This window comes from Thrips palmi, unplaced genomic scaffold (genome assembly GCF_012932325.1).
Source record: "Thrips palmi isolate BJ-2018 unplaced genomic scaffold, TpBJ-2018v1 HiC_scaffold_5, whole genome shotgun sequence".
NCBI lineage: Eukaryota > Metazoa > Arthropoda > Insecta > Thysanoptera > Thripidae > Thrips > Thrips palmi.
This window is the reverse complement of record NW_023144632.1, coordinates 13428986-13688578: the sequence shown is the minus strand read 5'-3', so window position 1 is coordinate 13688578 and position 259593 is coordinate 13428986. Positions and strand designations below refer to the sequence as shown.

General features: G+C 56.9%; 28 protein-coding genes and 1 non-coding gene across 53 annotated transcripts; 17 read left to right on the top strand and 12 right to left on the bottom strand.

Moving 5' to 3' along the window:
• The first annotated feature begins 17695 nt into the window (after positions 1 to 17695).
• On the top strand, positions 17696 to 18476 carry LOC117650482. The gene is made up of 2 exons (XM_034393941.1): positions 17696 to 17795; positions 17892 to 18476. Exons 1-2 carry the CDS (start codon positions 17742 to 17744, stop codon positions 18168 to 18170), a joined length of 333 nt encoding a protein of 110 aa, XP_034249832.1. The 5' UTR covers positions 17696 to 17741; the 3' UTR covers positions 18171 to 18476.
• A 20685-nt stretch (positions 18477 to 39161) lies between these two features.
• On the top strand, positions 39162 to 45826 carry LOC117651374 (RNA-binding protein 4.1-like). 4 transcript variants are annotated; one of them, XR_004588099.1, is made up of 6 exons: positions 39162 to 39316; positions 39877 to 40106; positions 40193 to 40695; positions 40836 to 41078; positions 41863 to 41938; positions 45352 to 45826. XR_004588099.1 is itself a non-coding variant. In XM_034395368.1 (5 exons), the coding sequence occupies exons 1-5, from the start codon at positions 39310 to 39312 to the stop codon at positions 45428 to 45430; spliced, it is 1062 nt and encodes a 353-aa protein (XP_034251259.1). In that variant the 5' UTR covers positions 39162 to 39309; the 3' UTR covers positions 45431 to 45826. The 4 variants fall into 4 exon arrangements, 2 of the variants coding, with proteins under 2 accessions (XP_034251259.1, XP_034251260.1); XR_004588098.1 differs by lacking the exon at positions 45352 to 45826 and adding an exon at positions 43061 to 43719; XM_034395368.1 differs by lacking the exon at positions 41863 to 41938.
• An 882-nt stretch (positions 45827 to 46708) lies between these two features.
• On the top strand, positions 46709 to 50287 carry LOC117651375 (CRAL-TRIO domain-containing protein C3H8.02). Of its 2 annotated transcripts, none has more exons than XM_034395370.1 (5): positions 46709 to 47146; positions 47523 to 47691; positions 47765 to 47980; positions 48061 to 48272; positions 48363 to 50287. In XM_034395370.1, exons 2-5 carry the CDS (start codon positions 47530 to 47532, stop codon positions 48457 to 48459), a joined length of 687 nt encoding a protein of 228 aa, XP_034251261.1. In that variant the 5' UTR covers positions 46709 to 47146; positions 47523 to 47529; the 3' UTR covers positions 48460 to 50287. The 2 variants fall into 2 exon arrangements, with proteins under 2 accessions (XP_034251261.1, XP_034251262.1); XM_034395371.1 differs by lacking the exon at positions 46709 to 47146 and adding an exon at positions 47170 to 47434.
• A 66-nt stretch (positions 50288 to 50353) lies between these two features.
• Positions 50354 to 52400, top strand: LOC117651376 (CRAL-TRIO domain-containing protein C3H8.02-like). 3 transcript variants are annotated; one of them, XR_004588100.1, is made up of 7 exons: positions 50354 to 50480; positions 50670 to 50832; positions 50906 to 51121; positions 51191 to 51399; positions 51489 to 51586; positions 51893 to 51961; positions 52071 to 52400. XR_004588100.1 is itself a non-coding variant. In XM_034395373.1 (6 exons), the coding sequence occupies exons 2-5, from the start codon at positions 50677 to 50679 to the stop codon at positions 51583 to 51585; spliced, it is 678 nt and encodes a 225-aa protein (XP_034251264.1). In that variant the 5' UTR covers positions 50354 to 50480; positions 50670 to 50676; the 3' UTR covers position 51586; positions 51893 to 52400. The 3 variants fall into 3 exon arrangements, 2 of the variants coding, with proteins under 2 accessions (XP_034251264.1, XP_034251263.1); XM_034395373.1 differs by having other exon boundaries at positions 51893 to 52400; XM_034395372.1 differs by lacking the exons at positions 51893 to 51961; positions 52071 to 52400 and having other exon boundaries at positions 50355 to 50480; positions 51489 to 51840.
• Positions 52401 to 52444: 44 nt separating this feature from the next.
• Positions 52445 to 55232, top strand: LOC117651373 (angiotensin-converting enzyme-like). The gene is made up of 7 exons (XM_034395366.1): positions 52445 to 52759; positions 52871 to 53285; positions 53362 to 53651; positions 53724 to 53896; positions 53976 to 54443; positions 54520 to 54663; positions 54940 to 55232. Exons 1-7 carry the CDS (start codon positions 52460 to 52462, stop codon positions 55166 to 55168), a joined length of 2019 nt encoding a protein of 672 aa, XP_034251257.1. The 5' UTR covers positions 52445 to 52459; the 3' UTR covers positions 55169 to 55232.
• Positions 55233 to 58089: 2857 nt separating this feature from the next.
• On the top strand, positions 58090 to 67200 carry LOC117650527 (troponin T). Of its 12 annotated transcripts, none has more exons than XM_034394018.1 (13): positions 58090 to 58236; positions 58980 to 59025; positions 59250 to 59276; positions 61538 to 61564; positions 63117 to 63153; positions 63240 to 63365; positions 63457 to 63672; positions 63738 to 63956; positions 64034 to 64126; positions 64574 to 64654; positions 65455 to 65533; positions 66288 to 66531; positions 66606 to 67200. In XM_034394018.1, the coding sequence occupies exons 2-12, from the start codon at positions 59000 to 59002 to the stop codon at positions 66509 to 66511; spliced, it is 1155 nt and encodes a 384-aa protein (XP_034249909.1). In that variant the 5' UTR covers positions 58090 to 58236; positions 58980 to 58999; the 3' UTR covers positions 66512 to 66531; positions 66606 to 67200. The 12 variants fall into 12 exon arrangements, with proteins under 12 accessions (XP_034249909.1, XP_034249907.1, XP_034249904.1 ...); XM_034394016.1 differs by lacking the exon at positions 61538 to 61564 and adding an exon at positions 60633 to 60665; XM_034394013.1 differs by lacking the exons at positions 61538 to 61564; positions 65455 to 65533 and adding exons at positions 60631 to 60665; positions 65819 to 65897 and having other exon boundaries at positions 59250 to 59277.
• Positions 67201 to 84610: 17410 nt separating this feature from the next.
• LOC117651385 (homeobox protein six1-like) lies at positions 84611 to 99122 on the bottom strand. Its single transcript, XM_034395389.1, has 4 exons — positions 98798 to 99122; positions 93234 to 93397; positions 92947 to 93150; positions 84611 to 86568 (listed from the first exon to the last, which is right to left on the bottom strand). Exons 1-4 carry the CDS (start codon positions 99083 to 99085, stop codon positions 86115 to 86117), a joined length of 1110 nt encoding a protein of 369 aa, XP_034251280.1. The 5' UTR covers positions 99086 to 99122; the 3' UTR covers positions 84611 to 86114.
• A 16204-nt stretch (positions 99123 to 115326) lies between these two features.
• On the top strand, positions 115327 to 117498 carry LOC117651386 (signal recognition particle 14 kDa protein). Of its 2 annotated transcripts, none has more exons than XM_034395390.1 (4): positions 115327 to 115479; positions 115873 to 115945; positions 116031 to 116143; positions 116232 to 117498. In XM_034395390.1, the coding sequence occupies exons 1-4, from the start codon at positions 115456 to 115458 to the stop codon at positions 116346 to 116348; spliced, it is 327 nt and encodes a 108-aa protein (XP_034251281.1). In that variant the 5' UTR covers positions 115327 to 115455; the 3' UTR covers positions 116349 to 117498. The 2 variants fall into 2 exon arrangements, with proteins under 2 accessions (XP_034251281.1, XP_034251282.1); XM_034395391.1 differs by lacking the exon at positions 115327 to 115479 and adding an exon at positions 115509 to 115622.
• On the bottom strand, positions 117164 to 121755 carry LOC117651383 (LIM and senescent cell antigen-like-containing domain protein 1). 4 transcript variants are annotated; one of them, XM_034395386.1, is made up of 10 exons: positions 121440 to 121755; positions 120614 to 120663; positions 119664 to 119678; positions 119452 to 119568; positions 119131 to 119243; positions 118847 to 119039; positions 118633 to 118774; positions 118430 to 118546; positions 118211 to 118352; positions 117164 to 118119 (listed from the first exon to the last, which is right to left on the bottom strand). In XM_034395386.1, the coding sequence occupies exons 2-10, from the start codon at positions 120619 to 120621 to the stop codon at positions 117920 to 117922; spliced, it is 1047 nt and encodes a 348-aa protein (XP_034251277.1). In that variant the 5' UTR covers positions 120622 to 120663; positions 121440 to 121755; the 3' UTR covers positions 117164 to 117919. The 4 variants fall into 4 exon arrangements, with proteins under 4 accessions (XP_034251277.1, XP_034251278.1, XP_034251275.1 ...); XM_034395387.1 differs by lacking the exon at positions 119664 to 119678; XM_034395384.1 differs by lacking the exons at positions 119664 to 119678; positions 121440 to 121755 and adding an exon at positions 121270 to 121290.
• On the top strand, positions 120379 to 124690 carry LOC117651384 (eukaryotic initiation factor 4A-III). Its single transcript, XM_034395388.1, has 11 exons — positions 120379 to 120509; positions 121958 to 122261; positions 122787 to 122989; positions 123085 to 123217; positions 123300 to 123433; positions 123517 to 123605; positions 123711 to 123849; positions 123934 to 124049; positions 124129 to 124236; positions 124319 to 124446; positions 124521 to 124690. The coding sequence occupies exons 2-11, from the start codon at positions 122114 to 122116 to the stop codon at positions 124535 to 124537; spliced, it is 1215 nt and encodes a 404-aa protein (XP_034251279.1). The 5' UTR covers positions 120379 to 120509; positions 121958 to 122113; the 3' UTR covers positions 124538 to 124690.
• Positions 124691 to 125024: 334 nt separating this feature from the next.
• LOC117651193 (progestin and adipoQ receptor family member 4) lies at positions 125025 to 138745 on the bottom strand. The gene is made up of 5 exons (XM_034395003.1): positions 138190 to 138745; positions 128914 to 129138; positions 127369 to 127472; positions 127143 to 127277; positions 125025 to 126758 (listed from the first exon to the last, which is right to left on the bottom strand). Exons 1-5 carry the CDS (start codon positions 138743 to 138745, stop codon positions 126495 to 126497), a joined length of 1284 nt encoding a protein of 427 aa, XP_034250894.1. The 3' UTR covers positions 125025 to 126494.
• A 1148-nt stretch (positions 138746 to 139893) lies between these two features.
• On the bottom strand, positions 139894 to 145794 carry LOC117651120 (adenylosuccinate synthetase). Its single transcript, XM_034394892.1, has 9 exons — positions 145488 to 145794; positions 144280 to 144382; positions 142941 to 143220; positions 142662 to 142867; positions 142097 to 142251; positions 141892 to 142016; positions 141687 to 141813; positions 141481 to 141601; positions 139894 to 141384 (listed from the first exon to the last, which is right to left on the bottom strand). Exons 1-9 carry the CDS (start codon positions 145662 to 145664, stop codon positions 141332 to 141334), a joined length of 1347 nt encoding a protein of 448 aa, XP_034250783.1. The 5' UTR covers positions 145665 to 145794; the 3' UTR covers positions 139894 to 141331.
• Positions 145795 to 146001: 207 nt separating this feature from the next.
• LOC117651124 (40S ribosomal protein S3-A) lies at positions 146002 to 148116 on the top strand. Its single transcript, XM_034394896.1, has 5 exons — positions 146002 to 146153; positions 146634 to 146852; positions 146956 to 147059; positions 147622 to 147809; positions 147902 to 148116. The coding sequence occupies exons 1-5, from the start codon at positions 146124 to 146126 to the stop codon at positions 148084 to 148086; spliced, it is 726 nt and encodes a 241-aa protein (XP_034250787.1). The 5' UTR covers positions 146002 to 146123; the 3' UTR covers positions 148087 to 148116.
• Positions 148117 to 148162: 46 nt separating this feature from the next.
• LOC117651118 (protein sel-1 homolog 1) lies at positions 148163 to 152708 on the bottom strand. Its single transcript, XM_034394890.1, has 14 exons — positions 152677 to 152708; positions 152337 to 152505; positions 152062 to 152232; positions 151844 to 151979; positions 151530 to 151759; positions 151247 to 151442; positions 150981 to 151135; positions 150746 to 150871; positions 150414 to 150642; positions 150182 to 150330; positions 149942 to 150107; positions 149604 to 149857; positions 149407 to 149529; positions 148163 to 149318 (listed from the first exon to the last, which is right to left on the bottom strand). The coding sequence occupies exons 1-14, from the start codon at positions 152691 to 152693 to the stop codon at positions 149193 to 149195; spliced, it is 2247 nt and encodes a 748-aa protein (XP_034250781.1). The 5' UTR covers positions 152694 to 152708; the 3' UTR covers positions 148163 to 149192.
• A 1064-nt stretch (positions 152709 to 153772) lies between these two features.
• LOC117651119 (maltase 1-like) lies at positions 153773 to 156954 on the top strand. Its single transcript, XM_034394891.1, has 9 exons — positions 153773 to 154235; positions 154318 to 154500; positions 154574 to 154728; positions 154814 to 154939; positions 155095 to 155321; positions 155411 to 155612; positions 155720 to 155915; positions 156002 to 156380; positions 156466 to 156954. The coding sequence occupies exons 1-9, from the start codon at positions 153773 to 153775 to the stop codon at positions 156548 to 156550; spliced, it is 2016 nt and encodes a 671-aa protein (XP_034250782.1). The 3' UTR covers positions 156551 to 156954.
• Positions 156955 to 158100: 1146 nt separating this feature from the next.
• On the top strand, positions 158101 to 160802 carry LOC117651121 (cathepsin B-like). Of its 2 annotated transcripts, XM_034394894.1 has the most exons (6): positions 158101 to 158257; positions 159275 to 159392; positions 159520 to 159744; positions 159849 to 160311; positions 160392 to 160636; positions 160673 to 160802. In XM_034394894.1, coding segments are annotated over exons 1-5 (1014 nt in total). In that variant the 5' UTR covers positions 158101 to 158255; the 3' UTR covers positions 160598 to 160636; positions 160673 to 160802. The 2 variants fall into 2 exon arrangements, with proteins under 2 accessions (XP_034250785.1, XP_034250784.1); XM_034394893.1 differs by having other exon boundaries at positions 160392 to 160765.
• Positions 160803 to 160838: 36 nt separating this feature from the next.
• LOC117651123 (gustatory and odorant receptor 24-like) lies at positions 160839 to 161472 on the bottom strand. Its single transcript, XM_034394895.1, has 4 exons — positions 161348 to 161472; positions 161190 to 161261; positions 161025 to 161114; positions 160839 to 160926 (listed from the first exon to the last, which is right to left on the bottom strand). The coding sequence occupies exons 1-4, from the start codon at positions 161462 to 161464 to the stop codon at positions 160870 to 160872; spliced, it is 336 nt and encodes a 111-aa protein (XP_034250786.1). The 5' UTR covers positions 161465 to 161472; the 3' UTR covers positions 160839 to 160869.
• Positions 161473 to 163078: 1606 nt separating this feature from the next.
• LOC117651192 (trypsin-1-like) lies at positions 163079 to 165116 on the bottom strand. The gene is made up of 7 exons (XM_034395001.1): positions 164816 to 165116; positions 164538 to 164739; positions 164289 to 164451; positions 163794 to 164205; positions 163663 to 163717; positions 163400 to 163579; positions 163079 to 163110 (listed from the first exon to the last, which is right to left on the bottom strand). The coding sequence occupies exons 1-7, from the start codon at positions 164903 to 164905 to the stop codon at positions 163079 to 163081; spliced, it is 1134 nt and encodes a 377-aa protein (XP_034250892.1). The 5' UTR covers positions 164906 to 165116.
• Positions 165117 to 165868: 752 nt separating this feature from the next.
• LOC117650649 (lipase 3-like) lies at positions 165869 to 167940 on the bottom strand. Its single transcript, XM_034394210.1, has 7 exons — positions 167640 to 167940; positions 167383 to 167560; positions 167131 to 167318; positions 166850 to 167023; positions 166611 to 166769; positions 166303 to 166536; positions 165869 to 166222 (listed from the first exon to the last, which is right to left on the bottom strand). The coding sequence occupies exons 1-7, from the start codon at positions 167904 to 167906 to the stop codon at positions 165902 to 165904; spliced, it is 1521 nt and encodes a 506-aa protein (XP_034250101.1). The 5' UTR covers positions 167907 to 167940; the 3' UTR covers positions 165869 to 165901.
• A 609-nt stretch (positions 167941 to 168549) lies between these two features.
• Positions 168550 to 171313, bottom strand: LOC117650650 (lipase 3-like). The gene is made up of 8 exons (XM_034394211.1): positions 171120 to 171313; positions 170869 to 171046; positions 170410 to 170524; positions 169797 to 170043; positions 169562 to 169720; positions 169402 to 169483; positions 169178 to 169323; positions 168550 to 168978 (listed from the first exon to the last, which is right to left on the bottom strand). The coding sequence occupies exons 1-8, from the start codon at positions 171282 to 171284 to the stop codon at positions 168817 to 168819; spliced, it is 1254 nt and encodes a 417-aa protein (XP_034250102.1). The 5' UTR covers positions 171285 to 171313; the 3' UTR covers positions 168550 to 168816.
• A 15387-nt stretch (positions 171314 to 186700) lies between these two features.
• On the top strand, positions 186701 to 186773 carry Trnaa-agc. Its single transcript has one exon. It is a non-coding gene; the product is annotated as a tRNA-Ala (tRNA).
• Positions 186774 to 190959: 4186 nt separating this feature from the next.
• Positions 190960 to 193520, top strand: LOC117650588 (torso-like protein). Its single transcript, XM_034394117.1, has 3 exons — positions 190960 to 191472; positions 191561 to 191749; positions 191822 to 193520. Exons 1-3 carry the CDS (start codon positions 190975 to 190977, stop codon positions 192218 to 192220), a joined length of 1086 nt encoding a protein of 361 aa, XP_034250008.1. The 5' UTR covers positions 190960 to 190974; the 3' UTR covers positions 192221 to 193520.
• LOC117650586 (tetratricopeptide repeat protein 5-like) lies at positions 193516 to 197375 on the bottom strand. The gene is made up of 10 exons (XM_034394116.1): positions 197222 to 197375; positions 196974 to 197103; positions 196761 to 196893; positions 196457 to 196674; positions 196083 to 196331; positions 195940 to 195993; positions 195655 to 195840; positions 195420 to 195577; positions 195149 to 195293; positions 193516 to 195055 (listed from the first exon to the last, which is right to left on the bottom strand). Exons 2-10 carry the CDS (start codon positions 197034 to 197036, stop codon positions 194936 to 194938), a joined length of 1326 nt encoding a protein of 441 aa, XP_034250007.1. The 5' UTR covers positions 197037 to 197103; positions 197222 to 197375; the 3' UTR covers positions 193516 to 194935.
• A 160-nt stretch (positions 197376 to 197535) lies between these two features.
• Positions 197536 to 227198, top strand: LOC117650922 (ubiquitin-like protein 3). The gene is made up of 4 exons (XM_034394568.1): positions 197536 to 197987; positions 222931 to 223039; positions 223124 to 223288; positions 223370 to 227198. Exons 1-4 carry the CDS (start codon positions 197958 to 197960, stop codon positions 223432 to 223434), a joined length of 369 nt encoding a protein of 122 aa, XP_034250459.1. The 5' UTR covers positions 197536 to 197957; the 3' UTR covers positions 223435 to 227198.
• Positions 227199 to 227316: 118 nt separating this feature from the next.
• Positions 227317 to 229152, bottom strand: LOC117650919 (malignant T-cell-amplified sequence 1 homolog). Of its 2 annotated transcripts, XM_034394565.1 has the most exons (7): positions 229014 to 229152; positions 228724 to 228901; positions 228158 to 228310; positions 227962 to 228062; positions 227739 to 227872; positions 227558 to 227625; positions 227401 to 227482 (listed from the first exon to the last, which is right to left on the bottom strand). In XM_034394565.1, exons 2-7 carry the CDS (start codon positions 228732 to 228734, stop codon positions 227401 to 227403), a joined length of 549 nt encoding a protein of 182 aa, XP_034250456.1. In that variant the 5' UTR covers positions 228735 to 228901; positions 229014 to 229152. The 2 variants fall into 2 exon arrangements, with proteins under 2 accessions (XP_034250455.1, XP_034250456.1); XM_034394564.1 differs by lacking the exons at positions 228724 to 228901; positions 229014 to 229152 and adding an exon at positions 228493 to 228635 and having other exon boundaries at positions 227317 to 227482.
• A 95-nt stretch (positions 229153 to 229247) lies between these two features.
• Positions 229248 to 233486, top strand: LOC117650921 (probable maleylacetoacetate isomerase 2). 2 transcript variants are annotated; one of them, XM_034394567.1, is made up of 7 exons: positions 229248 to 229400; positions 230562 to 230613; positions 230719 to 230867; positions 230951 to 231028; positions 231102 to 231228; positions 231320 to 231422; positions 231506 to 233486. In XM_034394567.1, exons 1-7 carry the CDS (start codon positions 229383 to 229385, stop codon positions 231627 to 231629), a joined length of 651 nt encoding a protein of 216 aa, XP_034250458.1. In that variant the 5' UTR covers positions 229248 to 229382; the 3' UTR covers positions 231630 to 233486. The 2 variants fall into 2 exon arrangements, with proteins under 2 accessions (XP_034250458.1, XP_034250457.1); XM_034394566.1 differs by lacking the exon at positions 229248 to 229400 and adding an exon at positions 230223 to 230386.
• Positions 233487 to 233788: 302 nt separating this feature from the next.
• Positions 233789 to 235599, top strand: LOC117650918 (probable maleylacetoacetate isomerase 2). Its single transcript, XM_034394563.1, has 7 exons — positions 233789 to 234030; positions 234114 to 234165; positions 234495 to 234643; positions 234716 to 234793; positions 234872 to 235019; positions 235113 to 235215; positions 235300 to 235599. The coding sequence occupies exons 1-7, from the start codon at positions 234013 to 234015 to the stop codon at positions 235433 to 235435; spliced, it is 684 nt and encodes a 227-aa protein (XP_034250454.1). The 5' UTR covers positions 233789 to 234012; the 3' UTR covers positions 235436 to 235599.
• On the bottom strand, positions 234680 to 239110 carry LOC117650916 (fidgetin-like protein 1). Its single transcript, XM_034394561.1, has 13 exons — positions 238918 to 239110; positions 238644 to 238783; positions 238357 to 238554; positions 237826 to 238270; positions 237628 to 237751; positions 237392 to 237549; positions 237117 to 237306; positions 236929 to 237037; positions 236497 to 236614; positions 236282 to 236396; positions 236078 to 236206; positions 235814 to 236005; positions 234680 to 235731 (listed from the first exon to the last, which is right to left on the bottom strand). Exons 1-13 carry the CDS (start codon positions 239070 to 239072, stop codon positions 235606 to 235608), a joined length of 2199 nt encoding a protein of 732 aa, XP_034250452.1. The 5' UTR covers positions 239073 to 239110; the 3' UTR covers positions 234680 to 235605.
• Positions 239111 to 239184: 74 nt separating this feature from the next.
• Positions 239185 to 245809, top strand: LOC117650917 (probable basic-leucine zipper transcription factor R). Its single transcript, XM_034394562.1, has 11 exons — positions 239185 to 239296; positions 239618 to 239668; positions 239915 to 240026; positions 240101 to 240322; positions 240395 to 240591; positions 240684 to 241099; positions 241204 to 241316; positions 241457 to 241528; positions 242022 to 242077; positions 242155 to 242247; positions 242355 to 245809. Exons 2-11 carry the CDS (start codon positions 239655 to 239657, stop codon positions 242671 to 242673), a joined length of 1614 nt encoding a protein of 537 aa, XP_034250453.1. The 5' UTR covers positions 239185 to 239296; positions 239618 to 239654; the 3' UTR covers positions 242674 to 245809.
• The last annotated feature ends 13784 nt before the right edge of the window (positions 245810 to 259593 follow it).

The window sequence follows — 259593 nt, the reverse complement described above, 5'->3', positions numbered from 1 at the left end:
GGATTTTAGCCCGGCTGGGGATGCTGCGCCGCCACCGCCGCCACCGCCGCCGTGATCGAGCGATCGAACGACGGTCGCTGCACACCGACTCGTTCGGCCCGCCGCCCGCCATTGTTGCCTAATGACGCCTGACGGGCTGCCGAAGGTTGTGGGGGGGTGCGGTGCGGTGCTCGAGTGTCAGTAATCGCAAATCACCGTCGGCCACCCCGTCACAGGCCAACGCCAAACAGTCCCGCGCCAAAACAGACCTCTTTTTCGGGCTCGAGTCACTGATCCACATCCGGGGGCCGGACAAAATCGACTGCGCCCGCCGCGTGGAGACGAGAGTAAAGAAAATGAACGAGTCGGACACAAACGATTCGACAAAACCCGTATGTACAAGTCTCGGCCTCACGGGCGGAAGTGGCCGCCATGCTTCCCTAGTCCCTCCACTGCCATGCTGGCCATGCTGGCGATGCTGGGTGAGATTGGGCCGGCAAGATGGATGTGGATTTAAGAGACTGCGTGGTCCGGAGCCAGCACGCCGAAGCAGCCTGGGGCTGCCACCGCCACCGCCAGCCACTGCCGAGACGACGCCGGGACCACTGGACTCGAGAGGCTTCACAACACTGCACGTGCGAGGAAAGGGCTACGTGCGACTGGCCGCAGTGGACTGCAGTGGACTGGACGGTCGGACGGACCTTGCCTGACTCATCCTCTGTTCCTCCTAGTTAGGGCCTCCTGCACTGGCCTGCACACAGTGTAGTGTAAGCCTTCCCCGTCCCCGCCCCCCGGTGCGTCTGTGACGGGGAACGCCCCACCCACGCCCTCCCAATCTCGGCCGTGAGGTGGTTAGGGTTGTGTGTGTGTGTGTGTGTGTGTGTGTGTGTGTGTGTGTGAGAGAGAGAGAGAGAGACTGTCTGTGTGAGTGTTTGATGGACGTGACTCGGTCGTTGTGTGTATACACTATTTCCAGGATCGATCGGTGATTCACCCTTCACAGGGCCTCGTCTGTGACCATGATTGCCCTCCTGGGCCGAGACTGGGCCGAGACTGGGCCGAGACTGGCCCGGGCGAAGACAGCGACAGTGATTCGGGCCTGGCTTGGCCTTGGTGTCCGCGCGGGCCGCGCGGGCCTCGTCGGGAGGGGGCCTCGCCGAGCAGTGACGCCACTCGGCACGCGCGGCCTGACGGCCCGACGGCCCGGCGGCCGTTTCGCGCGCATTTTGTCATTGCGGACGCCGCGGACGCCGCGGACGCCCGGGAGCGGCACGGCGGCACGAGCGGAAGGGGCATCGGTTGGGCCGCGCTTCTTGGAAAGGGGGGAGGGGGCGTCTAAATATGAACCCTCTGTTCTTGCTTCTAGACGCGCGGGACGCTCGGCTTCGTGTCCACGCACTGCAAAAAAGTGACTAGTCGGGCGCGACAGTGACATATTGGATTGTGTTGGAAACCGGTCGTCGGGGCGACAATTTTTGTCTTCCTACATAGTCGCAGAAATGTTGTCGTGGCTGGTCAGCCAAGAGACAGTTGGTCGCCCTGGCTAAAATAGTGTACGTTCTTGTGTTGTTGACGGTCGCAAAGCAACGGTGCGGGCCGTCGCCTTGGCCTTCGCGCCTCATGGTAATGCGCCCGCGGGGAGGGGGTGCGGGGTGCGGGAGTGTGTGTGTGGGGGGGAGGGGGGGACGGCCTTCACACACATCGCGTTTGGCGCGCGATTTGGCGCGTTTTTTGTCATTGAGCGTTTCGAGCGGCCAGCAAGGACACGGTGCGGGGCCGAGCGGCAGGCCGAGCGGCAGGCAGAGAGGGGGCTAGCTAGAGCGGCGCCAGGCCCTGCTCTATCCGCGCAGTGTTGCCAGCCGGGAGCCCCTCACCATCCGGGCGTAGGCAATCCGGTGCGCGGCTGGGGTGTGCGTCCTGCCGCTGCGCGACGGCGTAGTGCTGTGGCGGACGACGCGGGGCTGCGCTGGGCTGGCTTCTCTGCGTCCCTCACCGCGTCCTCCAGGCAGCCTTCCCGCAGCCTTCATGCAGCCTTCATGCAGCCTTCACGCCACAACGACCATGTCAAGGGCGCGAACCTGACGTACCTGTGGGTCACAAACGACCGCACTTTTGCAGCCCACACGCCCTGTTCCAGACCATTCAACCTCCGGCGCTTTACGCGCCCAACTCCCGAAATGGCCCTCGGGGCGTTGTTGGCTCGCAACGACATGCAGCATGCAGGCCTCGAGGGGCGGGGAGCGTTTTGGCGACCGCGCGGCCGCAGCTGCAGTGGCGCGCAGCTTGGGCGCACCGAGACCACAAACACAAACAACGCATAAAAAGGCCTACGGCACTCTGCGGCCTCGGGGGTCCTTCTCAAGTTCGTCGCGACGCCCCGGGCCTCGGTCCCCAGGGCGGTGCAGGCAGTGCAGGCACTCTCGAAACATGAAAAGATTGTCGTCTACCAACTTTGCAAAGTGCCGGGCTCGCGCAGGGAGCCTTCTTGACGCAACGTGATTGGCCGGGCAGTTGGCGCCAAATCGGTGGCGGCGCGCGGCCGAGTGGCCGATAAGTGAGGAATGCCCCCTCCCGGCGACGTCGGCGACCTTGGCCGTGGTGGTGTCGCCTGACGAGTAGTGCGCGGAATAAAAGGTCCCCGTCGTCGTGGCGGTGGCGGTGGCGGTCAAGTCCATCGCCGGCCGGTGGGCCGGTGCGCGCGGCGGCAGTGCGGCCCGCATGGCCAAGGCCGCCGCGCGAAAAGCGCGGGAACGTGCGGTTTGGTGCACCGCGTGGCGGCAGGGCGGCAGGGCAGTGCGGCGAACTGCCACACTCGAAGCCGCGTAGTAGTCCGAGGAGGTGTCGCTTTCTGCGTACACGCCTGTGGCGACAAATAAATTGCAAACCAAATTATTTTCTCGTGCTTGCTTGCAGCTGTGTCTTTGAAAACAAATGGACTATTGGGTCGAAAAATTGTCAGCAGTAGAGCAAGAGAATAAACAGTTAAGAAAAGCTCCAAGTTTTACACACAACGAAGCTATTTTGAAATTAGGGTGCTCAACATGGTGTGTCCCTCGAGGAAAACGCGCCAGACGCTTGCTTGGCACTTGGCGGTGTGCAGTGTACACGCGCGTACTACTCCACCTGCCCTGCCACGCGCGGCCACGCCACCTCGGGCACCACGGCGTGCGGCGATAAGGCGGTCTCGTGATGATGACGTCACCGACACGTGGCGACACTGTGCTTTCTGCCAGGGTCAGCGAGTGCAAAAATGAAAAAGTTGCGGAAAAAATATGGTTGCGTGTTCGCGCGGGATTAGCTTGAAGGTTTAAAGGTTCCATTGGGCTCAAGTTCACGGACCGTGTGCGCCTTATCAGCTACACTGCTCATCTTGTGAGCTCTCGCGAGGGGGCCTCCGTCAAGAGAGCACAGTGGGCCAGACGATCGGTGGAGATGGCCAAAACCCTGAACGCGCCAAAACAGGACACGACGAACCGACTGACTGTCTGACCCTACCAAATGGATTCCTCGTTCGGAGAGCCTCCACCGGTAGTTTTGGCCCACTGTCATTGTGGAGAGGTGGTGTTCCGAACGAGCACCGTAAGAACAAAACGGATTTTCTTTCTTCGGCCTCCTCTCTGCATCCGCTGGACCGGCGGCCGGCCCCGCGGGACACTGGGCACGCGCTGGAGCAGGCCGAGCAGGCCGGCAGGCCAAGGGGTTGCCGCCGCCATCGCCGCGCCGTGTTTTGACAGCGCGTCATAAACACACGTGCGCGAGTAAGACAGAACAGACGTAATGACGGCATTCACGGCGACGCGAGGCGACGGCCATCGGGGCGGCCGGACGCGCTTTCTTGAGAGTGCAACGCGTCCGTTGGCACTGTTTTTGGTTTGGCCTCCCCTGCCGAGTCGGCCGCGTCGGCCAGTCATCGAGTAGGCAGCGCTTTCTAATTCGGCCATGGCCAGCCAGGAGACGGCCTGCCTTTAGGCCTGCCTTTAGGCCTGCCTTTAGGCTCTTCCGGCCGCGGGCCGCGTGGCTGCCTGCCTGCCTGCCTGCCTTCCTGCCTGCCTGCCCGCCTGGCCGCCCCCCGCGGCGTGATGTATGTAGGTGGAGTGTGAGGACCCGCGACACTCCACCGGATAAATCAGCGGGCCGCTACCGTGCAGCGGCAGCAGCGGGCCGAGTCGGGTGCGTCTCCCTCGCACTCGCAGGGACCCACGACGGGTGCGAGAAGGAGCAGGCCTCGCTCGGCCTGCTGGCTGGCTAATGGATTGGCACGCATTTGAATGTTACCAATGAGGCACAGCGCATGTCGCACACGCCCCGCGAGACTTGCCCGACCAAGACCAGGGCCGGACATGGCGTCTCCCGCGCTGGCATCACTGGCAGTGCTAGGGGGCGGCGCGGTATGAACCGCCGAACCGTCGCCAGAGCAGACCGCGCCCGTCGGAGGACGCCACCGCCGTCGGTCAGCCGATCCGACCGCATCTAAAGCAAGGAAAAAATTGCCCGGGGGCGCGAGCGGCGAGAGCGGCGCGAGGGCCAGGCAAGTCCCAACAAGGATCGCGGACAAAACGACGTCTCTATTACTAATTGGCGAGCGCGGCGCAGTGCAGCGCTGTGCAGAACAGTCTGCACCTTGACGCCCTGCTCGCACGATTCGCACGCTACCTTCCCCCGCCTTCCCCGCCGCGCCGCGACGGTCTTGCGCGCGGCGCGCCCCTCGAACGCGGCCCGGCGGTATCGCGTTTCACACCGGGGTCGTGTTTCGCGAATCGGCCTCTGATTGCGAATTAGAAAGCAGAGTGGTTGCCTCTAGCAGCGCGGCAGCGCTCCAGGTGTGTGTGTGTGTGAGTGTTTGTCTCGGTGCTCGTTTGCCCTGGCCCCGCGGGCATCACGACGTGTATCGCGACCGCCACCTCGCTTACACCTCGGAGACAGCAGCGGCAGCGGGGGGCCATTACATTGATTCAGAGTGGGCAAGTCCACCACGAATTCGCCATTATTTGCAGAAATTCGAAAGGTTCGATCCATCCTGGTAACTGACCACGGCATGGGCCTGGAGGCGCCATTCGGCCGGCCGAGCTTATTCGCAGGTCGTTCCGGCCGAACAGTTATTCGCACGCGGTTTTGCATACCGGGGCTGTAATCTGGAGCCATAAACCCGCCCGCGGAGCCCCTAATAAATCCGGGCCTCGCTCCCGTTGGCCGTTCCGAGGGAGGCGTACTGCATTTTGGCCAAACGATACCCCACCCTGGTGAGCTATGCCCGCGTCGCGCCGTCCGTCATCGACTCGCCGACTTGGCCGAATTTGCGTCGGAATGGCCGAAAATTCGGCTTGGCGCCGTCACCGCCTCGCCTCGGACCCTCGGACAGCGCGCTGTAATTTATGGTAGCGGCGTTCACGCGCGCGATGGCGCTGGCGCGCTGGCGACGCCGAGCCCGGGCCCGGGGTTTCAATAAACGCAATCAGATTCAATTATTGTCTCCTCGGGCGGGCGGGCCGGCCGGGCGAGGCGAAGACACGCAACGATTTATGCGTGGAGACGAGACGTCTGCGACTCTTCGACACCAGAGGGCGCCAAATGTCAGAGCGGATCAAATCGGTGTGGCCGCGCGGTCGGGTGTAATTAGATCGGGATCATGACGCGGTACGCCGTGCGTGCCGCCAAAAGTGTAGCAGGACCACGCAGAGGTCTCTGCAGAGGTCCGAGGGTCCGAGGGTCCGAGGGTCCGAGGCGGCGGCAAGGTGACTGCAGGGGAAGGGGGACGACCAGGTGACTCAAAAATAAAATCCGGTAGCAGCCTGTCCACTCCGGCGCCGCGCAGTCAGTCGGGCGGTGTAGTGGATGGCGGCCCGGCCTGGGTCTGGCGGGCCTGGCGGGCCTGGCGGGGCGGTTTGGCCAGAGTGATCGGTGGCTTCCCTTCACTGCGCCACGGCTGCGCCGGACACCAGTCGAGGCGACCACTTTTCCCGCCAAAACAACCGGCCGTACGCACAGCGGCACGGCGGCGCGGTGGCGCGCCGCAGCGCGCGGGGCTTTTATTTTTCCCGCCGAAATGAAATAAAAATAAAATTAAAGAACCGGCTGGCCTGAAGTAAGATAAACAACATGGAAGGCTTGCCGGCCGACGGGTGGTGGGGGAGACCCGCGACAGTACAAACTCCGCGCGCTCACGGCCCTGGCGTTCGATAAGCCCGCTCGCGCTATGTTGTTCTCATGTTGGCCAACCTTGCCGTCAATAATTGGGCCCGTTTTGGAGTCGGGCTGTCGAGCGCGACGCACTGGCGACGCACTGGCGACGCCACGCCGCGAAGCGACTTGGCCTGGCCAGAGTCGGTGGCGTGGCCCTTTGCCCAGGTTCCCCTTCGCCCTGTCGCGATCTAGCTCGCCTAAACGGACAGGGGCGGTGAAGGGTCGCCCTTCCGCACAAGTGCTCGCGACTGCCCCCCCCCCCCCCCCCCCGCCCGCGCCACGCCATGCCGTCGCGACCTTGGCTGCCAAGTAGCGACTCGGCGAAAACGTAACCGCCACGCTCCGCCTCGACACGGTCGGGCACGGCGCGCTGTCGACTTGAAAAAGCGCGCCAAACCTAGCCGCGTGAAGAAGGCGCGCACGTGGAGCCCACGCCTCGGACTGGCGCCCGCACGTAGCGTGTGTGTGTGTGTGTGTGTGTGTGTGTGTGTGTGTGTGTGTGTGTGTGTGTCTACGCCGGGCGGTGCACGCCCACTACAAACACTACTCCGATACGGATTGGAAATTAAAAGTCAGACGCGGAGGGCGGGGAGCGGCAGGGCGGCGGAGGCGGCAGGGCCCGCTTTGGTTGCAACATTGTTGTGAGGCTCGTGGCCGAGTACGCCCAGTAGACGACATTTATCTCGTCCTAGGAGATAGCGCCGGAAAACTATGGCCCGATAAGCACGAAAACGCTTCCCGGCGGGCGGCTGGGCGCGCTGGGCCGCTAGGCGGCTTCCCTCCCAGGCCGGGCGCGTTGCGCGTTCTCGCGCGGGGCTCTTTAATTCGGTAAAGCCATGCGGAAAGGGGTGGTGAGGCCGATGGGACTTTTCTTGGAAGCGGTGAGGTGACTGCGTGGTGTCCTCCGCGACGATGACGCCAAAGGCAAAGCAAGGCAAACACGAGACGCGCGGTCTTTCGGCACCACTTCGGCCGCCACTTCGGCCGCCACTTCCCGCCACGACACGCCGGTCCGGCCAGACAGAGGCGTTCCTGCTAAAACCGAAACCCACTGACCCCGTTAGCGCGTTAGCGCACAGTGTCTTCTTATGACGAGACCTCAGCACGCCTCGCCGCGGTCCGCCGCCTCAAAGACTGTGATTCACTACGACGACAGGGCGGGGCGCGGGGCGCGGGCAGAGGGGAGACCGCGACGGGGACCTTGACTGAAATTGAAAGTCAAAGTAAGTCACTTCTCTCTCTCGCTTTCTGCTGACTCCGAAGTAGGCGCAGACCGCCACCGACCTTCCGGCCGACGCTCTGCGATGACGTCCCCGAAGAGAAATTTCGCACACGAGTCTCAAAATTAGCGCCCGAGAAGGGGCAAGGGGCTCCGAACCCCGAACAACGCGACGGTCAGTTGGGGTGAAGAGCTCCCCTGGCCCCTGGACGGGGGCCGTGGGCGTGGCGCGGCGTGGTGTGGCGCCCTGCGCCAAGTGTTGGCGCAACATTGTAGCGCGGTCCGGGTGATAATGGGGTCGTCAAGTAGTGCCCCGTGGTGGTGGTAATGGTGATAATGTGTGAGGTGGTGCCGCTGTGCCGCTCTCCCTACACTGCCCACTGCGCCGCGGACCAATCGCGTGGCCGTCCACTGCACTAGTCGTGCACAAAAGATTCAAACACTGTTCAGGCTGGGCTGTCCGACGCGAGGAGAGCGAGCGCGGAGGAGAGTCGGCGAGGCAGGCCGGCGAGCCGGTGCCGCATTTGCCGCCAAACCGTCCACCGCGACGCGCGCGACGCGGCCCTGGTTCCGCCGGCCGCCGCGCGAGGGCAGCACCGCACAGTGCTGGCAGCGCCCGGGCCGCGGCGGCTCGTGGAAACTGCCGGCGTGGCGGGCCAACTCAAACCAACTCAAACCAAGTGAGACGCAGCAAACAACGCCGGCCGAGCCGCCGCGGGGCCTGGCCCGATTCGATTCGACGGGATCCTGCTTCGGACTCATCATCGATGCGCTAGTGTCCAACTGGTGTGTCCACTGTCCGCGGCCACTGTCCCCTGACGGCGTGGATGGAGACATCTGCCGCTAGCTGACCGTCACCGGCTGGGGGGCTGGGGACCCTGGACCCAGTCCCCGCGACGCGGAGCATGCGGAGCATTTCGGCCGCAGATAAATAAATTAGATCGGCCACTATCGCGGCGCTGTTGCTTGACCTGGTTCCATTGTCTGGCCGCGTCTCGTTGCGCGAAGCCATGGCGAAGCGCGAAGCGGCGAAGCCTCCTTTTGTGCGGCACTCAATCGCACTCCATCGCCGCGGCTCAAAAGGCTGGCCGTGACGGCGCGACGCCGCGACGGCCATCGTCCCTCGTCGCGGTCCTCGAGGACGCCGTCGAACGGGGCTCGCGCGGCTCGCGCAACGAGTGCGGAGCCTGGTCCATGGCGAAGGCTGGGTGAGGCCGGTGAAGGCCTCCACGATGGTGCGATGATGGCCAGCGTTGGACGGTCGTTGGAAAGTCATACAGACGGGGTAGGGCGTACCGGCGTACCGGCCTGGCCGAGGGCCTGACCCTCCCCGGACACGTCCATGATGAATGCGGCCTCGTTTGTCGGCCGGACAGACCCCCGCTGGGGTGATCGGCGGCCGGCCGAGCGGGGCTGGGCCGGCTGGGCGGACTGGGCTGGGCGGCCGGTCGAGAGGTCATCGAAAGGGGGAGTCGGGTTCGGACGAGGGGTCACTCGGCCCCTTCGCTTCGCTCTGCTCCGCTCCACCTCGCTGTGCCTCACTTCGCACACCTCGGAGACAATGCGGCTCATCATCGCCTTTGTGGGACCGAGGCGGGGACGGCCCGGCAGACAGACGGACGGCCCTCAGTGGCGCAACAATTGGGGCGATCGGCGATGTCCGGCTGTCCGTCCGGCAGGATGGCAGTGGCGTGGCTACACCACACTGTCAGCCTCAGCCGCGGTCAGGTCAGCATAAGGGCCGCTGAGGCCGCCAAGGGCAGGCAGTCCATCGATAGGGCTGACCAGCCCTCATTAGGCCGTTCGGCCGTTCTCATTAGCAGCCAGTGGGGTGCCCGCCGTGCCCGGTGCCTGCGCCCGTGGAGGCCGTGGGGGCCGTGGGGGCCGTGGGCCCTGCAGGGCGCGCTGGGCGAGCTGGGCGGAGGGCCGCAGCCCACACAGGGCCCCGGGCCGCCTCGGCCCCCAGGCCCCGCGGGGTCACACTCGCCGACAAAGGGATGCCGCCGCCGCCCCGCCCCGACCGCCATCTTTAAAAGGCAGCCCGGCCGGCAGCGCGTCGAGCGCGTCGAGCCGAGGGCCCTTCAGGCTTCGGCATGCTTCGGCATGTTTCGGCGTGCTTCGGCAGCCTTCCTCGTCATCGCCGACGTCATCGCGGAGGAATTCGAGCCCCACGATCGTGATCTCCGTCACCGCGACCTGCACGCGTCGGCGATTGGCACAAGGCTCACAGTGCCTGACGGTCGCCAGCACGGCCAGCGCGCTGTCCTGCGGCCCTACGCCCGGCTCCGCTCCGGTCGTGGACTTGATCACGGAGTGCTCCCAGTTCGTGGGAAAGGTTGGGGCACATAATAACACTGCTGCAGGCCCCCGCCGCGCTAGTGCGCTTGTCCTAATGACTAGACGGGCCTAAAGCCCCGGCGCGATGATCGTTATTTACGAGGTAAACTCCAATTACTCAAAGAGTGGCGCACTAACAACCTTTCAATAAACTGGGGAACTGGGGACAGCAGTCTGATTCGTCCTAATTGTTGGCTCTGCACTCCACGTTGTTGCCAAGGGGGTTGCCATTGGTTGCCATGGTAGCCGGGGCCTCCAACTTGCTGCTGCTGTTGTCTGGCGTCGCGCCTCGCGCCGTCCGTTGGTGTGCGGCGCGTCCTCCGACGCCGTCCCCGCCCGCTCCGAGTGCCCGACTGCCCCAAGATGGCGGCTAAATTAAGCATTCATCATCCGGGCCGGTGGGGCCGCCATAAGTTTGGCCAGGTCGAAATGAAACTTTTTCCCGGCCTGCAAAAAACATCTCCGCCTTCCCTCGCTCTGGGCGACGGCCGCGACGGCCGCGACGGCCAGGGCGATATCTGTCATCACCTAATAAGATGGCCATCATGGCCGCGGCTAGATTTATGGCCCGAAGCATGACCGCAGCACCGCAGCACCGCAGCCTCTCGTCCCCTTGTCGAGACACCGAGAGCTGGACGCCGGGACGCCGTGCCGGTTGCCAGGTTTGCGAGGGCGTCCTTCCACGTCGTTCGACGTCGTCGCCGTCGTCGCCGCTTGCCCTCTGACCCGCACCGGGCCCCTTTTTCGCGCCTCTCACTGCCGGTGATGGATCGCCTGATGGCGGTGTCTGGCCTGAGCCAGCACACTGATCCCGAGAGGCTGTCTCTCTCGCACCTGCCGGACGCCCCATGAGTGCGAGAGAGACAGTCCGTCTGCCGGCGGTGTCGCGGCGCTCGATATGGCGTTCTTCTCATTATCGATACATGCGCCTCCCGCCGCGCTGGCCTACCCCGCCGCCGCCGCACCCACCCAGCCGCAACCCGCCCCACCCCGCCGCCCCACTAGAGTAATAACCAATCTGTTTGTCCCGCTGATTTGCGACGACGCGTCAGAGGCAGCGCGAGGCGCGAGGCAACGAGAGGTGTGAAACGAAATTAAAGGTGGGCCGCCATAAACTCACACCCTCGTTCACCTGCCAGGGCTGCCAGGCCTGCCGGTACGGGCAGTACGTCTCGCGGCACTTTGTGGTCGCAGCACCGACTCGCAGAGGAGCCGCGGAGGAGCCAGCGGCGACAATCGCCGTGATTATCGATTCGCCGCGTTCGATAGGATCGAAAAGGGCTCAGGGCGGTGGTGCACGCGGTGCACGCTGCACGCCAAAAAGGCGAGACCCGTCCGGTATGAGAAGTTGAGCGGTCCGCAAATTGGCGCACCGACCAAGGACGGTCCCCCTCGGTGCACCTCGGTGCACGTTGCAGCGTTGCGGCACGGCCCTGCAGCAAGGCTGGCTGCAGGCTGGATGGACGGGGCGTCGAAGGTCGCTGCACCCTGCTGCACTCGGCCTGCAGCGCCTGCAGTGCGCTGGGCTGGTCGGCCGGCTGGCCTTTTGCTTGTTTTCTTTGGCTGCATCGCCCTGTCCTGCTGCGCCCTGCACCCCGCCCCGCCCCGCCAGCCGGACTCGCGGAGCGAAATAAAATCAAGACTCCTGCCGCCACGGCGCGCCACAGCCAGCCTGGCTGACCGGGGCCGCGCTGCACTGCGCTGCACCGAAGCCTTCGCCGGAAAGGCGATCCGATATCCGGCCCGGCCAGGGGCCGCCAGGGGCCCGGCCCGTTGGCGAAAGGCTTGCATCCACGGTCCAAGCCGGGAAATCGCACACCCAAGCGAAGGGAGTACGATTTTCGGCTTAGATCGGACGCACTGGCCGCCCTAAGTCGGACGAAATCGCGATTCTCTGTCGTCACCGATCGTTTTGAGGGACAGCTTTGTAGAAGCCTTTGGGTTGAGTGCATGTTTGAACTGCAGAAAGCAAGCTTCCTCAAGGGTCTCTCTCAACTGCCGGCCGACCAGACGAGTGCCCGGTAGCCTTTGCGGCCGGGCGGCGCGACGTGCCGGCAGGGAATGGGAATCAGGAATCGGGAATCAATGGGGGCGGTAATGGAAACCAAACAAAAAAGTGGAGCGAAATGCCAATATGCATGTGGAGAGCGGAACCCATCAACAGGCCTGGACTTTCCTTTCCCCGCCCTTCGCTGACCGCAACGACCGGGCGGCCGTGCGATCCGTCACTCCGGCCGCCACGTCCGCCACCTGCGGACCGGGGATTGGTACCAGTGGACCTGTTGCCCGAGTACCGCGCAAGATGGACTCGGCATGGACTCGGGCTGGGCTGGGCTGGGGGATTTTACTTTGCAAAACGGAGTCGCACAAAAGAAGGTCGGACAAATTTTTCAGGGGCAGGTGAAATTTGGACATGTCGGACAAAAGAAGGTCGGACAAACGATGAGCACCGGGGGTCTGCCATGCGGCGCCATGCGGCGCCATGCGGCCTGCCACTCCGCCGACAGCCGAGAAATGAGCCAAATGTACGATGCGATCGTCAGACATCGTCAGGAAGGGATTGAGAGGCGCTGTGGCTGCCGGCCAGGCGATGCCGGGGCGCACCATCACCCCTGTCAATCAAGAGGACGTCCTCATACATTTTAAAGTCCCTCTCCGGCCATCCGGGCCGACGGGCCCTCTGCCCGCCTGGCCCTACTCCGTGGAGGGAGGTCCCTTGCAGCGTCGTTGTCGTATCGCCGGGACTGGCTCCAGCCTCCAGGACTGCAGGATGCTGCAAGGACCGACACAGTGGCGTACGGCGTGCACTGTAAAGTACTCGCGCAACAAGCCGTCCTTGGGCACGCTGGGCATTCAATTCCTTCCACTCGCCACGGCGGACCCCGCGACATGTCTGCGGGGGAATGCCTTGCAGAGGCATTTGAAACGAGTCTGGGCCCGGGGCGCACTGCGCAATGCGGCCGCACTGTCGGTGCACATGCAACGATGCAGTTCCAGACGCGGAGCTGCCGGACGGTCCCTGCAGGCGGGCCGGCCGCAAGGCGCTAGGCCGCAAAGTGCATCGCTGTGGTTCAGGAAATCGAGACCCCGCTGCACTTTGCACAGCACTGCACGCTGCAGCGCTGCAGCCAACGTGAGCCACTGTAACCCGAACCCCACTTCGATTTTCGCAATCGCCAAGGTGTTCCTGCTTGCAGGCCAGACGGGCCGGGCCAGGCAGCCTGCGAAGAGAAAGCCTGCGAAGCCCAAGCCGCGCCGCCTGCGCCGCCTGCGCCGCCAACCTCGGTGCGCCGCTGTCACCCGGGGGAAGGAGACAGGACTTGTCTGGCTGCATTTTCCCCGGCAAGCACACGGAGTGCAGCCAACGAGTGCACTCGGTGGCCTCGATCGCCGCAGCCCAGAGCACACCGTTCCAGTGGCGTGGCTGCCAGTGGCGTGGCCGCCAGTGGCGGAGGGAGGCTCAGGCCCAGAGATTGGAGCGGAGGCGAGCAAGGCGAGCAGGAAGTCGCAATAAATGCATTCGTTTTTCCGTTGGTTAGCACCCCCGCTCTGCTTGCTGCCGCTCGCTGCTGTGTTCCGAGCCGAGACAGGCCGAGACCGCCGCACCGCGTGACTCGGGATGCGCCGGTGCGTCACGCCCCGCCACGCCGCGCCCCGCCACGCCGTCGTACAGCCGCTATATGAATATGGATTGGGGGCACGGGCCGCATCGCCGCATCGCCGCCATCCTGCAGGGACGCGAGGGAGAGGGAGCACGGCGTTCCGGCCGACCAGGGACCGCGGCGGCGCGGCGACGCTTGGCTCCAGGACGCCGACGAGGCACTGCGACGCTGGACACCTCGCGGCTTTGCCCGTCCCCCAGGCCGGTGTCGTGCCATGAATGTACCATTGGTGTGTAGCCATCGCGCGATGGTTGTGCCCACCCACGGCAGGCCGCACGTCGGGGGTACATTCGTCGCGCGGTGGGTGTACTACCGCGATCGTATTTTAGGGGGAACAAGCATCGCGCGATAGGGAATGGACTTCGCCAGTACAACCAGCGCGGGATGGCTGTACGTACCCCGGTACATTCATCGTGGGCCGTCCCACACCGGCTTGGCAGCGGAGCGTTGCGCGCGCCCAGGCGTCGCGGCCGGTGGCAGCCGCTCCCCGGCTGCACCGCGGCTGCACTGATTGCGATCTTCCTCCCTGCCGCCTGGCCGCTCAAGCGTCGGACGCCGAGGACGTCCAGAGCGTCCCGGACGAGCACCGCGTTCGTCACGCCCGGAATAATGAACAGCATCGCACAGTCACGACGGCAGCTCCGCGCGGCGCTGCGCCCCGGCCACGCCGACGCCCCGGCCACGCCGACGGCCGCCCTTTGCTCGGCGTGGTGGCGGTGGCGCGGTGGCGAGGTGGGCGTTGCTGCGCCGTGGCGGATCGGCCGGCCGGACCGCGCATGAATATGGATAAGGAGATGCGGCTCGGCTCGGGGTGCAGGACGGGTCGGGACGGCTCGGCGTCGTGCCGCAGAGGTGGAGGTGGAGGTACCTCTGGCCTCTGGCACGAATTTCGCGCACACTCGAAGCCCTTCCTGTCGGGCCCCTTGCGCGTCGTGGCGTCGTGGAGAGGCGGCCGGGATTGGAGAAGCGGCGGCTCATGTCCGCATGCCGCGTCATGTCACGGTCGCGTCACGGTCGCGTCACGGTCGCGTCACGGTCACGCTCCGCGCCGCTCCGCACCACAACGCACGCCTCGTTCCACAGGGCTGCACCCATGTGCCTTACAGCCTTGCAGCCAACAGCGTCGCATCTGCCGCGCAGCGCCTCGAAAATTATTTGAGCCGGGCATGGCGGTGCGCGCGGTGCGGGTAGTATCGCCTCGCCGTGGCGGGTGTGCGGTGTGCCGTCCGTTGGTGTCCGGGATTCCTGGAATGCGAGCGCGCGAGAGCGCCCCGCGCCGTGGCGGCCGAGGTCACCTTGCCCTGGCAGAACGCCGCCACGCCGCCACGCCGCGTTCTGACAGTGATTGAACCGGGGCGCTCGAGACTGGAGACGAACGGGGCGACGGTCCAACGCCATCCAGGCGATCCGATCGGTGGGCGCCGCGCCGCGGCTGGCTGGCGGGGCTGGCGCGTGACTTCCGCTCCGCGCGTGTCCAGCGCGCGACGGCAGGCCGGCCCAGGAGGGCCGAGGGCCAGACGCTCATTGGGATGGAGGGCCAGGCTGGCGGCTGGCGGCCGGCCGATGCATTGATGCAATACGGAGATAAGTGCGGTGGGGCGGCGGGAAGGCGGGGCTCCTCGGTACGGCGGCGTAGTGCACATTGGACGACGACGGACCACGAGCACGCTGCGGCCGGACGCCACCGGACGGCGGAACGCCACCGGACGCCTTGGAACGGAGAGAGGGCCTCCCGGAGCCTCGCAAGTCTGGCCGGAGCCCCAAGCATCATTTGGGCGTCTGGCAGGGCGAGCCGAGGGCGGCCGAGGCGGCCGAGACGCCCAGCCCATCCTTATTCATGAGTGCACCGAGGGCCCAGGGCTCGGCGAGGGGCATTAGTGCGCTTAGCGTGGCGCCATGCCGGGGAGCGCCGGGCCGGCGGGCCGCGGTGGCTGCAGCTCGGCCTGCTGGGACAGCCAGCTTGGACGGTGCCCTGCAGTGCCCTGCACTGCCCTGCCGCGACGCTTCATTCAAATGCCCTGCTCGACTCGACGCTACGACGGCGTCCTCGCGGCGTCCTCGCGGCGTCCTCGCGGCGTCCTCGCCGCGTCCTCGCGGCGTCCTCGCGGCGTCCTCGCGGCGTCCTCGCGGCGTCCTCGCGGCGTCCCTCGCGGCGTCCTCGCGGCGTCCTCGCGGCGTCCTCGCGGCGTCCTCGCGGCGTCCTCGCGGCGTCCTCGCGGCGTCCTCGCGGCGTCCTCGCGGCGTCCTCGCGGCGTCCTCGCGGCGTCCTCGCGGCGGCCTGACCCAGTAAAATAAAAAGCGCGACGCCGTTAGTCGGGTGTGTCGCGGTGTGTCGCGGTGCGTCGCATGCATACGCAACGCCTGCATGCTCAACGTGTTTGCCTTTGTCAAGGCCCTTTTAAACTAGTGGCCGCCCGCGCTAGAGAGCCAGCGCGCACTGCCCGCAGCACACCTTTCAGCAAATCCTTTGCTTGCCACCACTCGTGTAAATCTTATCAGAACGTCAGAAACCTGTCTGAAAACCTGATCAAAATTCACGCACCTCTGAAAGCTGAAAAATTATTCTGACATTCGCTACAACTCTAGAACTCAGGCCATGAGTATGTTTTCAGAATTTCAGCGCTTTCAGAGGTGCACCAGTTTTGATCAGGTTTTCAGACATGTTTCTGACATTCTGACAAAATTTACGCGGTCGGAGTCGGCAAAACAATCCGACCTGGCGCGTCGTCACATCGCCAAACGTGCTGGTGCGCTACCCGGAACGAAGCAGAAGGAAGCCCCCGGCAATGCGCTATCTCTGTGTACAAACAGACGCGGGCTGCGTGGTGCTGCGTGGTGCTGCGTGGCTGCGGGTGGCAAGTACTACTACGCCAGCGCTACGCTCGTCCGCTACGCCCACCCCGCGGCACAGTGTAGGGCCTCGCCCGCCTCGCCCCGAGGCTCCACGTCTCCACGCCGTTCGCGTACACGCGACGCGACGCGACGCGCTGTGCAGGCAGGCCTGCCGACCCGGCCCGGCACAGCCCGGCACAGCCCGACAGGCCCAATTCTCCCAGATAAAGGGTCGTCGCCCCCTCGCGCCATCGGGCCGTCGGCGAGGCGGGGCGGGGCGGGGCGGGGCGGATAGGAGGCCCGAGGCCCGGGCGCGCTGCAGGCACTGCACTGCAGGCGCTGCAGGCCGCGGAGGGGGCCGGGGACAGGGCAGCGGGTCCCACTGCGCCGCACTGCGCCGCACTGCCGCTCGCTGCATATGCAGATAGGCGCCCCGCCGCCCCCTCTCTGCTGACGTAACGAGCACACGTGAGTTTCCGCGAGGCCCCATTACCCTAGGCTGGCCGCCCTGGGCGCCATGGGCTGGGCTAGCCGCGGCCGGCTAGGCCTAGGACGGCCTCGTCCCGTCTAGCTCGTCTAGTCTCGGCGCGCCCTGGCGATAGCGGCCTGGCAGGCCCCGGGCCCCAGGCCCCCAGGCCCCCCGAACAGGGCCGGCTTGTTCTCGGTGCTCTGGCTCCTCTCCGCGTCCGCCGCCCTGCTCAGATCGAACACGTGTTTGTTTTATTCGGTCCAGCGAGAGAAAGCGGTCCGGGCGAAAAAACGCAAGTACGGCGAGGCTGCAGCAAAGCACAATGCTGCATTGTCTCACTGCGCCGTGCCACGCCGTGCAGTCCGTCCGCGTGGACAGTGCAGCCTGCGCAGCGGGGCCGTCGGTTACTAATTTGGACCGGGGCTGGTTTGGCATCAAGGCGCCCCGAGTACTCGCTGTAGCAATCACCGCAACTTTCAGTTCACGTTCGAAATTTTCCGAATATATTGGGACATTTCGGCAACGACTCTAGTACACTATGACGTCATCGACCACGGATAGAGTGAGTGCGCAGGCACAGGGCAGGCACCCCTGCTTTGGGGACGGCCCCTCGGCTTGTCCAGGCCGTCCAGACGCCCAGACGGTATCGGTGCGCCGTAATGGGATCGCGATGATGCCCATATGAGCGCGTTGCCGGGCGCAGTACCGGACTCGAGCATTGTTTCGTTGTCTGCCACCGGCAGCCAACGGCATCGAGACTCCAAGTGTGTGAGGCCGCGGCCGCGCGCGGGGAAGTGCAGTGCAGAGCGTGCAGAGCCGCAGCCACGGCCTTCCACGTAAGTCCGAACAGCCGGTGTCAAAACACTGCACAGACCACTTGACTTTCGCAGGATCGTGACTTGCGATAATTCTATCCGCCAAAGGCGAGTAATTTCGGCCAGTTTGATAGACTCCTCGTGCCTCACGCCGCGCACGCACGCTTTGTTGCTTTTCATTTCGCGCGGTGGCGTCCCCTATAAAAGGCGACACTCCGACGGCCACCTCACTGTTACCACCCATCAACATGGCCCGCGTCAGTTTGGCGATCGTCTTCGTAGCCTTGGTGGCGCTGTCTGCGGTGAGAACGCATTGCTCCTGTCGTTGTTGATGACCATCAAGCAATATGTGCATTTATTGAGCCCTGCTTGAACTCCGCCCATTGGATTGTTTCCAGGCCTTCGACGTGCCGAAGTTCACCAGCAGGCTGGGCAAGGTGTCCTACGCCCAGGTTGCCTTGGCGCGCGTCAAGGCCGCGCTCAAGGACATCCAGGCCCTTCCCCCCAAGGCGCAGACGCTCCTGGACGAATGCCTCCAGAGCTCCGCCCTGAACGCCGCCGACATGGCCAGCACGGTCCGTGGCTTCTTCAACGAAGTCGCCGGCTGCATCAACGTGTACTCCGACGTGCCGGCCAGCGTCCAGACCTGCCTCAGCAAAATGAGCAAGGGCCTGTAGAGCCGCAGTGACACTTACAGCCAGTCCACTCGTGCCACACTTGCCCCTTGTCCCCGCGCCACGCGCCGCCACTGTTGCACGCTGCACTGCAAGCGACTGCAAGGCACGCCGGCCCCTCGCGGCCCCTCGTCAACAAGCCGGCCGCCTTATCGCCCAGTGGACACAACCGGAACCGCAGCACTGCAGCGCCGCGGCAGTGGAGCATGCCAAACCGTCTTCGTTTCCTCGTTTCTCGCTTCGGAGCCGCAGCGTGGCAGCGCGGCAGTCGTTGGACTGGGCCAAAAGATTAAAAGGACTCGTACGTTAGCGTGAGTACGCCCCCCTTCTCCCTCTCTCTCTCTCTCTCCCTCCGGGGGGACGCAGTCGCGAGGCCCTCCGCGCGCTGCGTGCATGGCAGTGTACGACCGGTTCAGTGACCACGCCAAGGCCAGTGCAGGCTGCAGCGGGCTGACTTGCATGCTGAGTGCAGCTGCAGAGAGTGCAGCCCGGCCGAGCCCGGGGCTGGCTGGGGCCCAGGCCATGCCCAGGCCCTGGGCCCTGGGGCGGGCAGCCTCGCCCAGCCAGCCTGCACCAGCCTGCATCATGCATGCACGGTGCATATCAAGCTCAATGCTGATGCATCGTTCGATGGCTGGTCCTCCTTTCGTATTTTCGCCAGATGCATTGGAAATGTATTGGAAATGCATTGAGGGTTGGAAATGAATTGGAAATGCGTTGGAAATGCAGGAAAAGCATTGGAAATGCATCGTAAATGCATTTTGGAAATACATCGGGTGTTGCTGCTGTGCCTTGAGGCAGGGGCTCTACGGCACGAAGCAGGAGACCATCCTTAGTTCTTTTTGGAACTTCCAGAGGGGAAACAGTGGGGAAACAGACGACGGACGGACCGACGGACGGACGGACAAAACGAGATTTAAATGCAGCCGGGTGTTCGCTTTGGCAGTGTAAGTAGCCGGGCGAGTCGGGCCGGGCGGCCGAGTGAGGCGGTACCGAGGCGGTGCCGAGGCGGTACCGAGACCGTGTTCCGTGTGCGCCGGGACAGCACTGCTGCAGGACTGCTGCAGGACTGCTGCAGGCAGCCGGTTGCAGCGAAGCAGGCGACGCCCTCTCCTCCCCCCTCCCCTCTGCGACGCCCCCAAGGCCCTGCACGAAGCCTTGCAGGAGGCCCTGCAGCTGCCGACACATGGGGCCTTTCTAGTCATGCTCATGTTCTGACGGCGGCCATTGCAACTTTGAACGCGGTCTCGCCACGCCACACACAGAGACCCTGCTAACGACGCGTCCGATGGGCTGCCTACCCGCCGGGCGAACTCCGCCGACTCGGCTTGGCTCCGCCTTCGCTGCGGCTGTCGGGGAGCGTCTGCCTGTCTGGCGGTCGTGGTCGTTTTGTGTTGTCCTAGGCCGGCTCGCCTGCCTTAGGCCCTTAGGGCGCACAGCCAGCAGAGGCGGCGTCCGAGGTGGCCCGCGGTGCCCCACAGTGCCCCGGCCCGCACCAGGCAGGGCTCGGTTCGGGGGCAGCCCTGCTTGATGGGGCCCGGGACGAGGCTGCTTGCTGCCCTCTGCGCTCGCTACCTCGCAGCCTGCGCCCTCGTCCAGCCTCACGCAGCCTCGCCGGCCGGCGCTCCGGACAAGACAAAGGACTCGGGCTCTCGGCCGCACGGCCCAGAAAAGTCCAGATTTTACCTAAGCCAATCTAACTGAACCAAGCCTAGCTGACCTAACCTAACCCGCGGGGAGGCTGATGAGCCAGGCGGCCGTGCTCGGGTTGTAACATCATTCCCTCATCACTGGCATTACCCGCCAATGCGTATCATCGACGGCGTCCCCACGACCATCCCGACGGTCGCGCCTCCGAGGCCTGGCCGAGCCGGGCCGGGCGAATCATGTGCAAATAACACGGTGATTACGGCCGCTTCCGCCAACCAGAGGGCCGGGCCGGCGCGACCTGCGGGGGTCCCCGGTGGGGCCGGGCGGCGCCGGGCGGCCGGGGGACCGCGGAGGAGACAGTAATCACACGTTTAGCAGGATTTAGCCGGTGTTTAGCGGGGCGCTGTCTCCGTGTCTCTGTCTCTCTCGCTCTGGGCGGCAACGCGGAGCCCGAGTGGCCTGGCCTTACAATTACGGGCGTTTAGGCCCCTGCTTTTGTTGGCAACCGTCGCGGCCGAAATGACGATACCATCGTGTGGCGGTACGGCACGGCCAGCGCGGCGCGGCTCGGATTCGGCTAATTTATTCCGGAAGTGACAAACGACGGACGATAATTATGTGTTGTTTTTCTTCCTTCTGGCGCGAACCGAGTTTTTCTCTTGTTTCTCGTTTGTTTTTTTCGTTCGCCTCGATTTCTCCTTGCCGCCTTGCGAAAGGTGCGTGCATTTTGGGTCCCCATTTTCGTCCAATTCGGTTCCCGCCCTGCATGCCCTGCACTCGGCACTCGTTGAGCCCGTTGCGTCGCGGTGCGCTGTTGAGCCGGGTCGGCCGAGTCCAGCCTCGGTGAGCAAACAATGCCTCTCTAATCGGGCGGGGCGCTTGCTGCGGACTCCTCGGACTCCTCGGGGGCCTCTTTGGGGGCGGTCATGTTTGCACTGCTGTCGGCGAGGCTGTGCTTGACGGGCCGCGCCAGGCTGGCCAGGGCCCCCGCAGCCCCCGCCCCGCGGCCTCACTTAGGCTGGCTCTGTCTTCCCAGCAGACGCGACAGGTAAAAGAAACGGAGGGGGCGCTTTCGCCCGGGCCCATACTCACGTGTCACGCAGAAAACGAATCAATGCCTCTGCCATCGGGCCCAAAAAAAGACGCATAAGGAGAAGCACAGGGGAGAGCCTCTTCCCCTCCCCCACCTCTCTCCATTCTTTTGGCGACACGTATAATTCCTTACTCCTTTTTCCACTTTCCTACCTGACAAATAAGGTCTTTGTAACGATCGGAGATAGAGGAGGGCAAAAGGAAAGGGAGGGGCCGAGCGACCGCAACGCCGTGGCGACGCCGTGGCGACGCCGCAACCCCAGACGGCTGGATTGATCGTGCCTTGTTTCCGAAGCCATCAGTCCGAAAGGGGGGAGGGGGAACTCTCATGCATATGGATGCCCGCGGCCGACGCGAGACCCCGTGAGCCCCACACACAGAAATAGAAGTCGCTTTGCACGCGGATTTGGGTCACATTCAAATTGCAGGCCACCTGCTGCATCGCGGCCACGCCGCCACGCCGGCCACGCCGATGCACTGCGACTCGTTGAGGCGCCACGGCAGCAGGTGCACGCTAGTTCGCGGACGCACCTGTCTAGGCCGGCCTAGTCCGGCCTGGCCGCACAGACGAGCCGCCACTTTCTTCCCGGGGCACCTGCCGTCGCCGAGGCCGTGGACGGGGCCGTGGACGGGGCCGTGGACGGGGCCGTCGTCAGCGAGGTCGACAACGGCACCGTCGCGGCGAGTCGCCCGATTCGTCACCACCAAGACCGACCAGGACAGGGCTCGAGGGGCATCGGGCATCAGAGACCGGCGGGGACCGCCTGCCGCGTGCCGGACTGCCCGGGTGGCGGGTACCCGGTGCCGGGTGCCGCCGTCGCCGCCACGCCCGCCACGAGAAATTTGCCTGTCGAACGGAGAAAGGGCACCCAGGGCACCTGCCGCAGCTGCCGCAGCTGCCAAGCAAATGGGAGGCAGATGGCAAGGATGTTTCGGGTTTGTGTGAGGATCATACACTGTGAGTGAAGGTGCCAGCAGGCGCGCGTAAGCGCGTGGAGGTACTAGACTATTAGTAGGTACTGAGTGGTGTCTCTCTGCCCCCTTCCCCCCCCCTCTTCCAGACGACCAATGATCTCGGGAGACGTTTGTTTATGCGTTTGTCGTTGGATTTTGGTATTTGTCGAAGACTTTTTGGGATATCTTTTTCCCTCGCTAAACCGAGATTTTTCACATTTTTCATCCTTTCCTCTGCCCTTCAATCTCTCTCCGGTTCGGAATAAGAATTAATTCGCGTGTCATCTACGACGACGAGGCAGCCGAGGCACGACCACACATCAGGCTGGGCCAATCAGGACCACCCTCTGCGAGTCCTCGCCGGAGCGACCTCGAGCAACCCCGCGCCGTGTGAGTGTGGAGGTGCGTATGTGTGAAGAAGGGTGAGGTTACGATGCCCTCGGGCCCCAAGCAAGGGCCTGGGCCGAGGCCTGGGCTGACACAGGGGGTCTTCAGATATGCATATGAGACTTTTAAAAAATAATATCGCTTTGTAACTTGCAGTGTATCGATAAATCGGGACCGTTTTCTGTTGGGTTTTTCTTGCCTCAGAATTTTTTTATGAGTAACCGATGTGGCCAGTGCTTGGCCTGCCTCCCCCAATTGGCTTTCAGTCGATATGGGCTTGAAATAGACGAGAGTCGTGGGGCACCGGGGCGGGGGGGGGCGGGGCGGGGCGGGGCGGGGCGGGGGCGGGGCGGGGGGGCGGGGGGGCCCGGGCCCCGACAGCCCTAGGTGGGGGAGGGGTGCAGGTCGCCGACACGCAGTCTGGCCTGTTCGTTCTCTGTCTGGCCGAGACACACAAAAAAATATACAACGGAGCGGTGTCGTTTTTCCGCTCTAGTTTGGAGTCGGCCCGTCGTTTCGCTCTGAGGAGTGAGTGACTGACACCGTCGCCGACACCCGAGCTGGAGGCTGCAGGCTGGAGGCGAGCGGTTCGGCAGTCCGCTCTGTCTCTCTCGCACCTAGAGGACGCCCCATGAGCGCGAGAGAGACAGAGGACTCCCGGAATCAGGCTGCAGAAAGAGGCAGGGACGGCCCCGAAGTGGCTGCCTGCAAGCCGGTTGGTGATAAAGTCGTGGATTCGCCCAAATCGCTTCGATCGCCGAGCCTCGTCGGCCTGGTGACGAGTGGTGGGGCTGCGCGGGCTGCGGCGTCCATCGCGCCGCCGCGTCGTTGTCGTTCGATGCATCGGCAATCGGGGACGTAAAACGGGTGAAACGCGGCCAAGCCGAAGGGCGCGCTGCTTTCAAGAGATTTACCGGGGGCATAAAACGAAAATGGCTCCGTCTGGCCCTGCCTGCCGTGTGCCTGCCGCGCCGAGCCGCTGTCGATGCGTTGCGAAAACAAGTCCGCAGTGCCTGCAGGGCCAAGCCGAGTAGGCCGTCGTGCAGTACATACAGTGTACTCTGCCCCTGGGCCAGCCTCTAGTGGGCCAGCCACGCTCCCTGCTCGGCATGCTGGCATGCATGCCGGCCGGCTAGGACGCGGCTAGACGCGGCCAGACAGGAAGGCTTATCGAGGGCTTCGAGGGACAGACGACGGCAAGGAATGGTTCCTTGAGTCACCGCCAGAGATCGACATCTCCCAGCGCTATGAAAGCACGTCAACGTTTTTTAAGTTTCTCCTTCGACGTGGAAGCTTTGCATTGCAAACGTATACCTCACCTCCGCGACGAAGGCCTCGAAAGCGTAATGATTTTCCAAACAGGTTGCTGCTGCGTTCTTTTTTTTCCGTGCCGGTCACGCGAAGTATTGAGACTTTCCACACACACAGACACACACACACACTCACGTACACAATCCGGCGGTAAGAACAACAGCCATATTACTCGCTAATGGTACACGAAGCCAGGTGTAATTACAACCAGGTTGTCCCTGCGAGCAGCTCTGGGCTGCTCCGTCAGGCAAATGGAAACAAAGTGAGGGCCGCGGCGGCGTCACCGCGGTTGCCATGGCGACGCAGGCTGCCTTTTCCCACTCCAATCGGAGCGCCGAGGTGCTGAGAGACGGCTGGCGGAATGGCCAAATTCGACGGTACTCTTCCAACGCGAAAGAGAAAGGGTTCGCCCATTGTTGGGGCGACCGTGATTGCCGGGGAGTGCGTGCACTGCAGCGAGGCTCCTCGGGTCGCAAAGAGTGGAGTGGTCTCAATAAACCGCCAGGTGCCGAGGCTTTCGGGCGTTGTGTGTGTGTGTGTGTGTGTGTGTGTGTGTGTTTGCGTGCCATCATCGCGCAAGCTGTCGGAAACGGCGCCAAACACTGAAAGACTCATCAGCGTCTCTTTGGCGAAGCTGATTGCGCCATTTGCGCGACGCAGGGGACGTCCCGCAGCATTGATGGATCACCGTGGTGAGCGTGTGAGGAGAGAGAGAGAGAGAGGTGTGTGTGTGTGTGTGTGTGTGTGTGTGCGCGCGCGCGCGCGCGCGTGTGTGTGGGGCGCGGGACTGCCCACTTACAGGGGGTTGCTGAAATGGAACAGGGCCGGGGGGTGTGAGGCGGGCAGGTGATATGTTTCTCGGAAGGGGGAGGGAGAGGGGGAACTAAGCGTCGGGGCGGGACGTCGTCCAACACATCAATCAGTGCAGGGCCCGCAGAGCTGACTGGAGGAAAAGAGAGGACCAACGACTGGGGCCGGGCTGTGGCCGGGCTGTGGCCGGGCTGGCCCGATGGCCTGGCCCGATGCGCTGGCCGACGGCCGGACTCCAAGACTCGATCCATCACCACCGCTCTCTACGCTGCAGCAGCCTCTTGCCGAACGGTGCCTCTGTCTCTCTCGCAGCCCCGCGGGACTGAGTGCGAGAGAGACCGAGGCTGGCTTGGTGACAATCCCGGTGATGAGGTTGCCCGACCTGCAGCAGTGCAGCGGAGTGCAGCGCGGGACTCCATCAAGCGAATCGCCCTGTCGTTGTCGGGGTGGTTAGCCGCCAAATTAATGAATGGCTCGGTGTAACTTCGGCGCCGGGGTGCGTGCAAACTGCAAAGCACAATCCGATCAGCTGTGCAAACTGCTCTGCACGCTGCGAACAGTGGCCACGGCAATCCCAGCACTGGGGCGGTGTGTGCGATGTTGGCACGTCGTCGAGGTGCCTGTCCGTCCAGAAGCACGCCGTCGAGCAGCACGCCGGACCGCGCCGGACGCCTCGGAGACTTGGACGCGCGGTGGCATCACAGCACGGCCGGTCGCCCCGCGCCGCGCGACGCGCCCCGCGAGGGGCCTCGAGGGGCCGAGCCCGGCCTTAAGCCCCGGTCTCCCTTTACGCCCCCAGGGCCCCAAGTCCAGGCGATTCGAGACGGCAGTTGGGGCCGCTCTTCATATTTCTCCGAGCGACGTAATCCCGCATAAAGAGCTGCAGGACGACATATTTAGGAATGTCGCGCCACCCACGCCCAGGACATGGCCCAGGACGTGGCCCAGGACGTCGCCCAGGCAACCCTTTGGCCTGCCTTTGGCCTGCTTTGGCCCCGAAACCGCCCGAGGCGGGGCAGGCACCTGTCAGAAAGGGCTGAGCTATCGATGAGTCACTGCCTCCGAGATGGGTGCATGCCGGTCGAACCCTCCTCGAACACTGGCGCACTGCTAGCCTGTGCGACTGAAATGCAAAACCCTGAGACAAAGTACCCGGTTGCGGTGCTGGTGCGGGCCCCCAGCCCCCGCCTCGCCACGCCCCGCCACGCCCCGGCCACAGGGACACACAAGCTCACGGGCCTAAAGCGCCTTTTCCAGATGTCGCCTCGGAAATCGAGTTGAAATCTTTATTGGACAGCGAGACAATTTGTTGGCGGAACTTATGGGATTTGAAACGCTTCTGCGGAGGGCTGCCTCGCTGCCTGCCGCTTGTCGGCTGGGAAACGCGGTGCAGCGCGTTGCACGCAGCCTCTCTGTTCACCTCAACTCACCCTTCGCCCGAGTTTTCGTGTCGTTTTCTTTTTAAGCTCATTTTCTGCTCTCCGGAAAAGAAACCACATAAAAACTTCTACACTATGTTCCTCTCCGCTCGGGCAAGGTAAAATAAAAACTAAAGAGAGCCGACTTTGGAACACCGTATTTTTGTTCTTGTTGAGGTGATGGTCGCTGGGTACGCCCGGTAGCCGTCCGGTCGGTCCTGGTCACTCTGCGGGGGGCGGGCCCATGGCGGGCCCTGGACGGCGCGCGGACCCGCAGACTCTGTCTCCCTCGCACTCGTGGGGCGCCCTGCAGAGGCGCGAGAGAGACAGAGCGACGAAAACACGGCCACGCTGCCACGCTGCCTCTCGGCACTGGGGTACTAATTCACGTTCGCGCTCATCAGTGGCTGGCCGGCTGTTCTCGCTAATGCCATTAATATGTACGCGGCCGGGCGATTTCACGTATGTTCGCTTAATTAGGCTCTACACTGCAAGAGGGGTCGTGCGTCCCTGGCGTCTGCGTGGCTGCGTTCCCGACGCTGACCCCCTCGGGGGCCTCGACGTAGCGCCTCGCGTAGCGCTGCCGACGCGGGGGAGGAAGCTGGGCAAGCCACCGCCGCGGGGCGTTGGCGACGTCCTGCCTCGCGTCCTGCGTCGCGTCGATGACGTCCTTGTCGACGCGGTGCCTTAGCCGCGGTGCGTCGACGCGGTGCCTTGGCCGCGGCTGTCGGCAGCACTAGTGAGAGGGCGCGGCGGCGCGACGGCGGCGACGAGGCCCACCTGCGAGACGAGCCGGGCGGTACACCACATGATTGACCCCAGCGCCCTACATGGCCGGGGCCAATTGAAACAGGGCGGCCGAGGGCGGCGCTCCGTACAAGGAGTGTCTCGCAGCATTTTTATAACGATCGGGGCGTAATCCACCCGGGCGTGGCGGAGGACGCGCTTCCCTGGCCGTGCCCCAGCCTCAGGCCCAGCCCCAGCCCGCGCATTCCGAGCTCCCCGAGGTCCCACGGTACGGCCTCCAAGAGCCACCAGCCCTTCAGGACATACTTTCGCCGAAGAAATCGAAGTGCCGCCAAACGTCCGCGGCGAGCGAAGCAATGCCGATGGCAGGGCCAAATTGGCGGCCGCCGGGGGCAGTGCCCGGCAGTGCCCGGCAGTGCATTCCTCCGATCGGCCAAAAGGAGGACCCTCTCGGGGGCGCGCGGCGTGCTGCAGCGCGGTGCAGCGACCGCAGCGACGCGACGTTTTAATCGCGCCCGCACACCCATTTTAATTTCGGCTTGTCGATCGGCCCGGCTCCTCCGCGCCGCCAAGAACGTCGCCTTTTTGCCGAGGCTCGAGGTTCCCACCGAGGAGGGCGACGAGGCGATCGGATGCCTCGCGAGCTTGCCGCGGCCCGTTCGGCCGTTCGGCCGTTCGGCCATCGCGTTGGCATTGCCGCACGTACGGCAGAAGCGATTCCCCTTGTCTCTCTCTCTCCCTCCCGAGACGCCGCGAGAGCGAGAGAGATAGACAGCGCCGAAAGCCCTGCGTGGAATCAGCCTGCAGCACGACAAGAACGCCCTTTTGGGCCCGGCCTGCCGGCCGGCGTGGCCGCCGTGGGCTGTTGGCTTGCCGTTGGCGCCCGGCTTCTCGTTTTGTCCGTCGGCCTGCCCCGCCGCGCCGCCGCTCCGATGCAGATCGATATCGCCAACATTTTTAATACGAGACTGCGGCGCCCCGGCCACGGCACTGCCAAGGCACTGCCAAGGCCCCCGACGGGCCGCGCCGTGTCATTTGGCCATTTGCGCGTCATCCGCGCGCCGTTTTTGCTCGGCGGCGGAGCGGAGCGGCCCGCCGATTTATTGCGATGAGAAGGAAGGTGCTTGTTGTGCTTGCGGCCCGGCGCGCGATTTGGCGCAGTCACGACGCTAACGAGAAGTGAATGACACTCGCCTTGATGAGCGGCCGGCCGTGCTGCCCAAGGCCTTGCATGGCCTTCGGGGCCTCGGGCTTTGTGTCCCAAGTCCGAAGCGTTCCAAGCAGTTCCAAGTCCGCGCGACGCGACGACGGCCGCGGCTCTGGCCCCTATATAGCACCCTGCGGCGGCGCCTGCCCTGATAGAAAAGGAAGCTGTGTGCTACACTGGTGCTACACTGGTGCCACACTGGCCGAACCCTTTCCTTGGTTCGCGTCGAGGTTTCTGACTGCTTCTCTCTCCGGCCGTGACCCTGCAAGGGCGGGTAACAACGCCCCGGGGCAGTCCGAGGCAGTCCGTCATCTCTCGGTATGAAAAGGCAAAAGGCGTACGGGGTCCATTCTTCTCCCGCGATGAATTCATCGCAACGCCATGACGGCCGCGCCAGCACACAGCAACAAAGAAAACTCGGTCCAGTTCCAAAACGCTCTCCAGCCGCGCACCTGCGTCGCACCTGCGGCCAGTGCCAGGGGTGCCAGGGCGGTGCCAAGGGTTGCCTATCCGCCGGGTCTCAGCCTTCGCCGGAAATGCCTCTCTTTTGTTGCAGTGCCACTGCCTACCGCTCATATCGCCGCCGACGGACAGGGCGTACAGCTTCTGTTGGCTACTGTGCGCCGTCCGGCCGCTGCCGGCCGCTGCAGTACAGTCCGAGCCAAAGCCGAGCCAAAGCCCCGCCTGGGCAGTGGCCTCGGCGATCTCTTCAGTCGCCTCCACGAGGACGGCGTCTGGCGCCGAGCGGTCCCGGAGGACGACGTCGTCGCGCCCCGTGGCGCGGGCTGCCCTGGGGCCGCGGCCACGACGCGTCCACGACGGCGGCCCTCGCGCGTCGCCCCTCGGCGCACGCCCGCGCACTCCTGGGGCGCAGTGTACGACCGGATCGAATTAGATTGAGAAGGCTGGGGCACAAAAGGAGCAGTGGAAATGAATCGAAGCTTTGCAGGCGACCAGCGGCCACGGCGTGGGTACCAGGGGTACCAGGCGTACGAGTTCTTTTCCAGCGTTTTCTCGTTGTTGTTTTGTTGTTGTGGCGGTGGTGGTGCTAGCCCTGCAGCCTTCATGCCTCCACCGCTGGGTGAAACTCGTCCTGCGGTTGGCCGGCCGCACTGAACTGCACCAGATTCCGGCCGGTGCAGCTCATTGCAATAAGCGGTCGACAAATTAAAATTAGCCTTGCGGTGGTGGAGGGCAAGGGGCGGCGTGCGGCAGACGGGAACTAATTGCCGGCGACTTTCGCAAAGGCTAGCTGTGCCTTATTTCGCCCTTTTCCAAGCTAGAAACGAAAAGGGAAGCTCGTGGACGCACCGCGACGAGCGATTCGTCGTTTCGTCTCTGTCGCACTCATGGGGCTGTCGGTGAGGGTGCGACTGAGACAGAGGCGACTAAATCACACGGCAGCGCCCGGCCAATCACAAGGCGGGCCTCCAGGGGGCCTAAAGGGCAGGCCCGGGGTGCGCAGCGCGCTGCAGCGGTCGCGCCGTCGCCGCGGGGCTGGCCGCGGGGCTGGCCGTGGTGGACGCGTCCGACGTGCCCCGGACGCGCTGCCTCCAGGCATGCCGCCCTGAGTGCCCTGCAGGCTGTGCAGAGACACACGGGCACTCGGACTCGCCGCGCTGGACCGAGGCCTAATTACAGGACTGGGCGTGCTGCAGGCCTCCGAAAGGCGCGTCTCTCTCGCACTCGTGGGTCGCATGGTCGCGGTGCGAGAGAGACGGGGCGAGCGTTTGGGATCAGCCCGGCGAGGAACCCAGTAGTCTGCTATGACGCCACTCCGTCCGCGATGACATTAATTGGGGCGAGTTTGAGGATAAGGCCGAGTGTTGCGACTGGTGGCGGCAGCCCAGACCACCGCAGCCCACCGCAGGGCATCCTGTCACGTACCAGCTTCGCTGAGGGAGGAGGCACGATCGACATTGGTTAGCCTCGGTTTGCAGTGCTGACGCTTGCTGACATGCTACCGTGTTTGCGGACCAATCACAATTTTTCCGGCCACTTTTCCAATCAATGAACCGACAACTAGCAAAAGTCATCTAAAACACAACCAAAGAAGAACAAAAAATATTGAGAATGAAAAAACATCGTTTCCCTGTGAACTGAGCACTGAAAATTTCTGCACGTTCATCGCCTTTTCATTATTGCCTGCTTTGTCATTTTGTTTGGCCGCTGTCACGCGCTCTTTATTTCTGACCATCATCATTACAGACTATTGTTTAAATCTTCTTTATCGACTCCTATTGTATTAGTTCAAAATTATCATAGCGCATTGAAATGAAACGTGTTGTCGCAGCCTATCTTCTTAGCTGTGCTAAAAAAATTTTTATTTTTTATTTTTTTTTATTTTGCTGAGGACTTTTTATTTGTGCGTAAGCGTGTTCTCGAACGCACCCCCGCGGTGGAGGGGCCGAGGCAGGCGCCCCTCGTTGTGTGTTGTGGGTGGTCCGGCCGGTCCATCAAGGATGCGTCTCGTGGAGACCAGCGGCCCAGCGGCCCAGCGGCCCAGCGGCCCAGCGGCCCAGCAAGCACTCCGGCCCGGCAACGGCCACGCGAGCATCAGGGCGGCAGGATGCTGGCCACTCCGGACTTAAAAGTCTTTTTATTAAGTCCGAAAGCCTCCCGCGCTGCAGCAAAAATAAAGTCAGGACAGCCGGTCTGCCCGTCGTCATCCTCTCTCTTATTTTCTTAGGGAAGCCGAGCCGAGCAGCCATGCCGGGGCCTGCCTGGCCGGGCCCGGCCGTCGGCACAAAGACTCGCATTCAAACTCTTCCGCCCTTTTCCCCGTGAAATGTTGGTTTGACTGCCGCCGCGCAGAGGCTGCCGAAGGGCCGAGGCCGGCCGAGCCGAGGGGCCTATCTGGCCGTTCCCCCGCAGGGCCGCAGGGCCGCAGGGCTGGCCGGCGAGTGAAGGGCGGCAGGGGCGGCAAAAGAGGGCGTGGCGGGGCGTGGCGGCGCGGGGCGGCGTGGGGCAGCGTGGGGCAGCGTGGGGCGGCAACCACTGTCGGTAAGGAGGTTCAAAGGGCCGGCGGTACCTCTCCCTGTGCTTAGGGGAGCCGAGCCGAGCGCCCCGCGTGCGTGCGTGCGTGTACGTGAGCCGGCCCGCGTGTGTGTGTGCGCGCGCTGTGATACGAGGGATACCGAGTTAAAAGCTACACAAGCGATCATAGTTGGATTAGCTTGTCGGTTGGAGTGGGCGTTCTCCGTCCGAATCCGTCGACCAGGGCCCGGCGGTGAGCCCTTTGCCGCGCACGCCGGCCTCGGCGGCCCTGCCCCCTGCGGTCCGGTGCCTTGTCCGGTGCCTTGTCCGGTGCGCGGCGTCCGGTGCGCGGCGTCCGGTGCGGCACTGCGGCACTTTGACGGTCGGGCCTCTAGAGCCGGACTCTGGACGCGCAGTGGCCGCGTTGGCGGTGGTCCGGTGGTCCTTTCCTCCGGTACCGGCCGGGCAACGCCGTTTGTCTAATTGACCGGATCGCCGCTCAAGCTGCTTGTCTGCTTGTTTGCACGTCGATGCAGTCGTGGCGGCCGGTCCGAGGTTACGCCACACCTCGGACGTCCCCGGACCACACAGCCGCGACTGATTGATGTGCTGCATCAAAACGCTGCCTCTTGACCCCTTGCCGCTGCCTTGCCCCCACGGCGAGGCCCCACTCGCCAATCACTCGCGCTCCTTGCTCTCCAACAATTCCGCGGCACGGTCGCAAGTTGCAAGTTCGTGCACATTCCTGGAACCCCGCCGGACTCTCGGTCGGACTGTCGGACAATGCACGGGCGGCGCGTGAGGGGTCTCAGTTTCGCGTAATATTTCGGGTGAGTAATTTGAATACAGGTAGCCGGCCGAGCACGGGAGCGTGCACGCGGACTGCACAGCACAATGAAGCGGTCATGCCCCGGTAGGGCGGGGCGGGGCGGGGCGGGCCTTGCCGGGACTTATGCAAAAAACGGTTTGAACGGTAGCCGGTACGCCGGGCCGTAATCGCCGATACGTCTGCCAGCCCAGCCAAGCCGGGCAGGCTACCGTCTGGGTCCATCCCACCGGGCGGCGCACGCAACAGTAGCACACACACGCACTCACACACGAACACACATACACGCACTCGGCCGCGCACAACCGTCGTAATAACAGAGTATGTGCACAAGCCGCCGCCGCGGACCCCTCCGTACCCCTCCGCCTTGCAGTGCCGGGGATGCTGCAGGGCTGAAGGCGGCTGCAGGGCTGCGCCGACACTGCCACACGGAGCTCCAAGTCTCGAAGGGCCAAGAGGCGGGCAGGGCCGGCATCGCCGGGTACCCGGCCGGGGTACTCGCTAAGACTGTCCAAGACTCTGCAACAAGGGCAGTGTGATTTACAACAACGGGAGCCCCCTGACGGCCTGACGGGTCGCTGGGGGTGACTGCAGGCTGCAGCAAAATGGGCCTTCCCCGGCGGGCTTGGCGTCGTTAAAATGCCCCCGCCGAGGGCCGTGGGCCGCAGAGGGCGTGGGCCTGCCGGCCTGCTACTGTTGGTCTGTATCTCCGGCCCAATCTGCAACGTCCGCCGCGTCCGCCTCTGCAACGGGCCGGACAGTAAAACTGCGAGACAGACGCGCGGCCGCGTGGCGCCGTCGCAGTGACGTTTACGCCCTCGGTGATGATGGCAGAGGGCCCGGGGGGCCACGGGGGGCCGCCGCGTCGGACGCAGTGTCCTCTCCGGGGTTGCCTCTCTGCCGGGGCGCGCGTGTCTGCCTGCGGGGCTGCCCGCGGCGTGCATGGCCCCGCCACGGCCCCGCCACGGCCCGTGCACGCGCGGTGCGTGATCGCCCGGCGCCCCGAAACACCCAAAGCGGCCCGCAACGACCCATCAGCCTAATGGCATACCTACCGAGTCGCACGGCAAAGCGGCAGTCACACGGCCGGCCACAGACACAGACGGACTGCACGGTGGGGCCCATTGCCGTGCCTGGCCGTGGCGATGCTCTGTAATCACGCGGTCCGCCCGCTTTGCATAAGGCCCCCGGCATGAGACTCGGACGGCTGATGCCGCTGGTGCCGCTGGTGCCCCCAAGCTCCCCGGCCATAGGTTTCAGAGGAGCACCTCGTCTCCGATGAGGTCGCCATGGTTTTCCAAACGGAAACAGAAATCCACACACTTCGCACTCCTTCAAGTGTGCTTCCTCAGCACAGCAGTAATCAAGGCATGAAGTCGAAAACCTGTGCTGCCGTAAAAGGCCTCCCACGACGTCCTAGTATTCTCAAGACCCTACTATTTCATGCCCTGTATCGGGAAGACGTTGACCACAACGATTTTGCCTTTGACCGCAACGATTTTGGGACCAAAGTTGGTCAAAAAGTGGTCGAATCTCGGAAATCTGCTGATTTTGCTGACTTTGGGCGGCCACTGTGTCCAATCTAGTTGCCGTAAAAGGCCTCCCTCGACGTCCTAGTATTCTCAAGACCCTACTCTTTCATGCCCTGTATCGGGAAGACGTTGACCACAACGATTTTGCCTTTGACCGCAACGATTTTGGGACCAAAGTTGGTCAAAAAGTGGTCGAATCTCGGAAATTTGCTGATTTTGCTGACTTTGGGCGGCCACTGTGTCCAATCTAGTTGCCGTAAAAGGCCTCCCTCGACGCCCTAGAATTCTTAAGACCCTTCTCTTTCATGTCTTGTACGGGAAGGCTTTTGACCGCTACTAGTTTGGGAGCGGTAGCCTCACAAAGTTGGTCAATGAAGGGTAAAAACAATGATGATCGGGGGCCTTTTGCGGTCTTATCCGCCGGGGCCAGTCCGAGCCTGCTTCGACCGACAGACATCAAAATCTGCAGTCCCTTTGAACGGCTCGCGAAGCTGCTCCGGCTCCGTGGCGCCGGACCGGGGCCGGAGTGGCCGGAGGGCAGAGGCCGGACCGCCTGCATTTTGCATTATGTGCACAGTAGCAGTCGGACCGTCGGACCGCCGAGTCGGACGATGCGATGCGTGTTCGGAGCGGCCGGCCGACCGTTGGCCAATATGAACCTTATTGTCTTTACTCTTGTTGCCGACCCTTTTATCTCGACATGAATAATGAAAGTTTGGGCAGGGCGGTGGCTGCACGGGCGTAGCAGGGCGTAGCAGGGCGTAGCAGGGCGTAGCGCTGCGAGAAGAGCAAGGCCTGCTCCACCTCCCCGCAGTGCGCACCGCCTCGGACACCGCCTTGCAATTCAAGTACCGGGCCGGGGGCGGCTCTCTGTTTCACAGGAAAGGCCCAAGTCGCAGGAGAGCCGCCCGTCCGTCTTGTGCGTCTTCCCTTCGCCTTCTTGCGGGCGACATGTCACTCCGAGCAATTTAATTAATTCGGCTAATCCAGCGCCATATGGTGTAATGAAGGTAATGTACCGAGAGGGCGGCGGAGCGGCGGTGCAGGCGGCGCAGCGGCAAAGGGTGGGGCGGTCCGGCGGCTACATCAAAGGGAGGCTGGAGGCCGGCCGCTGCCTGTGGCCGCTGCTCGAGGAAGTGCTCGATAGAAAGTGAAATTAAAGAACGTTAGCACGCTGCAAGGATATGTAGCCCCGGCCTGGCCCTGAGGGCCCTCTAAGGGCAGGCCGAGTTGGGCGGCTTGCAGGGGAAGAGGTCCATCAAGCGGCCAACTGCCCCCTCCCCTCCACCCTCCCCTTCACCCTGCCCTTCGCCACTTTGCTGTTCCTTTCGCGAGCCGCCACGCCGCCGCCACGTTGCCTGTTGCCTACCCGGCGCGGCGGCCTCGACGGCGTGCTCGGCGCTCTCCAGGGCCGTGCCCTGCCCAGGCCGTGCCGCAGCGTGTCTGATTCGAGTGGCCACTGAGATTGAAGGGGATAAAAGCGCGGCGGGGTAGTCGGGCTACCGTGTACGTGTCGGTACCCCCTTTGTCTACGCCGCGCCGCCGGGACGCAACACGTCGCGGCCCCTCGAGCTGGGAGATGAGAGGGACCCGAAGGGGCCTGGACAGGATGCGGGGACGGGACGGCGGGGACGGCGGGGACCACGGACACCTCGACTAACTCATTATACGACCCAACACCTAGCCGCAGCCGCGTGATGGAGCCCCCTCCCCACTCCCCCCCCCTCCCCCCGCGCCCGGACCGCCGGCTACTGGAATTGACCACACTCAATAAATCCAGGCGGCGCGGTGACTTGGCTCGGAAGGTGCGGGACGGTGCGGGCGGGTATCCAGAGAGAGAGAGAGAGACAGACAGAGACGCAAATGAGATCACGTTGCTGCGCTTCCAATACGTAATCAGTGCGCGGGCCTTCCCCTGCCTGCTGCCTTCCGCTGCCACCTTCTGCTGCAGCCGGAGAGGCCGAGCGAGCGGTCTCCGCCGTCCACCCGCAACCGGGCTTTGGAAGTCGCTATTACCCTTCTGTCTCTCTCTCACTCTTTCGTCTCCAGCCGTGCGGCCAACGAAGACAGCTCACCCAGCCTACCAGTGCACTCTACAGTACTTATTGCACTGCAGCCTGCAGCCGTGGTGCATGCCTGGACCGGCGAGGACCGGCGTCGCCAGCCCAGAAGACAGTGTCCCCGTAGGGGTGCGAGAGAGAAGGAGCGAGGAATGAGCCGGCTGCCGCTGGGCGCGCTGGGCCCCTCGTTGTCAACCGCCGGCGTGCCTTCCTTCCCACTGGGTGGCGCCTCGCCTCCAGCCCCCCTCCCTTCCCTCTAACCCTTTGTCTCGAGACGCGCGCCTCGCCGCTCGGCGCTTCGCCTGGCTTCGACGCCACTAATCTCTGGGTGGCATCGGGCGCTGCTGCGCTGCACTGGGCCTCCGACCTCCCAAACCGAGTGCATCGCTCGCGTCGCCTCCATCGCTCGCAAAGACCATTGTCGATGAGCCACCGCCCGACCTGGTCTCATTGATTCGGGGCAGCGATCGCGGGGCTGCCGTGACGCCCACCCACGCCCTGCAGTGCAAGGCAACCACGACGACGACGCGCACCCCGCCGGCCGGCCAGCTCCGCGTGTCGGCACGAAGCGGCTGCCTTTGAGACCCACAACAAGGAAGCGGCCCGGCGTCCCCATGTCTCCATGTCGGCGCATGGCGCATGGCATGCAGTCTTGGCGGCCGGGAGGATGTCCTGCGTGCGTGCTGCCCTGCGCATGCGTGGATGGCACGCGCGCCAATTAACATTGCTGCGGCGGCGCGTCTCGTCTGCCCGGCGGTTGCCCGGCGGCGGCTCACAACCACCAGGGCCTTCAGGGCCGAAAGCCGAAAGCACCCGCGCCATGCCGTGTCGTGCCATGCGGGGCATCTCGCGTCGCCGGCGTGCCCCGACTCTGCCTGAAATTCCGCGCCCGTCTTCGGTGTCCGTGTCCACCGGTGTCCACTCGGAGGCTCAGTGAGTCCTGCGCCCCGCGCCCCTCGCCCGTCCCGCAGTGCAGGGTGCGGGTGGTGCGGGGCCGCTGGCCGGCAGGAGGGACGCGCTCGACGGCCCTCCGTCCGAGAAGCACCGGCGGGGATGTCTTTTTTCAGGGCGGAAGTGAGTAACGAGAACTTGTGAGTGAGGGGCACTGCGCTGCTCTGCCCGCCGTCCTGCCACGGTCCTTCCACGGTCCTGGCTGCTGCTCCAACGGCTCCAACGCTCCAACCGAGACGACGCTACCTGTCGGGATGGAGGGCCGCAGCCGCCGCGCCGCCACGACGCGATGACTCGATGACTCCACGCCCCAACCCTCGACGAAAAAAGATAGTAAGGCCCCTCCACCCCGAGGTACCGAGATACCCCACCCCGAAGCCCTCGCCTCTCAGAGCCTCTCCGACGAATTCCGGTAGCCACGGCAAACACACCGACAAACAAAGACCGGAGAGTCGGAGGGGGAGGGGGGCTCAGAGGCGTGAGGTCCCCGATGCCACGTGTGGTCCACGGAAAGGGGGAGGGGGCACCATCAGAGAGATGACGGGTACCAGGGTACCGCCAGGGTACTGGCAATAACGAAATTCTCGGGAGACATTTTCCCATTTTCGACGGGTGCCCGTACGCAGAACTTGGAAGCCACCGGAAACGACCGAGTGTTGGCGTGCTTTATTTCTTTTTGATTAGTCCTGAGCCGAGCCGCTTTCCGCGAAAAGGTTTTGCTGCAGCAGGCTGGGCCTGCGGGGCCCTGCAGGAGCATGCAGTCCGCGCGGAGAGCGGGGAGGTCATTTGTAAGGGTTGCCAACCTCACAGGTGGCATTCAGGTGGCTGCGAACCAGCGAACGAGTCATCTCCGTCCCAGCAGCAGTAGTAGGTGTTTTCGAGCGAACGGAACGCAGCCAGTGATTTGTTGTTCGTTCGAGCTCAGGTTTGCCCGGGCTTGTCGGCCCTGGCTCCGACTGCTTGGGCTGCCCGCCTCGTGCGTAAGTACAGCCCATGGTACAGCCCATGGTACAGCCCCACGCACACGCGTCGTCGCCGCCGCCGTCGCGGTCTGGCGGTCTGGCGAGCCGCACACGGAGCCGTGGCGTGCCGCCGTCATCACCGTCGGCGTCCTTTCTTGCAGCGACGCGTTGACGCCTCCCCGACCACAAAGAATGCTCAAGCCCCGCAGCCCGGCCCAGCCCGGCCCGTCAACCACCCCATGACCCGGCCCCGGCCGTCTCCTTGTCACATCGACCGCGCTGACCGCCCCAGCCCCAGCAGGCTAATTGCGAACTGGCCTGGTGCAAGAGAGACAAAGTGATGAGAGCGAGTTTGAAATCCGTTTTCCAGGCGATCGAATCGAACCCTTCCTGGCAGGGACGCCGCCTGTGTGTTGCAAATTGATGGTGGGGTGGCACGGTGCACCGAAGCTGACCGCGGGCAGGCGCACGCGCACACAGTGTGCTCCGCGAGTCACCTTGCTTCTGCGCCCCGCTCCGGCCCGCTCCGCCCCGCAAGCCACTCCACTCCGCGCCCTTCTTCCTCCCTTCCCGCCGAGGCGCAGCTCCTCGAACCACGAACCTGGAACCCCAAGGCCCATCGCCGTCGCTGAAAAGCTGTGGATGGTCTTTATTTTTGTGGAAAAAAGTGACGGCTAATTTCGGCGAGGCGAGATTGGCGTGACCGCGTGGCTGTCGCGCCGTCGCCTTGTCACCCCGTCGCTTCGCCGCACAGGACAGACAGGGACAGCGCGTGTCTGTGGTCGGCCCGCTTTGCGGTCACGCCGCGTCACGCGTCCCGCGGTCACGTCGTGGTCACGCGTCGCGACGTCGCCAAGGTGCTCCAAGGTGGCGGCAAGGTGGCGCCGCCGCCCTGCTTTGCGGTGGATGCGGCGAGACAGGCGACGGGTGGGCGGGGGGCTTCGTTTCGAGTGCATTAGATTCGAGTGTGCGAGGCAAAGTGATCGATGTCCTGTGGACTGGGTTCACAATGTTAATTGAAGCCAATGCCTGTACATGTATCACATGGGCCTCCCTGTGGGGTGGCCGTGGTTACCGTGTCCACCGAGGCCTCGACGGGCAGAGCCGGCAGGGCATAACGCACGGCACAGCCTCGGCGGCCCGGACACTGCCTGGGCACTGCCTGGGCAGTGACATGAACATCCGTCACTCCGTCATGTCGCTGTCCCCATTGGTCGCGTCCCCGCCCAGGGCCCAGGGAACGTGTGGCGGTGTGGCGAACACGACGTAGACATCGTTAGTCATTAGTCCGGCGACGCGTCCCTGGCCAGCCGAGCCAGCCGCGGCCAGCCCTGGCCGACTGACTGGCCGAGTCGCGAGCTCAAGCCCAAATTAATCGCTTCGACTCGGCAGCGCCAGCAGACCTGTACTCCTCCGACGTCCTCGACGTCTCGCCCTGCAAATCTGCAGCGGTACCAGCTACGCGCCCCGAACTCCAAGAGAGCCGCGGTGGGAGCCTGCGCCTCGGCTTCTACTCGGCGAGGATCTTCGAGAGCACGGCGCGCGCGGCAGCACAGTCAGCGTCAGCGTCGTATGGGTTGCCTACCTCTCGGCGTTGTATGGGTTGCCTGCCTCCCCGCGTCGAATGGGTTGCCTACCTTCCGGCGTCGAATGAGTTGCCTACCTACCCGCGTCGAATGGGTTGTCTACCTTACAGGCGGCCAGGAAGACTCTACGCCTTGGTTGGTCCTAGGGCTGTAGTTGGTCCGGGCAACCTCGTTCCTGAGAAACGTGCATCATAAACATGACTATTGGGTCCCCTGGAATTTCCAGAGATGTTTTCCTTTAAATTTAAACCCGACGTCAACGCATTCAACAAATGAGGGGGGATGATGCCATTGTCTTTATTCCAAATGTGCCCGGGCACCATGGATGGGAAAGGGACATCGCATAAAAATCGGTACAGACCCTGACTTAAGACCGCTGAAATTCACAATTTAACTGAGAACGAAGTAAAGTTATAACGCACGTAAGTGTATGCAAAGCACGCGAGGTTGCGCAGTTGCGCGTTTGACCACGTTTGACTCGCGTAGTCAGGTGTTTTCCCCTGCCCCCTCTCCCCTTCCCTTTGCCCTCGCCGTGAGCGCTGCCAGCCAGACGGCCGTCTTGAGAACTTGGTTGGTTCGTTTTGGATCCGAGCGAGCAAAGCGACGCCATTTCAAGGGTCGATTTAATCAACGAAGACAAGACTTTGAAAACCGAGTCGCTGATAAATACATCATGGCTGGTATGTAAACTGAACCATTCTGGCGTTTCCTTGGCCTCCTTGTTGATGTAAATCTCGTCTAGCTATTAGATTGTCCTATTCTTGCGTTTTTACTGTAAAACATCGAAGAAACCGAAGCCGACTCAGCCGGCGTCATACCCCTAGCCACCTAGCCTAGTTTATATCAGGAAAGATCAAGGAGTTAACAATTGTCCGCTTATTATTGTTTATTTTATTTACTTTGGCATCTGCATGTTTGTCTACCAACTTTGTTCAACAAGGCCAAATGAGAGCTGCACCTCTGTCCTGATGTCACTTATAGCCTTGCGCCTTGGGCTGCACCGGACATTCACATTTCGATAGCCATTCTATTCTTCATCCTTGATTACAGCCTTCAAATTTTTATCTTCTCACCTGGAGTTTATTTTTGAGACACACTTGATTAGATAGAATTTCATATCAAAACTTTTGCTAAATAGGTTATGTGCCTGTCAATGTTCCCCTCAATAAACTCTCACAACACATCCCTTTAAAATTTTCTTGCTTAAAATTAGTAATGCACTATTTTTGTTTCCTCTTAGATATCAAGACTTCAACAAATCCTCCAAAGACCAAAATCTTTGTGGGTCGCCTTCCCGAGAATGCCCAGGCCCCAGACTTGCGTCGGTTGTTTGAGCAGTACGGCACTGTGACGGAATGTGACATTCTAAACAGATATGGATTTGTCCACATGAAGACAGAGGAACAGGCAACTCGTGCAATTGAAAACCTGCACAACTGTAACTTTATGGGCTCACTCATTAGTGTTGAGGTAACATTTATCTTTACAGTAGTTCTAGCCAGAATATTTGTTAAGGCCTACGTTATTATTATGTTTTCTGTGGTTCATGTCAATAGGCATCTACAGGCAAGAGAGGCGGCCGAGACGGACCCGGTGGACCTGGTCCAAGGCGAGGGGGTTTTGGAGGCCGAGGAGGACGTGGAGGCTTTGGTCCCATGCGTGGTGGCATGGGATATGGAATGGGCCGTGCTGGTCCTTATGATAGGGCAGGACCTTACAGTCGCCCTGATGGTTATGGCCGCCCTGATGCCTACGGCCGTCCTGAGCCCTATGGTCGTCCTGACTTTGACCGAAGGCCTGTTGGGCCTGGACCTGCTGGACCGGGACCAGTGCCTGCTGGACCAGGCCCCGTACCCCCAGCAGGAGCCCCCATGGGTGCCATGAGGAATGGTTACTATGATGACCGCAGGGATGCTGCATACATGGACCGGTCAGGTGCTGACTACATGGACCGAAGAGACCGAGGCGATGCTGCCTATGGAATGGGTATGGCTCGCATGGACAACTATGACAGAGGATATGGTGACTATGCTGCACGTGCAGTTCCTCTGCCAAACAGGTAACTACTTCAATATTTCTGTTGTTTCTTATAATTTAAGTTTCAACCTTGTATTTTCAAATCAGTCAAGTTCTCTAAGCTAAATAACATCTATAGTCCTGCTGTTGCCATGCATTTTATGTCAAGTTGATCTATTTCAGTGACATGTATGGTGCTGGAGCATATAGAGAAGCTGACCGCAGTGCTTATGCTGACATGAGACAGCCTTATGAGCGACGAGACATGGTGCCTCGTGAAATGCCAGCTGCTCGTGATGCCTATGATCGCACAGCCATGGCTGCTCAAAACTTTGACAGACGTGACTATGGCGCCGCCCGAATGGCTGGAGCTTCAGATATGTTTAGCCGCAGAACCCCACCTCCCCAGCCTGCCTACAGCACAGGGTGAGCAGCATCTACAAAGCCTTTGCATGGCCTGTCCAGCACAGTGTTGACCAATTGCTGAAAGTGCAGTTGGTATGCATTGGATGTGGTGTTCTCATGTTGAATGGTCCAAAGTGTAGCATAATAAGCTTCTGGCTATGGGTTTGCAGAGCATGGAAATGGTTCTTATATTGCATGTCAACTTGCAGTATCAGAAATTTATTCTTTTCTTAGTCCATGAGCTTACAACGTTTTGACTATTCGTGGGAACTTAGAGGTTGTTTTGAAGTTTGCTCCATAAACTCAAATTTTTATTGCATGTCTACCTTTTCCTATTTCAAAAGTAGTTTTTCCTGTACAGCTTTCCTTTTCCATGCACTAATACTTTAGAACAGTTTGTCACATTCTGTCTACACATGCTAAATTTTTATTACTTAATTGCCATTTCTAAATAAATAATTGTTGCTGGAACCTTAACATGGTTAGTTAAAATGTTAACTCAGCGTGCCCCATTTTAATCCACCAGGTCTAATTGAGTCCAATACTTGCATTGCTGCTGAACTTGCTTGTAATAGTGACCTTCTTTACACTTAATTAAAAGTATCGAACATGCTGTCTTAAAATGTGGCTTCTTTATTTTGACTTTAAACCAAATTATATTTGTAGTTTTTTATTAACTTAATTTGTCTTACCAAATTTTTAAATTAATCTGGTTACGTTGTCAGTAGTAGTTACAATTCATATTATAAATGTGAGCTGCATGAAGTTTGCTGTGAAGTAGTCTTACACATTTGGAATTTTTCAGTTAACAATCAAGACCTGTTCCCTTGAGGAAAACGCCATGTGACCACATGGACATCCCTGGCTCTAGATTTCCAATGGTAAAGGTCAACTTGAAGATACCTTATGCATGTCAATTTTTAGAAAGTACAGTATAATTTACTGAGTAATCCTTATTACTTCCTTTTCTTATATCAGTCTGCATGTGTTTTTGCTTTGCTTTTGATTTGCTGTAGCAATTTTGCTTTTAAACAAGGGTTATATGGAATGCTTTTACTTTTTTTTCTCTTTTGTTGGTCTTACTTGTTTGGTGAATCCATACTCCGTGTATGGAGAATGATGGGAATGACATATGCGACTTCAACTTCCCCTGCGTCAAATTGGGTATCCAAACCCAACTTTGAAAGGTCAAAATGGATGAAAAAGTGGTACATGCCTCATTCAATTTGACTGTCTCCTAAGGAGGTGATTCTCCAGCAGTAAATCTTGTTTTTCTCCCTGGTAAATCTTACATCAATGAAATGCATATTACTGCTGTTGGGACCACTTCTTTTCTTGCCTTGAGATGATTTCTGACGTGAGGCATACCGCTTTTAAAATTCTTCTTGGAGACATCCCACTTTTGGCTTTATCCACCTCTTTTGTTTTTATGCGTACTTACAATTGCGAGATTAGAAAAATGCTGCGTGTGCATATTTTCTGCGATATCAAAGTCATTCAATTAATTGCTTGCGTTTACTCGCTAGGATTTGAGATGCGAAAAAATCGTCTTTTTTCACCACCGAATCTTGGGGTTCAAGTTTGGTTTTGTTTCGTTCATGCAGGCACCCCATATTGCGAAGCTCTTGCGGTAACTCTTATGGCTTTGTTTGGGTTGTAGGTTGTAGTCTTTGCATGTGTATTCATTATCAAACCGTCAAGTCATCCCAACAAAAGAAGCCTGCTCGTGAAACCAAGTTTGGGAGGGGAAGGGGTGAGGGGGGCATGGACACTTTGCCCAAGTCTATCCTGAAATATTTCTCTCTCCTGTTCTTTCACAAAGTCCAGTTCAGTGGAACAAAGGAAGATATTTTACTTGGATCATTTATTTATTTTCCTATAAATGATGATTCTGCAATCAAAACTGACGGATTGATTGTGTTCCACAAACTGGCTTTGCCTTCTCTTGGTGTCCTCCAAATATTAACTGCGTTAACACTCTGCGTTGTGTCTGTATGCCGTAGCTACCCTGATATGCAGCCGCGACGATACTAAGCGTCTCGATGATTGCGTGCGACGCTGGCAAGGCTGGCAAGATTGTCTGCCTGGCAGGCGTAGGTGCGAGAATCGGGAATCGAGAATCGGCACTCACCGTGGACAGCGAATCTTGTGCCAGGATATCTTTCTTTGTTTATTTCGAATGTAAGGTGTTTTCTTAGATATGCTTTATTTATATTGAAGACATTTGCATTTAGTTCGTGAACTTGCGATTGGAGAAACTGGCGCAGCTATGTCATACCTTGGGTGAACTGCGAATCCCTCTCTGCGATTTATAAATGCGTCTATAAACAATTGCGTTAGCATGAATATTGATTGTCCCCTATGTAAAGTTTATCAACAGTTCAATCATATGATGTATTATTTTTTTATTGACTTGACAAGAGAATTTGGCTACAAAGAATTTCCTTCAATTAAAGTTTAGGGTTAGTAAACAAAACTGCATTCAGCAATCCGTGTGCATTGCTTAGCAGAAATGAACTTTGCTTTCTTTGCGATCCGTCTCACTAATCATTTTGTATCCCAGCATCATTAGTTTTTGCGTAGGCTGTCTTCCACGCATTGTATGTAAAGCTTGTTTTTCTTGTAATTCGTTAGAGCCGTATAATAAACAATTCTTTTGTAATGTTGACTGATGAATGCCCTGATACCCGTGTAGATTTCTGGAAAACTTCCAGGATACTTCTTGCGAAAACCATAATTAAGTATACTTACTATCATGCCTGAAAACACATCGTTTGAAACTCCAGCGGGAAGTCGTCTAGAATCTTTTCCGTTGCGTGCGTACCCTAGGATTTGAGCCAAGTGTGTGTCAAACCATTAGGAGTGGGTCATTAAAGATGCAATCAACTTACCCCCAAAGCTTTCTTCATATGTGCCAGACATACTTTTGAAAAGTCTCAGTAGCCCAGTACTCTTTGTATTCCTGAACCGTAATTAATCAGTCTCTGGATTTGCTTTTACAGTCCTGTGCAATGCCCCACCATACCTTTGTTTTTGTTTTTTCATCTAAGCTGTTTTATTTGGATGTGCACAACTGTAGAGCAATACTTGATACATTAAATTTTGTGGGGAACATTTATGTAAGTAATATTGAAGTTCAGTATTTGTATAAATAAGTAACATAGCCTTCTAGCAAGGTCATAAAACCACCATGATAAAAGTTTGATAGTGCCAAATTGCTATATAGTTGTTTGGGTATCCCCTTGAAAGCTTCTGAGGGATTCTGTTGACATTTGGTGTGATCTCAATGACCCATTTTGAAAGTTATGACTATGACTCTTGGCTCATTAGAATGTTTCCTAGGTTCTTGGCTCAGTCAAGCTGTATTGCGTTTTACCACTACAAGTCAACACTATACACTATTTCACTTCCTATCCTTGCCACACAGGTTGGTTAGGGTGAAATAAAAAAAAAATCATGTCTGTTATTTCCCTGGTTGATTCAAGCACCAGTTTGTTTGAATTTTTACCCCATTCCACTGAGCAAGCTTCTGTTCTGTTGAAGGCATCTTGGTCTTGGCATAAGTATGAAATGTGCATACTTTGCCTTGATGAGTGGACTTGGGATTTGGAGAGACTTTCCCTTCGATTCTGGTCCACTTCCTGCTATGCCCTCTCGTTCTACCATGCCTGGTTGAAAGCTGCTCTCTAAGTGGTTGGGAGTAATCGAAGCTTCCTGAGCTGTGCCAGCTGTGCACGTGTTGACACCCTGCGGCGATTCGTATCATGCGGAAGGTAGGTGTTGCGTCGATTTCTTTGCGTTCAGTCTGCCGGCAAAGACACAAAAGAAACAAACATCGAGCGCCTTGTCAACAGCGGTTGGTTGACCATTTCCGTGGTGATCGAATTAGCAGTAGAGCAATTATTAGGCTGTGTGCTGGGACTGGGAAATGTTAAAGGTTCTTCAGCCATGCTTCAAGTTTATCTCATGTTAGGTCTGAGTGGCAGTGCTTGGGCTTAGTGCCTCTCTTTAAAATGTTGCAGATAGCTGATGCGAACAGAACTTCCTTGATTTCAATATTTGGCCATTATCTTGGTTCATGATTGGTAGACTTTCCTTCAGTAGTCCTGTAGCTTCTTAGTTTTAAAAAAAGTTGATTATTTTCGTCTACGTGTCTCTTTTTTTGTGTTAAATAACACCGTATTAAATTTTGAAGTTCTGATCTGCTGACTTTGTAAGAGGAATGCGATGTCATGCCTGGGTTCTTCTAGTGCTTTTTTATTTGGCCTCTTACTAATTTAACAATATTTTTCAGCTGTTATCAGATTAAAGAAGAACCTACTGTAGCTGTGCCACTATCGGTAAAGAAAGAACCTGTGTCATCTCAGGTATAAGTTGTCCAGAAGGGAATTTTTTCTCGCATCCATTTATTTTGTTTACATTTGGACTTGCTTAATTCAACTCTGTGTGTTGAATGGATGCAATTAGTTAACTTAAACTGTGTAGCCTTAATTATCATAAAGCTTTTGATAATTCTTTCATTTTGTTGCATAATTAATTTTTGAGGTGTGACTTATTCTCAATGTCTCATCTTCATTTTATTTCAAAGTAATATTTTTGTGTTAATTTGTTTTGATGGATTTTAGGGTGGATGGTATAATTATTTCTGTTTTACTAATTAGCTCAGCTGTCTGTGATTCTGACTTTTCTGGTTTTGAGAACTGTCCAGAATTGAAATTTCTCTTTCGCATACCAATTTAAAAGGAAATACATGCCCTTCTCTCCCTCTCTCTCTTTTTTTTCACTTGTTTGTCTGTTAAATTTATGAAAATTGTTAGTGAAGAAGTTCTTTAAACCACCATGGTGCAACTAGAATCAAGTCAGGTAGTTTGTCTCCAGTTGTTTATTTATTTATTTGTTTTAACTTTAATTTGTTGTGAAATATGTCACTTAGTATAATTGAGAGCATAAGTGTTGCTTTGGTGACACTGATGCTATGGCTGGCGGCTGGCTAAGGGCTGGGTAAGGGCCCTTAGGCACTCAGCTCTATCTCCAAACCGATAATCTTTGGATTTGGATTTGGATTTTAGTTTTACCATGGTATAGAGGCTATTGCTTGGCTTAAAACATTTCTATTTCAGGTATCCTCCTGCTGCAAGCTTTAAGAATTGAACAAATAATGAGAAAATAAAGACTGACTTTTGTTTATCTTGATTTTTATTTTATGTCTACATACCTTGACCTACCAACAATCATTCACACATTACCCTCTTCCATCTTCAATTCATTACCCATTGATAATTCTGTCATTGTTTGCACAAAACAAACTGATGTTGTTTTGATGAATCAATAGACTCAGTATAAATTAAATTTTTAGTAGACATTGAACCATTATTGGGCCTCAAGCAGAGAATGTGGGGACTGGACATTCATACTAAAATTCGTATTTAACAAGTGAAAGGACATGTGCTCACATGCACACCTGCAGTGCAGAGCCGTACATTGGCAGTGCTGTGATAAAAGAGGGGTGGGTGGCACGGCATTTGTCCGAGTTGGGGAGCTACACCTGCACCCCCCACCTGTCCTCTGCTCATCACTGGGGTGGTGGGGTAGGAGAACCAACTTTAGGATTATTAGGTGGGTACGCAGGGGTTGATCACTCGGGTCACGACCTCCGAGGCATTAATCGCAATCGCCCTAAAGTAGGCAACCCGCAGTCAACCCGCCTGAAGGTATGCAAAAAGTATAGCATGCCCCCCTGGAAGAAAATCCTGGGGACGCGCGCCTGAGAGTTATCAATCAATCAGACGGGCAATCAAAATTTCGACAGCCGATTTTTATTAATTCGCTGGTGACTTCCCTCGCAGCGCTGTAGTTGTTGCACTCAAAGAGAAAATGATATCCTCCCTCTCTCTCTCTCGCACTCGAAGGATAGCATTGGCGTTCCCCCTCGCCCCCCTCGTACAGCAGGCTGTAGTGGCGATTTGACACACTCGCTGGGTATCAACAGATGGTGGTTGTCTGCCTTCGACTTACAACACTTGGAGCCCACTGTGACCAGTATCCGTCGATTTATCAGGTTTAACAGTTTAAAGTGCGTTTTGGATTTGGTGAGTAAATATCGGGGGACAAAGAAACTACCCGCGATGTAGAAACCTTACAATGCATCGATTGTTTTCCTAGCCTTTGCATAAGTTTTCAATCTGTTCCCCTTTGTGGCATTTATATGTCATGATACCAATGTTCAGAAATACAACATCTGAATATAATCCAACACGAAACACATCCATGTATGCGTCATACTTTCTTAAGAAAGTACAAATAAAGTAGTAGTAGTATAGGTTAGGCTTGAATTGTATGAAATAAAATCGAGTTTCCCCTCCTCCATTAAGTTTTAAGTAATGGATTATCATCTTCTTTTATTATGTGCAAGAAATGGAATAAGGCGTTTCATTGCATCTTATGCATGTCATGTTAATTTTCTAGATAAACCATGGCTTCAACCACCTCACCACAACCAGTCAATGAAGATGATTTGAAAGCATTGAAAGAAAGGATGAAAATGATCTCTGATGCTGACCCCCAACAGTACCACAATGACTTTTCTCTTAGACGGTATCTGCGAGCATTCAAAACAGTTGATAATGCATTTAAGGTAGAGCATGGCCTTCGTTAACATCTTATGGTTAACAGCGTTCACCAGTAATAATAATCTTAAAATATTCCAGGCAATTTTGAAGACTAATAAGTGGCGAGTTGAGTATGGTCTGTCGGAATTAACAGAGTCTAGTCCTCTTGTTCAAAAGTTCATGGATCAAAACAAAGCCAGAGTACTGAGGCATCGTGACATGAATGGTCGCCCAGTAGTTTATATCCCTGCTAAAAATCACAATGTAAATGATAGGGACATTGATGAGCTCACAAAGTTCATTGTGTATTGTCTGGTGAGTTTTTTGTTTATTGACCTAAAGTTTCTTTCTGTCTTTATTTTTAATGGACAGTAATTAATTTTGTTTAATTTCAGGAAGAGGCATGTAAGAAGTGTTTTGAAGAAGTTGTGGACAATTTGTGCATCGTTTTTGATCTCAAAGATTTTGGATTGAGCTGCATGGATTATCAAGTCCTGAAAAATTTGATCTGGCTTCTTAGCAAGCATTATCCTGAACGTCTCGGCATATGTTTGATACTAAATGCCCCTGCTCTCTTTTCTGGTTGTTGGGCTGTAATCAAAGGATGGTAAAGTCTCCAATGCTGATCATTAATGCAAATGCTTTCATATACTCTTTAATGTATTTATCTTATTTTGGTCTTCTTGTTCCCTTCCAGGCTAGATGAAAATACATCCAGTAAAGTTCAATTTGTTAATAGTGAAGAGGAACTCTGCAAGTACTTGATACCTGATATTCTTCCAAGTGATGTTTAAAGTACTTCGCTTGCAAAGAAGACAACCTACCCAAATTTTTAAATCTTATAAAATTTCACATCCTATCTTTTCCTAATTTTAAATTAATTTACAGTAGTCTTATATTATGGCAAGTTCTTCTTCCATTGTTCTGAAAGGGCACAATTTTTTCCTTGACTGTTTTCTGTTTTGTTTTTTATTTTAAATATGTTGCTCTCCTGCCAATGTTATGTTTTTTTGTTTTTTTTGCCATAAAAAAAGCTGAGAAAAGTCCCTGTTAGCTAACATACTACCACTGAAACAAACTGTATTTAAAAGTTCTAGGCTACTTTTGTCTGCATTGTCTATGCCATGTTCTTCCATTCCTTGTGCATTGTAATTTAACTGTGTTCCAAACCATGTAGTATTTTTTGAACCTAAAGTATTGGCTGTAAGAAGAAACGTAGTCAGGTAACACACTGTGAAAGTTTAAATCTTTTCTAGGTCAATCTCCTGTAGATCTGTGATGAAATATAATGAAAGTAGAATAGAATATGAATTTGTTCCAAGCTTGTTCATAACTGCTGTGTGACCTTTTGCATCATTTTATAATTTAGTATCAGCATTTTCTCTGTGTGTGTGTATGTGTGCTTAAGTTTTGTTTGTACGCTACTTTAACCTTTATTTTCTATACTTGTTTTGTCCTAAAAAGGGCCTGCAGAACATGAGACCTCATGGTCTGAGGCCCAACCTGAGCCCCCAAACGTACTCTGACTTGAGGTCAACTGAGTGTTGGGTTCGAGTTCTGGCTTATCTTCTGTGTCCCCAAAAGAGGAGACAATGTTCCATACTGGTAAGATTTATTTTAAAGTCTTACTGTGAAAGCTAGAGGTCAACTTAGACTTGGTTTTGAGTTGACGGCTCATCTTCTGTATCCTAAAAAAGGAGACAATGTTCCATACTCTTAAGATTTATTTTAAACTCTTACTGTGAAAGCTACTACAGTACAACCATTAACTTTTTAAAATGTCTTAAGAATTGTATGGAATGTGCCATGTTGCTCTTTTTGTTGCATTTTCTTACTATTAACTCAAATATGTATTTATTTTCGAGGGTAATGTCAGAAAACTTGAATCAATGGCCTATCAGAAAAATGTTATATGCCAGGTAACAATTGACTCGTGTTCCATTATTTTTGTCCTTTAAATCAGATTATTTTAGACCTCTGTATTTTAAGGTATTTAATCTATTTCAAATGTGAAGAGAGATATTGTTTGTTTGAAACGGCTTGCAACTTAAATGTGTTTATTACTTGTTACGTGCTTGCTTAGCAGCCAAAATTGTATAAGCACCTCTATGCATTGCCTTTGCTATCTATTGCTATGTACCTTTGCCATTAGTTTGATAATTGAAAGTTACCTGACTAGTAGTTCTGTTCTTGAAAACTACTTAATTTTAGTCCTTAACATCACCTCTTCCGTTTTCTCACATCATTTGTTGCCTAAACAACGAAATTGCTTCTAGTATAATTTTCTAGCCCTTATGAAGAAAATCCCGATCATTGTTGAAGGTTGTTAAATTCGATGGCTGTTTCATCTATTTTGGAAGCTAAATCATTTGTTCTACTTTTTTGCATTTGTGTCATGATGCGCTCAACAAATTTAACTGTAGTACATATAGAGCACTGCAGTTTAACTTTTCAAGTTCAATTCTGTATGAACAACTTTGTTGGTAAACTTGCCAGCATTCCCTTATGCTAATGCACTAGATCTGCATGACTGATGTGATGTACAATCTTTTATGTTCCTGATGTATGTGGACAATTATCCCTTATGCACTGTCCCAGAAATAAACGATTTGAAAAGCCAAATGTTTTGATTTTGCTTTGTCTTCTACATTCCACATAATACATGAAGGAAATGAAAGAATATATCAGACCCAAAGCCACTACAAAAGTATTATCTTAGATATGGTGCCTCCAAGATAACAGAAGTGCTCCACTTACTCATCTGAAACTCTATAGTTGCTAGTTCGTCCCTGCCACTGCCATCTACTGGTTCAAGGTAAGAAACATCTATAAGTTGGAGATGTCACTGGCCCCAAGCCCTTGTGAAACTCAACTGAGCCCATTTGGTATGAGGCCAGTATGGGCTGAAAATGAGGTTCTTTGGCTTACTAATGGTTTGGCTAACAGATTTTTAGATAACATTTCTCCACACCCCTATTCAATTCATGTTATCCTTATTTTCTAGATACACCATGGCTTTCTCACCGAAACCAGTTAATGAAGATGATTTGAAAGCGTTGAAAGAAAGGATGAAATTGATCTCTGATGTTGACCCTCAACAGTACCACAATGACTTTTCCCTTAAACGATATCTGCGTGCGTTCAAAACTGTTGATGATGCATTTATGGTAAAGCAAAGGTTTGATCAGGAATTCAATAAAGTGTACAACTTTCATGAATATTATTTTTATAATATTCTAGGAAATTTTGAAGACCAATAAGTGGCGAGTTGAATATGGTCTGGCTGAATTAACAGAGACCAGTCCTCTTGTTCAAAAGTACATGAAAAAAAATATAGCCAAAGTGCTGAAGCATCGTGACATAAGTGGTCGCCCAGTAATTTATTTCTCAGCAAAAAATCACAATGTAAATGATGGAAACATTGATGAGCTCACAAAGTTCATTGTGTATTGCTTGGTAAGGTTTTTCTTTACTGTTCTTTGTTAATTTATTTGTATGAACAACTGTATTTTTATTTCATTTTAGGAAGAGGGGTGCAAAATGTGTTGTGAAGAAGTTATTGACAATTTGTGTGTTGTCTTAAATCTGAAAAATTTTGGATTGAGCTACACGGATTTTCAAGTCCTCAAAAATTTGGTCTGGCTTGGCATGCGTTATCCTGAACGTCTCGGAATATGTCTGATGATTAACGCCCCTGCCCTCTTTTCTGGATTTTGGACTGTGGTCAAAGGATGGTGATTGATAATATTAATAAAAATAATAAAACTACTAAAAATACATCTGTTTCTATTTGTCTCATTTTGGTATTTTTCTTCCCTTGCAGGCTAGATGAAACTACATCCAGCAAAGTACAATTTATTAAAAGTGAAGAGGAACTGTGCAAGTACTTGATTCCTGATATACTTCCAACTGATGTGTGAGGTACATTGGAGGCACATTCCACATCCTATAATTTTCCAAATTTGACATTTATTGGTGATATATTGTAGCAAATTCCTCTATTTCGCTTAGTAATCTGAAATGTTATTCAGAACAGGCACAATTATGTCGGATTGTCATTTTCTTACTACATAAACTTAAGTAGGTCTTTTGTCACCTTTATTTTTAAATCTAAGACAAGTTCCTCTCATGTTAACTTTCTTCCAAAACATCCAATTAAACTAAGTTCTTGTTAATGCTGTTATTCAACTCTGTTCCTACCAACATAGTATTCTTTTTGTCCTATAGAATGCTAAAATCAAATTTGCCCTGGGTGATCACATTACCAAATTCGCTGCAGCAACCCGTTCCCTGTAGGCAAGTAAAATCTCTACATAGTCGCTTTCCCTGTTCAGAACCTTTTAAACCTCGTATTGGAGGCCAAAACATACCCCATCAATCTCAAAACTAATCAATGTGCCCACAGTTGCAATCAATTAATTAAGAATACATGATGCTTCTTCGGCCTACCATAAAAGGATAATCTCAGATAAAGCCTCCGAGATAACAGAAGTAAGTTGTTCCACTTACCCAGCCGAAACTCTATTGCGGCTAGTTCGTCCTCGTCAGTGTCGCGCGCTGGTTCAAGGTGAGAAACATCGACGTCGGAGCTGCCTGCTGCCTCCAGCCAAGGACTCGATACTAATCGTGTCTCCTATTTGAGTCGTCATTTTATCACTTTGAGAGAAAGGCAGGCAGCTTATCAAGTGTTGTGTGCTCTTTGAGAGAAATGCAGGCAGCTTATCAAGCACCCTGGTGTCAGGTCGTGCGGCACCTTGGTCTTCGTGTTGAGCCTCTTTGGACTTCTGACTGCAGATGAAGTCGCCAGTGCTCTGGCTCGTCGGGCTGGTGGCCGCGCTGTGCCTCGGCGGTGCTGCAGCCCGCTGCGTGCGCGGAGGCTGGGACCGCCTGAGCCGCTCGCCCCGTGCCGTCAACCAGGCCGTCAACCAGACCGCCAAGGCGCTGGGCGCCAGCCCCTTCGCGGACGAGCACGCCCTCAGGCTGTTCCTGGATGGCGAGTACGAGAAGGGCGCCACCGCCGCCTGCAACCAGGCCAACGAGGCCGAGTGGAACTACAACGTGGACCTGACGAACCCAGCGACCACTGAGGCCTATGTAAGTAGGATGGGTTGCCTACCCCGGGCCGTTCAGGCGCTCCCGGCTCCCGCGCTCTGGGACTGGGTTTACTGGGCCACTCGCAACGATTACACCGCCTTTCTTGCGCAGAACAAAGCGACGCTGGCCCTGGCCACCTTCACGCAGCAGCACTGGGAGAAGTACTTCAAGGACCTGGACGAGAACGACATCAAGGACGCGGAGCTGCGGCGCCAGGTGCACTTCCTCAAGTCGCTGGGCACGGCGGCCCTCACCACGGAGAAGTACTCCGTGCTCAACGACCGCCTGCTTAGCATGCAGACGACGTACAGCACGGCCAAGGTGTGCCCCTACAAGAAGCAGAGCTGCGACCTCGCCACGGAGGGCCTGAACCTGGACCCGGGCATCGAGGAGGTCATCACCACCAGCCGGGACTACGACGAGCTGCTGTACATCTGGAAGGGCTGGCACGACGCGTCCGGGAAGCTGATGCGCACGGACTACAAGGACTACGTCGCGCTGTCCAACGAGGCCGCCAAGGCCAACGGTGAGCATCCCCTATTCCCTCCCTCCCTTGCGAGCACGAGAACGCGAAACTACTTTTGACGCCGATTGCATGCCAGGTTTCGCGGACATGGGCGCCATGTGGCAGTCTACCTACGAGGTGGACGACTTCGAGAACGCCATCGACAAGCTGTGGCAGGAGGTGGCGCCGCTCTACAAGGAGCTGCACACGTACACGCTCAACAGGCTCAAGAAGCAGTACCCGGACAAGATAGCCGCCGACAGCACGCTCATCCCCGCGCACGTGCTCGGCAACATGTGGGGCCAGACCTGGATCAACCTGTACGACCTGCTCGTCCCCTACCCCAACGCCTCGTCCTACGATGTCACTGGGGCGCTGCAAGAGCAGGTTCGACTCAGCATTATTTTGTTTCTAAAACGTATTGAACTTGAAGTAATGCCCCAACGCTTGCTGCGACAGAACTACACGCCCAAGAAGATGTTCGAGAAGGCCGACGACTTCTACCAGTCCATGGGGCTGCTGCCCAACGGCATGTGCTACGGCGAGAAGGCCCTCATCGAGAAGCCCACCGACGGCAGGGAGGTGACGTGCCACGCCTCGGCCTGGGACTTCTGCGACGGCAAGGACTTCCGGTGGGTTGGACGTGACCGCGTCACGACGTCTCGGCGTCACGGCCACGCAGTGTGTCATGCCTCGCTCTCGTTCCGCCAGGATCAAGATGTGCACCAAGATCAACCAGGACGACTTCCGCACCATCCACCACGAGATGGGCCACATCCAGTACTACCAGCAGTACGCGCACCTGCCCTACGTGCTGAGGGACGGCGCCAACCCTGGCTTCCACGAGGCCATCGGGGACACGATCGCCCTCTCGGTGGACACCCCCAAGCACCTGCAGACCGTCAAGCTGCTCAGCAACTACGCGGACACCAAGGAGAGCCGCGTCAACGCGCTCATGAAGATGGCCCTCGAGAAGGTGGCCTTCATGCCGTTCGGCCTGCTGGTGGACATGTGGCGGTGGGACGTCTTCTCCGGCGCCACGAAGGAGACCGAGTGGAACAAGCGCTGGTGGGAGCTTAAGGAGAAGTACCAGCTGCTCAGCCCGCCGCTGGAGCGCACCGAGAACGACTTCGACCCTGGCGCCAAGTACCACGTGCCCGCGGACTCGAAATACATCTCGTGAGTCCGCGCACTTTAGTTTTTATTTTCCGGTGGTACTGGCGGAAGCAAATAACACACGTTCTTGCTTTGTCAGGTACTTCGTGGCCGGCGTGCTGGAGTTCCAGTTCTACCGCGCCCTGTGCATCGAGGCCGGCCAGTACGACCCCAGCGACGCCAACTCCGCCCCGCTCCACACGTGCGACTTCTACCAGAGCCGCGCCGCAGGAAAGAAGCTCGCGTACGTACTCACTGGCATGGCACGCCACTGCCAAGCCCGTCCGATTCGTCACGTTGTTTAATCTCGGCGGATTAGATAGTAGACGCCTAGTCAGCCACTTGGGCTGGCACGCCTCTTGGCTTGGACAATCGGGCTCCGCGCAGCTCCGCGCCCCAAACCTCGAGCCGCCGAATACGCTGACGGCGTGGTGTGTGGTCGGCCGCAGTCGGCCGCTGACGCGACTCGCGTGACCGCGCCCCGTGCTCCTTGTCTCACTGACACCCTTTCTGCCCACAGCGCCGGCCTCAAGCTGGGCTCCTCGGTGCACTGGACGGAGACGATGCTGGCCATGACGAACGGCACCGAGATGTCGGGCAAGGCCATGCTGGAGTACTTCCAGCCTCTGTACGAGTTCCTGCAGGAGGCCAACAAGAGTCCCTCCAAGGGCACCGCCGCCGGCGTGGCGCCCGCCCTGCTGCTGTCCGTGATGACGCCCCTCGCCATGCTGGCCCTCTGCCTCCAGTAGCCAGGCGGCACCCCCGCCAGACTGCCTTTCTTTCGTGCAATAAAAAACCACCTTCTGTTTTCAATGCGTTTTTAAAATGATTCCCCCCCCCCCCAACAACGTTATCTACTGGGAAGGAAATTTGTGCGCCAAGTGGAGGACGTGCAGGTTGCAGGATATGCAACAGGATGCAGCAGGATGCCGGTGACGTTTGGCGGTCGGGGTCGGTGTGGGTGTGTGCCGTGTGTTTGCGCCGCCGTACCACCGAGGCAGCCAGGCCTGCGCGCAGCGTCCGCAGCGCCTGGCCGGCCCCTTTGAAATGAGTGCGAAAGCCAAAAGGGAGAACGAGAGGGGGAGGGGGAGGGGGTGGCAGAAACACAAGCATCGCGACCAGCCCGGCTGGCCGGCCGGCCGTGCCCCCTCAGAAGCGGGGAAAAAGAAGTGGGGGAGAGGGAGGCGCGCCTGACGCGATGACGGCATCGGGGGGCGTCCCCTTCTCGCGTTGCTCCCCCGCACCCTTATATGGCGCCTGGCGGTCAGGGGTCAGGGCGAGCTCGGCGAGCTCGGCGGTCTTTGCGCGCGCGCAGCACCGCCAGCGCCCTGTGCCCACGCACCGCGCACCGGCCAGGCTCCACGGAGTCGTTGGTCCGTCCGGTGTGGCCAGGCCGGGCCCGGCCAGGCCCGGGCTGCACGGTTGGGCTGCACTGCCCCCCGGGGAAGTCGCCAGCCGGCACTGCGGCCGCCATCGCCCGGCGAGCGGCAAGCGGCGGCAAGCGGCGTGCCAAATGGCCGAACCGGCCGGACGGCCACTGCCTCAGAGGAACAACGCCATGCAATCAAGACGCGTCTTCGCCCTGCAGTTGTGTCACCGGCAGCCAGGGAGGGGAATTAAAAATATGCCGAGCGAAAGCCTTTCACGCGCGGGCCGCGGCCCTCCGCCACCCTCCGCTCTGGTGCACCTGCCCTTCGTGCCTTCGTGGCAACAGAGCACCTGCATGGGGTGGGGCCGTGCCTGGCCGTGCCGGGCCGTGCCTCGCCAACAATCGCTCTGTGGGTTCGCGGGGCGGCGGAGCGGCGCTTCAGTGGCGTACGCCGTGCGGCCGTTGGGGGAGGCCGCCAGTTGCTACGCCATCGACGGCGAGGGTTCGAGCCCCAGCAGCGCGGCCACCGGCGTACCGCTGCCGCCGCGGCGCCGCGTCAACACGAAAGGGGGATATTTTGAGGCGGCCTGAGAGCGGCAGCGCCGCGCCCCTCCAACTCCACCCACGATCGGGGAGAGGCCGCAGGCCCCACAGCGCCCCGCAGTCCCTGATCCCTCCCTCCTCCGATGATCTCGCCTCCGTTTCGCACAGGGCGTGATGATCCTGAGACAGGACGGGACGCGACGCCCCCTTCCGCCGCGGCGCGCCGCCCTCTGGGTCACCGGGTCTGCGTGTGGCGGGGCGGGGCGGGGCCCCGTTGCCACCGAACCGATATCGCACCAATATACCGACGGAAACGTTACACTCCGAGAAGAAGGCGCCGGACCGACGACGCGCTGCGCGGTGTGCCGGCCGCCATGTGTGGTCTAGCCCTTAATGGTAATGGTATGCGGCGTAGGCAGCAGCGCGGCACGGCTGCGAGCCGCGCGGCCTACCCTGCCGGGGGCTCTGGCCGCTGAGGGCTGGGGGCTGCGACGGTCCACGGGGTCGCACTGGTTGAAGTCCCGTGGGAATGATTGCCGGGATCCGCACACAATGTGGCGCAGAGGGCGGCTATTCCTGGGGGCGGCCCGAGGGGCGACCGACGCGGTGGAGCCGGCAGGCCAGCGACGCTCTGTCTCTCGCACCCCTGCGCACCATAAGTGCGAGAGAGACGGAGTGACGAAGGCCCTGTTTGCAATCAAGCAAGGTGGGCCAGGGCGGGGCGGGGCGGGCCCAAGTGCTGCAAACGCCGGTAAACAAATGATCGCCGGCATCCTGGCCCTGGCGCCCTGGCACTGCCTGGCCTGGCCCTCGCAGGCCGCCCAGCCCCAGGACTCAAATTCTGGTATTGAGTGCGGGGGTCGCTCCTGAAGCTGGACCCCCGTAGGGCCCTCGTCCTGGTCTCGTTTCGAACCCGGCAGCGTGGATCGCTCGTCGTTCGACAACTTAAAAAAAAAATTAAAAAAACAACAAATTTTTGTATAATTTGGCACTTTTTTGCCGCAGTCATGTTGGCGGACGGCCTGGAATAGCACCAGAGGGCCCCTTGAAAAGTGGAAAGAAGACATCTGCGGAGGCATTGGAATCATTTGGAGCCGTGTCCATGACAGTGTGTGACGGGCCCAGTCGGAGCGATGGCGTCTGGCTCCACCAGCAAGGCTGTCCCAGCGGCGCCGGGGGCCTGGGCCACACCTGTGCCTGCGCGTGGCGTGCGCGTTGGACGCGTTGACAAGTGCACAAGTGCAGCCCAGCCCGTCGCACCTGCGGCCCATCTGTATGCACTCTGCGCGGCCTGCATTGGCCTGCATTCGGTCGCGGCTCGCTCGACAGACAGGCACTCCATTTGTCGGAGAGGGATGGGGCGACGTCGGCGACGTGACATCGGGGGCAAGTTTAGGGCGGCGTGCGCCTCGGCGTGCGCGGTGCGCGCCGGCATTCATTTCAAGACGACCGTGCACCTGAAGGGAGGCTGAAGGCTTGGACGCCCTGCTCGCCGGCGCCGTGCTCCCGCGGGGCCGCGTCGCGGGGCAGGGGGGGGGGTGTCTCTGGTGGGTTGACAATGACGGGGGAGGCAGAGGCGGCACATTTTGTTGTGGGAACGCGATCCCCGAGGCCTGCTGGGCGGTGGGTGAGGCGGGGGACGGGGCGGGCGCCACGGCGGCGACCACGGCGCGGACCAGCCCACTGTGCCGTTCTAAATATGTGTGCGGTGGTGCGGACGGGAGGGGGCCGGCGCGGCTAGCGCCCGGTGGGGGTAGGGGCCACCCTCCGACCCCACCCCTGCCCCCACCACCACACATTCCGAGGGGGGCCAGCCTCGTCGCGGTCCCGGATCCCTGTCTCCTCGCACTCCCTTGTCGGAACACCGCCGGACCGCGTGTGCCCTCTCTTTAGTTGAGCTTCAGTGTAAGTGCAAAAGTGCAAAAGCGTGTGTAAAAGCGAGTGAAAAAGTGTCTCGCCGTGCGACTTGAGACTCCACTCTGTGCTGCTCCTTCTTCTTCGGCTGCCGCTCCTTGTGGATTTTACCTGCTGCTCCTGTGGCGCCGGAAAGGCCGCCGTCACCACTTCATTGCAAGCTTCGTGTGTGTCATAGTGCCGTGGTCGAGGCCGGACTGACCGCAGCTCGCCCTGCCGGGCTCTGCCGAGGCCCTGCCGCGTAGTGACCGGTGGTGACACTCGTGTGGACGAGAACGAGGCCGTGCGTTTGGCCGGACTGGACTGGAGCCGTGCACCGCGTGCAGCACTGCCGGCTGACGTCGTGATGGACATGTTGTCCGGGACGGCGGCCGCGCCACGATCATGTTTCTTGCTGCCTGTATAAGGGTTGGCTGAGTGCGCGCGCCGGCTGACCGGGCGTGGCGCTGCGTGGCGCGGCGGGGCGGGGCGGGGTGGCGGGGCGGGGCGGGCTAAATTGGGGTCGAGGAGGCACCAGCAACGCCCCGTCGGCGCACGGGCTAAAAGTGGAACCGGTGGTCGCCACGGAAAGGCTGCACCTTCGCACGAAACGCGTAGGGAAACCATCTCGGCTTTTCCATTTTCCCGGCGGAGCGAGTGGTGCGAAATAAAATGGACCACTCTGGATGGTCGTTGGGTACACGTCGCGGTTCACGCCGTTGCATCAAGTCCCTAACGCCCTTTTTCTTTTGCAGCCTTTTAACCCCTTCCAACCATGTCCGACGACGAGGAACAATACTCGTAAGTATAGAAATGAGTCTAATATTTGAGGATTAAGGGTAGGGGTGCTCAATCTTCGGCTCGGTCCATAGAATGTGGAATGCCGGCATGAATTGGATCTCCTCTTTTTGTCGGCCCTGGTCCCTTTGCTCGTTCGTTGAATTCTTGCATCGCACTCGCCCCAGTCCCCCTGTTTTTGTCCATTTTCGCGGCTAACCGTTCGTCTGTATTGTGCCCTTTTGCAGTGAGGAGGAGGAGGAAGAAGAAGAAGTGTAAGTGACACGACTTTCAGTCTTTCGTTACTGACATTAGGTTTAAATTGATCTCTTAGGCCGATAGAGCAGACAACCATAGAACAGTGTGCTTTGGTCAGGCGGTGTGAAGGACGAGCTGGGCCCCTGTCGTGGGTCGGGGGCCGGTCGGGGGCGGCGGGGGACGCACCCTCCAAAAATAAACACAGAAAATAAAAACAAGTCTGGCTTAGCACCTCATCTCTTGGTTGAATGTTCTGCTCGATCGTGTCTGGGAACAAGTAGTGCTTCGCAAATAACTCCATAAATTTTACTGGAAAAAAGAAAGAATTTTCTTTTTTTTACATTATTGTTTTATTGATGCTTTCTTTTGCTGAATTAGATCCAATTATTACTTTTAAGTATTTTTAAGAGTAGGATGCATCTATTTTTAGAATTTTGGCCTCTCTCTCGCTACAAAGTAGGCCATTTTGCCATAGTTGTAAATATTTTATTCTCTAGCTATCAGGAGAAGTAGACTTGGTCTTGTCCTCGTAGTCTTGAGAGAGCTGCCTGATGTAATTCATACTGCCTTCTTTCTCTATCATCTTTCTAATTTCTGTCTCTTCTGTCTCTTTCCCCCAACGTAGGAGGTATGTACCCCTCAGTCAGCAGTGGTGGCTGACTTCTCAGCTCATGGTAACAGTAGGTGTAAAAACTATAGACGTTTACTGTGACTGCAGTATATCGTAAATAAAGTTGTTCAAAACTTAAGTTAACTTTATCAACTAATAAAACTTTAGAAGTATTTTAATGCACTAAGTTAAAGAACATTTTTTTTTTCAATTATTAAACAGTAAAAAAAACAGTGATCTTTTTCGGGCCACTTCATAAAAGCCTTATCTCTGTGCGAAACAGAGTATACGTGTGGAATTGTCTTACTATTAATCAATGGCAAATATTCTGTTCAGTAGTCCTTTTAAAAAAAAATATCCTATATACGTTTTTGTCTACTGTTGTGGTGGAAATATGAATCAGTTCCGTTAAAGTATACGGTTTTATATGACCTATGTAAACTACATTCTCTCCATGTTTGTCACTGTACCGACAAATATATGCCCCATAAAAAATGATCCTTATCCACCCTTTCCAAATAAGTTAACCGCCACCTGTACGTTTGGTCTAACTATATTTCCCTGGTCCTTATATTTTCGTCTATCCTTTTCCTTTCACACCTCTTCTCTTCTGGAAGTCCTGCGCCTTATCTCCGGCCTAGATACGAATGTTTTAAGAACCGCGCAAATACGTTTAAATTCACTCCTGTTACTCTTAGTCTTAATGTTTTCTTATATTTTCTGTTACGCCTTCCTGATCTCCTTCCTCCTTCTATCTCTAAAGGGAACAGGAACCCGAACCCGTACGGAGGCCAGAGTAAGTCCGATAACTTTCATTGTTTTTGTTTTTCTTTTTGTAACGTCGCAGTTCTTCGGGCAGTGTGCTTATTAAACATATTTTTGCTCGTAACACTGAAAAATGTCGCAATAGATGCAACGCCGTGTGCTCTTAACACTTAGAAGTGCAGTAGCAAATTCTGTAAAGAATAAGAAGGCTATTTGTAGAACGCGAAGGCCGACCAAAAGTTGTCTCGTGAGAAACATCTTCGTTGCACTCTTTGCAATTTTTGCAACAAAGAAAATGATTTTTTTGTGTGTTTTTAAATGTTTTAATAATTTTTTTTGGAAGCGCTCATTTTGAACTTTTGTGCGTTCAACAATTTGCTCGTGCCTCATATTTAGTATGACAGATTAAATGGTCGTTGGCCGTCGTTCGGAAAACGGGAAGGAGGAGTAGACTTAGTTGTTCTGCACTCACCCAGAGTAGATGTTTTGTAGTAAATTGTCGGCTTGCGTAAACCTCGTAACGCCCGAGTTTTACGCATTTGCATCTTTTTACAGCACATGTGCCAACGGTAGAAATCTAAGCGCGCTCTCTTTTTCTCTCTCTCCTTTCCCACTCCTGCCTTTGCCACCCCTCTACTGCTGCCCCTCCCGAAGCAAAATCAGTACTGCTGTTGTTGCGTCTTATTCGATTGGTAGGCAGAAAATCGCGGCAAAATGTTCATGTTTTCACCATAAACAAGTAGGTTCCCATCCTAATGGATAGTGCTCAAACGGTGGGAAAGATGAGCATTTTTTGTGCTCAGGGAATTTTTCCACCCTTTCAACGCCGTTTGAGGTTTTGGGAATTTTCTTATCAAAGGTGGATAACTGATATTTATTATTGTTTTTTTGTTTCTCCTCGAGTAGCAGTAAGCCTAGGCAATCACTCAGGTAATAATTCCCTGCAGTGTGTGGAAATCAATGTTTTTGTGGGTTTGTGATGTGTGTTCATACATATTATTATCAACCACTTATTTTCATTATCGTTTCGTGCGAAAACAAGCCGTAAAAAGCATTGTTTAACAAAAACCGCTACTCATAATGTACCTTTTCTGTGTTCAATATTCATAAACATTTTTCTCGGAAAAATAATGCGTCTCCTGGACATCATGTGTGCGATTGTTTTGTGACTACTTCGTGTCACCGTCAAATTTACCATGAAGAAGTTTTTCCCTGATTTCGTCTCATTGGGTCCCCTGCGCGCTGTAACCAGTGGTGCTTTGTACGTGCCGCACACCCATGTCTGCTTCTCACTGCTTAAAATACGAAAATTTACTTGATATTTAAGCCTGATTCGCAAACACCCTATTTAATTCTAAACTGGTTCAAATTTGTGGTGCAATTTTAATTGATCTTTACGAATTAAGACGGTAAAAATAAAGAACAACCCCCGTTAAACGTTGGAACGAAGCGAACCGCCACGATATAGTTCGAGTTGTTTGGCACCTTTCCCCCATCCCTCGTCGGTCCCGCTTTGCAAACCCGCGTTGGCAGTGTTGGCAGCCGCCCAAGGCCGCTTTGCCGCCTTGCATTTGCACGGTGTGTCGAGCCTTCGATTCGAGTTGAGCCTTTCGCCCTGCGGACAATCGGCGGGACCCACCCACGGAGCGGAGTTCGGGGTCTCGCTGTCTTGCCTGGGCAAGGTGGTCATAGCTCTTAACAATGCAGCCCCCTGTCGCCTCTTATTGTACTACCTCCTTGTGCTTTAGTCCTCCCAGCAATTTGCCTCTCTGTTTCCCTCAAGTGTGTCGAACCTTTTTTCGCTTTTCAAGTTGATCCTTTTGTTCATGTGGACAAATTTGCTGTGATTCAAAAGGGAAAAAAAAGTTTGTTCACGGTTTTGTTTTTTTCCCTTGGGCAAGGTGGTTAGTTTAACTATCACCCCTGTCGTCATATTTACTACCCCCCTTTGTTGTCCCCCCTCAGCAATTTTCTGTTTGCCCTCCAAAGTGGTCTAGACACACCAACTTTGTGGTCAAAGGGATCCGTTTTGTTAAAATGGTGGCTAGACTAGTTTGGCTGTGATTCGAAAGGGAAAACCAAACGTGGCCAAACGTGGTCTAGACCGCACCAAATTGTTGTCTTAAGTGGTCTGTTTAACTAAAGATGTGTAAAATGGCATCCATTGCCCCCAGTGGTGCGGTCTGAACGTTTTTTTGCAGTGAATTACGCGGGCAATCGAAAACAATTATTACATCAATAATAAACCTGCTGTTTTTTTTTCTTTCTTTACTTTTGTGCCATTCCGTCTTATTCGTCCCGGCGTCTCTATATAGCCATTCTCTGTCCCACTCGACCCTGTGCACACAGCAAGGGGAAATGACCAACGAATCGACTCGTTGGAGTTGGTGGGGATTCGTCCCCTTTCTGCGTCCTTTCCCCTTGGCACTGATTCGCGACCCGACTCTGACTAATTCCCCTTTCTGCCCTCCGTGCCGCGCAGGGGAGATGAGAAGCAAGGAGACCCCGAGTTTGTCAAGGTAATTCCGCACTCCCGTGGTTTCACGACGCTGGTCGGTGGTGCCGCTCAAACTGATCGCCCTTTCCGTCCCCGTTTGACCCACAGCGTCAGGAACAGAAGAGCTCGGCCCTCGACGAACAGCTCAAGGAGTACATCACAGAATGGCGCAAGCAGAGGTCAAAGGAAGAGGAGGAACTCAAGAGGCTGAAGGAGAAGCAGGCCAAGCGCAAGGTAAAACGAGTGCAGTTTGAATTTGAAAGGAGAAACTTGTTCCAAACAAACAAATGCAAATGCAACCGATTTTTTTATTGTTTGGGCGTAGATCATGCGTGCGGACGAGGAGAAGCGCATGGCTCAGCGCAAGAAGGAGGAGGAAGAGAGGAGGCAGCGCGAGGTTGAGGAGAAGAAGCAGCGGGACATCGAGGAGAAGAGACGCCGCCTGGAGGAGGCCGAGAAGAAGCGCCAGGCCATGATGTCCGCCCTCAAGGAGCAGAGCAAGAGCAAGGGACCCAACTTCACCATCAACAAGAAGGAGGGCGTGAGTGTTCGACAGTGCCTTTAGCCGCAGGCAAGGAAACAGAGCACTAACTTTGTCCCTTGCAGTTCAACCTCTCATCAGCTCAGATTGAGCGCAACAAGACCAAGGAGCAGCTGGAGGAGGAGAAGAAGATCTCCCTGTCGTTCCGCATCAAGCCCCTCGTCCTGGACAACATGAGCGTCGACAAGCTGCAGCTCAAGGCCGCCGACCTGTGGGAGCAGATCGTCAAGCTGGAGACCGAGAAGTACGACTTGGAGGAGAGGCAAAAGCGCCAGGACTACGACGTGAGTCGAAATGAGTTTGACGTCAGCGCCTACGTGCAATCGACGTCAAATCACTAATTTGCCATTCTCCCTCGCAGTTAAAAGAGCTGAAGGAGCGACAGAAGCAGCAGCTCAGGCACAAGGCCCTGAAGAAGGGTCTGGACCCCGAAGCTCTTACCGGAAAGTACCCCGTAAGTAGCAACCCGCCGCACCCTGTGTGACGGGCCGCTTGAGCGCCCACCTGGTAGGCAACCCGCCTCACGCGCGTGTCTGACGGGCAGGCCTCGTCACCGGTCGGGCTCCTAACTGGAGCGCCCAGGCAACCCGCCACACACGCGTGTCGGCACCGGTCGGGCGCCTAACTGGAGCGCCCAGGCAACCCGCCACACACGCGTGTCTGACGGGCAGGCCTCGGCCACGAGTAAGGCGCTTCGCTGGAGCGCCCGCCCGGTATGCAACCCGCTTCACGCGCGTGTCTGACGGGCAGGCCTCGGCCACGAGTAAGGCGCTTCGCTGGAGCGCCCGCCCGGTATGCAACCCGCTTCACGCGCGTGTCTGACGGGCAGGCCAGGCGCCTCGATGCCGTGTGACCGTCTTCTGTCTTATCTTAACTCATCCCCCGTTTCTTTCCCTTGCAGCCCATGATCCAAGTAGCCTCCAAATATGAACGCCGAGTGGACACCCGGTCGTACGAGGACAAGAAGAAGCTCTTCGAGGGTGTACGTATAATTTGATCTCTCTTTCTCGAAATTGATTCCTCGTGCGGTATTCACTGTCCATATTCTCTAATTTTCAAAGAACTCTTCAGTGGGCCACAGTCTCCTGGAACACGCGTTGTTCTTGACTGTACTAGTGTTTTCGCTGGTCTGATGCGCACGTCTTTATTTCTCCGGATAACTTAGGGATGGGAAACTGTGAGTTTGGAGCTCAGCGAAAACAATTGGAAAGAGAGAAACGAATTGTTCTTAAAACGCAGAAAAAGTGAGTAGGCAGCCCCTGTAGTGGGGACCGTGCCTGGGAGTGGCCCACCCACCCGGAATGCGTCTGTCCATGTCGTATGGAACTGCCCCTGCCCCCTCCCCCCTGCAATGACTTTGAAACCCTCCCTCCGTGGTGCCCCCCTTGCCCTCGACTTTATCTGGTCAGGCTGTGTCGTCTCTTAGTCCCCGAACGTTCCCTCCGCGGTCCAGAGCCGACCTGAACTGCATGTCTTATGGTGCAGGGCTGGGAAGTCCTGTCCAGTGAGCAGTGGGAGAAAGTGTGGAAAGAACGAACTGATCAGTTCACGAACCGCTCCCCAGGTAATTAGCATGGTCATGGTCCCACGGCTGGCCTGCTGCATTGGCTTTCCCCGTGTACAGGCCCGTGGTGCCGTCGTGTGGTCTGTGCTCCACCGAGGGGGCTGAACCGGCCGAAGCGAGCGCCATTGGACAGCTCTCTGCCCCCGTCCCCTGCATCGTGTCCATGCCCATCTTGTGTCGCCCTAGCGCTAACTCTGGTGTTATGTGTACCCACGCAGGGCTGGGAAACCTTAACACAGGAGCAGAAAGAGAAACTTTGGAAAGAACAGGTGGATCAGTTTGAGAAGCGCACTGCTTGTAAGTAGGACCGAGATGCAAGCATCGGTGCTTCCACTAAGCGGCTTCGAGACTGTACAAAGACGATGTGTCGCTTGTCTTGTTGATGTCACATGGCCTGGTGTGTGCTGTACAGAAGCGCCCATCCCCCTTTCTCCCCCGCCCTCCACGTTAGTTTCTCTAGACAGCATGTGTACCCCCGACTGCGCCATGCGTCTCTGCAGTTGCACGCCCCCCCCCCTCCCCGACTTTGCCTGCGGTGATTTTTGGACTGTTTGCTGACCCTGCCTGATGCTGCCTCCGCAGGGCCTTGAGACCTCCACCAAAGAGAGCATGGAGAAGGTCTGGTCGGAGCGATCGCAACAGTTTGAGAAGCGCACAGCTTGTAAGTAGACCGAGAAAAATCTCACATTGCCAACAGTTCTAGATGTCTTTTTTCTTCAAGTTCTTTAGGAAATTTCCTCTGTCTCTCTTTTCGACGCTGCAACTCTTCTTCTCAGCGACATTAAGATTATTACTTTGAAGTGCTTTCGGAAAAGATGATATTTACAGTGAGAGAGTATCGCTCCGAACACCGTCTTCACCCTGCTGTGGTGCTTTCTCTGAAACATTCTGTACATAGCTCTATTTCTCTCCTTTTTTTCTCTTCAACCTGCATCTTGACTTTTCTCTGTCCTCGTGTGGTTTTCTGCTTTTTTTCTCCTGGCTACCGTCTGTGGAGTATTTTTTTCTTCCCCCCACCCTGCCGACCGCTAACTGCCCCTCCCTCTCACAGCCAAGCTGCCCAAGTGGTTCGGCGAGAGGCCCGGCAAGAAGAAGGGCGCCCCAGACAGCCCCGAGGAGGAGGAGCCCAAGGGAGGCGCCGACGAGGACCTCGACGAGCCCGCAGGGGGTGCCGAGGAAGAGGAGGAGGAAGAGGAGGAGGAGGAGGAGGAGGCCGCCGAGGAGGAGGAAGAGGAGGAAGAGGAGGAGGAGGAAGAGGAAGAGGAGGAGGAATAAACTGCCCGAGCATTCTCAAGGTAAGTGCCGCTCCATTGTAAATCTGACCCTAAAAAAAAACGAAAGGGTAAAATTGTTCTCAATTCTTTTTCAGGCACAGGAGCCAACGCGTTCTTCACAGTCCGGCCGAGACCCAAATTCTCCAAGAGGGTCTCGCAACAGCGAAGCGCTGTCCTCATTTTTATCATTATTATACGTTACGTCCAGAACACTTGTATTCATATAACGCTATCTTTATAAATGCATATTATTTTATTGTTTGTATAAATCCTTGGTGTATGATACTATTTCAACTAGCATGACTGATGATATTATGGAAGAGGTGAGAAAAGAGTCTTCGAATAAAGACAACCAACATTCTGCTCGGAGAAGTCTCCCCATGTCTTGAGGTGGTCTGACCCCATCCACCCCCAGGAACTGCGGGGACTCTACGCGAGAATCAATCCCAATATCTTGAGTTTATTGCGATTGCATTCCGGGTAGTGAACCAAAAGATTTCCACTCTCGCAAAACGTGGTGAAAAGTGCGAAGGTGCGAAAGAGTAAGTGCTGCAGGGCACCCCTCCCTGCCTCTTGTCAAGACATGGCCAGGCTTCGCGTCGGAGGAGTGCAGATCTGGTCATAAATTAGAAGTGTATTTTTATTTTCATTTTGGAGTTAGGTATTGTGGTATTAAAAGAATGAAACACCGCTGCTGGTTTCTTCCTTTTCTGGCACGTCCCTTCGAAGCGGCCTCCAGGCAAGCCTCCAGGTCCAGGCTTCACGGCTCCAAAGCGCCCGCCACATCGGCCACCGCCGCCTTCGCGCGCACGCCCGCCTGTTGGGTGGCCTATCCCCGCGTTCGCAGGCGGCGTCGCCCTACCCGCCCGGTCTGCTGCTTGGCGGGGCAATGCGACGGGCAATGCCGGCAGTGCCGCACAGAATCACGCAGAATCCACAAAGACGGAAACAATCGGCCGTAAAAGGCGGCGCGCTCTGCGGAGCGTTGCGGAGCGTTGCGAAGCCCGACGCGTTTCTGCGAATAATCTGGCAGCAAGGCTAAGCTCGGCGGCCGGGCCCTTCCGCCGCGACGCCATTTCTCATACTCCGGTCGCGCGCATTGTTTCATCCTTGGATTGCGCCTCGGGGCCTCGGGGAAGCCAAGCGGGGCAGCGAGGCGTCCTGCTAATTTGTAGCAAGGACAGTCTTATCGATGGCCGGCCCGCCAATGATGGATACGCTCCCCGCGGTAGCCGTCGGCCGGCCGGGCACAGTCAGGCACAGCCAGCCGGGCAGCACGGCGCATAACTCAGGCGCCGAACCAGAGTCGTATCTTTTGTTTCAACAAAAGGCGCGTGTTTCTCGCGTTATTAATAATTCATTTATCACACCACGAGCGGCCCCCCGCTGGCTGCGGCTGGCAGGGAACCTTGCAGGGGGATCCGCGGGGGGAGTCGCAAAAAGAGCAGCGGGACGGGCAGCGTGTGTGTGCGTGTGCTATACTGTGTGTGATTGCGCGCCGGGAACGGGTCCGGGTGGCTCTGCCAAATAAACCTCTGCAAGAAGAGCATCGACTTCGGCCCAAAGCCACATCGTCGGCGCTCGCGGGCACGAGTGCAGGCTACCCCTCCGCTTGCCACTGCTTGCAGCGCCCTTCTGTTTTGGTGGGAGTGAGTGTGAATTGAAGAATTCCGGCAGCAACTGCAAACGTGGTGTTTGTTTGTCCGTGTGGGTCCTCTCCGCTCCATTCCGGTGCATGTGGCTCCGCGGAGTCAAGCGTCGGCAACGTCGTTTTGACGACATTTTGCGCACCAGGACCTCGGCTGCGTCCACGGCAGTGCGATGGGGCCCCGATTTTGCGTTTTGGCTTGGTCTGAAAAACGAGCGATGCGCTGCGCTGCGCTGCCGGGCAAGGTGCGCTGCCGCCATGCTGCCGCGCTGCGGTGGTCTTGTCTCTTGTCGGCGGGGCGCATCGCGATGCCTCGCGTGCGCGATCGCTTTCAAAATAAAGTAGCGCCCAGCGCGAGCAGCAGTGCGTGGCGCCCGGCCTGCCCGCACTGCCCGCACTGCCCGCACGGCGCACTGGGCGTCGACACTCTGTCTCTCTCGCACTCCCGGGGCGAGAGAGTGCGAGAGAGGCAGAGTGTCGAAAGCGCAGTTCGGATTGGGAACGCCTTCTCTGGGGAGCCTGCGCAAACGGGAGCGACCTGGCGGCTGCACTGGAACCACGCGGTCCGCGGTCGCTAATTTGGGGCGCGCCGAGCGCCGAGCCACGGCAGCCACGGTGCGACAAGGACAGCGGCCGCTTGTCCCCGTGAGTCACCTGGGAGCAACGAGGAAACAAAAGGAGTGGAAGCACGCGACAGCGGGGCGGAGGGGCAGGGCAGGCCGCTGGCACGACGCAGCCCGGCACGCCAGGCCCCACTACCGCTGCGAGCAGCGCGCGACGCGTGTGCTTTTAAAGGAATGTTAAAGGTTGCTTTATTTGCTTGTTTCTTCTGGGTTTACAGCTGTCCCTTCGTGGAGACACGGCAGTAAGGTAGAATGGCTCTGGAAAACAAATTAGGAACAAGCATAAAACACGGAGGGCCTTTCTATATATAAGACGGGGGAGGGGGGATCGAAGGTCTATGGGCCATCCGTGCCACAAACACGCCCTGCCTGGGAATGGCGGAAAGAATGGCGGTCACAGCTCGACTTGGAATGGCTGGCACTGCAAATGGTCCTGAGAACGGCGAGCACCGCGTTGGTACACTGGTATCTGGAGCACAAAGTCGCGGGTGACTCGCGGACGACGCGGACGTGGATCCGGACGGCGGACACCGAGACGCCACGGCAGTCCTCGTCCAAAAGCCTGCCGGGCGTGTGGGTGTGCGGCCCGGTACTTGCGACACGCCAGGCCGGCAGGCCCGGGACGCGCGACGCGGGACGCAGTGTCAATTTATGAAGAGGGCCCGTGGTATATTATCTGCGAAATAAATCTATTATCCACCCGGGGAGGTTTATTTAACCGGTTTGCCCGCCCCGCGCCCGGGCCGGCCGGGCCGGCGCGCCCCGCGTGACGATCTGATGAGCGACCCCCTCCCCCTCTCTTCCAGCTCTGCATTATTTGGTGCGGATCCCGGGCCGCGCGTGTCTGCCGGTGTCGGAGGCGGAGAGGCAACATGAAGAGCAGCGGGCCAAACGGCAGCACCGAAAAGGAAGCTCGGGTCCGCGGCGTCGCGGCGGTGGCAGTGCGGTGGCTGCGGGGGGCATGCGTCACGCCGTCACGCCGTCACACACACCGACACGTCGCGTCGCCGGCGTCGTTTTGTTTCATTCCAGCACTGCGCGGCCTGCGCGGCCAGCACGGGCCTAACAGCCTCCTCCCTATCGCGGGACGCATCTCGGGTGCCAAAGGGAAGGGGGGGGGCGTCGTTGGGGGTCGGGGATTTGTCCAGGACCGCGTCACACACGCGCCAAGCCGCCACGGGCCACGCCGCCACGCCGCCTCCAGGTGAAATCCTAACAACCCGCGACGAATTTTTCATGCACTGACTGGGAGGCAGACTTTAGGGTGCGGCGGGGCGGCGAGGAGTGGATTTAGGGGCGTGGACGTCCAGGCGCCGCCGGGGGAAGTGGGGCGTGGCGTGGCGTGGCGAGGCGTGGCGAGGCGAGGCGTGGCGTGGGAGACCGGGAGGCACTAACTCGTTGCCGCGATGGACTGCGTTGACTGGGTTCGACGCCGGCCCCAGTGTCTGTGCGTGTGTGTGTGGGCGCCTTATTTATCTAACAGATCGTTATTATTCCAGGGGGGCAAACGAGGCAAACTAATAGAATACAAACCAACGCAGGCGTGCGGAAACGAGCGGCTGTGCTCGCGCGCACGCGCGCACGTGTGTGTTTGTGTGTGCGTGTGAGAGAGCGAGAGAATCAGTGTGGTTGTGTGTGTGGTATTCACAGGAATGGCTGGCCGCGGCGGCCAATCACACGGCTCGTCCATCCGCCAGATTCACGAGGAACACGAACACAAAGGCAGGGGGCCTCGGCGGCCGGGGCCTTCACGGCCTCCGTGGCCTCCAGAGCGTAGCAATCCTAGAGGAAGCGTCGCGTCCGCGCGGGGGGCACAGCCGGGCACAGGCCACAGGGCCACCAACCGGGACGGGCCACCAACCGGGACCTCTCTCGGTGAGAGTGTGAGAGAGTGCCCCAAACCCCCAAACGCCTAACCACTTGTCGAACAACGGGTCGAAACTGAACGACGGCGTGTCAGCTGATTGGCTGGGAGTCGCCACTTCTGGGCTCCGAGTTGACGCGAAATACCGGCCGCCCCGTCCCGCCCCGCCCCGCCCCGCCGCGTCGCAGCACGCCATCTCGAGGTGGCTCTTTACGAGCTCCGTACTGCAAACAGTGCGAATCATGGCCGGCTGGACGCTCGGCGTGCCGACCTGCCGCGTATCCTTTCGTTTTATTTTTCGCCTTGATTTGATATGGATTCCCCGACGACCGGGGCACGGGGCGAGGGGCGGGCACGGACCTCGGCGAACTGTTTGAACAGTGTCTACAGGCAGCCAGGCACTTAAAGAGCACTTCAAAGGCAACTAAGAAGTCTCACGACGACTGACTGGTAAGGTTCATTTTTTAATAAAAGGTAAAAGTGGAGAAAAATGATAATACAACAGCTTTGGTATGAACCACACACACCGCAGCACGCGTGGTCACACACGCACACACGCTGGTCGTTATCACTCATCCCATCTCCGTGCATGGACACACATCACCTTTCTCCGCGTCTCTCTCGCTCGCGCACCTCGCGCGCTGCGCCCCGACCGGCCCCTCGCCTTCCTTCTCTCTCGCACACCGGTGTCGGGTGACAATCGCCGCGTTTAGACACAGCTATCTCGCGATGCTGGAATGCAAGCCACGCCGCGCCGCGCCGAGCCGCGCATGCCTCCGGGCCACCAGCGGGCAGCGGGCCCAGGGAACTCGCTTGTGTCACCAAATATTTTTAACCAAAGACTCAGGTGGTCTTTCTCGTGATCGGCGACTTGGCCTGTTTTTATTTCAAATTCGTCGGGAGGGGCAGGGGAGGGGGCCAGTGGCATTATTCTCGTAAAGGCCACGGAAGGGTCACGGCAAAAAAGGAGAGACTCCAACCTCCTGACCGCCGCTGCGACCTTTCAGCCGCGCTCGCCAGACACCCTGTCGCCTAGCCCCGCGTGCCCCGCGTGCCCCGCGTGCCCGTCTCTCGGCTCCCCGCGCGTCCAAGTCTCCAGGACACGGCAGCACACGCACGCACACACACACAGCCGCACGGTGTAAGCAGGGTCGGCGAGCAGTCAGCATGTAGTCTGCCCAGCCTGGCTCCGCTGGCTTGCCACCAAAAATAAAAGGACAAAATAAAGACACGGGCAGCCAACGGGCGTCCTTTATCACATCTCCTCTCCCGGTCCACACTGATTTTGGAGCGAGATAGGCGCGCCGTGAGCTACTCGCCGGGCCGGGCCTCGCTCATGGCTTCGCTGGGCCGGCGTGTCAAACCCGAACTGCACAAGACGATTCTTATTTTTGTTTGGCGTGCCTCCGCGACCCCTGACCCCGCGCCCCCGCTGCCCTCCGCGGCCGCGGCAGTCTCACCCCGCCTCGCACTGCCTGCAGCCAGGCAGTCTGCCCTTAGTTAACGAACGCCACTGCATCGTTAGTCATCCGAGGCTCAAATAAAACAAGCACGCGTGGTGGGCACGCCGTGGTGGGCACGCCGTGGTGGGCACACCGTGGTGGGCACACCGTGGTAGGCACACCGTGGTAGGCACACCGTGGTAGGCACACCGTGGTAGGCACACCGTGGACGCCGTGGTGGGCTCTCTGGTCGTGTCTTCGCATCGCACCCAGGCAGCGGGAGTACTTTATACAATCAAGTGCACGAACACATATTTCCCGGCAGTGCGGGCCGCGGCGGGCCGGCGCGTCCCCGCGGGCCAAGCGCCAAGGCTGGCCCGGGCTGGCCCGCAGCGCAGCGCCCATTGGTTAAAACAAATCAGGGGCCGGCTTGCCCAGGCTCGCCTCCTGATGAATGGCTTTCTAAAGTCTCCCACTAAGGTGTTAGGAGGCGCACGCACGCGAGCCGGCCGCAGCCAGGCTGGCCAGCCAGGCCACCCTCAACGGGACCCGTGGGCTTTACATCCATTAAATATTAAAAGGCGCATCGATTTGTTTGTGGCCGGTTTAATTGTTTACGAGGCATCGGCCACAGTTTATAGCCACACCGTCCCCTGGGCACCACCGGGCACCACCCGGGCACCACCGAAAACATTTTCCAAATTGGTTTTGACATCGTCGAGTTTGGACTGGGATGGGCGCGCGAGCGGGATTATACACACACACGCGCGCAGCTCACCAACACACTCGCAGAGGCGCACGGACACGCGCGAGCAGAGTGAAACAACTCATACGCTGTCGCTGCGCTGTCGTTACTCCGCCGTTAGTTTGGGAGGCGAGTGGTCCATATAGTAGTAGCCAAGAGGGAGACGGCTTGTTACGCGCAAGGTGATAGGTTGTTTATGGCGACCGCCCGTGAGACGCGCGTGTGTGTGTTTGCACCAAGCTATGAGGTGTCCGTCGCTCGGGAAGACAAAGTATGCGCTGTGGGTAATCAAAGGGATGTAAGTTAGTTTACCCACCGAGAGCGCTTTACTGGCACGCCGCGTATAAATTAGAAATGTTATTGGATGCTTGATTGGCTGAGTTGTGGTGGTGATTGTGGTGTAACCCAGTTCGGCGCACTGCTCAAGGACGTCTTTCGAGGCGTTGTCCAAACCGGGGCCTCCGATGTAGGCGTCGGCCGGGGAGACACGGGGACACCGGGCATTTGTTTACACGGTCATATCGTTAAATTGTTTAGGGTGTAGGTACTACTCGACACGAAGTAACTCATAACCTACGCCACCACCATGCAGGCGCTGCAGGCCCGGCGACACTGCCGTGGAGGACATTTTACAGCGAACAATAAAACGCCTTGTACCTCAGGTGAGATATATAGGGCCTCCCAAAGACCATCCAGACCCCTCCCCTTCGTCTCTCTTCCTTTCTTACACCTTTCTCTGTCACTGCCGGTGCCTCGGCCGCTGCCCGGCCCGTTGCGCGTGATGTGTGGATGTGTGCGTCCGCCGCGTCCGCGCTCCGGGGGGCGGGGGAGGGAGGGAGGTGCCCCAGGGCAGGGCCGGCCCGCCGACTTCATCCAAATCCATCCTCACTTCCTAACTCAGCCCGCCCCGCCGCGCCCCGCCGCGCCCCGCCGCGCCCTGGTCGCGTCGTGTGGGGGCCGCCCGGATTAAGGTCCAGCGATGACGAGGATGACGAGGCCCGCGAGCTGCGAGGACGCGCGACGTCGACGTCGTGCAGTCAGTCGGGCAGTACGGCGGCGGCGAGCGCCGGGAGGGTAGGCATCCCTTCTGGCCTCTGGCGCCGCGCCCTGTGGCTCGGGAGGAACAGAGAGAGATGGAACGAGGGCGGCAGGCAGGCAGGCCGGCAGCAGGCAGGCAGGCAGGCAGGCAGGCAGGCAGGCGGCACGCCGCCGGACGGCACGACGAGACAATCTGGACAATCTCGCTAAATCCGGAAGCGATAAGCGCCTTATGAGGGCGGCGTCGGGAGCACCTCGTCCGGAGTGGAGCAGGGCCTGCAGCGGGGCCTGCAGCGGGGCCTGCAGCGGGACGTGAAAGGCAAAAGGACGCGGAGGGGAGAGAGAGAGAGAGGGAGCAAGAGAGCAGTCTGCCCTGCTGCACTTGGAGACGCAGACATTGGCGACGCTACACGAGCGCCTCCCTCCTTGAATGAAGTGATGCCAGCAGCAGCCAGCAATTAGCTGCATCGGTGTCCCTGGCCGGGACGGGCTTGGCGCCTCGGCCTGGCGCCTCCGACCTGTCCGTCTGTCTGTCTGTCTGTCTGGGGATAATCCCTCATCCAGGATCCAGGCAAGCAGCGAGGCAGCGACCTGGCCCATTCATTCGGACAGCCGCAACCTCTTGGTGTGGTTTCCATAAATTCCGGCCAGTTCGAGAGACTTGAACCTGGAACCGCGCGCCGTATCGAGCGGCGGGGTGTGTACCTTGAAGGGACTCCCCCGGCCTTGCCCCGCCTTGCCCCGCCTTGCACCGCGACGTGGAAATGCTATCCCCGTGCCCCTCGACGAGCCCCCTGCTGGAGCCCCTTGCCGAGCCCCCGTGCGTCGTCGTCGTCGTTCCCATACCCTCCAGGCATGCTCCAGGCGCTCAATCGGCCGCCGCCGACGCAATCTGATATTTTTTCCGTCGACAAATTGCGCTTTTCTTTTGAGCGCCGCGGCCTTCCCCGCCATTGCATTGTCTGCACTCATCACACGCTGCCGTGCGCGCCCGGACGGACAGCCCGGCAGAGCCCCGCCACTACCAGCCGGCGGGGACGCCAGGTAAGGGCTGCAGCTGCGGGGCGGGGCGGGGCGGGGCGGGGCGCTCACTGCACTCACTGCCGGGCCGTGCGGTGCTCATTTCGCTATCTCCACCGCCGCTTTGCCGCCACGTTTTCCTGAAATATCGTTTGGGCGTCCCGATGCGGGGGCGATACGTCGCAGTCGCTGCAATTGGCCGAACCGCGCACCGGACTTGATTTGTGGGGCACCCCGCCCCGCCCCGCCCCGCCCCGAGGTCCGCCCTTCCCTCTCCAGAATATCTCGACCGCCATTCGTTGTCGTCCACCCTCCTGTGGCGTTGCCGGGCGCGTCCCACCGCCGGGCCGGCAGTGCGCCAAAACGATAGACATCTCTCATCTAGAGCGCCCTGTCCGCCGCCGTCGCGTCGCCGGGGCAGTGCCGAGTGCCGGGCCCTGCCGGCCGCAGCCCCAGGCCCCGGAGGGTGCGACAGAGCGCGACCACGGCCAGCTCCCTCTCAGTACAGGCCATCCAGGCCATCCAGGCCATCCAGGGCATCCAGGGCGCCGACGTCCCCCCTCCCCCTGCCCGGCCCGGGCCCGGCCACTTGACTGCACCCAAGACAAATTCTCCCCGTAGAGCCGCGCGCGTTTCGCGGTTGGCTGGTAATCGCTTGTTTTTGTGTACGCCAGTCCTATTCTTCTGTGTGGGAGTTTGTTTTTCCTCCCGGCGGGGCGCCGGTCCGGGCGGGGAGGGGAGGTCGGCGTCGGCCTCGAGGTTCACCGGACTTTTCGGATCAGGGCCGATTTAGTGTGGGAGCATTAAAACGGACTGATAATTACACAGCAAAAATGCAAATAACTGTACGAACTTTCTCAGTGCGCTCCTGTCTCTCGCCCGGCTTCGCTGCTTCGCTGCGCCCCGATGCTCGCCGTCGCTGTCCTTCTCCACTTGGACGCGGCGCGCCAGGGTAATGGAACGGGACGGGCCGCTGATTGGCTCGGACTTGACGAGGACGCGTTTCGTCGGCCGGCCCGGCGACCCGGCGACGGCTGGCGCGTCTCGCGTGCTGGCCTGTCCTTAGAGTCCCTCTCGCTGCGGCGCTGCGCTCTGCGGCAATTCGTGCCGCGTCACCCTCCCGCGCCGCCCAAACTTTTTCCACCGCGAGGACGGGCCTGATGGCGGCCGTGAGGAACATCGCGGCCCGTCACGGCAGTGGCACGGCAGTGCAGTGTCCCCGCGGATGGCGCCCGCCGCCTTGGGCATCACGGCGACGTCGCGCGGTCTCGCGCCACGACCGCCCGGCAGGACTCCGAGCTGGGTGCTCGCGGGGGTGCGAGAGAGACGGCGCCACGATAAGGCGAGCCACTCGTTGGGCACGCCGTTTACTCCTTCCTGCAGCCATTTCCCGTGGCAGCGCCGGCGCCGCGGCGGCACCGCGGCGGCCGTCCCTCCCCACAGCGTGGCGTCGCGCCGCGTCCGCCGCGTCCGCCGCGTCGCCCCTCCAGCGCGCGGCCGGCCGGCCGGAGTCCCTCCGATTGGCTGGCCGCCTGGCTTGGCTGCTTGGCCTGGCCTGGCAACGCGCGGCGCGGGAACGCTTCGCTGCGTTCCGCTTCCGCGACGGCAGGGCATGGCATGGCATGGCATGGCCACGGCACTGGGCTGGAGCCGCCGAGGCCTCTCACTTCCACAAAATGGAGAGTTCGGCGGGGTTTGTCGACCCAGACCCGTTTAAAAGATGACTCTTTCTGGCAAATTATGGACATTCGTATGCCGAGACGAGAACCTACGGAGTAATAACCCGCCCAAGGCCCGAGGCCCGGCCCGCTTATCGTGGCCGCGAGGTCCGCGACGTCGCCGCGCCGCAACGTCGCCGTTATCCACTTTTGACAAAGTTGCCACAAGGAAGTCGCGGCTCTAGGTACCGCGCGGCACGCACCAACCGCGGCGGTTCCCCCGCATTCCACTTTTCCCTCAAATGATGTGAAATAAAAATGAGACTGAAAGTCGCTCGGCGTTTCTTCGCGCACCCAGCGGCGCTAAGCAAACAGACCAACGCGGCCAGCGCGCCGCGACGCGGACAGGTCGTTTTTCTCTTCGACAGTAGTAACTCAAAACGAGCAGCGCAGCCGAGAGCGCGGCGCGGGGCAGTTTGTTGTTGCAACATCTCGGGGGGACAAAATGCTCTCGATTCCCCCTCCTCGCGCACCGCGGGCTGGACGCCGTGCTACGTTCTGTGTGGTCTGACTGGTGATATTATTTACTGTGGTACCCGCGTCGCCGAGAGGAGGGGGTACTCGACTCGGAGCAAAAAATAAAAGCCTCGTTGCTGTTTTGTTCCTGATAAACCCACTCGTTTATCGAGTTTATTTTCAGAGGCGATTAAAGGAAAAGCAGGCAACTTTCCGCCGCTCTGACCCGATAGTACCCAAAATGCAGGGCGGCCTCGGCCTGGCCAAGGCGACGCGGTGCTCGGCGGCGCCGAGGACCGCACCGGAAGTGGTTTATATCTCCTATCAATCGCTTCCGCTCAATTTGAGGAGCTTCCGTCGAAGCCGTGTTCGCGCCCGAGGGGTGTTGTGGGCGGGGCCGGCGGCGAGGCGGGGCGGGTCCTGGTGGGGGCGGGGCGGGGGCGGGGCGGGGGCGGGAAATACCATTAAATTAATCGCTGAGCGGCTGACAAAAGGAGGAGGAGGTCCGGCGGGGGTGCTGTTGCGGCTGGAAATCCTCTGGTGCCAGCCAGCCGGTTCCGCGTTACGCGTCCCTCGTGAGTGCACTGTAAGTGTGTGGCGGCGTGGCGCCTGCTCGGCGCGCCCTGCAGCTGCCTGCCGCTGCGCGGTGCTGCACGGCGCTGCGAGGGCGGCGTGCACCTGGACTACACGCACGACGCACACAGCCGCGGCAGCGTCGCGGCGCCTGCAGGTGTGGCGGCACAATCTACTCGGGCGGGGCGCGGCACCTCGCGGCACCTTGTTTTCCGGGAAAGCCTCGCCACGGGCACCGCCGGGAACCGCCGCCGGGAGGGCCGGGAGCATGACGCGGCACGGGGAGGTGGCGAAGGGTGGCGAAGCCAAGGCAATTTGGAAAATGGGGCTGCGGCCGGTACTCGAACCCGTGACCCCGCTCGCCCGCGGCCAGGCGCGGATTCCTGCACGCGTCGCGGTCAGCCACAGCAAGCTCGGCAAGCGCAGCAAGGCGCGAGGAAGATTCCAGACTCCAGAGGGAACTGAATCCGGCGGACCGTGGCATGGTGGCGCGGCTGGACAAGTGTCCTGCAGCCCGCTGAAATTGGCGGCGAGAAAGCTCGGCGGCCGCGTGGCGGGGCGGGGCGGGGCGGGGCGGGGCGGGGCGGGGGGGGGGCGTAGTGCGGGGTGGTCTAACGACGACCCAGATCTCGCATTACGGAAACCAGCGGGCGCGCAAGGCCCCGCACTCCGCAGGCTCCACCGGCGCGGCTGCCCACACAGCAGTCAGCACAGGTACGCCTCGCCGCCGCCCCCGCGCCCAGCGGCACTCGCCGTTAAAAAGTTAAAAATTTGTCGTGTGCCACGTTTGCAGTGTAGGGAGCAGAGCACGGCGCGGCACGTCGCGGCTGGCCGGCGACTCGAGGCGTGATCCCGTGGAAATTTGAATCCCCGTTGCCGTCAGGCCGCCTGGCCGTCACCGGGATAGGGATCTGGATGTGCTGCCGGGGAGCGTGGCGACCGGCGACCGTACTCGCCGTGGCGTGGCGTTGTGGCGTGGCGTTGTGGCGTGGCGTTGTGGCGTGGCAAGTGGTCGTGCCGCACGGCGTTTCGCATGCCCCGCGCGGTGCCGCCTGCTGCCGTGCCCACACGGGGGCTCGGAGACGCACTCGGTGAAGGCGCGCGCGGGTGGCCCCAGAGGGCCTCGCTGCCGGTGGATTGCGGTGATCCATCTGTCCCTCTCGCTCGCACCCATGGGGCCCACGGGGCATCTCGTTGGCGTGCGAGAGAGACAGCGACGAGGCGCTGTTCGGAACATCAGACCCAAAGTGACACGTCCTGCTGCCCGCGTCATTCGGAATGAAGAAGGCGCGGGAGATTAGGCGCGATCAACTTGTTGTTGTTGTTGGTTTTGCTGTTGTTCATTTTGTTGTTGGATGAGGAGGAGAGAGAAGGCGGCTCCGGGCAGGGCGCAGATTAGCGCGAGAGGGAGAGAAAATGAAAATGAGAAGGAGGAGGGGGAGGCACGCGTGGGAGCGAGAGAGAGAGGGGCACCGAGGTGTCGGTCAGGCCGCGCGCGGGAGAGAGAAGATTGATGCCTGTTAATGATACTAGTGGCTGGTTTGATAGATTTATAGCGGCGTAATACCTGTGTTTATACCCACACACACGCAGGGGACACGCACACGCACATGCACACCTTGTGGCCATCGGCTCGCCATGTCGTTGTTCTTCGATTCGTTCTGCAACCTCGAGAATAAGTCACCGCGCCGCCCTCCAGGTCCTCATTACGCCGTGCGGCAGCAAGGCGGTGCGTTGCACTCGTTGGCACTCGCCGCAGACACCCTGCAAGGCAGTGCAAGGCAGTGCAAGGCAGGTGTTTCTTTTGGCGGTGCACCGCGGCGTCGGCGCCCCCCATTCATCGAGCAGGCCATGCTCCAAGCCCAGGGGCCGCCTGTAGTTTGTTCCCGAACAGCGCCTGGTCGTTCTGTCTCTCTCGCATCGCTCGAACGCCCCTTGAGCGCGACAGACACAGAACGACGACGAGGGCACGTTCGGGACTAACCTACTACAACCAACCTTACTGCCGGCGAGGCACAGGGCTGGACGCGAGCCGCACGTCCGTTCAAGGTGCCATTCTCGGGATCTATTTAGGGAAACCGCAAGGCAATGGGACTGAGATCACGCGGCGCTGCGTACTCGCAGATTCCGGACAGCGTTTTCGTCGCTCTGTCTCGCGCGCGCACCCCTTCAGCGTCCGATAGGGGCGCGAGAGAGACAGCGACAAACTAGGACGACGAACCAGGGAATCAGCCTGTCCAGCTCCCCAGTGCCCACACTGCAGTGCCCGCGGCTCCAGCCCGCCGGGACTGGCCGGGACCCTGTTCCCTGGTCGCTGCCCCCGTGGCCTGGGCGTCAAACCGAGTGATCCGATTACCGGTCCGAGTCCGCCTGCCATCGCGGCACCGCGGCACCGCCATCGCACCACCATCGCCACCCCGCAGCCCCGCGTCGTCGCGGCCGGGCGCCCGGGGGCACGAGGAACCTGGAGACAACCCCCGTCAGAAAAACCGGTGGAAAGCGCGGCGATTGCCACCGCCGAGCTGACAAATGACTGCCGAGTTTGAGAAATGTCGTTGGGGTGCAGTTCCCGGGGAAAGAGTGAAACTGCGGGGCTGCCAGCCCTGCCTGCCAGCCCTGCCTGCCAGCCCTGCCATGCCGCCGGCGAGTCCACGAGATGGTGCGGCCAGATAGCGGCATTGAGTGGCCGTCACATTAGGAATGATAACCCGGTGCGGACTGCGGAATCGAGTTTCAGTTTCGCCGAGCCGCGCCAAGCCACGCCAAGCCGAGGGGAGGCTCTCCAGGCATTGCCAGGCATATGGCACGGGGAGGTGTCGACGGTGTCGACTGCCGCTGGCAGAGCGCGCTGGCCGCGAGCTCCGACCTTCTTTAGTCCGACCTGTCCAAATTTCATCGGCCCGTCAATCGGCTGAAAATTTTGTCCGATCTTCTTTTGTTTGACCTCCGTTTTGTCCGACCCACTTACGTACACCGCCACACGGTCAGGCTGCAGCTAGAGAGCAACTCGCCGGCGCTCAATGGATCTAAACACCCGCGGCTCCCTCTCTATGTCAATCAAGACTGGGTGCAGGACAATCCAAAGACATTTTAACACAAAATGTATTCAGAGTGACAGAAGTAAAATCAACACTATAAAGAAAATTTCAGCGAAAGAGGGCACCCCGGCGAACCGGCCCTCTTCCCCGCTGGCTTGGTGAGCCAGTGGTTCCCCCATCTCATCACAGGAGCAACCTCAGAGTTAAACCGCAGTGGCCCCGTCATTGGTCACGTCATCTGTGATGTGGAGGAGTCCTCTCATAGTAGGCCAGGCTGCCACCTTTCCCAGTAGTCGGGTTTCGTTCCCGGCCCCCTTCCCACTCAGGGGCCATGCTACTGGTACTCAGGAGTCTGCGTCACCCTGCCCAGCAGCGGAACCACTGGGCTATGAGAGGCACACTGGACGCCAGCCGATTTTGTATACTTGAACCGCCTTCTTGCGATGCAAGCTTGGTCAAAATATTCAATAACGTACTAGGTATCGAACCCCGGACCCCGCAGTTGGGAACCGACGCCTCTGCGCTCTCGGCCACCAAGGCTTATGGATGACGCTGTGCGAAGGGGAGCCTTTGAAGCCGCTGGTCCGAACCGTATAGTCAGACAAAAAGAGCGGGACGCTGGTATTCGATCGCTCGATCGGCGTGTAGGATTGAAACATCTCTACACGTTCGGCCACCGTGGCTCATCGGGGGAGTCGAGTGGCGCGACGGATCCAAACCGGATCGGAAAGTCACTCCCAAAATGTAAAGAGTTGCCGGGAGTCGAACCCTAGCTAGCGATGCAAGCTTGGTCAAAATATTCGGTACTGTACTGGGTATTGAACCCCCGACCCCGCAGGAACTGACGCCTCTGCGCTCTCGGCCACCACGACCCTTAGGTGACATTGTGCGAAGGGGAGCCTTTGAAGCCGCTGGTCCGAACCGTATAGTCAGACAAAAAGAGAGGGATGCTGGTATACGATCGCTCGATCCGCGTGTAGGATTGAAACATCTCTACACGTTCGGCCGCCGCGGCTCACTGGGTGAGCCGAGTGGCGCAACGGGTCCAAACCGCTTCGGAAAAGCCACTCCTGTAATGTAAAGAATTGCTGGGAGTCGAACCCTAGCCCCTGCGCGTGATCATGATTTCCTCGGGATGCCACTGTGTGAAGCCACGAGTGGGACCCTGAGTGACGAACTGTCTAGAACGAGCGGCGGCTGAGCGCGCAGAGGCGTCGGCCCGCACCTCCAGGGGCTAGGGTTCGACACCCGGCAATTCTTTACATTTTGGGAGTGACTTTCCGATCCGGTTTGGATCCGTCGCGCCACTTGGTTCCCCTGGTAAGCCGCGGCGGCCGAACGTGTAGAGATGTTTCAATCCTACACGCGGATCGAGCGATCGTATACCAGCGTCCTGCTCTTTTTGTCTGACTATACGGTTCGGACCAGCGGCTTCAAAGGCTCCCCTTCGCACATCGTAACCCAAGGGTTGTGTTGGCCGAGAGCGCAGAGGCGTCATATCCTGCGGGGTCGGGGGTTCAATACCCAGTACAGTACCGAATATTTTGACCAAGCTTGCATCGCTAGCTAGGGTTCGACTCCCGGCAACTCTTTACATTTTGGGAGTGACTTTCCGATCCGGTTTGGATCCGTCGCGCCACTCGACTCCCCCGATGAGCCACGGTGGCCGAACGTGTAGAGATGTTTCAATCCTACACGCCGATCGAGCGATCGAATACCAGCATCCCGCTCTTTTTGTCTGACTATACGGTTCGGACCAGCGGCTTCAAAGGCTCCCCTTCGCACAGCGTCATCCATGGGCCTTGGTGGCCGAGTGCACAGAGGCGTCGGTTCCCAACTGCGGGGTCCGGGGTTCGACACCCAGTACGTTCTTGAATATTTTGACCAAGCTTGCATCGCAAGAAGGCGGTTCAAGTATACAAAATCGGCTGGCGTCCAGTGTGCCTCTCATAGCCCAGTGGTTCCGCTGCTGGGCAGGGTGACGCAGACTCCTGAGTACCAGTAGCATGGCCCCTGAGTGGGAAGGGGGCCGGGAACGAAACCCGACTACTGGGAAAGGTGGCAGCCTGGCCTACTATGAGAGGACTCCTCCACATCACAGATGACGTGACCAATGACGGGGCCACTGCGGTTTAACTCTGAGGTTGCTCCTGTGATGAGATGGGGGAACCACTGGCTCACCAAGCCAGCGGGGAAGAGGGCCGGTTCGCCGGGGTGCCCTCTTTCGCTGAAATTTTCTTTATAGTGTTGATTTTACTTCTGTTACTCTGAATACATTTTGTGTTAAAATGTCTTTGGATTGTCCTGCACCCAGTCTTGATTGACATAGAGAGGGAGCCGCGGGTGTTTAGATCCATTGAGCGCCGGCGAGTTGCTCTCTAGCTGCAGCCTGACCGTGTGGCGGTGTAAGTGGGTCGGACAAAATTTTCAGCCGATTCACGGGCAAGTGAAATTTGGACAGGTCGGACAAACGATGAGCACCGGCCGGGGTTCACGAGCCCGCCCGGGTGGAGAAGGGTTGCCGGCCCCGCGGCCGCGCCTTCCAGCGGTGTCCGTCGCCGAGTCGCGCCCTGCCGTATAGTTCCCGTCCCCACCCCGCTCCGATAGGTTTTCCATCGTCGAGACACGTAACGTCTTTGTGAAGCACCCCGTCGCAGCCAGCGTCAAGGCCGAATGAAAATTGACATTTGCAACAGCTGCTCGCTCTGCTGCGTTGCTGCGTTGCTCATCCCCGCGGCCAGGGCCAAGGCCAGGGCCGCCCTGCCGAGCGATTCCGAAGAGTGTCTCTGCCTCCCTCGCACTCCCTCGCGGGCCGACGCCGCCCCATGAGTGCGACAGAGAGGGCGGCGGAACGAGGCGGCTGCTGCGGGTGTCGCGTCTAGCTGCGTCGCGACGGCAGGATGTGTGTTTTTGTGCCGGCAGTGCCTAAATAGGGTGCGCGATGGACGGATCATATCTGCCGACACGGCTGCACAGCGCGGCCCAGCGCGGCACAGCGCGGAGCGATAACATCTAAATCGGCGTAGGCAAGCTGGGCGAGGCAGCCTAGAGGCAGCCGGGGTGCGAGCCCCGACCGCAGAGGAGTCCCCGAGGATGTAACAGGAACTGGCAGCCGGGGGAGGTGCTGGGAGGGGAGGGGCACACCAATAGCCGTTCATTAAACCCGTAACCGTTTAAGGCCGATGATTAGGCGAGTAATAAGGTCGGAAACACCAACGCCGTCGATGCGGGGCGGGGCGTGGTTTACTCAAGCCGAAGACAGATGGACAGATGGTTTGAACGGCGTCGGCCATCTCATTAGCGCTGCGTAATGAGCCAAGGCTGTCAAAATGCGCGAAGAAAACAAGGAAAACAAGACAGGTCTGGCAGGGCGACACCGTGGCCGAGGGCGCAGCGTCGTGGAAACCCACCCCTGAGAACCGGTGTTCGAGTCACCTCATGTACATGCGTTCAAAATTACTCTCTATGGGTCTTTCATTTGGTGCGATTCAATTCCGTCAAAGAAAGAGAGTGGAACACCGTGCAGAATGTTTTTGAAAACTGATTCTGTTCCTGTCTGAAGTCGCAGACGGCCAGCTCGCCCCGGCCTCGGGGACGACGCCGAGCACCTCGCCGTCGTCGTCCCCTGTCACTTTGGGCTGTCCAGCCACGCGTCGGGGCCGCAGTCCCCTCTGGATGAATTCATTCATCGCACCTGACTGGCTCCATTACCAGTAAAAATAAATGAAACTAAAAAGAGGACGCAGCCTCGCTCCTTTTTTCTGGAAGTGTGTTTGACTTGCAGTCCGATCGGGCCATCGGGTACCGCGTGCTCAGTGTATCAAGTTTCTCCCGGTCCTCGAAGAATTCCTTGGGGCGAGCGGCCCGCGAACACAATGGGCCCCGCCCCAGCCCTCGCATGAAGGAGTAATGGGAAGTAATGATTGAAGCCGGGCTTCTGTTTGAAACAATTATTATTTAATAGGTGACCTAATATCTGTTGACTAGTTGTTACATCTGTACATACTGTGACCGTGCAGTTTGCGAGTCTTTGGGCCGCTCCGATTTTTCTTTTTCAGAACAAACACAACCATCATAATTATAATAACTAAACCTTGTGCAAAGAGATAACAAAATCACAACAGGCGTCTACAGACGAGTAAAAAAGAACATTTCAGCAAATGAGAGAACTGGCAGTACAAACAAGCCGACACTAATTAGCATTTTCTAAACTTTGAGATAAAGTTTGGGAGCATGGCTTGCACTATGGCTTGCACAGGCCGATGCCCATGCGACAGAAAAAGTCCCTCATATTGCTAGATTTAGTCGTCTAAAACCCCCCCTCAAAATCACGACGTCACAGTACAAAAATGAAAACGAAAAATTTAAACTTAACCATTGACAGATTAAATAATTTGGTTTAAATAGTCTCATCCCGGGCCGATCTGGCCCGGTACATATCACACTTGCATAAGAGTACCGACCAATAATATGCATAATATCATTTAGTATTTACAACAATAGATCAATTTCTTACACATAAAATAACATCACATGATCCTGTAGCCTCCGCGACCTCAGAGACCGGCAGTGCGCCCGGCCGGCCGGCACGGCGGGACGGCCAACGTTTTGTGCGAGTGCCGGCCAGCAATATTGTCTATAGTAATCAGTCTTCTACCGCCGCGGACGCTGCGGACGCTGCGGACGCCGTGCGCTACGGCCCGGTCCAGGACGGTCCGGGACGGCGCACACGCTGTTTAGCAGCGACCCGCCACGCCAAGCGCCGTGTCGATCCATCATTTAGAGCGGAAAATAACAATAAAAAGAAAGAGAATTCATCTGGGACACGCTTTTTGAAACTTGAGATCCGCCGTCCCGGCGACTCCACGTCGGCCATCCCAAATTTTTAGGTCCCGTCTCCGCCATTCGCCTGACAACGACGGCACGGTGGCACGACGGCGGAGAGGGGTGAGAACTGAGCTGCTCCACTGGCAAGTAGATCGAGTGCGCGGCGCCGGACAGACTTGCCTTGAGGTCTAAGATATTGATTCCGCCTCCGACCTGCAGAGGACGAGGGCGAGGACGAATAATAATAATAAAAGTAATAATAGTAATATAATTATAATATAATAATAATAATTGCATAGTCCATCACGAGGCCTGTAAAGCTCTAACGCACCACGCTCCACCTTTGTAACTTTTTAAATTTATTTTTAAGAGCCAGAGTAGTTTTTGAATGCTCAATAATTGAGAGATTCTATTGTAAGGGGAGGAATGTAACACTAAGAAGTAACATGTAGAGACGGCAGTCACATTTTCCAGTACGTTATCAAGGTAAATATGAAGCGGTCGTGAGTGGCCGGGCGGATGGTCGTGCAGTCAGTCCCGACGGGGTGCTCGGGGTGCTCGGGGTGCCGCGGGTCACTGGCCGTGGCTGTAGCCATAGCCAGCGGCCCACTGTCACAACGTGTGGTAGTCGTGCAGCAGCGACCCGTCCACGGCGTGCTGCTGGTGGTGCTGGTGGTGTTGCTGGTGCGGGTGGTGCGAGTGGTCCAGCCCCATCAGGCCCTGCGTCTGGACGCTGCCGCCGTGGGGGCTGGGGCCGAGGCCGGGGCCCACCCTGAGCTGGCCGCTGGGGTAGGCCGAGGCGCCGGCCGCGGACATGCCGCCGGCCTGGAGGGACGCCACGCTGGGCTTGAGGTCGCCGAACAGGTCGGGGTGGTGGTGGTTGGACAGCGAGTCCTGCGCCAGCAGGGCCTGCGTCGAGTGCGGCAGGTGGTGGGGCAGGGGGTGAGGGTGGCTGGCCAGCTCGGACGGCTTGTGGTCGGGGGCCTCGTCCACGGACTCGGACGACGAGTCCATCCCCTGCGCGCCGCTCTTGTCGCCGTCGCCTCCGGAGGGACTCCGGCCGGGCCTGTGGACAAGAAAGACAACGAACAGTCAGACACGGAATGCGAATGAGACTCCCTGACAGTGGCTATGCAGTCAGGGTGCATCGGGCGTTATCGACGCACTGCAGGAGCAAGACGCAAGCCAAGCCTTTATCGCGCAGCATGGCGACCTCTGGCCCCGGCCTCGGCCCCGGCCCGCCGCCCAATTCTTGACCCGAATAAACAACTTGAATTCGGCAGCACTGTACCTCCGGCCCATCATGCAACGAGCCGATGACCCGCCCCGGCCTGCGTGGCCTGCATGGGGGCAGCCGAGCGCGCCGAAAGCCACAACGCACGGCACCCTGGCAGGGGTGCATCGATCAAAACAATAACAAGCCCTGCGTTTGATGCGAAGCGCGAAGCCCTAGCGGCCCCGCCCGCCCCGCCAGGCCGCCAGGCCGCCAGGCGACTTGAATGAGTAAAGCCACTGAAGCGCGACGTCCCATGATATTCACGGTGGGTGGGGCCGAGCCATGGGCCGGGCCGTGGGGCCGTACGGCGAACCTGCCGCCGGATTGTGACCAATCAGCTGTGAGGTGACCGAGCCGTCCTGACGGCCGGCCCGCCGGGCAGCCCCTCCGCGTGCTCCACAAAGCCGGCGGCGTCGGCCGCTCCACGACCTCGCCGGCCAGGCCGTCGGGCTGTCCGCAGGTCCCCGCCAGGACGGCGCTGTGGCCAAAAAACCGGAAGCGGGGGAAGGACGCTGGAGGGTGGCCAGCCCTGGGCTAGCCCGCAGGCCTCCCGCGCGACGGCGTGACTCACTGCAGCAAGCAGCCTGCTCCCGGCCCTGCTTGCCCTGCTCCGCGGGGTGGCGGCGGTGTGCCAGCCACGCGGAGCGCGGAGCACCGCCACTGGAAATTGTTTCCCCGCTGGACAACAAAAGCTGTGGCGGCGGCGCTGGGCGTGGCCGTACGGCGGACACTGTGCTAATTTTATTGCCGCGGTCCGAGCGTCCGCGCCACGCCACCGCAGCGCCGCAGCCGCCCCGTTCTCGCTCTGATTCTCGCTGCCCGCCGCTCGGCCCTTTCTTTTTCCCCGTTCGAGGAAAACGCAAAACGCACCGCGACCGCCATTAAGACGGCCGCCATCTGCGGGGACGGCAACGCCGGCAATAACAGAGATTACGCGGTGAATCTAATCCGCGGCGCGGTGCGGCCGGCGGTACGGCACGGCGTCGTTCCTTTCATTGCGTCCGGCCGAAAGCAAAAGCCAGCAAAAGCACGGAATGACGCTCCGCGACCAGGCCGCGCTCGCCGCGCTCGCCGCCTTCAAGGAATCCAGGAATCCGGACACCTGGCGTCTGGACTCCGGACGGCCGGACCGCGGCAGGTTGGCCTATCTTCAAGGGGCGTTCCCGAAACACGTTTCCCTCGCATTTCCTCTCTCTCCCTCATGATACAATGCTCTCAGAGATTGCAACATGTGTCGGCAACATGTGTGAAGGTCAGGCCCCGGCGCGTCGCCTCCCGTCCAGTATTTGTTCTTCGACTGCGTTAGTTTAGTGACGGTCGCCGGCCGGGCGGTTGGAGGGGAAAGGGGGGGGGGGCACTCATTCAAACGGCCCGCAGGCCTCCCCTTCTTCCCAGCATCCCTTTGTTTTTGTGGGGCTCAGTGCGGGCCTGGCTGCTCGCCGGCGGCGGCCATCTCCACGCCAGCCGCTCGTCTCCTTGTTCTCCTCGTTCCTGGAAGCGGGGTTGCGCCCCGGCGGTGCCCCGGCGGTGCCCTGGCCTCCCTGACCTCGTCCTGGCCCCTTATTAGCGGCCGTCATCGCGCTGGGCCTGGCTGGGCCGGGAGGGACGCGGACACACGGGCACGACCAGCCCGCCACGGCGTAACTGCCTCCAGCGCGGCGGTCGGTCCCAGTCCCAGTCCCCGGCCCAGGTCCCCCACGAGGTGCTGAGACATTTGTCCCAAACCTGCTGGACCGGGGAGAACAAAAGAGGAGAAGTCACGGCCGGGCGGGACGTGGGGCGTGCATGTGTGCGCGCGGGGGGCGCGGGGGGCGCGGTGGGGGGCCGGCCCGGGGAGGGGGGCAGGCGTCGTCCTCTTGTGCGGGGACACATGCCACCCGCCCCGCCGCTACGCCCCGCCACGCTCGAGGAAATGTCAAAAGACGCGTGCATATACTTTGCTGTTCGGGGTTTTGTTTTCCGAGGAACAGCGGAAGGAGGCGGAGGGCGGAGGGCGTGGCGGTCACGGGAAGGGCCTCGGCCAGCCAGGCCAGCCAGGCCGCCACACCCCGAGGACGCCACCGAGGCAGGCAGGCCGGCAGGGCCGAGCCTGCACTGCACGCCTTATTGAACGGTCATGCTTGCAGCGTGCTTGCAGCCCCGCCCGGACAAGGAGGCTGTCACGCTGGATGGACCACTCAGCGCGGCGGCGCGGCGTGGCGCCCCGGGAGGTAGGCGAGTACGCAGCCGCCGAGTGGCACGGCGATGGCGCCTCCGCCCCGCGCGTGCGCTAGCGTGCGCAAGCGTGCGTCATCCAAGGCGTCGTCCGGCCCGTCGTCACGACCAATCCACCGGGCGCACCAGCGCTGGCCGCCAGGGCCTTGAGTGGGCCGTCGCCGCCGAGGGGGGCCGACGCCGTTCGTGGACCGCCCCCGCGACCGCCCCAGCTCGCGGACCGCACGCTCCTCACACGCGGCGAGCCCAATGTTTTGACCAATTAACGCGGCTTGCGCGGACTGCACACGCCGGCTGCCGGGGCTGCCCGCCCGACAGATAAGTGACGCGGACAGACCCTGCGACTCCGTGACCGGCGAGACCGTCGACATGGCAGGACTAGGCAGGACTAGGCAGGACGAGCCTCGGACTGAGTGACGAGGTGACGGAGGCCCCGGCCTGGCCCCTGCTCGCCCTGCCCACGGCCCCTGCCCGTTGCCGGCGTTGCCCCGCCAGCGCGCTGCCCTGCCCGCCACGGCCGCCACGCGTGTGAACCGGTTCCACGTGCGATACATCGCTGCGTGTAGTCGATAGTATCGTGCAAGAGATCTCGAGACTGAGTGATTTGAACAACCATTCTGACCAGTCTGACCACCCGACGCGAGCGGCTGTGCGTGTGTCGTTTCCCCCGTACCAGTGCCGTTGCCCGCTGCTCGCCAGGAGCGTCGGAAATTTGGGGAATGGGGCCCAAAGCCCAGCGAGGCTTGGCGGTGTAGGCGCGGTGTAGGTGTGCGTCAGGCCGCGGTCGGTAGCGAACATGATGGGCGGCGGCAGCAGCAGGAGCAAGCAGCATAGGCCAGCGTATTATAAAAGACAAAAAGCCCGACCCGGGGCTGCGGGGCTGGGGTGTTTTGCCTGTTAGAACGAGATGGAACTTGACAGACAGCGAGAGGGGAAGCAAACTGATGCGGGAGGGGGAGGGACCGGCACGGCGGGGGGAGAGGGGACGCGGGCGGGGAGGGGGGCGAGGGGAGTGGAGCGAGCGGGGAGGTTAGACGGTGCCCCCGCGAGCTAGACGTATCGGGTTACCGGGCAAACACCGCCGCGCCCGCGCCCACCGTCGCTGCAGCAGTAGCACGGCCAGCACGGCCAGCACGGCGCAGCGCACAGCCATGGCGCAGCCTTGCAGGACCCACGGCGTGGTACGGCGTGGCGGCGGCAGTGGGCCGAGTCGGGCTGCGGCTGCGGCCTGCGGGCTGGCAGGCAGGCAGGAGAGCGTTGGTTGTTCGTTCTATTTTGTTGCGCGTCGCACGCTGTGCCACGCTGTGCGCGGGGACCGTCGCTAATCTATTTGGGGCGTGGCGGCGCGGAGCTGGTCCGGCGGCAGCTAGAGGTGGCGCTCGCTGGCCGGCCCCGACGCCGACGCCCCGACCCAGCAGTACTCGCCGACACCGGCACGTGTAGCGTAGCGCCCCAGAGGGCCCCTAGAGCACAGGCCGAGAGCGCCCAGCTCGGCGAGGCCCCCCTTCGATTGCTGCCGCCGCGTTGCTCGCGCCCAACCTTACACCCTGCTGGCCCTGCAGGCCCTGCAGGCGATCGGCCGGTGATGAGGAATCATTAATTAATCATGGCCGTTCGGCGTGCCGGCTGGGGGCTTGCTCGGAGACAGGCGCGGCGTACCTGAAGCCGTCTCGCCAAACCTAAGGTTGACCGGCAAAGGCAAAGTGAAGCAGATTGGCGACAAATTAGCATCCCTCCGTTTGGCCGCGTTCGCCTCGGTGCGCCTCGGTGCGCCTCGTTGGTCTTGTTAGGGCACTCTGTGGGGCGGACGGCGACGGCCCTGGGAACGGCGAGCGCGGCGTGCGCGGCGTTCGCGTCATCAATCAAGGCTCCAAATAGGACCCAGCGGGAGCGGCAGCGGCTACAACCTTAAACGCGCGCCCGACAAGACCGACCAAATCAAACAACGTGCACGACGACGGCGCACTCGATGACCCGGGGGAGCGACCGACGCCCGTCGCCGCGAGCTGCTGGAGAAAGCGGTCGCTTGGCGTCGCTTGGCGTCGCGTCGAGGCGCGAAAGACCGCAGCAAAGCCGCACGCCACAGCCACCTTGGAAGGTCCTAGCGGTCAGGTTCGGCTCGCCTGCAGGATGATTCCAGATTCCGAGCAGGCCCGCGAGGGCCCCCATCGATCTGTCTCTCTCGCGCCCAGACGGGACGCCCCACGCCCCAAGGGTGCGAGAGAAATGAACTCCCCTCGGAGTCAGAGACGGCTGAACAGTGTACCCACCGGTCTGCCTCCCGCTGCGTGGATCCAACCCGTCAACCCGGCACCCTTCCCCTCCGTAATCTGTAAATCCGCCTTTGTTTACGCCCTTATCCTCTTTTTACGGCCACCTTGGGAGACAAAATTTATGAAAACTATGAGAGAGTGCCACACGGTGCCACACGGCCGGTGGTAAAGACGGCGAGGTGTGGGCCGCTCTGCCGCTCGCTCAAGATGACGCCTTCATTGGGGGCACGGGGGGCACGGGGCGCCCGAGGCGCTATTCAGGCGATTTGTCAAGGGGAACACCTCGTCTCCAGAGCGTTGCCACCACGCCACGACCAGACTTCCGGGCGACTACACTAGAAAGAGTCCGCGTGCACTTGTCCAGACCCCCTGGAGGCGCGGTGCGATCCCGCGGCGCAAATCGCGCCATTTGTCCGACGTGTGCCCTCCAGATGAGTCACGTGGCGTCACGAGGCGTCACGTCACGTGAGAGGGAGTGAGAGGGAGCGAGAGGGCAGCCCCTTCTATTCCCCACGCCGGCCGGGCCGGGCCGGGCCGGGCCGGGCCATCGGGGGCTCGGGTTGCAGCTGTTTATTTCTGTCCGCCTTGTGTTTCCTGTTGTGTCTGTCGTTCCGCGCTCCGCGCCACGGCTCGGCCGCCCCCGCCGCCTCAAATCCAGGATCCGGATCATGACTGACGCCGGCCACCCCTTCGTTCAAGTCGCCCCGGATCACTCGGAGCACCTCACCGCCACCGCCCGCGCCGCCAGCCGCGGCGCCAGGTAACTAATCCTGGCGCGGAATGTAGGCCAAGCGAGACCATGCTTGAGGTCGCCGCGTCCTGCCGCACGCTCCGCACGCTCCGCCCGCGACACAGGCCCCACCGCAGACCTGGCCGTCGGGCGCGGCGGCGCGGCGAGGCACTCCAGGGGCTGGCGGGGCCGCGGTGGGGTTGTCGACGGGCACCCCGGAGCCTCCAAGCCGGTGACCCGGGGGTGACCCCAGCCCCAGCGGCACGCAGAGCGACGCAGAGCGACGCAGGGTCGTTAGCGGGACGGGCTGTGAACATGACAGCGCCCTGACTGCGAGGCCGACGGCATCCCGGGAACGCCGCGGCGTGCCTCGGCGTGCCGGGCCGGGCCGGGGGCTGCTCCGCGCTCCGCCCCGCTCTGCTCGTTGGAGAGTTCGAGGCCGCGTTGCTTGCGCTGCTCCCCTGCGATGATGGCCCTGTCTGTTTGACTTTTTTAACGGCATTCCTGCGGAGGTGCGAAGGGAAGGAAGCGAGGATGTTGATTATCTATATATAAAGCGAAGCGGGATGGCTAGGCCGCGCTGCTCGTTGACGCCTTTTCAAAAGGCGCGGAGTGGCGGATAGGAGTGGCGCGCTGGGGGTTCAGCTCGTTGAGGGCCTCGAGGGAGTGGAAGGGGTGCGTCCAGGTGCGTTTGCACTCCCCTGGGGTTGACTCGGGCACCAAAAAAATGACACAGAATGACACGCGGCGCTCGATGCGTTCCATCCCGTTCTAAACGGGCAGCCTCGTTAAAACCAAAGCACACACTGCGCGGCGCGGGGCGGCGCGGACACTGACGGACTGACAGCCGCGCGCAGCCTCCACTCGCCATGGACCTCGGTTCCCGTGTTTACAAGAGCAAGCTCGGGCGTGAGCGTGAACGCGGGCACCGCCTTGGTGTCCGAGACTCACCCGTCCTTGTGCTCGGCGGCCCTGTCGCGCTGCCGCCGGTTCTTGAACCAGTTGGACACCTGGGTGGTGGTGAGCCCCGTCGCCTCGGCCAGCTCCCGCTTCTCCCGCGGCGACGGGTAGGGGTTGTGCTGGTACCAGTCGCGAAGCACGGACCGCGACTTCTCCTTGAAGCAGTAGCTCGTCTCCTCGCCGTCCCAAATAGTCCTGCACGGGCGTAGGGGAAGAAGGTTGAGAACAAGAACAATGCGAACATAGGTAAATAAAATGGGGAGTGAGACTACTCTTACCTAGGCAGAGGGAACTTGCGGCGGACTCTGTACTTGCCGACGGCGCCCAGCGGCCTCCCCCTCAGCTTCTCGGCCTCCACGTAGTGCGCCTTGAGCCACAGCGCCTGCAGCTTGGGGTGGTTGTGCGGCGAGAACTGGTGGCTCTCCAATAGCCTATACAGGTCCTGCAACAGCGAGCGCGTTGGAGAGCGGGTTAGATGAAGTTGCCGATAGTGTTGGAGGTTGGATGGCTTCCACGGATAATGCGAACTGCCGCCTCGGGTCAGGCGGAGCAATAGCGGAGCAACCCAGTGGCTGTAAAGAGATTACGGAGGCATCCATCCACCCATCCATCTATCCATCCGTCGCGGCATGGCGGTGGCATGGCGGTGGCGGCCGGCTCCCCTTTCACAACAAGACAGAACGCTCCTATCACGGCGTATCACGGCGTATCGACACATGTCATCGCGGGGGCCACTTTGTTGGCACTCGCCGACCGGCCGGCCGAGGCCTACCTCAAGCGGGGCCTGCTTGTCGACGCCGCGGCTCTGACTCACGCGATGACCCCGCGTGACCCCGGCCGGGCCATCGCGGCGGTCATGCCGCGGGCAGGTCATGCCGCGACTTTCTCAATCAGGCCGGCGCGGACGCCGAGCCGCCGAGCCACGCGCTTCTGCGAACCTGCAGTATAAAGCTCCGCTGAATGGAGCACAGCGCAGCGCGCGCAGCGGCGTCAGTCCCGAAATGCCCCAGAGACGTGTAATTTCGCCATAACAACCTGAATGAGGGCGAGCCGGGCGGGGCGCGGCTGGGCGAGGGTCCCCGTCAGTCCACTCAGAGGTCCCGGCCGGCAGCAGACGAGCAGTCGCCATTCATTGTGCTGCATGTCGGCCAGCATGTCGTTGTTGTTCTTATTGTTGCTGCCCTTTTCGCCGCTAGTTGTATTCAAGTAAGTAGTTCTCGTTAGGGGACGCGCGGCTCGCGCGGCCAGGAGGGGTCGCGAATGCAGGGTGGCCCGCGACGGCCTTCGATGCCGCCACAAACGGCTGACTATGCGGGCCGCGGGCCGTGCCGTGGGCCGGGCCGTGGGCTGGGCGCGGAAACAGCGAGGGGCAGCATGGAACAGCGGGACAGCCCTGTCCATGCGTCCCTGATGGAGGCTAGAGACGTCACTTCATTTCGGCAGCACAACCTCGACCCTCTCAAATCTTGGCCGTTTCCTTAAAAACCCGTTCCTTGCACTGAGCACAGGCTGCGGGGAACGGACTGCCGGACAGCTCCGGACCCAATCAGCCAGACGCAACGAAACGGTCAATCTTTGGGGCGTCCAAAAACGACAGCAGCAGAAACAACAGCACGCAACGAAAGCGCGTCCCGGCGAGCGGTTTTCCGTGAATGAAACTTTTCGCCACCACGCGGTACGCCGGTACGTCCGAGACGGTGCAGCCTGTAACTTCCTCGCCGCCCGGGGCCTGGCCAAGGGCCTGGCCAAGGGCCTGGCCGGCCGATGGACACGCCGCGGGCATTGTCATTATCAGAGTCGTTGCAGGCCGGGCCGGCCGGGCTGGCCGGGCCGAGGCTCTCAATGGACTCGGCCCGCGGCTGGACGGCCTGACGGACGGTACGTGGAAAGCCAATACCGGCGTGATTACCGCCTGCAGCAAGCTGCAGCACCGCCGGGGACGACGCGGACCCAAAGCACGCCAGGAATTTGAACAGACAAAATGGCGGGCGTCACGGAGGTGCACGAAGGTCGAGCGGGCGCACCCCGTCCTCGGCGACCTCGGCGGCCTCCACCCCCGAGTCTCTCCCTCGCCGTCAATATTTACCGACTCATTGCGGCCCCCACTCACTCAGCCCTTGCACACAGACGCAGCCAGCCAGGCAGCCAGCCAGGCAGCCAGCCGGGCTGGCAGCCAGGCCGGCCACAACACGAAAAGTTCGGTCGGCTTCATTGAGAACTAAAGGCAGGGGTGACAACCGCGCAGCGACATTGTCAAATCAAGTGACTTTGCGGGAAGACGGTGGAGCTACATCGAACGCTTTGTTTTTGTTGTGGCTTTTTAACAGTGTTGTCGGCCTCCTTGCTCAGGCCCAGGCTGCCCCGGACCACAGAGTCAATGTTTGTGCAGGACCCCGCCACACAGAGGCACCGCGGCACCGCGCAGGGCTGCCACCACTACGCATGCAGCACCTGCCCTTAAAGTCAGCCAGGGTTGCCAACAAAGCCGTGCCAAAACAACACGACGTACACGACGCCAGGCCAGCCACGCCACGCAGCGCGCGCACTTGAAGGCGCTGCCAGCAGTGCTGCCAGCCTCGCCAGCCCCGCCAGCCGCGCCGCGTGCACCGGCAAAAGTTCGGCGACGTGTAAATGGGGGGAGAAAACCGGTCGGTCGACGCTGGGCGCGCTGGGGGTTGGTCAAAATGGTTGGCAACATTGCTCGGGCCGCAACGCAACACAACCCCGCCGGCCGGCCGAGGAGGCCGAGGCAGCCGAGGCACTCGGGGGAGGGATATTAAGTCGCCTAAACTCATGCATAATTCCCTCCGACACGGAACAGATGACTGAAAACAATGTCCGGGTAGCAAATGATCGCACCCTGCCCCGACTCGGCACCCGATCCAACCGCGCTCCACTCGGCTCACCCTTCGCCGCCTTCGCCCTCGCGGACCGCGGAGCACCCCTCCCTCGGCCGGCCCTGATTGGCTGGCCGGGACTCGGGGTGGGGGTACACAACATGGCACAAGGGGAGGTTCGGGGCAGAGTCGACAGCGCGACTTCGTCAACTGCAGTGATTAGATACGGAGAAAAGAGGAATGATTTCTACGGAATAGTTGGCAATAAAACCGGCAAAATCCGTGGACGTACCGCACGGGGGCCACGGGGGCCACGGGGGCCACGGGGGCGCCCTCGGAGCTCCTTCCTGCGCGGCGTGATTCGGGTCCGAAATTAATCCGCCGCTCCTGCTAACAGGACTCCTGACGCCGCCCCGGGACAAACACACACGTGATAGCCATCGCGACGTGTTCGCCTCGCTGCCGGCCAGCCATGCCGAAGCGGCGATGCGGCGATACCCCGCGCCGACTTGCCGCGCCGAGGAATTTTTATGTTTTCATTAGGTTCACGGATACGTAAGTGCAATTGATTGGCTGCTCGTTTACGGCGCCGGAGTTGTTTTTTCGGGGCCGATCGGCCGAACTGGCGGTTTGGAGCGGATAATGGAGGTATCCAGCGCTATAGCGCGAGCGTTGACTGGGCCGGAGGGGCCGAGGGGCCGCAGGGCGGGAAGGTACAGCCGAGATGATGGGACGGGCTGGCCGCGCCTGCCAGCCTGGGCGTCATCAGCCCCACTTACCCGCTCAAGCTGGACCATTATTCACAGCCTCGGCGACACTCGGCCAGCGAGGTGACAACAAGCCGGCAAAGATGCGCCACGCTTTGCGGCAGCCAAAAATGGGAGATGCCGCAACTCTAGGACTGCCGGTGTAGGAGTGGTTTTCCGCGATCTGAATCATCCTGGACCACGTCCACCGCGCCCAGTTCGTTCCCGACTAATCGCATCGAAGCGTTCGGCCAGCCTCGGGCCAGCGTTCATAGCAGCGCGCGGCTCGGGGGCACTCTGGACCACGGACGGACAAAGTCGACAATGTCGGAAAAGTAGACGCAAAGCGTGGACGGGCCGGACGCCTCAAGATTGTCGTTTCACCGATTTTCAGGAATCGAATTACACTTTGCGTTTGGGAACGTCGCATCTCATGTCACAATTTCACTAGGGGAAATTGTCGTTTCCCCCCAAACTAGAAAGAATAAAAATCAAACTCGGCAAAATTCAGCATGGTAATCCTGCTCCAGTCGATTTTCCCTTCAGTTGAAACAAAGGCGGATCCAGGAAGGCATCCAGCAAGCGGGCGGAAAAATGAGAATTGTGAAAGAAAGTGCGGCTTGTGCCCCCCTTGCCTCTGAAGGATGCCACTACAAGTGTCCCTTGATTCCCAAGAGTGCCGGAAACCGCGACCATCCGTCCACAGGGCAGTGGCAGCGGCCCTGGCCGTCCATGGCGGTCTGGTGCCCCGCCGATTCCACGGATCCATGATTCCGCGATTTGGCTGTCAGACATGTTTGCTCTATTTGCGATCCGTAAGAACACCTGTGAGTCGATTCTCGCTAACAGCCGGCGTGCCGCGGTGACTTGCTCCAATTTACACGCAAGTCACTCCGCGTTACGAACGCGGCCTCACACAATATTTGCGTACTCGCTCTCTCCACTTATCCTTTTACATTCCCTATAGATCTTTTCCCAAGATCGCTGCCAAGTCAAACCACACAGAATTGCCACCAGGAGTGCGTAATCAGATAGCGCGACATGCGTTCGCAGACAAGTGCCGACATTGTCTTTATCGTGTCAGAGGGCCCCGGTGTTGGCCCTCCAAAGCCAAGTAAATAATGCTATTCAAATACTTTTCGAACGCCGCGTGGCAAGGCAGCCGAGACAGCCTCTAGGCCCCGGGGCCGCCCCGCGCCCGCCGCGCGCCCCAGACGGCCTCGAACTTAGCCGTGCAACAAAGCACATATGCAAGTAACTGCTCGAGTGCGGAGCGCGGGCGCGTCACTTCTTGGAACGCCAACCGGTTGTAGATAACCGTTTATACGCAAAGATAGCGACGAGGCGAGAGCGCCGAGACAGCCGGTTTCGCGTCATCAATTTTTGGTGAAATGAGTGTTAGTATGTACGTAAGCTGCAGAATTCGTCAAATTCGCGCAGCAAAATAGTGCCGAAAAATGGCATAAAACAGAGGAAAGATAATGTATATGCCAGTTTCTACTAAACAAACTTGAACTGTGAAAGGCAAATTATCACAGGACTATGCACTTATTGTTAAAGTGTATAAAATTCGTACAATGCTGTCCGCACTCTCACACGAAATCGTGCAAAAACTTCAGAAACGCGGAAATTACTGTGTCAGTTTCAACAAAACAGTACAATTACACTTAAAATTTAGTGTGTACTGATTGCACACATGGGAGCACTTAAGTGTGAACGAGTACACACTATCAGTGCGAAAAAGTGCACTCTGTACACACCCTTGCGTTTTACATTATTGTTTGCGCTTAACCGTCTCGGACAGTATTCTGATCACTGTACATACTGCATGATGATTACTAAGCCTTATTTACAGTGAAGATAAAGAGAAAAAGTCAAAATAAGGTGAAGAAATTTCATCTCTTTCTCCCATGTTACTAAATTTAGATACAGGCTTCAGGAATTCTCCGACATTAAAAAGGTTCGAACGCTTGTTTCTTGGTCCCTAAACTACTTGTTTACACTGTTGTCACGCATGTCAGAGTAGCCACTGACACGTGACAGCTGTGACACGCCTGTGTGACTGTCACAAGCCGCTCTACCAAAATGAGGTGTGAGGTGCTACTCTTCGATGCCACCGGGTGCACGGGTTCACTGTCACCAAGTATTCCGGCAAGCTTTGACGACCTACACTCAGACACTCACGCACTCACACATCCACACACTAGCACTTGACCACGTGCTGGGCCTGCGGGGCCTGCTGGGCCCATGGGCACACACCTTGAAGTTGCCGCGGTGGAAGGCGACGATGGCTTTGGCTTTGAGCACGCTCTCGTTCTTGTGCAGCTTGTCGCAGGCGGGCAGGGACCACAGGAATCGGCCCAGCCTCTCGATGTTGCCCGACTGCTGCAGCACTTCACACACGCACGCCACCTGCTCCTGCGTGAAGCCGAAGGACGGCAAGAGCGGCGACATGCTGGCCTGCTGGCCGGGCTGCTGGCCGGGGGACACTGGCGGCTGCGCGAAGTGGTGGTGGTGGTGATGGTGCGCGGGGCTGTGGCCCAGCATGCTGTGCCCCGCGGACGTCGGCGTGCTCAGGCCGGCCGGGTCGCCGGACAACTGGGGCAGCAGCAGCCCGCTCGGCAGCCCCTGCAGGCCCTGCAGCCCCGGCAGCCCGGCCGACAGCCCCGCGGACAGCCCGTGGGCCGCGGACAGACCCAGGCCGCCGACGGGGCCCGGGGGGCCGCACGGGCCGCATCCCGCCAGCATGGCAGGGCTGGCAGGGCTGGCCAGGCAGGCTATTCTGGGACGGCGGCGAGGGCGAGGGGCCCGAGGGGCGGGCGGCGCATTGGGGCACTCACGGACACACGCACGCACACACACTCACACCTGCACTCGCGTCGGGCCGTCGTCGGGCCGTCGGGCGCGGCGCCACGCGGGGTGCTCGTCGACACTACGGCCTCGACGGCCAGCTCGAGGACACGGGGACGCGACGCGCGGCTCTCGGGGCTCCACTCTGGAATGGAGTCCTGCGTGTCCCTTGCCTGCCTTGCCTCGCTTGGCCTGCCGGGCGGGGCGGCGGGGCGGCCGGGTCCCCCCTCTCCGCGCCTCCAAGCACCTCGAGCACCCCCTCCTCCTCTCCGGCCGCGCCGCTCGCGCCGCTCATTGGGCTATTGCGGCGCGCCGGCCTGGCCGGCCCGCTGGAGGCGGCGCTTCGCGGGGGGCGGGGCGCGGCGGGGCGTGGCGGAGCGCGGCGCGGAGCGGCGGCCGGGGCGGGCGGGGGTGTGGAGACGCCGCGACCAGCCGCGACGCCGGGGCCGTACACTGATAAAAGCGAAACCAAGGGCGGAGCAAGGCGGAGCCTCCAGCGAAAACGTGACTGAGGTATTTTTAAAATCGACAATAATCATCACCAAATTAGAGCGCTCCCGGCGGAGCGTTTATTCCCGCTGTCGAAAACAAGGGTCCATAACAGCCCCAGTATCGCCGGGTATCGCTTTCATGGCGAGGAAGCAGATTGTTTTCGAGGAGTGCCGCGCCGCGCCATGTTGGCAAATAGCACTCCAGCCGGGGCGCGCCCGCGGGCGGGGTGGGGCGGGGTGGGGCGGGGTGGGGCGGGGTGGGGCGGGGTAGCCGAGGGTGTACGTAAACAGGAGGGCGTGGGTTAATGCACGACAGGTAGAGGGGTGAGCACAGCCCATCAGGGGTCGACCTTAAACCGGATTAGATCCGCGGGTACGGCTCCATTGTGTACCAAGATTCGGCCTAGTAAATTTGGTAAAATGTAGTCAATGAAATTAACATATATTAATTTAATTCCGGAATAATTTACATTGTCGTTGACTGTGCACCCTCATGGGCTGACTCCATGCGGGTCCCGCCCGTGACGGCCCTTGTCGCCGAGGATGCCCGAAGTCGCACTTGCGAGGGAATTCCTTTGCAACCTTGCAGCCAAACCCTTCGCAAAACAGCGCAATGTTTTCGGAAGGTCCAAGCGCTGTGAATCCACGAGATGAGACGGGCGATGAGCCGCCGTGGCCTCACAGGACGGGGCGCAACGCGCACCTCGTGCACCTGGCCGAGCTAGGGAAATCGCACTTGTCATTCAAGGCCTGGCGCCGAGCGTCAACTCACCGTTCTTCGAATTCGCTTGAACGCTCCGCCATCCTCTCAGCACGCGCTGACACTGCCGACAGGCCTGCTAGGGTATTTGCGTGAGGTTGCCGTGGACGCGTCCACGTACTTTCCCTCTTCCCCGAGATAGCGGCCACTCGCAGACAAGGGGGCAACCACTCGAAACTTTTTTGTACACATGATTCTTCAAAGGGATTTTGTCGAGATTTCGCCAGATATCGCAGGATTTCGCGTAAAAATTAAGCCACATTTCGTGAGTTTTTGGTGGGATTTCGCGAGATTTCTACCGATTTCGCGCAAGATTTCGGCAAATCAAGTGTACACAGGACTTCGCGAGTGGTTGCCCCCTCGCTCGCAGATCACTGGGCTTTCGAGGACCTCGCCACTTCGAGACTTCGAGACAGACTTAGGCAGACTTCGAAGTAGACTTCGCGACAGACTTCGAGGCAGACGTCGAGGCAGACCTTCGAGGCAGACGTCGAGGCAGACCTTCGAGGCAGACTTCGAGGCGACTTCGAGGCAGACTTGGAGGCAGACTTTGAGGCAGACTTGGAGGCAGGCTGCAGCTCGCGGTGTCGGCATGGGTGTCGAGAGGCGTTCGAGGCCATGATTTTATTATCACGCCAAGCCACCCCATGTCCCCGTGGGACGCCAAGTACACACTAAGTGAGTGCGGTTTAGTTCTATCGTGCGCCCCCAGAGGCCTGCCCCCAGAGGCGAGGGTGAGTTGGAGCTGGGGAAGGGGGGGGGGGTGGACGCGGGCAGCAACAACAGGGTGCGGCACTCGTACAGTGCTCCCTCCCTCCAACCTGAGGATTCGGGGGACAAGTCCAGGTTGGAGAGAACAGAAGAAACAGTTGAACACGTGTTGCAAGGGACGGCGAGGGTCGAGCTCGCGCACCGAGAGGCCAATAAAAGCGATCGCGTTGAGGCCCGATGCCGACCACGCCTTCTGCCGGGCTCGCCGTGCTACCTGCTTCCTATTGTGGAGGCACCTATCGGTCCATACCATGGTCCGACGTTTTGGCGACCGTCCGGGTTTATGGCTGCACTCGTCAGACCCCTGTCAGACGGCGAGCTCGCCGAGGGTCGAGGGTACACAGCGAAAATAAAAAAATCAGGCTGGAGGGAGGCAGCTTACAAGGAGGGAGCACTGTAATGGGATGATGGTACTTGGACAGAACAGGAGTAAGACTCAGCCGGACTCCACAGGTGCCTCTGGTCCGGCCGGCTTGGCGGCGCGTGGCTCCTGGTGGCTCCTCGCCGCTCTGGCCGCCACCTGCTGGTGTGCAGCACGCCTGCCGCCCGCCGCCCGCCAGGCCTCCTCGCTCCCTCGCTCCAGATTGCGGCTCTGCCGAAAGCTCCCCGCGGCTCTCTCCACTCCCACGGCGCCACACTGCCAGGCACTGCCAGGCACTGCCAGGCACTGCCGCGGCGTAATTACGCGTCCAGTTTGTCCGGCGGGATGTTTTACACGCTGTACACGCCCCCCGCGTGACCGCGTCCCGTTCGCGTCAAATCCCAGCGGCCCAAGTGGTGCAAGTGGCGCTGATGTGCCGATAACCCATGGCAGCCATGGCAGTGGCAGCCCGCATGCTGCAAGCCTCGCTGCAAGCCGTTCGGTTCAAACTTCGGCCCTCTCGGCGGCAAGGACGGGCAGGACGGGCAGGGCGCCACCCGCGGCCATTGTGTGGGAGCGAACTGTCTGTCTGAGTGACGGGGAGCGGGGCTTGGAGCGGGGACGGGCGGGGGAGTTGGAGCAATAGTGGTGGGCGAGGTGGTGTCCGGTTTCAGGGGAGTCCCTCTCTCTCTCTCGCTTCGTTCTCTCCCCGCGTCGGCCCGTCGGCTCGTCGGGTCGGGGCTGAAGGTAAACACTGCAGGCAAAAAGGGCGCCCCGCCCCGCCCCGCCGCGCCACGCCGCCACCCCCGCGGCGCACGACGACGGCGTGCACCAGGCCGCACCAGGGCTGCGAGCGGCGCGCTGACGGCGTGGCGGTGGTTACCGCGGCCTCGACGGCCTGCCTTCATCCCCCGGTGCTGCTGCACGGCGTCCACCACGCCGGACACGTGCACGCCGCCGTCGGGCACCTCGCCGTGGCCGTGCACCCTCGCCACCCCACGGCGCCCCACGCCGCACCGCCCCGATGATCCGCCGCGGCCGCTAATGGCACGAAACAGCGAAACAGCGCGCACGCACCGCGTAACGAGGAGGCGAGGCGGCCGTCGGGCCTCACCTGGAGGGCCTGGAGGGCCTGGAGGCAGGCCGCCCCTCTCGCGCCCCCGCCATCCGCCGCATGAGTGCGATCGAGACGGATCGACGAAAGGATCAGTGTTCGGAAGCAGCCTGTCCCGGAGTCTGGGCGCCGTCCTACGCCAGCGCGGCGGGGCGGCGGCGGGGCGGTTACACGGCGTTGCTCGTGCTGATTGCGTTACCTGGCGGAGGGGAGGGGAGGGGGCACGCGGCAGCGCGGCAGCGCGTCGTCTGAGGACAGCGATCTCCTTTGTGATCAAACACACTCGGGAGAAAAGATCCTCCCCTACAAAAGGCGGGCTGTCTGAGTTTGTAAAAGAGCCTCTCGCTCGGCCTATGTGGTCCTTTTGGCACTACACCGGCCCGGCCGGGCAGGCGGGCCGGGCTGCTCACATTGTTTTTAGTATCCATTGATATTTCAATCACCATCATGGTCGGCTGGAACCTGGAAACCAGGACTAGGCTGGAAGCGGCGAGCCTGCGCCATTCGGGCGTCATTGCGTGGCGGCAGCTGAGTCCTGGCAGTGCCTTCGACGGCCGGCCGGCTGGTCGCGCATGTCGTGCTAGAGAGTCGCATCGCATGGCCGGCCCCGGTCAGCACGGCGGCATGACGGCGGCATGACGGCGGCCAGCACGGCAGCGCACTGCAGCGACTGCATCGCATTGCATGACCTCGGGGAGCGATGAACCTCAAAAGTCTGGCGGCGCACAGCGCGCGGCGCGATGATCGACTTGAAAATGAATAAACTGTTGTTATTGTCGCGGAGCGTTGACACCGCCCCGCCCGGCCAGGCCGGCCCGGGGGTGATAGGGCGGGTAAAGTGCCTTATAAAAACAGTCAATCATCCGCTTGCCGAGATAATCTGCGAGACGAATAACACGAGGAAGACGCTGCAAGGCATCTCGTGTGTGTGCGCGTGTGTCTGTGTGTGTGTGTCATCCGGGGACGCGCGGTGCCCCCACTTGAGCCACTGAAAAGCGCAATATCAGGCCTTTTAACTCTCACAAAGAGGGATAATGACCCGAGGTTGGCAGCCTTGCGGGCCTTGCGGGGGTCGCACGGGAGGGGTTGCAGGCCAGGTGTGTCCGTGTCCTCGCTGCTCCCTCCGGCTGCAGTCCTGCCGATGGTGCCGCAGTGCTGCCGCATACTGCCGCAGCGGCGCCAGAAAGGCCGACTGCGGCGCAATTCACCTCCAGCTGCACCGAAAGTGCACGCGCACTTCTATGGGCCTGTACTCCCGAGAACTCCCGAGGTACTCACGAGGTACTCACGAGGTACTCCAATTGCGCTAGGCCGCCGCGTCCGGTTTTCGCCTTCGAGCTCGAAGTTCCTAGGAACACTGTCAGTGGAGTGCCCCGACTCGGCCGGCTCGCGTCAAGCCGCCAGGCCCGTGCAACACTTTGTCGCCTTAACGATGGCCGCCATGGCCACACGCGCCACAGGCCACAAAAAGTCCGTCGGTCCGTCTCTCTAGCACACGTAGGGGTCCCCCAATAAGCGAGAGAGAGCGACTTGCCGCCGCGCCCAGAAGCGCCCAATCCTCGCACACGTCCAGCAGTGCCCGTTCGAGGAAACCGCGGCGCGTCATTCGAGCCAACGGTCCGACGGTCCCCTAATCAGGCCGAGGTTAGAACGCCGCCGCGCCACGCTCACCGCGGCGTGGCGCGGCGTGGCGCACCGCGGTGTACCGCCACGTACTCGGCCACACATGGCCCGGGGCGGCGCTGGGCGGCGCACCGCGCTACCCCTATTACCCGCGGGTCATCTCATTTGCAAGTAAATAGTGGCAATGAGGCATGTTGATGCCGAAAACACGAGTAGAGGCCTCGCTGCCGCGCTGCCTCGCACTCACGCCAAGTCGTTTGCTTTTATGCCCCGTGTGAGCGAGTGTGTGTGAGTGTGAGTGTGCGCGTGTGCGCCGAGGATCCCTGCAGGTGTGAGGCCGAGGCGTGCCGGACAATTCATCTAGCAAAAGGGCTCGTTAGTCCCCTGATAAGGCCGCGTTAGCCCGCGGGGCTTCTCGGTAGAGCACGGCACAACACGTTTGGCAATCTCCGGCATATCCTGCGACCCCGATTTCGACTCCTCGACTCGAATCTCGAAAGTCTCGCAGGCAATGTGCAGGCCGCTGGCCGGAGTTGTTTCGATTTGAACCTTTGGCCGACCGCGCGGCTCCTGGCAGAACAGCGACCCGACTTCGAACTTCGAAAGAGTCGTTTTGTCGCCGCTCTGTCTCTGTCGCGCTCGAGCGACATTCCGAAGGGGAGAGGGACAGAGCGACGCAGCGACTATTCAGAAACGCTCTGCATTTCCCATCTGCCATCCCGATTCACCCCTCCTCCGCCCCCCCCCCCCCACCGCGCAGCAATTTCGCAGAGTGTTCGCGCATTGTTGCAACCGCCTGCATGCGACGTTTCACTTTGAATAATTATTTTTCTAACATCGTCGGACGGGCCGGCATTGGTCCGGCACGGGGCCAAGGAGATGAACGGGCTGCTTAGCAATGTCCAGCCCGCACACACGCGCACACATTCACACACACGCACACACACGCACACACATGCGCACGGCCTCGACAGCCGGTCATTACCGGTCATATAACGCCGCCCATAAAGTTGATTAAACTTGAGGCTCAAGTCACTTTCATTTGCGTTCAAATGGCTGTCATTTTGGCCGTGTGCCGCCACATTAATTTCACACGTGATATTTCGCGGGGCCGCCTGGCCTGGCCTGCCTGCCCTCGGGCCTGCCTAGGCCGGCAACGCCACGCCGGCGCCATCCAGCCCACAAAAATTCCCACCATGCACCAGTGTCGAAAAGGGTTGCCAACCTCAGCTGTAACTTCTCGAGATTGCCTAAACTGGGCACGCAAGTGTTTCGCAAACCTTTTAACCGGTGCATGGTGGGGGGAGGGGGGGGGGCGCCTGCACTACTGACTGTACTGCATGTTTATGAACCGGGTTGTTGGGCTATGCCTGTGGTGGTAGAGCATTTTGTCGGGGTTGAGAACCGGTGGCCTTGGCGCGGGATTGAGTTCACTAACCTGAACACGGGCCCTCTCAAGCGCCAGGCACCACGCATTTCCATCAACAACAACCAGGGTGTCAACAACAACAGCAACAATAGCATTGATACACAAGGGGAGCGCGCGCCCCCGTCTTCTCCCATGCTTCTCTTCACTTCACGGTGCCTGACTTTTACCGGCCCGCCGAAAAGACCAGAAAATGAACCCCGATAGGGCGAGTCATCGCGGAGGGGAGCAGCTGCCACGGCGGCGGCACGGCGGCGGCCTTCGGCGACCAGTGGCGTGGCGACCGGGTGGAGGTAGGGGTAAACCCGGGTAAACCCCGCTCTGCCCGAAACATACGCCAACGCCTGGTTTGAAAGCAGTGCGACAAAACCCCTCCTGTAGGCAAGTGGCTGTCCACGCTGCCCCGCAGAGGACCAGCGAATCGGCGCCTCGTCCTTCATGACCACGATGGCCACGACCACGATGAAGGCGACCTCTGCGTTTTCGCCCCTCGCCGCCCTACGGCGCTTGCTCCAGCGTGAGGGTTGCTTTGCTTTACATATTCCGCCAAGGAGTTGGCAACGACGTCACCGATGGATCGGCCAAAGCCAGCCTCCCGAACTGTCACCTACCCAAGAGGCTCTCTAGCCAGCAGCACAAAGGCATGAAGGATGTACAAAACAAAAGAAGCTCCGAAGTCGGGCAGAGAGGAAACCCGATACCTGCCTGAGGGGGTACCCACCTATAGGGCCGCCGGGGGTGCCGGCCCCACCCCGCCCGTACTCGTTAAGATATTGTGGGAGTCATCAACCCATGAGACGAGTTTGGACGCCGCCTGCCCAACTGGGTCACTGCGTCAATATCCCCTGGCGGGCCGGCGGGCCGGCGGCTCAGTCCCACTCGAGGTCATGCAGGGCAGGCGTCGTCATCGGTTTGGTGATAGCCGGACGCTGCAGCGACACCGCGCCGCCTTTTCGGCAAGACGTCGCGGAATGCGCCGCTATCGCCGCGCCGTCTCTCTCGCACTCGCGGAGGGCCGCGCGGGTGTGCGAGAGAGACAGAAGGACGCGGGGACGCTTGGCCTGCATCAGGGCATTAGTGCTCGCTGTCGGCAAACGGGCAAACGGGACGTGTAACCCTTCGTGTCGACGCGAAATGGATACGGCGAGGCGACTCCACCTGCCGCGCCGCCCCGTGGCCGCGCTGAAAGTAGAGCCGGCTGGCTGGACCGGGACCTCGCCCGGGACTCCAGGACGCCGGGACTCCGGGACGCCGGGACTTCGGGCCGGCCGACGCTGCTTCCCGGATAGGAGTGCGAGCCCGACCACGGCCCGACCCGAACACCCGAACCCGGCGCGTCGGCCACGGCAAGGCGAACACGGCAAGGCGAACACGGCACGGTAGCGCGGCGGCCGGTGGCTGCTGCCCGGAGAGGGGAGGGGGAGGGCTGCGTAACAATGTCTCGTTTGGCTCGGGGTCAGGCAGGCCAGCAGGCAGGCCAGCGGGGTCGTCGATCCTCTTTTTCCCTGCTTTCGGCAAATTTTCCCAATGGCAGTGTTATTGCGCGTCCGCCTCCCCGGCTGACGAGGCGGCCGTCACGGACTGCGGTTCGCAAAGGCGGCCGGGGACGCCGGGGACGCGACAACAGCCAGGACGGCGCTTCCGAGCGGCTCGTCGCTCTCTCTCGCACCCCCCCGACCGTCCCACGAGTGCAACAGAGACGGAAGCACTGTTCTGGATCAGCCCGCAGGCAACAGCCTGCACGCCCACTTGATTGTGATTTATCGATCGTCAATAAAAGTTTGGCGGAGTAAGCGATTTGGCCAGAAGGGTGCGGGACAGTGCGACATGGATTTGTCACCGGCGGGAAGTGGAGGAGCAGGAGCTTCTGCACTGATGATGACGTCGGCCGCCCCATTCGTTGCCCATTGCACCGCTTGAAACATTTGTTATCTTTTTTCGGCCGGCCTGGCGGCCTGGCGGCCTGGAGGGGCGGCGCGCGGATGGGATGGACCGCCGGCCGGGCCGGGCCCCGCTGCGTGATCAATATGGCGGAGGGCGTAGCGTCGCGTCGCGTCGCCATGGCAACCGTGATGGCAACCGTGATGGCAACGAGGGCCGCGACCAGGCCGACGAGCCGCGGTGACGAATGACACGACGCGCTGCCGCCACCGCCTGGTCGCCATTGGCGGCGAACCGAACCGCATTGACCGTTGGCAAATAGCTTGCCAGTTAATTGATTTCATTTTTGTTTATTTTTTCGGACGAGCGCCCGTACGCGTTGCAGTAGTCGACGCAGTGCTTCTAAAGTGCCCCCGCCCGTTTGGCTTAAGACTCCGTGGCGAGGGCCGCCGCGCACTTTGGCCGCCCTCGCCGCGCCCCGCACCTAGCGCCGCGCCACCCCCCGACCGCCGCGCCCCGCCGCGCCCCGCCACGCCCCCTCCAATCGCGATATCAGGTGTCCATGGGGATATCGCGTGGCAGACACGGGAGACGGCCCCGCTGCGGCTAGGAGCACCGGATCCCACCCCGCCTCAGCGCGCTACCCCCTCCCTCCCCCTTTCTCCCTTCACCGCCCAGCGGGCCAGCCCCGCCAGCCCCGCCAGCCCTGTAACAGAGTTTGCGGTGGCACACACCGCAGCGCCGCGCCGCCCCAGGCAGGCAGGCAGGCAGCCAGCCACGCAGGCAGGCCCGGTCCAGCAGCGGCGCCAGCAAAACGCCAAGGCCAGCGACAGTGCGACAGTGCCAGTGCATGCCAGTGCAGGCGGAGCGGAACGCCCGGCTGGGTAGGCAACCGCAACGCTTGCCTGCGTGGCGGGCCTGCATGGCCGCCATTGCCATTACCATTAAGGGCTAGACCACATATGATCGTATGCCCCCCCGGCGGTGCTGGAAACCATCTTGCCTCCGATCCCGCTCCGCTGGTGCATAGATGGGGACCGCGGCACCGCGGCACCGCGACACGGTGAGGTGGCCGACGACGCCCCGCCACTCTGCGGCGACACCTCGCGGCCCGCGGCCCGCCGCCTCCCTCCCCGCAGTGCTGTTGCCGGCCGGTGTCGGGTGACTGCTCCAGGCCCCAGGCTGCTCCAGGCTGCTCCAGGCACGCCGGAACAGCCGCGCCGCCGTGGTGGTCGTGGCGGCGGCCGGCTTCCTGAGCAGCCGAGGCACGCCGAGGCACGCCGAGGCACGCGCAGGCGAAAGCATGAAAGCGCGAATGCGCTGGCTTCTGACACGACACGCCAACTTCGGCAGTTTGCTCGAGGCGACTCTACAGCGCCGTGCTGTGGAGTGCTGCGCTGTGCTGCGGGCCGACGTACCAGACCGGCCGAGCCAGGAGCCAGGAACGGTCAGGAACGGCCAGGAGCCAGGCAGAGTGAGGCACCCTGAAGGTACCCCAAGGTTTCTGGAGCGATCGGGTTACACCTACACCGGCAGTGCGGTGGCCGGCTCGGACTGACTGGCCGTGCACGGCGTGCCGGACATGCGGCGACACTGTGCTCGGCCCGCGCGTCGGGAGGGGGCGGAGGGGGGGGGGGCGTTTCCCGAGGGGCCCCGTCCGCAGCACGAGGCCTGCATCACTCACCAAAGGCGGTGAATCCCAGCGGAGAAAAAAAGGAGGCGGGAGCGGGATTTGAACCCCGGCAACTTGCACTGGGCTGCAGGTGCCTGGCATGCCCGTGAGATTAATCCGCGGCGACGCGTGCTTCCTGTGCGGCTCGGCGCGGAGCCTCGGCCTCTCGACCTGCCGGCCGGCTGCTCCTCTTCGATAGAGTGCCCTACCGCCCCGCCCCGCCCCGCCCCGCCCCCCGGCCGCGCGGATCGGGTTGCAAACACAACAACATCTTTCCACGCAATTTCGCTACGATTACATTGTTCCTGATCCTCCTCCGCACGGCGTAGATCCCCGGCCAGGATAGGGGGCCCCCAGGGGGTCCCTCAGGTGCACCGTGTGTCGCCTGCGTGTCCGCTGCAAGCGGCTGCAAGCCCCCACACTGGAGCGGAAAACGCGCAACGCGGCCGACAGCATGGCGATGGACATGGCAGGCAACAAGTCGTACTTGTCGGCCAACTTTGCTGCACCGCCTCCCCGAAGCTCTCTCTGGATCCACCGCTGCTTTTGAGTAGGAAGGAGGCGAACCAAATTCCACTCCGGGCGCCTCTTCCTTCCCCCGGTCTCGGCGCGGCCTGGCTGGCCACTCTCGGCCCGTCCCCCCCCCCCTCCCCGCCGACGCCCCCTCCACTTCCTTCGCGGCGTCGCGGCACGGCGCGGCACGGCGCGGCACGGCGCGGCCACTGCCTGGTACTCTCTCGAGGCGGTACGTCGTTAGAGGCGATGATTTATAGGGTATAGGGTGTATGGCGGCCGCCAACAAACAACCAAAACAAAATTAAGTGGTGGTGATAACACGGCCATAATCATAATAAATAATAATAATCGTCCGGGCACCTGCATCATTATTGTTATCGAGGTGTTGCGCTGCATGCATGCTGCATGGCGCTCCTCGCGAAGCGCGGTCCGCGGATAGGACAGTCTGTCCGTCTCCGTCGCTCCCGTCGGGCGCGGCTGGGCGCGGCGCGGCGTGGGAGAGGCACCGTCCTTGTCCCTCGCCCTCGCCGCCGACCCGGACGCAGCCCGCGGCCGCGACACAGCCCATCCATCAGGGAAAGTTAATTTTCGTATTCCTCAACACGGCCATTACGCGGCGCGGCCAGGGCGGCCAGGGCGGCCAGGGCGTCGAGCGCTGCCAACTGTCGCGACGTCCGGGGCCGCCGGGGCCGCCCTGTGCCCCTGGAGCCCGGGGCCTGGAGCCTGGAGCTCATCATGCAGGCCGCGCGGACAGCCTTGCCCATTCCAGTGTGCAAATCGCGGCGCGGGCCGCAGTGCGCCGCACACCCTTCACTTCGCCGCCTTGGCCACGGACCGCGGACGGCAGGGCGGGACTAGGACGGGACGGGGCGAGGAGGGATCAACAACTCCCCACACTCAATGTAATGTAAGGACACAAAATCTCATGTGGGCAACCACCATGTGCGCGCGTGTGTGGCAAAGCATGAGTCTTGCACAATCCGCACCGTTCTCACAAAGATTGCACAAGAAATTGTACAGTGGGTCGCGGTGGCTCACCTCCCGGGACGGGGCCGACGAGACGAAAGCGATTGGTGCGGCGATTGACAGGACTGCAGAGCTGCGAGAACGGCAGGGCAAAGAGCGAAAACGAGGAACACGGAAACGGCAAACAGCATCGTGTGGTGGATCTCCATCCCCTTCCATTCCCACCGCGAGAGGGCACCGCCCTGGCACCGCCCTGGCACCGCCCGCCGCCATCTTGCAATCCATCGGCCCGGCCAACCCGGGTTATTGGGTTATTTATTGTGACGGCGATCGCGCCACTTGGAGTCGAGTCGGGCCTTCGCACTCGCGGCCCGCTGCACCAGCTGCACCCACGGCCAGCGAGGCGGCGAGGCGCGGGGCAATCAGCGTCAGTGCAGCGCCGCAGCGCCGCGCGGTAAACGTGAACGCTCTCGCCAAAAGCGCCATCGCGATGCCGGGCTCAAAACGTGCGCTGTTATTTGGAAGAGCGCAGCGGTGGGAATCTGTTTGAGGCGGCCGGCCGCGCGGAGGCGAGGTGGGCAAGGCGCGGTAGGCACGGCGTGTCTTGGTGTGTGTAGTGCATGCGAGGCGCGCCCATGGCCCAGGGAAGGCCCAGGGAAGGCCCCGCTTTGATTTACGGCTTGATCTGGTTTCACGCGCTGCGTCCCACGCGGCTCTCTCCTCTCTCTCTGTCTCTCTGTCTCTCTCTCTGTCTCTCTCTCCCTCTGCGAGGCTGCGCTCAACTACCGTGTGTGACAAGGAGGGTGCGATGCTTAGCGCCGGGGTCGCGCGGCGGGTCCACGTCGACGGCGAGGACGAGCTACCCTGCCGTGTGCACGACCGTGCCCTCCAGCAGACTGATTCGAGAGCCTTTCGTCGCTGTCTCTCTCGCACTCATAGTATCCAGCGGGGCCCGCAGTCCGGAGCGTCGAAACGGACATCCGCGGCGTGGGCAGGTTCCTGGCTGGGATTTTTTTTTGTTTTCAGCGGTGCACCTTGTAAGTGTTATTGCTGCTCGCGGGGCGGTCGCGGGGGCTGGGGGGCCGCGCCGGCCGCACGCAAGGTGGCCGCGTGGCCCAGAGAGGATAAATCATTTCCCGCTCGCCCCGGATGTCCTGGAGGGGCGAAGCAAGCGAGGTGTGATGACCACTGTCCTGACGCCTCGCCCCCTCGACCCTCGGCCACCGCAGTGTAAAAACAATAAGCGGAGGGCAGCATAATTCTACTCTATAATCCCCGTTTGTTACGTCACGCCGCGCCGCCGCGCCGCCGCGCCGCCGCGCACGGCACCCCGAGTTTATGACGCGCCCACCCTCCGTCCGACCGGGCCGACCGACCGCCGACCGACCGGGCCGACGCCCCCCGCAGCTCCGCAGCTCGAACACTGCCCTCGTCGCGCTGTCTCCCTCGCACCCCTTGGTCGCGTCACGCGCCATGAGTGCGAGAGAGACGCGGAATGGAGCTGCTGTCCATGCCGTGTCCGCGGTACGGCGGCAGTGCAGCGGCAACAGACCGATCCCGCGAACAGCTTTGTCGCTACCGTCGCTGTCGTCGCTCCCTCGCCTACACGGGACGCCTCATGAGTGCGAGGGAGACAGAGTGACGAAAAGGACGCAGTGCAGGCCCGGCGCACTCGGACGCGGCTGGTCAGGGGGCCGGGCGGGCGGGCCGGCCGGTGCGCTCCTGGAGGCGATAGATATACGCTGTGGACAGACTGCATAATTGATTCCTGGCGGGAGAATATATATTGATATGGAATCTATGTGCTGGCCGCGCCGGGGCTGTCCCGCGGCGTGGGCCCGCGGCCCGGCCCGGCCGGAGGGGAGGGGGAAGGGGGACGTGGTAGGTAGGTACGATTTATGTGATTAAGAGATAGTCTAATGAATGCGGCGCTGGGAGTCACGCCGTGGGTGGCGGGCAGGCAGCGCAGGCAGGGGCGCCAACATTCGCACCCGACGCGCTCCGCTCCGCTCTGCTCTAGTCGCGCCAGTCCTGGCCAGTCCCTGCTCCTGCAGACTGCTTCCGAGAGGCGTCTGTCTCGCACTCGCGGGGCGGCCGGGGCGTCTCGTACTGGTGCGAGAGAGACATTGTCGTGGCGAAAGCGACTCTCGGAGTCAGTGTGCTGCTCGGGCTGCTCGGCGTCGTTAGGCTGCCGAGTGGCCTGGCCGAGTGCGGTGCAGTCACTGCAGTCACTGCACACGCTGCGCCTCGTGGCCTCATCGAATTATTGTTTGCCGATCTATAATTAGGCGGGGAGTGCCGCCGCGCCGTGACCCCTCGCACAGCAGACTGTGTCGCTGTCTCTCTCGCACTCGTGGAGCGTCTCGTACGGGTGCGAGAGAGACGCAGCCTCGCACGCCGGCCGGCCGGCCGTTATGCCCAACGCCGCTCGGCGCGTCCTGCCAATACAGCGCCGTGGTGCGAATAAGAGGCGCGCGAGGCGCACACGTACCGCCACTGCCGTCGTCGCTGTCTCGCTCGCACTCACGGGGCATCCCGTCATCGCGTCGGGGCGCGAGAAAGACAGAATGGCAGCTGCCAATAATAGCGGCCGCGGTGGTGCGCACGCAGGGCGGGCAGGGCGCACGCACACCGACGAACACCGACGCACGCGGCGATTGCAGACAACGCGGGGCTGATTAGGGCGCATTACGATGTACGACGTGCATTGCATTGCATGCACGAGGAAAGCTTGGAAGCAAATAAAAGGAGAGAGGCCGTGGACGTGTCTCGTCCCTCATTACCGGCGCCACCTTCGTGCTGCTTGGCCTGCTTGGCCTGCTTGGCCTCCGCGGGGCACTGCAGGGACCGCCTCGGCGAGCACCGGCACCTCCGCGTCGGCCCCGCACCCCTTCCTTCCCCTTTCCCTCGGATCCGGACGAAATGCACTTTTTCCCTGCTCGCCGCGTTTGGCTTCCACTTCCATTACCCAATAAATCAAAGTGAATGGCCCTCCGCGCTCCGCCCGTGATCCCGATCTAATGCGCAAAGACTGGGCCGGGCCGGCCAGGCGTGTTGGTGTGTTGGTGCAGCCCCGCCACTCTTCCCCAAAATCAATAATCACAATCTTTACAGGTAACTGAGACAGGCGTCCGCCCGTGAGCCCTGGGCCCTGGACAGCCCCGGGCCGTTGGCGCTGGACACTCTGGACAAGGGCCAGAGGCAGCAGCCAGAGGCATAGCAGCCAGAGAGGCAGCAGCCATAGAGGCAGCAACCAGGGGCCGTGACCGTTCGGCGAGGCGCGGCGAGCAGCGAGCCAGGGTTGGCCAGGGTGTGGTCCGTTCCGCTTCGCTTCGCCACGCGATTCGCGACGTCGGGGGCGCCTCGCCGCGGCGCCTTGTCCTTCCTCCCGCCAGTGACTTGCAGCGCCGTGACTTGCAGTGCATGCCCGTCATTGGGGCAAGAGATGACGATTCGAAACCCCGCGCCGCGTCTCCGGCTCGTGTCGGCGCGAGGGGGCCGCCGAGGACGTGGGGGGCGTGGAGGACGTAGCCGGCGTGTGGGACGTGGGGAGCATGGGGGGCGTGTAGACGTGGGGGTGATGGCGTGGACGACGTGGGGGTCGTGGGGGACGGTGGGGCGTGGGTTTCCGCCAAGTGCTCGACTCGACAGGCGGGGCGTCAGGGGGCGTGGCCGAGCGCGGAGGCCGCGGGGGGCAGGGGGGCGAAAGGGCGCGCGGAGTACGTGCGAGAGCTGCCAGTAGGGAGACTCGTGCAGTCGTTCAACTTGTTTCACGGTTGTTATTAAAATTAGTCCGGGAATTGATTATCTCCGTGTGGAGCTGGAGCGTCCTGTCCGATAATACAGACACTAATCATCCGACCGGCCGGCCGGGCAACGCTGGGCGGGCCTGGCTGCCGCTGGCTGCCCGGCCGGACCAGGACCAGGCAGTAGTACCACCGCCACCGCGCCGCGTAATTTCCCTCCAGTTTGGCCGAGATTCTTATCTTAGTGGGTTCGGATTCCACTTTTGGAAGAAAAAGAGGAAGAGGGGGGAGAGGGGCCGGAGCAGAAAGGAGGAAGCATCGGAACAGAGCGATATCGGGCTCAGATGTTGGGCTTTGAAAACGTGACGCAATTTTCCACCATTTCCCGTCAAGGCTTTGCACGGATTGCACTGCTTTGCACTGCTTTACTCATCCACAGGCCGGTTCCCTCTTTCCCTTCATCGCAGTGCACAGTCGCACAGCCACGGCCGGCACTCCGTTTACACGAGCGCCCGGTCGTTAGGCCACCCATCGTACTGCTCCGCCAGATGCAACCGGATGTGGAACAGTCCGGTGCCACGCTCGCGCCCTCATCTCTGCCGCGGGTTGGGCCGGCACTGCACAGTTGTGGAAGGCGCGTCACTTTGCAGGAGAGAGAGAGAAAGAGAGAGAGAGGGAGAGAGAAAGAAATCTCGTCCAGCGGCCAACACAACACAACAAGACAGACGGAACTTTTCGCGATGGTTTTATTAGATCAGGACGGTGTAAGTTATTCTGTCCCTGCTGGGCACTAGAATTACCCCACACCGTTGCCTTGACTTCAGTTTGGAACCGTCCAAAACTGTGCCGGGGCTTCACTGTAACGTCTTGAAAATTTGATCCGTCTGCTACAAGGATAACCTTTGAGGTTAACATGCGGCCCCGAATATTTCCCAAATTTTGTTTGTGCCTACGATTTCGTTCATTTGAACGTTGTTTCCATCACCTGCCTTTGTGTGTTTCAATTATGAAATCTTGAACTTTTTTAAAGTATTCCACGCAGTCTCAAAATTGCTGTTTCAAACCCATGCAGAGTGCCATTGTACATAAAAGGACAACATATTCATCAAATTTGTAAGAATAAATTAATGGTCAGCCTTGTCTTTTTTTCTTTGCAGTTCCTCAATGCGTTAACAAAGATGTTCCAGAAATCACGGTATTCAGGAACAGTCACACTCTGCTTTAAAAGATGTAAGACCATACCTACTGAAACTGGTCCTACTAACGATCAAAAACACATTTTTCTTTGTCTCTGATCATCTTTTCTTTTGCTTAGTTGATGGCCATGAACGCCCAAAGCCCAGGGAGGGAAAGAAGCCACTTCCAGAACCAGAAGAGTATTTATGTTTAATCCGAGCCAAGTGTGGCAGCAAAACAATTAGTACAGTGGTACGTCTATATTTTCATTTAAAATCGATGATTGTTTCTAGATATTTAGAGATGATTCAAGTTAACAGTTAAACTTTGCTGCTTACAGGTGCCTTCTAAAGATGTTAGTAAATTTCAAATGGCATATAGTACTTTGTTAAAAGGTAATCTGGATGGTCTCAAGAAAACAAAGAAAGTGAAGACAAAGTCCAAGGCAACCCAGTGACAAAAGTTTTCAGACATGAAAAATGTGGTACTGAAAATACATCTGATCTGTTATTTTCTACCATAACAGAGATTGTGCAGTGTGTCAATATTGTAACCATGATTGTAACTCATGTTTGTGAGATTGATTCACTGAAGACTTTTGGACAAATGTTGCTGCATATTTATCTTTCATCCAATTTGAACGCATCAGCTATGGATGACGGGCTGTGTTACTTGTTACTGTGAGCACTGTGATGAGTGTAAAGAGAGAGTGATTTTTTTGCACCCTACCCTAGGTGCACCTTTTGTCACCAATATTCTGTGACATTATATTCATGTTTGAAAGTGTGTGAGCATCAGTGTATGTTTTTAATTGTATCGCAGTGATGAACTGATTTCAATAAGGTATTGATAGGTGTAATGGATAAAGTTCAAGTTATCTTCTGATTCATGTTCTGATTTCACTGGAAAATGGAAATAAGTTTTGATGTTAATTGCATTGGTCTCCATATCTGGAACTGAAGATTGTTGGTCTCATTTTGAGTCTTGAATCACTTTAAGACATAAAAATTGTTTGAGATGTGCATTTTTCTATGGTTGATGGTTTGTATTTTTTTTTTTTCTTTTGTAAGGGGATTAAGGTGTCAAGCAGTCCAAAATAAGAGCATACTTTGTAGCACTGCAAGTATCAAGAATGCTGTTTCAGCATTGTGCGAAAATATCATGTTTTCTTTTGGGTTCTTGGTAATTAACTGTGGGCCGGGTATATGAGTACCTTTGGCCTCATACAAATGTTCAATGGAACATTCATTTTCTTCAGTAAAAGCACCACAGTTTTGGATTAATTTTTATTTCGAGTGAAAATCAAAAATAAATGTTAACATTGATTACTACCGAACAAAAGCTTCATTACTTTTAGTATGCCACCAATTACCAATAGTCTCGTTCATTCAACTCAGGTTATAAGTCACAAAATGGCAGGTGAAATTACAACAATGAATGGGGTTACAGGAAACAGGCTTAGTCAATAAATCACTAGACTGAACATCTACCTAAACTAGTTAGTCTCAAAAATGTTCTCCAAAAATATGTCTAACAAGCGTGGAAAGATGTGTCTACATACAGTATGTAACATTAAATTTAGTCAATAAATATATGCTCTACAAAAACCAACAGTATACTTTGTGCCAAAACGTCACATTAAGACAAAAGCAAATAATGCTTATCTTGCTTGATATCCATGTGCAAAAGTAAAGCATAACACCATAAAAGTGGTCCTGAACACAGTACTTTACTTTACCTCTATTGGTTGCAAAGCAAGGGTATAAAAAATATATATTTAGAATTGGAGTCAACAGTCTACCCATAAATATTAATTCTTTTCCAATTAGGCGAAATCTAATGGCTATATTAATTTAAATACTTGATTGATTACAAAGTTACTGTTGCTCAAAATAAAGGAGAAGACAGGGTACAGTAAGCAACAACAGAAAACTGGATGAAGCTTCAATGTGTTCCAGTATATATATCATTCTTAATTCAATGCCAACTTTTTAAGGAAAGCAGGGATCAAGGTTCTTTCTTTAAAAATCAAACAGCTGCTTTCTTGGGAGTAGCTTCATGTGTTTTTCTCAATCGTCGACGCAACTCTGCTGGATATTTTTCATAGCACTTCTTGCAAACTGGCTTCAGATCGCATTCATAGAACTTCGTCTTCTGGTTCATTTTTTGGTCACAAACGGAGCACGCAAAGTGATGTACGCACCAGGCTTTGTTAAGCGCAGTAAAAACTGAAAAAAAATAATTAAAATTCAAATAATATCATGGTATTTCACAACATACGTCAAACATAAAAATAAATAAACATAGCATTTTAATTACCATCTCCAGCAATGACCTGGTTACAAACAAAGCAAAGATTTCCAAACAGCTGATGGTAGTGAGTCTCACAGTATGCCAAGCCCTTCTTTTCATAATGGCGGTGTCCCAAAAATGGCTTTTCACATTTAGCGCAGACAAAATGCTATAATGCATAAAACATGTCAGTTAAGGTGGAATATTCTAATGTAGTCTCGACATAAATTGTTCATTTATACACACCTCCACATGCCAATGTTTTCCCAATGCAGTGACAACTCTCTCTTCAATGGGGCGGCGACATGCCCCACAAATGGGGATCCCCATCTTATCATGGCACCGAAGACAGTACAGCTCATTCTTAAACAAAAATCAATCAATCAATATCAATTCATTTAAAACTTTTAATACCTTTCAAGTCTTGATAAAATCCTTATGTTCATTACCATTTCGTTGGATGTAAATCCAGGTCTGCTCTTGACTTCCCTGGCATCAGAGTTCAGTTCAACTTTGCAAGAAGCACAGTTGAAGTGATAGGGGTGATACACCTCACCTCGGAACCGCAACGGTTTATCATCAATGACACCACTGCGGAGCAAGGTAATGCACAGTTAATAATATAAAATATATGTGAAACAGAAAAGATAAATTACTACTTACTGGCACTTGTGGCAAATATATTTGCCAAGGCCAACAGCTTTAGCCTGAGCATTGCATTCATGACAAAGTGCTCTACCCTGGTTGCGAATGAAACCCAAATCTGCCAATTCCTTGCTGCAATCTTCACAACGGAAGCAGCGAGGATGCCAATTGGCATTCATAGCCTTGATTACACGACCAATTACAAATTCACCTGTAGAGAAAAGTAGAGAATCAATTAAATACTATATGTATGTATAATGAGACAACAAATGGCACAGATATTACAAATCTTTGAGACATACCACATTTACCACAACATGGAGCAAAAAGCACATGGAAATCATGCTCACAGTACTTCCGCCCCTCAAATTCATAGAAGGTACCATCAGGGAAGGGACGAAAGCATTGAGCACACCTAGAATGAATGAGATAACAGAATGCAAAGTATTGAGTCAACATAAATTTTCCAAATGTTCCAGTTAAATAAAGGGCAATAAAGTGGGCTGCCTAAAAGCACCTTATAGGATAGACCGGGCTCATAATGCCAGCCAAATGTACCAATATGCTAACCCACCACAACTGGTTTATAAATGTGAGATAAGGAAGAAAATGGTAATACATACACAAAGCATTGTGTGTGCCACAATTCTCCATTTGAGTTCACAATTTTCTCATGAGGCTCAAAGCCATCCCCACAGCGGGAGCAAAACATGTTACCTAATGACATGTTTCCTGTTACCCTGAAAGAAGAAAAGGAGTTTTAGAAAGATTTGTCACACCACAAGAAACATGATTATAACATCAGTTATCTTGAAATGAAATAGACAAAAATTACCCAACAACATCATTGCTAGCATGCAAAGGGAGAGAAACAGAATTTTGCATTATGGCATTGGCATTTGAAGATGCAGCACGCGAAGATGGAGCAACATTCCTAGGAGGCAATCTATCGGGTTTAGATTGAGGTGAAGGTGTCCAGTTTGCAGAGGAGTTTGAGTACTGATCACTTGTCCAGTCATTCTCACTTAAATCTTCATAGTCTCCAGTGGTGGGGCTAAGGTCTAAGTCTTCACTTCTCTCATTCTGATCTAAATGTAGTACACGCCTTTGATATAGCTGGCTATGATCTAATGATTGCAGTGCCAGTGGTCTAACCGGGGTAGGAGGACCAGTATTATAATTATGATGCCACATTTTAACTAAATTTCACTTAGGAGTCTTGAAGAGTAACTTGCTCTTGGCTTGAGGGACGGCATTCCAACCAGTTCTATTCAGAAGGCAGTGGCCTGACTAAGGCAGGCAGCTGTGAGATTAGCTGACATGGCTCAGTCACAAAATGCTCCAGTCAGCAGTCTTATCTGGAGCAGCACGCCACACCAAGAATACGTCCACTCAAAAAAAATCCACTATCAACTTTATATTATTTAAAGAAAAAGAAAATGCTGTCAGAGGACAAAATTTATATTCCTTCTTTTTTCTTTTTGGCGTGTGAGTATGTGTGGTAGGTGTGTATGAACACCTTTATTCCTTATCTCAACTCCGCATACTGATAAGAACATCTACAGTTCCAACATGTGGTATTGATACTCCTTACTTGGTTCAGTGAAGAAGAGCACAAATCGAGCATTAACTAAGCTGAGAAGCAACTTAAGTTAACAGGAATTTTCATGTTTGAGTTTGTGTGAGTAAAACTTGACTCAATGCTGATATGCAAACTAGCTTTGAATACAATCGTACAATTATTGCAAGGATCATTTACAAGTTCTGTCATCATCAGAAACTTACCCAGGCATTTGAGAAGTCAAAGACTTGAAGAAATCTTGCGGTGGTGATTGCTGAAAAGAAATTAAATACAACATCAAGTAATTATCTAATCCACAAATATTGTTGCGGCACTCTTGGGCATTCTGCTTAATGTTGATAACAACTATCGATTAAAATGCTGCATTGCCAAGAAAGAGCAAACTAAATTCACTAAATCAGTACAATTTTGTACAAAAAAAAAATAATTAAAAAGACATTTAAGTTTGAGAAATTATTCATAGAAAAATGAAATTATAATTGCAATATTTGTACAATTTGAGAATTTTGTAGTCGTTCTAAATCAAGATTACGTACAACCGCCCTAAAACGTTTAGGGAGAATGGGTGAGAAAGTCGGCATGCAGGGACAGCAACAATATTAATTTTACCTCCTCTCAATAAAATGTAAAACAAGTTATGACCTTAGGTAATTTCAAGAAAAAAGTGAACCAGCGTCAAAATAAACCAAAGAATGCTATACAATATCCTTTTATCTTTCCGATATTACTAAGAATAGGTGAGTGGTCTAACCACACAATTTTAGCAGCTTTACTAAAAATATGATTTCAAACATTGGACTTCAGATATGGACACACATTAAGTTTTATCAAAGTCGAGGCAAAGGAGACCAACACAGACCCCTCCAAAATTGGTCTGGATGGCAATGACAGCTCCTTGTAATGCTGGGTTGGGCTGATTGGGCTCCAGTGTGTTCCTAGAGGAATTGAGGGAAGAGTCCTGTGACCCTTCACTCATTTCCATGGAAAATTAGTACACGAATACAGATATAACCACAAGTTCAGTATTACCTGACTCTTCCCGTCAGCAACTGTAAAGGCAATTGCAGCAGGCGGCCTCTCCCTTTCTCAGGAAACTACCCACACAGGCGAAAATAAACATGACCCCCTTGTGCCCAACTGCTCCCTGCCCACACACCACCACTACCCTACAAGGAGCGCAGTGAACTAATGTTTGAGTCCCTGAAGATGAAACACAGTTTGGCTCCTATTCGAAGGACAACATAGTGTTTGTTTGCGCCAAATAGAGCAAGGGTCAACCATTACATGTTTTTAAATTGGTCAAAGGACCATGTGTGACATGTGTAAGGAGGCGAGGGGAGTGGGGAGGGGAAGGGGAAGCGCTAGTGTGGGACACTCACGGATCGGGCAAATTACTTCCTGTCAGCAAACGAATCAGACGCGGGAACATTGAAAACGAGTCCTTGCCCGAACAGTTGTTTTTACCAAAGTACTTTATCTATCTGACCTTTGAAATTTGTTTGCGCTATGCAACATTCTGTCTAACTCGCGTATCCCGTATCCTACAGGTCCAAAATTTGGCATCAAAAAACGCTACAGGATCCTTAAAAAAAAAAAAAGAAACGCAAACTGGCAAGGCGGCAACACTGTTTCCGGGTCCAAGTTCCTTGATGTTCCGTTCCGCCGTTCCTTCGCTTCAAACAGTGTTCAACTGACGAGTCAAAATGGCGGAGGGACAGAGAACACGCCGTGTTTTGCCTAACGAAGACTTGTCAAATGTCGAATTTGAAACCAGCGAAGATGTCGAAGTCTTACCGGCGTTCGACTCTATGGACCTGCGAGAAGATCTCTTGCGAGGGATCTACGCTTACGGTACGTATTCCCAAGGTTGCCGTCGAAGCGTCCGACCGGCCGACAACAACTACATTGGGAAACTTCATGCCCTTTTCAGTGCCATGTATTCCCTAGTTACACCTTTCTAGAGAAAAGACTCTGTGACATTCCATCTTCCACTTGAGTACTTTTCGCTTGTCCTCACATTCATTATATGTCGTCCCATGGCAGGAGCGTATAGGTTAGGGTGATCGTCTCCGGTGGTTTGTGAATGAAATGTCAATCGTCAGTTTTTCTGTTGGGAGATCGAATACAATCTTTGTTTTGGTACACTTTTCAATTCAAACCTTGCAACCGATTCGCGTTGATTTTCTAATTGACAAGGTCCCATTGGTCTTAACTCTTCTGTAACTTTCACTTTAAGTAGTACGCCTATGTTAATTTACAAGGCTTCTGTTAGATTTAATTTATATCATGATTTTTTACTTTTATACATGTGCAGACAGTAAACCTATAGGTTTGTTTTATTTATTGAAACATAATTATTTTTCTCCTTATTTTCAGGCTTTGAAAAACCCTCCGCAATCCAACAGCGATCCATCAGACCCATTGTCAAAGGAAGGGATGTGATTGCCCAAGCCCAGTCTGGTACGGGTAAAACTGCTACATTCTCCATCTCAATCTTACAGAGCCTGGACATTTCTCTTCGAGAAGTTCAAGTTCTGTGTCTTTCACCAACTCGTGAATTGGCAGTTCAAATTCAGAAGGTTGAGTAAAATTGTTAATTACCATGGTCATATTTATCAGTGAAATGTCAACATCTTTTCTTTATCACATTTTGTTTTTCTTGGTTGTGTGGCAGGTTATTTTGGCACTTGGTGATTTCATGAATGTCCACTGCCATGCGTGCATTGGTGGTACTAACCTTGGTGAGGACATCAGGAAACTTGACTTTGGAGTACATGTGGTGTCAGGGACACCTGGAAGAGTATTTGGTGAGGCAGAGTAATTTTATGTACTGATTTTTACACTTAAGTCTTTTTTACCTCGTATTGATTGCGCTGTAACTTTGAATAGACATGATTCGGCGTCGGAGTCTTCGGACAAGATCAATCAAATTATTGGTTCTTGATGAAGCTGATGAAATGTTGAACAAAGGATTTAAAGAACAGATATATGATGTATATCGCTTTTTGCCTCCGGCAACCCAGGTAAGTTCATTACTTCAATTTATTAATGATTGTACTCCTATGTATTTCTTTGAGTGATTAATTTTTCCTTCCTGTCTTGCTAGGTTGTGTTGATATCTGCCACCCTACCCCATGAGATTTTGGAGATGACAAGCAAGTTCATGACTGACCCCATTCGCATCTTGGTCAAACGGTTAGTTTTATCCTTTATTGTAATTTGCATTGCTTATGTATGTGTACCTTTTAAAGGGTGCAAAGTGTGTGAGCAACCCCTTACCTGTGTGTCTATGTATTGCAGTGATGAATTGACACTGGAAGGTATTAAGCAGTTCTTTGTGGCTGTAGAGCGTGAGGAATGGAAGTTTGACACACTGTGTGATCTGTATGATACACTTACCATCACTCAGGCTGTTATTTTCTGCAACACCAAGAGGAAGGTAAGTAAACATTTGGTATGGTGAACTTCAATGCTGGTTCCCTCAAGTGACAAAATTTTAATGTAATTTCATTTTTGCTTCAAGGTGGATTGGCTTACAGAGAAAATGCGAGAGGCTAACTTCACTGTCAGTTCAATGCACGGCGACATGCCTCAGAAGGAACGAGATGTCATCATGAAAGAATTCCGTTCTGGCCAGAGGTAATGTGTGTTTGCTCAGTATAATAATTGTGAGCATTAAATTGTAATTTTATTTTAATATTTCTTAATTATTTTGCAGTCGGGTACTCATAACCACTGATGTCTGGGCTCGTGGTATTGATGTTCAACAAGTTTCACTTGTTATTAACTATGACCTACCCAACAATCGTGAATTGTACATCCACAGGTGAGTTTTGTTGTTTCGAGTGCATTTGCCTGACAATCCATTGCTGGACTATTACTTAATTACTTGTTCTTTTTTCTTTCAGAATTGGTCGATCAGGCCGATTTGGAAGGAAGGGTGTTGCCATCAACTTTGTGAAGAGTGATGATATCAGAATTCTGCGAGATATAGAACAGTATTATTCAACGCAGATTGATGAAATGCCGATGAATGGTGAGTCCAAATCAATATTTGATCTGTTTCTATTGTTTCTTGTCTGATTATCTAATTGATTTATTTTTTTGCAGTTGCTGATTTGATTTAATTTAGTCATATTTCCATAGACCATGTGGTGCATTTTTTTTTTCTCCTAATTTTTAAGCTTTGAGTGCAGATCAACTGTGTACATTTCTGTTTATTCCGTAAGCCATGAGGCTGTATACACCTATGTATTGAGTAAAGAACTTTTTTCACTGAGCTTTATTTGTGTGTGGACTCTTATTTCGCTCTAATTCTCATTTCAATTCTACTGTCAAAGGGTATGGTGGAGTTTCAGAGAACTAATGTCTCGTGTAAGAGTATTTATTTCTCAGAATGTGGTCAGCTTGTACAAAGGAGTTACCATAGTCAAAAGCTCAGGTGGTTTGTGTAAAAGTGTTTCTCATTTCTCTGCCTCCTTTTCCTACATGTTAGAGTTACAATCTCAGCTGTGGTTTTGCTAAGAAACCACAGCAATTAATGGCAGAATCACAGTATTTCTTATGTTAAAATGGGTTTAAAGATTTTCATGCATTCAGAGAGTTGCCTGTAAATAAATTTATGCAATGGACTTGAGGAGTTTATTCATTAATAAAAATGAGAATATTGTATCAAAGATCACTGTGTGGGTGCCTACCTAGATTCTACGTTCAGACCACACAAAATAAAATGCAGTGACTGCAAGCAAAAGCTAACTATTTAGCTAATTCTAGTTCTAGAGAACCCTGATCAATCCAACAGAAACGTTCAATGGCATCTACACTTGAAGGGTATAGGACCCTAATTTCTGTCTGATAGAATTACAATGTCCACTATTGAGCAAAAATTTTGTTTTGTACATGTGAAACTTATCATAAATTCTGAGTCATTTTAGCAATGGAGCCAAAGAAGGCCTCTCCCTTTCACCTAGTAATCTTAAGTTTAGCAAGTTGTGTGTGATCCTTGCAACATTTGTTTTCAAGAACTGTGATTTACCAGCCCGAGCATAGCTCTGAAGTCACAACAGATGTTGATGTTAAATGAATGAATCACAGTCAAGACACAGCAACCTAGCTGTGAGCAAACACGTTTCCCATGACATTAGTTTCTTAATTTTTGCTTATGTGGCAATTTTTTGCATGTATCTTAATGGAGCTTCACTCAATACTAATCCAGCTTTAAAAAAAGAAAGATACGTATTTGCATTTAAAAAAAATTATTGAATGAGTAAAGAGCCCTGAAAGCGCCAATGTCCTTTCAATATGCATTAAAATGCACACTGTGTATTTGGCGCTGCCAGGGAGCCTGCATCAAATATTCCCACTTTACTGAATTAGAATTATCCTAAAATGACAAGTAAAACAAACATTTGTCTCACTTTCTTCTTTCCCTCCTGTGCATTGATGCTTGTATTGAAGTCCATATGAATTGTGTAAGCTCTCCAGACAGTAATAAATCCAATTCTTGGCAGGACAGTAGAGAAATAAATAATAAGTAGCTTACATGATCAAAAACAAAAAAAAAATGATTAGTTTTTTTTTCAGTTTATGGAATAATGGACTTGAGCACCGCAAAGTGGGTATATGCAAGGTTTGGAGTGGTTACTTAAATTCTTGGTCTGGGAATCATATAAAACAAACAAAAAACGACATCGTCTTTCCCTAACAGTGGCATATCACAGACACCAGGCGGCGAGGTCTGTTGACCAGTGGTCAGTAACCTATCCGATTTCCAGATTTTGGGAGACAGTATTCACAGAATTTTTTTTTTTTTAACAAGAATGAAATGACCTTTTTTTTTGTTAGGAGAGAAGGACGCCGAAAAGCCTGAAAATCGGGAAGGTTACCGAACCCTGATCTGACCTCACTCTCTCGCGTACGGCCACTCTACCCTTCCCTATTAGTGACTCCACAACATTTACATCAAAACAGCATTAACCATAATGCGTACAAACACAAGAATTCAACACGTTAAAGTTTCAAGTGCCGAAACCGCGCCTTTTCCGCGGCGGGGCACTGAGAGGCCGGTTAGCCGCGGCTAGCCGACTACAACTCGGTCTGGCTCGTGGTGCCGAGGATCATGCCGGTCCAGGGGCTCCACGGCGGCCACGGCGGCCCGGCCGGCTTGCAGTCCACCGACGTGATCCACTCGAGGTCCTGCACGGTGGCGCAGTGCATCGAGTACACCGCGGCCACCGTCAGCACGTGCATGATGTTGTGCGAGTTGAGGCAGTAGTCCACCATGCCGGGGAAGTACTTCTCCGGGAAGTACACGGCCCCAACCACGCCCCCGACCAGCGACACTCCGTCCTGCGACAACAGTGAGTCCTCACCGTCACACATGTTTCACGTCACTGGTTGTGGCTGCTGAGTTTCGGCCACACAAGAATGATCCAAACGAGTGGGTGGTCGGCCATCCTGACCGCGGGCTTGGAAGCCTGTAGCGCCTGCGAGGTAGGCCACCGGCCCGTCCCGCACAACACCGGTGTGGAGACGGTGGCCTACCCTCGCGCCTGTGGAGGTGGCAGGGGCGACGTAGGCCGCCGTCTGCACCCCGGTGTGTCGCGGGACCGATAGGTGGCCTACCTCACAGGCGCTTCAGGCTTGGCGCGCTTTGTGGCGTGGCCACAAACAGCCCTGGGCGTTTGGTTCCGACTGAAGCCGCTCGGTGGCTGGCACTGCTGGCAGACCCACCTGCAGGATGAGGTGCAGCATGTTGTGCGGGCTGCCGCCGCCCAGGAAGGCGCGCAGCACGCACAGGAACAGGCGGCTGAGCCAGGGCAGCGCGAACGACAGGCGCCGGTCCCACGGCGACCACGCCGTCATCGCCTGGAATCGGGAATCCATACTCGATCAAAATGTCCATGTTCTTCCTCAACGCAGGCGAAGCAGGCGCCATGCGTTTGAATGCCAGCAGTACCTTGTACAAGCCGCACAGCGACAACAAGCAGTAGGAGCCGATGATGAGCCACCGCACGTTCCACGGCAAGCAGTACACTGTGGCCGTCACCATGGGCAGCGCCCCTGTGTGCGAGAAAAGAGAATTAGGAACGAGCCAGTGTGCTGGCATGCCCGTCTGCACTCCAGGAACAGAGGTTGCATGGAGGTTGTGAACAAACCAAGGGGGCAGGCAGCAGCCCGGACAACAGGCCACCAGGGAGCGCTGCTGCCGGTCCTTGCTCTGTCCGTGCGGGCATGCCGTGCAATCCCCGGTGGCGGCTTTGTCCACGAATTTCAGGCCAGGCAGGGACTGCAGGGACTGCTGCAGGCCGATTCAGCCGCGCAGCGTGGCCGGCGGCCGGCGGCCTGTCTCTCTCGCACTCATGGCCCGTCCTGTAAAGGTGCGAGAGAGACAGACCGACGGCCGCACGGCGCGGAGTCAGCCTGCAGGGACTGAAGGTCAAGGGCCACGGGCCGCGGGCGAGCGTGCTGCAGCCCCCCGGCCAGCCCGGCCAGCCCGGCCAGCAGCCTGGCAGGATGAGGCGGGAATCACCTGCATCGATTCGGCATTCATTCGGCCAGACGGCCAGCGCACAGCCCACGGCCAGCCCACGGCGGAACCACGCAACAGCCACAACCGCCGTCTAGTGGCGAGCGTGCACCAGGGGACCGCAGCCATGCATTCCACGAGGCACGACAAGCCTTCGACCCGACTAGTGCATTGATAACTTAACAAAGGCATCAAATGAAATTGGCATTGGCACATTTGACCCGTCGCAAGGCAACCCGCTTAACTAGCCGCAGTTTACAGGCCACTGCGGCCGAGAGCGTGTGACCATCGATTCCCCACTCTGGGGGCCGACCGGGGCGGGGCGTTCGCGGGTCCCGGCAAGGGTTCCGGCATTTTCAACAGGCTGTGGCTTGTGGCGACTAAAATCCTTTGTCCGACATTCCATTAAAGTGGGCGGGTTCGTTCACCTCGTGGCTTGCGCCCCGCGGGACGACTGGAAACAAGGCTGGGACAGTCTGGAAACGGCCAAAAAACGGCCCGAAAACGGCCTCAGAACGGCCTGAAAACGGTCTGAAAACAGTGTGCAAACTGACTCGGGCTTCGGGCTGCTCGGGTTACTCGAGCCTCGATCGGATTCTCCTCCCCAATCAGGTGCCCCGTAATGACAGAGCGCGCGGAATTGTTGTTGTTTCCTCTTTCCCCAGACAAAAAATTCGGAACGCTTATTTTCCATCATACACCGATCGTATGAAATTCAAAACGCGACCTAGCCCCAACGAATTGTTATAAAACGCGTTTTCTAGATATATTTTTATTTTTTATTTTTCTTATGTTGACTTTGCCTTATTGCTGACCTTTGGCGGGCTACTATCAACGCCTCCATCGAAGCCAGTTGGCGACGCGATCCTCCCACTACGCCCCGCCCCGCCCCGCCCCGCCCCGCCCCGCAGAGGTCTGCGCGGTCCCGGGGGCAACGGACTCCGCACGGTGCACTCTTGAACCACTCGAACGCACCGAAGCTCTGGCAGATCCAGATGCCGAACATGTCGAGTCGCAGCAACCGGTTGTACACTTGTTCGCCCGCCTGCAGGTTCATGAACAAGTGGTAGACGAAGCTGCCGACCCAGGGCGACACGGCGCCCACCAGGTGGCACCACGCCAGGAAGCGGCCGTGGGGGTCGAGACGCGACCACGGCATCAGCCCCGGCACCACCAGCAGGATGTACACGATGGGGATGCCTGCAACAACAAAGCACGCTCTGTACAGTCTGCACGCACACACACTCACACACAAACACACTCACACACCGGCGCGGGCCCCACCGCGAGGGGAAGCACGTCGGCGTAAGTTGATCCGGGTTAGATTATCTCGGGGCGCCGGGAGCGGGTGGGGTGGGGTGGGGAGGGGAGGGGTGGCACGGCAAAGGAAGTCTGCGGCGATAAGCGGAATTCGGGATGGAGCAACGACGCGGAGGCGCGGACGAGTCGACGAGTGCCCGGCTAGGCCATGACGCGGCCCGCGGCCCCCGGCGGCCCCCGCCCTTCGCGCTTCGCGCTTCGCGCTCTAGATTCGTTACCCAGCCCGGCAGGCCACGCGGCCACGCCCTCCACTCCACTGCCTATAAACCCTGTCCGTGTAAGGGCAGAGGGCGACCGGCGAGGGCAGTGGCCGAGGGCCTGCCTTCTGGGGCGCCTCACTATGTCGGCACATTCGACAGGCCCGGCTGGCGAGGCTGGCGAGGCTCGCGAGGCTCGCGAGGCTGGCGGGCCCTGAGTGGCCCTCGCCGCGACCTTATTCCACGGCCACACCCTCCCGCACGCCATGCAGCCCTCCAGCGCGCCCTGCAGCCCTCCAGCCCTCCAGCCCTCCAGCCCTCCAGCCCTCCAGCCCTCCAGCCCTCCAGCCCTCCAGCCCTCCAGCCCTCCAGCCCTCCAGCCCTCCAGCGCGCCCTGCAGCCTGCAGCGCCACTCCAGCCCAAAGGGATGAATCAAAGTCCAAAGAACAAAAGCAGGCCTGACTCAAAAGAGGCGCTTCGTCGCTCGGTCTTCGTCGCACTCACGGGAAGTTCCGTACGAAACGAGATTATGCCTCGGAATCGCTCGGCATGCAAAACGAAACGGAAAGTGCATCGTGTGGCCGGCGTGGCTGGCGCTGGCGTGGCTGGAGTTCGGCGAGGCCGGGCGAGGCGCTTTCCGGGGCCGTAGTGGGGACAGTACAGTGGTAGTAAGGGCGGTAGAGGCACACGCTTCCATTATTCACGGCCTGCCTTCGCCAGCCACTGCGGGTGTGTGCGCGACTGGGCGATCGCATGCATGCGCGGCCAAAGCGGCAAAGCACCAAAGCTCGGCGAAAGGCTCGCCACTCGCCCCTCCCGCGGCACGCGCACCGCGCACACGAACACACACTGCCGCGAGCCGTGGAATAAATAGCCTTCATCTGCCTGGCCGGGCCTGGCCGTGCCTGGCTTGCTGCTTTTCTTTTCTCTGCACCACTTCTCCTTTCCGCCGCCACGGCACGGCCACGGCACGGCCACGGCACGGCCTCGAGCTTTCAGCTTTCGTGCCTCTACACGCGCGGGGGAGAAAGGGTAAAAGGGGGAGGGGGGCTGCCTCCCCGCCGCCTCGCCGTCGACGCGAATCGGACAATGTTTGGAAGTAGTTCAGGGTCGGGCTGCCACGGCTGCCATCGCACCCCTCCTCCCTTGCAGCGAAGGGCAGTAGGGTACCGGGGAAGGGAAGGGTTGGCGGCGGGGCGGCGGGGCGCATCGCGGGGGAGGGGATGCTGCCGAGGTGTCCGGCAGGGGGGGAGGGGGAGGGGTGCCGCCCTTATCGCCCAGCTGGAGCGCGTCCCGCCACTGGAACACTGGAACGCGGCCTGGTTCGCGGCTTGGCGGCGCAGTGGCGTGGCGGCGTCGGGACCCGATATCCTGTTTGCCAAACCGAACCGAACCGCGGGGTGGCCGCTGGTCTGGCTTGAGTCTCGCATCCCGCTGGCTGGCCCGTGTTGGGCCCGCGGTCCAGTGGAGCCTGCTGGGGGGCCAGTCCGCCCTCAAGTCGAGAGCCCCTAGGTCTAGGCCCCTTGCAGTGTTATCTGATCGATTCCGAGGCGGCATACGGTGTCGCGGTGTCTCTGATATGTGGTGGCAGGCGGCAGTTCCATACGTGGCCGGCAGCCTACGGCAGCCTTGAGCCGGTCCGGCTAGGCCCGGCCGGCCGAGGGGCTGCAGTGACAAGGAAGCGGCCCCGATGCCCCGACGGATATCGGCTTCTTGAGGCCTCAATTGAGTGGGGCTGTGTGGCCTGGCCGGCTGGCCTGGCCGGCTGGCCTGGCGCCTGTTTGACATCGACTCGCGGTGGATCGCCCTAAGAGGATAAGTGGCGTCCTCTGGAGGAGCGAGAATAGCACCACCCTGCGATTGTATGAAGCCATCATTTGGTAATGCCGGGTCTCGTGACGCCCTGACAGGCAGCACCGGCTCTTCCCGTCATTTTTAATAATGGACGCGGCGACTCGAAAGTATGGCGCACCACCAGTAAAAAATGCATGAGCCAATGCAGTCGAAGCGCTCGGGAAAACTTGGAGCAGCACGTCAAGACAACCGCGGCGGCCAGGCGGTGGGGCGGTGGGGTCGGCCGAGCCCCGCTCCGATGGACAGCAGGCCGCAAGTCTTATGAATACGTGATGCTCCATCGCAGTGATGAGGGCCAACTCTGTGGCAGCGCGCCGAGGCTCAGGCTAGCCTCAGGCTTGCCACGGGCCGCGGCTCGCTCCGTGGGCCGACGACACCGCCCGTCCCGCCCTTTAATGGTCACCCCTCCCCCTCCCCCTTCCCCCGCGCCCGGAGGCGCAGAGAAGCACCGAAGCTCGGCGATCGACCGGGCCGCCCCGCCAAGTGTTAAATTCTTAACCGACTTCCTCGGTGACACGGCTCTCGGCCCGTAGCGATACGACAAGGACACCTTGACGGGCACCTCGCCGCCGCCCCGTCGCCCCGTCGCCGCGCGCCGGAAGTTCTCCGAGTCGCCCTCGACGCTAGAAGGGGGGGTGCTTGCTGCCCGCGGCAAATAGCCGCGAACACCGATGTTCGGAAACAGTTTCCACCCTGCCGTTTTTTCTACGCAGTATGCCCGCTGTCGGAACGAGATTAGCTCCGCTTGGCTGAAACGCACCGCGCGTCTACCGCTAAACGGCTTTCCCGATCCCCGCGCATTTGCCTTATCCCGCGTGTCATCGAGCCGGCATGGAAATAGCGCTGGCGGCGCGGCGCGGCGATGGCGGCGACAAGGCAACAAAGCGAAAAAGCCACCGGATGGCGGACGATGATGGCGGTGGACGCCTGTATAATTAGCGAGCTCTGCGGCGTGACGCGGCGTGACATCACCACGAGAACATCGGCGGAAACGTCTACTGGATAATGTGTAATGCATTAGTCGGCGCCGAGCCGCTGGTCTGGGCCGCCCCTGGCCCGGGGTGCCTGGGGGTGGCCGTCATGGCGTCGCCGCGTCGCCGCGCACTGCGCCGAGTGCCGAGCCGAGCCACCCTGCCGCCGTATCCTTTTTCCTCCGGGCTGGCGGACAGCCAAGCGCCGTGTGCGGCGGGGGGCGGCGAGGGCGGCGACGGGCCGCGGCGCGTGCACTTGGCTCCAGCCCGTCTGGGCCTCCGCCTTGGCTCTGCCGCACCACTGCCGCAACCCGGCACCGCCACAAGGTCATCAAGGCAGCCTTCGCGGTCACTCCGATCTCCGCAGGGTGCTGCAGGGACGGGGCGGCGAGCGACCGGCCCGTCCAGCCGCCTTGGTCGGAGGCGCTGTGGAGCGGCTGTGCGGCCGGGGGTGGGCGGCAAGCAAGGCGAGCAAGGCAAGCAAGGCGAGCAAGGCAAGCAAGGCGAGCAGCAAGCTGTGCCCCGTAATGGCCGCGCAAGGTGTCGGCATGGCCCTCGGCCCGGCCCTGGCTCATTGAATATCTGGGCCGGCGTCGCGGGGCAGTATGCAGAGCTGATGTGAGTGCGACAGAGACAGGGCGACGAAATGGCTCGGCAGGCGGGCTGGAGGGCTAGCGGGTCGGCGTGTAGGTGGCGATGGCCAGCGAAAAGCTTCCGCTCGCTTCCAATCCCATCCGCGTGGCCATGCGGCCATCTGCAGGGATTCGGTACGAGGAGGTGGAAAGAGGAGAGAGGGGGAGAGAGGGGCGGCCGGCCAGCCCCGCGCGCAGCCCGTGCCCCTCAACCTTTCACCGCCCGCCACCTGGTTCCGAACAGTGTGCCATGCCCTTCGCCTTCGCCGCTCTGTCTCTCTCGCACCCGCATTCGAGACAGCCAGAATGAGACCACTGCCGTCTGTCGTCAGGCCGGGGCCAGGAGGCGCGGAGAGGGCCTCTCGATGAGGGCGGCGGAGCAGAAGAGCGCCCGGCAGGTAGGCCTTCCCCGCCCCGCCGCGCTGGACTGCATTGCGGGGCAGGCTAACCTCCGATTGCTGGGCGCTTCGCCGCCTCGCCGCCTCTTCGCCTCGCTTCGGGGTGCGGAGCAGCGGAGCAGGAGACCGAGGGCGGGAGCAGCACCTTGTCTTTCGGAGAAGCCCGGCCGAGCCGCCGCGCCGCGCTGCGACAGAGTAGCTCCACGGATCGAACAAATGGTACCTGGGGCGTAGGGCGTTAGGGCGTGTCGACGGCGCGAGAGAGACAAAAGGGGAGGGGCGCGAGGGTCGGGGCGGGGAAAGGGCTGTTGTTCGCGTCATCAGTGCCGCTGCCGTGTGCTTTTGCCTGGCCGAGCCACGTGGCGGGCTGGGGGCTGGTCTGCAGTGCCGGTCGAACTGCGGCGCCTCGGCCAGCAGGACAGCAGGACGACATCCCTAGCAACGGGATACGGCCATCCCCCGCGAGATTGTCCACCGCGCGCCTCGCGGCGTGCCGTCTCCCTCTTCTACACAGAGCGCTCCGAGAGAGATAGAGACAGAAGTTTCACCCGACATTTATTGGTCGCGAGTCGGAAGGGCTGAGAACCGCTGGACAAATGGACGGGCAGTTTCGCACATCCCAGCACCAACGCGCTCGACCCACTTATTCCAAGAAGGAATCTCTCTCTCACTCATGAGGCGTCCCGTTTGGGTGCGAGGGAGACAGTAGAGGCCTGCGCCGGGCGGGCATTCAATGCCCGTGAAGTCCATAACTTTGAAGTACATGGACCGAAACGCACATAAGTTTGAGAGGCACTGATCCAGTCATAAAACTATGTTCGTGCGAAATCTGGAATGTTTTTGGCAGCAACCAACGAAGTTATAAGCTTCACGGGTATTGAATGCCCGCCCGGCGCAGGCCTCTACAGCCTGCTGCCCAGCTGGGCGACGCCGCCTGTTGGGGCTGGCTGGGGCGGTCCGATCCTCGACGAAGCTAGTATCGGCCTTCGGTCTTCGGCCTTCAGTCTTCGGCCTTCGGTCTTCGGCCTTCGGTCTTCGGCCTTCGGCCTTCGGCCCGGAGAGCAGACGCCGTGCCTCCGCCCCCGCCAAGTAGTTGCTGCAAGTGCTGCCCGAACTCGTGGCCGCGCCGTCGCCGCCGCGCCACTTCACCACGAAGACGCACTCCAGCCGAGAGCCTCTCCAAACTCCACGAGCACACAAGGGCCCGGGTGGAGCGAGGAGCCGAGGAGCCACGGAGCGCATCTGTGATTTTAACTTGAAGAAGCGATCGCCCCGATGCACTTTCGAAAGGTTTCTCCTCAGGGGAACCACAAGCGGCTCTTTCGACAGTCGCGGCAGGTTCCTTTTCGCCAACCAGCATCAACGGGGGTGGCTGCCCTGAAGGTCTGTTTCTCTGAAGAAAAGGCGGGAAATTTCAAAAATGTCTTTTCAGAAGTTTGATTCATGAGCGTAGCAGCATCCATGGGGTGGGGGTAGCGCTGCGCCGGGCTGTGCGGCCGCGATGCCCGCGATGGGCTCGCTATCAATCTTCGTCGCGGAAACTTGTTCCGTCCACACGACGGTCGGAGGTGGGGCTGGCGGGGCTGGCGGGGCTGGCCGGCAGGGCCGGCAGCCAGACGGCCAAAGAAATTGACGCCGGGCAGCAAGGCAGCAAGGCAGCGGCAGACCGGTGCAAGCGGAAAATGGGAAACGGGACGCGGCAAGTTCCAGCTGCAACGTGCCGCCCCGCGTCCTCGGGGAGGAACTTTCTGCCGCCGCTCCGCCGCTGTGCTGGATCCGCCGGGGCACTGCAGGCTGCACCATGGGGCCACGGCCGGCCACGGCGTGCGGAAGTCATCCATATTGATTCTACGGGAATTATCATCAGTCGCCACTGTCAATGCTGCGGCCGAATTAGAGAGCAGGGCTGCCAACTCACTTTGGCAAATGGACAAGGGGGGGGGGCAGGGGGAAGCGGTGCTGGAAGAAATTGGGCGAAGCGGCGGGCAGGGGGTGGAGGGGGTGGAACGGCGGACGTGTATTAAATGGCGCGCGGTGTAGCAATGTCAGGGGTGCAGCTTGGAGGGGGGGGGGCCTCCACGCAAGGCAAGGTCGCAGTGCGCGAATCGAGGACGGCCCCCAAAACACGACCGGGCCTGAGTTACGGAGGGGAGGGGGAGGGGGAGGTGAGTTTGCAATAAGTTTGTGAGATACGGAGGCTGCATGGCCGGGGGGTGGGGGCAGGGGGGCGGGCAGGGGGTGGGGGCAGCAGCTTGAAATACGGAGCGAATAAAGACGAAAATGAAAAGGCCGCAGAGGCAAGCATTGCGAGGAAAGCATTGAGCAGCGGAACGGAACGTCTCCGCCATCGCCATTCCTATCGACCACGCCGTGCCGCGCCCGCGGTGTCCGTATCCGCCCGGCCGCGGGAGAAGAGGGAAAAGAAAGGGAATGGCACGTCCAGGGGCGGGGCGTGGCGGGGCGTGGACGCACCGCGACCCGGTCCGCCCCCGTGTCGTGACGTCGTGACCTGGGTGTTCCAGAAACAGCGACGGGACGGCGGGCCGGGCGGGGCGTCTCGTTCGGTCTCGTCCGAAGAGGTTCCACTCGTGGTTCGCCGTGGTCCGGGAGCGAAATAACGCGCATTTTTAGCGCATTATTTGCGTTTTCCATCCCAAAAACTCGTCTACAATATAGAATGTGTATTATCATATCAAGCGTGTAATAAGTCGCTTCCAAGCGTATTGTAATGGGTAGTGATGGTATTATGCGAAAATCCACGCGTGCCACTCAGTGGCGTGCGCAGAAATTTTGAAAGGGGGGGCGGTCAGCCATACTTTTTGCCTACTTACAGGGGGAATGTGACGCAATTTGCCTACCTTCCAGGCGGCTGTCTGACACACACACACACACACACACACACACACACACATCCTCTCTCGCGCACGCCACTAGTACCACTCCGAAAGCGAATATCAAGAACCCCTCGCACTCTGAATCCAGGAACGTGACATCGCGTTGAAACGAATGTGACAAAACGTCGCGTTCCTTTGAGAGTTGTGTCGCATGCATTTGGATGTGAGTAAGCTACTGCATATGGCGTTCCAGGAATGAGAGTCGGTCAACAACGGGGACGCTGACTGACTTGCGTGGACGTGCGGGGGTGGGACAGGCGGGACAGGCGGGACAGGTGGGACAGCGGGGACAGGCGAGACAGATGCTGGACAGGCCTCCGCGAGAGGCCACAGGCGTATCGTGCCTTGCTAATTGGTCAGGTCAAGTCGGCAGAGTGCTTTCGAACATCCCTCACGTCGCTCTGTCTCGTCTTTCTCATGGCGCGTTCGGTGTAGGTGCGAGAAGAAAAAGCGAGGAAACGCTCCACGCGCGAATCAGTTTACAGGCAGGACGAGACCTACACGTGCCGGTCGGATGACGAACTAAATACCTGGCGTGTGCCTTACTTGGTGAGGTTTTAATTAAGCGTGCGGGCAGGTGGGCTCGAGTGGCCCCGTCCTCGGAAGTCCGGGAGGACGGGGCAGGGGGGATTGGGGTAGGGGGTGCGGCGGGGCCGTGGCGGGGCCGTGGCGGGTAGGGGCCCTCCTGCTGCTCCCGGCCCGTGGGAATCCCCGGTGTCCAGCCGCACCCCGCAGTGCGACAAATCAGAGCCAGGAGCCGAGCGGAGCCAGGAGCCAGGAGCCAGGAGCCAGGAGCGGAGCGGAGCCAGGGGGGACGGAGCCGAGCGATGGGCGAGCCAGGAGCCAGGAGCCACAGACCAGAGAGGAGCCGAGCCAGGCCAGCCGTGAGTGGGGTGACTGGGAGGCGAGCGACTCGTGGCGATGAAAGGAAGGAAAACACTACACTGGAACACTAGCAGCGCATAGCAGCGTCGCGGCGCCCTGTCAACGGTGTGATGCCCCCCCGGCCGCCTTGAGTTGTGTGCACCGGGCTGGGCCCTGGGCTGGGCTGTGTCGAGGGGGCGAGGCCCTCGCCGGCTCCACTCAAAAAGAAAGGGAGAGAGGGGCGGCAGCATGGCGGCAGGGGACAAGAATTGTTTCCCGTCGCGAATATTTGACGGCGTCCCGTGCGCGCTTCCCTGCCCGCTGTATCGTACATCACCTTGGCATTTCGCCCCCCTCCCCTCAACCCTCGCTCCCTGCCCTGCCCCTGCCCTGCCCCTCGAGGCCTGGAGACAACCGTATCGAGAGGTTCAGGCCCAGCGAGCCCGTCCCCGTCCCCAGCCCCTCCGCCCATCCACTCGAGGTATTGTGTCATCCCCGCAGCCCTCCGCCCCAACCCGTCATCCCTGCGGCACCACGACCACCACGACGGCGACCGCGCATGTCGCATGCCGCGATGCCGCACGCCGCGGCTGTGCGGTGGGGCCGCTAGGCCGCTAGGCCGCCCCGGGCCGCCCGGCAGACTTATTCTGCAGAGACGTCGTCGCTGTCTCTGTCGCACTCGTGAGGCCAGGCGTAGGGTGCGAGGGAGACAGCGATTGTTCGACGACCGTGGTACACTGCACGTTGCCTGCCCTCTACTCTACAGGCGCTGGCCGAGGCAAGAGCCGCAAGCTTCGGGGCAGCAGAGCAGTTACCAGCGAGACCTCGCGAATCAAACCTGCCGAAAGCACCCCACCCCTGAGGCATCGGCGCGCTAGAGACCCGGAAAGTTGGCGACGAGCCGAGAGGGAATGCCCCCACTCCCGAAATTCCAGAGCACCTGCCACTCAGGGCCAACATGCGTCGAAACTTCCAAAGCGAAGGAATGCGCATCTCGGGCCATCGCAAACTTTGCGGGCCATCAAGGGGCTAAGTGGGCGGACCAAGTCGACAAGTCGCGCTGCGCTGGCTGCGCTACTGCCAGGCTACCGCGCCAGGTACACTGGCTACACTTGGCTCACCGTGCGTCACGATGTTGACGGTCTCGTTGTGCAGGTAGAAGAGGCTCCGCAGCGAGCCCCAGAAGTCGGACATGGGCCGGTAGCCGGTCACGATGTACGGGTTGAACCGGAGGTGCGGCGGCACGTCGTGGAACGTGAGCAGGTTGAGCTTGGCGTCGTGCTGCTCCTGGAGGCCATGCTGTGGGCACGGCTGGGACTTCCCCTGCACGTAGCCGTTGCCGCCGTTGCCGCCGGGCGCGGTGAGCGACGCGGCGGGCGACGCGGCGGACAGTGGTGCGGCGCTCTTGTCCGGGACGGCGTCCGGGACGGCACAGACGTCCCCGCCGTCACCCTGGCAGGACAACGAGCCTCCGCAGGCGTCGCCGACGGCGTCCCTTCTCCTCCTCAGGACGGATTGGTCGTGGCTGCTGCAGGTGTGTTGGCTGGGGATGTCCGAGGCTTGGGCCGCAGCCTCACGCTGCAGTCTGTGGTCGGTGGTGGAGGCGGCCTCTGCAGGCGCAGGGGCGGCAGTGGCGGCCGCAGACGCGGGGCACGGCTCGGACGGAGCAGCTGCCATGGTCGCCGGTTGCGGCTGGTCCGGCTGCGGACCCGGGGGACCCTGAGGTGGCATGTGTGGCCGTCACCGGGGACCGCGGACCGCGGCGCCTACCCCTCGCTAGCCTCGCCTGCGGCCGGCCCGCAAGGCCCGCGCCAGCACGGAGGCCCTGACGCGGCGGGCTCGGAGGGGCACTCCGCGTGCTGCTTCGCGAGTTGCTCCGCGTTGAGGCGCGCGGTGCGCGGGGCGGACGTGCGGCCGGGGTCTGGCAGACCCGGCCTCTGGCTAGGCACTCTGCCCTAAAGCCGCTCTACGCTCTACGTACGGCTGAAGCCACCCCGGGCCAGCAGGACAGCACGCTGCCGACGCCAGCACCAACCGCCCCACGGCGCCCCCTCCACCGGGGGGCAGGCCAGGGGGCCCAGCCCGGCCCACGGCCACCGCAACATGCAGCACCCCGAGCGCGCATGCGCCCCCCGCATGGCCCAGTAGGGCCGGGGTAGCTGGGGGCACCCGCACCACCGCCAGGCCCGCCAGGGGAGACGGGGACGGGGGCGGGTATTGATCATTAAAGCGGACCAGCGCCAGGCTGCCCTGGTCGGGCTGCCCTAGTCCCTGGTGCTTGCAGCGCTTGCAGGGGCTAGGGCCTGAGGCTGCCCGAGGCCCGGCCCGTCCTTGCCCCCTAGGCGTCGCATCTCGCATCGCAGAGCCTTTCGCCTGCCCCTCCGAGCTGCTCACCCTCCCGCCCACGGCAACGGAAATGGCTGACAACGACCCTGGCCGCCAACGCTGTGCATACAGCGGCCGCCCGCCAATGCCGCTCCACCCACGACACGCTGCCTGGTTGCCTGCACGACCAGCAACCTGGGGCTTCCCTTTCCCATGCCTTGATGGAATCTCGCGGCGTGTCGGCGTGTCCGCGCCGCGTGTTCCACCCCAATCTCCGCTTCGCTTCCACGACATCGACCTGGACGCCATCCGCCATCCCGTCCGCCGCACGGCGCCGAACGGCCGGGCCATGCATGCGTGCGTGTCGTGGCACACCGTGGCACGTCACAGCCCACGCACCGCGTCATGTGGGACTCCACGCGCGACAATCGCGATCTCGCTCCAAACCGATCCAATCGAGAACAAGTCCAGGCGTAGGGATAAGATAAAACAAGGGACAATGTTGGTGCTGCCAGCAGCTGGCCGAGAACTGTTTATTTGTGCAGATCCCAATACAAGTTGTGTCTCAGCACAAGGCCATCGTCGATGTTCCAAAATTGATAACCACCCAAGCATCTAATTGTAAAATCATTGGTGACATTACATGAAATCATTGCACCACTCAACAAAAGAACAAATAAGGCAATAACAACAATTGGGCAAATTAATCAAGATACAACTTAAACCACATGTTCCAGAGATACAAGAGGATCCTGTCCCCTACATTCTTTCATTTCCCATGCTTGAAGTGATTTGGTTACAATTAAGAAGAAAACATGGACTCCATGACACAAACAGACTTGAAACAAGACAGAGAATGCTCACGTTGCCTTGTTATCTTCCTTTCCTGCTTTAGTTCCAGCAAAGACCACAAAGTAAGGAACACACAGTAGTATGCCCAAAATGTCAGGAAATTTGATGCATTAATTGTACATTCAAAATGCAAATGTGCAGTCACTCAGAAGAGATAGGATAAACAGTAATAATGTGCTGTGAGAATTCCATTACACCTCATCATTTATCAGTGAAAACCACAACAAATCCTCACACGTGGTACAAAACTGAGGTGTATCACAGAAAAAGAAGTACTAGTAACACAGAATTCCTGAACTTAAATTCCCCTCTAAACAAGAAAAACGTTTTCTTTAAGAGCAAAGAATAGATAAAATAAAGGACTTGGACGTCATTAATTGAAATGACAATCAGACAGAAGGCTTAGGCACTGCTGGTAAAACATCCCAACAGAAGAAACATTAAGAACTCACAGTGAGAGACAGTCAAAGCACAATATTTGTGAGTAATAGATTCAAAATATAAGTTTACATTCAGTACTCATTTTCAGACCATAGCAGTTAAAAAGCCCAAGTAGGTAATTGAACATATAAAAAGATAGGAACTGCCTTAAGACCTCAGTTTTCTTATATTAAGATAAAACAACAAATAAACAAACAGAAATTAAAATTGCTGGACTCTCTTGTTTTGTCTTGCCTGCCAAATTCATTAAAATTGCAAATCACTCCTAAAAGGAAGTGTTTTGGAAAGAATTCTTATTTTTAAAAAGCTTACCATGAAACTAGAAATGTTTGAAGCGAGGATAGACACTAGTACCATCAGTAAATATTGGTTGGTTACTTTTAAAGAAACTTCACCATTCAAAATAAATGAAACAAAAAAAATGGACCCCAAGATAATTAATAAATGTCTGGATAACGGTACTCATCATAAGATAACAAAATTAATAGTTAGGACACATACAGAAGAATAACAATCTGTTTGTCCCTTTTCACTCCACACAAGTTTTAGTCTCCAAACAGACGGACCATACATATTGGAGCATGCACATATTATTCTAATAGAAGGACTAGGCAGCACATACACAGCCTTTAACAGTACAATTCTTCAGAAAACATTGATGATGGATTCCCTTCCCTTTCCAACACCAATCCACCGAACTAGAGAGAAAAAAATGAAAAGGTAAAATATTAGTTTAGAGTTGTTATCCTAAGCATTGAAACTGATGTAAAAACAGGAAAGGCAAATACACATACTGGGAACTTCCACAAGCTCTTCTAGTTTCCGGATGTAATTTTTGGCATTTTCAGGAAGCTTTTCAAAATCTCTCACGTCTTCAATACTGGTCATCCACCCTGGTACTGTTAAGTAGTCAACCTAAACAAAAGAAATAAAGTGTTTAGCGTACTCCTATTCAAATGAAATTATTACTTACTCTTTAAGAGAAGTGCATATCTCTTACATCAACAGTGAGCAACTCAGCAGCACTGGAGGGGAAATAATCAAGCACTTTTCCGTTTTTCCTGTAAGCTACTGCAATCTTCAATTCAGGCAGCACATCAAGGATGTCCAATTTTGTTACACACAACCTGCAAACACAAAAATATTATTTTCACAACACTCAGCCAAATTTTTTAAAACAGAATGAATGTAGATGGAACACTTACTGGGTATATCCATTGACGAGTGTGGTATGTTTCAAAAGCGGTATGTCCAACCATCCGCATCGTCTTGGTCTCTTGGTGGTTACACCAATCTCATGACCTCTGCTCTGAAGCAAAGCTCCAATTTCCTGTTAAAAACCGCCGGTTCAAAAACATCCTTTCCAAACATTCAGGGAACACGAATATCACAAGGGCGCATGAAACATACATCACTCAACTCCGTCATGAATGGGCCATCCCCTACTCGAGTTGTGTAGGCTTTTACAACACCAACAACAGTGCCAATATTGACTGGAGGGATGCCCAGGCCAGTGCAAACACCACCGATACTGCAGTTAGATGATGTGACGTAAGGGTAGGTACCTAAAATGAACAATTACGTATTTAAAATATTGAAAAAGTTTTAAAATTTGCTTTAATAGTAGAGCAGTACTTAGAGGAAATATTATAGGGGAGCGTTCAAAATTTAACTAAGGGCCATTTTGGGTTTTTTTGACCCCCTTACCCCTATGTAAGGCTCTGCAGGTTAAAAAAAAAAAAAAAAAAAAGCGCTGGAAAACAAGTTTATATTGCTGCATTGCGCCGCCGATCGAGCCCAGCCGGAGGCGTAGAAACCAAAAACGCTTCTAGAACCCTGTTCTAGCGCGTTCCAAAAGCCTTACGCCCGGGTTGCCGTAGACCTCTCAACTCCCTCATCTAAGGCCACAACAACGCCCCCCCCCCTCCTTTCCGACCTCACATAAATTATGAACGCTCCCCGGCATAATGCATACCAAAATCAATGTCCAGCATAGCAGCATTGGCTCCCTCCACCAATATTTTCTTGTGCTGCCGTAGGGCTTCATGGAGAAATGAGACTGTTTCACACACAAGAGGCCTAATGCGTTCCGCAAACACTTTGTAACGCTCAAGTTCAGCAGGCACATCTACCACCAGATCTGGGAACATGCGTTGGTAGCAAGCTACCAAAGATTCAAACCTAGAAGAAGGGAAAGAAAAGTTAAGGAGAGTTTTTTCATTTGTGCCACAAATATAACTGTTTGAGTACCTACTTCTCAGCAAAGAGATTGAAATCACCAAGAAGATCTGCAATCCTTATGCCGTTTCGAGTAGCTTTAGACGAGTATGTTGGGCCAATGCCCTTCTTGGTGGTGCCCAGGGACTTCTTTCCCTTCTCTTGTTCTTGAAGACCATCAACAGACTGATGGAAGTCAAACACAAGATGTGCTCGGTCGGAAATGAGCAGGCGGTCTTTCCAGCCGGTCAGACCCTTGGCTTCATTTTTCTCAATCTCTTCAAAGAGCCCGGGGAGATGGATAACCACGCCGTTACCTAAACAAATCCAAAAATTAGCATCCATTCAGCAGCACAGGAAGCAGTTCTCTCTCCGGCTGGCTCAAGAATTTTCTCCCTGGCTGGCTCAAGAACTTCTCGGAACCACCTGCTTGCCGCCCGCGTCGCCGCCCCTGCAAGGGGTGCCAGGGGGCGGGAAGAAAGCCCCCACCCCCGCCTCCGCCCCCGCCGAGATCCGCGAGAGACGCGAACCAAGAGCGAACCCGTAATAATAGCACCAGCTTGGCGTGCGGCCCGAAAGGCTCGAGAGTCCATTCTCCTGAGGGAGGCGGGAACAGCGGGGTGCGCGCTTGACGCGGTGCGCCTCCCTGTCTGTGCCAGCCAGTGGCAGGCCAGCGGCAAGCCAGTGGCCGGCGCGGCGTCAAACCGGCACCCGAATGAACCACGCTCTAGGCACCGCGCCTCTACAACCCTCATGCTTCAGGTCATGTGACCTTACTCTTGCCTAGCTCCTGCCATCCTGCTCACGGACAACCTGGCTGGGGCGGGATGCGGCTTAGGCTCCCGGGAAATGTTGGACTCTGGGCGGCTGAGGGCCTCCGAGGTCGACGGGACGATCTGGCAATGCAGGCGATGCGTAGGGGGACTTCCCGGCCGGCCCGCCTGGGGCCTGCGCTGTGGCTGCCTGTGGCTGCCTGTGGCAAGGCTGATTCCGAAAAGTCGTTTCGTCGCAGTCCGTCCTTCTGATGGGGCATCCCGACGGCAAGTTCCCGCAGGGGTGCGAGAGCGACAGAGCGACACACGGTTCTTCGAAGCCATCCTGTGGCCTGCAGACTGGAGTCGCTTTCGTCGCTCTGTCTCTACCGCGCCTATACGGAGCACCCAGTCAGAGAGACAGTCATGAGAACGACTCCCGGAATGAGGCCGCCGCCGGCCCGCGGCGTGCAGTTCGATACCACGCTGCGCCATGGCGGGGCCGTGCGGGGGCCCTGCGGGGGCCCTACGGGGCGGGACGCGGGATGTCACCGCGGCGCACCGCGACTGCAGCCTGCTCGGCCTGCTTATGCAAATTAGGGGTGACCCCTTGGGGCTACGTACCTATCACAGACTTGCACTTGGGGTTGATGATGCCGCTGGGCAGGAGATGAAAGTCGTACTCCCGGTCTTCCACCACTACAGTGTGGCCGGCGTTGTTGCCGCCCTGGAAACAGCAATGAGTCGCATTACCTCTAATGCACAATCCACAGAAAAAGCCGCCCTCAAATTTGAAAAAAAAAAAAAAAAAAAAAAAGCGGTCCTTGGCATTCATTTAGGGCACTATTGTGCAGCATCTTACTACATGATGAAGGTCAAGTATCTTTTACTTAGTACAGTGCCTTGGCACACTTGGCACCCTGTTCTCAACAAGTGTTAAAAACTTTCGCTCGGACTGGCACAGATCCAACCTTGCTCTATGATATGTAAGATCCTCAGGTTTTCCCCCTCCCTGAAATCTCAATGATTGGACTTAACACAATAGTTCACATCCCAAGTTATCATCAACTTCAAAATGCTTTTTTACTTTTTGAAAATCTTAAATTGCAGGGCCAGCCACATCATAAAGAAAAAGGGTATTTAAAATAAAGCTAATAAAAGTTAAGACAAGTGTAAGGGAAAGACTTCAACAAACCAAACTATGTTGCCTTGAAAAAACACATGTGTAGGGTGATGAATCTAAAATATTGAAAGAGCCTGTGAGGTACAATTGGCGTGCAGGAATAGGGAGTGCAGGCAGCATGTTACTGATAATGTGTCATTAAAGACAAATTTAATCACTTAAGTAAGTCCCGATAAAAATAGAATGTAATCTTCCTAATGTTATTGATTGCTGAGGGAACGGGAATGTCAGAAAGGAAACACTGACAAGCAACTAAAAAGAAAAACAATGACGAAGCCGACCTAACAATAATCTATTTTATAGGTTAGAAACTAGTCCATAAACTAAAATTAACCACTAACAAAATTATGACAGCAGTTTCTTGTACCAAATTTCTGTTGCACGGAGTGAGATAAAATTTGAGGCGGCAAAGGACTTCCGTCAACTTCTTCCTTTCAAATAATAGGCCAAAAAATGGGTAGCACCGTTGATAACGAAGAAAGAGCACATTGCAAGGGAGGCGAGTGAGCAACAAAAACTGACGAGACCCTGGCGCAACAATGCCCGCCACGGCCAGTGGCAGCCAAACGGCTTCAAAGCGTAGGGGTGCAATTCTCGCGTGGAACAGGTCTGACGCGTCTGGGCAGAGGGAAAGAGAATTTGCACTCACCTGACACCGACACACGACGTCCACATCAGTCGCAAGCATATCCACGACCTTCCCCTTGCCTTCGTCGCCCCACTGGGCCCCCAGGACAACCGTCACTTTCGCGGCCATCTCCGTCCGAGACTTCCGTCTCGGTGAATTCGTCACTTCACCATTCATCTTGACAAGAAAGTCGGACATCAACTAGCGACCAGACGAAATGCCATGGAGAGCTTCTTCTGCGACGGACAAGCGCGGGGAGCGCGTGAAGACCTCCGCGAGAGAAGTCACATGCACGAAAGCACGCACCAGATGTCGCTGCGGTCGCTGTGCAACTCTAAACAAACAACAAAACAACCAACAACATCAACAACTACCAGTTTAGGCAACCTATGAAATCCTAGGCTTGCCTCCATGATTTTGTCATATCTTGGTGAATGATTGAAGAATTAAGTCGGAAATTTATTTGATAATGTCATCTTGTAAAATTTATCCTTGAATCTCAAAATTTTTGGATCAATTCTCTGTTTTTCGTGAACAAGAGAAATTGGCAGCACGTGAAAGGGACGAAGTCGTGGTTCTGGCAAGGCGGTGTTGGCGTCGCCCGGCCACTTCCTTTTCCGACAGGTCTTTCATGTGCCGTACAGTGTTTTGAGCAAAATGACGACCACCATTTCAAAGAAACGAAAGGTAAATTACCGATATTGTACCTTTTAAATCACCTTTATTGGGTGGCACTATTTTTTTTTACACACTATCTTACTTGAATGCTCATTAGAACTCGTAGATTTGTGTCTATTGCCCGATGGTGATGGATTTTCACCGGGCTGCAACCTCTCCGCCATGGAGTACGTGTTCGTGTTAGTTTTCGTCTCCAGTATTTACCTGTATTTTGGACGGGTTTCTATGCCATGTTTCTTGTGGCTTTTACGAATATTGCTTATCATGACACCTCAATCGTAACAGATTTATTTTCCGGTGACATGGGTAACCTAACCTACGTGTTCTCACTGTGTTTACGCATGTTGGGTAGTACTCAAAGTGCAGTGCAGTATGTTCTTGGCCAAAGACCAAGTACCTCTGCGTCGGGTTGTCAACGGACTCGAGAGGATGTTTTTAACGTTTCATCTCCTTGTCATGGATTATTAAATTTGTGTTTATTGTCCTCAGTTTGTTGGAGACGGAGTCTTCAAAGCTGAGCTCAACGAGTTCCTTACTCGTGAGCTCGCTGAGGATGGTTACTCCGGAGTGGAGGTCCGTGTGACCCCATCTCGTACCGAGATCATCATCATGGCCACACGTACCCAGAATGTTCTCGGAGAGAAGGGTAGGCGCATTCGTGAGCTGACTTCTGTTGTGCAGAAGAGGTTCAACTTCCCTGAGAACTCTGTAAGTATGCTGCTCTGTGCACTGTCATTGCCCCTGCCTGAACATCTTGACATTTACGGAGGTAGTTGCGAGATGTTTCCTAATTGTTTGTATCCTGTTACAGGTTGAACTGTACGCTGAGAAGGTTGCCACTCGTGGTCTCTGCGCCATTGCCCAGGCTGAGTCGCTCAGATACAAACTGATTGGTGGTCTTGCTGTAGGAGGTAAGTTATTTTATGTGCATCTTTCTTACTCTTGGGCTTTTAACTGACAGACTTGTTTATATAAGCAAAGGCTGTATGCAAAATAGCCCATATTAAACAGTGGAAATGAGTCATTTTTAATTAAATTTTGAAAATGAGTCATCTACACCCTCTGACATTGTTCTTTAGTATTCTTATCTTAAAATGTTTACTTTTGGGCCCTTTACTGAAGGTTTGCTTGTACAAGCAAGACTTTATGCAAGAGCCCATATTAATTAGTGGATATATGGCCATCATTTGTCACTCTGCAAATGATGGTAGTCTACACCCTCTGACATTGTTTTTAGTCTTGGTCTGTGGTAACTTGTGCTTACATATCATTACTTGAGGGCTCTTCATTGACAGCTCGCTGATCCAAGCTGGTTGTTTTCTTCGAGCCAATATTAATTTGTGGAAAAGTGACTGATGTTTCTTGTGATGGAAACAACAGTAGTTTATCCTCGAACATCTTCCTATCATAGCACTTTCCCCGGCCTAAACAGTCCTCAAAGGCATTTGCTCACACCTCATGTTCTTTTTTTGTTTAGGGCCTGCTATGGTGTTCTCCGATTCATCATGGAGAGTGGTGCCAAGGGCTGTGAGGTGGTTGTCAGTGGCAAGCTCCGTGGACAGCGTGCCAAGTCCATGAAGTTTGTTGATGGCTTGATGATTCACAGTGGTGAACCCACTAATGATTATGTTGACGCAGCCACCCGTCACGTCCTGCTTAGGCAAGGTAAGATATCAATGTTTCTGCTTTGAGAATTTGTTAAATGGTCTATTTTTTGTTGTTTTACAATTTTCTGATGTACAATGCCACATTTTCAGGTGTCCTTGGTATTAAGGTCAAGATTATGTTGCCTTGGGATCCTAATGGCAAGACTGGACCCAAGAAACCTCTCCCTGACAACGTTTCTGTGGTCGAGCCCAAGGAAGAGACACTTCCTACCATGCCATCAAGTGATGTGAAGGCAAGCAAGCCTGATGCTGCACCCATCACACCGATTGTTTGAAGTCCTTTAATATAAAATTTAAAAACTGAATATGTGTTATTAATAGCCCCTCCATTGATTGAATGAGACAATTAAGTGGGTCGCAATTTGTTTATTGATAATATCACAAGATAATCAGGACAAGAATAATAGACTGTTGTCCAACTCCACCAGGCTGCAACACTAGATTTGGATTGAGTTCATGCCTTGTACTCTCAAACATGTACATTGCAACTAATATTATTGAAAACACTTCTTGACTGTTACACTCAGTGTCTGCTATTTGCCCCGACAATTTGTTACACAATTTGGCAACTTTATTACTTAATTAGAACGAACATGCACTTCCTGTAATAAGATTGTGTGCTCAGTCTTACAAATAACTACGTCTGTGAGACTTGCCTAAACAAGGAACAGCATGAAAGCAGACAAGAAGTAAACTAAGTCATATCATTGTACGTTCATAATCAATATTCATAATCAGTCCCAATTTAACCTAGAATGGTTTTACATTCTCCTCATGCCTAAGATACACTCAACTTTCTTAGGTGATAACTCCACAGAAAGTGAGGAAAAAAGTTCTTCATAAGTACAAATGTAACAAGGGGGAAAATGCTACCACATCAAAGACACAATCATAAAAACTTAAGAAAGCAACAGGACTTTGGTTGCCTTGGAATGCACTATATCAACCAGTTGTACAGTGATCATATCAAATTGTGGATGGTGCATGAACTTAAGATAACAAAATAGGTACAGTAGGAAAGTAGTGCTACCTTTGCATGAATTCACAACACCTCTCGTATTATAATTAATATTGTATGTATCATATATATGTTAAGCATATATATACAAATTTATTATATACATCTGTACAAAAACAACAAATCTGATACATCTGATTGCACAAAGAAAATCACAACAACACACAAAACATTTTTCTAATTTGTTTGAATACCACTTTAACCTGGAGTCCTTAGATAGGCCCTTCAAACATGAAATGTGCGGAACACCATTTCTGTAATCAAATAAACCCACTCCCCTCTTTGCACAAAAACTAAAAATAAATACAAAAATTATAACATTAGCAGAGGGAGAAACAACTCAAGAAAATGGCACAATGGTCACTACTGCCTCCTATACCGAACTAGTATTATCAGCAGACCAAGGAGGGCTGTTATGAGATAGAGATCCCAGTATGGCCCAAGGAGGTGATTAAGATTTAGAAGAAGGAACCATTCTTGCCAACGAATCTGCAAAGAACAAAATTCAAACAAATAAAGTAGTTAAATATGAACAGTACATATCTTACAGCAGACATGTATTGTTATCATAACATACCTCCTGTAAATACTTGACTCCAAAAATCAAAGAAAGTTTCATCAAAGCTAAGTACACAGGCACTTTCGCATCGTGGTTAGTGTCAGAAGCTCGATCATAGCATCGCTTTGCCAAGTGAATATCCTGCAGAAAATTGTTAAATAATTTATAATAAATAGGTGAAAACATGGTAAAAAGAAAATATTGAATTTAGTTACCTGTTTCATGCCTAAACCTTGCTCATGCATGTAGCCCAAGTTGAACATTGCCTGAGCATTGTGTTGGTGGTCTGATGCATGCCGGTAATGAGATGCTGCCGCCTCAAAGTCAACAGGGGTTCCCAAACCATAATAATGATAGTCACCCAGCTTTACTTGAGCCGCAGAATACCCCTGTGCAGCTGCCCTGCCCCAGTACATTAAGGCTCGCACATACATTTCTTCTGGAGTTGAGAATAGGGTCAAAGATTCACCTAAAAAGAATAGGATTATCAAGTAAAGAAGCCTTTAAGGGTTAGGAGTAAATTTTATGCAACTGACAAGAAATACAGCCTTACCTTTATCCAGGACAAAAGCTGCATTGCTTTGAGCTACCTCATAACCGAGCTCAGCAAGGAGAGCATATGTAACAAATGCTTCTTCGAAGTGACCATTCCGATAATGAGAATGAGCCTCCATAAGCCGGTTACCCCATTTACCACGCTCAGCAACATTTTTATACAGCTGAGAAGGAAACACAATGGTAAGAAATAGGAATATCTTTATCAAATGGAATATGAACAGGAGGGAAAGCTGACCTCCACTGCCATGGAACAGGATCGCAACATGCCCGTTCCAGTTGCATGCATTTGAGCAAGATTATAGTATGCCAGCACATGGCCAGATTGTGATGCCAAAGCAAATAATTTATTGGCCATTCTATAATTTCTTCGCACACCAAGACCGCCTGTGAACACAAATAAATTCACTGTGTGTCCCCTCACATTTTGAATCAAGTAAAGAAAAAGGTAATTAAGGGGGTAAACGTACTAAAGTACATGTTTCCCAGTTGAAGTTGTCCATCAACCCAATTTTGATCAGCTGCCTGAGTGAAATATTTGAGGGCCTTCTGGTAATCCTTTGGCACACCTCTACCATGCAGGTACATGAGGCCTAAGCCGCTCTGGCCCACTGGATTGCCCTGGTCAGCAGCTTTCTTGAAGTATTTAAATGCTGTTTGGTTGTCTTGCTTTATCATGTCACTACCTTCCAAGTAAATCTATCATAAAATAAATTAAAATTTAAGAAAGTACAAATTTTAAATCATAAATTAAAAATCAGTCAGGAGAAGGAAGGAACAAAAATTTCAGAGACTCTACTACCTTGCCCAAAAAGGCCATAGCTGCTGGATTTCCAGCATCTGCTGCTTGCAAGAAGTATCTTGCTGCTTGTAAATGATCTTGCTGGACACCACGGCCACCCTGGTAGTGCAACTGCCCGAGGCCAACCTAGAGGATAAGACTTTGCCAGTTACCTGATACGCGGTAATAGTCTAAAAACTCTTCTACAATAAAAATAATACAAGAATGGAATTTTATCGCAGATATGTATGTTTACCTGAGCTTGTACATCTCCTTTCTCAGCAAGTAATTGATAGTAATCAATAAGATCTTTGTCTAAAATACCAGAATTATATCCTGGGTTTTCGGCCTCTTCCAAAAGTCTGACGCGCTGGACCATGCCACCACCAGACAAGGATACGTCCTCTGCAACTGTGAACCAAAGACTCTTTTCTTTTTTTCTCTTTTTGCAATAAAATGCATCCTCTGCCACAATGCTTTACTAAAGATGTTAACACACAACAAGATACTGATGGCACTCACCTTTGTTGGCAACTTTCCTGTAGAAGTCCAAAGACTTTTCACAGCTGTTAGGGACAGTGGCTCCAGCAAAATAACGGTAGCCCAGTGCCATCCTAGCCCACTGGCTGCCTCCTAAAGCTGCCACCGTGTAATGCACCAAAGCCCTTGCTTGACTGGCATTTACAGAAATGCCTGTTGCATAGAGAAAACCCAGACCCTGTCCAAATTCAATTGATACAGTTAAAAACTCTTCTAGAATCAAGAATAAATTGAAACAATGCTTTGATTTTCTTGAAATCATTACCATGTGTGCCTCAGCTACATTTTGATTTTCTGCTAAGTCATAAAATGTTGCCTTTGCGGAGTCAATGTCCTGTCTTATTGGATTAGAACCCAACAGTTCTGCCCAGGCCAAATGTAACCTGGCCTCAATGTGTCCAAGGCCTGCAGCTTGCTTGATCTGTGAGTATGCTTCTGCCACATTAGGATGTGTTGCATTTAGTGTTACCTTTGCTTTGGTCCATAACAACTCCGCTAAAAAAACAAAACAAAAAAAAACAAATAGTTAAAGTTTTGAAAAAATGCAACTGAAGTTAAAAGGCAGAGTTCAATTTTTACCTTCTTGTTCTTCTGGAGTTAACACCTTTGGAGGGAGTTCTGGTAGTTCTGGTAATTCTTTCATTGCCTTAGCCACTTCTTCTTGTGTGATTTCCTCTTCAGCTTCATTGACTTCATTATAGGGCACCCCATTCATCTGAGAAAAGACTCATAAAGGGTTTAAACTCCATCCAGTAAGTTAGTTACAGTGACTAAACATCAACACCTAGTTGACATACTTGGAGAAAAAGATTTTTAAGGATCTTTGACTGAAGAGCTGCAGCAAGATCAGCAGGAATACTATCGTCTTCTTCAGATGCCCCTGAGCCATCTTCCGAACTGAGCGGCTCTCCCCCAGATAGATCAGGAGCAGAAATCATCTTGATGGCTTCATTTCGAATATCATCAACCTATAGGAAGAGAAACCATGATGTCATCTTTATGTGCAACTTGTGAAAATTAATACTTTTCATTCTTCAAAGGGAAGAATATAAGATAATATCTTGCAGCAAACCTGAACCTCTTGGCTGTAAAGAGACCGACTCTCAACCTCATCTTCGGCCTTATCATCTTCAGCTTTCTGAGACGAGGATTTCTTCAATCGATATTCATTAGCATACGCAATTGAAACAAAAGCAACAAGAAAGCACAAAACTATATACTTTTGCTGCATACTGTCAGACCTGAAATAAAAATAAAAATATATTACCATGATTGACAGAAGAAAGCATAACATGTAGTCATTTATTTAAATTGGGAATGCAGTTACGAGAATTAATGTCACAAAAGCCATAAAACGATTAAGAATGAAAAAGCAGAAACAATCCCAAATCAAATTTAAATAAATACATAACCTAGTTGATTTGCACATTGGTTACAAATAAATTTCAAATCAGGCTTTGTCAACAAGAATTCAAAAATGAAAATACTGTACGTTAGAATTACCTTGCTTGATAACAAATAAAGGACAATATGACGTGGTGAAGTGGGATTGGTCTTGGTAGGCTTATGCTGTGTCAAACATCACTCAATCCAGTTGCATTCAGCCCGAAACGCACCTCTCTTGGCAATCACGTCAATAATTTAGGGTTTCACGAAAGTCATGGATGAAAGTCATTGGTATCGATTCCCATAGAATGGGCGCATAAATATTAATACCGGTGAAATATTTAGATTAGAAGCACTGTGTTTATGGTTAGTGTCGTCTGAAGAGAGGTGTCAAGAATACAAACATTTTCAGTTTCACATTCAGATTTCTGTGAGTGTGTGGATGAGAAACTTGGCCTGGCCCGGCAATTATGAAAACAGCAATCCGCAAAAATCCTTTTAAGTTCTTGACGTACCTTTTGTACGAAGTGTCGGAAGATTGATTTAAATGCAAAGAAAGTGCGGACCATCTGCAAAGACGCCGAATACGAAAATATGGCTAGAAATCACTGGAGACGTTGACGTTCATGTAACACGTCGTCGACCCTTTCTCCCCTGCGGCCTCTGCCTCTCCACTGCGGACTTGTTGCACTGTCCCTCTCGCACCGAGAGGACGCCCCGTGCGGGCGCGAGAGAGAAAGAGAGACGAAGCACGGAAGGCTCGGGGGAGAAAAGGGAGGGGCAGCGACCGGGCACCCGGGCACACACCACTGTGACGTCACGACGCTTTGCTCACTTCTCACTTACGCCCCAGCCCAACATCACGGGCCAGCATCCGACCGTATCGCACGGGCAGGACCCTAATCCCAATCTCGCGAGCTTTGTGGAGCGCAGGCGTTGAGTGGTGGTGCTTCAACCTCATCTCCGTAGAAATGATCCTCAGCTCGTATTGTTGGCTCGGTTGACCTACAAATCTCTCCCGCTCGTTGCATCAGCTTCAGCCCCCTGCTCCGTCTGCTCCTGCTCAAGCAGAGCACGCTGTTGGTGCTAATTTCTGCTCATTGATCACTGAGTGTGGAGAAAATGAGTGAGGACCGGGAAACCCCGGACGGCGCTACGGCCGGAGACAGCTTGCTCAAGCCCGACGAGAGCAAGGATAGTGTTGCTGAGGTTGACGTTTCCGACAGTCGAGTCCTCGCCAAGCCTGACAGCAAGGTGGAAGTCAAGTATGTGAATGCGGATTCACAGAATGGGGATGCCAAAATTGACATCGAGAATGTAAACGTAAAAGTGTTTGCTGGTATGGGCAAGGAGGAGCTGATGCGTTTTGCCAACGACCCTTTCTGGGTCCGAACACGATGGATCCTCTTTGGCTTGTTCTGGCTGCTTTGGCTGGCCATGCTTGTCGGAGCAATTGCTATTATTGTTCTGGCCCCCCGATGTGGCAAGAAGGCTCAGTGGTGGGAACGCAGTCCTCTGTATGAGGTCAATGTTCGCTCCTTCAAAGATGGATCACGTATGGCTGATGGTATCGGAGATATACAAGGTACATTTATTGTTGTACCGTGGGCCTTATGCCTGAGTCGATTTGAACCCCTTAACATATTTTTCCATTTTTTTGTTTTCAGGAATGCGCTCTAAGCTGGACTACATCAAACGGGACCTTGGTGTTGATGGAGTTATTTTGTCCTCAATCTATCCCACTGGCTCGGACTCTTCGCCTGAGTCGGTCACTGACTTTAAGGCTATTCATCCAAACCTTGGTACACTGGACGAGTTCAAGGAACTAATTGCTGACATGAAAGCTAAAGGTTTGTATCCTCTACATTTTATGAGATTTGATATATTCTTACTCATAAATTAATTTTTTTTCCCCCTTTGCAGATCTGCGATTAGTCCTTGATTTAGTTCCAAATCACTCAGGCAAACAGCACAAGTGGTTCCAGGACTCAATAAAAAATATATCACCTTACAAAGACTACTACGTGTGGTCCGCAGGGAAAGGAACTAACCAGAAAAATGCCCCTCCTAATAATTGGGTTGGTGCTTTAAGAAAAACACTTACTAAACTATGACCATTTCAAAAAATAAGGAAAATAATCATTTTTAACATCTGTTGATTAGGTGAGTGTGACTGGTGGATCAGCATGGGAGTGGAATGAAGAAAGAAATCAATTTTACTTGCATCAGTTTGGCACTGGACAGCCTGATCTCAACTTCCACAATCCTGCTGTCAAGGAAGAATTTGATGTAAGTACCTCTTGATTAAACTGATTTTATGTTATGTTTTTTTGTGGTATCTGTTTTTTGTTGTGAGTGTGTGTGGTTTTTTTGTGTTTTCCTTTTTTTTTTTTGTCTCTTTGTCTTTTAAATTAAATAATCAGTAAATTCGTTTTCTTTGGCAGGGAATCTTAAAATACTGGCTTGGCTTGGGTGTAAGTGGCTTCCAGTTGAGGAAATCTGCTTTCCTGGTTGAAGATGACAAACTTCAAGACGAGAAACCAGACTCCCATTCAAGGACTACCCATGACAACTATGACTTTTATAACCACAAGAATACAAAATACCTTTATAATACTTTCAAATTGGTTGGGCACTGGCGTTCTTTGGTCAATAATGCAAGCGATGAAAAGTAAGTCAGTTTCATATTAGTATTGTGTACTTATATTTTACATGGATTTTTATTTATCTTCCTTGCAATGTGTGTGATTTATTTGACAGTATTTTGCTGGTCAAAGATGAATTCCCCTTGTTGGACTTTAAACATGATGGACAGCCTGACAAGAGCACAGCTGCTGCTGGTGACCTCCTGCAAACCCCTGACTTTTTACAATCTATACCCAGCAAAATTGTTGTGACCGATTTGAGCAAGAGTATTCAAGACGCCATAGCGCGCACACCAAGTCATAAGCCAGCGTGGAGAGTATGTTAAACACCCAACCTATCTTTTTAAAAAACTTGGTTCATGTTTTTACCTTCTTGATTTTTTTTTTTGATTTTTTTTTCCAATTTTTTTTTCCAATTTTATAGTTGGGGAGTGAAAGTAACCAACGTCTAGCATCGAAGTTCTCATCAGGTGTGGCTGAAGGCCTGATGATGGTCACATTACTTCTTCCTGGGACTCCCATAGTTTACTATGGTGATGAAATTGGGTTGAAGGATATCAACCAAGATGTAAATAACCGAGCTTTGGGTCCCATGCAATGGAATTCTTCTTCTAATGCAGGTGTGCATGTGCATTTTTAGCTATCATTTTTATGACAGTTCAAAACCTGACACTTAGACCTAATTTTTTAAAATTTCTTGATTCAGGCTTCACTTCTGATGCCATTTCACCCTGGCTGAAAGGAATCAGTCCAGCAGTTACGAATGTAGAAGCTGAGCTGAAAGCGGAGCACAGTACATTAAAAACTTTCAGAGACCTTGTGCAGATACGGAAGACAATGGTTGCTGTCACAGCTGGAAAAACAAATATAACTGTACTGAATGCCACCCGGACTGATGGCACTTTAGCAAATAACTCTATACTCGCTTATACTCGCACTAAGAGTGGAAACCCAGGTGTCTTGGTTGCCATGAATCCATCCAGAGAGGAGTTGAATGTTGATTTTGGTCACATTCCTGGTGTAGCTAATGAATTAACTGTTCATGCTGTCACTACAAACTTTGCCCATAAAGACCTGCAAGTAAAGTAAGTGAATGCTTTGAAATAATCAAAACATTACTTCATTTTAGTATGTGTTCTAATTATTGTTTCCCCTTCAAACTTCTTTTAGGTCCAAAACTCAACGAGATGCTGTTAAACTCCCTGCAGAGTCAGGAATAACATTTACCTTTGTGTACAAGGGTGAGGAAGATTGATCTGTTTCTAGGATGATCAAGACTTTTCAGTAGATGTCTAGCCATGTCTTGCTTGCTAACCCTGCACTAGGACATCTCATATCTAGTGCCAATGCTTTAGAAAATATTCTTGTAGTGCTATTACCTATCATACATTTTAATCCTGAGACATCTGATTTATTATCTCAAGTGAAATCGGATCTATAATCTCAAGTTGAATAATCTCAAATGAAAGCTGAGCAAAGCGTTTTCCTATAACATTGTTCCTATTGTATTTTTGTTTTTTAATTTATTGATGAGTGACCAAAGTAACCATACTTTTGGAACTGATTTTCTGTAACTTTGACGTGTTGCAGCCTTTGTGGTCTTTTGACACCTGGTATGTCTCATTAAATTTGCTTTCTGCCAAGCATTTTAACTTAGCATATTTTTTCTCTAAATCTTTAGCACCCCTCATCATTCCCTTGCACTTTTCTACCAACAGTAAATTTAATTACACAGAAAACAGCTTTTTCTAAACCAATATTGCACAAGCACTCACATATTCCTGCCATCTTAATAGCCAAGGCCTCTCTTGAGCTAGTAGTCCTGAATAATGGGCTGAGGCTGATAAGGAACAGCTTTGATATGCAAAAGCTGTCCTGTGGCTGCAACAATTTTTTTTGTTTCATTTCTCTACTTCATTCCTGTATTGAGAATTCCGTCTTTTGATCGTGATCCCAGAAACGGGACATGGCAGTCCCGGCCTGCAAGGCAGGCGATGCCCCCTCCAACGCCTGTCAGGTGGCCAGTCCCGCAACACGCCGTGGTGGAGACGGTGGCCTACCCTGCCCCCGTGAAGACGACAGGGGCGAGGTAGGCCAGCGTCTCCGTCTCCACACCGGTGTGTTCTGAGACGGATCGCTGGCCTACCTCACAGGCGCTACGGGCCTGCTGGCCAACAGTGCGGGCGACCAACTATCTTCTCGTTCGTGGCATTCTTGAGTGGCATGGCATGAACTTGCGGCCGCGAACAGGGCGTCGTCCGGCGGGGGCAAGCTAGGCCTCCATCTCCACACCAGTGAGTGGACTAGTGGGGACCGGCGGCCTACCTCGCAGGCGCTGAGGAGGTGCTTAAGGGGGTTACAAGTGAGACTGCCCCCTTAAGGAGGGCGGTTACCAAACCCACTCAAGAAAACAACAGCTTGTTTTTCAGCGCTCCTGTCTTGTGTATTGTGGTCACAATGAGGCTCGTCTCAATTCCTATGCTCCCGCGCGGCCGAGCAAAGAAAGTCCGCTCGTCTTCCCTCATTATTGCGCCGATGCCCTTTGACGCCCGTCCGAAGCCAGGCAGTACAAAGCCTTCCCTCCGGTGGCGATAGAACGACAGCGACAGACGTTTAAAAAGTGCCTATCGTCACTGGCACGGCGACGGCGATACGAAGCGGTCATCGTGAACAGGTTCCTTATCTTGCCAATCAGGACCCTAAAGACCTGGCTGAGATTTCCGAAGGGCCTGATGATCGTCTCGGCGCCACGGGCCAGCGCTCTTTGTTTCTGACGTAGAGCGCGCGCTGACCGCCTCGCCCCGCCCCACCCCCACCACTGGACCGGGACGGACAGTGACGGTACGGCGCGCCACCATGCCGCGTCTGTATATAGGCAAGCCCGAAGCGCGACCGGGATCGCGAGCGGTCAGTCTGGTCAACAGACTGCCGTCAAGAGGACGTCCCGAAGCCACGCCAACATGTAAGTACAAAAGCGAGGCGGAGTTCCAGCGCCACGTCGCGAAGTGCGAATCAGGAGTGCCGTCCTTGACCAGGCAGAGGTGGCTCGCCTCGCCACTCGCCAGCAGGGCTTCGCCTTGGCTTTGCCAAGCTGCGCGAAGACGCAGCTGTTGCGGGGAAGTCCTGCGGGTGGCCAGGACAGCACGATGTCGGGAAAGGGCGAAGTTTGGAGCAGTGTGCCGATTCCTTCCTAACAGTGGTCTCGTTCTGTCTCTCTCGCGTGAGACGGAACACGGCGAGGTGCAGTGTGGACGCCGAATCCTTTGTCCGCGGCCTGCAGGCTGCGGCCTGCGAGGCTCCCACCTCGCTCGCCACCGCATCGCATCGCATCGAGCAGCAGGGGGAGGGGGGAGGGGGCAGAGGGCACTTTGCTTGTTTGCCATCACCGCCATCACGCCGAGTCGCCGAGGAGAGGAGACACTGACCCGCCGAGCACGCGGAGCACGCCGAGCCAGGCCGTCCGACAGCCCAACGCGGCGGCGCGCTTTTCTGATAACCGCCGCGGCGTAGCCTTAGCCTAGGCGTGGCCTGGCCAGCCTGACCAGCCTGACCGCCTCGTCAACACACGGGCCGCCGCCGTCGATTCCATCAACTCGATTCGATTGCTCGCGAAGGCGAGGCCGCCGCGTCGCCACGGGCAAGAGGTTGCCGGATCCTGCCACCGACGCCGGGCTTTGGGTTTCAGAAAGCCATCTTGCCGTCCGTCAGCCGTCCCCTGTAGAGCCCCAGATTAGCGACAAGTGTTTGAGCGAGAGTGGGGAGGCTCCGCAGCGCTCTGCGGCTACTGTCGCATAGATAAGAGATAAGACGCTTTTCTGTGAGGCGTCAGCATTTATTGACGCCTTTTGCTTGTTTATCGTCTCGCCCCCCGCCCCCTCCCTACTTTTGCAATTTTACTCCCCGGGTCGAGAAAGAAAAGTCGGAAGTTAGGGGAAAGGTGAAGGCGCCCCGTGCTGAGGCGTGCGGCTTGTTTGCGCAGGATGAAGGCAGCCGTCTTGCTGCTCGTGGGGCTGGCGGGCCTCGCCGCCGCCGTCAACCACCACCCCCTGTCCGATGAGGCCATCGCCCACATCAACAGCCTGAAGCCCAAGTGGACGGTAAGTCCTCCGCGCCGCCGACGGGCAGACGGGCCGTCGGGGCTGTAGAAGCCGTCAGAACCCAGTAGAACCTCACGGAAGCGGGTAGAACCCGGCAAAACCTGCATGATGCTCTTCTGGACCGCAGGCCGGGCGCAACTTCGCCCCCGACGTGAGCATGGACTACATCAAGGGCCTGCTCGGCGTGCACCCCGACTCCAAGAACTTCCGCCTCCCCGAGCTGGAGCAGCCCGAGGGCCTCGTCGGCGCCGACGCCTCCGACCTGCCCGAGAGCTTCGACGCCCGTGAGCAGTGGCCCAACTGCCCCACCATCGGGGAGGTCCGGGACCAGGGCTCCTGTGGCTCCTGCTGGGTCAGTATCCACCTGTCTTTGTCACACTAGAGGCACTCCGAAAGGGTGCGAGAGAGACCTCCTTCTTCCTGAGGCACTACTAATGAGACGCGCTCTGGCTGCAGGCGTTCGCCGCCGTGGAGGCCATGTCCGACCGTGTCTGCATCGCCTCCAAGGGCAAGACCAACGTGCACTTCTCCGCCGAGGACCTCGTGTCCTGCTGCCACATCTGCGGCTTCGGCTGCAACGGCGGCTTCCCCGGCATGGCCTGGAAGTACTGGGTGCACTGGGGCATCGTCTCCGGAGGCAACTACAACGACAACCAGGGCTGCATCGACTACAAGATCGCCCCCTGCGAGCACCACGTCTCCGGCAGCAGGCCCGAGTGCAAGGAGGGCGGCGGCACCCCCAAGTGCGAGCAGAAGTGCCGCGCGGGCTACGGCATCCCCTACAAGAAGGACCGCAAGTACGGCAAGAAGGCCTACTCCATCAGCTCCAAGCCCGAGGCCATCATGAGGGAGATCATGACCAACGGACCCGTCGAGATCGCCATGACCGTCTACTCGGACATGCTCAACTACAAGGACGGTAAGGCAGCGACGCCGTTTTGTCGGTTTGTTTCTCGTTAGAATGACGGCGGACTAACCCCCTATTCCCTGCCCCTCCAGGCGTGTACCACCACGTGACCGGCGAGGCCCTGGGCGGCCACGCCGTGCGCATGCTGGGCTGGGGCGTCGAGAACGGCACGCCCTACTGGCTGCTGGCCAACTCCTGGAACACCGACTGGGGCAACAACGGCTTCTTCAAGATCCAGCGCGGCAACGACGAGTGCGGCGTCGAGAGCTCGGTGGTCGCCGGCCTGCCCAAGGTGTAGGGCAGTGCGGTCGCAGCGTCGCAGCCCGGGCGGCAGCCCCTCGGGCAGCCCCTCGGGCAGCCCCTCGGGCAGCCCCTCCACGAGGGACTCCCGCCCACACTCAATTTAGGGGGACCGCTTCCCGGGCGACGTGCATCGCCCGGGAAGCGCACGCCGCCAGTTCCTGAAATATTGTCATCGAAATTAAAGTCTCAAAAATGTCGCAGTTGTGTTGTTGTTGGTGTTATTATTATTATTTTTGGTCTGCCTCCGCCATGTGTTTCCACTTCGAGTCACCCGACCGAGTACTGCACCAGAACGACGAGATAGGTGGTCGCTGTCACCAGAAGCTGAAAAACAAAAACAATAAAGCTTGGTTTTCTGATCTTAAAAGTTGGGGGGGGGGGGGTGACAGATGTGATGGAGGAAGGCTGAAGCGTCGGCTTACCGCTCCAAGAACATTTCTGTTTATGGGCAGAAAACCGAAGAGACTGATTCGCACCGGATTCGCGATGAGAATGTCGCGGAATATGATGAGCTGGAAGAAACAAAAACACCCTTACCGTGTCAATAAGTCAAGTAAAGAAGTAACTTTTTCTGCGCCTGGGTTTACCTCGCGCAGCGTCTCTGCCGGAAAACGGTGGAACGAGGATCCTGCGAGAGTCAGCGCGGCCCTTGTGCCGAGCTGGAGCGGAAACGGTCAGAGTGATTCCCAATCGCAGATTTGCCATTGACTCGAGCTTCAAGCGAAACGGCGCCTCGCTCACTCACCGCCTCGTTGATGCGGTGCGCCGCGTTGAAGATCCTGATGTAGGTGGCCAGGGTGAGCAAGCCGACGGCCGACAGGTAGGCGCCCAGCTTGCTGAACCCGTTGAACACCACGTACATGGTGTTGAAGGTGCACAGCACCACGGTCAGGGTCAGGGTGGTGATGTTGAGGAAGCAGGTGAGCTCGACGGAGCGCGCGCCCGCGTGCGCCAGGTCGCGCAGCCGCAGCCACGTGGTCACGAAGCGCGTCACGTCCTTCCGCGTCAGCGCGTCCCTCTGCAGCGCCTGCGAAACGAAAGGGCCGGAAAGGGCCATGCCAAAAGCAAGGACTTGCGAGCCCGGCAAGGCCGGCAAGGCGGACGGGACGCGGCGCAATGCGGCGCCGAGCGCCGCGAGGGTAGGCCATGGAGCGCACTGCGTGCAGGCGTGCGTTGCGGGCCGGCCCGCCCGCCAGGCGATTACCATTACCATTAAGGGCCAGACCACACATTGCCCGGCCGGCGTAGAGGACGGCGCGGCCCGAGAGTGCCGGCTGCGGGACGAACCTCGGCGAGCGCGTCGACGAGCATCTCGCTGGCGTGCAGCAGGAAGGCGCAGTGCATCCGCCAGTTGGTGGACGCGAAGGCCAGCACGGTGGTGGCGTAGCTGAGGTAGATGACCTCCGGCAGGGACAGGTGGCTGTCGTCGCCCGAGATGGTGATGGGCACGGTGACGAAGAGCGGCCAGCCCAGGCTGAGCGCCAGCACCGTGGCCTTCACGCTGCGCCGCAGCTTGTCGTTGCGCATGCTCCGGCCGCACACGCGCTGCAGCTGGGGCTGCAACCACGCAAGCCAATGCAAGCGCGAGGGGAGGCGTCGCAGAAGCGGAGGTAACGCTGCCATTGCTCGTCACTCCAGAGGTGCTCCGTCTTGAATGCCAACATGCGCCAAATTGTGGCATTCTCAGAGGGCGATCTGAGCGCAGTAGGCCAAATTCTGGCATTCGAAACAGAGCGCCACTGGGGCGGCGAGAAAACTTACCAGCGTTGAAGTGAAAAGTTGTATTCAGATTGGCGTTCGGAAAGCAAACCGCAAGGCCCACCTGGAACTCCTGCCACCGCATGGCGTACTCGGCGTTGCGCCGCGTCTCCACGATGAAGCAGGCCAGCACGGGGAACGAGAGCACGTAGAGGCCGAACTGGATGTTGAGCAGGCGCCGCGGCACGTCGTTGGAGGGGATCTCGAAGTTGAAGTCGATGTGGCCGACCAGCGTGACCCAGGTCCCCCAGGTCGTCAGGCAGAACATGGCGGCCGTGGCCACGCTGCGCACGGAGCAGTGGTTGCGCACCAGCTGGCCTGCCCGGAAGGCCCGGAGGACTCGTCAGCCACGCGGTGCAAGTGCAAGGCGCCGCTGCAGAAGAAGCACCACGCACCTGACTTGGTGACCTTCTGGGGCCAGGCCGCGTAGAACGTGAGGGCCTTCCACAGCGGCTGGAACACGATGACGTACTCGCAGGGCCGCGCCATGGTGCCGCCGAGGGTGAGGGTCGCGGTGAGGGCGCCTCCGTCGGGCACTCAGTGTCCTTCGCGCCACCCGCGGGCCCCACGCCCAGCGCCCAGCGCCCCGCGCCCCGCGCCCCGCGCCCAGTCTCGCGTGACTCCAAGCGAAGGGGGTAATCGGCATGGTGCGCAATCAAACGGCATCGACCAGCGATAGTGAGTAATGCCAAAGTAAACAGTTTGCAACATTTTTATTTCAACAGAACCAATAAATAAGAGCACCGTTCGCTGACAGCGCAGTTCAAAAGAGAGCTTGCTTTCCGGTCCATACATTTGGCGCACATTTCGGTGCTGCATTTCAGTCTTTGATGGTCCGCGTCGTGAGTCGGTCTCGATGCGGAGGGTTATTCATCGCCGACACGCGACGTGGCCGGGGGTGTGGTCGGCGATGTGGCCGGGGATGTGGCCGGCGTCGACGCCTCTGCCTCCACGGCCTCCGCTGGCCCCGCAGTCCCCGTCGCTCCGGAAGGCCCCGCCGCCCCCGCCGGCCCGCCAGGCCCCGCCGGCCCAGCCGCGCCGGCCGGCCCCGCCACCCCCGACGCGCCCTCGGCGGGGAAGTGCGTGAAACCGTTGCCCTGTTGGTCGCAGAAGCACGAGTCCTTGGTGTTCCTCTTGATCCAGGTGAGGTAGCGGTTGACGCGGGCGTAGACGCCGGGGTACTTGGGGCGCGCGCAGCCCTCGCCCCAGGAGACGACACCTGCAGCAGAGAGGCGTTGCGTTAGTGCGACCGCGGGGACGCCGCGCAACGCGTTGCAACGGGCGCGTGCCTCACTGACTCACCGACTACGTGGTGGAAGGTGCCGTTGACGATGTGGAGCGGGCCGCCACTGTCACCCTGCGGAAAAGAAAACTCGGAGTTTTCAAACAGCAGAGCCAATAACGAGGCGAAAATGACATGGTCGTTGCGTCACCTGGCACGAGTCCTTCTTGCCCTCGGGGTAGCCGGCGCACAGCATGTTGTCGGTGATCCTCTTGGCGCCGTAGTTGGACTTGCGGCAGTCCTTGTTGCTCATGATGGGCACCGCCACCTCGTGCAGCACCTGGTTCGTGCTGCCGCCCGGGGTGCTCACGCCCCAGCCCGTCACGACGCCGTCCCTGCCGGAGAAGGACTTGCCGGCGGGCGGCAGGCAGGCGGGCCGCAGAGTGTCGTCGAAGGCGACCTCCTTGTCCAGGCGCAGCAGCGCGATGTCGTTGTTGAAGGTCACGTCCGAGTAGCCGGGGTGCTTGAGCACGCGGGCGATCTTGCGGTCCACGTGCTTGGCCTCGGAGGTCGTGCCGCGGTCGTGCTCCAGCAGGCGCGCCGACATCTTCTTGCGCTGGAAGCTGGGGGTGCAGGGCGAACAGGGCGTCAGCGAGAGCGTGAGGGTGGCCTTCCCCTCCTACCATCGCCCTCCCTCCACACTCACCCGTCAACGCAGTGCGACGCCGTCATGATGTACTTGGAGCTGATGAGGGTGCCGCCGCAGTAGAAGCGGCCGTCGTACATGAGCAGGGCCATCCACACGTACTGGTTCACCTGCACCGGCTGGCCGCCCACGATGCGCGTGCGCTTGTTCGTCAGGCCGCAGGCTGCAACAACCAGTTCCAGGGTGAGCTGTCCCGCCGGGCAGCAGTGTATCAGGCCGAGGGCGGCCGCGTTAGACAGTAGGACTCACTGCAGGCGGCGCACGCGGTGGGCACCACGGGGTCCAGGTCGGGCTCCTGGGTGGTGGTGCCGCCGCCCGTCAGGCTGAGGATCCACTCGAGGAAGGACTGGCGCTCGTTCTCGGACAACAGGGATGGCATCGTGCCGTTGGCCAGCGACTCCGGGGCCTCGCCCACCGCCTCCGACGAGGCCGTCGCCGTCACGTCCAGAGCCTGCGCAGCACACCATACAGTCAGAGGCTGCGGCACTGGTTGAAGGAGGCGGCACCACTCCGTCGACTCGACTAACCTGGGCAGGCACTCGGCGACCGGGGACCTGCCTGGCGGCGGCCAGCGCGCACAGCAGCAGCAGGCTGCACTGCGTCCACGTCGTCCACATGGCGGCGGTGGTGGATGTTCCGGGTGTTCCGCACTTGCACTAGACACGAGGCACTGGAAACTGTCACGGTGCTGCGGCGGAGGATGGCTTGCAACTGAAGTCCTCCTTCCCCGCCCACCCATTTATACGTCGACACGAAGGTTGGCCCGGGAGGGTTTCGGCTGTTTTGGGCGGCGGCCGTGCCCAGGGCATGCCCAGGCCAGGCCATGCCCAGGGCATGCCGGCCTGGAAGAGGGGGGCGTGGAGACGCCCCCAGGCCCCACCCACTGGTCCATCGGCAGCGGTGACGCGGTGACGCGGTGACGCGGTGACGCGTCGCGTGACCCCAGCGAAGGTAGCAGTGGCCTAGGCCAGCCTGCCGGCCTGGCCCTTATCCACTGGGCCAAGGTCCCAAGGCCCGTGAAGCACCAAGCTCCGGCGGGGCGGCGCTCACCAGCCCGGCGCACGCACGCAGCCTGCCCCGGCCCACGCCCCACATAACAGTTATTGGCAGTTCGGACCTTTAGGACCTGTACACTCAGATAGGCGCGTTTGTTCGCAAGGAGGCCGGCGAGCTGTCACTGCTCGAATCACCAGCCGGGGCCAACAATCTCGCACCTCGTATGGCGGGTGTGGCTGACCATTGGCATTTTACATGCTTAGTGTTCTTCCATTTCAAACTATTGAAAAAACAAAGAATGAACCGCACAACAAAATACAAAAACGAACAGAAACTTTCGCCTACACGGAAATGGATTGGAAGTGTAGAGTTAATGCGGGTGTCTGGGCCCAGCTGCGCCCACCTATCACATGTCTGTGTGTGCGTACGTGTGTGTCTGTGTGCGCGTGTGCGTGGGCGAGCGTCTATTCCTGGCCTCATGTCGCGCCTCCTGCTTTGGCTTAGCCTAGGTTGCGGTTGGAAAATGACCTCCCTTCTGCCGGTTTACTGTACCAAGCACATCGATGCCTCAAAAACTTGCAGAATTCTCAGTCGAACAGGTTTATCGAGATCGCGTATCAAACTGAAACCTCTGTCACTGTGCTTCCGGGAGGACCACTTGACGTGCTGGCCGTACTACCCGTACTGGCCGTGCTACCCGTGCTGGCCGTGCTGCCCGTGCTGCCCGTGCTGGCCGTGCTGGCCGTGCTACTGCCTGGCGTCGCCGATGAGGGCTGAGACGCCTCCATCTTCTTAAGAACGTCGACGACGTCATCAAACACCAGCTCCTTGGCGTTCTTAGCTAGCAGATAGCCGATGTGGTTGAACTTATTGTTGTTGATCTTGCGGACCCCGTCTTTTTGGATGTTGGGCAGCTTCCTGATCAGCTCGTCAATGTTCTGTTCAGACAAAACAGGAAACAGGCACGAAACAATTCATCCGAACAGAAGAAGGCTACTCAGCGGGAAAGACAACTGACCGACTGAACACAGAGCAGGTCGTTCTCCGAGTAGAACATGTAGGTGGGCACGGTGATGCGCGTGAGGTCGTACTCGGGGGCCTTGAAGCTGTGGTACTTCCTGATGTTGCCCATACGGCCGTAGTCGAACATCTTGAACACGAGGTGGCGGTGGTTCACCTGCTGGCCGAAGTGCAGCATCTGCTTCGTGGACGCGCCGGCCGGCATGTTGGCCATGAGGTCGGGCAGAGCAGTCTGGAAACGACCAAGCCATCCGTCAGGGTTGCGGGGAGTCCTTCGGCGGGCCGTGGCGGCCGTGACATGGCTACCTGGTTCATCTGCTCGGTGTCGTGGCCGAAGAACATGAAGATGATGTTGGTGCAGATGGGCTGCGTGATCTCGTTATCGTTGCACATGACCTCCCCGACCAAGGACATGAACTTGTTGTTCGGCAGGAACTCGTTGAGGCCCACGAGCTTGAGAAGGAACTGCGCAAGCACACGGAGCAGTGTGGCGGGCTGGCTAGCAGACAAGAGCCTGGGGTCGGGCCAAGCCGCCAAGCACTCACATACAACGTGTAGGGCGCGGCGGCCATGAGCCTCAGCGGGAGCGACCTGATGTCCCGGAGGTACGCGACGGGGGCCAGGCCCACGAAAGACTTGACCTTGTCCATGTACTCCGTCCTCTCGCTGCCCAGTATGAAGAAGAGCGTGGAGCCTTGGCAGTAGCCGACATAGTGCAGCTGGGACGCACGGAAAGAGAGTTACTGCGGAGGCAGGCCAGGGCCAGGCGGTGGCAGTTTGCCCGAGGCTGCCCGAGGGCGGTCCAAACGTCCAGGGCTGCCCTCACCTGCGGCTGGCCGGTGTTCTTAAGGACGAAGTCGATGGTGGCGGGGAGGTCCCCGAGGGCAATCTCATGCAGGCTGAAGTCCCAGAACTTGGCCTTCCACGGGTGCAGATACTCGTGCCGTCTGGACGGCGTGGTGCCGCGCGCGTTGTACATCCACACGTCGAAGCCGGCGTCGTGCAGCACGAACCCTGCGCGACGCCAGGCCGTGAGGACGCGCACCAAGGCCACCAGGGCCACCATGGCCGCACTCACCTAGCGCCCGGCCCTTGCCGAGGACCAGGAAGTCCGCCGAGGAGGACAGCAAGCCGTGCGCCAGCAGCACCACGGGCTTGCCGGGGTTGGGCAGGCGGAAAAGCCCCAGCAGGTAGCCGTCGGGGGTCCGCACCGTGTAGTTCTCCACGGCGTAGCCGTGCTCGGCGGCCAGGTTCGCCTGAAACGTGCGGTTGAACGTGCTCGGCGTCGGAGGAGCACTGCGTGGCGCGTGGCGCGAGTTGGAAGGAGCCCCTTACCGTGCCGACGATGGGCGGCTTGCCCGGCTTGGGCGTCAGCCAGCCCCAGGTCGTGGCGTTGACGGGTTCTCGGTGGGAGGGGTCCTCCAGGAGGGACTTGGCCATCGTCTCGCCCGCCTCCAGCGCCTTGTACTGCCACCACACGGCCTGCTCGTCCAGCTCGTTGAGCGCCGCCAGGAGCGCGGGCGAGATGGTGGTGGTGGTGCTGCTGGGGCTAGTGGTGGTCGTGGTGGTGGCCGCGCCCAGGGCGGCGGGAGTGACCGCCATCACCACCAGCAGCAGCGCCAGCGGCGGCGGGCTGCTGCCGGAGCACCAGGACGTCATCCTTGACGCCGAGGTGTGGACGGGCCCTCTTGAAGGCGTGGCGGCGCGTGGCAAATGGCCCTCGGTCGCGGCCCTGGCGGCCACGGCGGCCACGACGGCCACGGGGCCCCCACCCCCAGTTTTGTGTTCGCATGGCGCGGCGCGCGCGGTGCCCGGCGATACGGCCTGGCCGGCCAGCAGTGCCTTGTCGCTCTGCCTCCCTCGCACCCACACGGGGCGCCTACTGAGTGCGAGGGAGACAGAGCGACGAGGCACTGTTCGGAATGGGCCGGCACTGCCTGCAGGCGCGGAAAGGCATCGCGGGAAAATGGTGCTCGACCAGAGGCGTGTGGCACGGCGACCCTTTCGGTGCACTTGACGTCGAGTGTCGCGTTGGTGCGCATCGCGCACAGTGCAGTGCCACCTGGGGACGAACGACTGTCGAGTACTTTGTTATTGTGTTCCGCAGATCAGTGCTCCGAGCTCGCTCAAGCATCATCGACCGAAAGGGAAAGATTTGGCCAGTTTCTCGCAGCACTCCCACAATAAAGGAATACCGTCTTTGTACTATAGTGAAAGGCATATTTTAATAATTAAATAAACTTTATAATAATATCACATTTATCAACTCTGAACTCATCACACATAGAAATATACATACACTCACACACTCACTCTTTCTCACACACACTCACACAGACGCATACAGTACAGGGAGTTTTGGGGAGGGAATCATTTTGTTTCGACGCTGATTTCTGGAGATGGCGCTACGGCCAGTGTAGCGGCAGTCCAGCCAGCATCATCCGCAAAGCGCGAATGTCACAGCGTTGCAAATCAGCGAGGTGCCCGATGACGCCGATGACGGCCAGGCGGTCTACTGCTCCTGGAACACCTCCGCGATGCTCTGCATCACCTGGTCGTACAGCAGGGGGCGGGAGTCGCGCGCGTACAGGAAGTCCATGTGGTTGTAGGTGGGGTGGGGCACGCGGCGGATCATCTTGACGTTGGTCAGGCCCTTCCTCAGCTTATCGACGCCCTGCCGACCGCAAAGGAGAGAGCGTGAGATGAGATGCGGCTCTTTGTTGCGCCTTATCTGTTGCGCCAAAACGCCGCGGAGGCAATGCGAGGCGAGGGCGAGGCGCCACTCGAGATTGCTAGATTCCGCGCGTCACGCCGTAACGTTTTTTGTTTTGTGTTTTTTGTGTGTTTTTTTTTTTTTTTTTTTTTTTGCATACCGTGGGAGTGCCCAGGAGATCGTTGTCGGCGAAGTGGAGGAACACCTTGGTGGTGATCTTGTCCAGGGGGTAGTTCGGCGGGGAGAAGCTCTTGTAGGTGATGAGGTTGTTGAACGTGCCGTGGTCGTACTGGCGGAACTTGTCACCTGAGAGGGGGAGGTTGGTTGGGTCAGTGGCGGTGGTCACTGGTTGTTACTACAGAGTCGAACGGAAGGGTCACTCACTGTTGATGAGCTGGGCGTAGTGAAGCAGCTGCTTGGTGGAGGCGCCGGCGGGGACGTTCTTCATGATCTCCGGCAGCATCTCCTGCGGAAAGGGAAGAGTGTCAAATCGCGGTACCGATTCTCGCGACGCGGCGATGGCGGCGTCGGTTCAGGGACTGACCGTGTCGAGCTCCTCCGAGTCGTAGCCGGTGATGACGAAGAGGGCGTTGGTGCAGATCGCCTGCAGCATGGAGCCGTCGGCGCACGCCCTGGACGTGATGGCGGACATGAAGGCGGAGCTGGGCATGAACTCGTACATCCCCACGACGTTGGCGATGAACTGCAACCAACACGAGCGTCAGGCACGCGCCGGAAAACCAGGTTTTCGACAGGGTTTGGGGGTTTCCCGTTCTCACCTCGACTTCGTCCACACCCTTGGCGAGGAGCTTGAGCGGGAGGGAGCCGACCTTGCCCAGGAAGGCGATGGGGGCCATGGCGATGAAGGCCTTGACCTTGGCGTTGTACTCAGGGCGCATGGACGCCATGACCAGGAAGGCGGTGGTGCCCTGGGAGTGGCCCACGTACACCAGCGAGTCGTGCTGGGTGGAGTCCAGGATGAAGTCGATCATGGCCGGGATGTCGTTCATGCCGATCTCGTGCCACCTGCGCCAAAGGACAAAGGGTTGGACGGTGTTGGGGGTGGCTTGACACCTCGAAGGCGCCTCGTCCTCAAAGATAGCTCGCTGTTTTCCCTCGGCCACCTCGGCCACTCGAACCGCTTGCTGCGCCGTAAGTTGTTCGAGGCAACTTATTTCCGACTTGTCGTTATCTGCCATTGTTCGCAGTGCGCGGATTGTATTTGGTTGCCGCTGCCTGGCGAAGCCTGCCGCTGCCACTCGAAGGAGCGCCCCAAATCACGGGCCAGCACTTTCGAGCTGAGGCAGGATCAGCGGACAGGAATGTGCGGACAAGCGCATTGGCGATATGAGGTTCGATTGGCCGCGGCGGCAGGTTGGGGGCACTACTCACGAGAAGTCCCAGAAGGCCTTGTCCTTGGTGGAGAGCGTGGAGTGAGCCCTGGAGTAGGTGTTGCCTCGGAAGTTGCCCATCCAGACGTCGTAGCCAGCGTTGTACAAAATGAACGCTGTAAGGGAAATGCCGTTATTTTCTGGACGAATTAAGCACAGGACACTTAGTTCGCAGAGAGAACTTCCCTCAAAGTAGAACGCCCCCCCCCCCCATTTCTGCTGCAGCGCACTGTAAGTAATCTGAACGCGACGACAACCACTGAGAGGTGAAGCTATTTCCATCGCGTGGGGCGGTCGTCAAACTCCGTATAGTATCGAAAACGCGGACTAGCCTTTGGAAGTCCCCAACCATGCTACGCGATTACTGACCACAAGCAATTTGGGTGGTATACTGACAGGCGGCGCGAACAAACGTGTGACGAGCAGCGGGCTTTACGAGACGCCCCGCGACGGTACGCACCGAGAGACTTCTCCGGGCCGAGCACCACCCAGTCGGCGGACGAGGACAGGATGCCGTGCTGCAGGTAGATGACGGGCTTGCCGGGGTTGGGGATGCGGTGCATGGTCAGCAGGTAGCCGTCGGCCGTCGTGATGGTGTGCGTCTCGGACTGGTAGCCGTACTTGGCGATCAGCATGGGCTGCACAGGGAAGGCCGGCGTGAAACGCCTGTGGTTTGCTGCTTACTCTCGCAAATGGTTGGCGCCTGCTTACCGTGGAGGAGTCGATGGGGACGTCCCTGAGCGTGGAGACGCCGATGCTCTTGGGGGCGGCGAGGTGGTGCCACCAGGGCTGGTCCCGGGGGCTGGTGGGGCTGGCGGCCACCCCGGCCAGGAGGGCGGCCAGCGCGAGGACGGCGATCCTCAGAGACGTGGACATGGTGAGTGTCAGTGGCGACCTGTGCGGCCGGGTCGCACAGGTAGTTCTTTTATCTCGTCCATGAACCGCGGACCCCTCGCCCCTCCCCGCCCAGCTCTTCCCAGAGCCCCACCTGTGACCCGCGGGCCCTTATCGCCTTCGAGTGGACGCCGTAGAGCCATGGCCGCCATGGCGACGAGTTGACGTGGACAAGAGCAACATCAAGGCCTCGGCCCGCTGCCGCTCGGCCGCTCCTCGCAAAAACGGGATGCACTCCAAAGCGACAAACTCCACTGCGCTTCGCTCTTCGGCTCGCGTCACTATTTTGGCTCAATTGACAATCTTTCTTTTTTTTGCCGAGGTGATAGCAGCCGAACAAACAACAGGGAAACGATTGCGAAGATGGATGCACAACCTAGGGCGAGAGGTCAAGTGGGGCCGGAATATAGGGAGAACACCCAACCCAACCTCCAACCCCGGCGTCCTGGCGGCCAGGCCTCGGGTCAGCCCTGGTCAGGCCCTGGCCCGCAGCATCCCAGCGCCTCGAAGCGCGAGGCCGCGAGGCAGAGAGTGCTGCACCTGCCCCAGTCTCTAGCTCAATCCCCAGAGTGCGTCTCTCCCTTCCATATTTCCATTGACAAAATGTCACGTTCCTTTGAGCATTGTGTCACTCGTTTCAGCGTGAATAAGCTAATTTATGGCTGATTCGCGTCCAAAAGAACGTGACACAATGCTCAAACGGACGTGAAATGTTGTCACATTTTTTTCAACGTGATGTCCCATTCCTGGGATGAGAGTGTTTTGTTTGGAAAGGAGATCCATCTTTTCGCCTGTTTGACCACGGGCGTGTCACGGCTCCACCTTCGGGACGGGTCTAGACCTTTCCCCCGGTCCTCAAGCGCTTGCATATCTGTGTACGTACACCACTACTACGCAACACGCCCTCGCGATCGGTCGCGAAATTGCGTATCAATTTGTATCGAAGAAGGGCATTTTTGAAGACAGTCTAAACATTCATAAATGTTCAACAAGCCCAGATCGTGAACACTCGGCAGCGGCAGACGTACAAGTCATGATAGCGTAGTGGCCAAGTTCACATTAGCCGGGGTACCTAAAAAGCAATCCGCTTCGGCGGGTCGGCCTCGGCACTGGGGCGACGGGGGTACGAAACCGGCCTGTCGTTCCAGCCACCCGTAATTGGTCGCGGGTGGGTCCCCCTTGATTCGTCGAGGGGGAGATGATAACGATGTACTCCGGACTCGGACAACCGAACTCGATGTCACGAGTCCACGCCGCTACGCTCTCGCCTACCATGGACTATAGAGTGCGGCTGGTCAAGAAGGGTACTTGAAGACATTTGTTCCTAATCACAGAGGGCACGTCACTGCCAAGCGGTAAGGGGCGAACGTTACCTGCACGGCCGATAAGTAACAGGCAAGTTCTATCAAAGACTTCTCTCGCAAAGGAGTGAAGGTTCAGGCGGTCTCTGTCGGTCCGTGCCTCCCCGCGGTCCAGCGGGCCGGCGCCTACAGGTAGGCAGCCCATTCGACTTGGCGGCCGTGGAGGCAGCGGCAACGGGGCGTCATGCCGTGTCTGGGACTCTTACCGGCACCGGCGGCGTCTGTCGGCAGAGGACCTCATCACTGTCTTCCATCCACTGTGTGGAGAAGGACGCCAATACGGAGAGGACCTCCCCCGGCCTCGCCACAGCACTGCTGAGTTACTGTATGAGTGGTGGCGGTTAAGAAGGGGTTGTGGGCGTTCCGTCGTGATGCCCTGACTCGAGTGTAGGCGGTGGTGTGGGACTGATCCGATGCGGCACGTGTTGAACCAGCAGGCATGACGGGGCCCCTGTGGCTGATATGGCCCACGACGCACCGAGGCCCGAAGCCATTCACCTGCATCTCGCTGCTCCAGCCAATGGCTCCAGCGCTCCACGGTCTCCGCCGTTTTTCTCCCCCAATCGGCCTCAAGGTTGGGGAGAGTGCGAGAGTGAGAGAGCGCGAGGAGAGGGGCGTACCGCGGTACCGCCACCGCCACCAGCAGCGCCGACACCGCCAGAGTGCTCCGGCTGCCCTGGTTCGGCCGCACGCCGCGGAGCCGCGGAGGGCGCTCGCATCGCCACCGGTGTGTCTGTCTGGCCCGCCTGGCCCGCCTGGCCCGACTGGCGCGGAGCAGCGCGGAGTTGGCGGCGCTCCACGCTCAGTTCAACGCGCGACTCGAACCATCACCGTGTCGGTCGCCGGGGGGGCGTAGAGCGTAGGGGCGGCAGCACCAACCGCGATCACGGAGTCCTCGGGACATCGCCCCGCTCGCGACTTGAGCCCCAGCCCCACGTCGGCGGGATGCCTTCCAGTGCAGTAAAGTGTCTCACCGATTAATCGTGTGCTCCTGTTTGTGCGTGTTCGCGCGCGCGCGTGAGAGAGTGAGTGAGTGACAGTGCCATCGATCTTGTCAAAAGGGATTGCCAAGGATTCGTTCTCCTCAAGGTACGTTTTGATGCTCCCGCTTCTCGCGGCGAGGGCGGCTTAATCTCGCTTAATCCACGCAAACCCAGTTAACGGCAGTGCAGTTCGCGCGAAGCGGTCCTCCGACCGTCAGCCACCGAGCGGCTCCCACTTTCATTCGGCCTTCGATGACCTTTGCACCTCCGCGACGAGGGCCGTCCGAATTAATGCCTGCCGTGCCTCCACCGTCACCGCCACCGCCGGCACCGCGCGGCATCGGCACGCGCGAGATCGCGGCTCCGCGTCGAGGAAAACCAACTTGGCGCCGCCGCGCGATTTTCCGTTCTCCAGTTATCCGGTTTTCCAGCCTGCTGCGGCGAAAACTCCCGACGGACTCTGCAGTGAAAAATGAAATGTCCGCGGTGGAGGGCGTGGCCACGCCGTGGCGCCGAGTGGCAGGCATTAAACGGCCCCGGTGCACCAGCACGTTCGTTCGCGGCTTCGCCGGGCTTCGCGGGTTGGGTTCACGACTACAGCTGGGCCGAGCCGAGCCAGCCAAGGCAACCAAGGCTACCCGCGCAGGGCATTGCGTTGTCTGACCGCCACCCGGCCGGCCGAGTGGGCAGGCCGCCAGGCTAGCCCCGCCGGGGCGTGGTCGCCGCTGCAGTCGCGCTTTAAAAAGTCGCCCGGGTGAGGTGCCGGAGGAATGTACTCGACTTGCTGGTCAAGACCGTCGAGGCACTGGCCGGCGGTCGTCGGCGATGCGCGAGGCCGCGGGGCGGTGGCGCGGGGTTGACGCGCACTGGCGCGCAATCCGAGCCTTCGGAGGGCGTGGCGGCGGCGCACAAAAGGCGACGGTCCGGACGCAGGGCGTGCTGGGCGTGCAGGGTGCAGCCGGCGACACACCGCGGCAGCTGCGTCGCCGTGCGTCGCGCACCCTCCTCCCTGTCGTCACCCTCGTATCGGCAATGGCACCCTCCCCTCGGGCCCTCGGCGTTGTTGGCGTTCGGGGGGCCGTTGCCGTTTGCGTCTCCTGCGCGCAACCCGAGGGCGGGGAGAGAAGGGACAGCCCCGGCTGCCCTCGGCCTGCGCGCAGCCGGCAGCTCGTCACGACGCCAGACAGTCCGTGAGCAGTCTCTCCTTGGGGCTGCAGGCTGCAGAGATGTAAGATCCGTCGCTCCGCTGCTCGGCGTGCGCTCGAGGTTGCAGCGACGGGTCCACGGCAAGCCTTAGCGGCCTCAGCCGCCTCAGCCATCGGGCAGCGGGGCGACACGCCGCCGGACGAGTCTTAACAGCTGGTTCCCCCAATTAAGTTAGGATACACCTCTTTGTTTGTGGGCAGCCCAGCAGGCCAGCAATGCTGCTGCAGCTGGGATTGCATTCTCCATTCTCCACTTTCTTGTGTTTTCTTGTGGGAGCCGCGCGTGGCCGCGGCCGCGCGGTCTCACACCGCCTCGGCCTCCATCGGCCACACCGCGGTGACCGGCATTTTGGCGCGAGAAACAGCGAAACGGCGAAACGGCATTGGGGACGCCAGGCGGCCTGGCGGCTCGGCCACACGCTGGCGGTCATGCTCGGCGCGCTAATCACAGCATATCGGCCCGCGGCCCGCGAATTGCTCCAGCAGGTGTGCCAATCCCTCTGGCGACTTCGCAGTGCTTCCCGGCGGGCAGACTCCCCGCCGACCAAGCCGCCGACGGTTGGCACTCCTGGGTTCTACAGCTCCTCGGGTGCGTTTTGCGATAAAGCGTTGCAGAAACGGAGAAAACTGGAGCCGCTGCAGATGCGGCCCGCGGCACGGAGAGGGGGCCGAAGGGTCACTGCCGCCAGACTGCCGCGTGCTCGGCGTGCTCGGCGTGCTCCGCATGCTTCGCGGGCCAGCCACCCTGCCCCGTCCACGCCCCGTCCACGCCTCGTCCGGGCGGCGGGGCGGGCGGCGTCTGGCCTGGCATAAACTTCACCTTGACCCAGTGGGTTAGTTCGGCGCAGCATACCCGGTCCCGAAGCGGAGCGGGGCGCCGGGCGTGGTGCTTGGAGGGGGGCTGTACCGGCTGGGTGGGTATTACAACCTGTTACACGCACGCGTCGCCGCCCCGCCCCGCCCCGCCGCCCCCACTCCGCTCGCGGAGTGGTATCAATCGCAACGTTTTCGAAACTCGATCCCGGGCTGCAGCAGCTGCGCGTTTCTTTTTCTCGACTCGTCTTCTTTTTGGTGCGCTGTCTCCGCGCCCGCCGCGCCCCTGCAGCCTGCAGCTGGCTGATGGACCGCAGCCCCGTGCACCCCGTGCACCCCGTGCACCCCGCCCCCGTTCACGTTGCGGCGCTACCAGCTTCGGGCTCTGGGCGCGAGCTAGGGCGCGAGGGAAGGACCAGGCTGGGCCACGCCGACGGTCGCGGCGGGCAGGCTGCCGTTGCAGCCGCCGCTCTTGATGACGCCGCCGCGGTGTTACCTCAGCGACCACCACTGCGGTGCTGGCGGTGCTGGCGGTGCTGGCGGCCGGGTGAAGGCCAACGCCCGCAGCGCCCAGCCTGGCTCTGCCTGGCCCGGCAGCCCCGCACGGCAGACACTCCACAGACCCGGCCGCCTTGTAACGACCCTTTGTGCGCCCTGCTGCCGGACAACGAGGCTGCCAACAAGACTGCCAACGGGGCTGCCTATAACCAAGTTTGTCTGTTGCAGGGCGACTCCGAGAAACGCCGCGCCGCGACAGTACGCCCAATGACTTGGCGGGCCGGGCCTGTCCCGGGCGCCCGGCGGCGCCAGTGCGGGTAGCCGCCACCCGCCCGCCATCCGAGTCCTTCGACGGGGTGCGTCGAGGCTCGGGGGAGAGCAGTGCAGTGCGACGGCAAGGGGCCAATCTCGCGTCGCCTCGCCTCGCCGCCTCGCCGCCGCGGCGTTACAAGGATTACCATCAGCACGGCGCAACGCGGCGCGACGCGGCGCAACGCCGCAGCGACGGAAGATAGGTAAGTCGCGAGAAGAGCGGCAAAAAGAAAAGGGCGATGATCTTCTGTCGAAACGACGCCGCGCCGGCCCTGGGCGCCGTGGGCTGTGGGTCCTCGACCGGCCTGGGCCTGGGGCGGCTCGGCGGCCTCGTTGCTGGAGGCTCGGCTGGTGCTGGAAATGGTGGAGGCTGGCGGTCTCGTGCTGCGTCGGCAGAGTCCAAACTGCAAATAAGCAACCCCGACGAGCAATCGTCCGCCAACAGCATTGCGTCTGCCACCCCCCGCCGAAAAGTGATTAGCTTATTCAATCAGCGCGGAGCAGACCGCTTGGCAATTTCATCGGCCGGACGCCAATATGGGCGCTATTTCCGCCAATATGGGCGCTATTCCCGCCAACCACGACCCCTTCCCCCAAATCGGGGCCGTGTTCCGTCGTTCTGCCGCGTCAACATGGCGGGCCTCGTGGCGCGCTCCGAGGCGGCCAGGTGCATGTGGTGTGCCGATGTGCGGCCGCGGCTTGCTGCTGCAGTCGGAGATTACTCGGAAACTTTTCTCACCTGTGCTGCCCACTTCTGCCCGCTCCCATCTGCCGATGCCCATTATGTTTGAATAGTTTCCGACTTCGCCCTCATTTTTCCCCGGCTGCTTTGTTTTCCTCGTTCACGCCGTCGTCCCGCATTGCCGCGACGTCGTGACCCCGCCCCCTCTCCGCCCCACCCCGCCCCGCCCCCGACGCCTTCCTGGCCTCGACGACTCCGTGCACTGCGCCGCGGATCCAGGTCTCTCCCGGCAAGTAAACCGCGGCGGCAAGCAAGGACTGGGACTTCCCCTGGCAGTGGCCGGCGGGGACCATCCGCCTGCACGCGGGACGAAAGGCGCGGGCCGAGCGGCGGGGCGGCCCTCTCGAAAAGACGCGGCCAGCCCATCCCATTGTCTACGACTCTCCGACGCTGGTTTATACGTTCGCGTAGCTCGCTGCTCCATGAATGCAAGGTCCTGCTGGCCGGCCTCCGGGCTCCGCCATGGCTCCGTTCGCGTAGCGCGTCGTGGCCGCCTCGCAGCGCGACGTGCCGCGTGCCGCGGCGTGGCGACGACGCCGTGGCCGCACGGCTGATAAGCCAGATTTCCCTTTCGCCTGCTGCGTGACCAGCATGTCGCGCACGCCTTGGCGCACGCCGGGGCGCACGCCGCTCGCGGATCCAGTGGCGTAGCACACGCCCGTGCCGCTCACTCGCTCGGGCACGCCGACTTGCCGACACGACGACGGTGGAGGCGGCCAAAACTCTAGACGCGTTTTGAGCAGGACTCGAACCGAACGTTTGACCCCACCAATGGATTCCTCGTTCGGAGAGCAATCCTTTGGTGGGGTCACACGTTCGGTTCGGGGGCCCCGAGCGAAACTCAGGTATGTGTGCATGTGTGTGTGCGATTGCCGGCGTGCCGCGGCGTGCACCGCGGCGCCGTGCCCTCGAGTCAATGGCAGAGAGCGCACTCCGCCGGGCAGGGTCTGGCCGGCCTGGCGGTGCCTGGAGGTGCCTGGCAGGGTCGAGAGGGCGAATGCACTCGGGGACGCGACGTCGTGACGTCTGCTGTGACGAAACCGGTGGAAGAAAAGACTGAAAGGCGTGCACGTCCGTCGTGTGGGTCCCATCCCAGTCCCCGTCCGGGTCCTTTGCATCTTTGCACACCGCTAGGCGCCGTGGCCGTCTCCAGGGCTGTGCCTTTGCATTGCTCTCCTTCCGGCGTTTGGCAGGGCTCCCATCTCCATCGCTCACTCGGATCACTGCGCACTGCGTACTGACTGGGGTTGCGACACAGCCGGCCGGCGCCGTGGCGGTCAGTGGCCCGGGCCGTGCTGGCCGCGCGCACACTGTAGGGCCGCCGGGCCTAAGGCCGGGCCGGCCGGGGTCGAGCAACTCATTCCCGATGAGCGCGGTGCCGCGGTGCCGCGGCGAGCACGGGGAGCCGAGCCGAGGACCGCGCGACTCGTCATTGCGACACCGAGACACCGACCTCTCTCTTCCTGGGACTCGCGGCGCGTGGCGGCGCGGCGCGCGAGGGATTTGATTAATCAATCAAGCCCTCTCATCCCCAGCCCAGCCCAGCCCGCGCGCGTTCCTCTTCCGGCCGCGCTCCCGAAAACCAAACACTCACATTGGCGTGGCGTCTCCACGCAGCCACTGGCGCCAGCCTCAAAGCAGCGCGACGTTAATTCGAGCTCAGTCGCTGAGCTCCGAGAGGCTGTACTAACGTCCTAAACACGCCCCTCCGCCTAGCCGGTGGAGATTTGAGGTGCTCGGTCGGCTGGGAGGGCAGGCACTCCTTGAGTGCCAGACGTCGCTCTGACGAGCCGTCTTGACGTCAAGGTCTGCTGGTGCCTGCTGCTGCTTCAACTCGAGCAGCGCCGTGCAGGTGGCCGTGGAGGGCCTGGCCGGCCTGGCCAAGGGGACTCCGGAGGTATTTATTGTATTTATGGGTGCAGCATAGCGCCCTCGTGGCCCCAGTCCCTGCGCAGCGGCTGCCGCGCCTAACTTGAGGGTCTTGAGGGCCTTGAGGGTGCCAAAGGGCAGGCCTGCCGCCTCGCCGTGCTCGCCTCAAGGCCGGGGGACAATCGGCGGCGAGGTGGTCGTCGTGGCCGTCGACCTCGTGCTGGCGGTGGCTGCGCGCGGCGTAGCTCCCCGCGGTCGCGCGCGGCTCATCCCCGGAGGCACCTGCCCGGCCCGCGGTCCACGCCGCGGCTTGGTCCGCGGCCCGCCCCTGTTCGATAAGGAGGGAAAGAAAACGAACGATGACTCGAGATATCCTCGTCGCCGTGACGGCGTGGAGGCTTTCTCCGCGGGTCGCTCTCCTCCTCGCTGACCTCGCCAAATCGATCCACCATTCGCCGCGCCGATCGGCTCCATGGCAGTGTCTCGGCGGCGCCGTCCTCTCTGGGCACCCCGCTGCAGGCGGGCCAGTGCGTCGCCGCGGACCGCCATGGCGCGCCCGGCAGCCAGCCCCGCCGCCTTGGTCCACTTTCAGTTTCAGTCCCGCGCAGCTCCAATGCGCTGCGCGCTGCGCCCCGCCCTCCGGACCAACGCGTGTCTCTATGGGTGCCACACTGCAAGGCCCAAAGGCCTCGAGATTGCGGTGTCGGTGACGCCGAGCCGTCGTCGCCGCGGTTACACTAGGTGCACGGCGTGGCGGTCCCGGCGTGGCGCCAGCAGGAGACGTTCATGGTTCGAACGGCCATGCCAGCGCGGCGTCCCCTCCGATCTATGCATCCACCCGTTAACTATTCCGTTGTCTTATCGCTCACGTTGAACTCGACGGCAAACAGGCGCGGCTGCGGGGCTTCGCTTCGCGCATCGTGATAAGGCCCTTGAGGTGCACCGGCAGGTAAATGATGCGTCAGGGTCAGGTGATGGCGTCGGCGACGGCGATGCACGCGAGCTGTGACAAGGGCCACGAGAAGCATCCACGGCGGCCCGGCGCTCTCGCTGGTTCCTCACGCCGCCTAGCGCCGCCCTGCGCCGTGTCTGCGTGGAGCAACTGTCGTCGAGGGCCGTGCACTGCACTCTCGGAGAGCCGAGGCCCCGCACATCGGACACGCCCTCCAAGCGCGCCGCGTGGCGCGTCGCGCGGAACAGATCCACGGCCCTGCTCGGCCTGGCCGCGGCGCTGCGGACCGAGGTCCGTCTCGTCGCGGTCCGGCGGCGGCAGGCTGGACTGCCTGGACTGCCTGGGCCGAACTCCAGCCTGGAGCCTGGGGCCGGCACTGCAGCCGGCACGCCGAGGCCGAGGCCGGCCGCCGCTGGACAAGATGAATGAATCGGGGACCGGGGCGCCGCGCCGTGACCGAAGAACTGCACGCCGCTATAACGCTGCTGTAACGAGCCTGCACGAGGGCCTCCAGGGCCTCCAGGGCCTGCAGGGCGTCCAGGCCGGTCCAGGCCGTCCTGGCGTTGCCGGCACTTGTGTAATTGAGTAATGATGCGCTGTGGTGAGGCGGGGCGGGGCGGGGCGGGGCGGGGTGCTCGGAACAACGGCGGCGGCCCATTTCGCAAAGCCTTTGAGTGGCGCTTCGCTTGGCGCCGCTTCGGGTTTGTCGCTCGGAGCGCGGAAGGGAAGAGTAAGAGTGCTCGTCTTTGTGCTGCCGTCTGCAGCCATCAAGTGTCCACCACGCACCGCGCCGCACCGCGCCGTCTCTCATACCGACCACTGCGCAAGCCGCGCCTGGGCCCGTTTTGGGCGTAATGGTTTTAATAGACAGTGGCAGTGTTTGGCGGCAAAAAAGGAAGGGCTCCAATCCAGGCCGCGCTTCCTGCAGCTGTCTCGCCGTCTCGGTTTCGAGCATTCGAGTAATCCCGCCTCCCCACCTTCCCGCCTCCCCGACAGACTATTCTATTCTCTCCTCCGCTTTTTCTCCTTTTCAACCGTCACCTCCCGGCTGAAAATAGAGCACGCTTAAATAGCCGCGTACGAAAAAAGGGCGCAGGGCGCAGCGACGCAAGGCGGGCTCGGGGGTGCGGGGCGGGGTGCGGGGCACCGGGACGGCGGCGACGCGGCGACGCACACATGGCATTGAAGTTTGCCCCGGCCGAGCTGTTTTAAGGCGTTTTCCACCGAAATTGAAATGCTTTGGACGGTACCGCGCCGCCAGACACTCACAACACCCGCGCCGGCCGTACTCACAACAACACAGACGGCAAACAGGCCTGCACCTCGTGTGTCTGCCTCACACACACACACACACGCACGCACGCACGCACGCACACACGCACGCACACAGAGCGAGGGCCGTTCGCACTGTTTCTAAAGTTCCCACACTTTACTGCCTGCTGGATTCACGGCCACGGGGCCCTCCGGGAGCCCCCTTCCCCTTCTCCCTCTCCGCAGTGCACTGCATGTTTAACGAGACAAAGGAACGCGTCCAGGCGCGGCCCGGCCGGCCCGCGTAGTACTCGACAAACCAACCAGATGTCCCGCGTGGGCTGCGAAAATGTAAAATGTGTCTGCAGCCGTCGCAGGCCGGCAGGCCGCTGCCTTTCGCTTTTAGCATCACCGCGCGGTGCGGTGTGTGATCATCAGCTCTATTGGCGGCCGGGCCAGTCACCCAGGCACCGTCACCCGCCGTCACCGTGCAGTGCAGAGCCGCTCGGGTCGCCGGCCGGGTCGCCGCTCGCGGCGCAGTGACATCATCAATCGCCTGCCGTTTGATTCTGAACAGGACTGTCGACGCTCCGTCCCTCTCGCTCTCTTGGGCCGGGCCGGAGGGTGCGAGAGAGGCAGAGTACAGCTCGGCCTGCTGCCGCGCGGTCGTCGCCACGACGTCGGCGTCGACCTGCAGGACCTTCGGGCTGTCGCGCCGGGGTCAACTGCGCGTCGGGGCATGTCACATCGCATCGGCGTGACGGCGTGGCCCGCGGTCAACGCCCTCTCCTGCAGGGCATACCCACCTCATGGCGCCTGCAGCAGCGCCTGCAGCAGCGCCTGCATCGCCTGCAGCAGGGCCTGCATCGCCTGCTCGTGGCGCGGAGGGCTGGCGGAGGGGCCCGCGAGTAAACAGAGACGCCCGTGACCTTGCGGCGCAAGCGAACGGCGTGGCGGCGCGGCGCGGCGGCCCGCCGAAGCACAACACGGCAACGCAAGCACAACGCACGCACGCCGCGCCGCCGCGCCCCGCCACCGCGTCCCCCGCCCCACCCCGCCCCGCCCCTCGCTCTCCGGTCCTTCGTCCGGAACATCGGCAGCGTCTCTCGCGTCCCGGGCCCCCGCTAACTTCGCCAAGTTCGCGGCTGATGGGAAGCGGCGGGGGGCGGGGGTATGCTAGTGTTCGCGTGCCCAGCGGCCCGTCGATCCTCGTGGTGCCTCGCCATTCAGTTGGTCACGGCCGCAGTCCTCAGCACAGCCAGCACAGCCCCAAAGGCGAAATGCCATTCCCTATTTTTAGTTGGATCGTTTGGAAGCCCTGCCGGCCGCGCACGCCGCGCACCTTGCAAGCAGACGCCACTCCACTCGCCTCTCCGCGGCGAAAGGCAGCGCCCGCGCGCCTCGCGAGTCACGAGTACGCGTCAGGCGCCACGGCCATCAAACAAAAAGGCATCAAAATATGCGAAATGCAAAAAGCATCCTGGCCCGTCCGTGCGCGTGGCGGCGTGGCACGTGGGGCGCGCAGGAAGCCGCGGGCCCCGCTCCGTCCCATCGTTGCCGTCCCGTTGCACGCGGTGCAAGGCCTCCTCCAGCACACCGGCCACCCTGGCCAACCCGCTGACGAGCCCCAAGGCCGCCAGGGCCGCCAAGGCCACGCTTAATTCGGCGCCAATCACGCTCCGGCCTTTCCTTGCACGCAGTGCTACGCAGTGCAGTGGATTGGAGTCTGCTGCCGGCTGTGCTGCGGTCGCGGCTGCGAGTCTTCGAGTGCGACGCGCACGCAGCGCCTTCTTTTTTGCACCTATCGGTTTGTGGTCGACGCGTCGATGGCGGAGGTGAGCCACTTTTACTGGGACCGCAGCTAGCGGGCCAGCCGGCCTGACATTTCGGCCGCAGTGCCATCTGCAGGGTGCGAGAGAGGCAGAGCGGCGAAAACGCTGATCGGAATCAGGCCTGCCGCGGCCACCCTTCGGCAGGCCATGCGGCAGGCCATGCGGCAGGCCATGCGGCGGGCAAACCGAACGGAACGGGCCGGCGTGTGCCCGATACTCGGCCAGGGCCGGGGGCCGGGCGGGCGGCGGCGGGCTGGCTATGTGCGACGCCCCGCACTCGGCCGGGCGTCGCGGCGTCGAAGACCGCGTCGTGGATGGCCCGCCCGCACCGCCCGCACCGCGCTTCCACCGTGATGTAAGCGCATTGCGGACCGCGTTGCCGGCGCTGCTCTGCCGAGACGCGGCGACGGCGGCACTGCGGCGCTGCATCGCGACGTCGGTCCGGCTGAAACCCCAGACTACTTCCAGACCCTTTAGACCGACGCGAGTCGCCCCCAGCCAAACCTTGCGAGGCCACTGTCTCCAAACTATCAGCGGTCAAAGCCTTTCCGAAGCGGGGCATGAAAGAGTAGGGTCTTAAGAATACTAACGCGTTGAGGGAGGCCTTTGACCGCAAGTAAATTGGACGCAGTGGCCGCCCAAAGTCAGCAAAAACGGCTACTTTCGGGGAGGATTCATTCACTTTTTGACCATTTTGCGAGACCACCGCTCCCAAACTATCAGCGGTCAGAGCCTTCCCGAGGCGGGGCATGAAAGAGTAGGGTCTTAAGAATACTAGCGCGTTGAGGGAGGCCTTTGACCGCAAGTAAATTGGACGCAGTGGCCGCCCAAAGTCAGCAGAAACGGCTACTTTCGGGGATTCATTCACTTTTTGACCATTTTGCGAGACCACTGCTCCCAAACTATCAGCGGTCAGAGCCTTCCCGAGGCGGGGCATGAAAGAGTAGGGTCTTAATAATACTAGCGCGTTGAGGGAGGCCTTTGACCACAACTAAATTGGACGCAGTGGCGGCCCAAAGTCAGCATTATTTGATTTTCGACACTTTGACAGATTTCCGAGGTCGGCGCTCAAATAATCCCCAACATTCCCCAATAATCAACCTATAATCATCTATAATCTCCTAAAATCAGGATATTCATAATAATAAAATAAACAAAAGAAACACATGTAATCGTCAGTACACGAAAATCTAGAGTTGGTCACCCCTTGGCGCGACGCGTGATGCGCGACGCACGCGGCGGCAGGTCCACCCGCTTGCCGTGCCGCGTGACGCAACAGTGTGCCAGCAGGGCCAGCACCGGCAGAGCGGCCGGAGGGAAGTCCATTTAGACAGTCCCTCATTAACGGCCGGCCCTGAGCCCAGCAGCCCCAATCCGAACAGTGCCCACGTCGCTCTGTCTCTCTCGCCCTGAGGGGCGTCGCACAGGGGTGCGAGAGAGACAGAGCACTGTTCGAAAATGAGCTGCAGCGGCCCAGCCCGGCCCAGCCCGGCCCAGCCCGGCCCAGCCCCGCGCTGCGTTCCGAGTGCGTCCGTCCCGTCCGGCGTCTGGAGCGCGTGGCTGGAGCGGCGCGCTCTCAAACAATGCAGCGGGACCTGCACCCCATCAGCACATTCGCGTGGCGCCGCGCGGCTACGCCGCTCAGTGGGTCGACGCGAGCAAACAAGCATCATTGAGATGCGCGGCCTGCATCCAGGCCGGCGTGTCGGCGTGTCGCGACGTGTCTGCACAACAGACCCATATCACCCCGCGTGGGCGGCGCGGCCTGCGTCGCCACCATTTTTCAAACTAAGTGTAAAGCCAAGTCCACCACTGGGTGTCTCAGCAACGACAGGGAGCGTGTGCCCCCCCCCCCCTCGCGGTGCCTCATTACCCAGTGCAGTATCGGCTCTGCATCTGGCGCAGCGCGGCGCTGACGCTGACCCTTCACCCCCGCGGCCTTCTACCCGTTCCCAGTTCCCACCCGCGCAGCTTCCAGCGTCCTGCCTGGAGGCTTCCTGGAGCACCGCCAGAGACAGAAGAAGCGGGACAAGCCTTTGAGCGCCAACGCCGCGAACGCTGCGAAAGCGCCTCTCGGATAATGACGACGGAGCAGGAGGAGAAGGAGGAAATGTTGCAGGTCGGAAAACGCAAAACGCGGCGAGGAAAAAACGGCGGGCAAGGTCAGACGCGCGGCGAGGGGCCTCTCGCCTCGCCGGCGCACCGCGTAGCACCGCGTAGCACCGCGCACTGCCGGCGCTGCTGGCGGGGCCGCCGCGGGGACGGGTGAGCTGGCCGACCGGGTCTACGCCGATGCGTCAGCGTGGAGGATAATGGAGCCATTATAACTTCGGAGTGAACGGAGTGGGCGAATGCGGCGGCCAGTGCGCTCGTTAGGCCAGTCCGGGCCCGGGCCCGGGCCTGGGCCGCGTTGTAGTGTACTTTGAATCTCAATCTCACGACTCGAGCCCGTGGGGTAGGGCGCCGGAGGAGTGTCCTTGGAGCCGCAGTGCGCAGCGGGGCAGCTCAATCTGATCCAATTCAATTTGGGGGATGTTTATCCCTGCCGCTCGTTACCCGTTGCTTCTGTGCAGTTGTCGGTGTTTTCACTGGAAGGAGGGAGATGGACCTGGGCACCTTCCTCCATTGCTTTTCTTTCCCAGCTGCATTTCACCTGTCCGCGCGTCGCTCCGCGGCCCCCTCAATCAGTACAGGAATGTGGACGTTGGTTTTCTCCCGCCGCGTTACGGAGAGCAGCGGCGCGGCGTGCGGGACGACGGGCAGGACGCGCCGGGACGCCGGGACGCCCCGGGCAAGGATGGGGCTCTGATGGCCTCGTGGCGCCCCGCCGTACGGCAGCATTATGTGCATGGTGGCCAGCAGCGGCAGCAGCGGGGTGCGCCGGGCCGAGCCGGGGGGCCGGGCCCTCGGGCGGTGTAGGGACAATGCGGCTGCGGCAGGGTCCTCGGAGCTTGGTGCCTGGTCGTTGGTCGCGTCCCGGCACACGTGGCGGGATAGGACGCCGCCGCGTCTGGCTGCCGGCGCGGCTTGGCGGCTTGGCGCCGCTCTCCGGCGAGTGTTCGCACCCCGTTGCCACACCGCACCGGCACCGCGGCCTTGGCCATGACGGCGTCCGGCCTTCCCACACCATCACGGCGGACACCACGGACACGCTTCCAATCACCACGGCGCCGTGACGTAACTGGAGGACCGCCTGCCGCCTGGCCGGCCTGGCCCGTTTCGCAGAGGGGCGTGTCGGCGGGGAGGGCTGCGGCGACCTCCACGAGGGCGGCCCCCACGAGGGTCGAGATGAGAAGAGGGAAGTGCAGACTGGCCGCCGCGAAGACAGACGCCTCATCCGCCGCGAGTGCATGGTGCCGCTCTGCCCCACAAGACCGCCGTCCCCACCTCGTGTCCGCGGTCGCGGATCCAGACAGGTTTTCGTGAGTCGTGATCCAATCTGGCTGGGCCGGGCCCCGCATAGCCCGCCCCGCCCCGCGGCCCGCAGCCGGGCCCCGCAGCCAGGCCGCGGGCCCGCGGGTTTGCCAAGCGGTCGGGCCTCTCGAATGTGGTGCTCACGTCAGCGCCATCGACGTGTAGCGGGGGTGTAGCTCAGATGGTAGAGCGCTCGCTTAGCATGCGAGAAGTACGGGGATCGATACCCCGCACCTCCACTTTTTTTCTCAAAAATTTTGTTTCCAATTTTACGAGGGGGCCACCACTTTCGTTTCAGGCGTACACAAGATTACGGGATTAGGGGAAATTTACTGGGATTACGCGTGAAATTTTGGAAAATTGGTTCAAAAACGTTGAAAAATAGCTCAAAAACGTTGGTAAATGACAGAATTTTGACAAGGATTACGGGGGTGGTGGCTCCCTCGCAATTTTTTTACCGACGGGCTTTGTTAGTGAATGCCTGCATCTGTCGGATGCGCTTCCCAGGCCTCTACCTTACCCAGGCGCTGAGTGTTCCATACATGAATTGCCAAGGGGTTTACTTTTTCCTCGCGGTGCACGCTTTGCGACCCCCGAGCTAACCCGACCGTCTCCGGGCGACCCTGACGGCCTGTCGACGGCGACACTGCAGGGAAGCGCTAAACGGCATAAAGCGCCCCGTCGACACGTCGACAGCCCGATAGGCCGCTCGTGCGTGGGTGCGAGTCTCGTGTGTACTCTCCAACCCATTTCCGCATGCGCACGCACACACGCACGCACGAGGACACGCACACACTCGCACACCTGCGGGTGGCGTCAGGAAGGAAGGCGAGGCATATGTCTCTCTCTTTCTCTGCCCTTGGCCGCGCTGCACCGCTCTCCGTGTCTACGTGCGCCGCCGTCGCGCTATTTTCATTATTCACTTGGACTGGACGCGGTGACTGCAGGCCATCGGCAGGCCAGTTCGAGCCGTGGTCTTGTCGCTCTGACTCCCTTGGTCTGCCGGGGCGTTGCCATGGGCTGCGAGAGAGAGGCAGAGGCAGTCGGACGACAGTGGCGACCGCGCCCCGCCTGCATCGCTGCAAGGGCACGCCGTGACGAGCCGCAGTGCTGGCGTCCGTCCGCCCCGTCCGCCCCCGCAGCGGGGTTAGAGTTCGCCTGCACGCTTGCACAACGCTGGCTCGCCCTTTTCGTTCCTATGCGGAAGGCAGACCCGGTGCCCGCGCCGTGCATTCTGCTGCAAAAGGCGCTGGCGCGACCCGCGGCACGACGTCGCCTCCTTCCCTCTCCCCTGTGCTGGCCGGGCGGGCCGGACGGGCCGGACGGGCCGGGCCATGGCGCCTGGAGGGTAGGCTTCCCGCCGCCACCCGTGTGCAACGGGGCGGCCCGCCCGGGAGTCCGCAGGGGCTCCCGCTCCCGGCACGCTGCTGCCAGCTCGCCTGTCTGTCCGCCTCGGGCCGCCGCCGCCCGCCTGCCGCCAGCCAGCCAGCCCCGATGTGTTTTGTGCGTTTCGTTGTCGTCACGTTTGTCACCCGTTCCTCGCTGGCGCAACGTGCTGCACGGTCCCCCGCCCGTGGGTCAGGGCCTCCTCCGCCTGCTCCGCCTGCTCCGCCCCGCCCCGCCGGCCCCTGCGCCGCGCGCCCCCCGTGCACATTAATGCGGTTGTTCACCAGACTCGTGCCCATCTACATGCAGCAGGGCGACAGTTAGGACACGCGGGTCAGAACGGCGGGGAGAATGTTGCGGCAGGACGTTGGTGCGTACTTCGTACCGCGTGCTGGGCCGCCCGTCCTTGCCGCGCACCGCCCTGGCACCGCCTTACTGCCTCACTGCTTTGCTGGAGAAACAGCGTGAACGGCGCGGACTGTGACTGTGCCATTGAAATTGAAATGCCCGCGAGAACAAGTCACGACCACGGTGTGGCGCGGCGGCCGAACAGAAGCTGATATGAAAAGCGTGGGAATCGGCGGCAGCTCGCTCGCCTCGGGTAATGGCTGGTTTTAGGTCTCGGCTCCCCTCGCGCACGTACACTGGAGTAGCGAGCCGGGCCGAGCCGAGCCGAGCCGGGCCGGTGAGGCAATTTGTGAGTGGGCCGGCTGGGATTGGGCTCGCGACGCATGCAGGCCGCGCACCGCACCGCACGGCGCGCAGGTGCAGCAGCCAGCCAGAGCATGCAGAGCAATGCAGGGCAGTGCAGGGCGGTGCCCCGACCGCCGATATGGCGTGCATTCCGATTCCGCCACCGCACTGTTCCATTCCGCGTCACTGACTCAGTGCCGGATTGATCCGCTGACGGCGTCCAAATGGCGCGTTTGAGCGCTTTGAGTGCGCGGCTCGGCTGCGGAGCGCTCGCTCTCCGAGTGCTGATGCGCTGATGCGCTGGTGGCGAGGCGCTTGACCCACGCCGCCACACTGCAGGGCACGCCAGGGCACGCCAGGGCACGCCCTCGGCGCGATGCCGACGTCGCTGTCACCCGGGCCGCGACCCCGCCGCGCTGGCCCCCGCCGTGGGCGAAGTGAAGTGCCTATGCCGTGTAAAGCTACACCGTTCCGTTCCGCTTTGCCGGGCTTTGCCGGCCGGGCCGCTACGCCCGCTACGCCCCCACACCCCGCGGGTCGCCAAGTCGCGAACGCACTGCTTGTCGGAGCGGGGCGCTGCTGCTTCAGCGGTCTCGGCGCCGAGAATACCCGGAATAGGGCTAAAAGCGACTAAGCCGACGCCGCACCGCGCTGGACACACAGAACGCGGATCGCGGATCCCGGGCAGTACATTAATTGCGCCCGTGTGGCCGAGCGGCCGTCGCGGCGCTGGAGTACAGTCCGGCTAGTAAGTCCAGTGGGTCGGTTCTGACTCGGGCCGGACTCTGACTCACCCACTGACTGACTGACGGACTCGCCGTGATGGCCGCCACCTTGGCGCGGACTGTACCTCACTTCTCACGCCCCCCAGCGTCCCAGCGCCACTTGGGCTGGAAGCTGGAGTCGACTCTGCGAGGAGGACGAGGCCGGCGTGGCCGCGATCGAGGCTCTGTTTCGTGAAGGTACAGTCCAGTGAGTGAGTGGTGTGCGATGACTGCTTCGCGCCCCGCGCTCCGCGCTCCGCCCCGCTCGCGCAGATGGCGCGGCCGGCCACCTGTCTCCACACGCGGAGCGCGGTGCGCGGTGCGCCAAAGACGCAGCGCTGCTTGTCAGTGCTCTAGTCAGTGCTTGAGCAGGGTGCCAGTCCACCTGGGTCCGCGCCTCCGTCCGCGCCTCCGTCCGCGCCCGTCCGCCGTCGCTCGTCCGCCGTCGGTCATCGGGGAGGTAGGAGGTGAGGTGCGTTCTTGTGGCTGCGATGCTGCGATGCGCCGCCAAACGCCACGCCATTATTATCTTTTTCTATTAAGAAACCTAAGGCGGCCGAGGAAAAAATCCGGCCGAGGCGCCGAGGCGTCCAGACCGGTTAGCTCCTCACCGCAACGCATCGTCTATCACGCTGACGCCGGCTGACGCTCATTTGAGGGGTTTGCATCACCGTCAAGGGCGTTCAGGCGGTTCAGGCCGGGACACGCTGGAGCACGGCTGGAGGGACGGGGGGCCACTCGGCACGTCGCTAATAGACTGCATGGCGTCCGTGGCGTCCCGAGGGTCTGGCGGTGGTGACGGCGCAGCGAGATCACCTCCCGGTTAAAGTTAATTACCTCCACATCGGCAGGCCGGCCGGCAGATCCCCTCAGGAGCGTTCACGCCGTTTACGGTGCAGGCCCATCGACCGGCCGCGCGGCACCACGGCGTGCGGCGGCCACTGAACACGCCACGCCATGCCGTCTTTACGAGATCACGGCCCCCCGTCACTGTCACCCGAATCCAATTTTTCGCTCGGCGAGAAGTCGTTTGCATCTTGCATCCATGGCGGCACGAGAAGGCGAGCGGCTGTCGCCTGCGGCCTTGGGCCTCGGGCCCCCTGGGCGCGCCAAAGTAAAGCGGTTACGTAGTTACGCGAGAGCCTCCCCCTCCCAATCCCCCGGCCGTTGAATTGTGCTTGTGCGCCTCACCGCGGTGATCTTCCGCGGCAGCTTTACGCAGCAATTAACGCGAATTGCCGCCGCGCTTCAGTCCCTTCACTCTGTCTCTGTCGCACTATCCCTGTTTCGCAGGGGCGCGAGAGAGACGGCGACGGTGCACTGGCGGTGGCGTGCGAAATGTCACGAAGGGCCGGTTGCCGGTCGCGTGAGGGGCCGCACCGTGACCTTTCCCAACGCGCGTCGCGCGGCGTGGCCAGTCAGTGGCGGGCTTCCTGCGCCGGGCCGCGCGCCGCCAAGGACCCCGCCACGCAGCACGCCACAGCACGGCGTTCATTGGACGGGCCATCTCCTAATCTCCTTTCTTGTTGCAGTGGTGTGGCGGTGTCGGCAGACGGCAGGGCCCGCAGCCAGGCCGGGCTAGCCGCGAGGGTGGAGGATGCTCTGGCGCCCCTGGCGGGCCTGGCGCCGCCCGCCGGCCGGCTGGTTGGCCTGCTCGGCCTGCCTGGCGCTGCTGGCGCTGCGGCTGACCGCGCTCGAGGCGGCCGAGCCGCTGCGAGTGGGTGCCGCCATCAACGTCTTCAGCCGCTATGGCTACCTGTCCATCTCCATGCGCGTCGTGCCCCGCAACGACTCCGAGTCGTGGGTGTTCCGGGAGCCCACCGTCGACGTGTTCAAGAACATCACCGTGCTGCCCACCCGGTCGCCCACCGCGGCCACGAGGCACGGCGGCAAGATGCCCGTGTTCGAGGGCGACTTCCACATGGAGTTCTGCGACAACCTGCGCCAGCTCCTCCAGGCCTACTTCCGTGACTTCCAGGTGGAGCGGCTGGAGCGGCCCTGGTCCGCGTTCACGGCGTCCTGGTCCCGCAACGCCATGGCCAAGCACCTGGGCCTCAACGCCACGTACGTGGCCGGCTCGCACTGCTACGTCCTGGTAAGCGCTCTGGCGTCCGAGGCCGACGTCGATGCCGATACGTCGAGGCCGTTCACGGGAGGGGCCTAACCATGTATTCGCTGTGCAGGTGCGCGTCGCGCGGCACCGTGACAGCGTGAGGATGGTGCCCCCGCAGCCCGGGGTGCCCGTCGAGGAGGCCGTGGCCAAGGACGCCAATCTAGTCAACCCAGGGGACCCGTCGTCCGTCGTGGACTTCGTCAAGAGCTTCGGCAGCCACTACGTCGCGTCGTACGTCACTGGCAACTCCCTATATCAGGTAGGCGTTCTCTCTCCCCCTTGGTCCTTCCCCTGGACGCGCCCCTCACGCTGGTTCCTCTGGGTGTTGCAGGTGTTCGTGTACACGCCGCACATCTACCAGCGCATCAAGGAGCGCCTCAAGACGCAGGGCGTGGCCGCGCTGTCCGCCGTGGAGCTGGCCAGCTACTTCAGCCCCTGGCACGCGGAGCACATGGGCCGCATCCTGTGCGCGTCGGGCAACCAGACGGTGGAGGAGTGGGCCGCCAACGCGCTGCGGGTGCACTTCTACTTCTTCACGTACCCGAGCCTCATCAAGCTGCACGGCGACGTGGGGCTGCTCAAGACGCTCAACGGGCTGCTGGGCAACGAGGCCGTGCTGCAGCTCGACCTGCGCACGCTGGCGCCCGCCTTCGCCGACCCGGCCAAGCGGCGCTGGTTCCAGGAAGTCATCGACAACCAACTCAAGTTGTGGGAGGTCAACATGTCGTGACCACTGACCAGGCTGTGACTGTGTGACTGTGTCGGCGAGCTCGTTTCGGGGCCAATTGGTGGTCGCGCGTTGTGATCATTTGGTGGCCGTGACGCAAACTGACCGAACTGACCGCGGTGTCTGCCGTCATGGCACGGCGGCATGGCGGCATGACTCACTGACTCACGGCGCCGTGGCTCTCCGTCTCTCTAGTCCAAACCAAATGCGAATGGAGACTGCGGCTCCACTAACTATTTCTGTCGGGAGGAAGAATTCGGGGAATAAGTGTTTTGGCTCTCATTGTCTCTTTCCCCATATATGACCCTGGTAGCAGTCTGCGTTGTCTCGAAGAATCAACAGCGTCCCTGTAGTGTCTGCGGCCACATAGCTGGACCACTTACTTGGCGGCTGGAGCATTAGGAGTGCCGGCCTCGGTCTCGGGGACTTCTGAGAGTGCTGCTCGTGCCTAGAGGCCTGCAGTCTAGAACCGCAGTGTAGGACTTTGCTGGTGCCCAGCCTGCCCAGCCTAAAGCCCAGCCGGGCCGGGTAGGCTACCCTCCTCACATCGGTGTGAAACTGGTGGGGCCGGTGGCCTACCTGGAACCCAGCAGGCGCTCTAGGACTGCGACTGTCCTGTGCAAGGCCAGCAGACTGAGGCCGCTGGCCTAATGCCATTCCAACTGCCCTCTCGATGGATTGCTCTTGAGCGGCCCCAAACAAGGACGTGGGTCCCACTAGGACTGAAGACAGAAATTTTAAAAAGCAGGCACGTTTTTATATTTTTGCCTTTTGATCCTGTCCTGCCATTTCTTTACTTCTTTTGTATTGTACTCTAATAACTCATTCTCTGGCTGTGTGTAGCTAGCTTAAGTATGTAGCTAGGTCAGAATGCCCTTTTTTGTGTGTGTGAAATTGCGGAAATCTATATTTATTTATTTTTCTCTGTGTGTGGCTTGTTACTCAGCAAGAAAATGGGCTGGTGAATAGATTGGCCTGTTAAATTTGGTGTTTTCTTTTGGCAGTATTTAGTTGTGATTTCTGAACTCCTAGCCAATGTGCACTGAATCTTCGGCAATGTTGTAAAATTTAATACTGCATTAGATTAGTAAAAGGAAAAATATGTGTACATAGTGTAAAATACAGTAAGTTTATGATGAGTTCTATGTATTAGATGGAAATCGCCACATCAGTGTCTGAATGTATAAATATTATCCTGTTCTAGCTAAATAGAAAATTATGGGCGCGAGCTCCATCAAAGAAAAAAAGAATACAGCAAAATTTATGGTTAAGTCATAAATGAAATCAATTCTTAGACAAAGGAGTTACTTTACTTTTTATTTTAGTAAATGCAATGATGCACTCAAAATAAAGTGAAACATTCCTACACAATCTCTTTTAACCTGGAAGGAAATATGTATGCAACAATCTTTTGGCCACAAAAATTTGATTGATACACAAAGTCCGCAAGAAATGAACATGAAATGAACTGACAAAATAAGAATATACTTAACTACTGTGCTCTGGGTTCTAAGCTGAAATTTGAATGAGATAGAGACTTCAACAATTCCATATTAAAGAAAATATCTGAATGTTACCATTTTCAAAGGCAGCATCAGGTAATGTCAAAAGTTGTCTCTTCTAAAGGTAAGTTTAGTCATTTTGGTCTTCTTATTAAAAGTAGAATATTGTTGAAGGCTATCACCAAGGGTTCATTGGCTTTTTTCCTGAATACTTACTGTTGCCTTACAATGGCATGCTCAGACAGTATGCAGCTTATGAGTACAAAGACTTATGTGAGTATCAACTTGTTTGTGCAATTCTTTTGCAAATCTATGAGCAAAAAAATAACTTGCCACATCATTACAACCTTACAATCATTAACGAACTCTACAAAATAATTTTATCCCACAGAAAATGTGCTATCATTCAGAGGTGGATGACATGAGCTTTCCAGGTAACCCGTTTAGGGAGTTAGAAATACCTAAGTACATTGATTATTTTCAAAAAGTAACTGATTCTCAGTTGGGAACTGAGACGACTGCCAATTAGTATCATCAGCATACACATGACATGAAAATAAGAAAATTGAAAATACAATATTGAAAATATAAATTTTAGAATATTTTTTCCTTTTCTCTTAGTTAACACTTGAACAATATGAAAGAGCTACAAGAGACAATTAAATTGTAAATTTGTGTGGTAGAAGAATAAATTGGGAGGAGGACTTTTGCCATATACAATAAAGGTATATTAAAAGCATCTGAACACCAGCCTCTCACACTTTTTCACAAAGATTCTTTCACTCTTTCAGTTCTTATTCCTACCTAGAGTGGTATGAACAGTAGACATTTAAGAAATGGGTACAGTAGAGGAATATAAACCTCTAATTATGAAGAGAACTTCTAAATTGTTATGACTTAGACAGTTAGTTAATTATTTCCTTGCATTGCTGTTACGCTAGGGTAAAAATAGACTATAACAACACCATTACAAAAAAGGCTCAAAACAAAGCACTTCCTTCTGTTTGAGACCAGGGTGCAACTCTTACTAGGTAGTATCTTGGACAGTGTTATGTGTTATGTCTTCCCTACATAGGAAATCACAGACAAAAGTGTTAATCACAGAATTTTTTTTTCACACATCACTGAGAAGCCCAACAAATCAGACCACTACATGAAATGAGATTACATGTATGGAATGTAAAGCAACTGAAGTGCAGGAGAAGCTTCCGATATCCTAGTCTGGTTTGTTGAAAGTAGACAACTGTGTGCCGGCTTCACAGTCTCTCGTAACTTTTTTTCCATTCACCACCAACATTACAGGGGTATTCACCCTTATCGAACTAAACTGGTATTGCTGGACAAGAAAACAAAATGGTTATTCCATGATTAAAAATTAAAGTAACCAAATAAAAAATAACTGTGAAATGCATTGGATTCAAAATCTTACTGTTTCTTTGTGAGAGACATGCACTTCAGAGAAGAAAGGTTCTGGTATGGCTACAGCATCTCCAATAATGACTCCTTTGCCTTCAACCAAGTTGTACACTGTTACTGCAACAGTGGTCTGTTCCGCATCAGTCATACAGAATATACTGAATAAAAATGTAAAAAAAATAACAAAAAAAAAACACACACACACATTATGAGAATAATATTTCAAAAAGATAATGTTACATCTATGAGGAACAAAAAGGACACTGACAGAAATAAATACTTACAATGGCACACCATCATCATGGCGGATATGACACACTACCCTTCCTAATACAACTTTTTCAATGTTGAGACCAGGAGTTAAATCTGATAATGGAACAAGGTTAAAAGTCATATTTCTGTAGGTGGAAGCATATGGTCCCAAGAGAGGTGGAGTCAGCGTCTGTGTTAAAGGAATATGAAATATAATTCCTCATATATAACAGTTTATCATACAGGGCCCTTTTTCTTTCACCATACCTTTAACATTCCCTGAAGCTTTCTGGCACCTACTTTCCCTTTCTTTTTGACTAATTCATGAATTTTCCCCAGGTAGTTTATCAGATCTTCAAGCTTCTGGGATGCACTGTCCCAGGTAGGGTCAAGGGAGCAAGCTAAAGTAAAGGCTTCAAGAGCTTGGGTGTAATCTTCATCATACTTCAGAGCCTGTCAAATGAAAAAAAAAAAAAAAATTGGGCATAATATGGGATGGGTTACAATTGAAATAAGATACACTTAGATGGTGTGAAAATAAATTTAACTTACAATGCCTTTGTTGTAATGAAATTCTGACGTACTCTTTGTTCTAGGATCTTTTTCCTAAAAGAAAGGGTGAAATATCAGGTAAAGGATTCAACCAACCGACAATTGTAATTTATAAAGGAAAGAGAAGATAATTGACAACTCACAGCAAATTCATAAGCTTTGAGGGCCGATTTAAGAACCATGGGGTTCTGGGCAATATTAAAAAATTCACTGAAGTGTGCATTAGCAAGGATAACCCAAGACGCACCATCTTCAAAGTCAAGAGCAACCGCCTCTTTAGCCATACGCACACCCAGCTGTATCATTTCACACCTTTCCTTGCCGGATTTTGCTCTTAAAGCTTCATCTCTCGTTGTGATTGACAAACATCGGAGTGACACTTTGTTACGACCCTGTGAAAGAGTCCATGTTTTAAAACTGATAGTTAGCAAGAAAAAAGATTGTATATTATGGGTATTGGAGTAAATAATCATATTTACAGTCCATATGATATGATGTACTTATATGATATACTTACATGCCTGAGAGCATTCTCGAAGCAGTTCTTTGCATCACTACTCTTGCCCTTTTTCCAAAAACATTCACCTAATTCATTCCATGCATCAATCAGACTGGGGTTTAATTTAAGAGCTTTAGAAAGTAGTTCTTCGGCTAGTGGATTTACATCAGGTAGTACATTAAGGGCTTTCCCCTGAAGGAAAAGGTACTGTGCTTTGTCTGCTCTGTCTGCTTGAACTGTTACATGAATATCAGATTACTGTATCAGTTGTTTGATATTAGCTGATTCACAAACAAAAACGAAGTCATAACTTTCAACTTACCTTTTAATTCAGTGAACAACTGAAGAGTCTCATCAAGTTTTTCTTTAACCAACTCATTCTTTTTGCATGCATCATCAATTGTATGGCTTTCAAAAAAAAGGTCTCGAAAGGCATATAATTGATCAACTGCAACCTAAATTTCGGACAAAAATATTATGGGTAACAGATCTAATGCCGTTTGTCGACAGAAATTGGACAAAGTCAACGATTTACCTTCAGTGGATGAAGTGAAGGGTCAACAGTCTCAAATGCATCGGAAACATTATGTTCAGTCATGATCCACCAAATACCGCCAGAGATTAAGTCCAAATTTTACGTTCTTTCGGGAAAGCCCAAAATGTACCTAACAATCAGAGAGATTTTGAGGTTTAAACGTCATATTATTTTAATAACCTGGAAAATGTTTTGGAAGCACTGCGGTCAGGACATGGCAGGTTAGCATTGTTTGAAATAAGGCTTACACGTGAAGGATTGTCAGGATAAATTCATCATTTTCCCCAACCGGTCAGCAGAAACAGTTCTCAAAACCTGTCAAAATACAATCAGACCGAACGACCATCTTTCTTTCATCAATCACAAAACAAAAACAAGAACAAGAACAAGACCGGCGCCTATCCTCATTCAGATTGGCGTTCACGGCTGTGGGGTCGGGGGTGGGGGTGGGTGTGCGGCCAGGGTTCTGCGAATGGAGAAAAGAACAAAAGCAGAGCTCCGCAAAGCCGAGCCGTTCTCGCGTGGCAGGTGGCGGTGTGTTTGGGTTCCCAGCATGCACCGCGGCGGCACAGTTCGTGAGAGAGCTGCTCAGAGCGAGGCTCGGGGCCCCCAAGTGTCGTCGGTCGGAGACGAGACGCGGCCTCGCCATTGCTTGTGTTTCCCCCGTGTGCCTGCCTGGGAGGACGGGGAGTGTTGTTATGAAGCTGTAGAATGAGGAGGTCGTAGGATGTGGACCTGATTATTCGGAAGATGAGTGCGCACCAGTACCTGTGATAAATTGAGTGCGTGCAAAATGGCAGCCTCTTCATAATGACGTTACATGAAAGTGCGATTGGGTTCGAGTGCGTTTCTCTCGGTCTCGGGCTCGTGCGACTGGCGCTGTCATCCTTGTGAACAGCTGCCTTGCCTCGGTGCTGCTGTGAGCAGTGGTTTCCCCCTTTTGGATTACTCGTCACGTCGGCCAGGATACTAACAGTGCCAAGGATGAGTCCGAGGAGCATCCCAACGGATAAGGTACGAATCGACAACGGTGCAGACGACATTTAGAGTTTGGCCGCGCCCCATCTCTAAGTAGGCTACTGAGATTTTGTACTATTCTGCCGTTCTTATGGTCAGGTTTTACACCTCGCACTGGAAGTCGAGATGTTCTTCTTGCCGTCATGTACACCCCCGTATCTTTATGTACTCCCATTCTGTCTCACAATGAATGAGAAAGGTGAGATTCCCCATAACCTTTACTTCAGATGAAAACAAAGGGTGGTGTTGCCCAATAGTTTTTGAGTGGCTCAATTCAATATTGCCAGTAAATCGGACAGATCTTTTTAACTGAGCCAGTCTCATTCCCGTACTTAGTGTCCCGTTTCTTTGTTCAGTGCAATTTTGTCAACAAGTCACCTGAAATGTCAGCTGACTAGTATTGTTGGTTGGCTGCATAAATTCCAGGTGAATCAAATGCAGACTACCTCTTTCATGAAGGATATGGAATTCGATGACAGTAATAATGTGCATAATTACTGTTAAATGGGGAGATAGGTTGAGTTATAAACAAACTATCCATGAAATATTTAGTTTTTAACATTTTTGATGTTATTCTTTTTATTAGTCGCTTAAAGCGGTTCAGATATTGTGCAGAAGGGTCTAAATACAGCAAGTTCAGGGTCATTAAAAAAAACGAAAAAACTATTAGTGAGACGATAGTATGCTGCCATCAGTAGATCTCTGTCTTTTGTACGACTGATTTGCAGCATAACTATGATTCAGGAGAGAGAAAATGAGTATTTAACTGAGTGTATTTTGCATTAATACCCAAGCATGATACCAGCTGACTTCGACGCCCCCCTCCTCCGTGTTTTTCCAAAAAATTGTGTTCGCCAATTATTTTTTTGTTGGAGGGGGAGGGGACCCGCTGGCTCTGCACCTACCCGGTGAAGATTGGCGTGGCGGCGCGTGGCGGTACCGAGCCGTGTACGCGTGTGCGTGTGCCAGTGTAGCAGTGTACCACAGCTGCGCTAGCTTGGCTAGCTTCGCCAGTGAAAGTGACGAAATGTGCGACCCCACGACCCCGCTGCCCCGCTGCCCCGCTGCGACCTCGGCCGCGGCCCCACCTCCCTGCACCTCCCCCGCGGTGCCCTTACGGTGCCGCGGTCCAGGAAGACGGGGAAGACTCCCCCGGCCCGGGCTGCCCGGGCGACACTCGCCGTGCCAAACGGCGATTCGGTTACAAGAGCGGTTTGTCTTGTCGCCGTGTCTCTCTCGCACCCTGACGGCGGGCCCCACGGAGTGCGGCCCTCTGAATGGCTCGGCAGCGTCTGTCAATGATGTCGGTGACTGTGCTTCGAGTACGTCTCCGTGGACTGGACCAAGTCCGCGGTACGACACACGGACTTTTTGCACCTCTCCTTCGTCCTTTCGGGGAGGGGCGCAGGCTTGGCCCACGCGGTGGGTTGATTCCCGGTAGAGTCGTCGACGCTGGTCGCGCTGCCCACCGACTGCGATGGGTGGACTGGGCACCCTAGCCTCGCCTGCCGGTGTGAGAGAGATAGACACCTCCTACCTGCCTACCTGGACGACCTGAACGGCGGCGGGGCGGGGCGGGGGCGGCGGGGGCACCTGCCCGGTCTTGCTGCTCTGCTACACGCAGGTCTCTACACGCAGGCCGCCGCCGCCCCGACGCCAGCCCCGCCCCGCCCCGCTCCGGCTCGTTTCCAATCTTGGACCGCATCCTGCCCCTGCCCCGGCTGGCTGTGCTGGCTGTGCTCGGCTCGGCACGCTTACAATGGAGCTGCACTACGCGTTGCGGTGCTGCGGCGGCGGCCCGGTTGCGTGGGAGGACCAGAAAAACGGTTCCTGGCCCCGATCGCGGATCGCGGATTCTAGATGACGGTGTTTTGCAGTGGCGCGGATGCGTCAGCGGCAGCGGGGCTGAGCGCGGCGATGGCAGATAAAACGAGGAAGGACGTTTTGGGCGCAGAGGCGCAGATAGGCGGTGTTGGCTGACTGCGCTTCGTCCTCGTGTCCTGCCTTGGCCAGCACGCCAGCACGGCCAGGAAGGTCCGGGACTGTACGGGCCAACTTGATATGGGGATTGTGGCGGCCCCCTTTGTCGCTGCGCCGAGTGGCCGGCCAGGCGGACAGGACGGAGGAGCAGCTACAACGGCTCAGCCCCAGGCAGCCCCAGGCTTTGCGATCCCCGTGTCGCCGTGACGCGGCCCGAGCCGAGCCCCGTCGCATGTTAGCATTCTGATCCCCTTTGTCAGAGCCCGGGCAAAAAGTCGCTGCTCGAGAGAGCCGTCGCTTTTTCGGACGAGGAATCTTTATCTCTTTGGTCTTGTTTGTGGGGTGCTTTGCCCCGACGGCAGGAGCTGGAACTCTGGAGCGCGCTCCACCGCTCCCGACTCGGCTCCCGAGGCCTTCCAGGCCTTCCAGGTCTTCCAGGTCCGCGCTGGCGCTTGGCGTTTCCGCGACGCGGTGCGGTTCGAGATTGAAGCGTGTATTTTAGGAAGTAGGCGCGGCCGGCGCGGCCCCGATCCGAGCACCCGAGCCCAGCCGTGGGCATCCAAGTGCTTCGGGGCCTTCGGGCGTCGGGCACGGCGTGGCGCGGCGGTGGTCGTCGCGACGGTGGCCGCGCACCGCATCCGGACAGGTGGCTGGCCGGGCGTGCCGGGCGTGCCGGGCGCCGTGTTCCTGTCCGCGCTCATGATGCGCAAGGCGTCGCCGCGACGTCGCCCGCGTTGCCGTCTGCAGCTGCGGGCGGCCAGGCCTCGCCCAGGCCTCGGGCACGGGCACGGCACCGTGGTGCGTGCAAGGGTGCGTGCGTCGCGGTGTGCGCGTCGCGACGTCTCGCGGCTTTCCCCGCGCGGCGGCGGTGGCGCAGGGCGCGGCGACGAGCACTGGGACGCGTCTCAGCCTCAGGGCTCGGGGCCGACGGGCACCTCATTACTCGTAATGCGGGCCGACCGGGCGAGGCGCGTCCTTGATGACGGCCTGGGCGGCCTGGGCAGGGCGCGCCTTGGGGCCTTGGAGACCGCCTGGCCTCCCTGCCCCCTGGTCCCCCTGGGAGGCTGCGAGCCGCTTCCTCATCTTTCATGATGCCGCCTGCCGCGCTGCCGCCACCGCCGAGCCCGCTCCGTCAGATCGGCCTGTCCGCCTGCCTTGCCTGCCTGCCTGACCCGTGCCCCACCCCAGGACGCCCGCCCACCCCGCCTCGCCCCACCCCGCCGCGCCGCGCCTCACAGGTGTCGTAATTGGGCCACTTTTGAGTTGGCATTGCCGCCCCGCCCCGGCCGCCCCCTCCCCTGGACCGCCTTCCCGTCCTCCCTGCAGCCTGCTCCAGGCCGCTCCAGCTCCAGCCACGCACGCCCCTCCCACCAGCTTCACCAGGCTCTGGGCCTCGCCGCCGCTGACCGCGCCGTGCTGTGCCCACTGGGGCCAGGCCGTGTCGTTTCCGTCGCTCTGTCTGTCTCTCTTACCTCTAGAGGACGCTCCACGAGTGCGAGGGAGACAGAGCGACGAAAGGACTGCTGGCCGCGCAGGTGGTGCACGCTACGCGACGCTACGGTACTCGCGGGGCTCGGCTTGCCGCCAATAAAAGGCCGGCTGGGCGGCAGAGCGAAGCACAGCGAAGCGCGGAGCGTCGCGTCTCATAACAGTGCCGCTCGCCGCTCGCCCCGCTATAGCGGTCTGGCGGCCAGCCGGCTGCCCCCGGCCCACGGCCCGCAACGTCCGGCAGGGACTTCCCTCGAAGCGCGTTGCGCGATGCGAGACGCCGCGGTGGGGGCGGCGGCGGCGGCACGCGGCCACTCCTGTGGCTCATCTGGGCGCGCGGCCCGCGCTTCGGCGTGCCGTCCGCATCGGTCCGCATGCTGCCGTCGTCGTGATGCCTGTCCATTATGCGCGCGCTGCCGTCCTGGCGGCCCGGCGGGTTACTGGGCCGTCGCGGCCTTGATCTGGTTCCTGGACTGCCCTGCTGCGCCAGCTGCGCCCTGCTGGGGTCCTGACGCGGCGTTTCCCGACGGAAGCGCGCCAATTTTCCACTACGACACATTTTTGTGTGTGCCCGCCGACGATTGAGTGGTTTTGGTTGCGCCGCCCGGTCCGCTGGCTAGGTGCGGCTTGCCGTGTGCCGCGTGCCGCGTGCGTAATGAGGAAGTGGAGCAATTGTCGGCGCGTGCTGCGCGTGGCGTGCGGCGTGCCGCGTGGCCGTCGAGGCGTGCCGTGCCGCGCCGCCGCGCCCTGCCCGGCCATGCGGGCCCATCAGCGCGCCGCCTTATCTGTCGCGCACCGCGTTGCACCGCGTCGCACCGCGTCGCACCGCGCTGTCGCGTGCACCGCGCCACCATGGGGGGGCCGGCCTGTCATCGCTTGCCATCCGGAGCCGTGAGAGAATGGGAGGCTTCACCCACACCGTAGACTGATTCCGAAAGTCTCTCTCTCTCTTTCGCGCCTACAGGAGTGCGAGAGAGACAGAGCGACGCAAAAGGGCTCCCGGGATCAGTCTGATCAGATCTGCTGGCGCGTTGCCGTTCCCCTTCCCCTCGCCTGCGAACACCACGCGCACTTGGGAGGGCAGAGTTTGCCGTCTCCACGCTTCGAGTCCTTCGAGTGCGGTGTTCTCCACGTTTGCGCCATGCCAAGAGAGAGGGCCTCTGTGAGCTCCACACTTGAAGTTAGCAAACTGCAAACTCCACTCCGCACGTCACCCACCAGGTAGTGTGGAGTTCTCCACACTTGGTTTGACAGTGTAGTATGATTCAGGTATCGCGGTTTCGTCGCTCTGTCTCTCTCTCTCTTGTTTGCAGTACTTTCGGCAAGGGTGCGAGAGAGACAGCAGGGTCGTTCTCCTCGAACCCTGCGCGGCGCTGGGTGAATGACTTGGCGGTGATTAAAACGCGAGCGCGGCCTGCCGAAGCACACTGCACACGCCGCGCAGGACCATCCCCCCCCCCCCTTCCCCCTTCGCCCGGATTGGCTCGTTCGCCTCGGCAGATTGGCGCCGGTATCGTCCGTACCGCCGGGCTGGGCTCTGCTCTCTGCTTTGCTTGGCTTTGCTCTGCTTCGGGCCTTCGGGCTTTCGGTCGGGAGGCACCATTGTTTATTTTATCGGCTGCCATTGTTGGTCCCCCCCCCCCCCGGTCCCGGCGGGGGCGTTATCGCCGAGGCTGTTTGACTGGTGGCGGGGCGGGGCCGCTGGAAGGTCCTCTGGGTGTCCCCGTGTCCGTGAGCGAGCGTTACCGCCTTGCCCATCCTTGCCCCACACACGCACGGCCCTCTCGATGCTCTTGTCTGGCGGCGCTAGCGATGATCCCTCTATCTGGCATCTCCGATCGTTTGAGCCGCGTTCGTCGCCGCGCCTTGTCCGCCGTGCTGCAGCTTGCCGACCACACCACCGCGACGCTCGGCGACCTGTCGCGGCGGACGGCAATCGGCGGCGGCACCCCGTCGGTGGCGGCCCGGCCGGCGTGGCGTGGCCCCCCTTTCACTTTCGGTTCGGTTCACTTGCCGCGTGCCGCCGTGCTTTCTCTGTCTTGCGCGCCTTGTCCGCCTTCGCTTCCCACGCGCACCGCGCCGCACCAAGCCGAAGCCCCTGGCCGCCGCGCTCGTGGCCGCGCCGCACTCCGCGGCCCCGCCCGGTCCAGCGTCCGTCCAGCCCCGCGACGACGACGACGTGACTCACCGCCGCCGTGCCGCAGTGGCGTGGTGGCCGCCCCGCCCCGCCGCCGCCGCCCGGTCGCTGTGGCGGCGCGGAATGCCCAGGCAGGCCCCAGGGCCCAGGCCCAGGCCACAGGGAATGCCGGCCGATGGCCGATGCCGCCGAAGCCACCGAACCGCAGGCCGCAGCCCGCAGCCCACTGGGCGGCCCCGGCCGCCCTTGCATCTCGTTGACCCCGCTGTGACGGGCAGGTGCGCGGCACGGCCCGTGTCGCCACACTGTACCATCCGATGAAGGCGAAGAGGAAAACTGCCGTGTCACGTCTGGTTCGGCCGTGGGGCAGGGAAAGGAGGAAAAGAAGGCTGATACTAGGGCCCTGGCGTGGTTCGCCGGCAGTCGCGCTGCTGTCATGGAGGCGAGGCGCGGAGTACGTAGCGTGTCTGACGGCATCGTGATGGCAAATGGAGATGGCGCTGGCGCGAGGCAGGCGCGGCCTCCGGTCGTCCTCCCGGAGATGTGACGCGGCCGTATGTGCCTGTCGGGTAGACTGTCGGGCAGTCATGACGGCGGCGCGGATCGGGTGCGCGGTTTCCGCCGGAAGGCGTCGCAGTGCAGCGCGGTGCAGGCAGGACCTGGAAGCACGGCGACGGAGGGACGAACTTTGGAGGAGAAACAAGTTTCTTTTACTTCTGGCCTCGTGTAAAGCAGTGCGCCACCGCCACCGGTTGGGCTGACAGTCGCTTTGTCGCCCCGTGTCTCTCTGTGACATGAAAGAGAGAAGAGGTCGGAATCACTCTGCTGGCGACGGCCTGATGGCCTAGTTGAGTCGGGAACGGACAAGCCCGGCCCAGAGGGGGCTGACGTGCTGACGGGGGCTTTTCATTAGTGAGGAGCATCACCACGCCAGCGACGCCTGCGACGCCAGCGACGGGCTGTGCTTTACATGAGGGATGCCCCCCCGGGTCACAATGCGCAACGACATTGTCCCACCAGCCCGCCTCGGCACTGCCCCGGCGCCCTGGAAAAAGAGACAGAGAGTAATCCTGCGGCGCGCGAGTTCATCCGAGTCCGTGGCAGTGGCAGCACCTGGCTTCCTCTCTGGCGCACGCCAGACGCCAGTGAAATGAATTCGTCAGGAAACGAGTGAAAAGACGAGACCTTAAAAAGGGGACGAAACTGGCGAAATATATTATGTCGCCGAACAGTCGGGGAAGCCCAGCACAACAACGGACCGTCGGGCGGGGGGGCGGGGAGCCTTTCGGTGGATGCAGTTTTGCGCTGGTGGTGGTGGCCGCAGGGGAAGGGGGAAAAGCTCTCTGTGTGATTTGACTTGCAGCGGCTGAAGAAGCCTCAGCCGCGTTGGCGTCGCGAGACGCAGAGAGCAGAAATGCCAGAAATACGCAGTGCAGCCACCAGCACGACACTCTGCATGCCTGGCCTTGCGGCCTGGCGGCCTGGCACGGCACGGCACCACCCCGAACTTCGAGATGCCGCGGTCAAGTCTGTGGCGACACACACACACACACACGTGGCGGCGGTGTGAGTGTGCCGGGCTTTCGGTATCGCGCGTGTCTGCCTTTCCGTTTTTCTGCCTTTTCGTGGCTTTTTTTCTGCGGCTGGGTTTACCTGCCTGGCGGGTGTCGCGTCCGAACGGTGCAAGCCCTGCCCGCTGTCTCTCTCGCTCGCCCTGACGGGGGGCGTCCCTTGGCGCCGTGCCGTTAATGACCCCGCGTGCGTCATCGCGTCATCGCGGAGCGGCTAGCCGGCTGGCCGTCCGCTCGGCGCGAGGCTCGGCGATGCACTTGGCGCGGTGCTGGGCGGTGCTGCTCGCCGCGCGGTATATTTAGTGGCTGGCCGCGCCGCCGTGCCGGTGTGTGTGTTGTGTTGTCGCGAGGGGCGCGTAGAATGGACGAAAGTGTGCAAAAGGGCTCCGCTCCCCCTCTTTCGGGGAAATGGTTCCCATCGGTTCCCATGTTATACAAGCCAGTGTGTGCGCAGTGCACTGTGCACACCGTGCTCTGTAATTTGGCGGACGGGCCTGTCGGTCGGCCTGTCCGCCGCAGTGTGCCGCGGCGCGCGCGTCATCGGCTGGAATTGCGCCTCGCGTTCGGCCATTCGGCCATTCGGCCGGCACGCCGATGGCACGCCGCATTGACCTGGCGGACTCGGTGAACCTGGCGGACCTGGCGGACCTGGCCGGCGGGCCGGCCTTACCTTGTTACCCTTGCTGGGCTTGCTGGCCGCCCCGCCGGACGGACGGACGGACGGACCGCCACTCCTTTTATTTTTGGCCCGGCTTGATGTGGGCTGGCGTGCGGAGCGGCGGAGCGGCGTCCGCGCGCAAAGGTCGTTTTGGCCGCGTTTCCGCGTGTTTGTCCCGCGGCCGCGCCCCGCCCCGCCGCGCGTCCCTGCCGGGGAATCGAGAGTCGGAGGGGAGGGGGAGGGGGAAGGGAAGGGCGGTGTGCGACAGTGCGACCGACACGGACTAGACCGCCTCCGGGCCCGGGCCGCGCTCGCGCAGTCGACTGATTCGGACAGGTATTTCGATCGCTCTGTCTCTGCCCCACTCGTGGGGTGTTCCGTGTAGGTGCGAGAGAAACAGCAGCGACGTGAACGACTCTCGGAATGAGTGTGCTGAGCGCCGCGCCCGCCGCCGGTCTGGACGCGCGGGGAATGCTGGGCACGGAGGGGGCGGGGGCGAGGCGCGGGGCGCCCCGAGCGAGGCAGCGAGGCATGCGACGGGACGGGGCACTCGGATATTGGTTTTCGGGTCGACCTTAAAGCGAGCGTCGCGCTGCTCCGCGCTGCGGTTGGGATTAGATTGGTCGCCGGGCCCTCGCCCTCGCGGGCGCTCGCTCTCTCGCACTCATGGCGCGTCCCGTGGGGTGCGAGAGAGACGGAGCGTACCGGCGGCGCCGCGACGCCGTGACGCGGACCGCGCGGCGTGCGCCGTTAGGCTGGGCGTCGTTCGGCAACACGCGACGGCCGCCCCACCCCGTGCCGCCGCCCCGCCGCGCTTCGTTAGAGTCCAATTGTTGCGTTCTTTTCTCACTCGTTACGAAAGCCCGACCGACCACGGGAGCCTCCGTCGCTGCTCCGCGCGCACCGCACCCCGCGGCGCCCCCGCGCACGCTATGGGAACCGCCAAGGTTCCGTTGCAACGCCGCCGTGCCGCCGACGGGGCGCCGACAAGGAGCCGAGCCGGCCCAGAACACACACTCTTTTTGCGGCAAAAGTGCAGCGCGTGTGGGAGCCGCCGGGCGCCGCCGGGCGTTACGGAACACTCTGTTTCCGCCGTCGTGCGCGTGCGCTAGTGTGAGTGCGCGGGGAAGGAAGAAAAGGAAAACCTTTTATATCGGTTGAGAGTGCGACGGGCTCCCCGAGCCACAGCCACCTACCTGTCTGTGTTTTGCCGTTTTGTTCGTTCCCATCCTTGGAACATTTTGGGCCGGTACGTGTGTCCGCCCGACTGCGCCCTTTGCTGGCCGCCCCGCCCCGCCCCGCGGGCAAGGGAGTGGAACGGACACCAATTGTCCGTTTGAACGAGCGACCGTCGGAATGTTCAAAGGGCGGTTCGGTTGGGCTGAGTCCCCGTCCACGCACTCCGCCTAGCCGTTTTTTGAGGCCCGATTGCCCTGTGTGTGCAGTGTGGGGCCCAGTGGGGCCGCGGCATCGGTGCGACGCGGTCTTCGTGGGTACCGGCGTACCGACCGGCGGCTGGAAAGTGCAAGTGCGCGCCCGCCGGTGGCGCCGGTGATGTGGCGCGCTGTGGCGTGTGTGGGCCGTGTGGGCCTTTGGGACGCGTCTGCCGGCTGGCTCCGGGACGGTCTTCGGGATGCCCCCCCCCCTCCCCCTCCCATTTCCCGGCCTCGGGTGAATCATTACCCCTGATCGTCCCTCCCGTAGGGGAGAGGGGGCAAGGCGAAGGAGTGACGTGCTTGCTTGCCGCGGTGGTGGCCCGGCCCGGGAGGAAGGCTTGCGCTACACTGCCCCACATTGGAAGGCTTACCGCTAAAACGAGGAGGCCGATTGGCGAGCCCCTTGGTCGAGACTCTCCGGCTGTGGGCCCATCTCTATGACGGCCTTTTGTTTGTCTTTGTCGGGCTGTAGACTGATTCCCAGGGTCGTTTTCGTCGCTCTGTCTCTCTCGCACTCATGGGGACTCCCATATAGGTGCGAGAGAGACAGAGCGACGAAGACGACTCTCGGAATCAGTCTGCTGGAGGGCCTGGAGTTCCCCTCGCCGGTCCTCGCCGCGGCACTGCCGCTCGGTGGACGTCGTGGAGTCGTGGGGCGGTGGCAGTCCTCGCTCGAGTCCTCGCGACCTCAGCCGCGTCGCGTCCTGCTGGCTTCTCAAGCTTGGCATGCTTGGCTGGCTTGGCTTGCTTGGCTAGCTTCTCTTGCTCCGCTTGCTGGGCTGCAGGTCAAAGAGACGCACGTAGCCAGAGGTACCGAGAGAGGCAGTGTGCAAACCGTCCGGACTGTCTCTTCTCCTCGCTGTTTTTCTTTCCTCAAAGGCAGTCCTGGGAAGTTTATTTCTTGGGTCCGGTAGCTCGGAGCGAAATGCCCGCTGAAACAACTCTTTATTGGCTCGCGAGTTTCAGCGGCCTCGTCAGCCACTGCGTATTCGCCGTATCCTTCCTGGCCTCCTCGGCTTGAGAGCGAACGCATGCACTCTATCTGGTGCAGATAGTGCCCCCCCCCTTCCCCCTTTCCCGCACCAGCTGCGCCGCGGCCTGTGGCGTTGCTGCAGGCTCCGTCTTGTCGCAGGGAAGTGTGCGTGTGTGTGCGCGCCCCATGCACGTTGGATCTTGTCGGCTTGTCGCGCCGAGTCTGACGCATCGCCGACCCCGCCTCCTCTTTCAACCTTCCTGCCAGCCTGCAGTCTGGGTGCTGCCTGCCTGCCCCGGCGTGCCCCGGCGTGCCCCGGCTTCCGTGCACTCATGCATCGCTGGGCTGGCCTGGCCTAACCCTTTGCGCCTCAAACGGACTGCAGGAACACGTTTGCTTTGCCGAGAGTGCGCGCAAAGCCGTCTTCTGGCCCTTCTGGCGCTCCAGGAGGCCGTGGCGCGGCGCGCCCTGCCTTTGCAGCCTGCCTACGGCGCCTACGGCGCCTACGGCCTGCTTGCAGTGTTTGCGGAAAGCTGTTGGGAGTCCGGTGCCCGCGCCCCACCTGGTGATTGGGTTGGCAGGTCGGCGAGGCCGAGGCGAGGCGGTGGCCGCGGTAGCTTCCGCCCCTCCGATTGGCCCGGGATGAGGTGGAACTGTGCTAATGATGTTCCTGATTGGTTCCGTTCTGTCGGGGCGCGAGAGAGACAGGGCGAATTTGGCGAATTAGTCGGCTGCTTGGGGGATGGGGCGACGGAAATTGGCCCCCGATTGGCGAGCGCCAAAGCGCCAAAGCGGGGAGCCGCGCGACAAACCCGACAAACCTCACCGCCTGTGGGAACGCAATTTGCCTATTTTGTGCCTGCACTGCACTCTGCCCGAGATTGCGTCCCCCTCTCCCTCATTTTGTAGGCCTACGCCGAGGACTACGCGGGTTGTGGGAAGCGGTCTTTTGTCTTTTTAGTGCTCCTGGCAGAATAATGCCCTTGGTCAGAAGATGAAGGTGAACTCCGACCTCTTGAACCTTGCGCTCCGACAAAGAGATCGGTTTACCAGTTGTTTGAGGTTTCCCAGCTTCGTTGCAACCCTGGTTTGCCAGCCACTCGTCTTGCGCGGCTTTGAACGCCTGCGAGGTAGGCCGCCGGCCCGGCCGCAGCACACCCCCGTGGAGACGGTGGCCCACCTCGCCCCTGGCGCAGCACGGCGGCAGGGTAGGCCACCGTCTCCACGGGGGTGTGTTGCGGCCCGGGCCGGCGGCCTACCTCGCAGGCGCCAAAGGGCACAGAGAGTCCAGCGGCAAGCTCACTCGACGAAGCGCCTCTTGGGTGGCCACAACGTTGTTGACGCTGCACGCCGTGGAGGCCGACGGCGCGGCCGAGGCTTCCTGCTGGCTGCGCGCGCTGCGCTGCCGTAGGCCGCGGGCCGCGCGATATCCAGCGCGAGGCCTGGAGTCCTGGAGCGCTGGACCGCGGGGAAAGCGGTCCGGACGGGACGGGCCGAGCCGAGCCGGACGAGCTGGCAGCGCCGCAATGGCCGCCAAGGCAGCGGCCCGGCTGGCTGTCTGCCTGGCTGGCTGGCTGGCTGCCTGGGCCCCATCCGGCCGCGCCGCTGCACTGGCTTCACTGGCTGGGCCGCGGCGTCCTGGAGCCGCTGGAGCCTGCCAGCGGTAGTTCGATTCCGAGTCGCTGCCTCTTTCTCTCACCCCTTCGCTCGCCCCATGAGTGCGAGAGCGACAGGGAGCGCCCTGCGGTATAGGGCTGGGCGGTTTTTATATTTCAATATCAATACCCAATATTTAAAATATTGAAATTTCTCTCAATATCAATGTTTGGTATTGATATTGAATATATTGACTGTCAATATAAATATTGAGATATTGAAATATTGAAAAATTGAAAAATTGAAATATTGAAAAATTGAACTATTGAAAAACGCAAATATCGGAAATAGTAGATCGAGTAAAATGAAAGGAATAAGACAAGAAAAGGTAGGAAACGATGATATATCCATATCATACATTGAGAGCAGCCAGGCTCGGACTGGCCCCCAAAAGGCCCCGGCAGATAAGACCGCAAAAGGCCCCCGATCATCATTGTTTTTACCCTTCATGACCAACTTTGTGAGGCTGCCGCTCCCACACAAGTTGTGGTCAACGTCTTCCCTATACAGGGCATGAAAGAGTAGGGTCTTGAGAATACTAGGACGTTGAGGGAGGCCGTTTACGGCAACTAGATTGGACACAGTGGCCGTCCAAAGTCAGCAAAATAAGCAAATTTCCGAGATTCGACCACTTTTTGACCAACTTTGGTCCCAAAATCGTTGCGGTCAAAGGCAAAATCGTTGTGGTCAACGTCTTTCCTATACAGGGCATGAAAGAGTAGGGTCTTGAGAATACTAGGACGTTGAGGGAGGCCTTTTACGGCAACTAGATTAGACACAGTGGCCGCCCAAAGTCAGCAAAATCAGCAAATTTCCGAGATTCGGAAACTTTTTGACCAACTTTGGTCCCTAAATCGTTGCGGTCAAAGGCAAAATCGTTGTGGTCAACGTCTTCCCTATACAGGGCATGAAAGAGTAGGGTCTTGAGAATACTAGGACGTTGAGGGAGGCCTTTTACGGCAACTAGATTAGACACAGTGGCCGCCCAAAGTCAGCAAAATCAGCAAATTTCCGAGATTCGGCCACTTTTTGACCAACTTTGGTCCCTAAATCGTTGCGGTCAAAGGCAAAATCGTTGTGGTCAACGTCTTCCCTATACAGGGCATGAAAGAGTAGGGTCTTGAGAATACTAGGACGTTGAGGGAGGCCTTTTACGGCAACTAGATTAGACACAGTGGCCGCCCAAAGTCAGCAAAATCAGCAAATTTCCGAGATTCGGAAACTTTTTGACCAACTTTGGTCCCTAAATCGTTGCGGTCAAAGGCAAAATCGTTGTGGTCAACGTCTTCCCTATACAGGGCATGAAAGAGTAGGGTCTTGAGAATACTAGGTCGTTGAGGGAGGCCTTTTACGGCAACTAGATTTGACACAGTGGCCGCCCAAAGTCAGCAAAATCAGCAAATTTCCGAGATTCGGCCACTTTTTGACCAACTTTGGTCCCTAAATCGTTGCGGTCAAAGGCAAAATCGTTGTGGTCAACGTCTTCCCTATACAGGGCATGAAAGAGTAGGGTCTTGAGAATACTAGGACGTTGAGGGAGGCCTTTTACGGCAACTAGATTAGACACAGTGGCCGCCCAAAGTCAGCAAAATCAGCAAATTTCCGAGATTCGGCCACTTTTTGACCAACTTTGGTCCCTAAATCGTTGCGGTCAAAGGCAAAATCGTTGTGGTCAACGTCTTCCCTATACAGGGCATGAAAGAGTAGGGTCTTGAGAATACTAGGACGTTGAGGGAGGCCTTTTACGGCAACTAGATTGGACACAGTGGCCGCCCAAAGTCAGCAAAATCAGCAAATTTCCGAGATTCGGCCACTTTTTGACCAACTTTGGTCCCTAAATCGTTGCGGTCAAAGGCAAAATCGTTGTGGTCAACGTCTTCCCTATACAGGGCATGAAAGAGTAGGGTCTTGAGAATACTAGGACGTTGAGGGAGGCCTTTTACGGCAACTAGATTAGACACAGTGGCCGCCCAAAGTCAGCAAAATCAGCAAATTTCCGAGATTCGGCCACTTTTTGACCAACTTTGGTCCCTAAATCGTTGCGGTCAAAGGCAAAATCGTTGTGGTCAACGTCTTCCCTATACAGGGCATGAAAGAGTAGGGTCTTGAGAATACTAGGACGTTGAGGGAGGCCTTTTACGGCAACTAGATTAGACACAGTGGCCGCCCAAAGTCAGCAAAATCAGCAAATTTCCGAGATTCGGAAACTTTTTGACCAACTTTGGTCCCTAAATCGTTGCGGTCAAAGGCAAAATCGTTGTGGTCAACGTCTTCCCTATACAGGGCATGAAAGAGTAGGGTCTTGAGAATACTAGGACGTTGAGGGAGGCCTTTTACGGCAACTAGATTGGACACAGTGGCCGCCATTCGCACATTTCTTAATGAACCTACGGGACGGGCCAAAGTTGCCGATGTATATCGCTACTTTTCCTGTTATTTCAGTATGGTCCCCTTTAAGATGAGGTTTCATGGGTTCATATGGAATACAAGCAAGTTCTAGAACGGTGGTGAAACAAACAAGGCTAAACAAGCCACATTTGCGTTGAAAAACAGTCGTTTAGCGCTGGATTGACTTCAATATCAGATATTGAAATATTGAGATCAATATCATGTATTGAGATATTGAGACCAATATCAATATCGAATATTGATATTGGTCATTTCAATATGCCGATATTGAAATTTCAATATAAAAAATATTGAAATTGAAGTCAATATATTGAAAAACCGCCCAGCCCTACTGCGGTAGTCCTGCGGGACGCCCCGCCACGGCCTGGACAGAGCGGGACCGCCACGGGCCGCCACGGGCCGAACCACACACGCGCCGACCTTGCAATCAGCGGGGGGCACGTCGAGGGCACGTGGACGCGGAGGGCCCGGGGCTGCCCCCGCGGCCCTGCGCCCGCCCTGCGCCCGAGAGTGTGGTGGGTAGGCCAACAGCGCGGCGTGGCCACGGCGTGCCGTGCCGCGTGCCACGTGACCTCCCGGGGCTTTGTAGGACAGCACGTCCCGCGGGTGCGGCACGGCGTGGCACGGCGCGGGACGGCCGGACGGGCACGGACCACGCCAATGAATTTGACCAGGCCTCGTGATGGAACCCCTGGACTAACCAGCCTGGCGGGCTGGCGGGCTGGCGGGCCTCGTGAGGCCGCGGCCGGGCGCTGTATGGCGACACCAAGGTCACATCGGCAGTGGCGGGTGGCGGTGCCCGGTGCCGCCACCGCCGGTCCGCAACGGCGTGGGTGATGGCGGCGTGTTTCCATTAGTGGCCGCCCCGACGGTGCGGGCGCCACCAGCACATCTTGGAAGGGAGGCTTTCTCGGGGTGGGCAGCGCGGCAGGGCCTCGCCGGACTGCCTGCTCCGGCGGCGAGGCGAGGCGAGGCCCAGAAAGTAATTAAAATGAGGCGGATAATTGATTTAACTTGCAACGGCGAGTTTATTCGCAGCTGTGCAGGGCTGCGGGTCGCAGGGCTGGCGGCCACTGACGGACCACGGGGCCGAGGCCGAGGCCGAGCGCGGCACGGACCCGTCTCCCCGAAGGGACGTCAATATCGGCAACATAACTTACCCACCTTGGGGCGCTCCAGCCCGCCCAGGGACCTGGGCCCTGGGACCTCGCTCTGGCCGAAGGGCTTCGCGGGAAAGGGGAGGGGGGGAGAGCTGTCTGTCGGCGGAGCGTCGGAATTTGTGGACCATCCGCCTGGAAGTCCGGCAATGTGTCCGACTCCCGACTCGGGCAGCCTTGGAAGTGCCACGTCCGCCCGCCCCAGTCCGGGCCAGGCCGGGCCAGGCCGCCCCGGGCAGGGATTGGTTACTTTTGGACTCCCGCCCCGCCCCGCCCCGCCCCGCCCCGCCCCGCCCCGCCTCGCGGGATCGAAGGAGGCGCCGCAGTGCCCGCTGGACTTATACTTGGCTGCGCTCCGAAACTTTGCGCGTCCGACTTGGAACAATGTGTCGGCGATTTGGGCCGCTTTGCTCTTGTTGTTCGGACGGGACGAGGAGGGGGAGGGGAGGCGCGCCGCACCTATCGCTCCCGCGTCCGATGAGGCGCGACTCGGCGCGACTCGGCGTCAATATTCGCGCGAAAACAGGACTGTCTGGCGGCGCGCCAAGGCTGGCCACGGCGGCCGGGGCCGCGCCGGGAGGTCCCTCGCGGAGGGGAGGCTGCCTTCGTGCTGCCCGCTCCTCGTCGCACCCCCGCGTGTCTCCACTGCCTCACTCTCGGCCTTGTTGTCTGTTCGCAGGTGTGTATGGCGGCAGCGCGGCACCGCAGCACGGCGTGTACCTGGTCGGCTTGCCGTTGACGGCGTGCTCCTGGCGGTGCTGGTCGTGCCGGTGGCACAGGCCGGTGGCCGGGTGTGTCGCCCCGGTTTCGGCGCAGCCAGACGGCGCCGTGTTGTGTGAGCAGGAACTGCACCGATGCGAACCGGCCCGGCTCAATACGTGCGTGTGTGTGTGTGTGTTCGTTCACACACACGAACACTCGCCCGTTGCGGCACGTCGCCGTGTATGTGGAGCGGGTTACGGCAAGGTCGGTCATTGCGCTGCGCCGCCGCGCTGCGAGGCTACCGCCCCTCGCCCCCCTCGGCCGCGCGCCGATTCCAGAGTTTGAGCGGTTGGCCGGGCCGCGGCGGCCAGACAGCGGGACCGCCCCGCCCGGCCCCGCCCCTCGGGAGCGTCTGGGATTCCGTCCCGACCGCGACTCTTGTCGCAGAGCCAGGCTACGGTCAGGATGTCGAGATATCGACCTCTGTCTTGATTGTCCTCGAACACTGGACAGCGCGCCTCTTGGCCTGGCCGCTTCCTGCCCTAGTTCCATCTCCGTGAACTATATATGCCTGCTCCAGGCCTGGCGGGGCCTGGCGGGGCCTGGCGGGGCCTGGCGGGGCCTGGCGGGGCCTAGCGGGGCCTGGCGGGGCCTGGCGGGGCCTAGCGGGGCCTGGCGGGGCCTGGCGGGGCCTGGCGGGGCCTGGCGGGGCCTAGCGGGGCCTGGCGGGGCTGGCGGGGCCTGGCGGGGCCTAGCGGGGCCTGGCGGGGCCTCAATATTTCCCCAAGGGCCCCCCGCATGTTATGTGGGTCTGAAGGGTCCTGGCAGGATCGGTGGAGGGCGGCCCCAGGCCCCAGGGCGGCGCTGAGCTAGCGTAGGGCTCCTTTGAGACGGCAGGGACGGGCGAACTAGACGGACAGGCGGGGCGGGCGCGGGGCGGGCCGGATTCGCGCTGAGCCAGTGGAGCCAGTGACGTCGTCACCAGGGGGCCATGATTGGTGTCATCATGACGCTGCGGAGGCCGGGCGGAGGCGTCCGCGCCGCGCTGGGACTCCCAGGAGGCCCCACCCCCGCCAGGTCTGCAGGTCTGCCGGGGCCGCAGGCGGCGCAGCGGCGTGGCCCGTTATCTGAGATTGCTAGAGATGGCGATGGGCGGCAGTTCGTGGCCGCGCCGTGGCCGCGCCGGCCGTGGTCTGGAGTGGAGTGGCGAGTGCCCCTAGCAGTGCCCCTAGCAGTGCCCCCAGCAGGGCCGCGGACTGGCCAGAGGGCTGGGCTGGGCTGCACCGTTGGCTCATGGACGGGCCTAGCGGGCGACCGGGCGAGGCGACCAGGCGACGTCGCAGCGGTGTCCACGAAGCGGTCTGTCTCGATTTTGCGGTGTGCCGCACGGTGGGGTTTCCCCGGCCGTTCGGTTGCCTACCTTCTAGGCCTTCCAGGCACCACGTAGTGCCTTGGCAGCGGTCAGGGCTTGGGTCAGGGGCTTCTGCACCCCGCCGCCCCTACACCAGGAACGCTGGAACGCTGGAGGGGCGCCGAGGGGTGCCTCCCCATCCCGACCGCCCCGACCACCCCGACCATAGCGATTTTGCGGAGAGCTCTTCATTGTGCGCGCTGTGCCATTCATTCCACGAAGTCCCCTTCGGGACACAGCTCAGGACTCTCCCTCCATAACAACGCGCTTTTAATCCGGCTGGGGCGCCCGGCACGGCGCTGCGAGAAATCACCTCGTTTTCGAGGCGGATTATTTGTGCGTCGCGTGGGCCGGGCCGGGCCGGGTGGGCGCCGTGTTGCCTGCCGCGGTGTCGGCGTCGGCGTCGCGGCCCGCCTCCCGAAATCCGAAGCCCGTTCGGACGTCCGCCGCGTTCGGTCGTTCGCGTCGTTCGGTTGGCCGGCCCTGGAATGAACGCCGCCATTAGCAGATCGTCATCGCCGCGCTTCTTTTTGTTTTTGCGCGGCGGAGAGGCGGACTTGGTTTGCCCGCGGTGCCCCACTGTTTGTGCTCCTCTGTTTGTTCGCCGTCTCTTTTCCTCTTTTTGTGTTGTCTGTTCACGGTTTCTTTTTCCACCTCGCCTCGCCCGGTCGCTCTACCCGCTCGACCCGCGGAGCGACCCGGCCGACTTCTGCCTCGCAAAGTAATTACAGTACTTTGTGGAGTGTTGCCGTGTTGCCCCATTTCGGTGACCTCCCCCCCCCCTTTCCTCCTCGTGCCATTCATTGGCGCCGATTCGCATCTCGATTCGCATCGCTGTGGCTGCGCTCCGCCGCGGAACGCCACTGGTGCGTTTCTCTCTCGCTCTCTCGTGTGCGGCGGGGTGCGAGGCCTCTCTCTCGCACTCATGGGGTGTCCCACAGAGGTGCGAGAGAGACAGACAGACGAAACGCCCCTTTGGGCATGGGGCGGCAGGTGACCGGACTTCGGACAACGCTCTGGGCTTGCTGCTGGCTTGCTGCTGGCTGGCGCTTGGGTGGCGCTTGGGTGGCGCGCCCTTTCCGAGAGTCTCTCTCGCACCTTTGAGGCGTCCCGTATCGGCGCGAGAGAGACAGCGACGAGAGCGACTCTCGGAATGATTTTGGGGCACGTGTGTGCGGCCGTGGCTGCCTCGCGACCCCGCAGCGCCGCGCTGCGTGTGACACCAGCCACACCCCCCGCGCCTCGCGCCTCGCCATGGCTTTGCCATGTGTGCGTTGCGCGTTGCCCGCGTCTCTCTATTTATAGGCCCGCGCCGTGCCGCTAGACGGCGGGGCGGCGCGGGGCTGGCGCTGCAGGGGAGCTCCTGGGGGTCGGGATGATCCCCTGGCCGCGGGGCCGCGGGACGGGCGCCCTGCATGGCGTCGCTGCGATGGTCTGGTCGAGGCCCCGCCCCCGGGCCGCGGCCGAAGTGAAGTGAATTGCCCCGACCGACCGCGCGATCCGTCTGATCTGCATTATCTGCATTGCGGGCACGGCGTGGCCACGCTAATCCGCTTACTCTGGTAGCAGAGCCGCAGCCACAGGCGCAGCGGCGGTGCGAAATCGAATGCGGCGTGCCGTGCCGTGCCCTGGCCTGCCTCCCCGGCGACCACGACGGGGCCAACGGGGCCAACGCATCATGCGGCCCTCTGCCCCCGGGGCCCGGGGCCCGGGACTCGATTAGTGGCGCGGTGGCGCGCTGCTCCCCGCTCCCCTCGGCGTCCCCGCGGCCCCTCTGCGCTGTGCGCGACGCGGCGCCGTGCGCCCTCGGCAAGTGTCCCCGGCCAGAGCGCTGGCGCTTTCTCTGTCGCTCTCTGCTGCAACGCTGCTCCTGGCGCTACTAGAGCACAAGCTTGACGGCCGCCAGTGCCCCTGGCTGCGTCTGCTTGTCTCCGCCGCCCCGCCCCGCCCCGCCTTGTTGCCCTGCTAGCTGCGCTGTGGAGGGCGTCGCCCTCGCCGTCCTCGCCCCGCCCTCGCGGAGCTTTGCCGGAGGGGTGGTGTTGTGGCGCTCTCGGGCCGTGCCGCGCCGTGCCGTGCCGCGCCGGGGTGTGCATGTCACGCTGAGCCGCTTAGCCGCTCGTCCGCGGCGTGCAGCCCTTTGGCGCGCTTCGGCCCGGAAGGCTGGTCTTCGGACCGGCCTCGACTCGCGCTTCTGCCTCTGACCCAGTGCCAGCACGCCAGCGACCAGCGCGCAGTGCAGCGCGGTCTCACGTCCGCGATGTGCGTCACCGCGTCACCGGGCTGCAGTCGGTTTGGCCACATGACTCGCCTAAGAGCACTTGCATGCCGCTCGCTGCTTGGTGGCCGGCAGGACAGTCGTTTCGTCGCTCTGTCTCTGTCGCACCGATGCGGCTCTCCATGAGGGTGCGAGAGAGACAGAGCGAGAAACCAATCCTCTGAATCGCTCGGCAGGCCGGCAGGCCGCAGCGCAGTTCCTGTCCCGCGAGTTCACGTGCCGGCGGCAAGGCGCGGCGCGGCGAGGCGAGGCGGCGCGCGAGTGCACGTACGTGTGTGCATGTGAGTGTCTGTGTGCCGCTGCCTGTCTGGTCGACCCCGAGCTTTGCCCCGCGTGCGCCCACTCCGCGCGCGACTGCCTGTGTGAGTGTGTGTTTGCGTTCGGTTGTGTCGTGTGGAATACGCTGCCTGCCCGTTTTTCAGCGTGCTTCGGCCGCTTCGGCGTGCTTTCGACCAGCCGAGTGGCGGGTCGCGTCACGCCCCGGGCCACTCTCTCTGTCTGTCTTTGTTCGTCGCCGTCGTGGTGCCTGCCCGCGGCGTCCGCCCGCCCCCGCCTTTCCCTTCGTCTGTCACAGTGTACCCGGCGTGCCTAGTGTAACCGGTGTACCCGGTGAGCCTAGTGTACCCGGGTCGGGACCGCGGGGTGGGGCCAATCATCGGACTTCGCCCATCACTGCGCGCGATGCGAGCGATGTGATGCGCGGCCGTGTTGTGTGTTTTGTGTCGGTGCGGTGCGCGGGGCGCGGGTCGCATTCACACACGCGAGTAATCTGCGCACGGCATCCCTGGAAACACACAACGGAAAATGCGGGTGAACAAATAGGAGCCGCGACGCGAAAAGAAAAACGATACAACGGTGGAATGGAATCAATTCCATGTTAATTAACTCGGCTGGGGGGGGGGGGCAGTTGCGTCGATGCGGGCGCGCACATAGACACACACACAGGCTTACGCGTGCACGCGCGGCGCGGCTGGCGCTCCCGGTCCGCTCCGCGCTCCGCGCCGCTCTCACCGTGGATCTGGTTTGCCATCTGCAGCGCCGCTTGCTTCGCTTGCGCCGCGCTGCCTTCGCCTTGAGAGCGGCAAAACGACTTTGACTGGCTGCGCGGCTACGCGGCTGGAGGACGGAGGCTGGCGCTGGAGGCGCGCACCGCGCTACGCGGACGACGGCAGTCGAAACCGGAAGGGTTCTCCCCTCCCCCTCCCTCAGGTGTCTGGCTGGTGTCTCTGGTTTAGACTGTACTGTTGAATAGTTGACGAGCCCACTCGGCGCCTTTGTCTTCGTCCAGGCCAAGGGCCGGGCAGGCCGGGCAGGCCCGCGACTCTGGCGGCGCCGCGGAGTGCAGCAGTGCAGCGGGAGGGCCTAGGGCTCGGCCTACGGCTCGGCCTAGGTCGAGGGCCTGCAGCAGGCTGCAGTACGGACTCCAGCTCCAGGCCGCATCGCGGGACGCGGCGCCCAGCGGAAGTTCGCGGCGGCCATTGTTTGTGCCTCGCGCTGCCTCACGCACGCCACTTTGCATTGCGCAACGGCAACCGCGGTGTGGCCGTGCCGTGTCGCGTGGCGTGGCGGGGGCCACTCGTGCTCGTTTGGCCTGGCCGCCACGGCCGGCACGGCAGCACACTTGGAAGGGTTGGGCTCACGGGGACCACCCGACCACCCCCACCCTCCCTTTCTCCTTTCTCTCTCTTCAGACTCCGGGGCTTTGACGTCAGCTGGACTGCAGCAGTGCCAGCAGTGCCCCCCCCCCCCCGTGAAATCTTTGCTTGTCCTGGCGGCCCTTCTTTTTGTGCGCTCTCCAGTCTCCTCAACGCCACGCGTTGCCGAGGCCGCCGAGGCCGCCACTGGCCGCCACCCCACCCGGCCCCGCGGCCTACTCCGCCGCCCCGCTGGTCCCCGCTGGTCCGCGCCCCGATCGACTCCAGCCCCGCGACACATGTTCGCCGATGTTCCAAGAGCGGAGCCTCGTTGGCATGCACATGCGTTGCCAGTAAAAAGCGATGGGGAATCTCGGACGTCGAAGCGCGTCGCGTTGGGCCCGGTTGGGCCGCGTTACGCTCAGCATGCGGTGCCTGCTAGCAGCGCTCTTTTTGCTGTGGAGGCAGAGAGTCGTTTTCGTCGCTCTGTCGCTCTCGCACATATACGGCGCGCCCCATGAGTGCGAGAGGGACAGAGCGACGTAAACGACTCTCAGTCTGCTGGGCCGCGGTGCCGCGGGGGTTGCCTCGTGGGGCGGGGTGCATCCGGCGGGGCGCGCGGTCGCGTGGCGCTTTCACACCTCAGTGGCTGGCTGGCTGCATTGCGGACGGGGCATTAATGAACGGCCCTGAAGCGCGGGGTACCCGCGGGGTATATCGGCGGTGGCGTACTGCACTGCGGGGCGCCCCGGTGGTGGCGGCGCGTGGCGGGGGCGCTCCACGTGCTGGGCCTGCCGCGCCGCGCCCCGCCCCGCCCCGCTCTGTAACCCTGACCTAAATGCGGAGGGGGTGGCGGCGGGGGCCCTCGCGGGGAAGCCAGGCCCAACGCGGCCCTAGACTGCCTCGCCGCGCCCCGCCGCGCCGCCCCGCCCCGCCCCGCCCGCCCCGCCCCGCGGAACGACGCTGCCGCGCTGCCAACCCCGCCCGGCCCAGCCCGGCCCGGCCCGTCCCAGCGACCCCGTTTCGCATCCACCACAGCGAGCAGCGCCCGGCCTGGCCAGCCTCGTCCCTTGCAGCCTGCGCGCCGCCCATCGGCCCTTCGGCCCGTGGGCCCTTCGGGAAGGGAGGGCCGGGCCCTTCGGCCGGGCCTCTGCCGACACGGCGACACGCGGCGCTTGGGGGCGGAGCGGGGCAGGCGGGGCAGGCGGGGCCCATGGTCCCGTGGGGTGGCGCCGCCGCCGCCGCGCCGCCGTGGTCCGTGTGCTGTTGTGGTTATTGCGTTTCGGGAGGAAACCAACGCCCAGTAAATTACAGTACAGCTTGCTGTTTGTTTTTTGTCGCGTTTGTGGCGGGGCCGAGCGGGGCGGCGTGGGTGCGGAGGGGCGAGGTGAGGGGGATGCGGCAGAGGGGTGTGCTCTCTGTGTCACGCCCCCTCCCCCTCTCCAGCCATTTGTTTTCGCGAGGGACCTGACTCGACTCCGTGCTTCGTCCCCGCCGCCCTTGGTGCGCCCTTGTGGGGCCGCTAGGCCGTGCAGGGAAGGACCGACAGTTTGAAGACCATCCTCCCCCTCCGCGGCCCTCCCCGCCCCGTCCCTGTTGCCGCGGCTCGCGGCTCATCTGTCCGTTAATAAAATATGGCGCGAGGCGCGGCCGGGCCGGCGTCTCGTCCGTCTCGTCTCGCTCGGTGTCGGACACCGGCGTGGCTGGCGGCGCGGTGGCGTCGGGTGGGTGGAGCGGCCGCCCTCGCCGCGGCGTTTGAGGGTAAGTGCTGTTTGGTGTTGCCGAGTCCCACGGGGGCGGCTGGGGCTGGGGCCGGGCGGACGGGGCGTTGCCGGGGAGTGCGGCGGAGAGGGGACCACCGTCCGTGCGCTCCGCTGCCATGGCTGCCCAGGCTGCCCCCGAGCCCCGAGGCCCCCGAGCCCCGAGGCCCCCGTCAAAGCGAGTCGAGGGGCGCGCTGCTTCGCTGCTTTGCGGCGAGCTGGCGGTAAGACGCGGTCCCCGCGGTCCCCGGTGCAGTCACCCTCCTCGGTGCCCACGTCCTGGCCGTCCTGGCTGCCCCTGACTCCACTGCGACATTGGCGTTCAAGGCTGGACCGTCGTTAAGCTAGGCAGGCTGGCAGGCTGCTTCCGAACACAGGTGTCTCTCTCGCGCTCGTGGAGCGTCCCGTGGGGACGCGAGAGAGACAGAGCGGCCGGGGCTAGCCGGCCGTTCCTAGGGGACACCCCAGGGGGCATCCGGCGCGGTTCCGCGTCAGCAGCGTCGGCACGCTGATGGCGTTGACGAGCGGCGCGACAGTTGTCCGCGGCCTGGCCAAGTGCCTGGCCAAGTGCCTGGCCAAGTGCCTGGCCGGGCGGCTGTCCTGGTCGATTGGGCTGTTGACGGCGTGCTGCAGGTGTGACGCGCGCCCGCAGGGCCCGCAGGCGGCCGCGGTTGCTAAGGCTGGACGACCCGTCGACCCCCGACTGTCCTGTCCAAGTCCTGTAGTCGTCCCGTCCCATGGGAGTGCACTCAAAGTTCCGGCGACCGAAATGCGGAAAGAGCGTGGAAGAAAAGGCGGCGCCTGCGACGTGGTGCGGATCGCGGAGGCCCTGTTGGGCTGGGCGGTCGCGGCGTCGGCGACGACCCGCAGTCGAGACGCGACCCTCGATTAAATCCGCGGCCGGTTTATTGGCGCCATTAGTCGGAATGAAAATGTAGTTTCCCGCTTGCTGCTGCTCCGTCGCTCCGTCTCTGTCTGATCCGCGGGGCGCCCGCCCGGTGTTCCGCAGGGGCGCGAGAGAGACGGAGTGGCGGGGCGGAGCGGGGCGGGGCGGGGCCGAGGCGCACGGCCGCGCGCGGCGCTGTGCAATGGCACCGCGGTGGCGGTGGCGCCTGCCTGGCTCCGTGCTCTATTGTACTTTCGCTAGTCGGCCGCTCCATTCCATGTAATGTTCTGAGGCGGGGGCGGGAGCGGGAAGGGAAGGACTGTTGGTGTTGCGGGCTTGCCGGGCCTGCCCCTTCCCCTGGCTGGCTGGCTGGCTGGCTGGCTGGCTGGCGGCCGCGCCGCCACGCCACGACGCAGGGCTGCGCAGGCTGCGCAGGGCGCGGACGGCACCTACTCCACTTGGCTTCCCCACCCACCCTTGGGCTGCCGCTCTCTCTCTCTCTCTCCCTCGCATCGTATTGATCGAAGGGAGCGGAGCACGGAGCGCGCGGCTTGCCGTTCTGCCGTGCCCATAAGAATGCTGCTGTTCCCGAAGGGAAGGGTGGGAACGGCGCGTCACATTCAGTTTACATTTTAACATGCAAATAGTGAATAAAACAGATTGTCGATGTCAAATTTGATGTTCGGCTGCAATACTATTAATAAAAAATCTTCTAAAAAAATCCTTTTTTTTTTTTTTTTGCTTGACCTGCTTACTCAGTCAAAAAATAGTCGTCATTGATAATAGCATTTTTTCTTCTTTTCACAGGTTAACCTGAAGTTGATATTGGTCAGCGGAAAGACAAAAGAATTCCTATTTAGTCCAAGTGAATCTGCTGGAGACATTGCACAGCATGTCTTTGACAACTGGCCAGAAGGTAAGCTGCATGTTTCATCCTGATATAAAAATAAAAATAGTCTACTCAACTAATGTATAATCAACATGTTTTGTGGTGTTTCAGATTGGGCGGAAGAAGCGGTAGCGAAGGCAGAAATTTTGCGGCTCATTTACCAGGGCCGCTTCCTGCACAGCAATGTGACCCTGGGGGCGCTGGGCTTGCCCTTCGGGAAGACCACAGTCATGCATCTTGTACCAAGGGAAAATCTACCTGAGCCAAACTCACAGGGTATGAGCGGAGAGTCACTCACTTCTATATGTTTTTGTTTTTCTAATATATGACTAACTGGCGATGTGTTTCTGTTTGTAGATCAACGGCAGAAGAGCAAAGGTGGAGGAAGCAGCTGCTGCTCGGCCGCATGCTGCATACTGTAATGAGTGCTCGGGTCGTCCACACCATGACTGAGAAAGGCTTAATCTCACTTTGCCTTCAACTACATTGCAGAACCCGTTTTCAAGTGACGTTCGGGACACTATAATCTAATTTTAATGAATTTAAAGTGTTTTTATGCTCTAGAAAATATCTGTGAAGTTACAGGGTTGAAAGGTGATTCCCCTTTGACCACCTGACCCGTGGTTTGTGTTATAATTATCTGTACCATTGCTGCGACTGTGATGAAGTGGAGTTGGAAACAACCATAAACTTATTTACACTCCTCTTCGAATGACAAACCTTTCCCGGTTACCCTTATGTGACTTGTGCTTGACTGAGTGAGTTCACATGTTGTGTATTGTGGAATATGCTAGAGTGTGAATATTATACATACAAATAGATGTATATAATAAAAATATAAATATATACATATATGTGTGGCTGTGTATACAAATGTGTGAGTGTATACATACAATTGTACAAGATTTATGTGAATGTGTAAAAATTGTGTGAAAGAAAGAGTGTGTGTTGCTTGTAAGAGTAAATGTTTGTATAAAGTGTGTTTTCTGGCAGAGTTGTGTGTGAGGATTGAAGTTTCAGCAGCATTTTTGTTTTTGTTATTATTTGGCAAATTTAAGTACAAAGAAACCGAATCTAATAGTTGATGTTATGTAGTGAGGTGCTTTGATTGTTTGATATGATTATCCAACTGTCTTCTTCTCTGTAGGGACAGCCACTGAATGAATTTGTTATTTTGCAGTCACAGTCTTGTTTTGCTTTTTTCTTTTCCTTTTTTTTTTGTTACATATTGAAAGTTGTGTGGTGCATTCGGATCAATTGAGTCTTCATTTATATCTCTACTGCAATTGGGCTGTAATTGCATGCTGAATTACTGGCTTGATCATAATCGTTTTATAGCAAAAAAACAAACCAAAAAAACTTATATAAATTTTTAAAATGAAAAAATGGGAACAAACACACCTTTGTTTACATCCTTTACTTTGCCTTAATGAATTTATTAATTCGGATTTAAAGATTTTGTTGGTCCCAATGATTTGTTAACATTTGTTCTCTTCCATTCTGTTATTGTATTGCCATTTTATGAGTTCATGAAGAGCACCTTCATTGTGTAAATTTAAATGTATCTTTCAAATTTACTTGCAGACTTAGGTGTATTGTTTGCATTGTTTGCAGACGCAATAACATATTTATAATACCTGCTATAGGCGCAAGTGCTACCGAGAACTTAAAATGTTTGATCTATTATTCAGTTATAAAAGTTCAGAGCATGTATTATTCATAAAATGTGTTTTTGGATGTTTTTGATCATAAAATTGTCACTTACTCTGTTGTCTGTCTCAGGGAGGCTTGCTATTTTCTAGTGTTGTTCTTTACTCTCATTTGGAACTTAAATTTAAAGGCATCACCTGAGCATCTACTTTGTCAAATGTTTGTGTTCTATGGGATAGAATGTTTATCCACCGGGTGGTTTTTGTGGTTTACTTCATAGATTTAGATTCATCACACCTGTTCTGGTAGAAATATTCAGTTTTGAATTCTTTTGTAAACTTACCCCCTTTCTTATTTTCCCAACCGTCTCAATGCGTTCTAAGCTGTTAATTTTGCCACTCATTCATGCATTCTATGCCTCTGCGCTTTTGTCAAATTGTTCACGTTGTATTTGTGCCTACTCAAACTTAATTTTTTTCAAACAATCTCTTCTTACTCTTGTCAAGTCACAAATATGTAGCCCATACCTATCACAAAATGCCAATGAGTGAATTATATAAGTAGAATGTCATATCTCTCAAATTAGAGATGTGATGTTATCTTATTTCTGTTGGAAGCCAAATAAACTCTGGCTAATATCTATATTTTTCTGATGTGTGTGAACTTTTTACCTGACGTAACTTTGAATACTGTACTTGATACTTCTGTTCCATACTTATTTCTGGGTTGAGCCAAGTTCCTGTTGAGTGATTTACAATGGATTTCTGTGATAGCCTGTAACTATCATCCTCTTTTTATCAGCTTGAAAGGCTTGAGCGCTTTTTAAAGTGCAGTGGTTCCTTGGAAATAAAATAATAGATACGGCTTGAAAAGAAATATTTATAGAGTGCAACTTGTATGATGCTTGTTTCTTGTTTCTTCCAAATGACTAGTAGTGATCCTCCTTGTACAAACTAAGCAGAAAATGGAGAAAGGCTTCACATCCAATGTTATGGTTTGAAATAATAAATTTAACTTCGTATTACAATGTAATGCATGCACGGTTTCTGAGTGGTGCATTTTTTATATTAGCCAATGACCTTGATCTCTTCTAGAAAGTATGTAAAGAGGCAGTTAGAGCAGAGGGTGTCCAGAGGTAATTTATTATCCTGGGAGAGCGATGTTAAAAACTTTATGTCTACCGAAAGACCCACAGCAGTCAAAACTCATGCTCTCCTTTCGCATCGTATGAATCTTCTATTTTTTGTTACTGTACCAAGTTTGTTTCTCCTGCACACGCACTTTGCAAATGCAGTGGGTAGGAAACAGTTCAAATTTGAGTTCTCCTGAATTTTCTGTCATTAAGTCTTGCCAGTAAAGAAAGTAGGATGTACATTATACTTTGTAAACTTAGTTTCTCACAAGAACTTCCACCTCAAAGTGGCATTGCTATGAAACCCAAGAAGAACTGTGGCAACCTGTAAATTTTTAAATTATTCATCATGTAAATAACAGATTTTGCTCATGTATACCTTGAGTTATGAACATTTTCTAGATGCCCAAGCTTTAAAATGTTAAGAATCATTTGATTCATAAATTCTCAGTGGTATTAACCGTCTTAGTGGCCTATTCAATTAAATTTCATGTGTGTACAAATGCTCCTTTCTCCTTTTTGTTGTTAATGAAAGGGAACTTTGTTGCATAGGAGGCAACTACAGAAAAGTGTTCATACAAACTAAATCCTAGTGTATAAAGTATTTAAAGAAGCAGATTATATTGTCAGTTAATCGTGTGCAGTCTTTCTTTTTAAAACCCTGGATAATGTTATCATTTTTTTACAGTATTGCTTTACCACAGACTCCCCCCTCCCTTTGAATTAGTTTTTTTTTTCCTAGTAACTATTCTTGATAGAATTCTTGTTTTTCCCATTTAGGTGAAGTCCCTTCAGCCACTATATGATTTGTACACATGAATTCATTTGAAAAACTATAGCCAGTTTTTGAAAGCATCTTGAAGTTGAAGCCAAGATATTCTTTAGAATGTGCCAAAATGCCTTGGTAGGCTACAACTATCTTTATGCACAAAATATGCTTCACATTCACAATACTAATTGTTGACAGTTAGCACAAGCACTCTTCGGTACTTTGAAAAGCATACCGATAATGCACACGCTTCTCTCCGATAACTATTCAAAATCAATCTACAATCAAGCCTGGCTCAAAATAATGTCTGCCCGTAGTTTGCGTGGAATTATGACCAGTGAAAAAAGAATACAGCAGAAGTTCTGTATGCTGTCTGCAACAATATCTATGTAGTCTTGCTCTCCAACATCACAATGTCTGCTGTCATGTTTTGAATCATGTGTGACTGATGAGAATGATAGTTTTATTTTTAACAGAATGTCCATAAGAATATTATACGTTTTGTTTGATTGTAAATAATAGGAATAATATACCATCAAATTTCTGTTGCATATGTAATTTAATTACTCCAGGATTTATTCTCCCGAGATGAGTAGCAAGTGATCTAGAATAAAGTTGATCATTCAAAGAATGTACTGAGTTGTAGCATTATTTTTCCTCACTCACCTGAAATGTGAAACCACTCCTTGAACTTAGGGGGAATAGGAGAAAACGAACTGAAAGGAATAAAAATTCAAAGGCCTTGGCAAGAAATTATCTTAGAAAAGAGCTTTAATATTAATACTTTGTTACATATGTATAATCAAACAAATGCACATTTTATCACGTAACACAGGCTTATTTGACTGGTTTCATTTGCCAAAGTCCATCATTGAGGTAATGACAATTTTCAACACCAACGCCTTTGTTAACTTTTGATCTGCAACATGTACAAGATTAAAATATTAAAAAATTGGATCTCCAACAAACAAGAAAAGAGAAAAGCAGGGCTTACATGTCGTCCGTTGATAAAGAGGTGATTCCGACAGCAATTGCATGTTGCTTTCCTTCAGCCATAATAGCCTACATGATCAGTTAAGGATAGAAACAAGAATCAACAGATGCTACATTGGGAATTGATTATGTTACAATAAATGCTATAATTTGCATTCTCTCAAGAGAAAGTCAAAGGATACGACAACAGTGCCTTTAGGTACAGCAGTCATTTTGGCTCCTGGTGAAGTGAGACCAGGGCACATAATATTTGCTCCACTTAAAACAAATCTGATGGCACCTTTATCAACCTGCTCCAGAGGCAGAAAAAATGGATCTGAAATAAAATGTGAAGCCATATCAGAATAGATACAGAAAGGCTATGTTCTTTGGTTCCAAGTTCAAAAGACAAACATGAAAACCTACATTTGTGGAGCAATTTCAAAGTCGGCATCCATGGTCCTTCTCGTTGACGAAAGAATAGCAAATCTCCAGCATTATTCACAAGTAGCTCAATGTGCTCGTGACTGAAACAAAAAAAAAAGCAAGGAATGGGATCAATCTTTTGGCAACTACATTTTGAGTAGACGGGCACTTCCAAAAAAAGTTACAGAGATGTTACCATTTGACTATTCTGAAGGCATCTTTCTTGGGAAGAATAAAATCTATATAAGATTCTAATGTGGGATACAATTCCAATAATTTACTACGAATTCCTTTTTGTACAGAAGATTTCAGTTGCTGCGTTCCCGACACGCTCTCTTTTTCATCAAACCTGTTAACACACAAGAAACATCAAAACGCATGATAAATGATTTTTTTTTTTTTACTTTTTTCTAAATAGTTATAGGCAAACTTGTCATAAATAATTAGTTGTGCCTTGCAAGTGACATACTAATAGGTTATGTTACTTATTGAACATCAAACCCATCTCAATAGTGCATCACTATACCCCACCTTGAGGGCGTTTTTATAACGGGGTGAACGAAAAACGCAAAAAAATTCAAGATAGAGGGCCACAATTGGTGACAAAGTTTCTTTTTAGTTACATGTATGCAAAACCAGCTCGGTTGGAAACGCGACATGGGCATTTAAAAATAGGACCACAACTTCCCATGCAGGAGCTAAAAAACCGAGGTAGAACATACACTCCCGCTTGCTATTTAACATGAGTGGAGCATTACTCACTTTTTAAACATGTCAACAAAAAAATAAACTTTGAATAAAGAGTTCGGGCCGGCAGATGTGTGCTGCTGCAACAGATGACTGGCGTTGTAGGTTGTGGTTATCGTCTGCTTCTCCTTTGCCCTTGCCTCGTGAAGCGTCCGGGTATGAGCTCTTTATGTAGGCCCCAAAAATTAATTTTCTGTAGACATTACGAAAGATATTTTAATTTTAACTCCTTTGTTGGTTCATTCTATTTCTAGCATACTTTTCTGGTCCGATTAACTCGTCCGTTCATCCAGTCATTCATTCACCTTGTGCTGTTGGTACTCCTGTATGACTTCCCTTACCGGACTAGTCAACATCTCTTGAATCAGTTTATGGTTTAAATCTACTTTTTGATTTCTTTTGAGTCAACTTGTGCACCAATGATCCACTTTTCGAAGTTTCATCTAGAGTGGAAACAGTTCAGCAAATCTAGCCCGATGTAGCCACATTCATTAGAAAGTCACTAATCTCGGCCGGATGGAGGGCGCTGTGAACAGCTGTCAAATGTTTTCTGCTTGTCGTCTGGTCCCTCACAGTTTGTAAACTAATACTTGTTTATCAATTAGCAGCTATTTGTGACTGAAGTTATACGAAAATCGTCTACCGTGGACCGGAAACGGGTAAAACGTACTCACATGTCCATAGGAGGCAAGGTCAGTCTATTCACCGACTGGTTTCAAACCGATTTTTGTTTCCTCTTGGCTCCCCGCCAGTCTCCAGCACCGCCTACCGCCGCAGGTTATCGGCTTGATCGCCAGATTTGCCTGTCTTCTATTAAAGTAACACAGGTTCTTGGTTTTAGTTTGTTCGAGGTATGCCACATCTTTTAAGGCTCTGGTAGTTGATAATTGGCGAGCCCAAGTGTCTTTCGCCTTCGTTTTTCAGGCCTTTCACAGAGCCTTTGTTTGTCAATGGCTCCCACCGCCACTACCCCTGACTGACTCCCCCTGACAGGTGCAGGGAAGTGTCGGTGAAAAGTGAAACTACCGAAAGAAATATTTTCGTGAAACTAAATTTTCGTCACTAAATATCCACATCATATTTCGCTGTTAGTGACTATGGGAAAAACCGAAATATCACCATACATCATAGTGATTTACTTAATTGTCCTTTGGCTTATTTACAATCAAAATTATTTTAAACATTTAACAACAAACTAGAGTTTTAAAGAAAGCATTAACCTCTATTTAACTACATGATTGAGTTGTTATTATGTTAATCTTGTTCTTCCTCTATCCTCTTATTCCTTGAGGGAAAGACCACTTTCTGTATTTCATCCTTCATCAATATGATGACAATTGTGCATGGAGAAGAGTTTCGGTAAATGTCATTGAGCAATGACACTTACCGCTGCAACTTTCCTGGCTGGAAAAGGGGCTAGGAAGGAAATGGAAATTACAGGACAAACAAAAAAGTATAAGAAAAGGCTCAGGGGAAGGGGGAAAGAGGGGGGGAGGGGGCAGTGTTGACACACACTATCTTGTTGACCTTGACTGGAGCAAAGAATGCAGGTAGCTTATATCAGAGTAGTCTTCCACAGAAATCAGGTTCTGTGGTGCCAGTGGATCTACATGCTAGGTTTTCTCGTCACAACAAAAATTTGTCCAGCATGAGTCCGAATTCTTGCTCTAATCAAATGGTTTGCTATCTTCTCATTTATGTTATTTTTATGAGGGCATTTCTTCTTAAACAGCTGTGTTGGACATTGTCAATTTCACCTTTTTCCTCATGATGATGTGGCACCTTGCAAATGCCCAATACATCTTTGGGTCCTTCAGAGCTATTCATAATTAATTTTGTGGAACTGTTTGCAGCCCTTGTTGTACTCCTATTGGAGGAGTTCATGCTCGTGGAGAGTGAGAATTGGTAAGATTTGCTTCAACGTAAAGTTTTTTTAGATCAAGATTTAGAAAAAAAAATGCTTTTCTAATTAATATTTTTTTCATCTCTTCTTTTATTAAAAAAATTCAGCATTAAATCTGAAAGAAATCCCTTATGACATAAAACCAATAAGTTTGATCAAAGGTGGAGGAGAGCAGCATTGCAATGACTATCGAGAAGTAAACCCGATGGAGCAGGTTCCAGCCTTGCAGATTGATGGCCACACAATCGTTGAATCAGTATGTTGTCACAAAGTCTGACCATTTATGGAACTGTGAAATTCTTATTATATTTCTGCAGCTCACAGTATTTTATTTGACAGCTCAATATCATGCACTATTTAGAGGAGACTCGTCCGCAACGACCACTCATGCCATCAGATGTTTACAAGAGAGCCAAAGTATGCCTACAGTAAAATTATATTCTGAGCCCAGTTCCTGTAATATTATGATACATTTTGTTTTCTTGGACAGGTTCGAGAGGTCTGTGAGGTGATACAGTCTGGAATACAACCACTTCAAAATTTGGTTGTTCTGATTTATGTGGGAGAAGAGAAAAAAAAAGAATGGGCACAGCACTGGATAAATAGGGGATTAAGAGGTATGTTTTATATATTGGTACTCTTAAGAATAAATAAGAATTTGTTAAGGTCCATTTTGAACTGTTTCTTTCTACTTTTGTCTTTACACAGCTGTTGAAAAACTCCTAACAACCTGTGCTGGCAAGTATTGTGTTGGAGATGATATTACACTGGCTGATTGTTGCTTGATTCCTCAAGTCTTCAATGCAAGACGGTGAGTTCTTTAAATTGTTGAACTTGAGGAATGAATGAATGACCATAATTTTTTCAATCATCCAAATGAACTTAATTTTCCAGTTTCCATGTCGATTTACGACCATTCCCAATAATATTGAGGATTGACAGAGAGCTGGAAAACCATCCAGCCTTCCGTGCTGCTCATCCTTCTTGCCAACCAGACTGTCCACCCGAAGCCAAGTAGCTAGGGCGTCCACCACAGCACATCAGACAAGCAAGAGCCTATCAAAGCGAGTTTTGTTAGAATGCTTTCTTGTCCTCTTCATTTTGAAGACTCAAGTGGTATGATAAAAACATACCTCTGAGATAAATGAGATGTGCTGTTGTGGTGGATGGAGAATTTCTTCAAATTCTCAAATGAAAGAAAATATGTTACCAACTCCTTGGTATTAAAAAACCGTTTCAATACTCTCCCTGAAAATTTTCCTGGGTGAAAAAGACAATTGTTACTTTGCAGCTGGAACAAATTGAGCTTGCCTTCCTTCTAGTACCTTTTTGCAAAGTCCATTTTTGGACACATTTATTTGTGTTGATGTAATCAGACTTCATTATTACCATTTTTATAACCTTGTTGTAATTGTTTACACATTGAAAGCCACTCCTCACGATGTTGAAGCCAACTTAAATGTACACACTGATGAGTGATACAAAAAATGTACTTATATTTTAGAAATTTTCCCTTTCTGCATTATAGTCAGAAATTAAGCAAGTGCCTTATGCAATTATGTGTGTAGAGTTTATGTGTAATTTGAATCCTCATATTCAGCGCTGGAAGCACAAATTGTAAGACAGACTATTTATGCTGCCTCTGTTGACCACCATGTACTTACTACTGTATATCCTGTAGTGTTGAAGGTGCCTTTCAATTTTTTCTGTTCCCTGATTTTTTATCAATTTCACTTTGTGAATCCTCAGATAGTTTTGGTTTGTCAGAACCCTGACTGGCGGCAAAGAATTCAAAGAGAGCAATTTTATCCCACATTTTTTATAAATTAGATTTTTTAAGTTTTTTTTTTGTTGGTAGAATACATGTTTTAATTGATCGACATAGATGCAGGCATCAAGGTTTGCATAGTATTTTAGTATTTTGTTTCAAGATATATATCACAATGTTTCTTTTAATAATAACTTTCCCTTAAAAACTGTGAATCTTTAATCAATGTAACAATATCCTCTTCCTTTTACAATGCGGGAAGTGTACAGCAAGCTGTACTTCTAGCTCTGTCTTCCCGACTCTTATTGTAAAATAATTATAAAGTAGATACCAATTTAAATACAAATTTACATTATGTGATAAAATATTATCATATCGTTATCATATCCAAGCCTGCTTTTGCTTATCTTTCATGCATTTTTTTTTCTTCTTCTGGGAAATGGAAGAGTGACGTGAAAGACAAAAAAAACAAAAAAAACATCCAACCAGTCTTTCTAATTAGATTCTTCACAAAGGAAAATGCCAAGCATAGAAGTTACCAATCAGTTTGAATTCATACCAATGTCTAGGCCAAAGCTAAGTAGTTCTCAAACTACATAGAAATGACAGTAGAAGTCTTCCAAATGTGTAAAATGTGTAGAGAAATGTGTTAACTGGATGGATCATCATAATTCACATGTACTTCAAAATGCAGAGTCCCACCCAACATAGAATTTGACCTTGGCAGCTCATAACAGAAAGTTGCCATTTTCATCAAGCTCCAGAGTCGAACTTTTAACATAGATTATGTTTGAAGAGAAAAATTTTTACCTGTTAGGTGCAAACCAAAAGGCTGAAGTTTGAAATGACATAATTTGAGCACCAACGCTGAATCCTACTTTCCAACATTTGTCCAGACAGCCTATGAATTTCAAGCTGTGTGAATTATGATCCACCCTGTACAAATAGAAAATATTGTAAATAGGTGTTACTTTACTGCCATTGAGTAGAAGATTATTATGTTGCTTCTTCCACAAAGATTTTAAAACTCATAATTTTTGTAATGGTCACGAGGAAAATTTACAATTATCTCTGTAGTGATATGAATAAATGATTCTTCAAAACTTACATCCAACTTGCATTATGAATTTTGGAATACAACTTAAACAGTTTGCAAGAGAGGGAAGTGGTACAAGTGAGTTGTCTGTTCTGCATTTGTAGGATCTCACAATGGTATTAAGCCTCAGTGTGGCCAGATAGCTTAGCTATAGACAAACATAGTTCCTACGGCTTGGTAGAGACAAAGGACTTGCAGAATAGGGATGAGGGATAGCATGTCTTGATCAGTCTTGATGCTGATTTATCAAGACTGACTGAGGGGAGGGGAGGGAGGAATGGTAGAGAAAGGTGGGAGTGACAGTGGAGAGGGGGGACTTTGTTGACATGTGACCAGCATGTGAGCACTAACCTTGTGCAGGCCGTGTGCAACCAAAGTACACTCTCTCTCCCGTCAGTTTCTGGTACAAAACCGCCTGATTATCTCTCTTTCTCTACGGAGCTCCACTTGAGAGCCTTGACGACTGACGACCCGTATTCACGTGCGATTCCACATACTTTTCTCAACAGTTGCCTGTTCACTGCATCAAACGTCATCATGAACTCAAGCAAATTGGTACTGTCCTATCCTGTCATAATGTTTTAAGTTAGAGCGGTTTCTTTCTCACTATTTTATACATTGGTAACTTTGATTTTCAGCCACAGTTGTATTCTTACTGGAGAAGCTCTTGCTCTTACCGGGTAAGAATAGGTAAGTAAACCAATTTGATCTGGGCTAGTATGTGAATCTCAATTTGGTTGAATAGGTTTCCCACCTCTTTGAACACAGCATCATAGTATTAAATCTGTGAGCAACAGTACATTGATAGTACAGTGGTTGAAGACACTGAGCCTGGTAAATCAATGCAGGTGTATCACCTCATTTCTTCAGATGTTCTTTAGGTAACCAAGACATGGGAAAATGACAGAAACATAAAATCAAGCAAATTGCTGACTCCTTTGCCAACCCCACAGTCATAATGCAACTAAATGGACCAGGTGTGACAACTCTAAACTAAATTTAAATTTCTCTATGTCTAGTGTTGAATTTGAAAGAAATAGACTACAACACAGTACCCATTGATATCTTCAAAGGGGGTGGAGAACAGTTCAGTGATAACTATCGTCAAATAAATCCAATGAAGAAAGTTCCTGCCTTAGTAATTGATGGACACACAATTGTAGAATCGGTCTGTATTGCCATTTCAGTTGAAATTATAATCAAATAGATGTAAAAACTCAACATTGTATTTGTTTTTCAGCTCAATATAATGCAGTACTTAGAGGAAACGAGGCCACAAAAATCACTCATGCCATTAGATGTTCTCAAGAGAGCCAAGGTAGGTCTGACTTATCTGACTAGTCCCAAACATGACTTTGTTAAATACATTAACAAGCTTTAACATGATTTTCAACAGGTCCGTGAAATTTGTGAAATGATCCAATCAGGGATACAGCCACTACAAAATGTAGGTGTTGTGTCTCGTTTTGAAAACTTTGTAAAAGAAAATCAAGAAAGTATCAAATTGGAATGGGCACAATATTGGATTATTCAAGGATTTACAGGTCTCGCACAGTTTTCTCTTGAACAAATGTTAAATGACAGATTACTTGCTCCTTGTTGACACAGTAATGTTTAACAATATTTTGTCTCAACAGCTCTTAATGAAGTTCTGACTGCCTCAGCTGGCAAATACTGTGTTGGAGATGACATAACACTAGCAGATTGTTGCCTCATCCCTCAAGTTTACAATGCAAGAAAGTTAGTCTCTGCTCCAATTTAATAACAAAAATAATATGATAGTTCCCAGATCTAATCTATTTATTTTAATTTTAATAATTACAGGTTTAAAGTTGATATGCAGCAATTTCCTAATTTATCTAGGGTTGCAACACATCTGGAGAATCATCCAGCATTCTATGCTGCTCACCCCTCCAACCAACCCGACTGTCCGCAAGAATTTAAAACCCATAAAATCTAAAATAGTCCATCGCACAAACCAAAAATATCTTAGGACAGAAAAGATTTGTATTCTTTTAATGGTAATAGTACAAGTAAATGGATTGGTAAGTCAGGAATAGTTGTGTTCCCACATTTCATTCAGGAAAGTATCACAGTGTAATAGAATAAATATGAAAAATATAATACACTTCACATTCCACCCCCCATTCCATAAGTTTTGTCCCATTGAACATAAGCATCTAAGTCTTTGTTTGAAACACTTGCTCTCACCCGTTGTAGTGCAGATTTAAAATCCTCCATTGCTATGGGGCGGACCTAAAAAGTTAAGCCTCATTATTGTTATTATTTTTGCACAAAAATGAAACATAGATATGAAATTAAGGAAAGGTATAAGTACCTGATCTGCTGTTATCTGATGCATGGCTGAGAAAGATATCGATCTAATTGGTCCAAGAGATGCTTCTTGACATAGATTTTTCATGTCTGCACCAGAATATCCATCGGTTAATGAAGCAACTTCATCAATTTGCTCATTTGTTAATGCACTTCGCTCATTTGACATAAGTCGCTCAACGATTTGTTTTCTAGCCTGAAACATTTGATTCAAGAAATTTAGCCATTGCAGAAAGGAAGAAGGAAGGAAAAATCAATTTACACTAACTGAGAATTCTGGAAGAGGGATGTAAAGTCGCTTCACTAATCGGCGCCTTGCTGCTTCATCCAATTCCTGTGGTCTGTTTGTAGCACCAACAACTAGAATACGTTCCTCTTCTCCAGTTCCAGCACCATCCTGTGCGAATAAAATACTAAGCTACAAAGAAAACGAGAACATAAGAATCCATATTGATTGGTAGACATGACTCACAAGTTGTACAAGAAACTCTGTCTTGATTCTACGAGAACTTTCGTGTTCAGTGTCACTTCTCTGGGTTAGCAGGGAATCAATTTCATCAATAAAAACCACAGCAGGTTGATGCACTCTGTAAGGCACACATAAGTCAATAATTCATACACCTTTTAATGATTAAATTTTTAAATTTGTGTCAAAATAACTGTAAAATATTTTGAAGTAGAACCTACTTAGCAACAGCAAAGAGAGCTCGCACCATTTTTTCACCATCTCCAATCCACTTTGATGTTAGAGATGATGCACTAATACTGAAGAAAGTGGACTGAGACTGAGATGCAATACATTTTCCTGCCAGAAAGCAGAACATTGTAAGAAAGGATACAAAACTACTTGCTATAGTAAGGTATAGTTAGTTCAGCCAAAGTTGGCAGATCAGCAAGCTTTTGCTATGCAGGGCTATTCTTTGTGACATTATGAGTGTGGCAAACAGTACCAATAAATGATACCTTGGAACAAGTGTCTTACAAAAGGATTGAACCCTTTATAATGAACTGAACAGGCGCAGTCAGCACTCAATGAAGATGAGGCTGTTAAGGATTTTCTTGGGTCCTAATCAAGCCAACTTTGAATGAACAAGCTACAATTTTTATTTATTTTCATACCAATTAGTGTTTTACCAGTCCCAGGAGGCCCAAACAATAGAAGACCCTTTGGAGGTTTCCTCAAACCAGTAAATATATCAGGTCGTAAAAGAGGCCAAACGACTATTTCCTAGAAGATAAAATATAGACATGATAAAAAAAAAAAAGCAATTGAAAACCAAATTATATTTAGAGACAAAATGAAAGACCTGAATTGTTGTTTTGGCAAACTCAAGACCAGCAATATCATCCCATTCTACTGGGGCGCCTATGTCCATAATTTCATTGCGAATGGTTTCTATCATTTTGGGATCAATGTTTTTTAGTCTTTCATCAATTTCCTCTTCATTTCCTCCCTCCATTCCAGGCTGCTTCACACCAAACATTCCACCAAAGTCACTGTAGAAAAAAAGAAAATGAATAGAAAAGAAACTAGGAGGTTTTCTTGTGTGTATAAAGGAGGCATAGTTATGAAAATAATTACTCTTCTTCTGTTGGTTTGATAGGAGGAACAAATTTGCCATTGACTCCACCTCGACGAGTGCCTAAAGACCGTTTTGGAACACCTGCCGCACCTCTGCCTATTCCATAACCATTATGATTTCCACCACGACCTCCATTCTTTTTCTGGTTTTGAATCACCTACAAGAATTATTAATTAAATGTGATGCACCATTTTTGGGCTCAAAAGATTAGTGTTGGTCAAGAGGGCAAGCATACCAATTCATCTCTTGCTGTTTTGAAGATGCTTGCACTTACTGAAGACATTCCTATATCTGCCTGTGTATTGTATGCATTTCTTTGAAATGAGGGACAACCTTGAACCGAATTGTTATTCCATCCACTGAAAAACCAAACACATAATGAATGAAACAAGCCATAATACTAGACAGATTTTGATTGCAGTAAATGAATTACCTGTTGTTGGTGTGAACACTCCCTCCTCTCCAATCAGCACTGCCCATTTGGGAGGACCTGGCAGGCCCACCCATGTTTCTCGTTTCTGCATTGCTGTTAAAATTTATTAAATCACCAGGACTATTCCCATTAGCAAAGTGAGAGCTTCCCCCGTTAGTTCCAAAACCATTGGCATTTCTTGTAAATATATTTTGGGCACCTATTGCTTTCCTGCCAAAACCACTGTCATCATTTGGTCTTACACCACCAGAGACATTAGGGTAAGCAGTGCCTGGCTGTGGTTGCCTTAAGCCAACCCCTGAAGTTGGTGCAAGCTTTGCAGAAAATGAGTCAAAGGAGCTCCCCCTCCTTTGCAGCCCACTGTTTGGACCTTGCTGATGAATGTCTACAGCTGTAGATATTTGAGGCTGTTCTTTGGTTGTGAAACCAAAATGTTGAGACACAACTGAAAATGTTTGCAACACGTAATCTCAATAATTGTCATGCAATAATGAGGTTGTGAAGACACAAATGCAATACCAACTGAAGTACCTGATTTCTTAAAAACAAAGCTTGCCGAACTTTGAACCTTTTCATTTCTGCTTTCTTTAGCAGTAGCATTTGCAAGTAACTTAAGATCCTGCTCTGCTACTTCATACGATGAGCATTTTCCTGGACAGTTTATTAACTTATCAACAGTAGACAGCACCGGCCTGCTGTTTCTCAAATTACTTTTCCATTTGGTTGTATCTGAATTGGGGAGAGAGAACACTATATATTCAAAATTGTTAATAGAGCTTAATTAAAATTTTGCTTTTCTAGTCATGAGTTAAAAATACCGTTTTTTCCTGAACCTGAGGCAAGGAGGAGTGCGGCATCGGCATAGTTGTTAATAGATTTTTCAGATCTTGAATCAATGAGGTTCTGATACGGCCTAAGATTATTATCAATGACCAGGCACACTCCTTGAGCATCACATCTGTAAAACACAAGCATAAATTAGACATCATAGAGGAGTAACATTTGACATTGTTCCACAACTGGCAAACGAGCAACGAGTGTCACAGTTGAGGTTAAGTAATGAAGGTACTAGGGAGCGTTGGAGAAGCTTACAACGAATGCGCTGCATAAAAACACTGAGAGAGAGATTTCCGTTTACAGCTAGCTTCGATGAATGGATCTTCATTAACTGACTTGCACCGGGACGCGTGATGGTGATATCTAAAATTAAAATTTTCAACCTCTCCCGGCTCCATTTTTGTTGACATGCTGTTGTTTTTGTTGTCATTTTAAGAAGGGTGCTTTCGAAATCACCTCTCACAACAGCTAATCTGGTCATTTCCGGTCGTTGTAGGGAAAGAGAAGGGGAAAGAGGGGGAGAGGGGAAGGGAGGGAGTGAGTGTTGTGTGTACAGCGAAAAGCGAATGAAGGGTGAAGTAAAGTGCCATTTTTAACATGAACCCGTGATTAAGAAAATACTTTTACCTTCTTGGTAAGTTCATTGGTTCCGTATGTATCGGTAGTTGCCTCAATTCATTTGTCTTCATTTAATCGCAGTTAAAGTTAGTCGTTTTTTTTTTAAATTGTTGTCAACCTCAATGTTTTTCTTAGTTTATTTTTTACCTCAATGGAAGTAATGATGTTAAATCAGTTGTGTGATTCTGATGCATCACTCTTTTCTAATCGATTGTCCATGTAGTAATTCTTGTTCAAATGTTGATCATAACCAAGTTTAATTTAGAGGTCAACCATGCCCAACATGCCGCAACTATGGGTGACATGGTCATTATGAAAACGTTAATTTGCTTTCCAGGCCATTTGTTGAAGATTTCTAATGTGAACGTTTATCGATGGACATGCATAGGTGAGTTTACTCCCAGTTCCTATCCCACGTCCATTGACACTCCTTCAGTATCCTTTTAACTTCTTATTACAATTTATTTAGGATAAGTAAAATTAAGCTAGGAATCCTCTTCCTATCTAAAAACTTCAGTAATGTCTTCCTGCCCCCTATCCTCTTGTAATCTTGTCAGTGTCACTTGGAGGGCCAGTGCCAGCTGCTCTAATTTTGATTTCTTCTTATTCTGAGTGACCTTTTTATCTATTTAAGGCTGAAAAATGGAGCTGATAAGAAAGAGGGTGATGCTGTGTCTCAAACTTCCTCTCATCAGAGGAGAAAAAAGAATGGTGATAGATCCAAGCAATCCAGTGGATATCTTCAAGTGAGTATTGTACATGATTGTGTTCATTGTCATTTATTCTGAGTTCAACAAATCTTTCCCTCTATATGTTTCAGGAATGGGTTCATCAGTCTCGATCATTTGTGACTGCTCCGCATTATGATCCGCAGTACAGTCAGCTTGTTGGTCCTTATTGGGAAGTTGCTAGCTCTCCAAGAATGTTTGCTGCATTCTCAGACCCCACTGTATGTCGTTACTCTGTCCCCACTGCTCCTCCACCACCTTTAACTTATTCATATGAACCGGTCTCCCTTCCTATTTATCAACCAGCTTATCAGGTAAGTTTTTGTTTATTCTGCTGTGTTTTTGGGGGTTTGTGGAATTCTTTTATTGACATTAATCTTCTGCAGCCACCTGTAGCCCCAAGCCCAGTTGGCACTTGGCGTTCCCCTCAGCATGTGCCCAGTCGAGGAACCTTGAAATCTGACCGACCAAAGCAGTCTGGTAGATCAAATGCCCACACTTCATCCAAACAATCTAATAGAAATTCCTCTTCAAGACACAATTTATCCAACAGCCCTTTATTACAGCATCAAAACATGCAAGGGTACTCACCATTTCTATTTTTTTTTTAATTTATTTTTGCATTTTAGTTTTTGATAGAGGTGTACTTATGTGTTAAATTTTTTCCCCATACAGTGCTGCAACCCAAGATGAGTACCTCAGTTTGCCACCTGGAACTCAACAGGGCTGTGACCTTGATGACACTCATCGGCGATTCAGTGACCCAGGACTCGCTCGCTCTGAACCCGATTCAACTCCTCCTAATAATATCAACAACAACAATAACAACAGCAACAACAACCACCACCACCATCATCTTGATGAAGAAAATGAAAGTGGAGAGTGGTCACATGACAGTGGTAGTTCATCTGCCAAAAGTATAAATTATGAAAACATAGCATTATCTGAACAGCTCAACCTTTTGAAGGCGGAGAATAAAAGACTTGCACTGGAATTGCGTGACACACGAGCTGAGTTACACAAGCTGAAACTGCAAGCAGCAGCATGGGCTAATCCCATTCAGCAGGACTATCAGCCTGGAATGATATCAGGTACACTTGATTGATTAACACATTTACGTAATACCAGGCCTCCATGGTTCTGAAATGACATTATTATGAAAAATATAATATTACCATCCAATTTTTTCATCAAGATTTGGTTAGAGAAATACGGGATGCTGCTCAACTCCGAGAGGAGACATTGATCTCTCGACTCCGCCTCATGATGGCTGATGGAGGAGTTCTTCGTCTCACACATGAAAAAGAGGTATTTAAGTTCATTAGACCTTACTAATTTAATTTAAAAAGCCCTCTCTTTTAGCTACTTGTTCAATAACTTGATTATGGCATTTTTATTATTATGAATAAATAAAATGTTAATAAGTGGAACATTTTTCTCCTTTCCAGAGTCCGGGTTCCAATCACAGCCGAGACTCCAGCACAACCCAACAAGATTCTGCATTCTCAGATGATCTTCGTGTAAGTGTCTGCAGAAACTTTGATTTGTGTGTACATAGTTGTTTTAGTAGACTGGAAACTTTCCAGAGCATTTGATTGACAGGGCGGAGGGGGAGATTGGAGAGATGGCTGGGGTTGGGTGGGTGGGTGGTGGGTAGGGGTAGGGTTGGGCAGGACTTGCGTCCTCACGACTCCGTGCCGCGTCTCCCCGGTCCTCCCCGGTCCTCCCCGGTCCTCCCCGCACTCCCCGCAGCTGGACACTCTGACAACGGTGTCCTTGCGACAAAGGGCGGGGAGTTAAGGGGGCTAGGTCCCTGTTAGGTCCGGGGTGTCCGGTGTCCAGTTACCCCACTGCGTCAATATTAGCGGCTGTAAGTGGATGGACTCATCAGCTGAGTGGAGTGGTGGCCCCCCTCCCCCTCCCCCACCTCTCCCTCCCTCCCTCACGCCGTCGTCGGGTCCGGCAGTCTGGCCAAGTCCCGCGCACGCATCTCAGGTGCACATCTTGTTTCAGGATTCTGAAAGGATTTCGCGGCTGGAGAGACAGCTCAACAACCTACAGTTGCAGAGGTAGGCACTGCTTGTTTGAAAATGGGCCAAGCGTTTGGCAGGTTGTGGAGCCTGACGGATGCATGTTCTGGTTGCAGCGGCAGTGAGGCGTCTCGACGCGAGGAGCAGCTCCAACGCGAACTCCTCGAGGCGCAGGCAGCACGCAAGATGGCCGAGGGCAACGTCAACAAGTGAGAGAGCCAGCCAGCAGGCCAGCCAGCGGCGGCGGCCTTCCCTCCCTGTCTACTGACAGTCTAGAGCCCACGCTTACCCCGCTCGCCTTCCCCCATGCTTCCAGGCTGGAGAAGCTGATGAACATGATGAGGAAGAAGATGAACGGTGTGACGGCGAGCCCGGAGCGGGACGCCGACCAGGTCCTCTGCGAATCTCCTCCCGAGAGCCCCGCGGCCAGCGCCACCAGTCCCAGTGTGACGACGACCTTGTCGACGATCCCAACGATTGCCCCGACCACGGCCCCGACCACGGCCCCGACCACGGCCTTGACGACGGCGCCGAGCTCCCTCGAGTCCCTCACGTCGGCCTGCTCGTCCAACCACGGTGCCCATTCGATGTGCACCTCAAGCGTCCCCTTGACGGGACCTGTCACAGACCTTTGACAGCGACCGGGGGCGCAGTGCAGGGCCTGGAGCGCCTGGGGCGCGGACCCGGGCCCGGCCTCGAACTTCCTTCACGTTCCAAGGCACTCGACCTACGCGCCCACCTCTACCGTGTTGCCGTCGTCTTTGCCGGCCACGGAGGGAGCTATGTTCACCCCGGCCCCAAGTGTCTCCTGCATCTGCATCCTCAGGAAGTTGTTGGTCAAAGCTATGGTAACGGTCATAGCGGAAATGATGAATCTCTGAGGGTCGACCCTGCCCCGACCTTGCCCTTAAAACAAAGAGTGGCCTCTTAAACTCTTGTCTCAAGTAAATCGCCCAGTAGTCTGAACATACTCTGGGTACTTTCATTTTATACTTAGGTGACTGAATGACGGCATGAAGGGTAGTTAAATGACGGCCTCTGTCAATGAATTGTTCATATGATCTTAGAAAATTGCCAACCAAGGTTTGTACCAGATTGTGCACGAGTGAGCTTTTCATGTGTGTATCACTGTTGAAGTTACTGTTACACTCATGCATTATGACCACTTCACTTCACGGGTGAAACTGCTCAATTCTGAATGAAGTGTGTGAATTGTGCTTCATCAACACACTTTGTCAATCTTACTCCCTCCCTCCCTCTAATTATTATCTGCACAGTGGTGGGACCAATGTCAAACTGTTATTTATGTGTTTGACTGAGATGTGCATAAGCTGAAACACATTGGCTGTCGAGTGTTGTCACTTTACAACCAATGAGTTACCAGGTTACCATTTTACATCAAAATTTAGGCTGGCCTGGAATTACTCAGCTATCAGAAATTAGTATGTGAAAATATAGTCCGTCCCAATTTGGTCTGATCTAATTTTGTAACCTTTTATCTTTCTTTCTTGTGGCAATAGAAATTTTTTAATCATGATGGTCTTAAATATTTTAAATTTTGTAATTCAATGAACAATTGTTAGGTGCCTTTTATCTGCCATATACTGACTTGTTTGCAAAGTGCCTTATTATGTTATAAAGAAACACTAAAGAACTATACTTTTTCACTAGATTGGCCCTCCTGGTGGGTGATAGCAAAGTTCCAAAGTTCCTTTGCGCTGTGGGCTCTATGTATGTTTTTTTTTCTTTGCTGAGTACTATTTGATCATATTTTATTCAATCTTTTCTGTAATGTAATTTGCCATACCATAAAATAACCAATTGTTTCTGGAAGATCATTTTCAAGTGGTTTGTCATATCACATTGAACTTATTTCATTTCTATGAACAACTTACCAATGATTTTCCACCTGTGTAGGAGTTATTTTTAATTCTGAAAATGTTATCTTAGGCACTTTCTATCAAAATGATATTGTTTTCCTGAGTAAAGATTGCCTCTTTCTGTGATTTACTATATCTTTGTAAGGAATTTTTATTGTTGTGCTCTATTGTTAGTCATGTTAAGCCATTACTTTAGTGTTGGTTTGTTTTATCATTCTTGCAATGGTTTCTTGCTAACTGTAATGAGTTTGCACGTTCTTCTTTTATGTCAATTAGCCTTGTCACCTCTTTTAAAAAGTGAACTGATTCTTCAAATGCCTTTCTACTGGAAATTATTCTTGAATCTGAATGTTGGTATACAGTATGAAGAGCCAAAGCTCATGTTCTGAGTTAGTTTCAATCTGTCTTGTGATAATATTATTTTGAAGTGAATTGTAATCTTGTTAGCTTCATTGGCTGTAAAAGCTTTTTTTTTTTAGAAAGCATTCCTTTTCCCTATTGTTTTTTTTTTTTTAATCCTTTTGTTGCGTTGGGCAAGGCAAAAAAACCTGACTTGTGGAATGCTTATTTCAATCCAGTGGCATGTTCAAACATCGAACCATAACAACCTAGTCTTTAAGGCTTTTTGTTTTTCTAATCAAGTTACCGTTGAGATCAATGGTTCTTTGAAAAAGTGGCACATTTTTGGTCAAACAACTCATAATCCCACTCCTACCCCTCTCCTTCTCCTTAAAAAAAAAAAACAATAGAAAACAAAGCAAACAAACCAACTTGTAACTATTTTAAATGACTTGTTTAGATTTTATTTTGTTTGTATATTTGTTTATTTATTTCTTTGTGTTCATATAAAGCTTTATGTGTGTATGTTAGCTTAGCCAAAAACAAATGCCATTGAATTCCAGTGAAATTTGCTTTGTTAAAATAAATGAGATCTATTTTTTTTTATCATTTGTTTTTGCATGTACTTTAGCTTGTATACAAGATCTCCCTCCTATTTGGGAACATGTATTTTCTTTTGCAATGCACGAAAGATTGCCAGCATCAATGTGTGAATAATTGTAATGGGCATCAACCATAAAAATGAAGTGTTCTTATTTTAAGTCTGTATTTGCAATCTCTTTGGATAGACAGTAAGTGATGCTGTTTTGAATACCATCAAATCAAACAGTCCTTCTAGATTCCTTATTGCATTGCTACACGGTTTTTTATTATTGTTGAACTGTTTTTCTGAGCATGTCCCATGACAATAAGTGTTTGGAATGGATTTGACTGAAATTGTAACTTCACTTATATCAGAATCAATCTGTGCTCTAAAGCTTTATTCCAAAGACATATGTATGGAACAGTGGTACAAAGTGTTGGTTAATACTGTTGAAAGGTTCACTATCTTCAACACCCACCAATACAGCTCAAAGTCCACAATACTTTTTCCTTAAATGCAAGGTTGTTATTCCATTTTAATATATTTTTGGGGTGAGTAATTTATATTTGTTAGAGGTGTACACATTTAAGGGAAAAAACAGGTTATGACAACCTGAGAATATTGTACATACACATTTTAAGTACAATAGTGCTTTGGATATATATTTTTTTCCTGATGCCAGGGTTTTGGTCTTTGGGTTTTAGAAAGTGTGTTGCTGGTGTTCTCCAACAATGAAACCGAAGGGTTGTGGTACAATCTCAATATCCTTCAGTAATTATAGTCGCATCAAAGAAGATTGATGCAAAGCATTTTAAACGATTATGACTTTTTAAATGCTTGTAACACAATGTCAATGCTTTTTGTATGTAAAATTTGGGTATTGATCATCCCTTTATTGAATAATCAGCTCATGCACCCTCGTTTCTTTGTCACAAATCCAATGCAATAAATATACTTAGTTTCATTAAACATCTCATTTTGTCTTTTCATCATCTGCCTACTAACAGAAAAACTTGTTCCTTTTCTTTTTACTTGACGTGCACCATGGCCGTCGTTCGCTGACGAGATGGCTCGGAGCGTCGTGTGGGGCAGGGGCGGGGAGGAGAGAGAGGGGCTGGACGGAGTCAAAAACGGCTGGGGGAAAGGAAACCTGACACCTCCGACGCGGGCAGGGCGGCAGCCATGGGTCGTCGAGCCGCTTGGCTGCAGCCCCATCCCCAGCGTGCTCCGTCTTTTCCGGTACGGCTTGGCCCCTCCTACACGACCCCGAATCATTCCAGGGTATCAAGTTGCCGTCGCCCTGCTCGCCCTGCTCCTCCCGCTCGATGCAGCCACTCACGGCCTAGTCGGGCCGCCGGGGTTGAGTCGGCATCCATTATCCATTTATGGCCGCCCCCTGCTCCAGCGCTCCCGAACCCTCCTCCCTGCCCGGCCCGACGGCCCGGCCTCGGCGCTTCCTCTTCCTCCGTTTGGAGGTTTGGAGCGTTTCCGGCGCGGCGCCTCGGCATGTCGGCGCCGGCTTCGGCCTTGCGGACGTGCTCCTCCTGGTGCTGCCCCTCGTCCTCGTCCTGCCAGCCCTGCAGCCTTGCCAGCGTGCCCATCCATCATGTCTATCGGTCCCGGCGACGGATTCAGGCAGAGCCGGGCGGAGCTGGGCGCTGCGATCTATTTCAAAGTGCACTGCTACAAAAAGCGTCTCCGGCGGTCCGCGGCCCCTGGCGATGCCCGGGCCCGGCGGTGCCTGGCGCCTGCAGCCTGCAGGGTAGGCAGCCCCGCGCGCTGCCATGTCGGCGGGATGGCATGACCGGCCTGCGCGGGGCTGTGCGCTGTGCTTGGGCCGCTCGGTGTGCATGTGCATTATAGAGGCAGCAAACCAGCGCCGCCGTTTAAAATTTACTGAAGTTGAAAGCGCTGCATGCCCGTCGGCAGGGGATGGGACCCTCGGTGGTGTCGTCCGGGGGGTTGGGCCAGGACGGCGACAGGGAACAGGGACCACCCAGACTGGGCGACCGAGGGCCAAGGGCTGGGGAAGTGGCGGCTATCCACACACCTTATACCGCAGTCTAAACAAAGCGTTTGATGAGGCCCTGTAAGGCACGCAGCACTGCGCAGCCTTGAACCAAACGCACCTGGCCCGCCTGGCCCGCCCCGTCAGCAACAGGGCGACCCTGCAGCAGCGGGCCTCCCTCAAGCACCCCCATCCCATCAGCGCCTTCAGCGCCATCAGCCCATCCAGGCCGAGCGATTCGGAGAGTCGTTTCGCCACCCTGTCTCCCTGTGCGGGTGCGACAGAGACAGAGCGACGGGGGCAAGACGTCGGACTTGACGGGGCTGCAGAGCGCGAGACAGTGCGCGGCCTACGGTGCATGCAGGGGGCCGCTGTGCACGCCTCACCAACAGCCATGCCTCCCCGCCACGACCGCTCCCAGGGGGCCAGTCTAGTGCCTGCAGCTTGCTGTTCACTCTTTCCGCTCTCCGCTCTCCAGCGCGACGCGCCACCCCATCACAGAAAGCAACCACCCCACCCCGCCCCACCCCGGCGCCGCCCCAGCGTCGGGTGCGCGCCCCACCATCTCGACAAACAGTGCTTCATTATGGCCCCGCCCGGTACTCGCCCCCTGCCTCCCCCTCCCCGCCGTCCACTCCCTCTTTCTCTATTTACCATCATGCCACCGCCACAGTTCACGATGAGCATGGGCGTAGCCCGGCGTAGCCCGGCGTAGCCCGGCATAGCCCGGCGTAGCCCGGCGTAGCCCGGCGTAGCCCGGCGTAGCCCGGCGTGGCCCGGCCGAGGCGCGCAGTCGAGGCGTAGCAACGCGTAATTAAAATTAGAACATCAAAGCCCGGCGTGTCGCCAAAGTCCGAGCCGGGCAGCCGGGCGCCGCGCTGCCTCACCGCCGCACGCAGAAAACAAGGAATCGCGACGCCCGCCGCACGCTGGCTGGCTGGATGGCTGGCTGGCTGGATGGCTATCGCCGCTGTCGAAGGGCCTGCGGCTGTTTTTCGCAGCTCAGTCGTTATAGCGATTCGCGCCAAAAAGAGGAGGCGGCATCATGGCGGCACAGACGACCGTGACGACTGGACCGGCTGGACTGGCGGCGAGGGCGCACAGTTTAAATGAATGGCGCCGAGGCGGCCTCACTCACTCACTCACACTCACTCACACACACTCACTCACTCACACTCACACTCACTCACACACACAATCGCCGTCTCGCCCTGCTCTCTTTCCTTTCTCCATCACTCTGCTCTCCATGCAATTGCTCTATTTCCTGTGTGTGCTTTTAATTTCGAGCGTGCAAACCATGATAGCCGTAAACAGGCAACACACGCCCCACTGGCCCCACCCCCCGTGGGACCTCTGCCAGGTACGTCGGGGGGCGTCGGGGGGCGTCGGGGGGCGTCGGGGGGCGTCGGGGGGCGCGGAGGAGAGGGGGAGCGGGCGTCTTCTCCCTCGGCTCCACTGAAAACAACGGAAGGGCGAAACAGGAAGAGGGCAGGGAATGGGATTCCCGAACCTCAATCCCGGGTAAGGCGCTCCTGGACGCAAAGGTTGGGGCTTGGACACACGGCCTGGCCCTGCCTGGCCCGCTGCCCGCTGTCGCGATGCTGAAGGGTCATCCAGTCGGATGGAGAGGAGGCGAAGCGGAGGGGGCGGCTCCGGAGCCCAGAGGGTGGTCAGCCGCCGGAATCCGAAGGAGGGTTTCGTCTTTTCGTCGCGTAATTAAAATTAGAACATCAATTGCTGAGCAGAGCGGCCTACCAAACATTCCAGGGGTGCCCCCCCCCCAATTCCTTGCCGGGGCGACGTCCCCCGCCACCCCGTATCCACCGGGCGGCGGGCGGCTGCGGGCGGCGGGCGCGGCTCAGAGCTCAGGGTGTTTGCTCGACAAATGTTGATATTTTCGTAGTTGTTTTCACCGACAACATTCACGCTGTTTGAGATGTCTCCTTTCGCCACCACTAGTGACACCCGCGTCGAAGAGCACCGCTGCGGACCGCGCGCTGCAGAGCAGAGCCGCATCGCGGCGGCCGAAAAAAAACCTCAGACAGGACTCTGTTATCTAGAATCACGTCAAGACTAGTCAAGACCTCCAGTTTCGACGAAAGGAAGTGATTGCTCGTTAACCTATTAAGTAGCCACCGGTGCAATACCAAGGTGCGGCAAAGATAAACCTCAAGCCTTTCTGTGCCTCAAGTGGGCTAATGGATGTGGCTCTTGAGTTCCTGAGTGCGAGCGAGAACGAGTCTGTGACGAAATCCCTACTCGGAATCAGCCTTCAGCGCTTGACGGCAGCGTGGCAAACAGAGGTCCAGCCCGTAGTGGTAATGGTAATGGCGGCTAGGCAATCCCGCCACGCAGCGCTGCCTGCTCGCTCCCGCACTGCCTACCCAGGCAGGCGCCCGCGCCCGACGTCCGGGAGGACGGGACCGGGAGGGGGGGGGGGGAGAAGATGAAGGGGACGAACGGTACGAAGCCATAGCCCAGCACGACGAGGCACAGCGCGCCACGAGCTCCCTTCGCCGCTTCGCCCGGCCCTTCTGCTCTCTCTCTCTCTCTCTCTCTCTCTCTCTGTCTCTCTCTCTCCTCTCATTCTCTCGCTCTCTCTCCGCTGGCGCATGGGCATAACGCTGCTGGGCGGGGCGGGGCGTCTGTGGGTGGCGCTGCAGAGAGGGTGGGCGGCTCATGTAATATTCACTACACGCCCATCAACCAGGGCCTCCACTGCCATCCCCTACCCTCCCCGTAGCATCCTGGCAGCGTGGCAGCCCTCTCTGGCGGCGGAGGGCCGCGCCGCAACACGCCGCCACGCTGCGTTCCGTGCGCCCCCTCAAACCTTCCATCCACCCATCCTCCGCCATGGCGAGGCCCGCGACGGCGCTAGGTCCACGATGGCGCCCAGTCCACGACGGCGCTGCTAGGTCGACGATGGTGCCGAGTCCGCGACCGCACTAGGTCCAGGACGGCGCTGTGACGGCTGTGCTCGAACCGCGGCCGCTGCTGCAACTGCGTGCACTGTGAGCGTCGCGAACCGAGCCTCGCCGGCGCCGTGTTCTTTGTTCTTTGCCATTCACCGCCGCGGTGCCCGCAGGGCTAGCCGCCGAGATGGCCCGTCTGCCGATTCGGTCGTGGCGGTCGCGGAGTGCCTGTGCTTACCCCCCCGCATACGCCGCGCTCCTGAAGCGGTTTGTCAAACTTTTTGGCCCCTTTTCCCTTTCCGATCCGCCGCTGATATTATTCATTCGGTGTGGCAGCGCGGCCGGGGCGGGGCGAGGCGCGGTGCGGCGGGGTCGATGGTGGGCGTTCTCAGGTGACGTGCGCTCTCTGATGACCCGGCCACTTCCGGCGGCACGCCCGTGCGCGTGGCGGCCGGCATGGTCACGTGCGGCACGTGCGCGGCGGGGCGGGGCGGGGCGGGGTGGGGTGGGGTGGGGCGGGCGGGGCGGGGCCCTCACTGCGGCAATCCCGTTAAAGCACTTGGAGCACGGCAACACTAACACTCTTCGCTGCAAAATGCATGGCTAAACCACCGACACGAAGAGCAACAACCAAACGAGTTGCTGCTAAGACAAAAGGAGCTCTGCCAGCGCGGCAGAGTGGCAGTGCGTTTCTTGCTTTCCTTGAAGAAGCTCGCCACCCCTTTTGCTTTGCGAACTGCAGCCGATTGTGATTACCAGTGTAGCGATTGGCTGAGCAAACGCCCCCCTCCCCTTGCCCCTCGCGAAGAGCCCAACTCTCGAGGCCGAGGAGAAGTGCAGCTGATACTATTAGCTTATTTCAACATCCCAGCAAACACCCGGCCGATTGGGGGAGGGGGGGGGCTATATCCACGCCTGAGCGCCCGGTGAGAAGAGGTCGCGGAAAAGAGGAGGGGTGATAGACTATGCATCACTGAAACATTCGGCGGGAAATTAATTGTATTACTGCATAGGAATGTGTGGACGGTTCCCGCCATTATTTTGGCCCAGTCGTCGTTTGAAGGACAAGGACGCCTTGGAACGGACGCGCCCCGAGGAGGACGAGAAGGATGGGCACTTTGCTGTTTTGTTGACAGAGTGAGTGATACAGGTGGATATGCCGATCCTCTCCGATCCGCCCAATCTTCTTTCTAGGTCGCTCTTCCTTCCGCCCGCCCCCTCCCCCTCCCCCCTCCCCCCTCTCGCCTCGCAACGCCTCCCTCCGCCTCCCTTCTTCCTCCTTCGTTCCTCCGCGTGCGCGTGCCCCCCCCCCCTTTCTCCTCCACCCTTCCGTATTATTTGGCAGCCCAATATTTGCCGCGACGTTGGCCCAAAATATTTGCCCAGCGCCACATAACGTGATTTCGGGCTGCAAGGATAAATATTGCCGCGCTGTCAATAAGTCCCAAGTAGTAGCAATTCAAAAATAATATTGACGGACAAGTTAGTGGCGGTGCGATGTGCCCTACACGGCACCTGCGGAGGGTAAGTGGAGCACACACACACACACACACGCTCACACACACACACACACACACGAGATTTGTGAATTTCTCTGCATTGTGTGCAACCGTGGTCCTACAGATTCGAAGACCGACGCCTCAACGCTCTCTGCCATCCCCGCATCGGCACACTTGCGCTCAACACTCAAATTTGCACCAAAAATGTTTAACAGTGAGCCACGCTCTAGCCGCGCCAGAATATGGGCGCCACGGCCGCCGCACGGCCCACGACACGCCCACGCCCACGGGGCTGGCGAGGGAGACTCTTTCCTGGGAGTTTCCTGGAGGCTTCCTGCGGCCTATCCTATTGCGGGGCTTGAGAGGCGGGGGGAGGGGGGCGGGGGGGCGGAGGCGGCGCACAATGATCCAGAAATCTCAAAACGCGGAAAAAAATCCTGCGGTGGCCAGATTGGTAGAAAATAGTTCTGAACTGTGAGTTGTTACTAAATTAAGTATTTTAGGTCGGTATTGAGGCCGTTTTCGAAAAGGCACTTGAAAACTCTTAAGGAACTGAAATTTCGACGCTTTTTCATGCAGTTTTTCACATGTTTCCTTTAGAAGAAGTTGTCCTACAGGGCTCGTCTTAGGCTCAAACGAAAGCTTATAAAATTCCGCATTTTTTGACACCCCAGCCGTAACGCTAGCATGCTTATATCTTGTGCATTGCTTCAAAACAGTTCAAATTTATATATTTTTCTACATTAAATGACTCAGAAATTTTTAATTACATGTCGGAGCATACAAAATGTGTTGGCCTTTGATTATTTTTTTACAAGGAATCGAATGGTGTATCTGGAAGTCGGTTATCAGCAACAGGAAAGAAGTTATTAGACATTTTCCGGACTTTCAAACATTTTTGGGCCGATAAATCGCAATGGTGTTCCATCAAAGAGTTGTCCGACGAAACTCTCAGTAGTATCAATCGAAAGAGAATACAATTCCGCAACTTTTAAGACCCCAGCCGTTTTGATATCTCATTTAGTTCTCGAGAAATCACCCAAGAATCTCTATTTAGGAGCATCAGACCCAACTTTAGCCCCCTCCACTCTTCTGTTCAAATTTTTTCCCGATCAAAACCATCTTGTCAACGGTCTTCTACTATCGCAAAGACTCCATTTCGCCTGTAAAATTGGGCGTCAGAATTTATGATCCACCCTACTGAGGGCTGCGTCGTCTAACGCCATCAAGAGCAAAAATGCGAAATTTTGAGTTTTTCTCTATCTTTGGCATCAATTTAGGCCCAGAGCCGCAAGTGGCCGCACCCATCGTTGACGGATCCTTTTACTACACCCTAGTGGGAGTCAAATGCCACTTAGGACACAACAACAGCTCAGAACAGTCAAGAGATAGGGACCATCAAAAATCAAGATATTGCTGTTTTTTAGCGTTTAAAAAACCGCTATAGTTGCAATACAGACGTCCTAAATGCTAAAGCCGGCACTGGCATCTTGAAGAGGGCGTCGAGACGTTTTTGAAAACATATAAACATTATGCATTTCGACTTTGCATCACAAAGATACACGAGTTTAAAGTTAACACAAATTTACAACAATGCAAAGTATTAAAAACACTTAACTTTGAGGCCAAAAATCACCATATATGCATTCCTGAAGCTCAAAACTAAGTTCATATTCGTTTTCTCCAGACATTTTTCTATTAAATTCACCACTTGGATTCATGAAAATTCCAAAAAAAATTTAGAGGTTTTTTTCCGCGTTTTGACATTTCTGGATCATTGTGCGGCGTCCGTCCACCAAGGAAAGGGCCCGGCCGGCCGAGGGAAAGGGCGGGCAAGGCGGAGGCAAGGCGGAGGCCGCCCAGAGCCCCCAGCCAACCCCCGCACCCCGCCTCCACCCGCCCGGCCAGCCTGTCGCTTTATAAAAGTTTCTAATTAAAATGCTGTAAAGGAATCGTTTCATTAAGAGCGAGCCAAGCGGAGAAAGCGGAGGGCGGCCGGGGGAAGGGAGGGCGGGGGCCTTCGTTCCTTCCTTTCCCTTGCCTTCAATTTCATATTTAGCGAAGGCCCCGCCCCGCCCCGCCCCGCCCCGAGGGTCAGCGCTCTTGCCTCTCTATCGGTACGTAAGTCCATGCCCGCCCATGCCGGAGCCTTGGTCAGGGCTCATGGGCCCAGGCGGCCCAGGCCCAAGCCCAGCCGGTCCCTCGGAGAGTCACAAGGTGCGGCCCGCGGCCCCCCGCACCGCCCACCCCTAAGCCGGCTGTGAGCCCTACGCTTTTGTGATCGACGTCCATGATGGCGCCCGCCCCGGCCGCCCCGGCCGTCCTTCCGGGGCCGCTAGCCACGCTCGCACCACCGCCAGCTCCGGGGATGTAGCGCGGCGAAGCGCTGCGCAGCGCGGCGTAGCAGCGGCCCAGATGAGAGACTGTTGGTTCCGGCTCCGGATGTGTCCACCCGCCCTTGCGCCCAACCCTCCGAGTGGGCCCGCGCGCGCCCACACGCACACACCCACACCCACACACACATATATGCGTAGGCGTACACAGAAAAGGGGCATTTGCGCAAGAGGGGATGGTTCATCATTGAATCTCTCGTAATTAATAAAGTTAAGGCGTCAGCGTGGCGCAGACGACAGGCAGGCGTCCATGGCGCCATCGGCAGGGCGAGGACGCTGCGACGGTAGACTGCCCTCGTGAAGGGACCACCAGAAGTCAGCCGCTGAGGCCCACGGTGCGGACGCGATACGCGGCAAAGGGCGAAGGGTGGCGACGGGGAGAGAACCGAGCGGAGCGGGCGGAGCAGTAATTCATTGCGGAAACAAACAAAAGTTTTGGCGCGGGGGTGGCGGGCTGGCAGGGCTGGCAGGGCTGGCGGGCCGTGGAGGGAGGAGCGGAGATAGGGGCCGGGGAAGCCGGCAGCGCAGCTAGGCGCCCCGCGCCGCTCTGCCTGGCTGCCTTGGCCCAAAAGTAGGCGGCGATGCGAAACGCGAAACAAGGAACGCCAAACGGGGGTGGGGGTTAATTAATTTGGGACCAGGGATGGACCGACGACTCGCGTCTCGCCACGACAGCCGAGTTAGCCGAGCTAGCCGAGCCCAAGAACAGCAAGACATGCCGCAAGACATGCGTCACTCTGGAGAGAGAGGCCCGATGCCTGTCTGGCGCGAGGCAGAGCGACGGGGGAGTGGCTCTTTTTGATTCGTTCAAAAATGCGTGTCTGTCGGCGGATGACGCGACAGCGAGTCGGAGTGGAACGGCGGGCACGGCGGTGGGCCGATTGGAGGGGCCGCGCAGTGCCGCGGGGCCCTCGCTGTTTGCGCCGCTAATGGCCGCGGCGCCGCGTTCACTCGCATCGCTCTGTCTCTCTCGCACCCACACGGTGCGCCCCGTGGGTGCGAATGAGCCTGCAGAGTGCCGTGGGCTCGGCCCTGGGCCGGTGCGGAATGCAATGCCCTCCCGGTAACCATGTTGTCCCTGCACTGCCTGCACTGCTAAAAGAGTAATCAGTCCGTGCGCCCATGGCGCCCCGCTGCGGCTGCTGCAGCTGTGTCCGGCTGTGTCTGCGGGCGGAGCGCCGCGGTGCGCCGCGGCGCGGGTCGCCGGGGCGATCGTGTGCAAATAGCGGCCGAGCCCGGCCGAGCCGCCGAGCCAGGCCGCGCATGACATGACCCGCTGCAGCGGTGCAGCCAAACACGCCGGCCCGCGCGTCGCGCCATGGTCCGCGCCGCCGCCATGAACGGCCCAAACACGGCGAAACGGGAGCGAAGCGCGGGTCGGCAAATGCACCAGCAAAGCGCACTACACAACAACAGGCTTGAATCGCGCAGGAGGCAGTTCGGAGCCGACATTCGAGCCCGGCGATCGACTCCCGTACTTCTTTGTCGACTGCCTTGCTCCCAGTTTCGAGTCCAAAACCGAATCGTATGCGACTCGGAATCCTAGATTTTCATTCGGCGTCGGCCCGCAACGCGAAAGTAGTCCCGTGCGTCCTCGCGGCCCCGGAACTATCTTCCAGCTTCACAGCGCGTATTATCACATCAGTTTGCAGTGGCGGCTCCAGGTTTCCGTTCTCACACTGACTTACCCGTGCAGAAAAAGAAACGACGGAGGGTTCGAATCCCCGGCTGTTACCTGTCTCCATTTTTCTTTCCTGGGCGGGTTGGCCCGGGCTGGGGGTGGGTTGGTGGTGGGTTGGGGGTCCCTGGTAATGACTTGATGATTCCAGGGCGTGTCACGCCGTCCTTTGTTTGAACGCCTCTCCCTCACTTTGTTTATTGGGCCTAAGTACACCTCGCGTGGCGCGGCGAGGCGTTCCAGTTCAACCCCCTCCCCTCCCGGTGTCCGAACCGCCGTCCGTGTACCCTGCCAGTGAATCGGTGGTCAACAGCGCGCGGCGAGATTCCGGCCGGCCGCCCTCGCCGTGGGGCTTGCCCGGGCTTGCCGCTCTCCCGCCCATTTTCGGCCCGCTTTTTGGTGCGGCCGGCTCCCCCCTTTCGGTCCATTCTCCCCGTCGCGTTGGCCGGACTCCTGCCCCCCCCCTCCCGCCCCCGCAGCTTGGGACTGCAGAGATGTTTGACGTTTGGCTTTGGCCGAACTATGTAATAAGCCCCGGCAGCTCCAGTGAGGCTTCAGGATACAGGCTCCGGCCCCATCCAACAGACTGCAGCTCCAGGCTGCAGCCAGGACTGCGCGGGGCAGGGGCAGCTGGGCCACTAGCCAATCTGAAAGGTCTGAAAGCGACTCTGGAGCTGCAGGAGCCATGGCGAGTCCGTTCGAGGTGCGTGGCGGGGAAGGCAGGGGGAGGGGAGGGGGAGGGGAGGGGGAGCCGGCGATAACCCACCGACGACAAGGTCAGAGGGCAATAAAGTGTCGGTCGTCGGAATTGCGAGGGTGGGCGTCGACCCCAGCGACCCGTCGTCGCCCCCCGCCGACAATGGGCGCGATGCGCGATGCGTGGGGAGGGGAGCTAAGCGGGCAGCAGCGCCAAACAAAACTGCATCCCAGCATCACGACGCCCACGTTCACACGCCGCGCCGCGCCGCACTGAGCAGGCAATGATCGCGGCCAATTTGTGCGAGGGCGACAGCGCCGGAAACAAGGCGGAAGGGCGCTCTGTCTCTCTCGCACTCTTGCGGCGTCCCCGGGGGTGCGAGAGAGACAGAGAATGAGCCTACAATCCGCCCGCCCCGCCCGCGTGTGAACGTGAAACATCCCTCTCGCCGGACAGCGACAACCGGCGGCACGATGGCAGGCACCTTGACCTGCAGCGCGTGCTTCAGCGGGGGCAGTTGCTGTTAGCCTAACCGGCCTCGACTCGATACCGTTCGAAAAGCGCGCCTACGGTCGTCCCGTCTGCGGGCGGGCTTTGGCTGGCTTTGGCGAGGCCGGGCGGAGTGCCGCGACGCTGGCGGCCACGGTGGGGGTAATTCACCCCCTGCCCCGCCGGCCCCGCCGGCCCCGCCGGCAGCCCTCCCCCCCGCACTTCTTCTTTTTCGCGGGTCTCTGCTGGTGTTTTTCGCTGTTTGTGCAGCAAACACACAAACACGCAAACAGTTTCTCGCGCCGCAAACAGATTAGGCCTAACAACCAAAGCTGCTCGGTCGCGTCGCGCGTCGCGTCGCGCGTCGCGTCGCGCGCCTCCTGGGTCGGCCGACGGCACGCCAACGCCGCGCCACCCGCCGGGCGGACCGCCCCGCGCGCCCCGCGCCCCGCCGCACGCAGCGCCCCGGCCGCCCCGGCCCGCCCGGCGAGTGGAGTGCCTTATTAGTGCCCCGACCCGACGGAAGAGCAATGCGCACCTCAGGTGCCTCGGCAACCAGCGCGCCCGGTCGGCCCGGTCGGCGCGGCGGCAGTGCGAAAGGAACGGGCTCCAGGGTGGCCGACGGCCGGGCCGTGTCGTCGGGCTACGCTACGCCTGCGGCTGGCTGCGGCTGGCTGCGGCACTCCAAGGACGAAGGCCCCGAGGCGCCACCCTCCACCGCACTGTTTTCGCACCTGCTGTCGGGCACTGTCGCCGCCAAGGGGAGTCCTGGGTCACCTGGGCCCCTCGGTCCCTCGCTCCTCCGAAACTCTGTACCTGCAAGGCGTACGCCACGCCAGGGCCGGGGCCGCCCTGGCCGTTGCAGCCCTTGGCGCGTGGGAACCAGTGGGAAGGCAACTCCAGTCTCTTAGCACCCCGATTGGCGCACTCAACGGCCGTGCAGCCGCCCATCCATCTCCATCCCTCAGGTGCACGACCAAGTGCAGCAAAAAAGGAAGGACCGGAAAAGTGCCTTGGCTGGGCGTTTTGCAGCGTCAACAGGCACAAGGGCAGGCCCAAGGGCAGGCCCAGGGCAGGCCCAGGCCGGTCCGGACCCGGAAGTCGCGACTGCGGCAGGTTTTCCTGCAGACAGATACATCACGTCCGAAACGCACCGTGTCATCACTGTCATCGCACTGTGTGTGTGTCGGCGTCAAAGTGTTGTCAGTAAACACGTTGTCAATGGAGAGGTGTGCCCCGCCCCGCCGCGCCCCGCCCCCTTGCCGCGCCCCGCCCCCGCCGCGCCTTGCGCGATGACATGGTTCCGGCCGGCCACTTGGGGTGCGGAACGAATTGAATTTGGCTTCCCGCCGCTGGGAACCTGGCGATCCGGGCATCATTTGCAACATCAACAAAATGGTATTGGTCCGGTCGGCGACTCGGCGGTCTGTCTCGGTCTGTCTAGTTCGGTCTAGTCGCCAGGTACGCAGAGGCAGTGGGCTCCTGGTTCACGGGCAGGGGCAGCACAAGCAGACCGTGCTCACTGACCCTGGACCGCCAGGCCGCCGCCGCAGCAGTTTACCTAGGCGGGCCGGTGCAGCCCTGCTGGCCCTGCTGGCCCTGCCGGCCACGGCTCCAAAGGGTTCGGAGAGTGTCCGTGGGAAGGGCGCAGGGCTGCGCAGGGCTGCGCTGGGCGGCCACCGCAATAAAATCCCACCCAGCGTCGACAAACAGCGCGCGCTTCTCTCCGTATTCCTAAAATTTGAGGGAAGGGCGGCTCGAGGGCGGTTCGTGGAAAGGGCGCGAAAGAGGAAATGCGCCGCCCGGCCGCCGAGTACACGACTCCGGGCAGAGGTGTGTGCCCCCCCCCCTCACGTGATGCGATGCGTGTCCCCGCCCATAAAGAAGCCGAGCCAGCGCAGAACCGGCGGTCAATTTTCCGCAGCTTACCTCAAACACGATTACGACAACTGCGGAAGTGCTGCGGAGCAGTCGTGCTGTTTTTTTCCGGCGACGGAAGCTGACTCGATGACATGGCCCGGCCTTGCAGTGTAGCGCCCGACAAACGGACCTTACCTTTCCGGGTGCCATGCCAGCCCGGGTCGCGGCTCGGGTGCCGGATTGCCGGATTCGCTGCACCGTGGCTGGACAACCAGAGGAGCGGCTGGAGCTGGACCGCCGTTCGGTCGAGTGCTGATTGGGCGGCGGACCCAAATAAACCGCCTGGAGCCTGCAGCCTGGAATCCGTCGAGTAGGAGAGAGATCGCGTCTCCGGCTGCTCGTGCTTGCGTTTGGAACGTTGTGCCCCTCGGCGTATCTACGGAAAATTCAGCCCTTTTTGGCGAGATCTTGGTTGCGCCGTGCTGTGCCGGGGTGCCATTGTAGCAGCGTAGCAGCGAGCAGGCAGGCTAGCCGTTTCTCCGCATTGTTGGCGTAAGCCGATTACGGGTGCACAATACACGTGCGCTGGTGCGGGGCGGGGCGGGGCGGGGTGTGGCACTCGCGGAAGGGGTGAGCGCGACGCGCAGTCTCTCCGCGGCCATTTATTGCCAACATCATCATCATCGTCGCGCAAACATTTTAGCATGTACCCGCCCTGCGCGACGATAACAAGCCGGTAGGCCGGTTGACGGCAAGCCTAGGCGGGCCCCGCCTGCAGACTCATTCCGAGAGTCGTTTTCGTCGCTCTGTCTCTCTCGCACTCAAAAGGCGTCCCGTATAGGTGCGAGAGAGACAGAGCGGCGGACGACTCTCGGAATGAGTCTGCTGGCGGGCCGGCCGCCGCGGCGAAGCTCCACGGCGCGCACCTCGATCGCATTGATCGGCCACCGGCCGGGCCGGGCGATCCCCCCGCCGAGTTACACACGGGGCGACACACGGCTAACACGCAGCAACGATTTACGGACCGCATTCATCTTTGTATCGCCGCATCCCTGTATCGCCAACTCAAAAGCCATCAGGCGGACAACGCGACTACACCGGAAGAGGCAAGGGTGGCTCAACACGGCGGACAGGGCGACGCGCGGGGCGGGACGAGGGGGCGGAAGGTGCGCGACGACACTCGCACCTCCCCGTCGTTCGCGGAGGTATAATGGTCC

Bases quoted from the DNA above. Each gene is read 5' to 3' on its own strand.
- LOC117651192 (XM_034395001.1), bottom strand. From the start codon at position 164,905: ATGTGGACGACGTGGACGCAGTGCAGCCTGCTGCTGCTGTGCGCGCTG. The intron at 164,206-164,288 runs GTGAGTGTGGAG...CTGCACCCCCAG, and splicing joins GCGTCGCACTGCGTTGACGG to CTTCCAGCGCAAGAAGATGT. The intron at 163,718-163,793 runs GTGACGCAACGA...TCTTTTCCGCAG, and splicing joins GCAAGAAGGACTCGTGCCAG to GGTGACAGTGGCGGCCCGCT.
- LOC117651118 (XM_034394890.1), bottom strand. The intron at 152,233-152,336 runs GTTTGCTGCAAG...CTCTTCCTATAG, and splicing joins TTTACAGCCAAGAGGTTCAG to GTTGATGATATTCGAAATGA. The intron at 151,443-151,529 runs GTAATGATTTCA...GAATTTGGACAG, and splicing joins ATGTAGCTGAGGCACACATG to GGTCTGGGTTTTCTCTATGC.
- LOC117651123 (XM_034394895.1), bottom strand. From the start codon at position 161,464: ATGTACGTGGTGTTCAACGGGTTCAGCAAGCTGGGCGCCTACCTGTCG. The intron at 161,262-161,347 runs GTGAGTGAGCGA...TTTCCGCTCCAG, and splicing joins CGCACCGCATCAACGAGGCG to CTCGGCACAAGGGCCGCGCT. The intron at 160,927-161,024 runs GTAAGCCGACGC...TTTGTTTTTCAG, and splicing joins ACAGAAATGTTCTTGGAGCG to CTTCTGGTGACAGCGACCAC.
- LOC117651376 (XM_034395373.1), top strand. From the start codon at position 50,677: ATGGCTTTCTCACCGAAACCAGTTAATGAAGATGATTTGAAAGCGTTG. The intron at 50,833-50,905 runs GTAAAGCAAAGG...ATAATATTCTAG, and splicing joins CTGTTGATGATGCATTTATG to GAAATTTTGAAGACCAATAA. The intron at 51,400-51,488 runs GTGATTGATAAT...CTTCCCTTGCAG, and splicing joins TGGACTGTGGTCAAAGGATG to GCTAGATGAAACTACATCCA.
- LOC117651375 (XM_034395370.1), top strand. From the start codon at position 47,530: ATGGCTTCAACCACCTCACCACAACCAGTCAATGAAGATGATTTGAAA. The intron at 47,692-47,764 runs GTAGAGCATGGC...AAAATATTCCAG, and splicing joins CAGTTGATAATGCATTTAAG to GCAATTTTGAAGACTAATAA. The intron at 48,273-48,362 runs GTAAAGTCTCCA...GTTCCCTTCCAG, and splicing joins TGGGCTGTAATCAAAGGATG to GCTAGATGAAAATACATCCA.
- LOC117651373 (XM_034395366.1), top strand. From the start codon at position 52,460: ATGAAGTCGCCAGTGCTCTGGCTCGTCGGGCTGGTGGCCGCGCTGTGC. The intron at 52,760-52,870 runs GTAAGTAGGATG...TTTCTTGCGCAG, and splicing joins CAGCGACCACTGAGGCCTAT to AACAAAGCGACGCTGGCCCT. The intron at 54,444-54,519 runs GTGAGTCCGCGC...TTGCTTTGTCAG, and splicing joins GCGGACTCGAAATACATCTC to GTACTTCGTGGCCGGCGTGC.
- LOC117651385 (XM_034395389.1), bottom strand. From the start codon at position 99,085: ATGCTGGGCCACAGCCCCGCGCACCATCACCACCACCACCACTTCGCG. The intron at 93,398-98,797 runs GTGTGTGCCCAT...TCGCTGTTGCAG, and splicing joins TCCACCGCGGCAACTTCAAG to GACCTGTATAGGCTATTGGA. The intron at 86,569-92,946 runs GTGAGTCTCGGA...TCTTGTCCACAG, and splicing joins GCCGCCGAGCACAAGGACGG to GCCCGGCCGGAGTCCCTCCG.
- LOC117650482 (XM_034393941.1), top strand. From the start codon at position 17,742: ATGGCCCGCGTCAGTTTGGCGATCGTCTTCGTAGCCTTGGTGGCGCTG. The intron at 17,796-17,891 runs GTGAGAACGCAT...GATTGTTTCCAG, and splicing joins CCTTGGTGGCGCTGTCTGCG to GCCTTCGACGTGCCGAAGTT.
- LOC117651119 (XM_034394891.1), top strand. From the start codon at position 153,773: ATGAGTGAGGACCGGGAAACCCCGGACGGCGCTACGGCCGGAGACAGC. The intron at 154,501-154,573 runs GTTTGTATCCTC...CCCCCTTTGCAG, and splicing joins TGCTGACATGAAAGCTAAAG to ATCTGCGATTAGTCCTTGAT. The intron at 155,322-155,410 runs GTAAGTCAGTTT...TTTATTTGACAG, and splicing joins AATAATGCAAGCGATGAAAA to TATTTTGCTGGTCAAAGATG.
- LOC117651386 (XM_034395390.1), top strand. From the start codon at position 115,456: ATGGTTTTATTAGATCAGGACGGT. The intron at 115,480-115,872 runs GTAAGTTATTCT...TTTTCTTTGCAG, and splicing joins TTTTATTAGATCAGGACGGT to TTCCTCAATGCGTTAACAAA. The intron at 116,144-116,231 runs GTACGTCTATAT...TGCTGCTTACAG, and splicing joins GCAAAACAATTAGTACAGTG to GTGCCTTCTAAAGATGTTAG.
- LOC117650588 (XM_034394117.1), top strand. From the start codon at position 190,975: ATGCTCTGGCGCCCCTGGCGGGCCTGGCGCCGCCCGCCGGCCGGCTGG. The intron at 191,473-191,560 runs GTAAGCGCTCTG...TTCGCTGTGCAG, and splicing joins GCTCGCACTGCTACGTCCTG to GTGCGCGTCGCGCGGCACCG. The intron at 191,750-191,821 runs GTAGGCGTTCTC...TGGGTGTTGCAG, and splicing joins CTGGCAACTCCCTATATCAG to GTGTTCGTGTACACGCCGCA.
- LOC117650921 (XM_034394566.1), top strand. From the start codon at position 230,357: ATGAGTCCGAATTCTTGCTCTAATCAAATG. The intron at 231,229-231,319 runs GTATGTTTTATA...GTCTTTACACAG, and splicing joins GATAAATAGGGGATTAAGAG to CTGTTGAAAAACTCCTAACA. The intron at 231,423-231,505 runs GTGAGTTCTTTA...TTAATTTTCCAG, and splicing joins CAAGTCTTCAATGCAAGACG to TTTCCATGTCGATTTACGAC.
- LOC117651121 (XM_034394894.1), top strand. The intron at 159,393-159,519 runs GTAAGTCCTCCG...TCTGGACCGCAG, and splicing joins GCCTGAAGCCCAAGTGGACG to GCCGGGCGCAACTTCGCCCC. The intron at 159,745-159,848 runs GTCAGTATCCAC...CTCTGGCTGCAG, and splicing joins GCTCCTGTGGCTCCTGCTGG to GCGTTCGCCGCCGTGGAGGC.
- LOC117650527 (XM_034394013.1), top strand. From the start codon at position 59,000: ATGTCCGACGACGAGGAACAATACTC. The intron at 59,278-60,630 runs TAAGTGACACGA...TTCTATCTCTAA, and splicing joins AGGAGGAAGAAGAAGAAGTG to AGGGAACAGGAACCCGAACC. The intron at 63,154-63,239 runs GTAATTCCGCAC...TTTGACCCACAG, and splicing joins GAGACCCCGAGTTTGTCAAG to CGTCAGGAACAGAAGAGCTC.
- LOC117650922 (XM_034394568.1), top strand. From the start codon at position 197,958: ATGAGTCCGAGGAGCATCCCAACGGATAAG. The intron at 197,988-222,930 runs GTACGAATCGAC...TTCTTTTCACAG, and splicing joins GGAGCATCCCAACGGATAAG to GTTAACCTGAAGTTGATATT. The intron at 223,289-223,369 runs GTATGAGCGGAG...TTCTGTTTGTAG, and splicing joins ACCTGAGCCAAACTCACAGG to ATCAACGGCAGAAGAGCAAA.
- LOC117650919 (XM_034394564.1), bottom strand. From the start codon at position 228,626: ATGCCCATGTCGCGTTTCCAACCGAGCTGGTTTTGCATACATGTAACT. The intron at 227,626-227,738 runs GTATCCTTTGAC...CTGATCATGTAG, and splicing joins TACCTAAAGGCACTGTTGTC to GCTATTATGGCTGAAGGAAA. The intron at 227,483-227,557 runs GTAAGCCCTGCT...TACATGTTGCAG, and splicing joins TCTTTATCAACGGACGACAT to ATCAAAAGTTAACAAAGGCG.
- LOC117650916 (XM_034394561.1), bottom strand. From the start codon at position 239,072: ATGTCAACAAAAATGGAGCCGGGAGAGGTTGAAAATTTTAATTTTAGA. The intron at 237,752-237,825 runs GTAATTCATTTA...TTGGTTTTTCAG, and splicing joins AGTGTTCACACCAACAACAG to TGGATGGAATAACAATTCGG. The intron at 236,615-236,928 runs GTATGAAAATAA...GCTTTCTGGCAG, and splicing joins GACTGGTAAAACACTAATTG to GAAAATGTATTGCATCTCAG.
- LOC117650917 (XM_034394562.1), top strand. The intron at 240,592-240,683 runs GTACTCACCATT...TTCCCCATACAG, and splicing joins CAGCATCAAAACATGCAAGG to TGCTGCAACCCAAGATGAGT. The intron at 241,100-241,203 runs GTACACTTGATT...TTTTTCATCAAG, and splicing joins TCAGCCTGGAATGATATCAG to ATTTGGTTAGAGAAATACGG.
- LOC117651383 (XM_034395383.1), bottom strand. From the start codon at position 120,022: ATGTGGCATCATAATTATAATACTGGTCCTCCTACCCCGGTTAGACCA. The intron at 119,244-119,451 runs GTATGTATTACC...CATTCATTCTAG, and splicing joins TGGCACACACAATGCTTTGT to GTGTGCTCAATGCTTTCGTC. The intron at 119,040-119,130 runs GTATGTCTCAAA...TTTTCTCTACAG, and splicing joins TCCATGTTGTGGTAAATGTG to GTGAATTTGTAATTGGTCGT.
- LOC117651124 (XM_034394896.1), top strand. From the start codon at position 146,124: ATGACGACCACCATTTCAAAGAAACGAAAG. The intron at 146,154-146,633 runs GTAAATTACCGA...TATTGTCCTCAG, and splicing joins CCATTTCAAAGAAACGAAAG to TTTGTTGGAGACGGAGTCTT. The intron at 147,060-147,621 runs GTTATTTTATGT...TTTTTTGTTTAG, and splicing joins GGTCTTGCTGTAGGAGGTAA to GGCCTGCTATGGTGTTCTCC.
- LOC117651384 (XM_034395388.1), top strand. From the start codon at position 122,114: ATGGCGGAGGGACAGAGAACACGCCGTGTTTTGCCTAACGAAGACTTG. The intron at 123,218-123,299 runs GTGAGGCAGAGT...AACTTTGAATAG, and splicing joins GACACCTGGAAGAGTATTTG to ACATGATTCGGCGTCGGAGT. The intron at 124,237-124,318 runs GTGAGTTTTGTT...TTTTTCTTTCAG, and splicing joins CGTGAATTGTACATCCACAG to AATTGGTCGATCAGGCCGAT.
- LOC117650918 (XM_034394563.1), top strand. The intron at 234,794-234,871 runs GTAGGTCTGACT...GATTTTCAACAG, and splicing joins ATGTTCTCAAGAGAGCCAAG to GTCCGTGAAATTTGTGAAAT. The intron at 235,020-235,112 runs GTCTCGCACAGT...TTGTCTCAACAG, and splicing joins GATTATTCAAGGATTTACAG to CTCTTAATGAAGTTCTGACT.
- LOC117651193 (XM_034395003.1), bottom strand. From the start codon at position 138,745: ATGGCAGCTGCTCCGTCCGAGCCGTGCCCCGCGTCTGCGGCCGCCACT. The intron at 129,139-138,189 runs GTGAGCCAAGTG...TTGTTGTTGCAG, and splicing joins CGTCAACATCGTGACGCACG to GCATCCCCATCGTGTACATC. The intron at 126,759-127,142 runs GTGGGTCTGCCA...CTGTTGTCGCAG, and splicing joins TGCTGCACCTCATCCTGCAG to GACGGAGTGTCGCTGGTCGG.
- LOC117651374 (XM_034395368.1), top strand. The intron at 40,107-40,192 runs GTAACATTTATC...TCATGTCAATAG, and splicing joins GCTCACTCATTAGTGTTGAG to GCATCTACAGGCAAGAGAGG. The intron at 41,079-45,351 runs GTGAGCAGCATC...AATATTTTTCAG, and splicing joins CAGCCTGCCTACAGCACAGG to CTGTTATCAGATTAAAGAAG.
- LOC117651120 (XM_034394892.1), bottom strand. From the start codon at position 145,664: ATGTCCGACTTTCTTGTCAAGATGAATGGTGAAGTGACGAATTCACCG. The intron at 142,252-142,661 runs GTATGCATTATG...TGTTCATTTTAG, and splicing joins TATGCTGGACATTGATTTTG to GTACCTACCCTTACGTCACA. The intron at 141,385-141,480 runs GTATGTGTATTT...TTTTCTCTCTAG, and splicing joins AGAGCTTGTGGAAGTTCCCA to TTCGGTGGATTGGTGTTGGA.
- LOC117650649 (XM_034394210.1), bottom strand. From the start codon at position 167,906: ATGGCGGTCACTCCCGCCGCCCTGGGCGCGGCCACCACCACGACCACC. The intron at 167,319-167,382 runs GTGAGTGCGGCC...GGCGTCGCGCAG, and splicing joins CGGCAAGGGCCGGGCGCTAG to GGTTCGTGCTGCACGACGCC. The intron at 166,770-166,849 runs GTGAGTGCTTGG...GTGCTTGCGCAG, and splicing joins CCGCGCCCTACACGTTGTAT to TTCCTTCTCAAGCTCGTGGG.
- LOC117650586 (XM_034394116.1), bottom strand. From the start codon at position 197,036: ATGACTGAACATAATGTTTCCGATGCATTTGAGACTGTTGACCCTTCA. The intron at 195,841-195,939 runs GTAAGTTAAATT...TTCATTTGACAG, and splicing joins TTCATTACAACAAAGGCATT to GCTCTGAAGTATGATGAAGA. The intron at 195,056-195,148 runs GTAAGATTTTGA...TTTCTTGTCCAG, and splicing joins ATGTCTCTCACAAAGAAACA to CAATACCAGTTTAGTTCGAT.
- LOC117650650 (XM_034394211.1), bottom strand. From the start codon at position 171,284: ATGTCCACGTCTCTGAGGATCGCCGTCCTCGCGCTGGCCGCCCTCCTG. The intron at 171,047-171,119 runs GTAAGCAGGCGC...TTCCCTGTGCAG, and splicing joins TCCCCATCGACTCCTCCACG to CCCATGCTGATCGCCAAGTA. The intron at 168,979-169,177 runs GTATGCAAAAAA...TGCGGTCGGCAG, and splicing joins ATCTCCTGGGCACTCCCACG to GGCGTCGATAAGCTGAGGAA.